This window comes from Schistocerca serialis, chromosome 3, assembly GCF_023864345.2.
Source record: "Schistocerca serialis cubense isolate TAMUIC-IGC-003099 chromosome 3, iqSchSeri2.2, whole genome shotgun sequence".
In the NCBI taxonomy this organism is placed as follows: Eukaryota; Metazoa; Arthropoda; class Insecta; order Orthoptera; family Acrididae; genus Schistocerca; species Schistocerca serialis.
In genome coordinates this window covers 492,050,718-492,339,075 of record NC_064640.1, presented here as the reverse complement: position 1 = coordinate 492,339,075, position 288,358 = coordinate 492,050,718, and the positions used below count along the sequence as shown (strand labels likewise).

Below are 288,358 nucleotides of genomic sequence, written 5' to 3'. Positions count from 1 at the left end.
TCCTAATAACACAACATTTTCCATGAGGTGTAACATTTTCTCTGATGATTGCTTCCAACATATATCTTCACTTTTATTGCATACAATAATTTTGAATTACTGAACAACCTACCTTGTGACCTCAGCAGTTGCCGATCCAACATAGTGATCTTGTAGCTTACACAGCTGTGTATGGTTAGGGTTGGGTTCTGAGTTTTCATCTTCGGTTGTAAGAAAAGGTGTGAGGTAAAAGAGAAAATACAGTTGGATAGTGTTGTGGGAGCTCGGCTCGGTAACGAAAGACAGTACGATAGAGCAGGGTCCAAAGATTCCGATTTTGAGGACGTTAATAAGGAAGTATCCGTAGACAGGAAAGTAACGAGAGAATTAGGAGCAGGTGAAACCTCAACCACGTAGATACAAAAACGGGAAGAGCCACAGAGCACCGCACACTCCACTTAGTAGTAAAACGGACCATAAGCCGTCTCCAGAAATCGTTCAGTTGAATATAGTGGCGCTACTCAATTCGATGAAAGAATTTACGGAAAGTAAAGTGAAACTTGTGAAGAACTTAACGAAATATCGCGAAAAAACGGCGTTAAAATTTATATTTTTTAATGAAAGTCAAGAGAAAAAAAACCGTCGGTGAAGAAACAATATCGTGTAATTGTCAAACTGACGATTTTGCAATTTTCATCAGCTGATGTCCTTGACTGTCAGCGCATGAGCTCTTACTGCCAGAATGCCGAATTTTTAATATTTGTAAAGAAAATGAACAAAAACAATTACCGCGTATGTGATACAGCGAAAAAATGGATGAAAATACTGTGGAATTGCAAAAAAATAAAATACCGCGTGACTAGAGTGCTTTGAATGGGGTAAACATTACTGCGTAATTGCAAAACCGCGTGCAGCCACAGCACTTACTGTTTACTACGTATTTCCCAGTGTTCGACAGTTCCCAGCTAGTACCTTTAGTTCATGAAAATCTACAGCGTTTTACAAGACGACCTTTTTACTGAGGAAGAAATTGTTGCTCGAATGAAATTAGCATATAAAATAGTGTTGCAAATAACCGAATGAAAACTACCGATTTATTACGTTGTTGGAAAACAATCGACTTATTCAGTTGTAGCTTTACGTGTAGATTAAATTATTCATTCGCCTCTTTCGCGTGAAATCAGTCTTTGGGAGTAATAGAATGAAAACAATCAACACTATCCGGCGATGTTTTGCGTACTGGCTGAGTTATTCTTTCCTTCTTTTCAAGTGAAACCAGTCTTTGGTTTTTCTGTCGGCTGAAGCATATATTCATTCGTTCATTTAACTGAAAACACTCTTTAGTGGTTTAGCTGACTGAGTTGTCCAGTTATTCTTCTGAGTCAAACTAGTCTATATTACTTTCATTAGGTGAAGTAAAGCAGTGGTATACAATAGAAACTAGGACGCACATAGCCCGGGAGGGTAGCTTCACCTACAGGTGTACGCAAAGACATTTCAGTGGGTACACCAAATTAAGATAAGCAATATACAAACACATTAAATTATGTACTGAAGGACTGCTCATTCTTTTCGATGTTTAAAACTGATAAACAGATCACTGTGCATTTAACTGTTCCAGCTGCGATTTAACGCGAGTACAAAGCAGAGCGAGCATAAAAGTTCTCTAAGAGGTACGTGAAGAAAAAAGGGCGCATGCCAAATTTTTGCGACAATTCGCATTCCTTTTTACTGAAAAGGTCTGATGATGTCCATATATACAAACCACTTTAACCGTTAATTCAAAATTATTTTAATCTACCTCCACGTCAGCGTGATGCTGCTGCCAGGCACAGGGTAGCAGACTGCGGGAGGAGGTAGCCAGTTACCGCTAGTAGCAGTGAGCTCGCCACGGCCGCCGCGTCACCCCCTCGCGCCAGCTGTGACCGTGGCACTGGGAGCAGCAGGTTGGGGTTACCGCGGCGATGCTACGCGCCCGCCCTAACGACCCTCCCCCTTCCCCCACGGAAAAGGGTGGAAAGCTAAGTGAAACCGCTCAAACCTGGAGAGCGACGTGGCCGTAGACTAGTTTTATTCGGTCGTTTCATTCGACTGAAGAAACCAACTGAATGAAAACACAATCGACTGGCCAATCAATCAATTGGTTGTTGAAACCAGTCGGTTGTCCCATCACTAGTGTGAAAGCAGAGATTACTTCCTAAGAATGACTGACAGTGGTAAGGAAATAGTTTTATTATTTTCCTCGCATTAATAGCAATCCACTAAAACTATGAAACTTACTATAGTTCAATTCTTTTATCCTGGCGGTTCGCGCATGCCCGCCAAGACACGGGAGATTGCCGCGTTGCCAGTTGTATGCGCCAAGAGAAGCAGCGCCATAGTATAGTTCGCAAACTTACGTCTAGGGGGGAGCGCGCAGTTTATGAAGTAAAGCCACCACGGGCGCATTAACCATTTCACTGCTACAGAGACGTGCTCCCCGCATTCCGCGATGTGTGCGATTTTGTCATCACTGCACTGCTCGCCTTTGCAGACACATGGTGTTTCGACTGCTTTGACGCACTTTATCATTCGATTTCACAAAAACTATTTGGCCCAAAAATTTGATTTTTACACATCTTCTTGACTGATACTTTCCCCCCATAAATGACTTAATTTTGTTTCGATGTTCAACGCAGTTATTGTGCAGCATTAGATGTAGTAAACCACTGCACGAAATTTTGAAAAGTTTGCAGAGATAAAAGTCCACAGCGTATACTTTCCATATGGTCAATTTTGGTTGCCACTAGAAATTTCAAATAATTACATTGAAACGAATAAAATTCATGAAATAAGACACTTCGACTATGTTTTTAAATAAAAAATAATAATAAGCACCAATCAAGGTTTGAAGTCAGAACCTTTCGCTTAGCAGCCATACACTTTAACCAATACGCTAACGCAGCTCGTTATTCAATATGTCTTCTGGAGGACTTTAAAATAGCTCACAAAATACCGAAAAACACTTGGTATGATTATGAATTACTCACGTTTCGTCGAAGTACAATAGGAAATAAACAATTACCGCTGTTCTTTATTGCAAAAAAGCGGTTAGTGAGAATGCCAACACCTTTCCTTGCTATCACCTGAATTAGGAAGCTTATTGCTTGTTTGGTTTAATTAATTAATAAAATATCAAGCAATTGGTATAAAGAATGCTTTTTCCAAACTTTCTATAAAAGAAAGTCTGTTATCAAGACATTGCTTTTGTTCAATTACTTTATTTATGACTGAACGTTTCTAAAACTGAAGACACTCGTCCGTGCTCTGCACTGCAGTCGAGCTCTGGCAACGTCGTTCTCTGTTCATTGACTGACTGTGTTTTGTGACGTCACATGCGCAGAACGAACCTAAACTCGGCCGTCGTCATAAATGACGCGCGCTTTAGTATCACACTTGCCTTATTGTGATAGAAATCAGAACCACAGCACTTCGCATATTCCGTACTTTAGCAATTTCTGCCAACGGTTCTTAGAAAACCACTAAATTGTAGGTTCTCCTTAAATGCAACACTACTAACAGGCGAGAAAAGTAGTAACACTGAAGTTACATGCACAGCAGGAGAATTAATTTCGTATATGGTGTTCTCAGTTTCCTGCACCTTCTAATGACACAGCTAAATTTTCTTGTGATTATTATTATTAATGTCATTGCAACGTCGTTATCGTAAATACATGAAATTGGGCTTCAACTTTAACCCTCTTAAGTTGATTTACAATTTTTTTTATCTAGGAACATCGCTAGCTGTGTCCAAAAATGCTTAGAATGATAGAGCACTCACAGTTGCTACTGGAGACGACAATATTTCTTCACACTAATTGCTATACAACGGTGCTCATTGTTTATATGAAAACTCAGATAACGTATCGGAAGATGACGGAAGCAAGGATGTTGAAAATATGGGCCAAGTATTTTTTGATCATTCAAGCAGTTACTGGAAAAGGAAGACTAAATCCTGGCCCAGTGATTGGGAGAAAAGCGATAGCAAAATTCTCAGAAGGCATGGACAAGCGTGTACTGGATACAACAAAGTCGAAGTGCCAAATTACTCATGATACCCCAAGAGAGGAATGAAAATTAGATTCGTCGTCTGCTTCCAAGATATATCAGAAATCTGTTTAAAGAAAGTGTCATTAATTTTTTGCTGGTGGTAGTCAAAGAGTGTTTAACACAATCTGTGAAACGAAGTCATGGTATCAGAGGAAGATTTGGGTAATCAGTCTTATGGACATAATTACAACCAAACGTCTATGTAACATCACAGGAATTTCCAAGAAGAAAAGCAGGCTGATTTGTTATTTGAGAAATGAGATGGAAAACTTGGAGTTTGCAAAAAGATGTGTCTCAATGCTCCTGAGATTTAAAAAAAATTGACTGTCCGGTGTTGGCCGGATAATTCCACACATGGAATGAGCCCAGATTAAGAATCATCACGTTTTCAAATAAATCAAACGAAGGAAGAAATGATCCAACCCACAAAAAGAATTCCTGGACTACCTTCTGAAACTGCCATCGCATTATTGTAAGAAATCCTCTTCCAAGCTGTACCTCGAGACTGTTCTACAATGCAAACAACATCCGTATGGAATCTACAAAGAAAAATCTAATATACTGAAGGTTCCACACTTAAGTCGAGCCACCTTTAACTTTATTTTCGAAAAGTGTAACCTTGCTTATTTTCCCGCAAGAAAGACCAGTGCACCTTGTGTTGTAGTTATGGGTTCGGAAACTTTCGACAAGACATGTTGGAGCAGCACAGAAATGTAAAGAGCAGGCAACGCTGCAGGAGGTTGCCTAGCAGAAGCTTTGTTCAATGTACATCAAGGACTTCGGGGTGATGAAAGTAGCTTTTTTTTATATGTACGTGTAGTTTATTACAAAACATAATTAGATGCCCATAACTTAAAAATCTATAGTTTAGAAAGTCGTAATACAGTATGTTACTGGTTCAATGAAATACAAGGTGAATTGGCTGTACCTCTTGTATCGTGGACACCCTGTCCAAAACGATTAAGGAAAATCCAGTCCAAGTCATTTTGTATTCTGACAGCTGCACATATCAAAACAGAAGCGTGATATTATCAAACGCTCATTTACAGCTAGCAATTGATACTGCACTATTTGTAACATTTCCAATATCCTCTCGTCGTCAGATTAATTTATACTCTGAATCTAACAATTGTGTTGCTGACGAACACAACCTAAATGCAACAGCAAACTCCGAGAGCAATTAAAATGTTGAACCCTAATTTACAACGTACTGTTGGACATATCGCCAAACTATCACACTCACCCGACCTTAGCTTTAGGGCAGTTTCCACTGCGCTGCGATCGGACACGTTAATTCTCCCCAATTAAGTGGAATTTTAATACAACCACCAACAAAAATTCTGGTAGAAGTTATCTATAAAAATGGTTCAAATGGCTCTGAGCACTATGGGACTTAACATCTATGGTCATCAGTCCCCTAGAACTTAGAACTACTTAAACCTAACTAACCTAAGGACATCACACAACACCCTGTCATCACGAGGGAGAGAAAATCCCTGACCCCGCCGGGAATCGAACCCGGGAACCCGGGCGTGCGAAGCGAGAACGCTACCGCACGACCACGAAATGAAGGCAGTTATCTATATTGTGGAGGTCCTGTGTCCTCAAAATAAGTGGTTGTACATCCGTAATTACATCGAAACTAAAGCAAAGATTGTGCTTATCAGAATTTACAGCGCTCTCTCATCAGAATTCACAGAGCTTGCTGAAATGCGAGTGTTCTGGTATTAGTGGTAAAAAGGCCACACACGAAACTTCACTCACGTAAGACTTTACTTTTTATAAATGCCACAACGCACCCTTTTCCATGTGGTACTTATCACAACTAGTCAGGATAAATGGTTCAAAAGGCTCTGAGCACTATGGGACTTAACTTCTGAGGTCATCAGCCCCCTAGAACTTAGAACTACTTAAACCTAACTAACCTAAGGACATCACACACATCCATGCCCGAGGCAGGATTCGAACCTGCGACCGTAGCGGCCGCGCGGTTCCAGACTGTAGCGCCTAGTCAGGATAGTTTTGAGGTCCGAAATAATTAATTATATATGCTCCAAGCCAATAAATACCACAAATTTAGAGTCGCTGCCAGAACGTCATTAGCGACACCTGAACAGTTCAAGCTTGCCAGTATACCGCATCCAATCGACATTCACACACAAAGGTGATGTGTACCACACACCATATGTTTTGCTCATTAGCTGCTTGCATCTAAACCTCAGCAGTCTGTCACCAGCAGAAATACAATTGAAATCCTGTCTTGAAGTTCACTGACTATGTAACTTTACTCAGACAATGTTCCTAGCTCAGGATGTGCACAAGCAAAGCTTATTGTGCAATCCTGGCAGCGCCACACTCAGCAGACGTTCATCTGGTTCAACTGCCGAAACACGTCTCTGCCGGCTGCTGTGGCCGAGCGGTTCTAGGCGCTACAGTCCGGAACCGCGCTGCTTCTACGGTCGCAGATTCGAATCCTGCCTCGGGCATGGATGTGTGTGATGTCCTTAGGTTAGTGAGGTTTAAATAGTTCTAAGTCTAGGGGACTGACGACCTCAGCTGTTAAGTCCAATAGTGCTTAGAGCCATTTGAACCATTTGAACCACGTCTCTCTCACAACGGCGCGGCGCCGCAATCTTCCGATTCTTACTGACCGTGATGTCAGACACTCCTGTCTGCCAAATAATTTTGCGTGTAATTATATAATTCTCTACGACTTACTGACATGCGGAAAATCTCTAAACCTTACTTTGCTCAGTACTGTGAAATCTCTACTGTCCACTACAATAAAGTGTAAGATAGGCTATTTTCCCTTTGGACTGCGTCCACTGATGGAATTGTCCACTGGAACCAAAGTGAAGGGGAATATGCACCCATAAATTACGTCTGAACTTTTACTTCAGGTTCTTTTTCAGTGTCCCAGCACCTGCTTCTCCACTTTCTAGATCCTGCTGGATCCGAGCGCCGTACTGCCACAATATTTGAGGGCCGCTGGCTGACCTGTCCCTGAACGCACTATCAGGCCTACCCGCATGCCAGCCACCTCTGACTAAATTCTGATAGGCTCGCTGAATTAAAACTCAAATATCTCCATTATACATGCTCCGATCGTTATGCTGGTACCACCACTCGAAGTGTAATAAGATACTGTATCAATGAACATTTTCTCCGGCTAATTACTTTTCTTAAGTAATTTACAGTCGACTCGAGTATAAGCAGTGCTATGCCAGCACACTGCCACAACTCATACTGATTACACAAAAGTTTTTGGAGAAAAGTCATTCTCAGATGGAATGTGACTCAATTGACAGTTCCACTGAGTAAGTTTAAAGGACGTGTAGTTACACTTCCTAGCCATTCCACCTTGACATCTCCAAAACGTGTTGTTACTAGCTTTTTCAGCACCAAAAACAACACAAAGGTGCTAAATCGAGACTCTGGCAAACAAATACGACATAAGTAACATATCTTGCGATAAATACCGGGACAGTTCCATGTACCTGCCATTATTAATGTTTCTAAACAACATTTGCTTTGTTTCACTTTTTGATATGATAAAAATTACACTTCAGGGCTACAATGCAAATTTAGCGTCCCTATGAAATGTATCAGGTATTCTATACATGTTTCTCGTCTCTGTGGTAAAATTTGAGGTTTGCTCATTACGCAGCCATAATGGAAAAGATCACTGAGATCGAAGGGACCCATAATATGTAAAACCACACCAAAAGACTAGCTGAGATGGACAAACAGTTTTTATTAAAGGCAATAAGAAGTAGTTCTGGAAGTAGAAGATGTGACACAAAAAGTAGATCCACTAAACGTAACGGTAACGCAGGTACAACAGAATATTGAGCAGCCTGCAAGAAGCCAGTCGTGAAGCCTTGGCTTAAGCTAGAGAGTATGGTTTCTGGTCATGTCTGGACTTCACCAGAAATCATTATGTGTCCAATGGATTCAGATGCTTAAAAAATAAAAAGTTTGATAATGAATAATGCAAAAGCACTCGCAAATGAAACATCTATGCTTGTCTTGCACACTCACTTATTAAGAAGAGGGGGAGGGATTGTCTAAGCTACAAAAAGACGCAAGTTTATTTGTTCTCATCAGAACACAAGTGAGGAAGGAACATAAAAAGTATTTGCATGTGGAGCAAAACAGAGGGAAAGAAAAGCACCATTAGTAAACACAAGGAGAAAATACTTGTTTACACTCCAAACATTGTTAAGTGGGCCACATGGACCTGAGACAATAGATAAGAAAGATCGTCGTCTTTAAGGGAACTCAGTTATACAGTAGAATGTAGCGAACCAACCAAAGTCCAGTATATTGGTGGTCACGAGCTGCTCAGTACTGCTACACTGACATACTGATATTTTCATAGTGATGCCCAAAAGCTGGCAGCACTTGCGTATGGTAAAAGAATGAACACTCGCAAATGTGTACCTCACGTTTTCATAGAGAAAAAAATACTTGTGTTGCAGCTAATACATAGTAAAATTTAATGTTCACAATTGTAGCCATAGGGTCTGAAAGTGTTAGTTAGCACTGTGTCCCCCCCCCCCCCCCTCCCAAATTGTCCTTGAGGTATATATTTTCGTTTCTGTGCAGTCAGATATGGCATTAGACACGAAATTTTTCTTCTCTTCGTATATATATATATATATATATATATATATATATATATATATATATATATATATATGAGGGTAATAAATTACAATTTGTTCCAAAAAGAACCATACGACTTTACTTAAAATGTAGTACTCCTGTTGAGAAATGAAATCGAAATTGAGTAACTACTAGCGTATCAGCAAGATAATGGAGAAAACAAGGCACAAGAAACACTTACTATTGAACTCAGTATTTTTACACGAGTCCCGTATGGCGTGACACGCCTTTTATTTCGTGCACGGTTCCAGATATCGATACGAAATTTTCCTCTGTTGATAATATGCTAACAGGCACGTAATGTTATGTAAAATCAGTAGATCTTGGAAAGACAAGCAATTCGGCGAGAGTGGGCTATTGTGAATTAAACAGCGCCATGAAGAGTTCTCAGGTGAGGCTCCGTCGTTATATGCAGTAACACAGGCCTGCGCTACCAACGAGGAGAAGTGCCGTAAACCGATTTTCCAGAAACTTCGCTCAGTGGAAGCGGAGTCAATATAAGCGAACACGTGTCTCGCCTTTGACGTAGATACTTGACACTTTCTGAGAAAAGGACCGTCAAAGTTAGCGACGTAATTTAGATGGCCATTAGCGAGCGGTAACGTCAGCCGAACTTTTGGCATTGTGGCGTCGCGGCTTCTTGTTTTTGTGCGTCGTGTTCGAAATCCCTATATTATTTTTTTATTGAATTGAATATAATTTTTTTGGCATTTATGCAATCGTGTCTGTAGGTGGTTACACCACACTATTGTTTCTTATCAAGTTAGGCGATAGAAGGGCATTATGTTAATTGTGAACTCATAACTGGCTTCCACAATAAGTGTCACACATTTATTACATAATATATGTGTGCATGATAGTGTATGATATTTTCCGGGGTTGCAATCTTTTTCAATTCTTATATTTCCTCTTGCATCAATTCTATATTAATTCTTATATTAATTTTTACATTTTATTCTTATGTTTATTCTTCAGGAATATTTGATGTATTCCTTTGGGAAATCCGATGGTAGAAAGATTCGAAACAGACATTCCGAACACCACGAGCAAAGCGCGAGGCAAGTTTGCCACAATGACATTTCTTCGCATGAATCTCATGCGAGAAAGCAACGTCCGTAGCACTGTTGAATATTTTACGCACTGGCAATAATTTCCTGGCAAACCATGCATAACGGATCATTTTACGAAAACTGGTAACTGAAATTGATAACATATTGAGATACTTTACAGGAGCTTCACTGAGAACAATTTCAAGTAATTTTATCACTCATTTAATATTTTATGATTAATTCACCAGACATATAATTAGTAGACGAACAAGGACAACGTTATTTTAACATATTTTGGAAAGCAGTCATGTTGTAATCTTCTATGGACATGGGCAAAAAAATGAAAAACAAAAATAAAAGTTTTAATCTAGTTTCAAACACTGGAGGCAAGAAGTGAGAAGCCTCGACACTCATCTAGCAGCCTCAGTTGAAGTAGTTGTTCGCTGAATACCACACAAATGGCCACGAAAACTTTGACCGTCGTTTTCACAGAAACGGTCGAGTATCTACGTATAAACCGAGATACGTGTTCGCTCATTTTGACCCCTCTTCCACTGAGTGGAGTTCCAGGAAAATCGGAGTACAGTATTTGCCGTTTTCTCCCGGTAAGATAAAAGCTTCTTTCGTATGCGACGTACATACAGGGCAAGCTATGATTTATGTCTACGTAACTACTGCACACTCTAGCTTCTGGTACATCTGATGGGGCTTCGGAAACTACTTCATATATACATTTCCGGTTTTTTGTGGAAACAGCTAGATTTTCGTCAGGTGGTTTTCGATTTAAACACTCCCCACTGCTGCTAACTTATCAAAGTAGAAACAGAAACGTTGGATCATTTATATTTTATAATGATAAACAGCTCTATTCACGAAAAAACAAACTATTGTATTGGCTTTCTTAGATGTGACAAAAACATACGTGACACGTCTTTGTCTGGCGACGCCTGACTGCTTCTTAAAGGTAAAACACTCGCTGTTGGACAAATGTGTCTGTAGATACCACTAGACATTGTAATTATACGGAATACACTTTAAATAAACTAAGTGTGTATCCAGAACGACTGACTACATGTCACCCACAAAATAAATACCCTTCTTAATGAAACGTAGTTTTACATTTTACTTAGAGATGTGCTAAAATTCTTTGCTATCGACTGCAAGGCACAACTACAATAGACCTTCGAGCGATAGATGAACAGATGAAAGTACGCTAGGTAATATGCCGTTGCATGCTATGCCAATTCGACGGCGCATATCATCTGGAGTAGTTGGGGCTTCACGATAGACTGCATCTTTTCGAGCCCCCATACAAATAAATCAATTGGAATCCAATGAAGAGCCCTGGCCGGCTATTCTACTGTAGCATTCCATCATATCGAACAGCAGGAAAATTTTTCATTCAGTAAAAGAATGAGCTGGGCAGCCATCGTGTTGAAACCGCATACAGTGACACTTACACAGTGGTACATCTTCTAGAAGAACATTTAGAATGTTCGTAAGAAATAGTGCATTCGTTTTTCCATCTAACATCCCTGGACTGAAGGAAGTGTTCAGAATGGAATTACCTATGATTCGTTTACCCTCCACGGTTGCTGCTGTTGTATCCGATGAAGCCAGCGCGGACTTTCAGCTGCTCAGTAGCCCAAGTTACTTAAATGTACATTATCATGGTTCTTAAATGTTGTTCCGTAGTTAAAGTGCACACGTTGGAAAACGTAATGTCGTCTCCCACAAGCTGTAGAACAAACCGACGAAATTATGTACGACGTTCCAAATCACATTCTGTGAGTGCATGATGTATGACAAGATAAGATTGGAATTTATGTCGATGCCAGATGCGAAGGACACACGTCTGGCTCATCCCCATTCCTTGCTAATTCGTCTCGTGGCACCATGCGTGGCACAACTGATAAGCGTCGCATCCAGAACAACTTCATTTACGCGTTCAACTTTTGTAATCCTGTCTTCCTCAGTTGCGTGTAATATTACGGTATATTGATAATTTGTATTTTTGGACCGTCTGACTACAACTTACTGGTTTATTTCAGTGTCCATCTCCTCCACTCCACTCTCTCTGTCCATCTCTTCCTCTTCCCTTTCGCTGACCATTTCCTCCTCCTGTCTGTTCATCTCCTCCCCATCCCTCTCTCTGCCGGCCTCCTCCTGCCCGTCTCCGTCCCCACCTCTTCTCTGTCTGCCAATTTGATCTTCCCCTATGTTTGTCCATCTCCTCTTCCTTTCACCTGTGTCTCTCCGCTCCTTCCCTCTCTCTGTCTGTCCATCTCCTCCTCCACATCCTCCACACATCTGTCTCCACATTATCACGCTTACCCCAAAGGGGGAGGGGGGGGGGTAATAACCTATTACCCCTTCAGTGTTTCTTCCCAGATTGTAACTAATATTTGTATCAAATTTGATCGAAATCGTTCGAGGGGTTTAGAATGAACGTTTTACCCATGGTGTTGCACGCACACGTGCATGTCAGATATATTTCACATATATTTAACGTATTTCACACGTATTTGTACTTGCGTTTGACCAGTCTGTCTAGCTGATTCACCTTGCACTTTCAATTTCATGCAGCTCAATGTTTATAACGCCGTGCCTCCTGAACTATGTGATGTACAATCCTATAACAGTGCAGATACATCCAGTGTTATACTGGGTGATCAATAAGTCAGTATAAATTTGAAAACTGAATAAATCACGGAATAATGTAGATAGAGAGGTACAAATTGACACACATGCTTGGAATGACATGGGGTTTTATTAGAACCAAAAAAATACAAACGTTCAAAAAATGACCGACAGATGGCGCTTCATCTGATCAGAATAGCAACAATTAGCATAACAAAGTAAGACAAAGCAGAGATGATGCTCTTTACAGGAAATGCTCAATATATCCATCATCATTTCTCAACAATAGCTGTAGTCGAGGAATAATGTTGTGAACAGCACTGTAAAGCATGTCCGGAGTTCTGGTGAGGCATTGGCGTCGGTTGTTGTCTTTCAGCATCCTTAGAGATCTTTCGCGCGTCTAGCAATACTTTGTTTTTTATTTTTATTTTTTGTTCTAATAAAACCCCATGTCATTCCAAGCATGTGTGTCATTTTTTCCCTCTCTACTACATTAAACCGTGGTTCATTAAGTTTTCAAATTTATACTGACTTTTTGAGCACCCGGTATTTGACTACTGCCTGTGAAATTTGTTGTGCATAGTTTAGTAGCAAAGAAGTGATAAATTAAGACTTTACGCATGATGTGGTGGGGATGGACAGAGACAGAGGGAGGAGGGATGAGGAGGAGATGAACAGACAGGAGGAGGAAATTGTCAGCGAAGGAGAAGAGAAAGGGATGGACAGAGAAAGTGGAGAGGAGGAGATCGACACTGACATAAAAGAATGGTGAGTAGGTAGGACGATACAGACACACAGAGGGGAAGGAGGAGATTGACAAAGAGAGGTGTTGAGGAGATGGAATTAGCGGGGATAGAAGCAGAGTGACAGAGAGATATTGGAGGAACAGATTGAGAGGGAAGGGGTAAGAGGAGATGGACAGAGATGGGGGTGTAGGAGGTAGACAGTGAGAGGGGTTGGAGGAGTTGGAGAGAGGGAGGAGGTATAGGAGATATGCAGAGAGGAGGTGAAAGAGGAAATGGACAGATAATTGTGGAAGGAGGACATGGGCTAGAAGGAAAACGGAATAAATACATATCTGGGCAATGACGACTACTTGGCCAGAAAAATAAGAAAAAGACCACGACAAGTGCGAAGAAATTACTCTTTCAGGAGGCATCAAATCAGTGACTCCCCCCGCCCCCTTAAACGCTCCAAAGGTTAGCAGAAGCCAGGAAACCTCTAATTCATCTAAGAATAGAATTCCGATGTAGAAAACAGTTTCAAACGTCTTATGACTTTACTGTTAAATATTTGACCTTAAACGTGTAAGTGAGAAAAAGTTTAGAAAAGGTATGAAATTATGCTAAACATTTGTTGGAAGTAGCTAAGTGCTCTCATTATGAAATACTGTATGAATATTATATGGGTATTTTGCGCTCCAGTTGAAGCAAAAGAAACATTTACGTTCACGTCAATGTTTATGAAGTCATATCTCATGAAGTGATATGATTTTGCAGGTACATTCAGTGATACTTCTAGATACTGTCTGCAAAGTGTTTTCGACTAGAGTCAGTAGTATAGAAGTAATAAATTAAAACGTCATGCCCGTACTTGAAGCTTTACTGCACTCCACTTGAAGCATAAGCTACGACGTCATGTCACCTGAACTGTGTGTCGTACAATGACATAATTTTGCGGGTACATTCACTGGTAAAAGATAAACCTTTTTCCTTTCATCGTTTTATGGGGAGTGTCAGCAAGAAAGAGTTTTACAAAGGTTTGAAATATTGTGTAAAGTTTGTTGGAAGTCGTTTGTTGGAAGTGCTCTCATCTCCAAATACTGGATGAAAAGGCACGGGTGTATGCGCGCCGCCAGTTACACTGCCTCAAGAGAGTTTCTGACTGTATTACTTGTCTCATTGCTTTAAACTTTTAACATAAAATTATACCTCTTAATGAGTAGATTACAACAGCAATATAAATTTTTAAAAATTGGTGAGTAATTAGCGGAAATGTTGAAAATCATATATTTTACTCCTGGACGCCGTCAGATATTCGATCAGTTCCGTGTTCTGCGATAGTCGTTTAGTAATATGGATAACTGTTAATCATCACTCTCACACATTGTCCAATTCATACACCCCTACACGTAAAAGTACTTCGATGTACAACATAGTTGACTCTTCTGTCTTTATACGTGTTTCGTAGACATGATACACAAGGAAATAAATCTGCGTATATCTTGGGCCTAACAAATAACTCATTACTCTCCTCCGTTACTACACAAACATTGGTCAAGTCATGCAAGATAAAAAAGTATCTTCACTCTCATGAAAATTACAGATACAATTTCCTCTTACCAAAATTACTAGTTTTTACGCAACTCAACATGTTTTCACCTCCTTATCAAGTTAAATTTAACGTAGTGTACTGTAGCAATTAGGGATATATACAGGGTGGTCAAGAACAGTGTGAAAAGATTTTAAGTATGTTGGAGGAAAAGTTGTGCTGAGAAATAACTGTTAAGAAAAAAATTCGATACGTTGAGCTGTTTCCGAGTAAAGCAACACTGAAGGTATCTAGTCAGGCTGTTGCGTGAGCAAATTCCAGCGGTCCGCCAGATACAATTAGTATCAGTTGTTCTTATAGCGTAGTTGATAGCGGACGAGAATGTTCAGCCCTTGGTTCGGGTTCCACCCTTACTATCGTTCCATGTCCAAGTTTTGTATCACTCTCTTGTTCGCTTTTAGGAAGCGAAACGAGGAACATATCTGTTGACGTCGTCTCTGGCGGATCGTTTGAATTTGCGCGGGCAACGACCTTATTGGCTAATTTCGATGCTAGTTAACTCGGAAATTGCACAGCGTATCGAATTCTTTTCTTAACAGTTATTTCCCAGCACAACCTACCTGCAAATCCCTCACAAACTTTTCAGATTGTTTCTGACCACCCCGGTATATAGGGTGAGTCACGTAATATGTAATACCCCTTTTATTTTGTGAGCGGTTCCTGATATCGAAACGAGGCTTTCCCCAAATGGAAGTACGCTAAGCGATACATAGTTTTGTTACACTCTAAAGAGTCTTAACTATTATATCGGATAAGTTATTAAAACAAGTGTGATTTCCTGAAATGGAATGATTTACTTTAAAAAACGCATACCTTGCGAATAGAGTTAGCAGCAAAAAAGTGATCAATTTAGTCGTCTTACATGATGCGGTACTTTTGCACGCATCTCAGTCCTTATGACGTCATACCTTCTGAAGTAAATGTCGTATAATCATGAAATTTTGCTGGTACATACAGTGATGTATGTGAATACTGTGTGCAAAATGTATCACGAATACAGTTAGTAGTTAAGGAGTAATAAATGAAAGCGTCACGCTTCACGAGATAATTTCACTCCATCAACAGCGAATATGTAGTGAGTTACAAACATTTTTCCTTTCATCACTTTGTGGGGATCGTGAGAGAGAAAAACTTACATAAAGTTTTGAAATTATATGTAAATACTGGATGACTAAAGTACAGGCATTTGCGCGTCGTGAGCCTCGTTACTTTTTCACCCCCGCACCCAGCCCTTTGAAAAGTGAGTGATTCTTACGCCCACAGTGATTCTTTCCAGACAATAAGCGATATATGTACCAAATCTGGTTGAAATCGGTCCAGTGGTTTACCAGGATATGTGGAACACACACACACCCATATATATATATATATATATATATATATATATATATATATATATATTGAAAAATATGTAGTTTGGTAGAATATTTCAAATGTTTAAGAAGATAATTCAATTTATCGTGGAACCATGGTTTGCTGCGTACATCAGGCGGTCTTGAAATCTATAACACATTGATGTCTTACGTGCTATCACACTATTTTATAAGTTTGCTCCTTCGATACTGTTGGAGCTATAGTAGAAGTTAAATTTTTGTTGGATTAGTTATTTATGTAATTGTCGAATTATGAAAGTTTATTTCATAATGATGTTTCATGGCAGCTGTTTTGACAGTTGTTTCAGCGATGTTACATGGTTGCAAGCAGTTTCCTTCTTTGGTGTTCTCTGGGGTATATCTCTGTTCTTATCAGCTACATTATATTGCTTGTTCGACTTGTGTTTATATGGTTCTGTCTTCATATGTAATTTAATCCTTTTTTTATGGAACTGGTTATGTCATGTAGTGTTGTGATGCGCGAGGTTTGTAACAGCTTCCCGAGATGAGTAGGAAAACAAAATCTACAAACATATCAGAGATCGTTTCACTGAAATAAGCCTGTTGTAATAAACAAAATAATCAAACACAGTATCGTCTTTGATCTCAAAACACAATATAATAGTGTCCCTATATGACATATACGATGCAGCGGACCCAGATGAATGGAAAATGTTATAAACAAGCTAATGTTATAATTACATTCCTTTTTTATGTTCCCATTTCTTACATTTTCCCGCCATTTACGTTATTTTCGGCTGCTACCGTCGTAAGTCCTATTCTGGGCAGCTACTTGTTTTACTACCATTAAACGTTTCCTATAGATGACATTTTCCACGTTTTTCGCTTTTGAACAACTACTACAACCTTCAACATCGACTTTAAAATCAATTATTTGGAAACTGCATCGTATTCCCACTCACACCTAACCTGTAGGATAATGCATAACTTAAGACTGTACAGTTTATTTCAGAATCTAAACCATTTTGGGTTCGAAGAGAAATACAGGTGATAGTTTTAAATGCACTCTCAAAATGTTTCTGCTGTGTTTTAGCACCTGACTCTAAACAGCAATAAACCATCATTAACAGCACTTCAGTTGATTCGTCCTTTTAAAGGCAAATCAAATAATGCACAAAATAATACGCAAGAAACAACTGAGTTCAGCTTTGCAGGATTGGTTTGTACCAATTTCTTAAGCTTCTCATTGACGAGTTCTTCTACACTCTTAGTTTGGTTTGGTATAATATTAATAAAATCACTTGATTTTTCAGCTACATCTTTATGTCACTTGGAATTAATATCCATTTTTTTAAACTGATGGATGGAAATCTTATGAATGATGATTGCCATCGGCGCCCGCCGCGATGGCCGAGCGGTTCTGGGCGCTTCAGTCCGGAACCGCGCGACTGCTACGGTCGCAGGTTCGAATCCTGCCTCGGGCATGGATGTGTGTGATGTCCTTAGGTTAGTTAGGTTTAAGCAGTTCTACGTTCTAGGGGACTGATGACCTCAGATGTTAAGTCCCATAGTGCTCAGAGCCATTTGAGCCATTTGACTGCCATCGGGGCAGGTTTGAGGCACAAGCGATACAAGGTGCCGCTTTCGGTGCCAAGTTAAGAGGGGCGCTAGAGGCGCCACAACGCAAGGGTGTTACACACTGGCGACCTCGTCGCTACAGTTCAGCCGCACGGTTCAATCGCTGCAATGTGCGACTGTCGCGCGTCTGAGCCACGTGGTTCAATTGCGCTGCAGAATCTCTGTAACTACAGTTGCCTGTATGCTTCTGCAAGCCAATTAGGAAATGTATTCTAACGAGTAAATGTATTCTAAGGAGTAAATGTTGATTTTTTTGTTATTGAAAATACAAATGCCATCCACGTCGACGAAAGTGATGGATTCATCCTATGTTAACTACTCGAGAGAAACACGTCCTTTTATTTTAACTACTTCAGAATATCTTGACGTATTTTTTGAGTTACATGCCGTGCTGAGGGCTAATCTAACGAAGGGAAGAACCCAAATGACGAATAGTGTATCACCAGAAGAAAGACTAATGATCGCATTAAGGTAAGTAAAATGCTTTCGAAAGTCTGTTTGGGTTCGATGCCGGATCCTAACTCGATTCAGTATTTCAATGATCAAACTGTTCGCCATCTTCAGTAGAACGTTGCTTCTGCTGCTGAGTCCCGCTGAGAACTGATGCCAAGGCTGCAAAACGACGTCCCATATAGGCCTCCGTACCGTAGGCGCCTTCAAGACAGGGCAGGTGGCGCCGCCCTTATTACAACACTGGCGGCAACGATGCATCGGACCCAGAAACTGTTTTCCAACACTCGCACAGGCCGCACCAAAAAACGTTTTGTTTTGATGCGAAATAGCACAGGGTTTCACGTCCTACTAAGAGGAAGCCCGTTGTTTCTATTAACCAAATTATGCACCAACCTAGTTTCAATTGCCTTCGCTGCAGCCAGTGTAAGTGTTCGATAATAGTATCTGAGTGCGATATATCGTTGTCGCCGGTGATCTTCCCAGGGCTGTGCCACCTGCCCTCTCTTTGAGGGCAGTAACTGTGGTGGGCGGTTAATGCGCCTTGTACAAAATACAGAGGTGTATATAGGACGTCGATTTGCAGCCTTGGTCCTACCAAACTTTTCCACCGTCACTGTCCTACACTTCCTCCACAGGCTGTCCTTTTCCGCAGATCCCACTGACTCTACTGCTCCTCGCTCCGCACTTGTGACTGGGATACACTCCTCCGCTACTGGCAATTTCAACGACCCAAACATCCGCAACCTCTTAACAGCAAAGAAACCCCTGGAATGGCGCCAGACATGTACACGACTCAACTCTGCCCTCCTTGTCAACTCGTACAAATACTGGTCTGCTTTCCACCACCTTGTTGGTAGCGAATCCCGGCCTACATTACCCCCTTCTCCATGACAACCCCCCCCCCCTTCCCAGACAACCACAGTAAGACTAACCATTTTGCTTCCCACCTCTCCGAGGTCTTTTCCATTCCCAACGATCCTCACTTTAATTACTCTCTCTTCCCCACAGTTTGAACGCTCTGATACCTTCATCCCACCACTATCTCCCCATTTCCAGTACTTGGATCAGTTACCCCCCTCAGATTTAAACACTCCCATTACGGCACATTACATCAAACTCCAGGGGCAATACTGCCCCTGGTCACGACAGTGATACCTACTGCCACCTCAAGGAATCCCCCCCCCCTCCTTCCTGGCTGTCCATGTGTAACATCATCCTCTCCACCAGCTTTTACCCAGACCTGTGGAAGACTTCTTTTGTCCTGCCGTTCCCTAAACGTAACAAATCCCCCTCCAACACCTCTTCCTATTGTCCCATCTGTCTCACCTGCATGTTCAGTAAGGTCTTTGAGTCTACCCTCTCCCAACATATTCATCACAACCTTAACCAGCACCACCTCCTTACCCTTACCTAGTGTGACTTCGAGCCCTCCTTTTCCACTGACAACCAGCTGCCTAACCTTACCAGTCTTCTTTCCCTTCAACTTAGCTCTAATCGTTCCACTATCTTTGTATCCCCCAACCTCCAGAACACCTATGACCGTGTCTGTCATCCTGAACTCCTCTGGCCGGCCGTTGTGGCCGAGCGGTTCTAGGCGCTTCAGTCTGGAACCACGCGACGGCTACAGTCGCAAGTTCGAATCCTGCCTTGGTAATGGATGTGTGTGATGTCCTTATTTTAGTTAGGTTTAAGTAGTTCTAATTTCTAGGGGACTGATGACTTCGGATGTTAAGTCCCATAGTGCTCAGAGCCATTTGAACCACTAGAGCTCCTCTGTAAACTCCAGACCTATGCCTTTCCTATCAATTTCGTCCAACTCGTTGTTTGCTCCTCTCACGTTGTCCCTCCTATGTCATTATCCACAATACTAATTCCCATACATTCTATCCCACTGCGTGCATGCCCCAAGGCTCCATCCTTTCCTCTCTCCTCTATGCCCTGTATGCTGCAGATATGCCCCAACCTCCTCTGCCTGTTTACCTTCTCCAATTTACTGATGACACTGCTTTCCTGGAACTCTGTCCTACCCTTCAACAGTCTTAATGTACTCTTCAAATTCACCCTGACCAGTTCACCGCCCTGTGCAACCAGTGGCTCCCTCCCATCACCCCTTTCAAGACCCAGGAAATTCTCATAGGTCATATGACCCTCTCCCTCCAGCTCTACGATTTTACCTTACCATTTATGGTCGTCCTATCCACCTCACACCTACCCTGAAATACCTTGGCCTCACCCTCGACCGTCACCTCACCTAGACTCCCCATCTCCTTATGATCCAACACAAAGCCCACAATAGACTCCACCTCTTAAAAGTTCTGTCTGACCAGAAATGGGGACTCCATCCTTCCACCATCCTTCACACCTACAAATCCTTAATCCATCCCATCCTTTGTTATGCCAGTGTCACCTGGATTTCCACCTCACCCAGATCGTATGAAGCGCTCCAAACCCTTGAACGCAATGCACTCTGCCTCGGTTTCCGTATCCACCTCCTGTCCACCACATGGATCCTCTATGACCTCATTCCCTTCCTTTCTCCTTTTCCTCAAACACATCTGCACCCTGTACATCACCTGCAGACTCTGTACTGTGCATCCCCTTGTGTCTTCTATCCTCTCTACACCCAGCCCATTGCCACGTCTTTACTGTTGTGTCCCACCCTCTCTCCATCTCCACATCCTCCACCTCCTTTACCAACAAACCTTCCAGCACCTACCACATCTGGATGATTAGCTTAGCCTTGATACCTACCCCTCCTACAAACTCTAACCCTACTTTCCCCCCTTCCTATGCCTCTCTCTGTGCACCTTTTCTCTTCCCCTGAGCGGCTTTTTCCTCCCTCCTACGCCCCTTCCCTTTCCAGTGCACCCCTTCCGCGTTTCTGTGCTCCCTCCTGAATTATCTTCCCTCTCCCTCTCCCACCCTCCCGACTCATGCGCCTTGTTGTGCCCCCGACCACGTTTCTTTTCATTCCACTCTTTCCAGTCCCCCCCTCCCCCGCTGCCCCCGCCTCACCCCTCTTTCCCCTCCTCTCCAGCCTCCCCTCCCTCAGTAGGTCCCTCCCGGCAGTTTTTACTCTTCATCATGAGTGCCCTGCCTCGTGCACTGGCTTTAAAGTGTTGTCGTTCTTATGTGTTTTAATGCTTTGGCCAACTTTTAACATGTGCGTGTGACTTCAGTGTATTTTATGTGCCACACACATCGCCAAGTGTGTTTTTTATCTTTATTTGGACTTTTTAACTGTCCCACAATGAATGTCTCTGTGAAGAGTATATTTTAACCCCTATTGTCTCCACTTATTATGTTCTTATGTCCCCCTTTTTATCGCCTTTTATCTTTTTATTTTAACCATTCCAGTCACTAATTACTTTTTTCCTGCAAAAAAAAAAAAAAAAAAAAAAAAAAGAGATCGTGCCTTTGCTATCCAATTCTTCAAATTAAATTATGATTTTTCAGATGTATAAAATATTCCGAGGTGTCCCCCAAGGGGAGATACAATGCGTCCCCAAATGAGGACATTGGGTTGAAGTGGGTGCCATATAAGTCGAAAAGTCAAAATATTTTATTTGATTTTATTTCACTGAAATACATAAATTAAACAAATGAAGCATTTTCAAAACGATTGGAATTCACGTTGTCCAGTGTTTTATGCCGCTATACGATAGCTTCGTTTATTTCGATAAAAGCTTATGGAGCCTGAAGATGGCAACATTAATTGCCGAAACTGGTTGGTTTTAGAATAAAATAAAATATCTTAAAGTGTGCCTCTGTTGGTGAAGTTTATTGATCCTGAAAAATTCATTTTATGCCGATTTTGAGGAGGGTACACGGCCGTATAAATTTTTCAACGCCTACATGATGTAACATGTTTCAGGTTGCAAAACCGCCTACAAACCGTCGAAAATGGCTGTCGAAAATCCTGTTCGGTTTCAAAAGCAGCTAACTGCATGTTGTCTTCCGGTGCAAAGCCTGCTAAATGCCCAATAGGCGTGGCTGTCTCCCTGCCATGTCCGAATGGAAAGTACGTGAACAGACATCAGACTTACCAATCTGGACATTCAAAGCTATCCTTCAGTCTGTTACTATTAGAGTAGATATTTTTCTTATTGAGCCTTAAGTTGGCTGCACTGTAACAAATTCGTGCGCAACAATAGCATTCTCGCAGCCAATGTGTGTGATGTCCTTAGGTTAGTTAGGTTTAAGTACTTCTAAGCTCTAGGGGACTGATGGCCTCAGAAGTTAAGTCCCATAGTGCTCAGAGCCATTTGAACCATTTTTGAAGGAGCTCTATAACTTCTTCTTCTGTAACTGGCCTTCGTCTATCTTAGACTCGGGGTGATGTAAATTCAGCGTAGGATGACTAAAATGACAGTGAAATAATGTCCTAAATTTCTATGCTTCTGCAACTTTTTAATCACAATGTACTCATTTGGAGACATGTGTAAAGTTATGTCACTTATCTTTCGTTCTGAAAGAGACCTTTAGTTTGCACCTTCAAGAATGCACCTTTCTACGGACAAATAATTTTTTTTTACATAAGCTTAGAAGATATTAACCGTCTCATGGGAGGTACAAATTTATTTGGAAGCGTCAATGTGACTGTGCACATTCAGTTTTGTTTTGTGCTACCACACGCTTTCTTTATGACATGTGGTGTGTTTTTTTACAGATTCAAATGGCTCTGAGCACTATGGGACTTAACTGCTGTGGTCATCAGTCCCCTAGAACTTAGAACTGCTTAAACCAAACTAACCTAAGGACATCACACACATCCATGCCCGAGGCAGGATTCGAACCTGCGACCGTAGCGGTCGTGCGGTTCCAGACTGTAGCGCCTAGAACCGATCGGCCACTTCGGCCGGCTTTTACAGATTAATTGTCCTAAAATATAAATAATACATAATTATAAACATGCCACACACAGATGGTTGCTCCGTCGGAGTGGCCGTGCGATTCTAGGCGCTACAGTCTGGAGCCGAGCGACCGCTACGGTCGCAGGTTCGAGTCCTGCCTCGGGCATGGATGTGTGTGATGTCCTTAGGTTAGTTAGGTTTAATTAGTTCTAAGTTCTTGGCGACTGATGACCTCAGAATTTAAGTCGCATAGTGCTCAGAGCCATTTTGAACAGATGGTTGCGTTACAGATTTTCGTTGCATGTGACTTACGTGAAATGTCGGTTTGGAGTGTTTGTTTTCATAAAACACTCCAAACCGACATTTCGCGTAAGTCACATGCAACTAAAATGTGTAACGCAACCATCTGTGTGTGGCATGTTTATAATTATGTATTATTTATATTTTAGGTCAATTAATCTGTAAAAAACACACTACATGTCATAAAGAAAGCGTGTAAACCGTCTGAGGATGAATCACAACGATTCGAAACCGGTAACGGTACCCTTTGTGTAAAGGAACTGGAAGTAAATTTGTGGCTGGTTGCTGTCCCAACACCATCAACATTTGTCAGCTCTGTTGCTCTCTGCACAACTACGTCCGCAACAAAGATAGATCCAGACTAGATGAAACTTTAGAAACAATTGGTTTAGTTTGGAAGCCAGGAAAAAATTTTTTACACGTCTCCATCCAGGAATTACGTTTTTGTATGTAATCTTTATTTCCTAAATCCAAATTACAGACGAACGTTCTATTTCAATGCTCGAAAGTTCAACGTCGAAAGTCACTTTTTCAGCAGAAAAGGGCAATGAATTCTTTAAAACGATGCAAGAAGTTCACGTTATTCAAACGACAAATGCAGCAAAACTAACCGAGGCAGCAGCTGTTTACCCCCGCGGTTTGTAACCGCGAGTTTAAGGCCCTACGGGAACCGCAGGTTACATGAAGAACGCGACTCTGCCTAACGCGCAAGTCACGCGACCAAATCGCCAGTGTGAAGCGGTCTTAAGATTCCTATCCACATCTACATCTACATTTATACTCCGCAAGCCACCCAACGGTGTGTGGCGGAGGGCACTTTACGTGCCACTGTCATTACCTCCCTTTCCTGTTCCAGTCGCGTATGGTTCGCGGGAAGAACGACTGTCTGAAAGCCTCCGTGCGCGCTCTAATCTCTCTAATTTTACATTCGTGATCTCCTCGGGAGGTATAAGTAGGGGGAAGCAATATATTCGATACCTCATCCAGAAACGCACCCTCTCGAAACCTGGACAGCAAGCTACACCGCGATGCAGAGCGCCTCTCTTGCAGAGTCTGCCACTTGAGTTTATTAAACATCTCCGTAACGCTATCACGGTTACCAAATAACCCTGTGACGAAACGCGCCGCTCTTCTTTGGATCTTCTCTATCTCCTCCGTCAGACCGATCTGGTACGGATCCCACACTGATAAGCAATACTCAAGTACAGGTCGAACGATTGTTTTGTAAGCCACCTCCTTTGTTGATGGACTACATTTTCTAAGCACTCTCCCAATGAATCTCAACCTGGTACCCGCCTTACCAACAATTAATTTTATATGATCATTCCACTTCAAATCGTTCCGCATGCATACTCCCAGATATTTTACAGAAGTAACTGCTACCAGTGTTTGTTCCGCTATCATATAATCATACAATAAAGGATCCTTCTTTCTTTGTATTCGCAATACATTACATTTGTCTATGTTAAAGGTCAGTTGCCACTCCCTGCACCAAGTGCCTATCCGCTGCAGATCTTCCTGCATTTCGCTACAATTTTCTAATGCTGCAACTTCTCTGTATACTACAGCATCATCCGCGAAAAGCCGCATGGAACTTCCGACACTATCTACTAGGTCATTTATATATATTGTGAAAAGCAATGGTCCCATAACACTCCCCTGTGGCACGCCAGAGGTTACTTTAACGTCTGTAGACGTCTCTCCATTGATAACAACCTGCTGTGTTCTGTTTGCTAAAAACTCTTCAATCCAGCCACACAGCTGGTCTGATATTCGGTAGGCTCTTACTTTGTTTATCAGGCGACAGTGCGGAACTGTATCGAACGCCTTCCGGAAGTCAAGAAAAATAGCATCTACCTGGGAGCCTGTATCTAATATCACAATTAGTAGCGGCCACTTGGACCACCAAGCTTCGAGGGTCGCCAGGAGTGGCCAATCGCAAGATTTCTATGCAGTGCGTTTCACATTTATAAGCTAAAACTGAAGCGGGTGGAAGTGCACGACGGAAAAGGAGGGAGAGGAAGGACGCCAAACGATAAATTATTTCTTGAGTCATTTGTGAGGAAAAATGTTCTCTGACCGGGCCTCATTGCCATGCGTTACACGTGGCAGGGAATCATGCACAACTGAAGAAGCAAACCTTTAACTGCAGTAGAATGAACCAACCATCGATATGGTGACAGACAGTCCAATCGAAATGTTCTCCTTATGTCATCTAGGCCGTTCTTGAAATTATAATTCTTTTCAGGTTGCCATAAATTCAATAAAATGTTAACATTAGGGAATAATCAATACTTTTAACCCTATTTCCAACATCAGAAATACTGACCAGGACGCTACTACCCCTTTCATCGAAGCACATCAAGCCAGCAGAGATACTCACTAGATCTATATTTTCTCTACCAGTACAAGCACTGGCATTTTTTATAGAGAAATTTGAATTTAGCAAATCCTTTTCTTATAATATTTCATCACAGGTAGTATATTTTTCCAATCTCTCACTTGCATTTTCGGTTTTCATTCAATTGTGAAACACAAAAGGCTTTATTTTTTCACTCATTTCAGTATGCTTTTAGATCTCCATGAACACAAAATTCTAAGTAAATCACATTCATGCACCATCGATACCTTACAACTCATTGTCGACTATGAAAGACTTGAAAGACAACGTCATTAAATGCCGACAACCCTCCCGCACCGTACTGATCAGCTGAGTTTCGTGAGAGCGCTTTATAGAGACATTCATACTCAAATGTGGAGCCTCTTTGCAGTAGTAATTATGAAACTAGCTAAATCAAGCCTGTTGTAGAACAATAGCTAAATCAGTGTCACCAACTGTCAGGTCGCATAGGTTGACAGTGATTTCAATGACGAGGCCTTCCTTCTTCTACCGACAGTTACCGATCTGTGGCCACACAGTACAGATGAATGTCAATTCAGCAAATGAAAAGGGATATAAAACAATTTGCTAGTTTCAATTATTGCCTGACAGTTATTAACCATTATTTGGACTTTGAAGGAGTAAGCGTACGTCGAGTGTGTTTTGTCGTGAAACGGTTTTGTTACGCCAGTAGCCATTTGAAGTTTATGAAGATGTGTACGCCTAATGACGCGGAAACTGGAATGGTGGCTCTTTCGTTTCATACGAGGGCGACAGTTCCGAGGCGGAGCTCTCACCATACTTAACTATAATGGTATAACTATGTGTCCGTAAGTGCATTAAGGACGAAAAGATCTACGGCGGTTTATTACCAAATTCGAAAAATGCTGAGAAAACAAAAACTGTTGCATTCGCGGTTAAAAAAAGAACACGCAAATGTCTACAGGAAAAGTTAGTAGTAATTCTGCGTATAAAAAAAATAAGTACGCGACGAATACAGCTACTTCCACTACTATTCATACCATGCTAACGAAAGATCTTGTGAGAACCAGAGAAAACTCCAGTCCAACGTAAAACCATTAAGTTGGCCGAAGGCTTCTATCCCCTCACTCGTCGACCAATCTCTTGAGGCAAAAGAAGACTGAAAAAGGAAAACTGAAGTTCTAAATTTCGTATTTGAAAAGTCATTCATGCAGGTCGATCGTACGAACATACCGATCGTTGAGCATCGGACTGGGTCCCATGTGGACGAAATAAAAATAGGCATCCCTTGTGAAAAGCAGCTGAAAGACCTCGAGACGAATTAGTCTCCAGGCCCTGATGATATCTCAATTCGGTTTTACAGGGCGTACTCTTCGGTACTGGCCCCTTACGTAGCTTGCATTTATCGTGAATCTCTCGCCCAGTGCCAAGTCACAAGAGAATCGACTAAAGAGCAGGAATTCTGTATATCAGAATGGTTAAAGAACAAACACGCAAAGTTACGCACCGAAATTCTTACCACGTATTTGCTTAAGAGTCTTGAGCGTATTCGGTTCCAGTATAATAAATTTCCTTGAGACAGAAAAGCTTCTGTCCACAAATCAGGACGGACTTAGAAAGCAGCACTCATGCCTTTCTCACACGATATCCTGCAACCCATTGATGAAGGGCAACAGGCTGATTCTATATTCTCACATTTCCGGAACCCGTTGATACAGTGCCCACTGCAGAATGTTACCTTACGTCCGAGCATATAGAATACCATTCCTCACATGTGAATGGCGCTAAGATTTCTTAAGCAATACAAACCAGCACGTTCACCTGGAGGGAGAGTGTTCATCAGAGATAAGCGTATTGTGAGAGTGTCCCTGAAAGTGCGATATAACCTATCTTGTTCTCTATATATACGGACGGAATAAAAATCGCAACACCAAAAAGGAGTTGTGCGGAAGTTAGTAGGTGTGTTTCTACATCTGAGAGATGATGTCTATTCCTATTTTCCTTAAGAACACGTAGTAACGGTCGTGAGAGTTAGTTACCTTTGAGATTGGACGTAGTGAGATGACGTTAGTGAAGAATGCCTTTAAGGCCGCAAAGACACCATTATCAACACCTCACTGAGTTTGAACAGGATTGTGTAATATGGCTACTAGAAGCTGGATGTCCCTTCAGCGACATTACAGAAAGACTTGGCAGGAATTACATGACTGCTGGCAGCGGTGGTCACGTGAAGACGCGGTCGCAAGAAGACCGAGCTCCGGACGGCCACGTGGTAAGTCACTACAAAGAGAGAAAATCATCATGCTTGGCGTATGGCTCTGTCGCATCGTACTGCATCTGCAGCAGCAGTCTGAGCACCAGCTGACACTACAGTGACACAACGAACTGTTAAGCGAGAGCTCATTGTAGGTCAGGGTCGAGGTCTGTTGTGTTTTCTAACTAAAGATGGCACTGCCTCGGTGCCACTGATGGTCGTGTTTTGGTTAGGGGGAGGCCAGTTGAGTATCTGCACCTAACCTGTGCGTGCTAAACACATTGGACCTACGCCTGCGATTATGGCCTCGAGTGCGGTGTCATATGACGGGAGGAGCACTCTCGTGGTTAAACAATGCACCCTGACTGCAAATTCGCACGTCAAGTCTCGTGATTCGACCAGTTGTGCTGCCATTTATGAACAGCATTCCAGGAGGTATTTTCTAACGGGATAACGCTCGTCCACACACCGCTGTTGTAAGCCAACATGCTGTACACAATGTAGACATGTTTCCTTGGCCTGTTCGATCACGAGATCTGTCTCCAGTTGAGCACATATGGGACATCATCGGACGACAACTCCAGCGTCATCCAGCACCAACCGTCCCTGTAGTGTAGTTCTAGGCGCTTCAGTCCGGAACCACTCTGCTGCTATGGTCGCAGGTTCGAATCCTGCCTCGGGCATGGATGTGTGTGATGTCCTTAGGTTAGTTAGGTTTACGTAGTTCTAAGACTAGGGGACTGATGACCTCAGATGTTAAATCCCATAGTGCTCAGAGCCATTTGAACCTGTAGTGTCCGACCAAGTGCAACAGGCCCCTGTAGAAAAATAATGCATGCACGTTTGCATGCTTGAGCCTCTTACACCGGTTATTAATGTACCGCCATTTCACATTTGCAATGGCTTAACTCGCGCTTATATTAACCTGTGGCCTTGCAATGTTAATCACTTTAATATGTTAACTAGACAAATGTTTTCCCGAAATTTCAGTACCATGCATTAATTATTTTTTGGTGTTGCGATCTTTTTCCTTCATTGTACACAAATTATCTGATGTATGCGGTGAGCAGCAGTCAGCGAAAATTTGCTGATGACGCTTTACTGTGAGGGAAAGTGTCATCGTCGAGTGACTGAATACTGGGTGACTTCGACAGATATTCTATTTGATATGATGAATGGTTACTTGCTCTAAATGTAAAAAATGTACGTTGATGCAGATGAGTAGAAAAAACAATCCTGTAATGTTCGAATACAGTATTAGTGCATGCTGCTTGACAGAGTCAACACGATCAAATATCAAGGCGTATCGATGCAAAGCGATATAAAGTGGAACGAGCACGTAAGGTTGCGGCTTCCGATACACAACATTTGACAGATCCTTCATCACTCCAGAGCGGGTGGCAGCTAGTGGTGGGTTCGCGTGTCACTGGGCGGAAGGCGAAAGAGGGAGCAGGCCGTGCAGCTGGCTCCCTACGCCTTAGCAATAAGTACGAGGTGCTTCCCAGTGTTGATGATAACTCTGAGCCAGCACGGGATACCTCTCCTGTTGGGTCAGCGTGAGTATGCTAGTCACTGGGAGCTCCAACGTTAGGCGGGTGATGGAGCCCCTCAGGGAGATAGCAGGCAAGGCGGGAAAGAATTACAGTGTGCATTCGGTATGTTTGCCGGGAGGTCTTATCCGTGATGTGAAGGAGGCCTCGTCGGCGGCTATCGAGGGCACTGGGTGCAACCGGCTGCATGTAGTGGCACATGTCGGTACGAATGACGACTGCCGCTTAGGTTCTGAGGCCGTCCTCGGCTCCCTTTCGGCGGCTGGCTTATTTGGTGAAGGCAACTAGCAATGCACGCGGGGTGCAAGCTAATCTGTTTATTTGTAGCATCGTACCCAAGGATGGCCGCGGTCCTCTGGTTTGGAGCAGAGTGGAAGGTCTAAACCAGAGGCTCAGACGGCTCAGCCACGGCATCGGATGCGAACTTCTCGACCTCCGCTATAGGGTGCAGAATTTTAGGGTTCCCCTTAATAGGTCAAGCGCGCACTACACGCAGGAAGGGGCTACTAGGGTAGCGGAGTACGTGTGGCGTGTACATGGGGCTTTTTTAGGTTAGAGGACCCCTCCCTTGGGAGTAAACACGATTTGCCTGTTAAATCAGCTACAGCGACCTCAGAGAATCTTGGTCCTCGCAGATCAGAGATAGAAAAGATTAATATGATTTCAGTAAATTACAGGAGCACCCAAGGAAAGGCCCCAGAATTAGAATCGATTACTGAAGGTTATAATGCACAGATAGTATTAGCAACAGAAAGCTGGTTGAAGCCAGACGTCAATGACAACGGAATCCCATATTCAGACTGGAATGTTTACAGTGAGGATAGGTTAGTCGCCAATGGTGGCGTCGTGTTTATTGCAGTAAAAAATTCTATAAAATCTGTCGAGGTTATCACAGATTCCGAATGTGAATTAATCTGGGTGAATATGAGCATCAAAGAATGGTCAGAAATGGTGATCGGATGCTTTTATCTGGATCAGGATCTGTAGTTGTAGAGCGCTTCAGGCAGAACTTGCAGAATATCATTAGTAATTTTACCGATCATGCCGTTGTAATAGGGGGTGAGTTCAACTTGCCAGGTATAGATTGGGAGTGTTATACCATCAAAACTGGTGCCAGAGACAGGGAATCGTGTGGCAATGTTCTGTATGTCTTGTCCGAAAATTACCTTGAGTAGCCGGCCGACGTGGCCGTGCGGTTAAAGGCGCTGCAGTCTGGAACCGCAAGACCGCTATGGTCGCAGGTTCGAATCCTGCCTCGGGCATGGATGTTTGTGATGTCCTTAGGTTAGTTAGGTTTAACTAGCTCTAAGTTCTAGGGGACTAATGACCTCAGCAGTTGAGTCCCATAGTGCTCAGAGCCATTTGAACCATTTTTTACCTTGAGTAAATAGAGAACCAACTCCTGAGGGTAACGTCTTAGACGTCCTGGCAACAAACAGACTTGAACTTATCGAATCAGTTAATGTAGAGGAAGGTATCGGTGATCATAAGGCTGTGACAGTATCTATGACGACGGGTCCTACAAGGAATGTTAAAAAAGACAGGAAGATATATTTGCTCAGCAAGGTTGCCAGGATACAAATCTCAGAATATCTCAGCAGTCAGCATCAAATACTCGGTGATGAGGACGAAGATGTGGAGAACAAATGGAAACAATTCAAAGGTATTGTTCAATACGCCCTAGACAAGTAAGTTCCGAGTAAGGTTTTAAGGGATGGGAAAGATCCATCATGGTTTAATAGCCGTGTTAGAAAAGCACTACGTAAACAAAGAGCACTTTATCTCAGATTCAAAAGAACTAAAACCTAACTGTAAAACAAAAGGTGAACGAAGCGAAATGAGCGTAAGGAGAGCAGTGAGAGAAGCGTTCAATGATTTTGAAAGTAAGACGTTGTCAACCGACCTGGGTAAAAACCCTAAGAGATTTTGGTCCTATGTAAAATCAGTAAGTTGGTCGAAATCATATATTCATTCTCTCAGTGACAACACCGGCACTGAAACGGAAGATAACAGAGAGAAAGCCGAAGTACGGAATTCGGTCGTCCGAAGTTGTTTCACCGCGGAAGATCGTAACACTGTCCTTCCTTTCAATCGTTCTGCGAACGTCGAAATGGCAGATAATGAGATAACCGATCACGGAATTGAAAAGCAGTAAAATCACTTAGTAGTGGAAAGGCTTCAGCTCCAAATGAAATACTTATAAGATTCTATAAAGATTATGCGAAAGAACTTACTCCCCTTCGAACAGTTATTTATCGTAGTTCACTTGATCTACGAAAGGTGCCTAACGACTGGAAAAAAGCGCAGGTCATTCTCGTTTTTTAAGAAAGGCAATAAGACAGATCCACAAAATTATAGACCTATATCGTTGACGTCAGTCTGTTGTAGAATTATGGGACGCGCTTTATGCTCAAGAATTATGACGTTCTTGGAAAATGAATATCTCCTCTATAAAAATCAACATGCATTCCGCAAACAGAGATCCTGCTAATTTCAGCTCGCTCTGTTCCTCCATAGCATCCACAGCGCAGTGTACAACGGCGCTCACGTTGATGCCGTGATCCTTAATTTCGGTAAGGCATTTGACACCGTCCCGCATTGCCGTTTAATGAAAAAAAAAAATACCAGCTTACGGAGCATCGGAGCAGACTTGCGATTGGATTCAAGACTTTCTTGCAGATAGAACTCAAAACGTCGCTCTTAACGGAACTAAATCAACAGACGTAAAGGTAATATCCGGAGTACCACGAGGAAGTCTGATAGAACCATTGCTGTTTACAATATACACACAGCAAAAAAAGTTTTGTGTCATCTCTGTTCTGAGAGTTCCGGAACCTGTACAGAATATTGGAATAGAGATCAACATAAACATCATTTCCACCCTTTTCATTGCTCATGAGAACCACCATACAGCGAGACCTTCAGAGGTGGTGGTCCAGATTGCTGTACACACAGGTACCTCTAATACCCAGCAGCACGTCCTCTTCCATTGACGCATGCCTGTATTCGTCGTGGCATACTATCCACAAATTCATCAAGGCACTGTTGGTCCCAATTGTCCCACTCCTCAACGGTGATTCGGTGTAGATCGCCCAGAGTGGTTGGTAGGTTACGTCGTCCTTAAACAGACCTCTTCAATCTATTCCAGGCATGTTCGATAGGGATCATGTCTGGAGAACATTCTGCCCACTCTAGTCGAGCGATGGCATTATCCTGAAGGAAGTTATTCACAAGATGTGCACGATGGGGGCGCGAATTGTCGTCCATGAAGACGAATGTCTCGCCAATATGCTGCCGATATGGTTGCACTAGCGGTCGGAGGATGGCATTCACGTACCGTACAGCCGTTACGGTGCCTTCCATGACCACCAGCGGCACACGTCGGCCCCACGTAATGCCACCCCAAAACAGCAGGGAATCTCCATCTTGCTGTACTAGCTGGACAGTGTGTCTAAGGGGTTCAGCCTGACCGGGTTGCCTCCAAACACGTCTCCGACAATTGTCTGGTTGAAGGCACATGCGACACTCATAGGTGATGAGAACGTGATGCCAATCCTGAGCAGTCCATTCGGCATGTTGTTGGGCGCATCTGTACTGCGCTGCATGGTGTCGTGGTTGCAAAGATGAATCTCGGCATGGACGTCGGGAGTGAAGTTGCGCATCATGCAGCCTATTGCGCACAGTTTGAGTCGCAACATGACGTCTTGTGGCTGCACGAAAAACATTGTTTAACATAGTGACATTGCTGTCAGGGTTCCTCCGAGCCATAATCCGTAGGTAGCAGTCATCCACTGTAGTAGCAGCCATGGGCGGCCTGAGCGAGGCATGCCATCGGCAGTTCCTGTCCCTCTGTATCTCCTCCATGTCAGAACAACAGCGCTTTCGTTCCCTCCGAGACGCCTGGACACTTCACTTGTTGAGATTCCTTTCTGGCACAAAGTAACAATGCAGACGAGATCAAACCGCGGTATTCACCGCCTAGGCATGGCTGAACTACAGACAACACGGGCCGCGTACTTCCTTCCTGGTGGAATGACTGGAACTGATCGGCTGTCGGACCCCTCCGTCTAATGCATGGTTGTTCACGTCTTTGGGCGGGTTTAGTGACATCTATGAACAGTCAAAGGGACTGCGTCTGTGATACAATATTCACAGTCAACGTCTATTTTCAGGAGTTCTGGGAACCGGGGTGATGCAAAACTTTTTTTGATGTGTGTATAGAAGTGATCTAGTAGAAAGCTTCGGATGCTCTTTAAGGCTATTCGCAAATGATGCCGTTGTTTATACCAAAGTAGCAATACCAATTATAGTAAAAATTTGCAGAACGACCTGCAGAGAATTGGTGAGTGGTGCAGACTTTGGCAGTCGACCCTGAACGTAAATAAATGTAACGTATTGCTCGTACATAGGAAAAGAAATCCACCACTATACAGCTACACTATTTATCACAAACAGTTGGAGACAGCGTCTGCCGTAAAATTCTAGGCGTAACTATCCAGAGCGATCTTAAGTGGAATACCATATAAAACACATAGTGGGAAAAGCAGATAGCAGACTCAGATTAATCGGAAGATTCTTAAGGAAAAGTAACTCATCCACGAAAGAAGTGGCTTATAAGGCGCTTGTTGGCCCGATCCTTGAGTATTGTTCGTGTATCTGGATCCCTATCAAGTAGGACTGATAGAGGAGATAGAGAAAATCCACCGAAGAGCAGCGCGTTTCGTCACGGGATCGTTTAGGTGGCGAGAGAGCGTTACGGAGACGCTAAACAAACTCCACTGGCACGCGTTAGAAGACAGGCGTTGTGTATCACGGAGAGATTTACTATTGAAATTTCGGGACAGCAGTTTTCAGGAGGAGTCAGACAACATATTACTCCCCCCCCCCCCCCCCCCTCCCTCCGAGCCCGAGAAATTAGAGCCAATACAGAGGCTTACCGATAATCATTCTTCCCATGCACTATTCGCGAGTGGAAAAGCGTTAGAGGGATCGGATATTGGTACCGAAGGTACCCTCCGCCACACACCATTACGCGGCTTGCGGGGTATGATGTAGATGAAGATGTAACAGGGAAGGTGAAAGGTCGGCTTCTGTTTTTTGGAACGATTTTAGAAAAATGTAGCTCACTTACGGATGAGATCGATTATAGAACACTAGGTCGACCATTCTTAAACATTGCTTGAGTGTTTCGGATCCCCACAAGGTCGGATTAAACGAAGACATCGAAGAAATTCCGACTCCTTTTCCTAGATTTGCTACCTATAGATTCGGTCAACATGCAAATATTACTGAGATGCTTCCTGTGAGCTATCTCACAATTACCACAAGATAGTACACTCATTTCAGTACCAAACGCACATCCAGAGAAATAAACGCGTACAAGTTTTATACTATTGTACTTTATCAAATAACTATAATAAAAACTGCCATCTTAAAAGTTTGAAAAATGACAATAAACGCCGCCAGAGAAAACTGTGGTGTCACCGCCAGACACCACACTTGCTAGGTGGTAGCCTTTAAATCGGCCGCGGTCCATTAATATACGCCGGACCCGCGTGTCGCCACTGTCAGTAATTGCAGACCGAGCGCCACTACACGGCAGGTCTAGAGAGACTTACTAGCACTCGCCCCAGTTGTACAGCCGACGTTCATAGCAATGGTTCACTGACAAATACGCTCTCATTTGCCGAGACGATAGTTAGCATAGCCTTCAGCTACATTTGCTACGACCTAGCTAGGCGCCGTATTCAATTGATAATTACTATTATGAAGCATGTACCGTAACGAGAGATGTTCTACAATTGTGGATTAAAGTTAAGTATTATATCAACTACGTACTTTATTCGCAATTCTCAAGATATGGTCCTGTTCCAGACCTCACGCCAGTCAGCGTGTAATTAAACGCGTGCATTTCGGCCTCCTCTAGAAACACAGTGTTGGCTCTTCTGCCAACACTACAAAAACAACAATATTTCCTTTAGACATGCACAGTTTAAATATTATATCTGATACAATCCCTTTGTGGAGTACAATATCTCACAACACCTTCAAAAATAACCGCCGGGTACGGACTTCCAAAAGGTTCCCTTCTCAAAGAGATTAATTATGATACAGAGGGGATCACATTATTCAGTGATCTAAAACACACATAAGAAGCTATTATAACACGTCTTAAAATGAAATAAGCGACAATATCCTTTATAGTCTAAAAGGAGGAGGAACACTTCCTTGGGTAATGTGATCTGAAAACCAAGTAACGGAGTTAAAACAGATCTTAAATCAGGTCCCCATTGAATGCAATTCTACTCTGAAATGACTTAAAAACAAGGTTTTACCAATACATAGACAAAATATCAGGCATTTCTCACAATATGATTTCAAAAGAATGGTGCGTGACATGAATGACATGTTAGCCAATATCTCTCTCTCTCTCTCTCTCTCTCTCTCTCTCTCTCTCTAAGGAAAACGGATCACTAATCTTAACCAAGAGCAAAGCTAAAAAAGTACTGTATATTTGCTTTGAAAGCAATTTTAAAAAAACATTTACTAAGAATAAAGGTGCCTGCTCGTAATAATTTATAAAAACACTGCACCACTAATCACGAACATGAGTACACAAAATTTAACGGTACTCAATCAAAACAAAATACTTAACAAAATACAATAGAGACATGACGACAACGCTCTTACACACCGCCAGGCTGTCAAACAAGCTTAATCAGTGGCGTACATTAATACCAAAACTGAGAAGCGTTTGCGTATCAAACAGTAAGGCTTGCCGTTTATTCGTGTGCCTTCTCCCTTTCTTCCTACGATGAAATGACACGATCAGTACTTTTTGCACTTGTCGATCTTTAGACAAAACATATAACAAATTAAATAGCTCGTACATAATATGTGATCTCGACGAAGAACTAGCTGGGGCAGCAAGCATAACACTTTCATACCAAAAACGCACAGGGTATCCTTGTGAGTATTGCGGTGGGATTGACTTTTTGAAACCATCTATACGGTGCTGTAGGTTAATTTACCAGGTGTAACACTCTGCAGCCATTCACCCTGGCAGGCCTACATTTGCGAGTAACTGACGAAAAAAAAAAATCGCAATTTTGCGTGGCGCTCAGTAGTATTAAAAAAAGAAGTATTTTATACACTCATTCCGTGGTATAAGGGTTAGGGTAAGGCCTTCACGTGCGGAAGCTCGTTAGTATGGATCTCGTCACGCAATTAATTTCTTTTTAGTTTTTAAATTTTTATCGAAAGGACATTGATTATTATTTTTATTCAATTAATTGGTTTAAAAGCAGTTTTTTTCACTTCAGTTCCTTTGTCTCATCATTTTAATCATTGTATGAATTTTTGTTTTCATTTTTTCTGTCTATCATTCTTTTTCCGTTCGCAATTTTTGTTTATGTGAATTTAATTACATTTATCTATTTTAATATGTAAATATTTGAAAATGCCGATCACTCGGTTAAAAAAAAAAGACAAATAATCAATTTATATTGACTGCGCAATCGTGTCAAAAACGTATTTTTCGTTACAAGATATGCGTTTTTTGGATGGTAATCGCAATAGAAACATTTAAAACATAGCCTAAATTCCTATGGCACTATGGACAAAATAATGTAAATGAAGATTTAAACAAAAGAAGGGATTATAAATAAAACGTAATCCAGGAAAAATGAGGAACAGAACTAATGATTACAATAATATGGACGAAAAAATAGGATGACAAAGCGAAAGAAATTAATATATATAATTAATTAAAAAAACACGAACAAAGATTTCAAGCTGAAAAAGAATGTTATGAGAAAATGAGGACAAATGATAATATTCGTTCAGTGATTAAAATGATGTGACAAAGGAATAGAAATAAAAAATTACATTTAAATCAACTAATTGCATAAAAATAGTTATCAAAGTCATTTCGACAAAAACTAAAGTACCTAACGAGAATCGAATCCAACCCTTTCTGTATGTGAATGCATTAACATATCCATTACAGCACACAACCCGTCTACATTTTAATGCTAGTAATTGTTACGCAAAATTCCGATTTTTTTTTTAATTACTCGCAAACGAGGGCCCACCAGGGCGAATTGCGGTAGGGTGTGATATCTGAGATCTTAATCTACATCACGATAAATATGACTTCTAAAGTCGATCTCACCGCTGGGGACCTCTTCTTCTCAGTTTAAACTACAAACGTAACTCGAACTCCCCTTGCAGTTGGCATCTACTATAAATGCTCGCTCCGAACGCTGTGCCAAACCGCTGCATCAGCTCCACATGCGAACAGTTCTTCCGCTGTTCCACAAGTCTCATTAGCTATTGCATTCGCTGGAAGTGACCAGGCCACGAGGCAATCACCGTACATCGCTTTAAAGCCTCATCGCACGACCCCGCAGCCGTGAAGCAGGACGCCGGGGAAGGCGTCGCCAGGCGACGCGGTCTCAGTAGCTTGGAATATCGATAGCGGACCGCCTCACTTGAACTCAAGTGGGAATCCCCAGAGAGAAGACGGCATTCTTTTCGCGAAAAGCTTCTAAGAAAATTTAGAGAAACGGCATTTGCGGCTGACTGCAAAACGTGCGTCTAACTAACACTTCACACAAGTATCGCAAAATGAGATAAGTGAAATTGGCGCTCGTAGAGAGTCTTTTCCCATCGTCCCATGCGAGAAATATACGGAAATGCGTGTGGAGGTAAATTCAGATGTAAATGTAGACCGCGTGCATATATACTAGTTTCGTCAGTCATAGACTGGCAGCTTCATTTAATTTTATTGTAACTTGTTAGTAATGCCCGGGTCCGCCTCCACAGCTGACTGGTCAAAGGGGAAGAATGCCATGCGAGAGACGCGGATTCAGTTCCCAGCTGGGTTGAACATTCTCTCCACCCAGGGACTGATTGTTTTCATCACCATTCCATCCTCATCGACAAGCAAGTCACCGAACTGGCGCCAACTAAAAAGACTCGACCTGTACCAGGCGACCGTTCTACCCAACTGGAGGCGATAGCTACATGCACATTTCATTTCAGCAATGTTTCTTGACATCTTTCTTTTCTTACTGGGCATTCTTCACAAGTACTAAAATCCCGAATATCCTTGACGATAGAAATGGATTTTTTTTTGTCACATGGTTACGGTACTTCATTTAATTTTTCAAGAATTAAACCATTTTTATGATTTTACTTATTTTTTTTTAATTTTTGTGCTTAACGTTCATTTATGACAAAACACTTCATTATCTTAATGAAGGCAAGAACGAACAATGCATGTTCCTGTACAGAAAATGGCAACAGTATTGCTGAAGAACGTATTCGCACATACTGAAAATAAACTGATGTTTCACCTGCTTAATGTCATTTTCGCGTCATTTAATGTTGACTTATACCAAAATACAAAAAATACTTATACAAAAATAACGATATTGTGTATCGATATTCTATCAAATCTTATGTCCATTTGTGAAATATCGATATTTGTGTGTCGGTATTTTAGATTTGCTTTTGAAACTAAAGGAAAATATCAAAGGTACTCTCCATTTCTCTCAGCAAATGCTGAAAGATTTTCTAACCACAAGCACAACAGACATTCCCTTGCTTTCGAAAAATATTGCATGCTGATTGTCATACCTACAATAGCTCTAGCATGACTTTATAACAATTTTCGGACATCTTCAAAGAGTTAGACTTCTTAAAGAAAAATATAGCGATTTCAAATTAATTATTCTTTCTTAACTTCAATTCCAACAGCCTATAAAGTTTTTCATTACTCCAGTTCATTTTATAACTCACGTTAAATTTGTTTTATATCATTTTTACGTATTTTTTCGACGTTTGAAGTCATGTTAGTGATAATTTTCCAAGTGTTTTAGGTCATAAAAATACCGTCCCTGGGATTACAGGTTTTTTTCATATTCGTAAGCCGCGCGGGATTAGCCGAGCGGTCTTAGGCGCTACAGTCATGGACTGTGCGGCTGGTCCCGGCGGAGGTTCGAGTCCTCCTTCGGGCATGAGTGTGTGTGTGTTTGCCCTTAGGATAATTTAGGTTAAGTAGTGTGTAAGCTTAGGGACTGATGACCTTAGGAGTTAAGTCCGATGAGATTTCACACACATTTGAACATTTGAACATATACGTAAACTAAACAAAGTCTGGTCCCCCCCCCCCTCTCCCCACCCCTTCCTGCAGGCATCCTGATCTAAGGTACACTATCTGATCAAAACTAATGACGCGTGTTACCACGATTCGCTCTTATAACGGCCGAATGCTGCAGGGAATATTTTCAATTATGTGTCTGAATGTCTGTGGAGGAACGACAGCCCATTCTTTCTCAAGAGCCGAAACTGGGGAAGGAAGCACTGTCGGACATTGGGGTCTGGAGTGAAGTCGACTTTCTAGCTCACCCCAAACGTGCTCCATTGAGCTCAGGTCGGGTCTCTGGGCAGGCCTGTTCATTTCGGGAATGTTACCGTCCACAAAACATGGCCTTTCAGATGCTGCTTTAAGATAGGTTGTATTGTTATGCAAATAGAATCGTCGGGTCCGACCTGTTCCACTACAGTACGCAGAGCACAATACTGTTAACCGTTTTCATATCCTTTTGAGTTCAGGATTTTCTTACGTGCAATAAGGGGACCACACCGTCAGCACGAAGAACACCCCATACCGTAACGCAACCTCCTGAATACTTCACTGATGGCACTATGCAAAGCAGGTAACGTTCTCCTGGTGTTCGCCAAGCCCAAATCCTTCCATTGCATTGCAAAAGGATATAGCATCAGTCATCCACTGCCCAGTGGCATCGTTCTATTCGCTACCTCAAGCGTCACTTAGCACTGACGAGAGACAGGCGTGTCTTATGAGGAGATGTTCGATTATTGTACCCCATTCTTATTAACTCCCTACGCACAGTCATTTGCTAACCGGACTGCTGGCAGCAGTTGCGAGCTTACGAGTGATTCCTTCCGATGATTTCATGCGATTTTTTATAACCATCCTCCACAATGCTCGAATATCCCTGCCCGATAGTACGTGAGGTCTATCTTATCCTGGTTTAGCTGTGGTTGGTCCTTCGTGTTTCCACTTCACAATCACAACAAATGAGTCGATTTGGACATATTTTATTTGTTTAAATTTCCCCAATGGATTTGTTGTTCAGGTGAGATACAATGAGGTCACTGAGCGCTCCTGACCAGCGCATTCTGGTGCTACCGCTTCCTTACTGACAATACAATACTACCAGCCTTCTTTTATACCGACGGGGTCGCCTCTCTTGACATCTAGTGGTCAATTTCACATTACATGAGGATGTCCGGATACTTTTGATCAGATGGTGTACATATATATGAATGGTCACAGTCTTCGCTTTCCGGTAGGAAAATTAAAGACTTTGATAATTAAATCAAGAACCTACGCTGTCGACAGGCATTGATATACATCAACGGGGACAGTTGAAAATTTGTCACCGACTGGGACTCGAACCTGGGACCTTCTGCTTACGTGGCAGAAGCTCTAACTATCTGAGCCACCAAGGACACAGAGGACAGTGGAGCTGCAGGGATTTATCCCTTACACGGTCCCCGTGAGACCCACATTCCCAACTTAATGTTCACACACTACATTCGTATTGCCCCTGCTCATTATACTCATTACTCACAGCAGACAATCTGGCCGAGTCCCGTAAGAGTTCAGGCAATGCGTGCGCATCCGCACAGAAGAAGAAGGTCATGGCCAGTTAGCCTGAACTATATATGGAGATGGTATCTGTTCTTTCGGACACGTCTGACATGTCCATCTCTATATATTAAACACTTTGGTTGGTGAACTTTTTTAATTAATATAAGGCGCGCACACTTTTGACGATAATGCATGTATCAGTTTTGTTCTGAACTGTAAACATTAACAACTCAAAAACATTTTAAGACACCTCTATTAACAGTATAACTTCACAGAATTCTTTTGACCACAGTAAATCGTTGCATGGAACAACCTTTGTAATGGAAGTAAACATTCTCTGTGCAGTTCAGTACATCACGCTGTGTTTACAACAGTGAATTGTACAATACGGCTTTTGTAGACTGTTCAGTTCCTCAGGATGCCTCGGAGGGTCATATCAAAACCAACCATGTGCCAAGAGGGAAAATCAGCATGGGAACTAGCCCGACGAACTGGTACACAATACAGCGGCCTCACTCCACGTTCTTCCGCTATCGTGAGAAACAAAATACTGAGTATATACCTTGTAATGGTCACTGGCGTCGGCCGGGGTGGCCGACCGGTTCTAGGCGCTACAGTCTGGAACCGCACGACCGTTACGGTCGCAGGTTCGAATCATGCCTCGCGGGCATGGATGTGTGTGATCTCCTTAGGTTAGTTAGATATAAGTAGTTCTAAGTTCTAGGGGACTGATGACCATAGAAGTTAAGTCCCATAGTGCTCAGAGCCATTTGAACCACTTTTTGGTCATTGGCGGTCAACAACATCAACTGATGGCCGCTAACTTCAAATTATGGCTCGTATATTCCCAGAGAAGAATGCAACAAAACTGGGTCCCGCGTTTTGGATGCATCTGGGAGGACTGTAACGACCCAGACATAAGGGAAGTTGTCTCCAAATAATCAATTTGGCGGCCTCTAGGCGTACATTAAGGACAGCAGTACACATCTCCTATAACGTGGTGCGCGAAGAAGGTGCACAAGAAAACAGCTGCAGTGGGACTTCGATCAGTGGACTCGGGTTCCTTAGCACTGCTGCGGTAGTGTCAGTCCTAGTCGAGGGAAAGGGAAATTTTATCAAAATTCAGTGATAGCGCGGATGGGCGATGAAATCTTTGGCCGCTAGCAGAGTGTGGTAAAAGTCGACAGCCAGCAGGCCAGGCAAGGTAAACATGGCACCCGCGGGCGCGGAGCTGTGATGGCGGTATTGTACGCACGATTTTTTTTGAGTGGAGCAACAATGAGGCAGGAAACTGCAGCGTTGCTTTAAGTTATTGCGATGTATGAAGCGGGGCACTAGTCCAGAGCCAAGCGTGGCAATTTGTAAGTGGCTCACGTGTGGTAATTCATCCCTGCCTTAGTTTCTGTCTCTCTCTGACACTACGTCCGAAGCGAGGGAGAAACCAATATAGATAGACGGGCAATTTTAGCTTTGGACAGAGTGTGCCAGGTCAGTCAAGATTCGGGACGGACGTGTACTGGTCTTCGATTATAGGGGCCAGTCTGGCATAAGCTTGTACTTTGTTTCTATGTACTTGTTCAGGCTATATTCCGCCTCCGGGGACACAACACCGGGGCAGGACGGAACGGCAGCCTGGAACTTGGAGATCGCACGGTCTGCCTGAAGGAGGGCAGTGACAGCGGTCTGCAGCGGGTCCAAGGGGGGCTTGGTTCCACTCGAGTCTACGGGCCACGTTCGCTTCCCACCTGGTGTACCGGGGTCTGGGCGAGGCGTACGCTGCGGGAGGAGCAGCAGCACTGCGACAGCGCCAGTGACGGCGGCGGGTGTTGCCATCCGGCAAGCACCACTTGCGGCAAGTTGCGGCACAGAGTCCAGGAAGGCGCGGGTTCGAAACCGGTCCTGTTCTGGGAGCAGCGGCGGCCCGAGTGCCACGGGCGACCAGTACACCGACCTTCGTCCCATGGTCGGACAGAGCAGGCCAAAAGGGGTGGCGGGCGGCGAGGTCCAGGAACTGTAGCAGTCTCCGGAATCGCGGGCAGCGCCAGTCGCAACGCCCGGCTGGTGGCGACCGGGAGAGCGTGGCCGACTTCCATCGGCGGCCGACCTTGATGATCGCAGCAGCGGCGTCGGCATACGAGGAGTTTGCTGAGCCTCCTGGACTCACGGGACAGCGCGCGGACGGCGCATCGACATTACGCTTCACCATCGAGAACCGTAAATTCGCTGAAGAAACAAATGTTACCGAATACCGCTGTATCACTCTGCACTGCCCCTCGACACTCTTGAACTTGCTCAGCCTCTTGACAAAATACGGTGCGTTGGGTCCCGGCTTCAGCTCGGCCAACTGGAGTCTCGTGGTCGACACACCGACCCCGCAACAGTGCGTCTCAGGTATGCGGTCCCACGGGTTCGACAGGGAAGCCACTGAACTTTTCGGATCAAAGCGTGTTGCAACAAACGTGGTAGGGTAACCGGGTATTGAATGTTAAACAACAGCATGTTTGGATTTCAGTGACATACGAAGGTGAGCACTTTCGAACAAATTACCATTATTTTAGTTATTGTTTTCTTTCTATTTCATAGCAAGATTTTTTTAAAGTTTCATAGCGCTTAGACTTTTATTTCCTGCTCTCATGGAATCTAATCCCACACCCGTTATCAGATATGCATGTGATGAAAAACTTTTTTTGAGCAGTCTGTGTTAAGGAGCATGAAGGCAACAACTGGGGAGTGACTAGTCAGAATTAGTTTTCCCTGCAGTTGGATGACAGACGAGAGTGAAAGAAATCCACAACTACTCGAAATATCCTAGGGCAGTAGACATGTGAACAGCGTCTCCGGGTAAACTGACGAAAAGGAAACGACGGAATTGACTAGTTGCAGTGAAACGATAAGTGCAAGTTACCAGACATGTGTCATTACATGGGGATCTGCTTGTATGTTCGGAAGGTAAGTGGCTATACGCTGCAGAGTATAGCAACGCACAGCACTGGAGTAAAGATATTGAATCCAACCTAAGTACCAGAAGGAGCATATGGATAAAAGGAATGATTCTCGTAACGAGTAATCTGGAGATCTGGAAACAGAAAGCTCAATTCATCTACCTTTATCACTTTTCATCTCTGCGTCAACATTGCTGATAGCACCCAGCTCCAAGCCGACCATCCTCCTACGAGAGCTGGCAAACAAAGAACTGAGGGACTCCGCCATCAAACACATCCTGACGCATATCATGCACCACTGTCGACCCCAGAACGATCAGGTTTAATCAGCGAGTTTACGTTGAAGACACCTATCGATAGCGACACCATGATTTTCATGGAGTGCTGTATGCTACTGGAGATCAGATGCATCGCACTGCATTATAGAACACCCGGGTAAAACAATGTGGATTCGAAATATGCTAGTATAGTGGGAAGTGAAAACTTACCTCCCATTTAAAACGTTGTTGTTGTTGTTGTGGTCTTCAGTCCTGAGACTGGTTTGATGCAGCTCTCCATGCTACTCTATCCTGTGCAAGCTTCTTCATCTCCCAGTACCTACTGCAACCTACATCCTGCTGAATCTGTTTAGTGTATTCATCTCTTGGTCTCCCTCTACGATTTTTACCCTCCACGCTGCCCTCCAATACTAAATTGGCAATCCCTCGATGCCTCAGAACATGTCCTACCAACCGATCCCTTCTTCTAGCCAAGTTATGACACAAACTTCTCTTTTCCCCAATTCTATTCAGTACCTCCTCATTAGTTATGTGATCTACCCATCTAATCTTCAGCATTCTTCTGTAGCACCATATTTCGAAGGCTTCTATTCTCTTCTTGTACAAACTATTTATCGTCCATGTTTCACTTCCATACATGGCTACACTCCAAACAAATACTTTCAGAAACGACTTCCTGACACTTAAATCTATGCTCGATGTTAACAAATTTCTCTTCTTCAGAAACGCTTTACTTGCCATTGCCAGTCTACATTTTATATCCTCTCTACTTCGACCATAATCAGTTATTTTGCTCCCCAAATAGCAAAACTCCTTTACTACTTTAAGTGTCTCATTTCCTAATCTAATTCCCTCAGCATCACCCGACTTAAATCGACTACATTCCATTATCCTCGTTTTGCTTTTGTTGATGTTCATCTTATATCCTCCTTTCAAGACACTGTCCATTCCGTTCAACTGCTCTTCCAAGTCCCTTGCTGTCTCTGACAGAATTACAATGTCATCGGCGAACCTCAAAGTTTTTATTTCTTCTCCATGGATTTTAATACGTACTCCGAATTTTTCTTTTGTTTCCTTTATTGTTTGCTCACTATACAGATTGAATAACATCGGGGATAGGCTACAACCCTGTCTCACTCCCTTCCCAATCACTGCTTCCCTTTCATGTCTCTCTACTCTTATAACTGCCATCTGGTTTCTGTACAAATTGTAAATAGCCTTTCGCTCCCTGTATTTTACCCCTGCCACCTTCAGAATTTAAAGAAGAGTATTCCAGTCAACATTGTCAAAAGCTTCCTCTAAGTCCATAAATGCTAGAAACGTAGGTTTGCCTTTCCTTAATCTAACTTCTAAGGTAAGTCGTAGGGTCAGTATTGCCTCACATGTTCCAATATTTCTACGGAATCCAAACTGATCTTCCCCAAGGTCTGCTTCTACCAGTTTTTCCATTCGTCTGTAAAGAATTCGCCTTAGTATTTTGCATCCGTTACTTATTAAACTGATTGTTCGGTAATTTTCACATCTGTCGGCACCTGGTTTCTTTGGGATTGGAATTGTTATATTCTTCTTCAAGTTTGAGGTTATTTTGCCTGTCTCATACATCTTGCTCACCAGATGGTAGAGTTTTGTCAGGACTGGCTCTCCCAAAGCCGTCAGTAGTTCTCATGGAATGTTGTCTACTCCTGGGGCCTTGTTTCGACTCAGGTCTTTCAGTGCTCTGTCACACTCTTCACGCAGTATCATATCTCCCATTTCATCTTCATCTACATCCTCTTTCATTTCCATAATATTGTCCTCAAGTACATCACCCTTATATAGGCCCTCTATATACTCCTTCCACCTTTCTGCTTTCCCTTCTTTGCTTAGAACTGGGTTTCCATCTGAGCTCTTGATATTCCTACAAGTGGTTCTCTTTTCTCCAAAGGTCTCTTCAATTTTCCTGTAGGCACTATCTATCTTACCCCAAGTGAGATAAGCCTCTACATCCTTACATTTGTCCTCTAGCCATCCCTGCTTAGCCATTTTGCGCTTCCTGTCGATCTCATTTTTGAGACGTTTGTATTCCTTTTTGCCTGCTTCATTTACTGCATTTTTATATTTTGTCCTTTCATTAATTAAATTCAATATTTCTTCTGTTACCCAAGGATTTCTACTAGCCCTCGTCATTTTACCTACTAGATCCTCTGCTGCTTTCACTACTTCATTTCTCAAAGCTACCCATTCTTCTTCTACTGTATTTCTCTCCCCCATTCCTGTCAATTGTTCCCTTATGCTCTCCCTGAAACTCTGTACAACCTCTGGTTTAGTCAGTTTATCCAGGTCCCATCTCCTTAAATTCTGACCTTTTTGCAGTTTCTTCAGTTTTAATCTACAGTTCATAACCAATAGATTGTGGTCAGAGTCCACATCTGCCCCTGGAAATGTCTTACAATTTAAAACCTGGTTGCTAAATCTCTGTCTTACCATTATATAATCTATCTGAAACCTGTCAGTATCTCCAGGCTTCTTCCATGTATACAACCTTCTTTTATGATTCTTGAACCAAGTGTTAGCTATGATTAAGTTGTGCTCTCTGCAAAATTCTATCAGGCAGCTTCCTCTTTCATCTCTTAGCCCCAATCCATATTCACCTCCTACGTTTCCTTTTCTCCCTTTTCCTACTACCGAATCCCGGTCGCCCATGATTGGTTTAATAATTAAAAAATAGGAGTGCGGGTAAGCTACTACAAACAGCATAGTGAACGCATTATTGTGGCCAAGATAGACACGAAGCCCACGCTTACTACAGTAGTACAAGTTTATATGCCAACTAGCTCCGCAGATGACAAAGAAATTGAAGAAATGTATGATGAAATAAAAGAAATTATTCAGATAGTGAAGGGAGACGAAAATTTATTTAAAACGTAGTAGGCCTAAATGCCCCTCAGTCATGCTCTACACGCCTTCTTATTGATTTATTGAGTCATAAGTGTAATTCCTCTCTTAAGTTTATCTGTTTTATCATATTTCCAGGAAACGTCGTCCGTGTGCAGTTTCACATGTTTCTGGCGATTGGGTAATCGATCTTATACATTTCACCCAATGAGGCTATGGGAATCAAGAAAAATTTCCTGAGAGAACAATGCCTAGATACGTTCTTGCATCTGCTTGGACTGGTGCTGAACAATGGAAACAACAGAATCCGTCCTAGGCGTCACAAGGAGTGAACATATCATCACTGAAAGTACCTAACAGCGATGAAATCCATATTATGAACATCATTTCGCAGAAACTGTTCTCAAAAGATTTAACAGTGGAAGCTTTATTTGTCTTACGTGAGTTCATTGCATCTGCATCTGCATTTAAATGATGGACCACATACGAATGCGACCACCTTAAACGTATAAGTAGTGGCAGTAGCATACCAAAAATGAAGCGCCTTAGTGTGCTGCCTATACTGTTCCAAAATTTTTTTCTTCTTCATTTTTAAACTGTTCTTAGGGCTGACCTTTACTGACTACTGTGGCATGCGAGCACCTTGATCAGCTGTCAGTATACTCACGGTTTCAGAATATTTGCTTATAAGGATAATTTGCGTGTTCTGCAGTCTTATGCTAAGTACAAATTCCTTTCCGTTCTTCCAGAAGTCTTTTGCAACTGCTGTGTCATCATCAGCGAACGTTTAACATTTACAAAGTATTTGTGATAACTATGAACGAATTATTCATATTAGATTTGATAACGAGAACCGTGCTGAGTACTTGCAGTGATATTTTCCTGAAGATGATTAATAGCTTTATAGGAAATACGAGGGGCGTTCAGAAAGTAAGCTCCGATCGGTCGCGAAATGGAAACGACTATGAAAATCCGATAAAGCTTTGCACAGATGTGTTGGGTAGTGTCTCTAGTATAACCCCAGTTAGCATCATGTCGCTCTTCTCATTTCTGAGCTCGCAGTGAGTGCGTAAAGATGTCTAGAAAATAGTGTCTGCCGCCAAGTACGAGGGCCTGGTGAGAAATTTCGCCTGAAGCTATGCAGCTAACATTACATAACTGTCGTGCTGTTTCTTCTTCAAGACAATTCTCAGCCGCATTCTGCAGGGGCAATTAAGATGCTCCTGCATCGTTTTCAAATGGAAATGTGAGATTACCCACAATACAGTCCGCAATTGTCTCCCCCTGAGTTTCATCTCTGGTCACATGAACCGCTGTCTTTGAAGACAACATTTTGACACAGGCAACGAGGTGTAGGCCAGCGTGGAGAATTGGCGGAAAGCACTGGCGGCTGCCTTCTATGATGAGGCTATTGAAAAGTTGGTACAACGCTATGACAAAAGTCTAAGTCAGAACGGCGACGACGTAGAGAAGTAGCTGAAAGGTGTAGCTAATTGTTACAAGTAAAACATTTCTGATGTTCACTGTGGTTTCAATTTGGCAATCAATCGGAGCTTACTTTCTGAACAGGCCTCGTATATGTATCTCGGTATGAAATGTCTGTCATTGATTTGATCATCTAGATCAGTTGTAAATAGTCCCGCTGTTCTTCCGTATTTCCATATAACTATATGCTCTGAGAACGATTATTCAAAACACATCATTAAGGAGTTAATCTACATTCTGACGCGTTCTGTCATTGCTTTGGTAGCGCCAGTGAGTGTTTTCACTTTTCACATTAACTAATAAAATTAGTTACAACTTCACATATGGAAATAGAAAGTGTGACACTAAGAAGCACCTGCTAGTTAGTTAGTTTCATGTTCCATGGATTATTTGCACGATGAATCGCAATGGTGTGGAACGAGTCATTTTATATTCAAATAACAAATTAATCTGTAAGTATGACTACATGCTGGCTCTTCAAAAAGCTTATATAAAAGCTTTTAAGATTTAGTAATTCCTACTCACCACCTTTTCTCAAAGTCTGCGTAAACCAGTTGTAGATGCTGGCGATTGATGTATCGTCTATACGGATGGTGTTTACCACTTCAGCATCAGCTAAGGCCTGGATATGGTGTACTAAAGCACCGAAATTGGTAGCCGTACAATAAATGACATCATAAGGATGACTGTAGGTGTTTCATTTACTTACATAAGCGAATGGCCAAAGTCCCCCTGACCTCCTAGTACAAGGATGGACATATACTACTGGCCATTAAAATTGCTACACCAAGAAGAAATGCAGATGATAAACGGGTATTCATTGGACAAATATATTATACTAGAACTGACATGTGATTAAATTTTCACGCAATTTGGGTGCATAGATCCTGAGAAATCAGCACCCAGAACAACCATCTCTGGCCGTAATAACGACCTTGATACACCTGAGCATTGAGTCAAACAGAGCTTGGATGGCGTGTACAGATACAGCTGCCCATGCAGCTTCGACACGATAAGACAGTTCATCAAGAGTAGTGACTGCCGTATTGTGACGAGCCAGTTGCTCGGCCACCATACACCAGACGTTTTCAATTGGTGACAGACCTGGAGAATGTGCTGGCCAGGGCAGCAGTCGAACGTTTTCTGTATCCAGAAAGGCCCGTACAGGACCTGCAACATGCGGTCGTGCATTATCCTGCTGAAATGTAGGGTTTCGCAGGGATAGAATGAAGGGTAGAGCCACGGGTCGTAACACATCTGAAATGTAACGTCCACTGTTCAAAGTGCCGTCAATGCGAACAAGAGGTGACCGAGACGTGTAACCAATGGCACCCGATACCATCACGCCGGGTGATACGCCAGCATGGCGATGACGAATACACGCATCCAATGTGCGTTCACCGCGATGTCTTCAAACACGGATGCGACCATCATGATGCTGTAAACAGAACCTGGATTCATCCGAAAAAAATCACGTTTTGCCATTCGTGCACCCAGGTTCGCCATTGAGTACACCATCGCAGGCGCTCGTGTCTGTGATGCAGCGTCAAGGGTAACCGCAGCCATGGTCTCCGAGCTGATAGTCCATGCTGCTGCAAACGTCATCGAACTGTTCGTGCAGATGGTTGTTGTCTTGCAAACGTCTCCATATGTTGACTCAGGGATCGAGACGTGGCTGCACGATCCGTTACAGCCATGCGGATAAGATGCCTGTCATCTCGACTGCTAGTGACACGAGACCGTTGGGATCCAGCATGCGTTCCGTATTACCCTTCTGAACCCATTGATTCCATATTCTGGTAACAGTCATTCGATCTCAACCAACGCGAGCAGCAATGTCGCGATACGATAAACCGCAGTCGCGATAGGCTACAATCCGACATTTATCAAAGTCGGATACGTGATGGTACGCATTTCTCCTCCTTACACGAGGTATCACAACAACGTTTCAACAGGCAACGCCGGTGACTGCTGTTTGTGTATGAGAAATCGGTTGGAAACTTTCCTGGTGTCAGCACGTTGTATGTGTCGCCACCGGCGCCAACCTTGTGTGAATGCTCTGAAAAGCTAATGATTTGCATATCACAGCATCTTCTTCGTGTCGGTTAAATTTCGCGTCTGTAGCACGTCATCTTCGTGGTGTAGCAATTTTAATGGCCAGTAGTGTACAAGAGCTTATTGATTTGCCGCTGATTTCGGTATTTGTAAGTGCAAATGTGACTTAACTAAATTGTTTTACGGGTGCCAAAATGTGGTTTTTTTCATTTCAAGTTTTCTTCACCACGGCCACATAAATTTTTTGAAGTTTACCTGAGTCGAAACAAGGCCCCCAGAGTAGACAACATTCCATTAGAACTACTGACAGCCTTGGGAGAGCCAGTCCTGACAAAACTCTACCGTCTGGTTAGCAAGATGTATGAGACAGGCGAAATACCCTCAGACTTCGAGAAGAATATAATAATTCTAATCCCAAAGAAAGCAGGTGTTGACATATGTAAAAATTACCGAACTATCAGTTTAACAAGTCACGGATGCAAAATACTAACGCGAATTCTTTTCAGACAAATGGAAAAACTGGTAGAAGCCGACCTCGGGGAAGATCAGTTTGCATTCCATAGAAATGTTGGAACATGTGAGGCAATACTGACCCTACGACTTATCTTAGAAGAAAGATTAAGGAAAGGCAAACCTACGTTTCTAGCATTTGTAGACTTAGAGAAAGCTTTTGACAATGTTGATTGGAATACTCTGTTTCAAATTCTGAAGGTGGCAGGTGTAAAATACAGGGAGCGAAAGGCTATTTACAATTTGTACAGAAACCAGATGGCAGCTATAAGAGTCGAGGGGTATGAAAGGTAAGCAGTGGGTGGGAAGGGAATGAGACAGGGTTGTAGCCTATTGCCGATGTTATTCAATCTGTATAGTGAGCAAGCAATAAAGGAAACAAAAGAAAAGTTCGGAGTACGTATTAAAACCCATGGAGAAGAAATAAAAACTTTCATGTTCGCCGATGACATTGTAATTCTGTCAGAGACAGCAAGGGACTTGGAAGAGCAGTTGAACGGAATGGACAGTGTCTTGAAAGGAGGGTATAAGATGAACATCAACAAAAGCAAAACGAGGATAATGGAATGTAGTCGATATAAGTCGGGTGATGCTGAGGGAATTAGATTAGGAAATGAGACACTTAAAGTAGTAAAGGAGTTTTGCTATTTGGGGAGCAAAATAACTGATTATGGTCGAAGTAGAGAGGATATAAAATGTAGACTGGCAATGACAGGGAAAGCGATTCTGAAGAAGAAAAATTTGTTAACATCGAGTATAGATTTAAATGTCAGGAAGTCGTTTCTTAAAGTATTTGTATGGAGTGTAGCCATGTATGGAAGTGAAACGTCGACGATAAATAGTTTAGACAAGAAGAGAATAGAAGCTTTCGAAATGTGGTGCTACAGAAGAATGCTGAAGATTAGATAAGTAGATCACATAACTAATGAGGAGGTATTGAATAGAATTGGGGAGAAGAGGTGTTTGTGGCACAACTTGACTAGAAGAAGGGATCGGTTGGTAGGACATGTTCTGAGACATCGAGGGATCACCAATTTAGTATTGGAGGGCAGTGTGGAGGGTAAAAATCGTGGAGGGAGACCAAGAGATGAATACACTAAGCAGATTCAGAAGGCTGTAGGCTGCAGTAGGTACTGGGAGATGAAGAAGCTTGCACAGGATAGAGTAGCATGGAGAGCTGCATCAAACCAGTCTCAGGACTGAAGACCACAACAACAACAACGTCGTAATTATTATTTTCTCGGCTTATATTACTGATATAATTGGTGTAGTACCTCCGGATAGTCATAACAGAATGTGTTGCCTCTCTTTCAAATTGAGAGAGAGACAGTTTTTCAGAAAATCAGTCATTTATACTCTTAAGGACGTTGTTTACCATTGCCGCCGTTACCTTATGTATGCTTGGATTGATTACAATACTTTTATCATCCGCAGAAAGAACTAATCATGCTTTTTGTATATTAGACAGAAGATTGATAACATACTGAGAGGTAATAATTAAAATGCAGCTACTCACGGAGGTCCAATCTGGGCAGGATTTTTCGTATCGCAGCGAAACTTCGTGGATATGCCAATGCGTTAATGCGGGACCGAATTATGCTGGAAAAAAATAGTTCCAGTTGTGGGCACCAGGTGTAAGTCTGGCGCTTTACACTGTTCGTATGACGGTATGTCGCCGACGCTGTTATCTGAGAAGCCATAACGTAAGTGGACAGTATGGCTATCGAGAAGAGAGACCGTGCGCAGTTAGTTAAACTGTTTTATGTGAACGGCAGCAATTATAGTGCTACATTGAAGGAGTATCGCCGACTGAGAAGTCTGAGGAGAGGCCCAGTATTCTAAATGGTTTAAAGAAGACGGTAATTAAATTAGAAAACTCTAGCGAGCTTGGTGTGGGCACCTGGAACAGGAAGGCGTCCTATCATGGTGGAAGTTAATGACGAGTTTGCTGTAACTGACCATGCAGCGTGTGCCCCATGTAGTGCTCGTGCTCGTGCAGTGTGATGAGAATTAATTGTTCTTCCCATGGTCAACAGTATGGAAAGCTTCGCGGTCTATTTCACACTGGTGTCCGTGCAAGATCCAGACGGTGCGGCACCTGAAACCTCATTACACACAGAAACATTCTGAATTTGCTCTTCGGTTTCTGGCACCGATCAAAGTTGATGACATGTAGCCGGGCAATGCTCAGTGGAGTGACGAGACACATTTACACCACAGGGTGCAATAAATAAAAAAAAAATAAAAAGAATCTGCCTGATTTGGTGCACCGCTAAAAAGCTTGTTGTGCACGAAAAGCTACTGCACTCGCCCTGTGTGATTGTGTGATGGGGATTCACAAGCATCTTTATTCAATGTCCGTTCTTCTTTGAAGCGAGTACAGTCAGAGAGCCTGTCATGTGTATTGCGACGTCTGCTCGGTATCGAGACCTCGATGTGCTGCATGTGATTCCTCCTTTGGAAGAGCGCAACTGTGTGGAAACCACTGTTTTCATGCAAAATTAAAAACATCTCAAGTCGCTCGCCTAATAAAAGATCTGCTTAATTCAACCTTCTACGAACGTGTCCTTGCCAGAGGTTTTCCAGATGAAAGGCCTGCAAGATCGCCTGATCTGAATCCATGTGACTTTTGGCTCTGGGGTCATCTAAAAGGATGTGTTTACCAGGTACACGTTCGGTCTCTACCTAATCTGAAAGCCAGTTTACGAGAACACGTTGTTCATATTTCAGTGGAACTGCTGCGAGCGACGGAGCAACTGTTGACAACGCCGCTTTACGGATGCAGCATCTCATCGACGATTCCGGAGCTCATATTGAACAAATTGTGTACGCAGCGGTTAATAATAAAATTCAACATTATGCCTTTCTCACTTGTTTGACCTCTCAGACCCACGTCCCGTTCCTAACACATTACATACGGAAACATTTCGAAAGGTCTTTCTTGCACTGACAGCTCCAGATTTGCACCTGGTGGCCAAAACTGCAAGTAATTTTTCTTTTCCTAGCGAAAATCGTGTAAAGGATGAGCCAGACAATAAGGGATTTTACTTTATTATATGAGCACCCAAACGGTAACTTCATTTTTTCTTTGCGGCCAAGCCACGGCCGGCAGTGTTAGCTGCCTGTAAATTCTTTCGTCCCACGGTCTAGTAACAGGAAGTCAGCACCGACGAAGGGCACCTTGATCACGCGCCTCTCTCATGTGCTTACGAGGTAACGCCGCCCCAGGCGTCGCTTAGCAGGCAACGCTCTGGAAAGTTCCATGTCGCCCGCACGGTTTGCTCGGTCCTTACCAATCAGGGTGGAGGAAGCCGCGTGGTGCGTCGAATATACCCGGCCACCCGTCGCCGGGCTCGCTCTCTTGTATTCTCGCTCACCCGCGAGTCGGATGCGCGCCCTGTAGCATCGAACATCTCCCGCTTCTCCCGGTGCTGCGGCACTGTGGACTTAGTTTTGGCAGACAACCACTTTCGGTAGCTTCGCGAACAATGTTCGCCAAATTGTAAGCTCTGGCTCACCCTCACCTCCCTAGGCCTATGTAGCCCCTTTTCATCATGCTTTAGCCAATAAATGGCCTTTCTCTAAAATTTACACTATTATTCCGTAACGCCCACCGCCTGCCCATACCCGCCATCCTGTACAATTGGTGTCAGAAGTTTGGATGCGTTCCCGTAGTGACTTTGTCGCTACACTAAATTTTTCCCGGCAAGACGCCGTACACTTCGCGCATGGAATGCGCCAACCGGCCGCCACGTTTGCTGCACGTGGGCCGTGGCTGCGCCAGTGAACAAGCACAGGGCGCGCGCTGCAGCGGGGCGGCCCACGCTAGTCAGCCACGTGAGCCGCACGCCGCCGCGCTGCCCTCTGCCCGCTGCCTGAGTTCGAGGGGCCTGCGCTGCGCTGCGCGACCGGCCGGGCCGCCGTCATCCGCCGCCGTCATCCGCCACGCCGCCGCCGCCCGCCGCTGTCACCGACGCGCCAGGGGCTGCCGCCATCGCCGACCGGCCGAGCCAGCGCCGTCCGCCGCCAACACATTCGCCGCCGCCCGAGGGTCCGGACTCCGCCGCCGCCGCCGCCGCCGCCGCCGCCGCTGCACCACGCCGTCGCCGCCACCACTGCGTCGCACCGCCTCCATCGCCATGTAAGTGGTCGCGATGCTTACAACTATAGCTTCGACGATCTTCCGCCGCTGGATTGAGAATCTTTGTGGCCGTTCTTTTTTTGTAACAATCATTACTTTTTTCTGGTCACTAGCGTCCCATAAAATTGTAAACATGCCGATGGGAACACGAGCGACGGAACAGGATACCCCCGTAGAGGCACCTTCCTCGCAAGACTCGCTCGAGGCCATAAATGCACAAATGCGCCAGTTATTCGCACAAAATCAGGAGCTACTTGAGCAAAACCGCGTCTTGAAAGAGACGCTGGAAGCTAGCGCGCGAACTTCCATACCTGTGGCTAGCTCCACCCCTGTAACAAATGCTCAAACAGAGGCAACTAACACTAATTCTGTCTCTAATACAAACGCCACAATTTCTGCTAACATGGCGACTGTAAGCAATTTTCCTGCTGCTGATTTCATTCCCACCTTTTCTGGGAAGTCCCACGAAAATGTAGCTATGTTCTTACAAAATATTCGTGATGTGGGTCGCACGTGTGCCTGGCCGGATGATCTATTGGTCAATGTAGCCAGACTCAAGTTGACAGGGGAAGCCCGAATGTTCATAGAAACGGTGGACGAATTGCGTGACACGCACGAATTTGAAGTATTGGCCCGCGGATTGACTATGCGTTATACCGATACCAGAGGTACCACATATTACAGAGATCAATTATCAACCCTTAGGCAGAAGCCTAATGAGGATTTTGATGCCTTTGCAGATCGCATACGAGCAGTCTCTTGTCGTACCTATAAGCTAGGCGAAAATGCCAGTGAAAACAGAATTTTGCGCTCAGAAGCCGAAGCGCGTGCAATTGATGCATTTGTCCGCGGTATTGACCCCCGCATCGGAGGAGAAGTCAAAGCAGCCTCCCCCACTTCTCTGTTTGAAGCTGTTCGTTTGGCAATGCTTCGCGAAGAGTGTTGCGTTTTTGCGCTGCCGCCCCGCGCCCATCGGACCCAGTACCGGTCCCAGCAAAAGAAGTATTTTGTCAGCGTTGTGGGAAGCCCAACCATACGGCAATGCGCTGTCGCGCGCCGTATTGCACTATTTGCCAGGCAGTAGGTCATGCTAATAATGTTTGCTCCACAAAGTCACCATTTTCAAATCAGATGCGCGGCCACCGCCGCAACGCGGGGTCGAATCAGGGAAACGCTTGGGGGGCAGGTTCCGCCACCCACCCGCGCCCCCGACAAAAATAATACACCCGGTTAGGACCGAAAAATGTAAAGAGGTGGAACACGTTAGTCTATTTGGCGTACTCGGAAACAAATCAGTTAGAATTTTAGTTGATACTGTTGCTCAAGTTAGTGTATTGTTTGTGGAGAAAAATGATCGAAGGGTGTTACAGCCACCCCGGTACAATATCAGTGGCCTTGGAGAGGAAGTAATTGTCCCTGCAGGTTCGTGTGTAGTGAATCTGCAAATAGACGGTGGTAAATACAGTCAGAGGATGGAGGTAGTGAGGCTAAAGAAGGGTGAATTTGACATCATACTAGGGAATGACTTCCTGCACCGTTATGAGGGGATAGTGGATTATCGAACGCGAACTGTGCAGTTCGGCGAAGCAATTCACCGATTTGGCAGTGCGCACCCCCGTCAGACGCGAGGGAGCTGCGAAAGGCGCCGTTCACAGTCTCCCATAAAACCGCAGATGTGGGCGATAAAAACCACTGACCCTGTGAGGATAAAAGGCGGAAGTGGAAAGATTCTCTGGATAGATGTCAAAAATCAAGGACGCCCCAAGACAGACATTCTGGTTGACCCGCTCACCCAGAATGATGTTTTAGATCGTCAGTCAGTACATATAAAGAGAAGTATCTGCCGACCGGAGAGGAGACAGAAGGGTTTTGCGATACCAGTAAGTATAGATAATTTTGGTGTAGAAGATGTTGTGATACCGAAGGGTACTATTGTTGCCAGTGGTCAGGAAATTTTTGAGGAAATAAGAGGAGCTGAGAAGCAGCGAAATAAAGATAAGAAAGGAAGGAAAAGAAAGAAATGTTCAGTTAGAGAAGTGCGATATGTCGCGTCGACGATAAGGAGTCAGTTAGCAGAGAAGTTAGGTCATTTAAACAGTGAGGAGAAAAGGATGTTGCAGCCGGTATTAGAGGAATTTTCATGGTTGTTTGAAGAGAGGCAGTTTCTACCGGCTACGGATTTGGTTCAGCACGAAATTCCGACCGGAGAAGCTCGGCCAATTGCACAAAAACCTTACCGTATACCATATCATTTGCAGTCTGTAGTTGAAGATACGATTCAGCAGCAATTAGCTGCAGGAATCATACAACCCTCCTCGAGTGCGTGGGCGTCCCCCGTGGTCGTTGTGCCAAAGAAATCAGTAAATGGGGAGAAAGCCTATCGCCTATGTGTCGATATGCGGGCAGTAAATCGGGTAACGACACCAGACACATATCCGTTACCGCGCATTGATGAAACATAGGACCGATTGGGCAACTGTAAGTATTTTACCACCCTTGATTTGCGTTCTGGGTACCATCAGATCCCTGTTTCACCCCAGGACCGCCATAAAACTGCTTTTGTTGTACCTACAGGATTGTATGAATTTGTAAGGATGCCATTTGGATTGAGAAACGCCCCTGCCACTTTTCAAAGATTTGCAGACTTGTTGCTGCTTGGATTGAAACCTACAATCTGCTTGGTGTATTTAGATGACATTATTATTTTTTCTAAAACGATAAAAGAACATGCAGAAAGACTGAGGGATGTTTTGCAAAGGTTAAAAGGAGCTCATTTGAGTGTAAAATTAGAAAAGTGTGCTTTCGCCCAGTCACAAGTACAATATTTAGGTCATATAATAAGTGGAGAAGGTGTCAAACCGGGCCCCCGTTTGACCACCGCAGTAAAGGAATTCCCAACACCGACAAATGTCAAAGAACTACAGTCATTTTTAGGCCTTGCAAATTACTACAGACGTTTCGTGAATAATTATGCCACCCTTGCTAAGCCCCTGACTAATTTATTGAAAAAAGGAGTTAGTTTTATTTGGACCAAAGAATGTGATAAAGCTAAGCAACAAATTCAACATGTTTTAACTAGAGCCCCTGTACTAGCGTACCCGGATTTTGAAAAACCATTCATACTGTCAGTGGACGCCTCAGATTATGCTGTAGGAACCATCCTGTCACAAGAGATAGATGGCGAATAACGACCAATTGGTTATGCGTCTCGACAGCTTAATAAAGCAGAGTCAAATTAAAGCACAACTGAGAAGGAACTACTAGCACTCACGTTTGGTGTAACTTATTTCCGATGTTATTTGTATGGGAGAAAATTCACTGTCATCACTGATCACGCCGCGTTACAGTGGATGTTGAGCTTAAAAGACCCTAGTAGTAGGCTAACTCGTTGGGCTTTGAAATTGAGCGAATTTGAGTATGAGGTGAAACACAAACCGGGCAAGTTACATCAGAACGCCGACGCATTAAGCCGAAAGGTCAGAGTGATCGTAGCTAATGACATTTCTATTGAAGAATTAAGGGAGGCACAGCAAAGAGACGTCGAATGTCAGAAATATGTGGCTTTGCCTGAATTTTCCGTTGAAGATGGAATTTTATATCGAAAGACCCACTTGGGTAAACAGGCAGTAATCCCGAAAGAATTACGTTCCAAGATTATCGCACAGTGTCACGATAGCCTGCAGGCATGTCATAACGGCCTTCGCGCCACAAACTGCCGAATAGCCGCCCGTTATTTCTGGGCAGGAAGACGGAAGGACGTGCAAAAGTATATACAAAATTGTCTACCTTGTGTTAAGAGGTCATTACCACCTCGAACGAAAGTGCCTTTACAGCAGGTACCAGAAGCCACTTATCCCTGGGCAGTAGTAGCAGCAGATATTGTCGGTCCTTTCCCTGTGAGCCCCCAAAATAATCGGTATATTCTGTCCCTTATAGATCATTTCTCTAGGTTCTTGATTTTCATTCCTATACCAGATATGTCCGCTGAAACAGTAGCGCGTGCTTTTGTCACCCATTTGGTGTTACCATACGGAAGCCCTGAAGCTGTACTCACAGACCAGGGTACGAATTTCATGTCTGCGGTATTTACCGAAGTTTGTCGGTTATTGCGAATTAAAAAGTGGCGAACGACACCGTTCCACCCAAAAGCAAACGGTCGCCTGGAACGAGTCCACCGCACCGTTATGCGCATGCTGTCTTACTATGTTAATAAACATCACTCTGACTGGGATAAGTATGTTCAATACGTTACGTCAGCATATAACAGCCGTGTCCATGAAGCTACAGGGTACTCGCCTTATGAAGCAGTATACGGCCGCCCTATGAATTCGCCTTTTGAAATTGACAAACTGCCCCCTGGAATTAAATCCAAAGGTGTGAAAGGTCTAGCTCGACGTCTAAAATCCATTTGGAAAAAAGTAAGAGGGAACAATGCCCGAGCCACCGCCCAACAGTTAAAGAGAAGTAATCAAAAAGCAAAAATGCCTGAGTACAAGGTAGGAGACCTAGTTATGTTGAGCAATCCAGTAGTAAAAAAGGGAAGAACCAAAAAGTTTACACCTACTTATGAAGGACCGTACCGTATCATCCGGCTTACTTCACCAGTAAATGCGGAAATTCAGTTAGCGGAACGCACAGTGATCGTTCATTTTGACAGATTGAAACTGTATAAAGGACCCGAGCCACCCCCACCTAACAGTGAAACCGGGCCTATTACGCCAGTAGTTCCACCCAAAAAAGCAAGAAAGAAGGTAATACAACCGCCTAGACAGCAACGTAGATATGCTCTAAGGTCAAACCCCTATGATTTGCGTTCCTGAAAGTAGGTCTGGAATGGTATGTAAACAGTTGGAAAAGTCCTGCATGCAGCAAGAGAATTAATTGACGGAAAACACCGTAGTTACTATACATTTAATTAAATTGTGCATGTTAGTTATAAGTAGACATAAGAATTGGCAACTGTTGGTAACTGGTAATAGAATTTATGACGTCACATGTTAATGGAAGTGACTGAAGTTATATAATCATTTTGTCTTGTCATTTAACGTCTCCAGTAATGTTATCGTAGCAGTCGAGAATTAAAAACACAAACATTCTTTAATCATGGAATTAAGGGGAAAGTTGTCCTTGTCAACAGAACACTTAGAGAAAGAATCAGTTAATCTAGAATATATCAAAGGGATTCACATTTCACCTATTAATTTAGTGAATAGTGCACGAACACAGGTATTAAAGCTTTACCATAAAAACATCATAGTAATACGCCTTCGTAACTGCCAGTAGATCAATGACTACATGCTGCCGTCTACCTGTCCTTTGAAATACGCCCTATTACATGTATGTTTTGCTAAATGATCACACAACGATAATAACGTGAATAAATATATCCAAGTTAAACAACAAATAGGTTACCCTAAAGTAAAAGGAGTCTTCCTCAAGTGCTGTTTTATTGTTTTCATGATGCGATGTTGAACAGACAACAAGGTAAGTTTTCTTGGTACCACGTATTTCTGTATATTAAATGCCACGGAAGGAGTCGCGTAAATACCGCCGCTGTTGTCTACAGCTGTTCACATGCGGCGAGTCCCGCCCCTCCCTGTCAGCTGGCGACGCGGCCCCCTTCCCTCCCCACCCAGCGGCCTGCCGAGAGAGCGGCCATTGCAGTTCCCCCTTTCCCACCCACCGCCACTGTCCTTGGTGCGTGCAGCATCTGCACCTCTCCCCTCGCCCCTCCTCACCGCCCAACCATCGCCCTGCAGGCCACGTGCCTCAGCCACGCTACACATTCCTACATTCGTACGTTGCAGTTTAAACAGCAAACCTAAAGGGATGGTTATAAAAATAAAATCACCAGCTTAATATTGCCCTACAGATTTTATTAGTCTTATCTAAAGACGGGAATCTATGTGTATTGTCTATTTGAATTTTCAGTATGGAACAAAAATCGTGGGAGAGAACTTTTCCTGGTACGCATTGTCTAAACCATCAGGATTAGTAAATGTTGGAATTTCAGATCGATCTCCGGCTATGTTGTATCACCACCACGGTTAATAAACGGATCTATATGGCGTCAAGAAAGCCGGCACTTGCCGCTATATCTGTCCTGTAAACGACCGCTGTGTGGGGAACGTGTTAGCCAAGGAGTTGGGTTTGGAATGCCATTGCAAAATATAGTTTATATAGAAGCCTAACACCTGCCATTTACCTAAATTTTGAAGAACAGAGTGTTTAAGTAAAATAGTTGTAACCCGATAGTTTTGTGACCTCTAGCGATTGAAGTTATTAGAGTCCCTTAGAAAAGAACATTCTCCATGCATAACTGTCGTGAACAACATAAGATAACTCTGGAAGGAAATTTTGTGACTGTACCGAGAGATAAACTCCATGCGTAGCAAGAGGACGGACCCAGCATGAACGCCAGTTATGCTGCCGAGCCAGTGAAACCGGACGCAGCCGTAGTGTCAGCTGTGCTGTCAGCAACTTACAATCTCACGAGCGCGACGCGTGTCGCACCTTAGCACCTCAAGCTGCACTGAATCTCAACACAGAAATTCTTAACCATGATATAACGAACCCTATGAATAACTTTATGCACATTTTCAATAGTCAGGAACTTACTTTGCTCCCTACACACTTTTTATATGACAAATGAACTCTAATTTTATTAAAAACCAAAGCACCTACAGGTAAGTCATATCGACGTCTTCGAGATGCAACCAGCTTCGTCGAGCCGCCAATATTGATTATATGGAAGCAGGTAAGTGAGAGAATTAACAAAAGGAACAACAATCATATCCTTGAACGATTGACTGGGTGACTGATAATCACAAATATTTGCAAAAACAAATCAACACAGCAAACAGCATATCACATGTTTAATAATTATTGGTCTGTTCATTGAAGGCGACACAAAACCACTTTTCATCAGAGTCTTGTTAAAGGAAGTATTAACGTGACATCACACTATTCCACAGCATTACGCACAACATTGCCATTACTTAATGACAGTTTTCTTGTGGGTAGAAGTACCAAAGATCGGTTGGAATCAAAATACAAACGAGAGCTTAAAGGAATACCAGGGGATGCTTACACTCATTTTGCTACGAAATGTAACTGGAGGATAAGGAAGTTTTGTTTGAAGGAAATATTATTTTGAACTTTTGCTTTTGTTGCGGTTTTGCCATGTCTTATATCACTATGACGAGTTGCCAATTACTTATGTCAAATTGCTTGTGTCTAATTGATTACGTCAAATTACTTATGTCTAATTACTTGTGTCCAATTACTTAAGTCCATGGATTATCTTATTGTTGTTCATTTTGACTGTTTTATTACTACCTATTTAGAGAATTTTGCTAAAGTTTTGCCAGCACCAGTAATTTAATATTTGTATCAACCTAGTGTTTCCATGTGTCGCTGTGTTACTATATTGATGAGGATAATCATTTTGTAGGATTTCAAGTATGCTAGAGTAAGTTCCCGAGTACTGCCAATTATTTGTTTAATAATAATGATGTCTTAGGTGATAAATTGTTTTGGAAGAGTAATTTAGGATGTAACCATGCTTTATTTTGATTTGTATTTGAATGTTTATCTGGAGGGACATACCACATGCCTACCCCCGTGATAGATAACGTAAACAGAGTGAATAACACCCACAGAACGAGCAAGTTTTGGCTATATAACTAGTCTGTTGGATGAACAAGAGAACCACACCCGCAAGGGCACGTACCTTACGTGACGCAGTTAGCACCCGCGCGGACCCTTAGCTGTCTGTGTCGTTTCTTCACTTTTCCATTTCGCGACATAGTCCGTCCTATCCACTTTCGTCTGACAACTTTCAGCCGAACAACGCCTTTTGCAGTCTATTACCCGGGCGTATCCTAACACAAAACTATTCAGCCCACGCTTTGATCTTCCACCTCGAAGAAGAGTTCACGAGAACAGTGTTCCGTGCTCTCTGACGACAGCTGATCAGGCAATGTCAGACGCTAACCGCGTCTAGCCCGCAGCTAAACGCCAGTAAGCGGAAATCTCTGTTCAAAACCTTGAGCCTTCTTTGTTTCCCCATTGTATTTTCCGAAGGAATACCGACTATTGAAGTAGTAGCATTTAACTGTATGACGTGTCCCAGGACACTGCGATACAAACAAGGATAGACGGAGTTTTAAGCAACCAACTGGGCCCGAGGAGGCCAGTACTACGGAGTTACAGAGACGGCGAGTTTAGTCACAAAATGTTGAGAGGATGAAGACGGCGAATTTGGTCGCAAAGTAAAGTTAGTCGCAAGATGTTGAGAGGATGAAGACGGTGAATTTTGTCGCGCAGTAAAGTTTTGTTTTAGGTGAGAGAAGTCGAGTTTGAAGAAGAAGTATGAAGTAGCTATCTTGGAGTCGCAGAATTGTCATTTACACAGTTAAGAAGGCGATAACGTCGTGTCAACGATGCGCCGCGCACTATACCTTCATGAAGGAAAAGTCCTTCAGAAAGTACGCTCAACTTAGTTGATTCTAATTCAAATCCTTACACTTTCTGTTCCCACTATGGAAATCTCTAGATTCTTCTCGAGTTTTGTTTTTCTCCTCTTGTTAGCAACAGCGTTGACATCCTACGACACAATCTATGTCCCACCTGCACCAAACTGGTGTCACTTTTCTTCGTCACTCTCACTTAACGGCGTGCAGCAAATATATTGAGTGACGAGAAAATTCTTCTCAAAATGTGAATGTTATTACACGTAGAGGGTCAGCCCAAAGAGGCACTTAACTTTCTTTGTTTACCGATATGGAATATGCAGTAAATTTAATATGATATTTGTGTACTTCACTTTTATATTTTCATGTTTTTATAACAATTATGTTTGGGCTAAAATGGATTTCATAGGAACTTGGTTACGAACCAACTTACTAATGCATAATGTAATTTTAAACAGGACCCACTGTAACAGCTCATCTAGCTTTATGTCACGCGTAATCCCACTTCTATTTTGTTGCATTTGACAGTCGTAGACCCCTCAGCTGCCGCGTGCAGCCCCGACGCCGCGCTGGCCTTGGAAATTATCTGCCGCGCGCCTTTCTGACTTAGCGCGAGATTCGGCCTTGCAGTCAGCTGCCACTCTGACGTAGCCTCCGCGCAGATCTTTAGCAAACGGTTCCTGTTGGAACACCACTTATAACCTTTCATGCCACTACGCATTACTTAGTATTCGCACTCCTTTAATTATGTTTTTTATACCTGAAAGCTCATTCATGATTCCCTTGTCAGCTAACGTTCAAGTTTTATCTAATAAATCAAATAATCACATCCTAACGTCACTTGATGATTTGCTAAAAAATGAAAAAAGGACAAATTTCTTACGTTCGCCTGTTGGCACACTTAAATTAATGGCAAACAGCCACGAACTAAACAAAAAGTAGAAAACAAAATCCTATCAGGCATGTGCCCTCCCTTAGTTATAAGAGTGAAACTGAGATGTCAACTAATGTGGAAAAACTAGTGTAGTATAGTGGAGTGTTCCCTTAGTAATAACTCCCTTTTCAACTATGTTTTGAAACGTGTGAATCTCCCCTCATACTCCCCCTGCGCTGAGTTCCAGTGCACGGACCTGGCCACGGCCACGCCCCCTTCCTGCCGGCAGCCTGCGCGCTGCCCGCTGAGGACAACACCCCACGCCGCCTCGCGTCTGTCGCCCTCGCCGTGACTCATCAGTGGTGATGTGTTTAAATTTTCAACTTATTCAAACAAAAGCAAAAAAAAAGACATTTTTACCTCATCTTAGCAACAAGAACACTTAGCATGTTTACCTAATTCACACTGTTATGTTTTGTTCTAATTTTGTTTTGATATTCTATGATATTTTATGATGTTCTGATGTTTTACGATGTTTTGATGTTTTATGATGATTCTTGTCTACACACAATATTGTTGACATGTGTAAGTCCCCTTGCGACCCTTAGGAGGTCTTTAGAGTCTCTATACCCTCCCATAGATTAAGACCCCTGCCGTCTTCCGTGAGAGCCAATGTTCACTTTCTTTTGCAAGATAAATTTGTTTACATTCAAATAATAATTACATTGAGCGAATTCACGTACGTTCTCCGCTCCCACGGAAGGGGGAGGAATGTAAAGGATGAGCCAGACAATAAGGGATTTTACTTTATTATATGAGCACCCAAACGGTAACTTCATTTTTTCTTTGCGGCCAAGCCACGGCCGGCAGTGTTAGCTGCCTGTAAATTCTTTCGTCCCACGGTCTAGTAACAGGAAGTCAGCACCGACGAAGGGCACCTTGATCACGCGCCTCTCTCATGTGCTTACGAGGTAACGCCGCCCCAGGCGTCGCTTAGCAGGCAACGCTCTGGAAAGTTCCATGTCGCCCGCACGGTTTGCTCGGTCCTTACCAATCAGGGTGGAGGAAGCCGCGTGGTGCGTCGAATATACCCGGCCACCCGTCGCCGGGCTCGCTCTCTTGTATTCTCGCTCACCCGCGAGTCGGATGCGCGCCCTGTAGCATCGAACATCTCCCGCTTCTCCCGGTGCTGCGGCACTGTGGACTTAGTTTTGGCAGACAACCACTTTCGGTAGCTTCGCGAACAATGTTCGCCAAATTGTAAGCTCTGGCTCACCCTCACCTCCCTAGGCCTATGTAGCCCCTTTTCATCATGCTTTAGCCAATAAATGGCCTTTCTCTAAAATTTACACTATTATTCCATAACGCCCACCGCCTGCCCATACCCGCCATCCTGTACAATCTGTTCCGCTTTAATTCATCAGAATATCTACCAAGGTCCGTTGCCATACGATAACTACAGCTGAGACTGGCCCTGTGAAAGTAGCTGTGCTTTAATTATAACCACGTGGTATATATGGAACAATAGCCGACCTAAGACTAACCCTCGGGAACTGCCATACCTTATTTCTCCCCAGTCAGGAACATCTCTCCGGGTTAAATTATTTATTAAGATTTGTGCTTCTTCATGCACTATATACACTGAACTAGGACACAGAATGTCCCTATACTGGGGAACATCTACTCAACGACAATAGTGAAACAGGCTCAACTATCTTATTCAAAAATTTTGACGATGTACTTAAAGTATTCTCATAATTTACAGTTTTAATGCACAGAAATTAATGTAATTCAACCCTCAATAAGTTCAACCTACAATAAATTAGACACTTGTGACCCTTTGATTAAATTTTCTGGCTGATGGCAAGTTTGAGAAATACAAATTTAACATAACATATAATAACAGTAATAATAATATCGGGAACTAAATTAACACCCCTATATGATGTAGGCCACACAGGTGCGATTTGGTTAGAATAATGTTTATTCAGAAGGCAAACTAATAGCGAAAGTGGTCGTATTTTGCGTTACTCCTACACTCGAGCGCATATCCATTTGACACAGTTCGATCATTCACAATCTCATCGCGAAATACAAGTTATCTGCGCGAAAAGATAGAGTTCATACCAAGCGCGCGGCTAAGTCCCGCGATACCACACAATGCGAAATTTTCTAAGTCGTTTCACTTCCTAGCTGCTTAAAGACCGACCGTCCGCTGTCGTGTCTGTACCCTTTGGTGTCTCCAGCCGAAATGTCCGCTTTCGTGTCTCCACAAGCACTCCCTCCGTCCGTCCCCGGCCACGTTTTCGCGCGCCGAACATCCTAGCTCAGCTGGCTAGGGCGGTTCCCTTTCCCGAAGCCGTCCATCTGATTGGCTACAGCTTATTCTACATTATTTTACATATTAACATATTTAAATAATCAAATCTTGACCACTTTCACGTTCTAGATAAAGCAACAATAATATCCGTTACATAATAAACGTTAAATTCTTTTACATGAAACCAGTACAATTTCCTTCTTAACTTTGAGTGTCAGGGCAGTAACCTTGCACCAATGTGCTTTCTGATAAATAAATAAAGAACAAAGTAAATATTATGCACTAAACTTTAGAAGAAATGTTCTATAACCTAACGATTCAATAAGGTGTCATGTTGTCATCGTTCAGTTTTTTTGTGTACAGGAAGTGATGATCTGATGCTTAACTGAAAATACTCATGATTTAAATTTACTATATCTTTTAAGCAAATGAAGTTACAGAGTTGATATTTAGAACATTTGTCATTTTAATGATGCGCTTCTATATGAAATGTCCATCGTTAAGATCGACTAAAGCGTTCAGATTTTAACATTCAGGTCATTGTTACAACTCTTGTGAATTTCACTTTAACAGTAAATCCTAAACTATTTTAGATAGAATCAATATTCAAGTTTTATTGGGATCGCCATTAAAATTTATGGAGTATGGCAGATTAAAATTACTGTGGCTTGATTCCCTGCATTACTACAGGATTAAATAGTTTTCATAAACGTTTCCCGTTAGGGCCGATCTTAGGTCCGCCATATTTAACACTGCTACATCACCTTGGGCACAAACAGCTTCTACTGGGTTTGCCTATGGCGTAGGTTCTCGTCTGTCTCGCTCACACACTATAGCGCTTAGGCCTCTATAGCGAGTTTCCCCACCTCGTGGCGAATCTGCACCCTTTGTGGCATGCGGTCCTGGACGACAGGGTTCGTTTCACAATTCCTGAAGACTGACTCTTTCGGCCATATACTTAAATGAGATCGAAATGCTTGTTTACTCGCAAACCGGAGCTACCACTGCGGCAAGGTCGTTGGCTAATCTTTATACGAGGGTTGTCCAGAAAAAAAGTTCAGATCAGTCGGAAAATGGATACCGCAGTGAAAACCAAAAACGTTTTATTTGCAACAGTTAGGTACACCTTCCACCTACTTCTCTACATAGTCACCGCTCCAACTTCGAGTTTTGTCGTAGTGTTGTATTAACTTTCAATCATCCTCGTCATAGAAAGCAGCCGATTGTTCTTTCGGCCAGTTATCTGCACTGGTCTGCAGCTAGTTGTCTGTGGAAAAATTGTGTCTTCATAGCCAGCGGTTCTTGCGAGCAGAGATGAGACTCAAGAGGGAGCCAATTACGGACTGTATTGTTGGTGATCAAACACTTCTCAGCAGAAACGCTGCAGGACTGTCTTCATTGCCCCTGCAGTGTGCGGCCGAGAATTAGCATGAAGAAGGAATTTCTCGACAGTTGTGTTATGTGGGCTGCATAAAAACAGGCTAAATCTCTAACCAGGCCCTCATACTTGGCGGGAGACGCTATTCCCTAGGCATCTCTACGTGCTCACTATTCACTCAAAACTGCAAAGAGCGACGCGACACGATCAACGGGCATACTAGAGACACTGCCCAACACATCTGTACAAAACTTTATCGGACTTACCCGGTGGTTTCCCTTTCGCTACCGATCGGGAGTTACTTTCTGGACAACCCTCATATAAGGCATTAGTATAATAATTGAACTGATACACATCTGTATTCAAGTACAGCCCATTGACATTTTTTAAAACAAATGGAAAACATATTTATGTACATAATCATTTAATTATTAGTTTTGTATCCAATGCTGTAGCACATTCATGTTTACAAAAAGAATTGTAAGATGTGTATGTAACTACCTAATATAATAACTGAGTTGTGCACATGGCAGACTTCTGATGCAGTCCATTCACAAATTTAAAAAAGAAAAACATACTTTATTATAAACCATTTAATCTTTTATCTCTGTATCCAATGCAAACAAACATATCCGTAAAATGTTCAACATCTTTGAAGTGACAGTGTAAATGTAATGTACAATAGAGAGGACATATATCTGGCAGCAGCATGCAGACCTTTTCTCTGTCATAAATTTGTGTTATTTAATCTATAAAGTGCATTTTCTAAATGAACAATTTGTATCATTATCAAAAGACGCAAAATAACCTACTTTGCCCTTGGTCTGCGACTATGAAAAGGCGTCTGTATTCTTCACCAAACATCAGTCATGTAAATAAGCAATTCTCCACTTGAAGTTGATGGTGTGAACCATCGAAACGCACCATGGCGAAATAGGCAAGTGACTGGCGAAGAAACTGTTTTATCTGTATGAGATTTGACCCCTTAGGGATCTAATACAATCTTGTATTCTTTGTGACATGAACGCAAACAGCCTCCGCATTTCATGCCTTAATGAAGATAACTGTGTTGCGGTCTCAAATACTCACACCGTTCTTAATTTGTATAAATGGCTTTTTCTGTACATAAAATAAACTCGCATAAGGGTGAAATTTTAATCAGCATATCCCACAGGAATGAAAACACTGGAGCATCAGTTCGGAAGCGTTCGGTCAACGTGTTAATTATGTAACACTTTCCATTTCCGTCTTACTTTATTTCATTTTCAGAACTGACAAAGGTAAACAATTTTCGAGTAAATGCATTAGTGGAAAATGGAGCCCCTAAAGACGTGGTGCAGAAACTACATATTAGCGTGCTCCACAGAGAGAGGGTAGTAAAAGAAATAATTCCGAGTGCACAGTGGTCTGGAACCGCGTGCTGAACGTGGAAAATCTGAGCACATAACATCTGTGTTGTGGTCCTGGAAGAGAGTGGAATGAAACTTCCAAAGTACTTCCGAACACTCGCACTGCACGTGAGCTATGAGCAGGTGTGAGCAGCATGCCGGTAATGCATGGAAGAGACAAATGCTCGTAGTACTAATCACGAATGACCGATTCATATAGGTTCACACTTGGACCACCTGAATGATGATGTCAAGGCGACTTCATCACAAATTAGAACCAATACTGCACACACTCTATGCACCTCCCGTTGGAAGCTGGGATCGAGCGGTCATAACACTCACCAGGTTTCGTCTCACGCCTCATAACGTTGCAACCTCCCTCTTGTTGTGTTGCGAAAGACACAACTGAAAGAGATGCAAAGTTCTCTAAGTACACTACTGGCCATTAAAATTGCTACACCACGAAGATGACGTGCTACAGACGCGAAATTTAACCGACAGAAAGAAGATGCTGTGATATGCAAATGATTAGCTTTTCAGAGCATTCACACAAGGTGGCGACACCTACAACGTGCTGACACGAGGGAAGTTTCCAACCGATTTCTCATACACAAACAGCAGTTGACCGGCGTTGCCTGGTGAAACGTTGTTGTGATGCCTCGTGTAAGGAGGAGAAATGCGTACCATCACGTTTCCGACTTTGATAAAGGTCGGATTGTAGCCTATCGCGATTGCGGTTTATCGTATCGCGACATTGCTGCTCGCGTTGGTCGAGATCCAATGACTGATAGCAGAATATGGGATCGGTGGGTTCAGGAGGGTTATACGGAACGCCTTACTGGATCTCAACGGCCTCGTATCACTAGCAGTCGACATGACAGGCATCTTATCCACATGGCTGTAACGGATCGTGCAGCCACGTCTCGATCCCTGAGTCAACAGATGGGGCGGTTTGGAAGACAACAACCATCTGCACGAACAGTTCGACGACGTTTGCAGCAGCATGGGCTATCAGCTCGAAGACCATGGCTGCAGTTACCCGTGACGCTGCGTCACAGACAGGAGCGCCTGCGATGGTGTACTCAACGACGAACCCTGGTGCACGAATGGCAAAACGTCATTTTTTCGGATGAATCCAGGTTCTGTTTACAGTATCAAGATGGTCGCATCCGTGTTTGGCGACACGCGGTGAACCCACATTGGAAGCGTGTATTCGTCATCGCCATACTGGATACAGAAAATATTCGACCGCTGCCCTGGGTAGCACATTCTCCAGATCTCTGACCAATTGAAAACGTCTGGTCAATGGTGGTCGAGTAACTGGCTCGTCGCAATACGCCAGTCACTACTCTTGATGAACTGTGGTATCGTGTTGAAGCTGCGTGGGCAGCTGTACCTGTACACACCATCCAAGAGGTGGTTGTTCTGGGTACTGATTTCTCAGGATCTATGCACCCAAATTGTGTGAAAATGTAATCACATGTTAGTTCTAGCGTAATATATTTGTCCAATGAATACCCGTTTATAATCTGCATTTCTTCTTGGTGTAGCAATTTTAATGGCCAGTAGTGTAATGAGAGCAGATTCTGCCGTGGCATTTGTGAGTTCCACATTGGCTACGAGAGCGAGAATTGATGGTATCAAGAAATGTTATGCGCGATCAACTCTGGGCAACGTAATGTGAGGAGCCGTAACTTACAAGAACCGTAAACCGCTGGAGTCTGCTGATGGTACGGTGCAGAATAATCCCAGTACATAGCCGTAATCCATGCCACCCTGCTACCGTTACTAAAACATCACGGAGAAGTGCTTTTCCAGAAGAACAATCCCCAAGCTTACTCATACCATATTATGCTACGCGAGAAGCTACACACCAGTTTTGCTTCACAGTGCGATCACCTGTACCTCCTTGGAGAGGTGTGGGTGGTAAGGCGGCTTTATCACGTCTGGTTTGTATTATCTGCAACTACTCTTGAACAATTACGACAGTATGTAGAGTAAGCATTATACTCTACATTCTGGCTTTGTCCACAATCACTAAAACTTGACAACCACAGAACTGCCCACGTATTCGAGTTCACAGTCATTAAACTCCAATATATAAGCTGTAAAACGTAACGGTTACGATCAGAGTTAGTATCTGCTCGGAGAAGAGGCGGGCGACTTCACATGAGAAGTTGTGGGCCACACAACAATGTCCGACAGCAGCTGAGTACGATTCGTCCAAAGAGAAATCAATACAAAATCCATCTACACAGTGAGGCTGCCAGCGCTCGGCTAGTACAGCTCTTTGCAAACAGCTTCGCACGGTGGAGTGATCCGTCTCGCTTACAACGCGCGGACTTTATCGACTTTGCCAGAGCAGTTGGCATCTGCGGCGGCCTCTAGCGCTGCGCGCGGTTCCTGCCAGGCTCCGCCTCCCAGCAATATGCTCTATACTGGCCTTGTCGACATCCTTTACCGGCGTTATATCAAACATATCTGCGTCTTTGTCGATGCTGGTTGAGGATATATTACTTAGGTTGGTATCTGACACTCCAGTGATCCTGCTATTTTGCCAGATAATGACGTTATTATAGAACTGCGATGCAGAATATTATAGCGTGCAATTGCAGTCAGCTACAATTTGGTTTTAGTTTAGTTTATTGTAGTAGCTCTGTTACAGGTTTCGAATTTATACATTCTTAGTCAGACGGCTTGCACGCTTTTACCAAAACGCTTCATACGTCACTTTGCAGGTGAAATGCTATAAGACCGCCTGGAACAATTTTTCACCACATTTCTCCAGTTGGTAACATTCAGGTTGTACTTCGTGTTTTCACATATTTTCACAGTGGTCTTCATTATTACTTACGTTCGTAGGACAAGAACGCAAAACATCTAGATATATCGCGTAAATTTTACTCGTTTATGACTGTTATTCACTGGAGAAAGACGATGGAAACAAATGTTATTTCTCGGCAGCTTATCCGTAAACCACCGTACCGTGCGTTTTACAAACACAGGCAAGAAATCTGACGATGAATGCTTAAGTTTGGAACTAGTTACCATGCTTTTTCAATAAAGTAATGCAGAAGCAGTTTGCTGCTGTACGCTGTAAGTAGTCTGTTCTCCACCGATCACCTGTATGATCTGTTACAGAAATGCACTGAAGCTACGGCAGGCAATACGATCACTGAAATATTTATCATATGTCCACAATTATATGACCCACAGATTATTGAAATGTTTTATTAAGACCCTCATCATTAAATCAGAGTGCAGCTTGTGCCTCAGCTTTTTGACAGCTTCAACTTTACAGCCATTTTTTAATTTTTTCACCTCGGTGCAACTTCATCTCTATATTCTCTGGTAAAGAAAAGTACGCATGAGTTTATTTATTTGTTGTCCTTTTACGTTGCTCGTTTTCCTTCTCATTTTTTTCCATTCTCTCTCTCTCTCTCTCTCTCTCTCTCTCTGTGTGTGTGTGTGTGTGTGTGTGTGTGTGTGAGAGAGAGAGAGAGAGAGAGAGAGAGAGAGAGAGAGAGAGAGAGAGAGAGAGTTTGTGTAACTGGGAGTGTGCGAGTGGCTTGAAGCAAGCTCCCCTGTAGTCAGGGATACCGCACAACTGTAGGCTTGTATTGCCAACTTAACATTTCAACCGCTTGGAGTAGGACCAGAGACATAGCTCAGTAACAGGAAGCGGACGCTCCTCTCCGGAACACAGATATAGGGACTGGCGACACGTCCTCTTTTTTCTTCTACACTCGCATGGGTTAGTCACCCGCCCTGGGAACAAAGCTTCAGGCACACGATGTTGGGGTCTAGTAAATGTCGCATGCGGTTGGCTCACTCTCCTCAGAGGCCATGAACAAACCATTCTGTTAAATTATGTCGCTTTGGTTTCGAAATTAACTTACAGATTTCATTACAATTAGACATAGCCTTAGTGACCTTTTATTATGCTATATTTTCGGGCTTGCGCTCCGTCTCTAATGACCTCGTTGTCGACGGGACGTTAAACACTAACCACCACCACCTTCTTAAACTAAATTATCCTAGGGACAAACACACACACCCATGCCCGAGGGAGGACTCGAACCTCCGCCGGGACCAGCCGCACAGTCCATGACTGCTCTGATAAAACAGTTTTACCAGCAGTGCACGGTCTTTTTCCTCAATAGCCGTTGCGTTTCGTACGAGGACTTTAACCATCGTAACCCTACACAAACAGTCACTTCACAAAAGAAATGAACACTCGTCACCAAGCGACAAACAGCACACTGATGTCAAAACAGAAAATAGTTTCGCGTTCTGACTGCTTACAGTGCCATATTTTCTCCTGGTGCCAGCACGTGGAACTATCATTTTCTCAGCGTACTCCGCGATCGCACCCATTGATGAACATACCTAGAATGTTTCAGCATCCTGCGATGTATACAGTCAGGACTGCAGCACTCGGAATACCGTAAGTTTAATTATAACCACCTGTTATGTTTACTGGAGTCCTAATGTCTTCATTGAGAAACAGAATTATATCTACTTTTTTAAAAAATCATTTGAGCTATTTATGCCATTTTCATTACTTAAATTTTATCGACTGGTGTACAGAAGTTGTGCTAGCTACACACATGAACGAGATCAAGTTACTAAAACAGAGCACAGCAGGTCTGAATAAGTATCAAGATTCAGTTAGAGTAGTTTACACCGGAAAATCGCACTCACACCACTCCAGGAGGCTTTCATGTCGCTGACCATGATCAGGATTGTCTGTTCCTTGCGATCTTCCATAAAATAATGATTTTGTAAGTCGCTGTTAATTAATTTGTGTTTTTAATTTTCAGAAGTCACACATTTCCACATGTGCCAGCCATCAGCGTTGCTTATCGGCGTTATGTTGTTGTCTAAGTGTTTGGTATGTTATTTTGTTCCTGATTTATTTTAAGGGACTTCCGTTATTTTTCTGTCAATGTAAAATACGTGTGTATGGAGTGAGTTACTATTTTTTGGGTTTTTCATACACATAGTAACGAAGGGAGTAGTTGTGCAATATTAGTAAGATCTTATTATTTATCCACAAGGGAGACAAAATTCTGACAGCCCAGGTCAAACATACGACGAACTGTGAGTGATATCAGGTATGAGGCACGTGATCTTGAAATGCAGGACAGCCAGATCACTACATCGATACACGTGAGAATAGTTTACCGCAAGACGCGGTGAATGAGCAGGCAGAATATTAATCAATGCAGAGGCGTGTGCAACGACCTCGACACTAATTATTGGGAACGAGGAAGTAACAACAGAATCGGAATAGCATGTCGTGCAAGAAACAGTCACGGGAATGGCAACTGACGTTACACCGAAACTAGTCTCATTAACACCAGACTTGCGCATTCTTGTGGAATTGTCCAAAAATGAATCTAGAACACCAGGAACGGGATAAAAATCGGAGTCAGGAACAGGACCGAAAGCAGGCTGAGGATTTACAAAAATTAAAACAGATTCAAGGAAGTTTTCTGTGAGCAGAATAGGAAAACTGATGAACGTTTCGAAAAATAGAGTAGACAGACGGATGGTATTACTGCTGCAGGTTGGTCCATGGCATAGTTGTTACATCGTGAGATTGATGAAGTTATGAATGATGTGGAGGAGTGATTTCTGCGTTTCTTTTGCTGTTTTACTTGTTTTCTTAATGCCATCTGACACGTATTCCTGCTGCTTTGGTAATCTAAAGTGTGTTTGATGTACTCAAAAACCACAGGTTCATGAGTGTACCAGGTTCGTCATGATTGTTTATCATATTTTATTATTGTATCCATGTTTTTATCATTGTTGGTATATTGACACAGTGACTAGTCCAGGGGCCCTTTTCTTCAACTTTTCGTGTAAGTCGTTCTTCATTCACTTCATAAAGTTTCTCACACAGTTTCATGCAGCTGATATTGTTCACCATAGGAATATAGAGCTATGTGTTGCAATGTTTCTTGAAGCCGTTGATATTTTGCGAGTGATTCTGTTGTTGTTAGAATATTAACACAGTGACTGTCACGACAGAGCACTTCATTTTTTCGATCTTTACATACAAGTTGTTCACCATACTCTGAGTATATACATGTAGTTTCTTAGGCATATTATCCTCTCTTATTTGCATAAGATAAAATTATTTGTATTACTGCTATGTATGTAACCGTTATACCGATTTGCGTGCATGTCCATTTCTGAATTTTATTACGAGATATTTACTATTCAGTAAACATATATGTACACTCCTACCATGGGTATACTTTATATATAATGTTCAGTCAGTGTGATGCGTTGTTTTATTATTATTGTTTTGTAATTTACTTGCCAAATTTATGAAACACCGACCGTCTTTGAGTCCGGCACCCAAGGTACTCACCATTCACTGAGTATACTTATGTATTATTTCATGTTCACTTTCTTTGATCATACTTGTCCGGTGTGTACCTTTTACTATTGTTATGTGTGTAAATGATCTATTAAATTAAATGACACATCCATAACTGAGGGCTTATGCAACATTCAAAGCATATATGTAGACGTTCTTAAACATTTATGTCTGATGTTGTACATCCATACCATTTATTGTTCTTGTTTTTGATGTGTAGGGAAATTTAGTGTCACGTATGATTTATTCAGTAGAAAGAGCTTCATAAACTGTCTGATTGTATGGCGGGCGACAGTCAGGTTGGTATCCCACTTGTCTAAGGCATCCCCAGACAGGTCTTTACTGCTCATCGGGGCCCAGTTCAAAGTAGGACTCATCACTGAAAACAGTTCTACTCCAGTCAATGAGATTCCAGGCCGAAGACGTGTTTGGAGACGACCCAGACAGCTGTGGGTTACCAACCTGACTATAGCCCGCCGTACGGGCTGACGGCCACGGGTGATTGTATGGTGCACCGTTTCCTTGTATTACAGGACCCCTTCGGTTGTCATCTGCGGCACCCTTACAGCACAGCGGTACGTCGACGTACCGCTACGCCCCGTTTTGTTGCCTTTCATGTCAAGACACCCTGACCTTACATTTCGGCAAGATAATGCCAGCCCCCCACGGTGAGAGTTTCTGCTGCTTGCCTTCGTGTATGTCAAACGCTACCTTGGCCAACATGGTCGCCGCATCTCTCCCCAATTGCAAACGTTTGGAGTATTATGGACAGGTCCTTCCAACCAGCTCGGAATTTTGATCATCTAACGCAGCAACTGAACATAATTTGGAACGATATCTCTCTGGTAGACATGCAACAACTCTATCAACCAACGCGTTAGTGACTTGGTCAATTTTTGATGCACTTTCTCTTGAATAAATCATTCAACTTTTCAAAATTGTTTATTTCGCGGTTATTGACTCTTACTTAACTGATTGATTTTGTGGCCATCAGCCCTGTGTGGAATTGTGAGTACGTGTGCTTTTGGAATTCTGATTAAATGGCATATCGAGCTCGTTCAGATGAGTAAGATGGACACATACATTTGTGGAAAGTTTCTGCCAGTCAATAATTTTTACATTTTCGTGCTTCTGTGTGTGGTGGAAATTAATTCTCGGGCCCTACTTAATCTCACCTCCCTTGTACTCCCCACTGTCCTCTAGGCCCTACAGAGCGCCTAGCCAGTTCGATCGCTGTAGATGAATAGACACATGTTTCCTACGTGAAGTTTCGTATGTGTGAATGACGCTGATGCTCGTTTTGATCCACACATCCGCATAAAACGCGCTGCACTTAATTAAGTCCCATTCCTCCCAATTTCTTTGTTTTGTCTGGGATTATATGAATTAATGGATGGGTTTCCCAGTGTGAAATGTTAGATTTATACTTAACCTTGTGCCATACGATGGTGAGTTACCAGAAAGGTTTCTTTTTGTAACGTTATGTGACAGATGTACCTTGTAATCAATTATCTTAGGAATTAGTAACCTCACCCAGCATATCGATAGCGTCTCTCTCTCTCAGTACTTTTTTGTTAGTCTCCGAAAGGAGAACAATATGAACATGAGCTCCGGAAACATTAAGGAAACGTGAGTCTTTCCACATTCTTATCCGCAATTTGCAATGCTCATGACGTCATTTTCCTTTTATGCTGTATGACTGTCATATGTTTGATTGAATCCTAATGTCGTTATCTGTTGCGATACAGAACTAAATTCATTTTATTGATTAATCTTTTTTTGCCATTAATACCATTTGCATTTCTTAAATTCCATCAACTGGCATAAAAAACAGTAGTGTAGACTACACACATGAGCGAGACCTAGGGAATATCACGGGCGTAAGCGAGACTTAATTGCTGAAACAGAGCGCAGCAGGTCTGAATAAGTATAAAGAACCAATAAGAATCTTTTAAGCCGGACAATCGATCTCACAAAACACGATCCTTTCATTATGAACATACAGAAAGTACAACCAATACAATATGTAATTAAAATTCATTTAGCGTGTTATTTTTTCATGCTCCATTCTCGCAGTAGAACCCCCTTACGGTGTCACAGCTGTAGTGAAACGTTTTTGGATGAATATTCTTTATATCAGACGGCGCTCAAACAGAACATATTATGAGATATGGGTTTAACATATAGTAGCTGGTTTTAACAGGAAGGAGGTAAAGGAAGAGAAGAAGAATGTTAACGTTTTATAAGCGCTTTATTGAAGATGAGGGCTGGCAACGCGGTTGGCCTTCTTGCCGCTGACGCCGAGCCCAGTTACACGGATGACGCAGCCGGCTAGAGGCGTCTGCTGCAGCTGCTCCTGGGTCAGCCCCATGCGCGAAGTCGTCACGTACAGATCCGACAGATCGGGGCCGCCCCACGCCACAGACGTCACCAGCAATGCCGGCATGTTTAGCTCCTGCAGAATTGCTCCACTGCGCGGGTCCACGTTGATCACCTGGGTGAACAAAGCGTGACCGATCAATCTTCCCACAAAAATACCTCGCTCTCACACGGGACGTGTCTCATCGTGAAGCACGCAGAACGTGCTTGGTGTACACTCAGAAACGAGCTGTTGCACCACACGGAACGTGTTGTTCAACGTAATTCGCGCAGTTGAAAGCGTTTGGCTGTATCTGGCGTGCAAACTACATAGTTTATTTACGAAAATGGACGCGCGTAAAATAGCTAGATTAGCTCTGTTAGCGTTCTTCGAAGATGAGCACGAAAATCGCGCAGAAGATTGAGGATGCGTCGACGGGTCGAACAACTAATTTAAAAACTTGCCTTGTTGTTCCTTTGGAGTCATTAACCCTGCTCACTACACTACATTTGACAGATGTCAACTGATTCTGTACCTTTAGTCTTACGAAGTCCAGAACGCTTTAACCCCCGTTATGTCGTTAACTGATATACAGGGTGATTCAAAAGTAGCTGCACACACTTAGTAGGTGTAATGCATGCATCAAAATAAGAGTAAAATGTTAAATAAAGTTTTGTCTGAAACTGCTTTATTTCAAAGTTATGCAGTAGAGTAGGGATCACAAGTGCAACACAAACAACACAAAATTAATTCCACTCAGAAAGCAACGACACGAAGGTACCCGAAATTCAGCACAACTACGAACTCTACCTTTACCCCAGAACATGTTTTAAGCGATGTGCATGTATACGAAGATAGTGACACCCTCGACTTTTTACCGCTCTCGGAATGTTGCAGGCTTCGTCCATCTCATTCTGCACAGTTGTACGGCTATTTTCAGTTCACTGCTGTAGTTGTGCTACATTCTTAATTGCAACGCCATACACGAGCTCCTTGAGACAGCCCTAAAGGTAGAAGTCAAGGGGTTAAGATCCGGAGATGTGGCGGGCCAAGTAACAGGTTCTGCACGACCTGTCCACTTATCGGGATAAGCAACTTCGAGATTCTCTCTTGCCTCCCGACTGAAATGTGCAGGGGTAACGCCTACAAAGCTTCAGTCGATATGCAGGCGAACACGACACGCCAAAAGCCTGTACTGGCCCATGATATAATGCCTACCACAAATTACATTACGCATAATAACTCGCAAATGAAGGAGTTCAGACAAAACTTTATTGAATATTTTACTCTTATTTTGATGCATACATTACACCCGCGAAGTGTGTACAGTTACTTTTGAATCACCCTGTATAATTATAACAAATCATACCAAGTTGTTGATGAATCTTCAGTGTACCAGCTCATTGAAATAGCATACTTCCATAGCACGCAATTTATAATACGAGAAACGACAAATACGAGAAGCCTTTAACCACCAATCAGTCGTTTCACAAAACTTTATCGTTACTAATCGTGATAGAATCGAGGCTCTTCGACACATCCTCAGTGTGTTGGCGCTTTGGAATAATGTGTACAGATATCACGTAAGTTATAACATAGGGCCAACAAATAAGGTCCCAAGCTGCAAGCGATGTAATTCAGTATGGCATCTACGTGTGTCGGACAAAAGCGGTTTGGATCTGTTTCGCCACGTTCCTACACGATGCAAGAATGTAATGTCTTATTTTGCCTTTCATGTTTGAAAATTTTTCTCATCATAGAATTCCGGTTGTGACGTCACAAAACTCCACAATTTCCACGTCCACGTCCGCCTTCAAGTCCCATATGCGGATAGCTTATGAGTACCACCTTTTGAGGGATATTGATATTGTTGTGAAGTTTAACAGTTTCCAAAGCCACACCTCTGGGGTCGAGGACGCTAGAGAGAGGTTGAAACTCAACAAGGCTGGCTACGATTTAAACAAATCAATATCGCAATTGACAACACTGGCGTTTATTTAATGCTATTAGTAGATTTATATTTTGCAGAAACGAACAGAGTCATAGGTAACTTACGTACGTTTATATTATCTCAGTTATTCATATACAAGGGGTATGATAAATTTTTAATGAACACCTTAAAAAATAAATTTACTTAATTTATTTTTATGTTAACTGATTCCTCCATCGCCCCTCGGTACAACAACTACACAATTATAAATGAAAGGCACTACACTGTGTATGTTCTACAATATTAATTTGTATCGTTAACCGGTTTCCGGCTTAAAAGGCCATCATCGGACTTTAACTGACCACCTCCTGTCAAAGAGAGCGCAATATTCGTGAACGGCATTGAAAAATAAGTTATGAACCGAGAATAAGGCACTATTAAAGAGTGAATGTCATCTATGACAGTGCAGTGTTATGTAGTTAAAAATGTCAAACAGAAAATAAGCATAAAAGGGAAAAAGCATAAAAAATTAAATTAAAATTAAAACTCGAGAAAACAGTGCCATATAAGATTGTAAATTAAATTAACAGTCACAATAACTAAAATTAATACAAGAAGAGAGTACCGAAGATTAGCGTGAAGAAGAATTACACTTAGGTGACAAAAGTCATAGGATAGCTCCTAATATCGTTTCGGGCCTCCTCCTGGCCGGTGTTGTGCAGGCAATCGACGTGGCATGCCCTGTGCAAGTAGTTGGAAGTTCCCTGCAGAAATATTGAGCCATGCTGCCTCTATAACCATCCATTAATTGCGAAAGTGCTACCGGAGCAGGAGTTCGTGCACAAACTGATCTAACGATTATGTCCCATAAATGTTCGATCTGGGTGGCTAAATCATTCGTTCGAAGAACCCAGCCTATATTCCATACAAACACAGCCCACAAAATTATGGAGCCACCATCAGCTTGCACAGTGACAACTTGGGTCTATGGAATCGTGGGGTCTGCGCCACACTCAAAATCTACCATCAGCTCTAATCAACTGAACTCGCGAACAGGCCACGTTTTTCTAGTCGCCTAAGGTCCAATCGATATGCCCCCGAGCCCAGAAGTGGCGCTGCAGGACATATGCTGATAGCAAAGGCCCTCAAGTCGGTCGTCTGCTGCCATAGCCCATTAACGCTAAATTTCGCCGCTCTGACCTTACGAATAAATTCGACGAACGCCCCACGTTGATTTCTGCGGTTATTTCACGCAGCGTTGCTTGTATGTTAGCACTGACAACTCCACGCAAACGCCATTGCTCTCGGTCGTTAAGTGAAGGCCATCGGCCATTGCGTGGTCCGTGGTGAGAGGTAGTATCGGAAATTTCGTATTCTCGGCACACTCTTGAGATTGTGGATCTCGGAATACTGAATTCCTTTACGATTTCCCAAGTAGAATCTCTCATGCGTCTAGCTATAACTATCAGTACGCGATCAGAGTCTGTTAATTTCCGTCGTGTGGCCATAAAGACGTCGGAAAGCTTTTCACGTGAATCACCTGAGTACCAATGACAGCTCCGCCAAGATACTGACCTCTCATACCTTGTGTATGCGACCCTACCATCATCTTAATATGTGCATATCGCTATCCCATGACTTGCGCCATGTCCGTGTATATATGGAAGGTGATACACAAACAGTGTGAAAGTCAGAATTGACAATTATAACAGAAAATACATAAGATAATTTTTTACCAGTTGTGTGAAGAATTCTCTCACTGTAGGGAAGATGTACATGTTAGAAAACAACAGAATACGTGCTGTACATAAACAATCACAATAAAATAAATAAATGCAGGAAAGCTGGAGGAATAGAATAGAGCACACAGTTTGAGAAGCATTGTAAGACAGTGAGGATTAAGTGACGTTAAGACGAGTGGGAGTAGTTAAATCAGGATTAAAAATGATTTCAGAGCTTATGACATATGAAGTGTTTGGCTTTTCTTTACTTAGTGAAGGAGACAGGACTGTGGCCCTAATTCTGCACATGCCCCGAAAATGTGAAGTCATAACTCTGCTATCTCCAGCTGCGTTCATCTTGAGCCAACCTAGTTAATATATCTCTGCCTCACGGATCAATATAAAACTTATCACAATCATGACATGTAATTTGGTATAGCTCCCTCTGGATAATGACTGTGTCTTTACTAATGAAAATAGACTGAACTCTGCTGCTTATCACATAATAGGAAACTCACATAACACAAAATCCTACAGTTGCAGGAAAATCACAAACATTTTAAGACTTTTATGTTGAGCGAATGCTGAACGATTATGTTCCTCTACAAGGAAGCCTTATGCTTACAACACAACAAACACGCATTACGAAAGATTTAAGGCAGTATATCTGAACAAACAAAAATTTTAAAAGCCTACGTAGAAAATAGAATATGGCTTCTAGGGGTATCCCATCTATGAAAATATCATTTACAGTCCTGTTATTCGTGAAGCTGTTACGATTAATTACAGAAAATGTGTGTATAAGAACTTCATTATACATAGTGGCCTACGGCAGGCACCGTTAGAAGTCCATCTGTACTAGCTTCCCTACAGTTATGGGCAAAATTTAACAGAGGTAGGCTTAACTAGACTGAGCGGGATCCCGGTCACTACCGTCCCACGCTCCCGGCAAGTGCTGCATTATGGGGTAGCTGGCAGCTGGAACGTCAGAGGACAACGAAGAGAACTGCAAGCAACATAAAAAATGAGCCACCTGGCTACGACAGTTATCCGTCCTCATAGTGTCATGTCACGTATCGTCAAGAATTGTAGGATCATCTAGAAGACTGTCATTTGTCTCTTGCATCGACTTACTGAACACAAATGTGCCGACGTATCGCCGCAGGCTACTCCTCTATATCATCCACCGACACCAACTCACCTTCACCACATCTGATTTTTTATACCCCTGACTGTGTAAAACATTTTCTTTTGTAGGTTGTGTGTCTGATTATTGTCCCTATTTTGTTGTTCGTGTGGAACCCGATTCGTACATTAAATTTACGAAAATCATCTACTATTCTGTCTTATATAGCACCATAACAAGATGCAATGTATTTCGTTTTTTCTGTTCTGCTCCTCTTGTTAATGTTAATATCAAAAAACTACAAAACTGGTTTTTCCTACTGTTGATCCCACTGTAAACTGTTCTAACTACGATGTTATAATGTTTTGTAGATTTTTGAAAATGGCTTAATACCGAGATTGCAGTCATAATATAAAATTCTAACAGCTGCAGGCAAGATGAAATCCTTTAAAAATTGATAGAAGCTGTGAACTCATATTACAAGAAAATAATCGATAAGAAATAGTTTGAGCACATGTTGAGGTGAAGCATAAAACGACTTTCCGTTAAGAAAATCATTCGTTTTGTAAGACACCAGCTCATTAAGAGTAAAATGTTTTATCCATCGACTTGTGTATACCACTTACTTATAATTTCGAGTAGTATCTGCAGACATAGTTATCCGACAAGAGATACTCTGAGAAACCGTTCCACACTCTTTAAGAAACATTATGACATGTGATCAGATGATTTTTCAGCAACGCAGGATCGAAAACAGACATTCCTTTTCTCAGTAGACAGAGAGTTTATTTTCACGGAGGACGGACGATATTTTTATTTCAGTCCTGACAACTAAGCAGCGGAAAGCCACGGCGCAGGTTTAAATAGAGAACTTCGTGCGGAAATTGCAGATGTTTCCACAACTGTTAGCTTAAACGTGAGGAGTTACACTTATTTCACACAGTTTCTGCAACGCTAAATGTTTTCAAAAAATTTTGTTGGTCTTCATGCTGCATGAAACGTAGCTTTGTGGTGTTTGCCCTGCAATAGTGTATTCCGGCAGATTTTCCTCTGAATTGTAGCACATTTCTCAAAGACTTTTGCGAAACATTTCAACGCCAAAATTGACATGTATTTGTCTTTTTAAGAGTTTTTGAATTCCGTTAACAAATGTATACCGTTCCATTAAAAATATAATCTAGTACCTTGGTTTATACAAGAATTATGAGTATTAACTATTTAACAAATTTATGTGTTCCTATCAATATTACCATTTTCTGCAAACCTAGTTTTCACTGAGGTGACAAAACTCATGGGACACCTCCTCATATCGTGTCGCCCCCTCCCACCTTTTGCCCAGCGTAGTGCACCAGCTCGACGTGGCATGGACTCAGCAAGTCGTTGGAAGTCCCCTGCAGAAATATTGAGCCGTGCTGCCTCTAAAGCCGTTCATAATTGCCAAAGTGTTGCCATCGTACGATTTTATGCATGAACTGACCTCTCGATCACGTCCCACAAATATTCGATAAGACTCATGTCGGGCGATATGTGTGGCCAGATCATTCACTTGAATTGTCCAGAATGTTCTCCAAACCAATCGCGAACAATTGTGGCCCGGTGACATGGCGCATTGTCATCCATAAAAATTCCATCATTGTTTGGGACATGAAGTCCATGAGTGGCTGCGATTGGTCACCAAGTAGCCGAACATAACAATTTCTAGTCATAAAATGGTTCAAATGGCTCTAAGCACTATGGGACTTAACATCTGAGGTCATCAAACCTCTATACTTAGAACTACTTAAACCTAACTAACCTAAGGACATCACACACATCCATGCCCGAGGCAGGATTCGAACCTTCGACCGTAGCAGCAGCGTGGTTCCAGACTGAAGCGCCTAGAACCGCTCGGCCACAGTGGCCTGCAATTTCCAGTCGATCATCGCTTCAGTTGGACCAGAGGACCCAATCCATTCCATGTAAACACAGTCCACACCGTTATGGGGCAACCATCAGCTTGCACAACGCCTAGTTGACGACTTGGGTCCATGGCTTCGTGAGATCTGCGCCACACTCGAATCATGCCATCAGCTATTACGAAGTGAAATCTGGACTCATCAGACCAAGCCACGGTTTTCCAGTCCTCTAGCGCCCAATCGATAAGGTCACGAGCCCCGGAGATGCGCTGCAGGCGATTTTTTGCTGTTAACAAAAACACTCGCTGCCAAAGCCCATAACCGCTAGGTTTCGCCCCACTGTCCTAACGGATACGTCCGTCGTACGTCCCACATTGATTTCTGTGATAATATCACACAGCGTTAGTTGTCAATCCACCTCCAAAGTATGTTAATTCCTGCTGTATGGCCATAATCACATTGGAAACCTTTCCACATGAATTAGCTCTGTACAAATGACAGCTCCGCCAACGCAATGCCCTTTTATAACTTGTGTACGCGATACTGCCGCCATTTGTATATGAGCATATCGCTATCGCCAGTGTAATCAGTTAGACGAAAATCAGCTAGAGGCCAGATGTAGTACAGTGATTAAAGTGCTCGCAAATTGTTCATCAAGCCCATTTTCTACCGAAAATACGCATAGGACGGAATTCTATTGCAGATATTTTTGTAATGCTAGTACACAAGAGATTACCAGGTGAAGACTGAGCGAACTAGTTTCTTCTGTAAATACTTTTACATCTGCACATTACATTTACACTAAATGACAGTATGCAAATAGGTTGCAATTCGTCGCATTTGCAACACTTGTATTTTTATTATCTACGGATATATTGAAGCAATTACGCTCTTTTTAATGGATCTTTTGTGATTGTCGTACACACGTTTATTACTGGAGCGCAGTACGACCAGAGGAAGAGAGCATACACACTCACGCAATGGAAAGCCCAGATCAGTACAGAACCCTGAGGGTAACAGGGAATCAGGTGTAGGAACGCATAAGCAAGAACGGGGTACCAGGTGTAGGAACGTGCAAGCAAGATCACTGTGCTGCATAAATTCAGATACCAAAGTTACAATTAAACAAGCACAGAGCAAAAGTCTAAAAGGGCATTACTTGTTTAACGGAATTCTAAACCTTTTGAAAATAAGATTCCAGTCCTATAAATAAAAGAAAGAAAAAAATCTCTGGCCGAACAGGCCTCGGAAGGCCCAATGGTACCGACAGGCCGCTGTGTTATCCTCCAACGGTAGGCGTCACTGAATGCGGATATGGAGGGGCACACCGCTCTCCTGGCCGTTGACAGTTTTCGTGGCCGGAGCCGCTAGTCCTCAATCAAGTAGCTCCTCAATTGGCCTCAAGGGCTGAGTGCACCCCATATTCCAGCAGCGCTTGGCAGACGCGAACGGTGACCCATCGAAGTGTTATCCAAGCCCGACAGCGCTTAACTTCGCTGATCTGACGAGAACAGGTGTTAGCACTGCGGCAGGGCCGTTGGCATTTCACTGCTATAACATTTGTAAAAGTTTGCGGTGAAATTTGGCAAACATACGCAGTTACTTGCTAAATTCAAGTGCCGGGGCAGGGATTGAGGCAGCATCTACCCGCTGGAGATATAAACAACGAAAGCAGTTTAATATTTGGCATCGGACCAGTGCAACTAAATGCAAATACGCAAGCTTCAGGCGCAGTCGCATTCAAGTTTACGTGCCAATATGATCATACGCGTACTTCAGGATACGACCTTTTCTGAAACAGGTTACCTCATATACGTGATCAGTGTCTTGCTAATGTGAAAGGGATAGTAAACTGTCCACAGTCCGAAGGACGGTTTGAGCATCGTAGTGATGTACGTCGCACGTTCGTGTTGGATGTGGTAAGGTCTTGCCTTCTCCTGACTTTTGAGCTGATTTAGCCAGCCACTTACAATGCGCTACAGTTTAGCCTGGACACCAGACCACAGCGCCACATCTTGTTTTGCATATTAAAAAAACATGCCAGAGGTTAAATAAGTGACAAGTGATCCAAGAAACGACTGCAAAGAAACGAAGGAAGATTAAGTTTTAAATACCCGTCGACGGCGAAATCATTGGAGACGGAGCAGAAGCTCCGATTGGGAAAGGATGGGGAAGGAAATCGTATGTACTCTTTTCAAAGGACTCTCTTGGAAATTCTCTTATGCGAGTTAGAACAACGGATAATCTTAAGCTGGATAACTCAACGGGAACTTGACAGCTGTCCCGAATTCGACTTCATTGCCTTAACTACTGCGCCACCTCGCTTGGTAGGTGCATCGAAGCTTGAACCTTGGGATTTTTGATCTTACTGAAAAAGATACAACCCCATAAAGAACGCTACAGCTTGATGTTTAATTAGAAACAAGTTGAATTCCTGTTGCGCGTATCGTCTAAAATAAAAAGGTTTACGATACATGAAGACCAAGTATAAAGTACATATCAACAGACTACTTGCGTGCCGTCTAACTCTATACAATGTGACTGCGCCGGTAAAACAACAAAATGATTAAATTTAAACAGTATTTATTTATCGTAATTCTAATGCAACGCATAGTTTCTTACAGTGTTCCGGGAATTCATAATTGTAACGTTACTAACATTACTTGCACTTTAGGCATAAAAATGAGCCATGGAAAATTGTATTTGTTTGCTATGTGTATCACCTCAGCCTTTCAAATAAATAAAACGGTCGTCATTTTTTTTACGTTAGGGAGCTTATGATCACATGAACATACTGATCCTCTTGAACAAGCTGACAGATTTCGGAATTCATTCGAGGTTGATCTATGGTATCAGTAACCTGGTCGCTCAAAGAACAATCTCCGTCCGAATCAAAGGAAACATCCTTAGTCCGTTTCTTGTCTCCTTGGGTTTGCCCCAGGGTGCAAATTAAACCCTCTCTTGTATATTCTTCACACTCATGATTTAGAACGAACCATCACTCGGCCCACAAGAATTTTACAATATGCGGAGGAAGTATGTGTTTATTCAACTGCATACTCATATCTTTAGGCCAAAATGGAATTATTCATTACTGTAGAACATATTGAAGAATGGGTGTCTAACAATGGGCTGGAACTTTCGGCTGTATTTTGCATTCATCATCAGCGTTGAAAGCAAACTTGTCATTGAGTATTGGTAACGCTAAAACTGAATGCTTATGACTTTGGACTTCCAGCTAAGCGAATGTACATTTTACTGCCCAGTTGCACAACATACAATGAAATGGAGAAAGCAGGGTTCTTCTATTACCTACAAAACTAATACTCAAGTAATATAATAACTCTGCAACCTGTAACAAAGTAACACTGAATAAACTTTGATTAAAAATCATAGTAGAAGAGAAAATAAAAATAAAAATCACACCAATAAAATATAGATCTTCAATCAGAACTTAAATAACAAAAATATTTATTTATGATTTGTCACGTAAGCAGCTTTAGAAAGTTCACGCTTAGAAGAGGATGCAAAGAACCCTGAAGACAAGTGATCAGACGAAAATTTCTGTAGGAAGTCTATGGAACAAGCGTTGTGTTTCATAAACTGAAGAAGAAGACGTGCAGTACTCTGACTGAATTTCAGACAACTATGTTTTGTTAAATAGCGAGGTATAAGATTCTTTTATCAGCTAGTAACCATACACACTCTGTGTGTATGATATATCATTTGTGTATAATATATCATTTCGTACAATCTCGATACACAAAAACTTCCACCGGAGAATTGTAATATGTATTATGTTTAGATGAAATGAAATGTGTCTTCCGTTTGTGACACCATTGCTCTGCCCACACGGCGGGTATTTACGAATTGTTACCAAAAGTATATGAAAACTATGTATGGTAGAGTTAACATGTTTGTGAACGATTCGTCCGACTTCGGAAACACTAAGTCAGACTTACCAGTTTTTTCACACTAAAACATATTCCTTGTATTTACCATAGCAGCAAATTCATACCAATCTACGTGATTAACTTTTCCAACCATTTTTAGGAAATTTTGCACGTAGGGATATTATTACATACAAAAGTATCCGGACACGCATTCGTGGACATTAATATGGCGTGAGCCCCATTGTTCACCAAAAAGACGGCTTGATCTCTGCTGGGGACGCTTTCGCTGAAGTGACTAAATGTGTGTGGAATAATGGTAGCCCGTCGTCCCTCGAGAACCGAAACCAGAGAAAGATGCATCGTTGGATGCTGGGGTCAGGAGCGTAGTCAACGTTCTATGTCATCCCAAAAAGGGTTCTATTGCGTTCAGATCGGGACTCTGGGCCGGCAAGTCCTTTTCGGGAATGATATTGTCCACAAACCATTGCCTCATATATTGTCCACAAACCATTGCGTCATAGACAGGGTGCACTGTCAGGCAGATACAATCATCGTCCCTAACTGTTCTTCTACTGTACGCATTACACAATGCTGTAAAATGTGTTCATATCCTTCCGCATTTTGCGTTTTAAGCACAATAAGGACAACACATCCTACCCACGAAAAACACCCGCTTACAGTAACACCACCTCCTCCATACTTCACTGTTGGCTCTGCACCCTTCCATCAGATTTTCACTGGCTATAGCGTGAGTAATAACTTAAAATCACTTGTTTCCAGTCACCCATCGTCCAGTGGCATCACTCTAAACACCATCTCGGGCGATCTTAGTACTGACTACAGTTACTGTACCAGCTGGACTTTTGGTAGCACACTGGAACTCTAGAGTGATTTCTTTCTCTGATTTCATACGATAAAACACCCTCCGCATTTCTCGACGGGCCCTATCCCCCACTACATGAGCTCTGCCGGGTCTCGGTTTAGCTATGAATGCTCCTTCATGTTTCAACTTCACAGTCACATCACGAACAGTGGACGCGGGCAGCTTTGCAAGTGTTGAAATGCCCCTGATCGATTTGTTACTCGGTTGAGATCCCATGACTACTTCACGTTCGAAGTCGTCCAGCTCTCCTGACCGGTCATTACTGCTGTTGCTGCTTCTCTGCTGGCAACGCAAAGCTCCCCGCCTCCTTTTACACTTATGGGTTCACCTCTGGTGACATTTAGTGGTCATTTCTGCACTACAAAGGGGTGTCCGGATACTTTTGATCAAATAATGTATATACGCTCTGACGGGAGAACTCACCCTTCCTCCTTTGAAGACAGCTATCCAGAGATTTCCTTTGTTGTCTATTGTCATTCCGTCAGGAAGCTCACCTGTTCCAGTGGAATTCAACTGGAAAACAGTTTTGTTTGCCCCTGTGGAAAGAGAACAGAAAGTCAATGCATTATTATCACGTAACGCACCAAAACTACTGATTGTGCAATCGACACACTACTGTACTCATACGTAAATAACAGATATCGAGCGATTTGTCCAAGGTTTGACACACTGGACTCGTAATGAGGGGGGGGGGGGGGGGTTGGTGGTTAAAATCCCCTTCCGGATATCCATATTTATGTTAACAGTGATTTCCCTAAAGGGCTCCTAGCAATTGTCGTGACGGATCCTTTGAAAAGGGGATGGTGGATTACCTTTCCCGCCCCGTCTCTAATGACCACGTTGTCAACGGACTTTAAACACATATCTACATTCATTCGAAAATAACACGTTAAATACTACGAGAGTCGGTTATGTAGCTGAAGCGATACTGATTATAGGTAAATATTCCTAACTTGATTAATGATGATCAGGCACACAAATTGAGTTACTGAAGCTATAAATGGAATACAGACTTAAGAATTTTTTACAATACATATTCAATTAGAAAATATCTCTATGAAGAATCTGACGATAGCGAGGAAAGTAGTTCAGTGTCTCTGTTAAAAGATGAATTCATTCTATATCGGTAATTAACAACTGAACGTTTCGTTAGATCAACAAACCTGATGTCGAAGCCAATGACTTGAATGTTAATATCATATACGAGACATACGTGTAAAATAAGCATCATAGTATACATTAACAAATCCGTTTACTCTACAATGTTACTGGAAGACATAAATAAGAAAGAGATAATAAGTCAGCAATAAGAAAAATGACATAAATTTCTATACATCAAGTTTTTACTTGTAGCTTGTTTTGTAGTGCATTGCTTTACTAAAATACTTTAATATCAACGAGTTTTTTGTTTTTAATTGGGGAGTTTCTCATCTTAAGGGTTAGCAGAAATCTTCTATCACAAATGAAATTACGACGATCCGCCTAGGCGCTTTGAATGCCTCCTGATACAGCATACATCAGCGTATAAATATCAATGTAAAATGTTCTTTCTGTGAATTTTTCTCGCCAGACTATTGTACAATGGCGCATGAAAATGAAGCAGAAATTAACGTTTCGTGAATTAAAAGTCGACATCATATATGAAATATGTTGCTATCAAGTGGAAATATAAAGAGTAATATCTGAGACAAAATCATTGTACTAGAGTTAAAAACGGCTGTCTGACTGTGTCGCTATACACACATCATCATCACTATCAGTGTTCCGCCAAAAGGCAGGTTTTCACATGGTAGTTCTCCAGGCTATCCGGTCTTCTGCCATCCTCTTCAGGTCTGCATAATTTCCTCTTCCCTTTATGTCGTCTATCATTTTGTATCTCTTTCTTCCTCTCAATCTTCTCCCACAAACCAATCCTTCCAAAGCATATGCTAACAAGCACTCCCTTCTCAATGAATGTCCCTACCAGTTCTTTTTCCTTTCTCTTACAACTTTCAGCAGACATCTTCTCTCACCAAGCCTTTCCAATACTCTTTCATTGCTCACTCTTTCCATCCAGCTTATTCTCTCCATTCTCTTCCACATCCACATCTCAAATGCTTCTAACCTTTCTTCATCCTCTCGTCTCAGCGTCCATGTTTCTGCTCCATATAGTGCCACACTCCAGACAAAACATTTGCCAAGCCTTTTCTTTACACCTTTATCTAATTTACCACATAAGAGTCTCCTCTTTCTGTTGAATGCCTCCTTCGCTATGGCATTCGAGTTTTCACCTCCTGGTGACATCTCAAGTCTTCAGTTATTGTGCTTCCAAGATATTTAAATGCACTTACTTGGCTAATGGTAGATTGTCCTATTTTATACACACATACGAACGCATAACTTTTTGTTTTTAATTTGACGTTTTGTCTTGCGAGTCGTGTCCATTCAGCCATCTCAATAATGGACAGACGATACGACATTGAACTGGAGAATGTTTCCTTGTCAGTTACGACGATACGAACGTAAGGGCAACGCAACACACAGCTCCCGAGCGGCGAGAAAAATCTCCGACCAGGCCGGGACTTAGAATAGTTTAGTTCTTTGCTTACATCCTGTTATCAGTTGTTCAACTGCCTTCTAAATGAGGAAAGCTGTGATTCGTGTCACCGAACAAGTTATGTAGTGAGGGCATACTACCACTGATGCCAGAGAGAAATTGTATAATGTTTGCGGCAAATAACAACATGTTCAGAATCTGAAAAACATGTCAGAGCATGTATAGCAACTCGGCCTATCCTGTGCAACCTCGCATCAGGATGGGTGAGAGAAATGGTGTGGGAGGAGGCAGACTTACGCCAAATCATACAGTGAAACAGTGGTAGTAATAACAAGTGTCTATTTACACCAGCAATGTACAGCACGACGGCTGTTCTGTAGGCCGCCCAGCGCGCTTTCAAGTGCAGCCTGTTGCTGAATACGCTGGTGCCCCGACGGCGCCTGTGACGTCCGTTACCCTGGCTCGTGGGCAGCTGCTACCGCGACTCGCTCAGAGCCTCTTGAATCTGGCCAGCTATACACCCACGCACTACTCGTGCTCCCATGCCGTGCAGTTGGGATCGATATGCGACAAAAGATATTCGATGCCGAGCAACAACGGAGCCGGTCACACAAAAGCGGTCGACCAGAACGGTGGTTGATGATGTCTAGATAGCTAGGAGGCCACAAGGGCGCACCTCCGCCAGCCAGATTGAAGACTGCTTGCACTCCTCGGCCAAAGTCCGTCAGAGGCCAGAGGTTGACCGCACGCCAGCTCCTCACATCGGTGAAGTTTCCAAGCCCAGTATGTGTTGCGCCACGGTTGTTACGTGCCGGAACTTGGTAAGCTGACCAGTGGCCAGGCAGCTTACTGATCTTCACCTAAAGTGTTAGTCCTGGTTTCTCTGAAACTCAACAGACCGTAATTCTCTCCGGTTCAAGACGGAATGGCGGCACAACTTCATACCTTGAGCCTCTGGGCTCGGTTATTTGCACACTTCCGACGTCATCTTATTGGAGGAGGGAGGGGGGGGGGCGAGTGGATTTGTTCCATATTACTCGTCTCGTCAGCTCTTCCTGGCTCGCTCGCGGGCTCCACACCAAGCGCGGAGTGGCTAGGCGCGGTCATATTTGCCGCTTGTGACTATTCGGTAGCAAGCATGTGCTCCGAGTTATATGACGTTACTTCACTCTTAGTCACACTGTGTTGTGGCGTTAGCTGTTCTATGCGATTCGTCCGTGGGCGGTGTCGCAAGCCCGTAGTTCAAAAATGGCTCTGAGCACTATGAGACTTAACATCTGAGGTCATCAGTCCCCTAGACTGAGAACTACTTAAACCTAACTAACCTAAGGACATCACACACATCCATGCCCGAGGCAGGATTCGAACCTGCGACAGTAGCAGCAGCCCGGTTCCGCACTGAAGCGCCTAGAACCGTTCGGTCACAACGTCCGACGCCCGTAGTTGATTTTATTAGTCCTGTTCAGAGTTTATCTGGATATTGTTAGTTTACTTGCGGACAGAGGTAATGTTACCGGTGTTCTGGACAAACAGAATTTTACTTTCCAAAGTTGCAGTGTTTACTGTCAGGTCCAGCATATTGCGTATTGTGCTGACCCCACAGAAAGTGTTGAGAGAGGGATCAACAACGTCTTGAAGAAAAATTCCTTATCGAAGGAGACTATCAAGAGTCTCAATTCTTATTGTGCTATTCTGCCTAGGTTGTATTGCCTCCCAAGGGCCACAAGGAAGGCGTTCCTCTTCGTCCGATTGTGAATAACATTGATACTCCGACATTTCGTGTAGCAAAACATTTTGTTACTCTGCTGAGCCTATTAGTAGATCGGTGTGAGCACCATATCAAACTCGGCGGATTTCTTACGTAGATTAGAGGGGATGCTTTGAATGACTCTGTTATAAATTTTGATGTGATCTCTGTCTTCACTTGCGTTCCTCTGTCTGATTCGTTACGACTGACTGCGGTTAGGTCTGGTGCTGAATTTACGAACCGATTTCGGCATTTGTTGATTCCACTTGCTTTTTATTCAAGAATCAGTACTACGAGCAGACGGATGGAGTTGCGACCTGTTACTGACAGTTTGTTTATGGAATATTTCGAGGAACGTGCCTTGACGTCTGCGGCTTTGAAACCTGCGTGTTTTTTTCTGATATGTAGACGATAATTTTGTTGTTTGGCTTCATGGCAGTGAGAATTTTAGCGCCCTTTTAGAACACCGGAATTCAATCCATCCGAATATTCGTTTCACGATGGAGCTGGAAAAGGATGGCTGTCTTTCCTTCCTTGATGTGCTGGTCATGAGGATGGTGGATGGTACGTTGGGACATGCCGTTTACAGGAAGCATACTCACACTGCCTTGTATTTGCAGGTCGTTAGTTGTCACCATCCGGCTCAACGTGAAGGGGTACTTCGTGCCTTGGTTTATAGGCCCATGTCATCTCGGACCCTGGGAGTTCGTCCTCTGAGTTATCCCATCTCGAAGTCACCTTTTGTCAGAATGGCTATGGTGATAGACGATACGCTGTCGACGAACTTTGCATCGGGTGTGTGATGATAATACTGAGGTGGCACTGAAGTCTACCGTCTTTTTGCCTTAAGCAGGGCGAATTTCGAACAGGAGTCGTCGCATTTTGCGGAAATAATATGTGAGGTGTTTTTTTTTCAACCACCATCTAATATCAGGGTCCTCCTATGTTCCGTAAAGCATGATCCTGGTTTGCGTAAGGCTGGTGTCTACCGTATTCCTTGCACTTGTGACATGTCATATATTCTGCATCTACGACTACATAGATACTCCGCAGGCCACTGTAAGGTGCGTGGCGGATGGTACCCTGTACAACCAGTTGTAAATACCCCTCCTGCTCCACTCGCAAATAGAGAGAGGGAAAAACGACTCTCTGTACACCTCCGTATGAGCCCTAATTCTCGTATTTTATCTTCTGGCTCTTACGCGCAATGTATGTTGGCGGCAGTAGAATCGTTCGGCAGTCACCTTTAGATGCCGGTTCTCTAAATTTTCTTGATAGCGTCAACTGAAAGGAATGCCGCCTTCCCTCCAGGGATTCCTATTTGAGTTCCCGAAGCATCTCCGTAACACCTACGTTTTGTTCGAACATACCGGTAACAAATGTAGCAGCCCTCCTCTGAACTGCTAAGATGTCTTCCTTTAATCATACCTGGTACGGATGCAAAACACTCAAGCAGCACTCAAGAATAGGTCACAAAAGCGTCTTGTATGCGGTCTCCTTTACAGGTGAACCACTGTTTCCTAAAATTCATCCAATAAACAGAAGTCGAGCATTTGCCTTCCTTACACCAGTTTTCACATGCTCGCTCCACCTCATATCGCTTTGCAACGTTACGACCAGGTATTTGGACGACTCGACTGTGTCAAACTGGACACTACTAATACTGTATGCGAACATTACAGGTTTGTTATTCCTACTCATCCGCATTAACTTACATTTTTTCACATTAAGGGCTAGCTGCCATTCATCACACCATCCAGAAATTTTATCTAAGTCGCCTTGTATCCTCCTACAGACACACAACTTCCACAACTTACCGTACGCCACGGCATCATCAGCAAACAACCGCAGACTGCTGCCTACCCTGTCCGCCAAATCATTTATGTATGTAGAGAACAACAGCGGTCCTATCACACTTTCCTGGGGCACTCCTGGCGATACCCTTGTCTCTGATGAACTCTCGCCGTCGAGGACGACATACAGGGTTCTATTATTTAAGAAGTCTTCGAGCCACTCATATATCTACGAACTTATTCCATACGCTCGTACCTTCGTTAACAGCTTGCAACGGGGCACCGTTTCAAATGCTTTCCGGAAATCTAGAAATATGGAATCTGCGTGTTGCCCTTCATCCATAGTTCTCAGTATATCATATACTGTATTGAAGGGTCTCTGCATGAGCCTCTTCATGATTTGGCCATGCCACGCACCTTCATTCGTTTGTCTCTGGCACATCAATAGTTGTTGAAAATGGTCTAGTACCCTAGATGTAAAGAAGGAAAGGAAAAGACTGAGCAGCTGAGTGTGTTTGTGGTGGCCACAGTATACTATCCATATTTCGTTTTAACACTTCATTAGGTTATTGGTACTTGTCGGAGCCCCACACGCATGTTTGATACATTTAAGTGTCATATTTAAATGCATCTTTTCTTTCCTCTTCTTGTCCGATCAGTTGAATATATGAATGAGAGTGTGCAAGGATATCAGTGTGTAGATCCGTGGGAGTGAAGTAGTCTGCCACTGTGTCAGAACAGCCAACTGTAGAAAACACGTACCAGGTAGCAAAGAGGTCCGTGTTTGCCTTGGACCAGCCTTTTGTATATGTTGGCACCACAATAGGGGTTCCTCTGGCTACTTCCGTAGGTACGGGGAGCGGTTCTGGTTGGAGAGCGAATGCTCGCGGCGTGTTCCGTGGGTGAGACCTACTGACGGTAAGTGTGCCTTTTCGATGAGAAGTTAATGTTGTGTTTTATGTAAGTTTTTCAAAGCTAGTCAAAGTAAATGATTCCTTTCATCATTCATATTTTATTATCGCGTGTGACAAATTTTACTTGCTAATTCGCGAGTGTTAAATGCGTTAAAATCCAGGGACGGTGTAGGTTATTGTTTAGTTCAACTGTTAACCAAACACGTCGAGCCGTGTTGAGTTTATTGTGATTCAGTTCATTTTGTTTAGAATTAGCATGTACACTCCTGGAAATTGAAATAAGAACACCGTGAATTCATTGTCCCAGGAAGGGGAAACTTTATTGACACATTCCTGGGGTCAGATACATCACATGATCACACTGACAGAACCACAGGCACATAGACACAGGCAACAGAGCATGCACAATGTCGGCACTAGTACAGTGTATATCCACCTTTCGCAGCAATGCAGGCTGCTATTCTCCCATGGAGACGATCGTAGAGATGCTGGATGTAGTCCTGTGGAACGGCTTGCCATGCCATTTCCACCTGGCGCCTCAGTTGGACCAGCGTTCGTGCTGGACGTGCAGACCATGTGAGACGACGCTTCATCCAGTCCCAAACATGCTCAATGGGGGACAGATCCTGGCCAGGGTAGTTGACTTACACCTTCTAGAGCACGTTGGGTGGCACGGGATACATGCGGATGTGCATTGTCCTGTTGGAACAGCAAGTTCCCTTGCCGGTCTAGGAATGGTAGAACGATGGGTTCGATGACGGTTTGGATGTACCGTGCACTATTCAGTGTCCCCTCGACGATCACCAGTGGTGTACGGCCAGTGTAGGAGATCGCTCCCCACACCATAATGCCGGGTGTTGGCCCTGTGTGCCTCGGTCGTATGCAGTCCTGATTGTAGCGCTCACCTGCACAGCGCCAAACACGCATACGACCATCATTGGCACCAAGGCAGAAGCGACTCTCATCGCTGAAGACGACACGTCTCCATTCGTCCCTCCATTCACGCCTGTCGCGACACCACTGGAGGCGGGCTGCACGATGTTGGGGCGTGAGCGGAAGACGGCCTAACGGTGTGCGGGACCGTAGCCCAGCTTCATGGAGACGGTTGCGAATGGTCCTCGCCGATACCCCAGGAGCAACAGTGTCCCTAATTTGCTGGGAAGTGGCGGTGCGGTCCCCTACGGCACTGCGTAGGATCCAACGGTCTTGGCGTGCATCCGTGCGTCGCTGCGGTCCGGTGCCAGGTCGAAGGGCACGTGCACCTTCCGCCGACCACTGGCGACAACATCGATGTACTGTGGAGACCTCACGCCCCACGTGTTGAGCAATTCGGCGGTACGTCCACCCAGCCTCCCGCATGCCCACTATACGCCCTCGCTCAAAGTCCGTCAACTGCACATACGGTTCACGTCCACGCTGTCGCGGCATGCTACCAGTGTTAAAGACTGCGATGGAGCTCCGTATGCCACGGCAAACTGGCTGACACTGACGGAGGCGGTGCACAAATGCTGCGCAGCTAGCGCCATTCGACGGCCAACACCGCGGTTCTTGGTGTGTCCGCTGTGCCGTGCGTGTGATCATTGCTTGTACAGCCCTCTCGCAGTGTCCGGAGCAAGTATGGTGGGTCTGAGACACCGGTATCAATGTGTTCTTTTTTCCATTTCCAGGAGTGTATATTACGTATGATTTCCGTAATTTTATGACAATTTTGTGCAATTCATCTCACTTGGTAACTTTCTTCGTTAACACTTTCGCTTGTGATGACCACGTGATCGTGATCTAATGAGAAAGTTTACAGTGCCAAGGCCATAGTGATCTTCCGTTGTAGAATATCTGGATTAATTACGATTCTCAATTATGCTTCATTTTTATAGCAGTTCACTTCAAATAGAAATTTTGTTCATTTATCCCGCATGTTGAAATAAGTGCAATACCCCCTTACTACCCACGTGTGCTGTGGTGAAGGTTTTTAGTTCTTTTCTTTCCTGTCAGTCTCTGAAGTGCGTGTGAATGTAAGTATTCGCAATCAAACCATCCTTTGATCATTCCTCTTCCATAGATCATAGACCTTGCAGGGGACTCCGAAGTAAAGTTCTGGGGTTAATTTTACTCACTATAAACGTTCATGTGTGCAATTAAACTCACAGATCTAATAAATGTTCTTTTGCCAGAATTTTTGTGTACACTCTCACTGCTCAAATTCCACTCCATGCTTCATCCAGCTCTGATGTACATCACATCCTACTGCATTCCGTTTGCGCGACAGTTGTATTGAGACCATACTTTACCCCCCCCCCCCCCATATTCAGATTAATTGTAAAGATACCTCTTAACTGTAAAGATATCTTTCAGTATATATTGGTCAGACTATTAGGACTGTGGAGGAGCGGTGCACTGAGTATAAGTGGTGCACACGCTTACAACAGCCGAGCAAATCTGCCATTGAAGAACATTGTCTTGGCACCGGTCATCCTATTGAATATAACAACACGGAGATTCTGGAATGCACTTACAGCTAACTATTGGGTTACTGTTATTAAGAAAGCCGTTGAAATTAAATTAGCAAGTAGCCTTATGAATAATATGAATAGAGATGGAGGTTTTTTAAAATTCTGCATGGAATTCTGCTCTCTCACTTGTCAAAAAACAGAAGTACAGAGTTTATGCTACCTCACTCGTTGATTATTAATTTCACTATCGATAACTTCTGACGTCTGTCATCTTTGGCTTGTGATTGCGCTAGTGTTCACAGGGTGTGTGTGTGTGTGTGTGTGTGTGTGTGTGTGTGTGTGTGTGTTATCTTTACGGAGTTTCTCTGAAAACCGAGGAAATATTTCCTGTCGAAATATCGGCTGCATTCCCGTAAGTTATTTAAATATATCTGTTTGAGTTTAATGCCTACTTCTCCTGACAATGCTTCCCATTTTTCCTATTCCGACAATCCAACGATCGGTGGCCCACTTTCTCACACGAGTAACCCTTTGTTTGCCGACACTGTTTCTGTATATTGCCCTATCGTCTGCACTTTTAACATTTGACCTCTGAAGTGAATATATGGTGATCTATTTGTTGCCTCGTTCCAAAGTCTATCTCCTCCCCCACTCCCCCCCAAACTGCGCTGGAGTTCTAAAAGCTGCTGTTAGAACACTAGGATACTCAATACGTAATCTCTGTGACATTTCTGAGGGTATTCTGCATAAGAAAACTTCTACTGCTCTGTTTTCTGCTTCCTTCAGAAATATGCTGGGACGACTGTGCTTTACAGAGAGTCTCACGACGTAACACATACGTTTTAGCTCCCTTTGAAAAACGCACGTTAGCCATACGAAGGATTACTTCGTCTGATCAACCAGCAATTGCAGCAATAGCTGCAATACCAGTAACGTACCTATAATGACACGTCTTCCGTTGTTTTACCCGAAAAGGGATTGATAAGTGCGGCTACAGCCGGATTAAAAGAAGATGAAGATACTCTCATATCTGCAGTGTTTTCCTCTGACATAGACTGTGACAAATTGAACAGCTTCCAATGCCTCAAATTTGCGAAGGAGTTCCTCATACTCCTGCTTTTGGTGAGAATTTTCATCTGTTAACACCCGCACTTGCTCTGTTAGAGCAGCAACAGACTTCGTAGTAGTAGCATTACGTGTTTCTACCATTCTGCGTACTTTACTCCTACTGTGATTAATACCCAGAGACACACATAACCAACTAATGAATCCAAATACTGAAAAAATAGTACAAATTAATTTTTTTCGTCAAATTATCGCCCTTTTACACTCCGAAGTTGCGAGCCAAATGACCAAGACGACTACACATAAAACATGTGGCTGCTACAACCTTACAGCACGGAAACTTGTACCCCGTAAGATTGCAATACTGTCACCGTACTGGTATTAGATTATCGGGTCTACCATTATCCTTAAATAGTGATAAGTCCACGGGTTCATGTGGCTTCACAAACGTAGCCTTAAGCGTAATCTATCTAGCACTAACATAAATTAAATCTAACAAATGAGAACAGATACAGAATTAAACATAAAGAAAGTGAAATGCACTGCGCCACACTGTGCTGATCCGATACTTTTGAACATAAGCTATGCTCAGTACCATTGTCCATATGTAATTGCCAGAGTACCCAGTGATTATTACTCTACACTAAACTATTCATTAGGGTGCCAGGTGTTACCCAACAATCACTTCTCCCACCAAACCGTAGCTTTTGGATGTTAGAGTAACACTTCTCAACACAACTCTGTGCCGGGAAGTGTAATGACGACTCACTTACACCAACGGAAGCGACCCAGCCTATTCATGGCGACTACGCATCAGGAGGCGTGAAAGAGATAGTGTGTGTGGGGGGGGGGGGGGGGGGACTGATTTACGCCGGGGCCCATAATGAAGGAGTGGCAGCATTAACGAGTGTTTATTTCGAGCTGCAATGAAAGCGCGAGGGCTATCTTCAGGCCGCCCAGTATGTGTGCAAGCTCAGCCAGTTTCGGAATGCACAGACGTCCCAATGTCGCCCATAACGTCCATTGCCCCGGGTCGTGGGCGGCTGCTACTGCTATGGCGTGTGGCCCGTAAGCAAACGAAGAAATGGGCATGGCCCGCTCAGAGCCTTGGGAGTTTGGCCAGCTACGTACCCAAGCACTTACTCATGGGCCCCATGTCATGTACTTGGGTTCGATAGCCGACACGAGATGGGTGATGCCGAGCACCAGTGGAGCGGGTCACCCACCAGAGATCGACCAGAATGGTGGCCAATCACGCCTAGGTAGCTACGACTGTCGCGAGGTCGCGCCTTCCCAGATGGACTGTAGAAAGTTTGCAGAACATCAGCTGAAGTTCCTCATGGGGCGAAGGCTAGGGCTGCACAGCAGCTTCTCGCATCGATATAGTTTCCAAGTCCAGCAGCTACTACGCAAGGAGTATGGCGTGCCTCGGGCCAAAACTTGACATGCTGATCAACAGGCAGAAAATGTTAGTCGTGGATTCTCTGAAATTCAACAGACCATCATTCGCTTTGGTTCAAGACGCCGACAGAATTGTTGCGCGAATGAATACCTCGAGCCTCAGACAGTAGTACTGCCCAGTGGCCTAGTTGATTAGCACATCGGGCTGTGCTTAACCTACTGCCCGGCAGCGGCCGGAATAAAAATTTGAAAAATTTCACATATCGCGCTGAACTTTTTCGCGGGGCAGCACATGCAACATTAATGATGCACTTATAATCATAGTCATAAATAAAAGATTTGGCATAACTGAGACTGTCTGCGTAAAAGATTACGAAGGTAATATGCCACAGTTAAAGATGGAATGAAGGTAGGTCCTGCGGCAAACATCTTACATTTTAGTTACTTGGTGTGTCGACAGACTATGGCAGAATTGTTCCTGATTATATGGTATTGCATGCAATCAGCTACTAAAGTGGAGAGATAGTGAGATTTTGATCAAACAAGGCAGTGTTGTTATTAGACCACTTAACACGTTATCGTGAGGAGAATTGTTCATCCTTTCCCTAAACTACGTCTTGCGAATTTCAGGATGACCCCAACACAGTCACCGTCCATTTCTTTACTCATACGTTGATCAACGAACCACTAGTCCCACTCAGATTATCTCGATAATGACAAGACATTAAACTCTAACCTTCTCTTCACCTTCATCATAAAAACTTATATTAAATTATGAAACGGACATGATCTGAACTTCATAAAGATGCCACACATATTTTTAGCTCAGTCGTTTAGTATTAATATCGCTCTTATTATCTTTCAAGTAAGTGTTGCACGTCGCGTAGGTATGGCTTACTGTGCGTCGACAAAATCCTACTGTAGATTTCATCAGCTGCAGAGAGAACATCGTCATTGTGTTCAGAGATAGAAATAACTTATTTTCATTCCCTTTCTCGACTGTCATTTGCAATTAAAACACGTAAAACGGCAACTTATTCAACTACAGTGAGGAGTAGAACATTTACTAGTTGTTCTCAAAAACAAAACGCAATATCTATGAGTTCCTTAGAAAATAAGTTTTGTTGGAATTCTGAAGAACGTAACATACCCATAAAGGTTCCGTCAGTCAAATTGTAGTTGAAAGAGACGACATTGGAGGCTCCTGAATCAATATAGTACATAGTCCTCTCGTCATCTGTCCAGGCGATACCATTGGAGATGCTCACTGGCGAAACAACGCAAACTGCGTTACTAGATCCAGCGTCTAGTTTGTACAGAGTTCCCTGGTATGGATCCACATGACCGACGCCGAGCTCTTTGCCCATGGTCCCTGAAAAAATGACAACGAAATCCTAAGCTTCACAAATAAGTATTACCACAGTTCACATCAAATATTTACTTGTTTAACAGTCCTTCTTATAACTGAAAACTACATGAATTTAGAAATCAGGACATCTTTAGTGGAGACATGCAGGGAACATGAAAGAATCTGTTTGCGTTCCACAGACGCTTAGCTATATTAGTAATGAAGCACATATTATAATTTTACATAGTGCACATATAACGATCAAATAAATTATTTATGACGAGACTTTCTCAGTTGTTGCCTATTTAAAGAGGCAGCAAAGCTTGTGCCACGACACAGGCAATGATCAGGTTCAATGACCCCACAGGTAAACATGTGATGTTCGAATTAAATGATAATTTATACTTACTTGAATACATGCACGTGATTGAAGAATTTTCAATTTAACGTGCTAAAAGAAAGGCGTAACTGCAGCAGGGATAGGATGCAGATACGTTTCAGTTATTTTTATTCCCCAGGAGATTCTCATCATTTTTCTGTTCACTCCCCATACAAAAATGCAAACCGCATACAGAGCAAGAGTCGTGACGTGCACACCGGATGTGTACCGATAGTGAAACCAAGGCAGTCGAAAAGCAAACGAAGGTTGTTGTAGACATAGCGATATGACGATTAACTATGTATGTACTTGCTACAGCACGGAACAATTGTCAGGCTGTCCGCTGGACGACTTATATCCAGGTTAGCAGCGCAGCAACATGACACACCGATCCCAACTTTTGTGGCTAGCCACCGCGGCTTTTCGACTAAAGACTTGCAGCATCTCTGAGTTGCCGCTGCTATCGATACCCGCTGTGGCTGGGGATACTATAATAATAAATTAATTTGAAATGAAAGTATAGCCCGTTCTTTTTATGATTTTATAGTTTCTTCCTCTAATATTAAGTGTTTACAGCTTTGATACTAAATAGGAATATTGAGATGCAGACTCCCAGTCAAGTGTGCTGGTTCGTTTCATTAGGAGGCAACGCCACAGTAATTTCTCTGACGTGCGACATGCACCTTCAGTAACATGGACATTGCACGTTCACGTTAACATCGGTCGGTGGCTGCTACTTTCTAATTCGACAGACTTAGACTGCACTAGGAAACGTCTCGTACGCCTGTCATCTGTATCTAGGTGATAGCATTATCATCAGTGTTCACAACCACGGTTTATAGCTAAGTCTTGAGTAGAAGTGCTCAACCGGACGTCTCTAAAAGAAATATCATTATAGAAATCTGGCCAGAAGCCTTTAACAAGAGGTTCAACACTGAAGTGTCTCGCTGTGTTTTCTCGTAGCTCTAAAAATTTTTGCACAAAACGTTTCTTGTGTTCGATTGTACAGCCTGTGCTTTCTGGCCCAACAATCAAATTACTTTTTAGAAAGAGTCATCAGGTTGGATGACGTATTTTTAATCTCAATTCATAAAAAATCGCTTTGTAGCACTTTTGGACACTGGTGTTTTTTTCCCATTATCGACACATTTTGACATAGTGTAGGATTTACCATAAAAAAGTTTAAATTCCTATCTAACGGCAGACCAACAGACCCCGAATCGTTATTTCAAGGCTATTATCCTTTTCCTCAAGTGAACTGGGTTAATTAAATACGCGGACCGTATTGTTTTATTGCGTACCTAGGCACACTGTGCCTACGCCGTCCGTTAAAAAAATTACCCAGACTGATTTTATTCCTGGCATATAAGCGACGTCAGAGAAGTAACTACGGTGGCAGCTTGAACTAAGAAACATGTAAACAACAGATATGCATTCGCCTATTGAGTTGTGAGCATGCAGGGTTAATTAGTGGACGTGAGGCTGCTGTGTATCAACGTTGCTGTGACACAAATGGCACTGGAGTCAAGTGTTCATAACATTCTCCAGAATACGTTTAAGAAAAGGACATAGTGTGCAGGGTTTGTTCCGCCCATTTTGACTCCCGATCAAAAACAACGACGTGTTGACGTCTGCCGCGACTTGATTTAAATGCAAAACGCGGACAGTTCTTTTCTGGAAAAAATCGTTACAGGTGAAGAGATTTGGTATTATCAGTACAAACCCACCACAAAACGACAAAGTGCACAAAATTCACATGTAGGGTCAACGCTTTGACGACATAACCGACACTCAAGACAATGTGAGGCGCGAGCTGAACTACATCCGAAAGAATAACTTTACTACTAACTGTTTCAGATGGTTGTATGAACGTTCTGTGCGCTGTACTCTGTTAATGGAGAGACTATGTAGAACACCTGAAGCACTGATGCCACTCCTTAAACTTTCTTAATCTTTCTCTAATCCAGTCTTTAAACCTTTTTCATTGACAGGGGGAGGGGGGGGGGTTATTCTGAATACGGCCAAGATACAGTGTACAGTGATATTAAAATATGCAGCCTGAAAGAAAAGGAACACGCCTGTCATAAATGTAGCTAATGAATCGTTCACAACAATATTCATACTATTGTTCGCATCGTGACAGGGTTTCTATAAGAATAACAAATGTACTTGCACCGATTTTCATAAAATGTGACAAATATGCCATGTTACGACACTACACTAGATTTAGGAAATCACGATCAAAATATAAACAATTTTCCATCTAGAAACAATGTGTGTAAGTGATAAGATCACCAAACAAAAAGGCAGTCACTTTTATCCTAATAGAATCTTACATCGACTTGAGTCTACAGTAAGTTGTGATACGATTAGGATAGGTATCTCGACGTCGAAGACATAAATCTACAGCCACCCTTATCAGAACTCACGCAGATTTGCCAAAATGTGTTTGAACTGTTGATGACTTTTCATGTGTGGTTAGAGACTACCTAAGGGATTGCCAATTAAATTTAATTCCACTGGCTTTGAATGTCATTCCAAGTGTGTCATTGTTCCTCAATGTTGCTAATGTTAATCCATTCGGTTTAATCACAGTGGACGTGAGAATTGTCATCCTGAAAGGCTGTACTAGTAATATAATGATCTGGATTCAGGGGGGTTAGAACGGAATTTTTTTTTACATTTTTGGATTCTTACCTCATTATAATATTTGCAATTTTCCGAACAAAATTATATATATATTACATATAAACTGTCATGGGAAGTATCTTATTTTATTTCTTTAAGTATAATCTACATCGGTTGAAAATGTTAAAATTTTTACGTGCATCACTTCAAGATTTAACAAAATCGGTAATTTTTATATAGTAGGCTATAGATTTCTGTGTTATAAAGGTCATTTCCAGAAGAGGATGGGCACCAAGTTGAGGAAGTTGAAACAAAGTTTGAGAGACAATAATCCTTATGACAGTAAAACCATAAGAGGCAGGCTGACAGACAAAATGATTGATGAACTAAAGCAGTATTATGGGATGGCCATTAGAAATAATACTGAGGATTTGTTGAAAATGAATCAGGCAGTATGGGCTACCTTCGTCCACAGCCTGTCAACTGATGTAAAACCGGTACATCACCTTTGCTCTCCTGGACCTGATTCGTGGTGCAATTACCGCAATGCCCAGTACTCAAACACTTCACACAGTCATAAACATTCCATCCCAGCAGCAGTCATGGATATTATAAAACCTATTTACAGAGACCTGACAAATCCTGAATTACTGAAGAAGAGTCTGCGTGGTCAGACTCAAAATCCCAATGTGTCGTTCAATAATCTTATATGGACTTGTTTTTGTTGGAATGAAGACACTAAAGTAGGGGGACAGTGATGCTGTTATTGCTTTTAATGATGGCTACATTGGTGGGCTGAAAGCGCTATAGCATATTGGAATTAATCTTGGAGCAAACTGCAACAGAGAACTTGAATGGATGGACAAGGTTCGCATTGATAAATCAGAGGATGCAGCACAGTTGGCCACTAAGCAGTCCAGAAAGAAGAAAAGAAGAAAAAACTTGGATGAAGATCAAGAGGATGATATACAGTATAGTGCAGGGTGCTTCTGAGTGACGAAAAATAAAAAATTAAGCATATATTAAGTGAGTTACAGTCTTTTGAAACTTTAGAAGCCGTTCCTGGAAATTTTCATTTTCTGTCCCATTTTTCCCTAAACCTTAGAAACCACTTCGAGTAGAGTATTCAAATTTTCAGGGAGTAATAACATACATACCCTGAGTCTACTAAACTAAAACATGTACATAATGCTATGTATAATTAAAATTATTGAGGATAAAGTACAAAAAAGTACACAACATTTTAACCGTGTAATTAAAAAATTGTATTTCCGAAAGCAGTGGCTGAAATGCAATTATTGTACTTCAGTAGACTCAGAACATACAGTTTAATATCCTGTAAAAGTTTCATGTCAATGGCTACAGTGGTTCCTGAAATACAGGGAAGCCAAGTCACTAAATTTAACATTGTCGAGATAGAGCGTTCCAACTCCCCTTAAACTAATGGACAAATGCAAAACATGGTTATACAGCAATTAATATACTAATCCTGATCCAAGATAAAAGCTGTCTTCGCCAAAAAAACCATTCTGTTGTGATTAAAACATATTTAAACAATAAAAGGGCCTCCTAGCATGCAGGACTCTGGAGGGATTCCTAAAAACTATAAATATCATTCACACACAGACAGAAACGTGTTTCATGTGACAGTGTAAAATGTTTCCAGGCACAGTGCATTGTTCGTTTCTCTTCACTCACTTTGGTGTGATCAAAGATCTAGTTCATGTTTCATTGCTCAAAACGCATTCCTGTCCGGAGTTTTCCACCGAAAACGAATGGAGAAGACGAACGTTGACGTCATGTACTAATCTCTCCTGAGTGATGGAGTGATGTTTAATCATTAGCTAGGACGCCCATCAGAGGTACCATTCCGTCTTGATCGTCGTCCTCCTTCAGTTCCAGTATCAGTTCCTTGTAAATCAGGATTTATGGCACTGCTGCGATACCCAGTAATACATCATGCGACAATGTCTGCAAATAGACAATACCCTTTGCAGGATGATCTTTGCTACATTTGACAATCCCTCATATAAGCGTCGTTTCCTCAGTCACTCTCGCTGAAATCATAGGCATTAAGTTTTGTAATCTCCACAGACACTCTTAAATGCTTGTATGCACCCATAACACATATCCCATCTTTTACGTTCTCTTTCACGCCTAAGTATGCCTCTGAAATTCCTATTAGCTTCAACACGACAGGTGATTATTTCTTTTTCAAATGAGCGTATCTTAAGAAGGTTAGCTATCTGTTGCGAGTTTTATGACAATATAGCCCCCTGGACAGGAAGGGGGAGGGGGGAGAGGGGGGGGGGGACAACAACAACGCATGCGATACCGGAAAATCGGAAAAGTGAGCACAAAAGGCGCATGAACGAGGAGGTGATTGTAGCTTGCAAACTTGAAGACAAGATAAGTAACGTGTGGTATCCAAAGTGATTACCAGGCCGACGGAACTACTAAGGTAGCAGGTGAGGAGAAGACTAGCTTTACCAGCAGTGACTTTAGCAGCTGTCGTCAGCACGGAGCATGTATTCCAATCTGTCTTAGTCCCCCGAGCTACAAGAGAGTCCAGTCACTATTCCTACAAACTTATGGAAAGATTTTTGCGAAAGAAAAAGAATGACAATGTGTAATGGATAATAAGATAATATGTTCGGAAGCTGTTGTAGAATCCGAATTTATTCTTAGAATTACACTACTGGCCATTAAAATTGCTACACCAAGAAGAAATGCAGATGATAAACGGGTATTCACTGGATAAATATATTATACTAGAACTGACATGTGATTACATTTTCACGCAATTTGGGTGCATAGATTCTGAGAAATCAGCACCCAGAACAACCACCTCCGGCCGTAATAACGGCCTTGATACGCCTGGGCATTGAGTCAAACAGAGCTTGGATGGCGTATAGAGGTACAGCTGCCCATGCAGTTTCAACATGATACCACAGTTCATCAAAAGTAGTGACTGGCGTATTGTGACGAGCCAGTTGCTCGGCCACCATTCACCAGACGTTTTCTGTTGGTGAGGGATCTGGAGAAAGTGCTGGCCAGGGCAGCAGTCGAACATTTTCTGAATCCAGAAAGGCCCGTACAGGACCTGCAACATGCGGTCGTGCATTATCCTGCTAAAATGTAGGGTTTCGCAGGGATCGAATCAAGGGTAGAGCCACGGGTCGTAACACATCTGAAATGTAGCGTCCACTGTTCAAAATGCCGTCAATGTGAACAAGAGGTGACCGAGACGTGTAACCAATGGCACCCCATACCATCACGCCGGGTGATACGCCAGTATGGTGATGACGAATACACGCTTCCAATGTGCGTTCACCGCGATGTCGCCAAACACGGATACTGCCATCATGATGCTGCAAACAGAACCTGGATTCACCCGAAAAAATGACCTTTTGCCATTCGTGCGCCCAGGTTCGTCGTTGAGTACACCATCGCAGGTGCTCCTGTCTGTGATGCAGCGTCAAGGGTAACCGCAGCCATGGTCTCCGAGATGATAGTCCATGCTGCTGCAAACGACGTCGAACTGTTCATGCAAGTGGTTGTTGTCTTGCAAACGTCTCCATCTGTTGACTCATGGATCGAGACGTGGCTGCACGATCCGTTACAGCCATGCGGATAAGATGCTTGTCATCTCAACTGCTAGTGATACGAGGCCGTTGGGATCCAGCACGGCGTTTCGTATTACCCTCCTGGACCCACCGATTCCATATTCGGCTAACAGTCATTGGATCTAGACCAACGCGAGCAGCATGTCGCGATACGATAAACCGCAATCGCGATAGGCTACAATCCGACCTTTATCAAAGTCGGAAACGTGATGGTACGCATTTCTCCTCCTTACACGAGGCATCACAACAACGTTCCACCAGGCAACGCCGGTCAACTGCTATTTGTGAATGAGAAATCGGTTGGAAACTTTCCTCACATCAGCACGTTGTAGGTGTCGCCAACGGCGCCAACCTTGTGTGAATGCTCTGAAAAGCTAATGATTTGCATATCACAGCATCTTCTTCCTGTCGGTTAAATTTCGCCTCTGTAGCACGTCATCTTCGTGGTGTAGCAATTTAAATGGTCAGTAGTGTATATAATAGCGCCCGATTTTAGACAGCGGCATGACTTTCCCGTACTTTTATAGTTGTGTAATAAATACTAGTTCACAGAAAAGTAATTTAGAAATTCCCAACGAAGTTTGAGAAAGTACTGAAACCAGCAAAGTGATTAACGTGTCATTTCACCTAGCGGACATCAATTTTGCTTAAAAAATCAGCACTTTATCATCATAAGAAAGGTCGATCACAACTGGATCACTAAAAATAACATCGAAAATCAGAACGTCGTCCCGTCATTTAGCACCACATAAAAGCTGGTGATATGCCTTTTGAAATGATGTACACTGATAAGCCAAAACATTATGACCACTGCCCACCGCGACGTTGGATTCTGCGGGCACGTGACGCTGTAACAAAAGAATGTAAGAGGAGCAGATACGGACGGGGAAACACCTAGCGAAGATACGGGCTAAAAATGGAGAAATTCATTGAGATAAGCGACTTTGACAAAGGGCACATTATTATTACGCAGAGCCTATGAACGAGTATCTCGAAAACGGCAAAGCTGGTCGAATGTTTACGTGACACTGTCGTGAGCATCTATGGAAAGAAGTAGAAGGACAACGAAACTACCACTAGGCGCTAAATGGTTGGACGTCCACAACTCTTCACAGAACGCGGGGTTTGGAAGCTTGTCTGCTCTGTAAAGTAGAACACATGGTGATTTGTGGCATCTCTGCGGAAGAGCACGATGCTGGTGCATGCACAAGTGTTCCGTTGCTCACCTTCATCGTACATTGTTGAACATGGAGCTCCGCAGCAGACCACTCCTACGTTTTCACATGTTGACCCAACGACAACGTTAATTACGACTGTACTGTGCGCGGGACCATCGGGCTTCGACAGTCGATAAATGGAAACGTGTCGGCTCTTCGGGTGAACCACATTTTTGCTACACTAGGTAACTGGTCGTCTCCACAAACGCCGTCATCGAGATGAACGGCGACTCTAAACGTGCAGCGCGTCACGGACACAGGTTCGTGGGAGCAGTATTATGCTATAGGATATATTCTCATGCACTTGTATGGGACCTGTGGTAGTAATCGAAAACACACTGACAGCTGGGACCTACTTGTATCCCTTCAAGTTTGATGTGTACCCCGACTGCGATGTTATTTTTCAGCAATATAATTGTCGGTGTTTCGGAGCCAAAACCGCGCTACAGTGGTTTGAGGAGCATTATAGTGAATTCAAGTGGCTGTCTCGGCGACCAAATTCGCCTCATGTAAATCCTATGGGACCCATCTGGGTCTCTATCAGGCGCCATCACCGCGTACGCAACTGCTAGTGATACTCGTAATTACGCGAATTACATGAGCGGTGGGTAGACATACCTCCACAAACCTACCAACGAACTGTCGGATCCTCGATACGTAGAATCTGGAATGTATTTCATCCGAAAGGCGGACAAACAAACTATTTACCAGGTGGTCATAATGTTTTGGATCATTAGTGTACCAACGCTTTCATTTTCAGCACTTTAGTAGTGAACAAATTGTTTTCATTCATGAACTGTTTATTTAAAAACTATTTCATACATGAAAATTGTACATACTCTAAGATGTCCAGATTTTACAGACCTTACATGAGATTGATCCATAATGACAGTATGATACAGTATGAGATCCTCAGAAAATAATAATTATATTACATCAACAAAAGGCAATTGCAGTAATCTCATGTACCACAAACTAACAAAGCAATATCTACCAATATGGACAGGGGCATGAATAAATAACTTAAAGTTAAACGCATTTTGGAGACGAACCGTGCAGTTTGCTAATGGCACCCTGAAACACCACTTAACAAGAGAACGGCGAGCTTCAGCGCAGAAAGGGAGAAAGCCAGAACAATACATTATTCCTTTTAACGTAAATATGGCCAGGACCAAGGGTAAGTGACTGGACGGCTTTGACGGAGCAAGGCTGCGACCTGGCAAGAAAAATAAAATTCAACTCTAATGAGACAGCGATTGGCTGAAGCCATACTGGGCGACACAGACGCGACACAGTGGGGAGATCCCCAATATATAAAAGCATTTTGAGAACTAAAATTTATAGATATCTCTCTCGTCTCGCGACGGACCACACAAGTGTGTGGAAAACAGCGAGGGCGTTGAGAACTTTGCTTTCTGTGAAGTGTGGACGATACGCTTCACGTATAATGGCGACAGATAGCAAAGAGGTAGTTAATTATTCCAGTGAGAATTTTTGCGGGCAAGGAAATTATGCACATCGCTCCAACCCTTAGCGAGTGTTCAATAGCCATTATTTCGACTACAGAAAAATAAACGTTCTTCGGAACACAGGAAAGTTCAGACTGAGTGAATTCAGTCAAGGCCAGAGCAGGAAATTAGCATTTCAGATCCAGCATGGAGACAACGCCGTTGCAAGTGCCGCTTGGTAAAGTACCATCACGCATTAGGCCACAGTAAATATTGATTCGAGATTTTGCTCACTCCAACTTGCGTACACTTTGACCATTGAATATAAAAAGCTAGGATACTAACCTACTATCATACTGAGCACATGAGAGTTTTTTCATTGGTTCAAAAAGTAAATTTATTCTCCCCAAGCTCAGTGCATTGACCAGCTACGACATCGTAGATGTAAATGAGCTAATGAAGATTTTTATCACTCTTTCCTGTGATAAAAATTTGTCATATGTGGAGATAACAATTTTAATAATCGTCAATTCAATATGTCCAAGAGTTAAATATTTTTATTGAGTGTCAGAATTAATTTAATATGATTGTTGTGTATCACCTGACCCCTCAAAGCCCAGTTGATAAATTATATGTAGAAGAAAAGGGAATAGCTGTATTGTATTTCTAGAGTAGATCTCAAATTTTTAATTTTATTAATTCATGCATTCTAGTTACGTGACAGCAGCATTTCTAATGAATTTTGTTACAATCCGCACCTGACATTAGCTGTCTTACAGGGCCATATTTATATAGAATGTCTGTTTAACACCCTGGGCTTGGGAAGACGGTTCAGATGTTTTGTCCATTTGCGTGCTAAGTGGTAAGCTAAGTTTGCACACATTAGTCCACTCACTGTGCAGATACAAAGTGCGGACAATCTCACAACACATCTACAGATACAATGTTAAAAATGCTTTGATTGATATATTACATCACCAAGCAAAGTGCGCTGAGTTTAAATAAACTATGGAAATTGATTTTGATTTATAATCACAACAGAATTTTTTCAAACCTCAAATACGTATAGGCAGCTCAGGGCGAGCGGCGGATAATTATTAGCATGAGTTTTTCGACGTAGGATGTACATACTTGCAGGTCAGGTCGATAGTCGCACAGTATGGGTTAAAATGATTATTTTCGCTGTGTTTCGGAACACAGTTTTCCAAGAGAGTTCCGCACTACGGTCATCAAAATCACATAAACAATTAAACTGATGTACTGATTGTTACTATGAAATGACAAATGAATGAAAATTATTCGCTTTTAATGAATGATGCCTAGCTGTTTTCTATACTAATGCCTTTTGGTACATGAGAATATTTTGGAACGTCGAAATTAGTAAGGGCGTAGCTCCTCTACTATGGGTCCGTCCGATGTGTAATGAAGTAAGAATTACAAAAACCAAGTCCCAAGTAGGTGTGAGGAAGCTCGTAATTGGTGCTTCGTCGGGGATGGGCTCTATTGGGTAGCCCACCTGGACGAAACATAAATTTTAGGCAGTGAAATAGGGACGACTTGTGAGAACGAAATTAAGTACAGTAAATGCAAAGGCAGCAGATAGACAGCTCGATGCAGCAACAGCGCGCCCGCCTATGGCCTAAGGTTAGGCTTCACCTGCTATGCCTTATCGTGGCCCAGTGCGAAACAGCGACAGTGCGTCGCCACAGCTAGCCAGCTCAGTGGCAACGGCTTCACGTCCATTATGTGATGAGGCAGCAGTGGACAGCTGCGACTGATGATCCTGTAGGTTTAACTTGCCATCTTTCTCGTCCTGTTGATAATACGTTCATTGAAAGCGGAGTGATATAATTCTTTCAATAAAGAGGCTGTAGCCATGTTGTTGCTAAACCAGTCGACAGTTTTTCTGTAGCCGTTTAAGGGCAGTGCAGGAAGCATAAACCAGGAACTGACTCAGGTGATGAAAGGTTAAAACAATGGACCCTCATTCGGGAAGAACCGGTTTTAGATCCCTGTCCGGCTTTTCATACCATGGTCTTTTGCATTTTCTATAAATCCTTAAAGGTTAAATACGCCCTGGTTCCTATTAAATGGATCCGACTAATATCCTTTACTATCCTTGCCTGATTCCAGCTTGTGCTCCGTCACGAACGACCTGGTCGTCGACGGGATATTAAACATACTCTCCCATCCTTCCTTCTTAAAACTGGATGGTTGGTCTCAAATTTGATCCTTCAGATTACAAAGATATTGCTTAACAACGCATCATAAAACTGGCCTGTTCTTTATGCGTAAAATTCGAAGTATACTCAGGTTTGGAAAAAGTGAAACACCAAGACTGGAAGATGTGATCACAATGAAATTTATTCCAAAGATTAGGGACATAACACTACACAAATGGTTAGCATTACAGACCTGTGCATGCACTGTGACTGTGGAAATTCCGTACGGAATAGCACCACCACGTGCTGCAACAAGAGCCGGCCGGTGTGACCGAGCGGTTCTAGGCGCTTCGGTCTGGAACCGCGCGACCGCTACAGTCGCAGGTTCGAATCCTGCCTCGGGCATGGATGTGTGTTATGTCCACAGGTTAGTTAGGTTTAAGTAGTTATAAGTTATAGGGGACTGATGACCTCAGATGTCAAGTCCCATAGTGCTCAGAGCCATTTGAACCATTTGCTGCAACAAGAGCCGCTAGACGTCGTGGCATGGAATCAAAGAGTGACTGGATATTCTTCTGGGGAATACTCTGCCACGCAGTTTGTAGACACGTCCACAAAGCATCCCCTGTGGCTGCAGGAGGAATTGTCGAGTGATCATATCCCGCATATGTTCCACGGGCGACATGTCAGGCTGACGGGCAGGCCAGAGAAGCAGTGCTAACCGAAGTTCTTCAAAGAAGGCTTACTCATTCCCTACCACATGCAGCTGGGCGTTGTCCTGCTGAAATATGGCACGTGGAACGACCTGCAGAAGGGACAGTGCCTCCAGCTGTAAAGTCTCCTTGACATAGTAATGGTAGCTGCTCAGATTGCTCTCAAGACATAGTGGCCTAAATTGTGTGTTGTAGGCAATGGCGTCCCAAACCATCACACTTCGCTTTTGTCGCCTATGCTGCTCAACAATACAGTCTGCCCAGTTGCATTCACCACGGTCACGTAGAACGTGTATGCGGCAATCACTGTAGGAGAAGTTGAAGAGGGACTCTTCCGAAACGACTACATTTTGCCACTCACCACGTCAGTGTCGGCGTTCACGTGCCCATTGCAGTCTACAGCGTTGGTGGCTTCAGGTCTATGGAAGCTGGCCCAATAGCATGTGTGCCATCGACGCAGACTTGTCCGCAACCGTCGCAGTGCTCCGACGACGCACCAACACTGTGTACAGAGTTGTTCTGTCTGTTACGGCCAAGCGGACAAGATGACGTCATCTCGCGCTGTCGTCACATTGTGCTTCCAGTACCCTGCCGGCGCTGTGTACGGCCTTCTTCTCTACACTGTTTCCATATAAGCCTCACTGTTGGAGCACCTGGCCCTGTACGAGCCGCAACGTCACGGAAGGACAGAGCCGCCTCGCGGAGACCAATCATTCTGCACCTCTGATCGCGCTCATAGGCCGATATTTCATCCTGTGGTATCGGCGAGGCATAGTGGTACGCAGTTACATGTTTCTACTTCGTATAACGGCTCTGCACCGACTGAGCGTTGCATAACACTGACCTGTCCAGTCAACAAAAGAGGGCACTGCTGGGCCTATGTGCACGCCACCGCTCCGTCATTTAAATCACTTATTATGATTCCGCTCTTCTACACGTCCTCTTATCTGGGCGCGTTGTAGACCATTTCTTCTGATTGTTTTACTTTTTACAAACGGTAAAGTAGATACAGTGTGGCTGTAACTAAACTTGAAAGGGCGTCCATGAAAAGCAAGTGAGCATAGGCCAATGAAACTTTGTGGAAACATTTCTAAGCAGATGCGGAAAATAAAAAAAGTACGAATAAACCATTAAAAAAACGCATTTCAGTTTTCATACGAGAGGGTAACATTTGTTAATTGCATACCATATTTACGTTCCAGGTTACAAACTTTACTCAGTGCGACGACCATCTGCATCCATTACAGCCTAGACCCACACTAGAGATTGCTCTATTGCAGCCCGAAACATCTCAGGTGGGATGCTGACCAGTTCAAATGGCTCTGAGCACTACGGGACTTAACTTCTGAGGTCATCAGTCCTATAGAACTTAGAACTACTTAAACCTAACTAACCTAAGGACATCACACACATCCATGCCCGAGGCAGGATTCGAACCTGCGACCGCAGCGGTGGCGCGGTTCCAGATTGTAGCGCCTAGAACCGCATAGGCCACTCTGGCCGGCGTGACTAGTTCACTCGGTATGCTCATCTTCAACTCCCAACGACTGTTGGTGGCCCGTTGATATACCCTGTCATTCAGATAACCCCACAGCCACAAATCACAAGGGTTCAGATCTGATGATCATGGTAGCCACACAGTTTGGAACTACTGACCAGTTCGAACATCCTAATCATGTTGTTCAACCACAGTGTGAAAAGAGGACTTCCCAATTTTCCTTTAATGCGTGGATACCCGCGAAGACCAACAGCACTATTGCCGTTGGATTGATGAAACAGATTTACAAGTAAATGCCTGATTATCTTGTCCAGACCAATACTGACTGTCTGCAGCAATAATGCATGCTGATTCTTATGTTTCAACCCTACGTCACCGTCCCAGTAACGACGCCAAACGGCAAGTCATGACACTAAAACTATTTACAACACAAATCCTGCAATGCAGTCTCAACGTCGTTACTATAAGATGTGGTTAGCCATAAGGTAAGTAGTTTTCCGTCTACACTGGCTTAATTAGCGAAAGTTTAATTATAGCCACCTTGTACGTCACGGCCGTTCTAGGTACAGCTCAACGGCGCAGCATGAGTCCGCTTTTTGCTCCGACTCCGTTGGAGCTCTGCGAACGGGAGCGTGGAGCACTTAACTGTTTGTTTGACACAGACAGACAAGCGGCGCCGCCACACAAAGCTGGTTTATTCTCCTTTTGTGGAAGACTGTGGTATCGTAAATACACACATCAAAAAAGTTTTGCATCACCCCGGTTCCCAGAACTCCTGAAGATAGTCGTTGACTGTGAATATTGTATCACAGACGCAGTCCCTTTGACTGTTCAGAGATGTCACTAAACCAGCCCAAAGATGTAAACAACCATGCAGGAGCAGCGCCTATTAGACGGAGGGGGTCCAACAGCCGATCAGTTCCAGTCATTCCACCAGGAAGGAGGTACACGGCTCGTGTTGTCTGTAGTTCAACCATGCCTAGACGGTCAATACCGCGGTCCGACCGCGTCCGCATTGTAACTTTGAGCCAAGAAGGGCTCTCAACAAGGGTAGTGTCCAGGCGTCTCGGAGAGAACCAAAGCGATGTTGTTCGGACATGGAGTAGATACATAGAGACAGGAACGGTCGATGACATGCCTCGCTCAGGCCGCTCAAGGGCTACTACTGCAGTGGATGACCGCCACCTACGGATTATGGCTCGGTGGAACCCTGACAGCAACGCCACCATGTTGAATAATGCTTTTCGCGCAGCCACAGGACGTCGTGTTACGACTCAGACTGCGCAATAGGATGCATGATGCGCAACTTCACTCCCGACGCCCATGGCGAGGTCCATCTTTGCAAACACGACACCATGCAGCGCGGTACAGATGGGCCCAACAACGTGCCGAATGGACCGCTCAGGATTGGCATCACGTTCTCTTCTCCGATGAGTGTCGCATATGCCTTCAACCACACAATCGTCGGAGACGTGTTTGAAAGCAGCCCGGTTAGTCTGAACGCCTTAGACACACTGTCCAACGAGTGCAGCAAGGTGGACGTTCCCTGCTGTTTTGGGATGACATCATGTGGGGCCGACGTATGCCGCTGGTGATAATGGAAGGCGCCGTAATGGCTGGACGATAGGTGAATGCCACCCTCCAACCGATAGTGGAACCAGATCGGCAGCATATTGGCGAGGCCTTCGTCTTCATGGACGACAATTCGCGCCCCCATCGTGCACATCTTGTGAATGATATCCTTCAGGATAATGACATCGCTCGATTAGAGTGGCCAGCATGATTTCCAGACGTGAACCCTATCTAACAATTCTGGGATAGATTTAAAAGTGCTTTTTATGCACGACGTGATCCACCAACCACTCTGGGGGATCTACGCCGAATCGCCGTTGAGGAGTGGGACAATCTGGACCAATAGTGCCTTGATGCACTTGTGAATACTATGCCACGACGAATGCAGGCATGCATCAGTGCAAGAGGACGTGCTACTGGGTATTAGAGGTACCAGTGTGTACAGCATTCTGGAGCACCACCTCTGAAGGACTCGCTGTATGGTGGTACAACACGAAATGTGTGGTTTTCATGAGCAATAAAAGGGAGGAAATGATGTTTATGTTGGTCTCTATTGCAATTTTGTGTACACGTTCCAGAACTCTCAAAACCGAGGTGATGCAAAACGTTTCTTGATGTGTGTAGAAGAAAGCATTTGAAAGTGTTTAGTCACAAGTAAATCTACATTCTGGGGAGCAATTAGAGATATGTATACCAAAGGAACGGTGAAATCCCACTATTCCAATTAAACATACTCAACATTTAATGAAGACCCTTATTACATTAAACTTAATGCCAAACAGATTTCCGAATCCAAAAACACATTGCCACTACATAAACAAGCACAAAATGAATGTAAATACGGACTAAATTCGGAAGTTAATGAATGATGGCAAACTGGAATGCGAGACTAGGAACAAACAAAGAAAATATACCGACTTGATCCACCTCAGATTTCTGTTGCTGCTTTCTACATTTATTTACTTTACTTTGCGTAAGAGGTTCAATGCTGGGAATGGCTAACAGCACAGCTCAGTCTCAAAACAGATGATAATCTCATATGGAGAATCTAAGTCTTGTTTTACACAACTTCAATAGCGAAAAATAGCTCTCACAATTGTTCACTGATCTGAACACACTAAGCATCCGTGCTGCATAACTACGAAGTTTCGGATAACGCTTCTATGACAAATGTTTGAAAAAGTCACTTAAAGTCTTTCTGCTCCGATGTCTGTCTTTCAATTCTGAATCGCACTGAAGATCTATGATGTCTTACAGAATCGACACCTACAGAGTACGGAGTATCAAAATTCCTCAATCTGTTTCCGAGTGCGAAATATCAGTGAATCTTGTTTCAAATTCAGTGAGGCCATTTACTTGAAAGATCTGTTCACTGATCAGGCAGAAAATCGTGATCACCTTCCTGGCAGATTAAAACTGTGTGCCGGATCGAGACTCGAACTCGGGACCCTTGCCTTTCGCGGGCAAGTGCTCTACCAACTGAGCTACCCAAGCACGACTCACGTCCCCTCCTCACAGTTTTACTTCTGCCAGTATCTCGTCTCTCAAGTCTCGGTCCGGCACACAGTTTTAATCTGCCAAGAAGTTTCATATCAGCGCACACTCCAATGCAGAGTGAAAATCTCATCGTGATCGCCTGCCTAATGGTCGGTATGTCCAGCATTGTCAAGGATAACAGCGGCGAGGTGTCGTGGCATGGAAGCAATGAGGGCTTGGTAGGTCGCTGGAAGGAGTTGGCACCACATCTGCACACACAAATGACCTAATTCCCGTAAATTCCGGGAGGGGGCAGAAGAGTTCGGACGCCATCTTTAATCACATCACATATGTGTTTTATGAGGTTCAGATATGGCGAGTTTGGGGCCCAGCACATCAAATAAAACTCGCAGCTGTGTTCCTCGAACCACACCGTCACACTCCTGCTCTTGCGACAGTTCGCATTATCTTTTTGAAAAATGCCACTGCTGTCGGTAAACATGATCGTCGTACGTGGTCTGCAAGCAGTGTACGATACTCCTTGCGCGTCATGGTGTCTTATACGAGCCTTATACGAGCTCCACTGGACCGATAGACGCCCACGTGAACGTTCCCCAGAGCATAATGGAGCCGCTGCCAGCTTGGTTCAGATGGCTCTGAGCACTATGGGACTTAACATCTGAGGTCATCAGTACCCTAGAACTTAGAACTACTTAAACCTAACTAACCTAAGGACATCACACACATCCATGCACGAGGCAGGATTTGAACCTGCGACCGTAGCGGTCGCGCGGCCGGCCGCGGGTGCCGGGTGGTTCTAGGCACTTCAGTCCGGAACCACGCGACTCCTACGGTCGCAGGTTCGATTCCTGCCTCGGGCATGGATGTGTGTGATGTCTTTAGGTTAGTTAGGTTTAAGTAGTTCTAAGTTCTAGGGGACTGATGACCTCAGATGTTAAGTTCCATAGTGCTCGGAGCCATTTTTTGGTCGCGCGGATCCAGACTGAAGCGCCTAGAACCGCTCGGCCACAGAGGCCGGTAGCTGCCAGCTTGTCTCCGTCCCGCAGTACAGGTGTCAAGGAGACGCGAGACAACGGATTCGCGCCCTCCAATCGGCATCACGAAGAAGGTATGGGGAATCATCAGACGATGCAGTGCTTTGCCATTCCGTCAACGTCCAGTGCCGATGGTCATGTGCCGATTTCAGTCGTAGTTGCCGATGTCGTGGTGTTAACATTAGCACATGCATCGGTCGTCGGCTGGGGAAGCCCATTGGTGGGTGTGTTCGGTGCACTGTGTGTTCAGACACACATGTACTCTGCCCAGCATTAAAGTCTGATGTTAGTTACGACATAGTTCGCCGCCTGTCCTGTTTTACAAGTCTGTCCAGGCTACGACATCCGACATCTATAATGATGGATGGCCGCCAAACCCCAAGAGGTATGGACGTGCTTTCACCTTGGTTTCGCCACGTGTTGAAGACACTCAGCACAACACTGTTCGAACACGCAACAAATTGTGCAGTTTCCGAAACGCTGGTGCCTAGCCTCCGGACCATCACAATTTGCCCTGGGTCAGACTCAGATAGATCGCGCGCCTTCCTCATTCTACACACAGACAGCTAGCTCATTGATACTACATGCACAATGCCTGTGTCTGACTAGTAGTCACTCCACGCCAGGTGACGCTACTATCTCCAGGACGGTCCTATATCGATAGTAACTCGGTGGTCATAATATTATGGCTGATCAGCGTTTACTCTCCAAAATCTGCAGCACTGGCAACGTTTGTTAATTCTGACAGTTTCGGAAGGTAAGAGACGTTTCTAGACTCCAGCTTCCTTTCCCAGAGCGACAGTTCATCTTGAATTACTTTATTATGTCACAGAAATGGATGATGAGAATATCCTTCCCCTGAAGTAACACACGCAAGTCGCGGAGATCCACTCTCACATCAGTTAAAAAGGCTAAATCACAAATCCATCTATCATCCAACAGTTCAGGAACACTTTCTCCCTTTATTTCCACCAACAACTATGTTTCTTGGCCGCAGTTACATGAAGCGCTCCAGAACTTTAGAACGACTGAGCCCTCGATCCTCACAGTAAAAAGGTATATCTCCATATTCAAAACCGACATCTTCAAGAAACTCTTTGAACAAGCGATGATTGAAGACGTTTTGTCGAATAGAATTAGCGATTTTCACAACCAAGTTCATTTTTCATTCAGTTTTACGCTTTTGGAACACAAATGTTGTTGAAGAATCAGGCAGTGTATAGAGATAATCAGGAGATCATGATTATTCATTTTTCTCTGGACGCGCCCTATTAAGCCACTAGTTTCGCCACTCATGGCGGGAACTGCGAAAGTTAGTAATTCCCACGGCAGACCAAACTTCTCTATAACCACTTCTAGTGCATCTAACATGTATTGACCTGCTGTTGTGTCCTTCAATGGGGTGAGATCCAACATCTCCTTGCGAACTTCCCGTATTTCGTTATTCTGTCCTAACAAAAATTACCAGCTGTGCTATGTCTGACAAGTCAAGAGAGTCATCCAAAAACAAAGAAAATGCAACACTGTCTTTAATATTCATTGTCAGCTGAGCCTTCAGATGTTCTGCTAATTCTTCAATTCGGTTCGAGAAAGTGACTGTAGCTGCGGAACCAGTTGTGGGCACAGCTCATCAACCGCCGTTACAAGGCGTAATACATCTTCAGTAAGTGGCTTCAAGTGCACAGCTATTTAATGAGAAATTTTGTAGATAATTCTCATAGAAGAGACTCTTATAAGATGATCAACGTCCTGCAAATATTATGAAGTGTTTTGTATCAAATGATATCAGTAATATTAGCACTCAAAACTGAAATGGTAATTGTTGAAACGCAGTAATTTTGTCTTATTCTTTCCACTACCACCATATTACAAACAAAACTTACTGTTAAGTAGTAAGTTACATCGTTTGAAAAATTGGCTTTCAATTCAAGGATTATTGACTTTTGTTCGTCGTCGACATATTTGTCGTACTCTGCCGCGTGATTTACTGCATAATGACGTCTTACATTGAATTTCTTTAGACTGTTTAACACTCTGTGACGCACTAAACATCTTACACGACCATAGTGTCCAGTAAAAAGTATAGACCCTCATATGCAGCATTAAAACAAGGCTGCCGGCTATAGCCTCACAAGACAATGGTGGAAAAAAGTTATCCTGCTGGAACCGTGTTACCTCAACAGCCAGTAATGGTTGGCACAATATGATTACACTTACGATACCCACATTACGACTGGGTTTCAGAAAAAAAGTTCATGTGATATTTTGCTGGAGTTGGTGAAGTGTTTTAACTGTGAGTCACGTGATCTTCGAAGGCTATTCAGATACATTTAAATTGCTGTCGTAGGAAGCCATAGAAGGAATTTAAACAGGTAAGAGTAATAAACATAAAAGTTTAAAATAGCTCAACTACGTCATCATTGAAAAACGATTAGATATGTCTGGATTGCCATAATTTGAGGCTGTATACGAGAAAAGATCAATAACCAAAAAGTTTCACATCGGGTATTAGCCTGCTGGAAATGGTATTAAAAAAGAGAAAAATATGGTTATTTTCAAACAATTAAAATCCGTTTTTTAAGTTTTTTACGACACTAACATTACGCGGAAGAAAGATCAGATGGTAGCACACAATGACATCACACCAGATTGTGGACAAGATGGGAGAGAAGATGACGGACTGTGGTGGACTGTGGCTGACAAGATGGCGGACTGTCACATCAGACAGTTGGTGGCACTGCAGTTGCTTACCACCACCATTCGACAAAGTGCTGCAGTCACCTGCCAACTGAGTCACTCGTGTTCAATTGATGTAGTGGAAGGATCATGAAGTGTGAGCAGAGGTCAGCTGAGTGGAATAGAAACAAGAATAATAGGAATGAATGTTAATACTGTATTATTATAATTATTATTAACCATCTCCTCTCACTATTCATTGGTTTTTTCTTCTTTTCAACACCACAGCAGCAGCAGCCTTCTGGTGTGACACTGGGTGCCATGTTGGAGAAGGACACACATTTGTCAGATAAACAGCCACTTGTAGAGCCACAGCAGTTCACAGACAGCCTACCAAATTTATCTGCTCAACCTCACGCCAGCTTTGAGCTCTGGCATCTAACGCCCGCAGACAAAATAAGAAGAAAAAATCTGCATGTAAGTACTAACCCACACATCATAATAATTGTTACAGTCATACAATTATACACCTTTACATGTGCCCTCTCATATTCTATGTGCTGCTTTAAATATTTATGATCTTTTGTTCTTATTTCAAGGGTGTTGCTCCCCACTGAGGTATCGGAGCAGGACATGCTACTGATCTGGCTTCTATCATAAGCACCATCACTTGTCAAGCCACAGCAGTGCACATACAGGCTACCAGATGTGTCTGAGCAGGACACACAATGGTATATCAAATGACAGTTAAGTAGTTTACTTCTGTTTGTCACAACATATAATGTGGCTGCCAACAGATGGAAACGTGTATAAAAGCAGACAGTGAATTAAACCAATAATAGAAATCCAGAATCTTGAACATGATTTAAAGTGCAGTTTACATAGGGTGAGTGGGATGAGGTATGTAGTGCAATGCTAGACATCAATGCTCAGATGACAACAGTGTATGACCAATCTCATGCCCCTCCCCAGACAGAGTCCTACTTAGCATTAAAATCAACACCATAGATATGTATGGGAATGCAATACTCAAGGTAGGATCTGGAGACTCTTCCATCTATCTGTGCCATTTAAGTGTTCCGAACTTATGTGACCTAGGTGGTGCGTATCAGTTGTGTTAGACTGATAAGCTGACAGCTGTAAGTTAAAGCTGCTTCAACAATGTTGTGTGTTATCTACATGAGTACAATGTACATGTGAACGATTTAGAGCACTGTATAAGATCATACATCTGTACATGATTCACATATAAATATTAACTGCTTACATGCTGAATTCACGGATGGAATACCAAAGTTTTTTTTTTTTTTTGTTTCTCCTATATGTGTGCATGGCATACAGTTTCATTTTACAGTGTATAAGAAACAATTACTTGTAAAATATTGTATCAGTGAAAGAGGATGTACTCTGCCAGATGTATGATGTATAACAAAATAATACTTCACCACAAAATTATTTTTGTTTCAAATATGAGTTTTAAATTTAGCTGGCATTTTGTTGCAGTTTGGCGAGGGGGGGGGGGGGTATTTTGTTAGAGATTATGGAACAGCTAGGGAACATTTTGATACAATGATTATTTCTGTAACATGTATGTAGTTTCTAGTGATCAATTTCCTGATTAGTCGGAAACATTTCTGAGCCAAATATATTTCAATATCCTATCACGTTTAATTTTACACATTATTTAAAACATACTATGATCTGCAGCAGTTACCCCATAATTACAGTATTTGACATGCAAACTAAGCTGTGAAACAGCGTCAGTAGACTTAGCTTATCAGCATCTGGAACCTGATAGCATGTGAAGAGAAACTGCTTATTTCTAATGCCTCAAAATAAATGGACTGATAGACGATTATACTGTTGCTCTGACTCATGTGTATATGTTACATTCTTTTTTAATTTCTCCATGCCTAACTCATATTACTTTTTCCGATGCTAATTCCCTTTTCTAAATTGAAGAAATGTGTGACAAGTGTAATGTCTATCCGTCTACAACATTGCAGGCAGCTGAAAGCTGAACTGTAAAAAGTTTGATACGGAATATGCCTCATGTCGCAGAGGAGTTCAACACTTGTTCAACTCTGTCAGTAGAGGGGTACTATTATGCAATCTACACGGGTCAAACGTATTAACTATGGCAGAGGGTTGACGCTGAGGCTGAAAAGACGAGCCTATCCTCGGCACAGGATGGTGCAGTTTGGACAAAAATTTGTCATTCCTGCGACTCCTATTGAGGAGAGAATAGATCTTACCATTCTTGTTGATTTGTTTGCTGGTGGAGCCTGAAAAAGAGAAAGACACATTCTGATGGGATTAGGGTTAGCCGGCCGTCGTGGCCGAGCGGTTCTGGGCGCTTCAGTCTGGAACCACGCGACCGCTACGGTCGAAGGTTCGAATCCTGCCTCGGGCATGGATGTGTGTGATGTCCTTAGGTTAGTTAGGTTTAAGTAGTTCTAAGTTCTAGGGGACTGATGACCATAGTGCTCAGAGCCATTTGAACCATTTGATTAGGGTTAGGGTTAATTTGGGGGGGGGGGAGGGTGAGAGGGGAGGAGACCAAACTGCGAGGTCTTCGGTCTCATCGGATTAGGGAAGGATGGGGAAGGAAGTCAAAAACTATGGCAGGGAAATGCTACATGGTGAAATAACAAATTACACCGAACAGTGACAAGTTCGATGCCGGACAACTGTAATCAGCACTACAGCCTCCATAGACCGTGATATAATGTTGGACATGGCTCCTATATGTCTTTGGAAATGGCAGCGGTCACGTGCTACACGTTCCCAGAATCCTACATGTGCTGACTATCATGTGAAATCTCAAGTGATCTTAACATCACAGCATACAACACATGCAGCTGAAATAAGTCGGGACCTCTCAGATCCACTACTGATTTGATAAAAGGTCGATGAATTCTTCTTTGACCTGACTGGTCAACACACATCCCACCGACCCCCACAGACGTGCTTCCTTTCACCTGGTTGGTCTGCGCACGCCACACAGGGGTACTTCCTCTCAAATGGCTGGAAATGTGTGACGAAAATGATGTTTTCAACACCCCATGCGTTGACATAATTGTGGTATTGGCTGTCAGTTCTACGTTTCAACACTTTAAAAAAATCACGATTCTTTAATGCTTTCAGGAGATGTTAAGATCACAGAGTAATGATAGTTATAATATTAAGAGTTGACCTAAGAGTGGTAGACGCGGGAAAAACAAAAAAGAATATATTTTAATAATGTGATTTATTTTCCTCAAAGCATACCAAGAATGTACAAAAGAATAAACAGGGTGCTACAAAAAGGTACGGCCAAACTTTCAGGAAACATTCCTCACACACAAATAAAGAAAAGGTGTTATGTGGACATGTGTCCGGAAACGCTTAATTTCCATGTTAGAGCCCATTTTAGTTTCGTCAGTATGTACTGTACTTCCTCGATTCACCACCAGTTGGCCCAATTGAAGGAACGTAATGTTGACTTCGGTGCTTGTGTTGACATGCGACTCATTGCTCTACAGTACTAGCATCAAGCACATCAAAAAATGGTTCAAATGGGTCTGAGCACTATGGGACTCAACTGCTGAGGTCACCAGTCCCCTAGAACTTAGAACTAGTTAAACCTAACTAACCTAAGGACATCACAAACATCCATGCCCGAGGCAGGATTCGAACCTGCGACCGTAGCGGTCTTGCGGTTCCAAACTGCAGCGCCTTTAACCGCACGGCCACTTCGGCCGGCTCAAGCACATCACTACGTAGCATCAACAGGTTAGTGTTCATCACGAACGTGGTCATGCAGTCAGTGCAATGTTTACAAATGCGGAGCTGGCAGATGTCCATTTGATGTATGGATTAGCACGGGGCAATAGCCGTGGAGCGGTACGTTTGTATCAAGGCAGATTTCCAGAACGAAGGTGTCCCGACAGGAAGACGTTCGAAGCAATTGATCGGCGTCTTAGGGAGCACGGAACATTCCAGCCTATGACTCGCGACTGGGGAAGACCTAGAACGACGAGGACACCTGCAATGGAAGAGGCAATTTGTTGCAGTTGACGATAACCCTAATGTCAGCGTCAGAGAAGTTGCTGCTGTACAAGGTAACGTTGACCACGTCACTGTATAGAGAGTGCTACGGGAGAACCAGTTGTTTCCGTACCATGTACAGCGTGTGCAGGCACTATCATCAGCTGATTGGCCTCCACGGGTACACTTCTGCGAATGGTTCATCCAACAATGTGTCAATCCTCATTTCAGTGCAAATGTTCTCTTTACGGATGAGGCTTCATTCCAACGTGATCAAATTGTAAATTTTCACAATCAACATGTGTGGGCTGACGAGAATCCGCACGCAATTGTGCAATCACGTCATCAACACAGATTTTCTGTGAACGTTTGAGCAGGCATTGTTGGTGATGTCTCGATTGGGCCCCATGTTCTTCCACCTACGCTCAATGGAGCACGTTATCATGATTTCATACGGGATACTCTACTTGTGCTGCTAGAATATGTGCCTTTACAAGTACGACACAACATGTGGTTCATGCACGATGGAGCTCCTGCACATTTCAGTCGAAGTGTTCGTACACTTCTCAACAACAGATTCGGTGACCGATGGATTGGTAGAGGCGGACCAATTCCATGGCCTCCACGCTCTCCTGACCTCAACCATCTTGACTTTCATTTATTGGGGGCATTTGAAAGCTCTTGTCTACGCAACCCCGGTACCAAATGTAGAGACTCTTCGTGCTCGTATTGTGGACAGCTGTGATACAATACGCCATTCTCCAGGGCTGCATCAGCGAACCAGGGATTCCATGCGACGGAGGGTGGATGCATGTATCCTCGCTAACGGAGGACATTTTGAACATTTCCTGTAACAAAGTGTTTGAAGTCACTCTGGTACGTTCTGTTGCTGTGTGTTTCCATTCCATGATTAATGTGATTTGAAGAGAAGTAATAAAATGAGCTCTAACATGGAAAGTAAGCGTTTCCGGACACATGTCCACATAACATATTTTCTTTCTTTGTGTGAGGAATGTTTCCTGAAAGTTTGGCCGTACCTTTTTGTAACACCCTGTATAATAAAACAGTATTATTTCCTGTAAAATCGCTATTTTCGTCAAAAATGCTCTTACTAAGGCCAAAACAGGTGTCTGCCACACAGCACATGAGGAAAGGGAAGGTCCACGTGTAATGCAAGCTGCAGTATGTTTGCATGTACGGAATAGTAGCCTCACTTCTTGCGGCAAGCAGATTTTACACAGGTAAGCATTGTCAGAAGCTCTCAGTCACATGGGCTCTATTGCTGATTTCAGTATGTTTAATGACGGTTTAATATTTGCTGAATCCCTTCCAGTAATTTTTGCATCTCTGATATGGAAAATGTTATCCACAAAACTATTATCCGATTTAGATTTTCCGAGATTTCTGTAAATCTCTCCAGGCAAATGCCGGCGTGGTTCCATTAAAAGAGCATTTCAGATTTCCTTCCTTATCCTTTAAGCATTCCAAGCTTGTATTCCGTCTCAAATGACACATATGCCGTTGGGAAGTTTAACCCTAATCTTCCATACTTGCTTCCTTCAAATTAGACTCTTCGTGCGACCGCTAAAGCGCGGTATATGATGACATTACGACTCGCAGAACGATACCAATAGAAACGTGTGTAATTTTCCGGGGAAATCCGGAATAAATGTAATTAGAAATTTTGTGTGACCAATAAAGTGCAGTATAATTCTGTATCCGCCGCGGCGCTAAGCTTTGCAGGAAGAAGTCTGCCGTCACAATACAATCGGCAGTGTCTTTTTCTACCGTAGACGTTGCAGTGTGTTCTCGAAACAAATCTGAGTCTCTCGTTCGCTTCTGATACATATCCATACGGTTAGGGGGGCTGGAGTCTGGTTCCATGCAGTACGTCTACACGTCTCCGAGTTCCACCCATTGAGCTACAGGTCTCTGTCGGCCTGGGGCTCTAAGGTTGGTCAAAACCGACTTCTCAGAAAAATCGTTAAAGAGGAGATTTTTACCTTCGGGGCGGTAAATTATGGTTATATAAGTGGAGAATTCTCTGTATCTGTAACTGAGTGATCGGTTATGCTGTCAGTATTGCATTCCAACGATGGATATTTCAAGTCTTTCAGAGAGTGGGCTGCTGGTTTCGGCAGGAAAAGCTTAGCGTAGAGCTCACAGCCACGAGAGGTTTGCCGGAGGCTGTAGGCAGCAACGTGGCGGTATTGGGGTAGGGTGTGAGGGAGAGGTTTGCTTGCACTTCGCGAACGGCGCGCAGTCGCACCGCATTCTGCGTCTCACAGCAAACGCATGCGCGGAGCGCTCCAGGCGCTCAAGGGCGGCAACTGTCCACTCAGGCCAGCAGCAGTTGCGCTCGTCGGTCGCTGTATTTGTTATTAATCAAGGCATCGTCACTGATCCTACCCTTCATTCCTTCATCGGATATCTGACGATACACAGCGACTTCATAAGAAACACCAGTAACATGTAACCAGCGGCTATCAGCGATGTGTCGTTTTGTATTCTGCTATTTGTGTGTTCCTTGGCGAAAATGTGTCCTGTACTGAATGCCTCTGATTAGGACACAGTGTCGGCTTTCACGGACGACTGCTGTCGGATTCCTTCAATCTAGTATATCTAACAGCTACGTCCTTAGTGGGATGTGGGTACCAAGGTAAAAAAAAAAAAAAATCCGTACATTCTGCAATCTGTGTGAGTTATATTTACGGGAAGGGGATGTGCGGGGGGGGGAGGGGGGTTGGGAGGGTGGAGGAGCGGCAAGTGAGCTCGCACCTGGCGAAGGGGTCAGTGCGAGGGGACTGATGACCTTAGAAGTTAAGTCCCATAGTGCTCAGAGCCATTATTTTGGAATGCGTGTTTTTAAAAAAATGGCTCTGAGCGCTATGCGACTTAACTTCTGAGGTCATCAGTTGCCTAGAACTTAAAACTAATTAAACCTAACTAACGTAAGGACATCACACACATCCATGCCCGAGGCAGGATTCGAACCTGCGACCGTAGCGGTCGCTCGGCTCCAGACTGTAGCGCCTAGAACCGAACGGCCACTCCGGCCGGCCGCGTCTTTTTACATCTGAAAGTTGATGTCTATTCAAATTTCATGCCAGTCGCATAAGAGTTGCGCGAGTAGCAGCACTACGAGGATGCAAATCAGGTTTGCTTTAAATACACGCTGTAATGCTTGTGGGCAGCCTTCACTTAACGACCGAGAGCAGCAGCGTTTGCGTATAGTTGGTTGGTTGGTTTGTTTGGGGAAGGAGACCAGACAGCGAGGTCATCGGTCTCATCGGATTAGGGATGGACGGGGAAGGAAGTCGGCCGTGCCCTTTGAAAGGAACCATCCCGGCATTTGCCTGGAGCGATTTAGGGAAATCACGGAAAACCTAAATCGGGATGGCCGGACGCGGGATTGAACCGTCGTCCTCCCGAATGCGAGTCCAGTGTCTAACCACTGCGCCACCTCGCTCGGTGCGTATAGTTGTAATTGCTAACAGAGAAGCAATATGCGTGAAATAACCGCAGAAATCAATGTGGGACGTACTACGAACTTATCTCTCAAGACAGTGCGGCAAAATCTGGCGTTAATGGGACGACCAAAACAAGTGTCTTTGCTAACAGTATGACATCGCCTACAGCGCCTCTCCTGGGCTCGTAACCATATCGTTTGGACCCTAGATGACTGGAAAACCGTGGCCTGGTGGGATGAGTCCCGACTTCAGTGAGTAAGAGCTAAAGTGTAGGTTCGAGTGTGGTGCAGGCCCCACGAAGGCACGGATCCAAGTTGTCAACAATGTACTGTGCAATCTGGTGGTGGCTCTATAATGGTGTAGGCTGCGTTTACATGGAATGGACTGGGCTCTCTGGTTCAACTGAACTTATCATTGATTTCAAATTGTTATGTCCTACTACTTGGAGACTATTTGCTGCCATTCATGGACTTCATGCTCTCAAACAACGATGCAATTTTTATGGATGACAATGCACCATATCACCAGTGCACAGTTATTCGAGATCGGTTTGAAGAACGCTCTAGGAAATTTTAACGAATGATTTGGCCACACAGATCTACCGACATGAATCCCGAGGAACATTAATGGGACATAATCGAGAGGTCAGTTCGTGCACAAAATCCTGCACCGGCAACAGTTTTGCGCTTGTGAGCAGCTATAGACACAGCATGGCTCAATATTTCTGCAAAAGGAGGTCCGACACGATATTTGGAGGTACCCCACGACTTATCTCACCTCAGTGTACAGCGTTGTTCGTGTGTGGCTTTTGCCTACTGGGCATACAGAACCTGACTTCATTGACAGAGGATATTTTCGGAAGAATATTTGTCTACCTCTACAGGCTTTGCAGTGATGTATCGACAATAAGTTGCTGACAGAAGAGTCCTCTAAGTGGCCTTTTCCAAATAAACATGCAACAGCTAGTCGGCTTATGCGAGAAAATTTGCTGAAGGTTGGTGGAAGGTGACAAGCCAAAGACACTATTGAAGGGAAAATACTGGACTGTTACGGGACATTGCTGCAAATACCCAATTACAGCGTTGAAGAATGTCTACAAAATGTAAGGTCCTTGTTGACTGTCGTAGAAGGGCAGTTGACTGTCTTGACGCGAGCCAGTGTCACCACCATTGAGGATTCGGTGGCAGAAGCATAATGTTTGATCTCATGATTGAAGGAATCTGCTGCCAAACAGGAAGAGCTGCACATGCCGCTCGTGAACATTTCTGAAGGTATGCAAGAGGCAGAGAAGAGCGATTCATAGCTCCAATGTCGAAAACAATTCGGGTCGCTACTCTTTCAGCTTTCTTCACGCCTTGAGAGCGGCATATTTTGCAGAACCATTTTAAGACCACTGCACGATGTCGAAATATACATTAGGAAGCCCACGTTGTGCATTTCACTGATTGATACCCTCCCCCTCCGTTAGGTCTCAGTGCAATAATGTATTGATCTTCGTGAATGTGAGCAACGGAATAGTAACGGGAGTGAACTCGATGGTTTAGTACATGATTATTGATACCAGTTGAGAGTAGTGACCATTCCTGCACCGTTGATGAAAGCTGCCTGGTGCAGATCGAACGAGGTATATATTACCACGCCCACAATAAATTATAACATGACAGGCACAGGAGGCTTATTGTTATGATTGAAGGACACACTGAATATCTTCACTGCAGCGAACGGTTTGGTGCAGTAAACCTACACTTCAGTATATTGGAAAACAGTTCGAGTAGATACAGAATCACCAAATTCCTTGAGAACATGTAGAGCAAAGCCGTTGGGCTGATGTAGTGGCCTGCTTATTTGCTAAGACTGATCTCAACAAACACCAAAGTGCAACTGTTGGCATACGTGCGTTGCAAATGATGTCATTACGTTGAACAGTCTCGGAGTAGTATATCGAGTGATAGAGATAACGTGGTCTGATCGCTAACTTGCTTATAACTATTTGCAAATTAGAGGGTGCCATATTTCACTCCAGAACTGACATGCTGATATCGCTGTACTTCTCTCTGGAAGCGCTGTGTAACGAGGGCAAAACTTGTAGATCATTGAATTCACGGAAGAGCGCTTAGGGCGACCAATCGCGCGGCCAGATAGCGAGGCCGGCTGCTGTGACCTTGGCGTGGGTAGCAAGAGGTCCGCAGTAAGTATATTACAGTATGTCACATAAGCCAGTTCTAACATACAAAACATAAACACTTAAAAAGAAAAGTAAATTACTCACGTTTATTAAGCAAGGAGATGCTGAAACTGCCTCCCTCCGTTGTTCAATCATTTCTACCACTTCCATAGAAAATTGCTCATTACTCTCTGTAGTTTTTTTCGGACGAATGGCATTAATTTTTTGACGAATGTTAGTTTTAAGTTCATCTTAAGTGTAAGGATCTGATTTGTACACTTTCCCTTTTAATGCCGTAAAAATCGCAGAGGATTAAATTAGGGGAACGAGGAAGCCACGTGTTGTTGTGATAGCTGTATCTTGAAACACGTTCAAAAAAATGGTTCAAACGGCCCTGAGCACTATGGGACTTAACATCTGAGGTCATCAGTCCCCTAGAACTTAGAACTACTTACACCTAACTAATCTAAGGACATCACACACATCCATGCCCGAGGCAGCATTCGAACCTGCGACCGTAGCGGTCGCGTGGTTCCAGACTGAAGCGTCTAGAACCACTCCGCTGTTAACTGTTTCCTGGAAAAAAAATAGGGAATATTTCGCTATTTCGCTTGAAACACTTTTACTTAATACACTGCATTCCGTAGCCCAACAAACACGTGCTACCGGCGCAAGAATTCTACACAAAGCCCTTGCAGCTAAAAAGAAGAGGGAAAAAATGTCCACCAGGCGTTTGCATTAAGGATTGATCACCCTGTCTATTCTTTCGGTGTCTTATTCGGGAAGCTGGACTAACTGTTTTTCTCTCAGGGACTCACAGGTCCCTCCTGTTCAGTAAGTCAACGTGTCTGCGAGCCTTCGGGACGGGTTAAGGTAAGTTTTCCTACGTACGGAAATTTATCAAAAAAAATTGTTAAAATGGCTCTGAGCACTATGGGATTTAAGTTCTGAGGTCATCAGTCCCCTAGAACTCAGAACTACTTAAAACCTAACTCACCTAAGGACATCACACACATCCATGCCCGAGGCAGGATTCGAGCCTGCGACCGTAGCGGTCGCGCGGTTCAAGACTGTAGCGCCTAGAACCGCTCTGCCATCTCGGCCGGCACGGACATTTATCGCAGCATGCTGGGGAAACCGCTTGCGTTTTCCGCAATCCGATGCGAGACGCAGCACGCTGCGTGAAACGTTTTCACATGCGCTGGTCCGTGCTCGTCAGAACGCAAAAAATTAAACTGTACATAATAGAGTGACACGAGAATTACCTTCTGACACCTTTTTTCATTTCAAGAAAATTATGTGCTAGTGGAATAGAGAAATATTTAAGCTTTTAAGAAAAATTGATTTTTCACGCTACTCAATATTTATCACACGCTATATTTCCTAAATTATGTGTTGTACCACAACATAATTTTATAGTTACCTTCATTAGTATATGTCATAACATCTTAAAACGTTCTGGTCAATTGAATCAGTAATAATGAAGTAATAAATTAAGGTATCATATCTGACGCGGAACTTTCACCAAACCAACATCCGAAGTATAGCAAGCGACAAATTTTTTTCCCTTTACATTTTTTGTCGGAAGTGAAAACGAGAAAAATCTTAGAAAGGTTTGAATTTATTTTTACAGTTTGTTAGAAGTAGGTGGGTGCTGCAGTTTCTCCTCGACGAGAGCAGTATTGTGTGGTCCGTTGCGCGACGCAAGTTGCAAGGCGCTGCCGGCTACCGGCTGCCGCGCGGCAAAACTACGCGCCAGCGCCTTGTTTGCCATTGAAATGCCGTCAGCGGCGCGGCTCTGTGCCGCGGTTTGCCCCTGTCGAACCGCGACCGCTGCCACGTGCCGCGCTGGAATGTCCGCGCCGCTGGGCGTGACGTCAGCCTCACAATCCTCGGCTAGACGAACTTTCGCCGTAGCGCTGGCGCAGGCACGGCAGCTATGAAATACTTCTCACCCTATTTCAAAGAAACTATTTGGTGAAAAAATTTGTTTCTTCTGCATCTTATACCCTGATATCTTCACTCGATAAATGACTGAATTTCTTTTCGTTTTCATCGTGGTTACTTGCCGTATCACTTTTTTGTAAAACACTATGCGAAATTTTATTGAGTGTGCACAGGTAAAAACGCATTGCGTAGACTTTGCGTATAGTTCATTTTAAGTAACACATTATTGCGTATGAAATTTAGTCAACATATTGAAATTAATTTTAAAGTCGAGAGCAGAACGATAGCTATCACCGTTCACGAGATACTGAATGACATGTCTGCGGATGGGCCGAGCGGTGGCCACGCGTGTCGCTCGTGATGCGAACGATACTTCGCCCTGCTCGTCGTAAATCATTAGGTTGTATCAGCTCCAAGTTTCGTAAACGGTTGAAGAAATCGAAACGCTGTTTTCTTGCAAATGATAGAACGTAAGGAGTCACGTATTTTGTTGCGTGATAAGTATGCAAAATCTATTTATCTATCGAGATGTGAAAGTAACGACAGTTTTTCACAATGTATCGATGAACTTTTTTAAACGGCATTTAATAGCATGCGAAATGAGAATTACAGTGACATGGAACATATTAATATTTACAGTATTCTATATAGACCTACGGAAGTTAAACCAAAACTAATTTACTGGTATGTTATAAGATGTAATTTGCTAAGTATCTACGGCTATTGATTATTTCGTTTTGTAAGTAACATCCCGTTTTTCTTGCTGCAATGTATTTTATTTATTCATGACGCGTTTCACTTTTTACTTTAAGACATCTTCAGTGGAATCTAGAATGATTCAATTTTGTGTTGATATGTGATATTTGCGGAGTATGAAACAGTTCACATCTTATTTTCTTACGTAAATAAGTGACTACTTACAGATAAGCGAGTTTTTGGCTGACATCTACGTTTTCTCTCATCTAGTCACATACTGGAGATCGCACTGAAACTTAACTTACGGAACATAAGCACATTTTCATATTCGCACTTCCAGGCATTCAAAAAAATGGTGGCCCTCAACTACGTACCCTCAGACTCAGAGTTGAATTATTAAAAGTTTGGGGGTGGGATATGTGTTGTTGTTGTTGTTGTGGTCTTCAGTCCTGAGACTGGTTTGATACAGATCTCCATGCTACCCTATCCTGTGCAAGTTTCTTCATCTCCCAGTACCTACATCCTTCTGAATCTGCTTAGTGTATTCATCTCTTGGTCTCCCTCTACGATTTTTACCCTCCACGCTGCCCTCCAATGCTAAATTTGTGATCCCTTGATGCCTCAGAACATGTCCTACCAACCGGTCCCTTCTTCTCGTCAAGTTGTGCCACAAACTCCTCTTCTCCCCAATTCCATTCAATACTTCCTCATTAGTTATGTGATCTACCCATCTAATTTTCAGCATTCTTCTGTAGCACCACATTTCGAAAGCTTCTATTCTCTTCCTGTCCAAACTATTTATTGTCCATGTTTCACTTCCATACATGGCTACACTCCATACAAATACTTTCAGAAACGACTTCCTCACACTTAAATCTATACTCGATGTTAACAAATTTCTCTTCTTCAGAAACGATTTCCTTGCCATTGCCAGTCTACATTTTATATCTTCTTTACTTCGACCATCATCAGTTATTTTGCTCCCCAGATAGCAAAACTCCTTTACTACTTTAAGTGTCTCATTTCCTAATCTAATTCCCTCAGCATCACCCGACTTAATTCGACTACATTCCATTATCCTCGTTTTGCTTTTGTTAATGTTCATCTTATCTCCTCCTTTCAAGACACTGCCCATCCCATTCAACTGCTTTTCCAAGTCCTTTGCTGTCTTTGACAGAATTACAATGTCATCGGCGAACCTCAAAGTTTTTATTTCTTCTCCATGGATTTTAATACCTACTCCGAATTTGTAGTTGCCGCATTACATGCCAAATACTGCTGAGTCTACAGTATACAATATGAATACACACATGAATCGAATGGTCGAAGGTTCCTATCACTCGGCAATTGCGAATTTTGAATGTAACATAGAAATTTGTAAATGAAAGATTGCAATTAAATAAAATCTGCAGGTCCTCTTTTAACGACTTTAAATGATGAGTACGATAGCAGAAGTACTTTTAAGAATGCCGTTTATTTCTGCAAAACATTTATTGGTGTCCATGGTCCAACAATTAAATAAAATATAAGTTGAGTAACATGTAAACAATAAGACTCCTACTTCATGTAATTAGTTACGAACAACATCGCGAGGTATTCACTTCTAAACGCATATTACGTCTTCACAGCAGAAGCCACAGAAATCTCACAAGTGCACAAGTCGGCACTACGAAATATCTCCCGTGACCACGCGCAAACTTCCCAACACTCTCCAACTATTTCATGCGACCACCCGTTGCGCCTCCCCGTCCAGCACTCCCACATGTCCTGTGCCACTCGATGTTCCTCCCCCACTTCCATACAGTCTCTCCATTGACTTCAGTAGTCGCCTACCGTAGTAACGAGCGCTGTGATTGGCTATAGCGCTCCCGCCATGACTCCAAGCAAACGCACACTCACAAACATATTGAAACACATACGAAATACTGTATTTACATTTAAATAACTTAAAATTAAATAAATATTCCTGCGGATGGACCACAAACACGCTCAAATTAAATAAACATATATCAAAGGAATAGAAAAAAAAGTAGGCCAGTAGCCTAATGCCTCTGTGCTTCCTAAACACAGTAAATATTTGACCAATTTCTTCATGAATAGTATATATCGGATATAAACAAAGACATAGACGAAAACATATAAGCATGGTGCTACCGTTTTTTCTTGTAACTGTGGAGTACTTATGACCTGATGCGATCAATAGTAACCGGCCACTTTGACCTCCAATAACTCATTTACTATTCAAGTTACATGCCTGTAATTCATTAATTCATACCAATTTAGGTTTACACTAATAGCTTTCTAAAGACATGTCGATCGACAAAATCGGATGAACCGTTTATATTTTGGAAATTCGTTGATGGGTGTTACTTGTATAATTAAGTCAGATACTAAACTTTAGACTAATAAAGATATTGAAAATCTGATTACACCATCAGAATCATCGTGCAAATAATGGTAAGGTACATGTTTCTTTTTAAGGTATCATGATTCCTCTGGCTATTATTAATTTCTACATGAACTGCAAAGTGTTTGCCATTGTGGTTTCACGAAGTCCGCCATCTTTGGCACTCTCGGCATACAAATCTCCTTCATCGACAAAAAGCACAATCCTCGACACAGCGTCAACATAGAATTCCCAGCCACGTGGTTGGCCTGGACCACGCGCTGGGACTACCCCTCTTGCTCCGGCTAATGTTCGGCACCACGCGGTTGCTGACGAGCCCCAGCTTGCCGAGCGTCCCGTGTGGCCACGCCAGCTCCAAACTTAGAATACTTTCAGGGCGCCACAACTCGCCCGTTACCTCACACACTTTTCGCTTCACAATTTTCGTGTTCTTTACACTAATTGGTGTGGAGCACTATTATTCTTCTGTCACTAGCTGTAGACATTTTACTGAAAACTGTGATTTAAAGCAGCAACTACAGTGTATTCACTTTATTTCTCTTCCTATTTGATTCATTTATGTACATATTGCCAACCTAAAGAATTATATGCTGAAAACTAACGTCTGTTCATTTATGTTCTCCTTATATCTGTATGTGTGTGTGTGTGGCTGGTCAGTGCGAGTTATAGAAAGTTCAATGTGAATGCAATAGCTGTCATAGACTGGTTGAAAGTTCTGGTGTTCAGCTGATTTGAGTTTTGCTTTAAACATTTTGTGGAGGGCTTCATGCAATAGTAAACTCACTGCTTACCTTAATAGATAAAATAGTATAATAACGCTTCATTATATGATTATTATCAGAATATTAGCACCCAACCCTTTGTTCTCACTCTCACATGAACTCCTCCATAAAACATTTAAACCAAAACTCGAATCAACTGAACGCGAAAACTTTCAACTACTCTCTGACAGCTATTAGATTCACTTTCAACTTTCTACAGCTCACGCTGACTAATTACACACACACACATGAACAGATATAAAGAGAACAGAAATGAACAGTCTTTAGTTTTCAGCATATACTTCCTTCGGTTGCGAACATGTACATAAACAAACCAAATACGGAAAGACATAAATTAAACACACATTAGTTACGACTTTAAATGAGTTTTTGATAAAATATCTGTAGCTAGTGACAGAAGAATAATTGTGCTCCACATCAATTAGCGTAAAGAACATGAAAATTGTGAAGAAAAAAGTTTGTACCACGAAAATGTCAGCCAAAAACTTGATTAACAGTAAGTAATCAGTTGTTCACGGAGATAAATAAGACGTTAACTGTTTCATAATATACAAATATCATAAAGATGCCACTTTAAATGCAAAACGCGTCTGGTTCAAAATGGCTCTGAGCACTATGGGACTCAACTTCTGAGGTCATTAGTCCCCTAGAACTTAGAACTAGTTAAACCTAACTAACCTAAGGACATCACACACATCCATTCTCGAGGCAGGATTCGAACCTGCGACCGTAGCGGTCTCGCGGTTCCGGACTGCAGCGCCTAGAACCGCACGGCTACTTCGGCGTTCAACGCGTCTGGAACTAATAATATACTTAACAGCAAGAAAAAGTCGTTTGTTCTTTATAGAACTAATATTTGTTTGTTTGCTGATCGTGTGATGGTCACGGAAACAAACTTGTTATTAAGTATTTCGTTTTGCCTACAGACATTTGTTTATTTGCTACGTTTAGAATACTTTATAATTATATGTAATAACACCAGACTTCCAATTGCTCTTTCCAGCATCACTAAAATAGTCTTTGCAGTCAGTGCAGTCAGTCTCTGATAAGTCGGTTTCTTTTACCTAAAGATTTCACATCCCTGATCGAATCTTTGTGTCAAACACGTTGGCATAAAGTACCAAATGTAATATTCTGCGTATCGTCTTCAATATCCATAAAGTCTCACTGATCCCAGTCTTGCGAGTAGTTATGAAGAACCGGCCATTCTAATTGGTTTCACAGTTACCACATCAGCCGTTATGATCCATTTGCCGATTCCATATTTGGTCGCCAAAATGCCGTATTTATATTTTGATTAACTTTCTTTCCGCACACAAACCGTTTCATACAACGTTAGTGCATTCTTGAAAATGCCTGACAATGGTCACATGATATTTGAAGTCGGCGGAAAAGCCTCCAATGCACAAAAAACGTATGAAGAACTGCATTACGATACATTTGGCGTCGATGACTTCTATACAGTTTCAGAACTGCCAGTGCATTCGAATATCATGAATAATACGTAACCAGTCATTGGTTATGGTTCATGAAGGAGTACATGTCTTATGGAAAATGCCACAAATGGCATAGTGGCAAAAACAGTAATTCAACCTTTATCATTTACTGGTAGTCGCCATAGGAAAACTGCATTGAGGTTGTAAGTTTTCCCTAACATAAGGCTGTTTGCAGAATGTATCCACAAATACATCACATGTTTATGTGGTAGAGGCTATATTAAACAAATATTCTGGCAATAAATACGTAACTCACTTACCTAATCAATGGTGATGTTATTTTGCTGGGTTGCATTAACAATAAATACAATTCGTCTCACTATTTGTTTGCTGTGGTCTTGTCAATACAGTGCTTCAGAGTAGTCTATCCTGTGTAGGCCTCTTCATTTCTGCGTAACTACTGTGTCCCACATCCATTCGAATCTGTTTACCGTTGGCAAGCCTTGGCCTCTCTCTATAATTTAGGCTCCATTACCAAATTGACGATTCCTTGATGTCTCATAACATGTCTTGCCAACTAATCACCTCTTTTAGACAAATTGTGCCATAATTTCCTTTTCCTCCACAGTTTAATTCATCTCCTCTTCTTTAGTTATACCATCTAAATACTTATATTCATCATTCTTCTTTATCACCACTTTTTGAAAGAGTCCATTGTCTTTTTGACAGATCTGTTTATCGTGCACGTTTGACTTAAATAGAAGGCTACATTCCACACAAATACCTTAATAAAATGCTACCCAACCATTTAAATTTATATTCGACGTCAACAAATTTTCTTTTTCAGAAACGCTTTTCTTCCTGTTGGCAGTCTGCATTTATATCCTCTCTACTTCAGCCTTCTCAATTACTGCTTCGCTTTCGAATCGTTGAACTGTTACAACTGCAGTTTGGTTTCTGTACAAGTTGTAGACAATCTTGTGTTCCTGTGTTTTATCGCTGATAACTCCAGAACTTCAAAGAATATCTTCCAGTTAAGAAGGTCAAAACCTTTCGCTAAATATGCAAATGCTATAAACAAAGGTTTGCCTTTCTTCAGTCTGTCTACTATGTTATGTGGATCAATACTACCTCGCGTGTTCAGACATCTCACAGGAATCTAACATAGTGCTCAAGTTAGTTTGTACAGCCCCTCCCCCTGTCCTCTCTACGTATTCCTTTCACCTTCTTTTCTTGGTTCTGGCTTGCCAAATGAACTCTTGACAGTCGCTTCTCTTTAGAGCACTGTTTTGTTTCCCCATTGTCTTATTTAATTTAGGAATCTATGTTTTCCTAGTGCAAAATCGCAGTTGCAATTTTGGACTCTCTGTCAACGTCATTTTTTAGGCATCTCTCTTCCCTATGGCCTACTTTACTTGCTGCATTTTTATATTTTCCCCTATTGTCAATTAAATTCAATATACCATATTTTATTCAAGGATTTCTGCTGTACCTTTTTCTCATTTGCATTCTCTGCTGCCTCCACCACTTCTTCTCTCAAAGATATCCATTCGTATTGTAGTGGATTGCTTCCTCTGTTTCAGCCAGTCTTTGCCTCATAGTCCTTTTAAGATTATCAAAAAACTCTGGCTCTTAACTTATTCAGGTTCCATCTTCTTAATTTGCTACCGTTTATTATCTCTTTAGTTGTAAACTGAAGTTCATAACCAATAAATTATCGTCGATCTGCATCTGCACCAGGAAATGTCTTAGAATTCAAAATCTTGGTTCTAAAACTCTGTTCCAAAAATGCATCCTTCATTCATGATTCTTAAGCAGGGTATTGCTCTGTGCTGTTTTGGTCTGTTTTTCATACCATGAGCCGGCTTACTCATTCAAGTTACCGTGAACATGAACCAGTGACCATGAGTTGCCCTTTCTTCTACATCTCCAAGACGCGTATTCTGTGGAAACTCCCGTCTCCCAAAATGACAACAGCCTTGTTCACAGGACTGCAAGCAAACATTCCTGGTTTGACGAGCATTTAGACGCCTTGTCACGCTTCGACTGGCCTGTGAAATCATCCTATTTTTATCCACTAGAAAATCATCGATCAGTAGCTTCAGCTGGAAAAAAATTGTGAGCTCTCTTCCACGCCTAAATGAGACCATATGAAGGCAAGAAACGGTGTTACACGGTATTAACATAATATCTCCTGGTGACCAATTTTTTGTATGGTGTGTTTATAAGATACAGTACATCTAAAATGGATATATTTCTCATTAGCCATAACTCAAGAACTTCATTCCAAAGTAAGGTCTACTTTAGTTTTTATTAAACCAACGATTGTAAAATCAAGGATATCCCTCATTAGACACCAAGCTCGACCGTGTCACCAACGTCTACTACATCATTCTCTGTCTCGAGATCATTACGAGCAACAGAAAGCTAAGGAAAGTAGAAATTGATGCTACCGTCTACCTCAGGTAGATAACAAAATGTAGAGTTCCACTAGAGAACTTTGCTTTGCATAACAATCAGTCCAGGCGTAAATTATTACTACAGTAATGAAAATATTAGATAACACGTTATTAGAGACGACACAGCATTTCACGCTTGTAAGCTATTGTCCCTGTTAAAAAATCAACTAAAATCGTCAATATGGTCACACTTTTATAAAGGTAATACCCCGCATTAAAGTTTTGAGTTGGACGAGGGTTTGAAATCAACATCTAATCGATTTTTAACTAAGCACAGTCAAATGTCAGGCATCAAAATTTTGTGCTAGTTGCGCGATGGCTGAAACTGAAATGACAAGACGATAAAGTTTGCCGTACTGGGATAGAATCCAGCACCTATTGCCACTGTTATCTAGCCACAAACAAACGTTAAACATCGTTGTGTTTCACCAGCAGCAAGATTTGTGTATTACTGAGGTGGAAATAATGTCACGAATAGTCCTGTCTTGGAGTCAAACTCACAAATATCATCGTTATTGACTACTGACGAAGATACATTAACTTACGAAGTATTTTCTACCAGTCGATGGAATGTTTGAACTCGAAACGATATGATGAAATGTTCTAATGACTGGGAGTCGAAACTGGCACCAATCGTTGTTGTTGAGAATACACGGAGTCACGTCAAATAACTATTTTTTCACTTACAGTTTGGTGTGTGCGTGCTACAGCTTGAAATAACATACTGAAAATTTTTGGGTCGGGTCAGGATTCTAACCCAGATAGGTGGGTTGGGTTGGGTTCTTTGGGGAAGGAAACCAGACAGCGAGGTCATCGGTCTCATCGGATTAGGGAAGGACGGGGAAGGAAGTCGGCCGTGCCCTTTCAAAGGAACCATCCCGGCATTTGCCTGGAGCGATTTAGGGAAATCACGGAAGACCTAAATCAGGATGGCCGGACGCGCGATTGAACCGTCGTCCTCCCGAATGCGAATCCAGTGTCTAACCACTGCGCCACCCCGCTCGGTCTCAGATAGGTGACTTTTGTGGAGACCATGAGGAGCTTGGCACACAACTAAACTCAGGAAATGTATCGTATCTAACGAGTCACATCCCACGAATGGAGAAATCTGAGTTCACATCCGGGATTAGCACCAATATGTTCAACATCACAAGTTTAAATACAATAAGATATACACTCCTGGAAATGGAAAAAAGAACACATTGACACCGGTGTGTCAGACCCACCATACTTGCTCCGGACACTGCGAGAGGGCTGTACAAGCAATGATCACACGCACGGCACAGCGGACACACCAGGAACCGCGGTGTTGGCCGTCGAATGGCGCTAGCTGCGCAGCATTTGTGCACCGCCACCGTCAGTGTCAGCCAGTTTGCCGTGGCATACGGAGCTCCATCGCAGTCTTTAACACAGGTAGCATGCCGCGACAGCGTGGACGTGAACCGTATGTGCAGTTGACGGACTTTGAGCGAGGGCGTATAGTGGGCATGCGGGAGGCCGGGTGGACGTACCGCCGAATTGCTCAACACGTGGGGCGTGAGGTCTCCACAGTACATCGATGTTGTCGCCAGTGGTCGGCGGAAGGTGCACGTGCCCGTCGACCTGGGACCGGACCGCAGCGACGCACGGATGCACGCCAAGACCGTAGGATCCTACGCAGTGCCGTAGGGGACCGCACCGCCACTTCCCAGCAAATTAGGGACACTGTTGCTCCTGGGGTATCGGCGAGGACCATTCGCAACCGTCTCCATGAAGCTGGGCTACGGTCCCGCACACCGTTAGGCCGTCTTCCGCTCACGCCCCAACATCGTGCAGCCCGCCTCCAGTGGTGTCGCGACAGGCGTGAATGGAGGGACGAATGGAGACGTGTCGTCTTCAGCGATGAGAGTCGCTTCTGCCTTGGTGCCAATGATGGTCGTATGCGTGTTTGGCGCCGTGCAGGTGAGCGCCACAATCAGGACTACATACGACCGAGGCACACAGGGCCAACACCCGGCATCATGGTGTGGGGAGCGATCTCCTACACTGGCCGTACACCACTGGTGATCGTCGAGGGGACACTGAATAGTGCACGGTACATCCAAACCGTCATCGAACCCATCGTTCTACCATTCCTAGACCGGCAAGGGAACTTGCTGTTCCAACAGGACAATGCACGTCCGCATGTATCCCGTGCCACCCAACGTGCTCTAGAAGGTGTAAGTCAACTACCCTGGCTAGCAAGATCTCCGGATCTGTCCCCCATTGAGCATGTTTGGGACTGGATGAAGCGTCGTCTCACGCGGTCTGCACGTCCAGCACGAACGCTGGTCCAACTGAGGCGCCAGGTGGAAATGGCATGGCAAGCCGTTCCACAGGACTACATCCAGCATCTCTACGATCGTCTCCATGGGAGAATAGCAGCCTGCATTGCTGCGAAAGGTGGATATACACTGTACTAGTGCCGACATTGTGCATGCTCTGTTGCCTGTGTCTATGTGCCTGTGGTTCTGTCAGTGTGATCATGTGATGTATCTGACCCCAGGAATGTGTCAATAAAGTTTCCCCTTCCTGGGACAATGAATTCACGGTGTTCTTATTTCAATTTCCAGGAGTGTAAGTGCTCTGTGACTTTACGTTACGTCTGGTTCGTTATCAAATAAAATTTCTGGTATAAGGAAACTTACTGGTGACAGAGAATCTATTAGCCGCGACTCCCGCCTCTCCCATGACTCAATCCACAACAAGGGACTTCATGTTTAATGTGGGTTTCGAACAACGATACAAACCTACGTTGTTCAATTGGTGAAGAGGCTCTCTTGATGCTTGTTACAAATGATTGTTGAAAGTGCGCATCGAATACAGACCTCGAACGTACGAATCTAGAATCATTCGAAAAAATCACCGAACTACACACATGGTTAGCGTATGGTTATGTCATAATGAACTTTGATCCAGACTGGATGACAATTCTGACGCCTCAGAGGTGAATTACAGCCTGTTCAAAACGTACATCTCCTTGTTCGTCTCTATCGCAATGCACCCGCAGCCTTGGCTACCTTATGCGTACATTGATAATCACATAATGGCCGTTTGTACGAACTGGGAAAATGGTAGGATGCGGAAATTTCAACATAAACTGTCGTTTACCGTTTTAACTGCTGTGGTGCTGTATGTATGAGAGGGTGGGGGTGCTTAAAAAAATGGTCATGTGGGTTTGATGAACGCCGTTTTCATGGTTCACCACTATGGTCCACTGATTATTGTTGGCAAATTTGATGAACTGAGGCCATTTAAATTTTGTGTGAAACTTGCATTCAGAGAAGAATGATGAGGAAGAAAGAAAGAAAGAATGCTAGGTTTAAACATCCCACCGACGACGAGGACATTAGGTAGAACCAGAAGCTCGGGTTGTGAAGAATGGGGAAGGAATTCGATTGTGCCATTTCAAAGGAAATATCGCGGCCTTTGTCTTAATAGATTTAATGAGATAACGGAAAACATCAGTCAGGATGGCCTGGCGGGCACTTGAACCACTGACTTTTATCTGCGCAAAAGCAAAGCTGAACGCCTTAGGCACACTGTCCAGCGAATGCGGCAAGGAGGTTCCCTGCAGTTTTGGGTTGGCATTATGTGGGGCCGACGTACGCCGCTGGTGGTCATGGAAGGCGCCGTAACGGCTGTCCGATACATGAATGCCATCCTCCGACCAATAGCGCAACCATATCAGCAGCATATTGGCCAGGCATTCGTCTTCATGGACGACAATTCGCACCCCCATCGTTCACATCTTGTGAATGACATCCTTCAGGATAATGACATTGCTCGACTAGAGTGGCCAGCATGTTCTCCAGACATGAACCCTATCGAACAAGCCTGGGATAAGAAACTTCCTGGCATATTAAAACTGTGTGCCCGACCGAGACTCGAAATCCGGACCTTTGCCTTTCGTGGGCAAGTGCTCTACCATCTGAGCTACCGAAGCACGACTCACGCCCAGTACTCACAGCTTTACTTCTGCTAGTATCTCGTCTCCTACCTTCCAAACTTTACAAAAGCTCTCCTGCGAACCTTGCAGAACTAGCACTCCTGAAAGAAAGGATACTGTGGAGACATGGCTTAGCCACAGCCTGGGGGATGTTTCCAGAATGAAATTTTCACTCTGCAGCGGAGTGTGCGCTGATATGAAACTTCCTGGCAGATTAAAACTGTGTGCCCGACCGAGACTCGAACTCGGGACCTTTGCCTTTCGCAGGCAAGTGCTCTACCATCTTTTTTTTTTTTTTTTCGATGTCGATCGTTGGGTTTGGTCGTTGCGGACGTCACATGACATCCATTAAAGTTCGTCTATTGACCCTTCCACTCAGTTTTCTTATTACAGAGGCCAACCAGCTCTCTGACCGAACACGCTGAGCTACCGTGCCGGCACCATCTGAGCTACCGAAGCACGACTCACGCCCGGTACTCACAGCTTTACTTCTGCCAGTATCTCGTCTCCTACCTTCCAGATTTTACAGAAGCGCTCCTGCGAACCTTGCAGAACTTGCATGGCTAAGCCATGTCTCCGCAGTATCCTTTCTTTCAGGAGTGCTAGTTCTGCAAGGTTCGCAGGAGAGCTTCTGTAAAGTTTGGAAGGTAGGAGACGAGATACTGGCAGAAGTAAAGCTGTGAGTACCGGGCGTGAGTCGTGCTTCGGTAGCTCAGATGGTAGAGCACTTGCCCGTTTCCATCAGTTACTTACATTTCTGCTTATCAGTGCCAACCACTCCAAAGACGCCACCTGGGTCTACATTGCGCACACGAAATTTACTTGGTGCCTCCAAAAACATCACATTCATTAACTTCCGTATGTTTTTCCTCTGTCCGGCATATGGAGGTTAGAGATCATGACCAGTATGGAGGCAAATCATCTCACGTTTTGAAAGGAACCATCGTAAACTTATTTTATCTTGTCATTTACGAAAGTTCGTGAACGTTGTTCCACCTATTAGTAAGGTTCCCCTTTAGTCTAATATGATGATCATAGTTTCCCTCTTCCTAAATTCACATTGATAGCTTGCGACTCCTTGCGGAATTACTAAGTTAAATGGACATTGCATCACTATCACTAGCCCTGTGACCGTTGGATCTGCCGCAAAAGTCTAACAGTTCGGACAATAACTATTATTTTTATTTCGTCTCTTCTTGAGGTCATGGGTTGATCTTGGCTAACCGTGCTGCGAAAGGATATATCACCTCACGAAAGAATTTAGTGCACTTTACAAGGCTATCACTATACACTGCACGTGACAGCCAGTTAACCACTTCTTGTGCCTACCGAACGAATCGGCACAGGGCTTAAGACACTGAACCCTCAATCTGGCGGAATTAAGTTTGAAAACCCGATTGGCCCAATTTAGATTTTTCAAAGTTTTCTTTGATCATTTCAGGCGATTTCCGATATTGTGCCTTCGGAAAAAAGTCATCCGCTTCCCTCTCTTACAGTTGCCCAAGCCGAACTTGTCTTTCCCCGACGTTGATGTGACGCAGAAGTCAAGACGTCCTTTCATCAACTTCTTGAATCTACATTGCTGGACTTTAACACTGCAATGCCAGGGAAGATGGAAATTAGTAACTTTTAGTTACTGCACCTATTCGTTATAATAAGAAGAACACATCATTTAATTTTTAGGTGATTTGTGAGTATACAGAGTGCGGAATTTAGTACGTAGATCTGCCACCTCTGGCAGTAGCAATGGCTCCAACCCGGCCGGTCATAGATTAGAAGTGAGCTTTGATGCCAGAGACGGGTATGTCATTCCATTCCAGTATTCGTCAGTCGTAGTAGCTGGCTCGTGTGGTGTGCCAGTCGGTCGGCAACCACTGACTACGTGTTTTCAGTGGGTGAAATCTAGATAACGCCCTGGTTAGAGCAATATTTGAACACCCTTTGCATGAAGGTATGTCAGGACACCTTACACAACATGTGGTCTCGCGTTATCTTGTTGAAAAATAACGTCACATGGGCCTCGAAGATGGGTACTTCCGTTGCTCCTAATACGTCAGAAATATAACAGCACATGTCGAAATTACCAACTTTAGGAAACAGAGACGATACTGTTGTGTTCCCAATGAAAACCCACGCATCATGCAAGGTGCTGGGCCAGTATGACGACGACGGATGCTGTCTGGCAACATTCGTCGTCCTCGGAGCCTCCGCACACGGATGCCTCCACAGAGATGCTGTACGCAGGAGCCAGAATTCTTCATGAAAAGCCACTGTGGTGTCACTCGTGTGTGAAATTTTGTCGTTCGGTGGAACGTTTTTGGTACTCGTGTCTCCGCTGCGGCGTCGAAAGAAGCCGAAACAATGGTCGCGGTACTGACAGCCCATAGTGCCTCAGACGTCGTCGTACTGTCCGTCAGGATAGTTATCTTGATGGAAACCAGTTTATTTCCTGACTCAAGGTAAATAATGTCTGGTTTATCTCGCGCGTCCCCTGCGAACATTATATCTGTCCTCTCGGGGGCTAGTTGTGTGGGGCCATTGAGATCCTGCACGGTGTTATGTATGGCCCTCTTCAACCCATAGATTCATATTCCAGTGCCAGTCGTGGGACCTCGGCCAACACGAGCAGCAATATTGAGGAACAATAAAGCGCACTCTCGATAGCCGCGATCTTGTTGCTGTCAAATTCCGAGACGTACTGGTAGACATTTCTCATCTGACACGAGACCTAACCCAAGCGAATGACTTGTTTCAAACGCGATTTCTGAATGAGAAAGTCGCCATATAATCTTTCCTTATACAACGATGTGACAACAGTCATGGGATAGCGATATGCGCATATACAGATGGCGGTAATATCGCGTACAGAAATGTTAAAAGAACAGTGCATTGGTGAAGTTCTCATTTTTACCCTGGTGATTTATGTGAAAAGGTTTCCGACATGATTGTGGTCGCACGATAGGAATTAACAGACTTTGAACGCGGAATGATAGTTGGAGCAAGACGCATAGGACATTCCATTTCGGAAATCGTTAGGAAATTCGATATTCCGAGATCCATAGTGTCAAGAGTTTCAGGCATTAACTCTCACCACGGACAGTGCAGTGGCTGACGGCGTTACGTAACGATCGAGAGCAGCACCGTTTGCGTAGAGTTCTCAGGGCTGACAGACAAGCAAAAATGCTTGAAGTAACAGCAGAAAACAATGTGGGACGTACGACGAAAGTATCCCTTAGGGCAGTGCGTCGAAATTTGGCGTCACTGGGCTACGGCAGCAGACGACAGACGCGAGTGCCTTTGCTAACAGCACGACATCACCTGCAACGTCTGTTTTGGGCTCGTGACCATATCAGTTGGACCTTCGAAAACTGAAAAACCGTGGTCTGGTCAGATGAGTCCGATTACACTTGGCAGGAACTGAAGGTAGGTTTCGAGTGTGGAGCAGACCCCACGAATCCATGGACCCAAGTTGTCAACAAGGCACTGTGCAAGCTGGTGGGGGCACCCTAATGGTGTGGGTTGTGTTTACATGGAATGGACTGGGTATTCTGGTCCAAACGAACCGATAATTGATTGTAAATGGTTATATTCGACTACTTGGAGACCATTTGCAGCCATTCATGGACTTCATGTTAACAAACAACGATGGAGTTTTTATGGATGACAATGGGGCATGTCAACGGGCCACAATTGTTCGCGATTGGTTTGAAGAACATTCTGGACAGTTCGAGCGAATGATTTGGCGACCCAGATCGCCCGACATGTATTCCATCGATCGTTTGTGGGACATAATCAAGAGGTCAGTTCGTGCACAAAATACCGCACCGGTAATACTTCCGCAATGATGGACGGCTACAGGGGCAGCATGGCTCAATATTTCTGCAGGAGACTTCCAACGACTTGTTGAGTGCATGCCACGTCGAGTTGCTGCACTACTCCGGGCAAAGGAGGTGCGACACGATATTAGGTGGTATCCCATGACTGCTCACACCTCAGTGTATACAGTATGTAAATAACGTCACTCCTAATTACTTCATATAGGTACGCTGAAATGCTAATCATTTGCCTATCGAAGCAAATCATGCCAATTTATTGTTCATGGCATGGCACCTTCATAGTGTTTTTATGAGCAACAGTTTGTATAAAAAGGTGCAGGAGTATAGGGCCCCTCTGTATCCATTTTTTTTTCTGACGCGTAGTGTGCCATACCTTCTGACACGTTTATGTTTGCGTGAAGCGTGCGAGGTAGCACCCTAGTTCAGATGCTACGCTAAACTGTAGGTCTCCATAAGCGGAACGTCTAGCAGCGTTGCTTGTTATTGGGTGATGGCGACTGACTGGCATGATCACCAGTGGAGAAGATGTAACTAGCTGCCGTGTAGAAAGGTCTTGTCTCCTATGAATGCGATACTCTGTTGCCTCGGTGGATAACGGTTTCGTACTCGGGTTTCCATCCGCGTTTATTTTTCCCCTGGAAACCTCTAAAATTCCACTATTTTCGGTATACAGGAGAAAAAGTAACTGCCAATGGGAACCCGTGTCCGAAACAGTCATCCATCAAGGCAACAGAGCGTCGCATTCATAGGGGACAAAGCGTATATACGCAGCATCTAGCACCGTCTTCTCCACTGGCGATCGTGGCAATCAGTCGCGATCACTGAATAACGAATAACATTACGAGATGTTCCGCCTACAATACTTCAGCGTACAAAGTCACGTTTGCCGCCTAAGGGGTGGCCCAGTGGTAGGCATAGGTGCCTATAACTTAAGACGCTCTGTAGCATCGTTTGACTTTGTTTCCGGAGACGGGTTTCTATCCTCGATTTCTTCCTGAGGATACCCTCTACAAAATCTCGAAGTCTGTCGCAACATTTCAGGGACACCGGCAGACAATTTTCTCTTAATAATCAAGAGATATATTGAGAGAACAATAATCTCGAGAAAACTGCGGGCCATTTAAGAATGCAATTAATTTTTATACGACGTGGTTTCTATTGATGAAAAACTACACTGCAAAAATAACATGTTTTGCACGTGGGTAAATAAGACACCAGATCTGTTTGACATTGACTTCTAAACAAGAGGTGACTTTCAATGTAATTGAAACTTTCATTGTTACTGTATGTAGTCCTATAAAGCATATTTGTGTGAGACCTGTGACACAAAATAACAGGAATGGTTTCATTGAGTGTGATGTACTTCCTGTTGGTAAGTCGATTTACTAGTAAGTAGGGAGATGCGGCTTCCCTTCCAAGTTTAAAAATAATTTCGAAGTGTCAGCTATATTGCATATGCAGCAAATTTAAAGCATCAAGCAAGAATGTTTTACGTTTCAAAATCTTACAGTTATGTATGATTGGTCAATTAATCTGGATACATCATTATAACTATTATTAATAATGATACGGTAATCGTTTCACCCTGAAGCTACGATGTGTGCCATAAAGCATCCATTTTGACAGAATAGTTTTTGAAACATCAACTGAGAAACGTTTCATAGCAAAAGAAAAAAACCAAAATGAACAACTGCTTATATTTTTGTTCTACAGGAACAGATATTCTGAAAGACTTATTTCAAAAGTGGATGTAGCTTTCCTTAATTTATATAGAATATTTGTTGAGTCGTAGAAGACAGCTGCGCTGAAGTAATAGTTGTCATGAATGAACGACACAATGGTTCACAATGGTACTTCTGCGTCTTTGTTACAGGATACATTGCAGGTGATAGATCTTCCTCGTCAACAATTGTTAAGCTAGCCATACACAGGTTGTTACGAAACCATACTGACAAACTTCGAGATGTTTTACGGGGAATCTTGAGGAACAAACTGAGGATAGGAACCTGTGTCCAGAAACGTCATCGAACGAAGCTACAGAGCGTCGAAGTTCTTGGCGCTGGCGCCTGCCGCTAGGCCACACATACGGCAGCAAATGTGACTTGGTATGCTGAGGAACAGTAGGCGGGAGGTCTCGCAATAGGACTGAAATCATTCTGGGCGTTAGATGGCGCTAAACGCGTTTATGCCTGTCACAACAACACTGTAGAGACATCTAACAGCAGTGGCGGCAAAGGGGAAAACAAACATACACGGCACAAACTCGGTGCTCATTCGTAGTTCGTCGCATGCTGTTATGCCGAATCTTGGAGAACTTCATCTGGTCTGAGCAGAACGATATGCATTTCGTTTATCGTGACGCAAGAGGAAACGGGCACTCAGCTTCACGCGTCTACGGGCAAACCGGCCGAAGTGGCCGAGCGGTTCTAGGTGCTTCAGACTGGAACTGCGCGACCGCTACGCTCGCAGGTTCGAATCCTGCCTCGGGAATGGATGTGTGTGATGTCCTTAGGTTAGTTAAGTTTAAGTAGTTCTAAGTTCTAGGGGACTGGTGACCTCAGATGTTACGTCCCATAGTGCTCAGAGCCATTTGAACCATTTCTAAGGGCAAAGATAACCAAATACGCGTCAGCCATGCCATTCTAAGTTTGCAGCTATTCATTAGAGTTTGGGTGAAACAGGTGGTTTCAGAGGCCGTCAAGACAGGGGAGGTCGCGTGCGAAGCGTACGCACACTACGATTTAAAGAGGATGTATCAGAGAGACTCGACGCAGACCCATTCACAAGCATTCACGCTGTGACACACGCATTGCAAGCGAACCACATAGTATAGGAGGGTGATGCATGTGGAGGGAAAGCATCCATTCTATTTTCAAAAGCCACAGGCGCTAACGGCCCATGATTTTGCTTCGCATATGGAGTTCGGGCGGTGGGTTTCGCAGCGTTGCGCCACGCAGCCGTTTACGCTGCGTATTTTATGTTCACCGGCGAGGCGTCCTTCAACAGTCAGGATCTCTTATAGGCAGGATAACACACATGCAAAATGACAAAGGGATAGTATGGGTCTAAAGTGGTTCATTACTAAAATATTGGACATCCGATTAACTATGGATGACGAAACACGCTTATCAGTAAGACCCCTCCCTTTGAGCATGATGCTTCACAACTGTGATCTACGCTCCCCCTTCCCCTCTGCACCGTTCATCTGTCCAACAACTTGCATTTGTCATTCAACATTTGCAGTTTCACCGTCACAGTGTGTCCTTTTACAGTGTTCCTCCATGTCATGGGTTAACTTAATACACAAGTATTGGGCCTCTTATACACTGATAATATTTCCTTGAAGCGTTTTTGCTTTGACACTCATGCTTGTTACAGCAGCGTACTCACGCAAAATGGCTTTTCGTGCTTTTTTGTGATACTATAAAGAGTTTGCTATGTTTACCCCAGCCTGAGGGCTCTTTATAAGCCATGGGACATTAATACCACATTTTTTACCCCCTCCCCTCTTCTATTTCAACTTTCTAGTTAATACGTTAATTCTAGTAATTAATATGTGTGAAATCTCGCACGCTACTCATTGCAGCTACATGCATACAGGGTGCACAGGAGTGCCACCTACCAGTGGCGTCGTAAGACAAGTCAGGCAGTCAGCGCATATCAGTAGCTGTGTACATTCCATACCTACGCTCTGTAGGATCCGATGCCACGTTTTATATTTGAATGTCATATACATACAAGTCTTTAAAGTGGCACACTACGCGTTGTTGAATCCATTGTCAAATGTGAAGTATTTTAAAAAGTTTTAAGATAAATCTCTGCAGTAGAGAGCTATTACTTTTAAATCGCGTATTTTAAAAGATGATTAAGGGATGACACCAACATGCACTAGACAGAGTCAACTACTCCCATATCGGATACAGATAATATTTGATCTACGAAAATATGCTTCACTAAAATTAATTGTAAAAATTTCCTGCAATTTCGTTTATCATAATGATACCGTATCTGTTCCACACACAAATGTTGTAATGTTTGTTAATAGGTACAGCAGAGTTGCTGAAGAACAGCGATGTTCGAAATCTTAAGACTGTCTTATTATAGCGCTTAGCTGAATACTACGTACTTCTGTGGCATTGACACCGCCCTTCGTCCTATCTGTGTGAAACGATGTGAGTTAAAATGCCGATAAAATTAAGAACAGAGCATGGTCTCGCATTTACTGGGAATATAAAGTAACTGACATGGCCTCTTACTACACCGCAACCAGCGTATGGCGTGATTCCAGGGACACCTGTAAAACTCCAGTAAGGTGACATCCTCTTAAATAAGTGTCCTGTGTTTGTGCAGCAACTCTGTACTACAACAGGCAAGCAGGTGAGGAGCTGAACTTACCGGCAAGCAGGCGACCAGTGCTGTCCGCTTTGCCGTCATTGAAGCGATTGTCTGGCTTGTCGCTCTCAACACTGACGATGGTTTCCAGACTGGAGTACGTGCCATCCTGACCGTCCCACGTCAGTAGCGACAGATTGCGCCCGATGCCCACCACAAATTGATTGTTGGTGTTCTTCACTGGGACCACCAGTGTCACGTTCGTCGCTGCAAGAAAATGATGCATCTTTGTTACGACAACTTGCATACAGAATCAGCATGACTTTTATCTAAGCTATCTGTACACAAGTAATTCACCCTATCTGGAGTCTGTACATAGTTTTCAACAACGTTCACTTACGTTTCCATTTTTATACAGGTAGTAAACATATTCATTTTTTTAAAGGGAAAAAAATTCGCAAGCAGTAAGCTATAAAGTTGGTAGGTCATGATCTGAGGTGATGATGAAACTACATCAGGGTATACAACGCATTTCCTTAGAACTTTTTTTTTAGGTCTCTTACTGCGGAATATGTACAGACTTTACCCTTAGGTAACTATGATGTATAAAGCTGCCTTAGGTGGACTTCATACAGAGGAATGTGGAAGGTACAGCACAAGTAGTTGCGTACAATTAAACAATATTCAGTGGTTGACATACCCAGACTGTAACAAACTTCATATCATGATTCGTAACTCAATTAGACATCGAATAGCATAAAAAATCCAACAGAACTGTTCATTTGTTGTGTTACGAGATTCCTCAATGCACACGAATCTCTAAAGCACTTACTGTATCTACATTTACATTCTGCAGACCCCTTTACAGTTATGAGAAGATTCAAACACTATTACATTTTGTCTGTTCTGTACCTTCTTTATTATATTTACTCCACCCTTAGTTTATGGAGACAACCATTTTCAAGCAGTACTGCATACAATACGGTGTTCGGTGAAGACTATATCGAAAATCAATGTCGTTTTGGTGGAGGAGGAGATTAGTGTTTAACGTCCCATCGACAACGAGGTCATTAGAGACGGAGCATAAGCTCGGATTAGGGAAGGATGGGGAGGAAAATCGGCCGTGCCCTTTCAAACGAACCTTCTCGGCATTTGCCTGAAGCCATTTACGGAAATCATGTAAAAGCTAAATCAGGATGGCCGGACGCGGGTTTGAACCGTCGTCCTCCCGAATGCGACCCAGAGTGCTAACCACTGCGCCACCTCCCTCGGTTTGTTTTCTTCCCTAGTGTTTCAGCTGCAGGTGACGCGCGGGAAGAACGACAGTTGGTAGATCCTTGTAGAAGAATTTCACTGATATTACCATCAATGTCGTTTCAAGAGATATAAGGGTGATGATTTTTTCCACCGTGTGCAAACTCTAGGGATTGGCCGATGTAGGTATAGTGAACATATGTCCGGAAATGTATGGTTTCCATGCTAGAGACTGTTTATTCAATCACACATTGTTACAGAGACTGCGCTCTAATACGCGCTGAACCATGCAGCCACAGTTACAGCATGTGTTGAAAATGGTTTGCATGTGCCTCAACGCATGTATGTAATCGACGTAGCATGTTTTGTCTCACACGTTCACATCGGCCAGGCTGCATCCGAGCAGTGTCAAAGGCAGCATGAACATGCTGCTCCAGTGTGAGATGGCCCCATAACTATAAATCGCACGTGTTGATATCCGGTGAACGAGCAGGCCATGCAACTGGACACCCTCGTCCAAGCCATCGACCAGAAAAGACACGATTAAGAAGCGTCCGAATGTTAACGGCGAAGTGGTCTGGAGCACCATCATGGAGCAGCCACGTAACCCTTCGAATTATCAATGGCACTTCTTCCAGCAAAGTCACCCGCAAGAAACGCCTATAGTTCCGGCCTGTTACGCGACGTGGAAGGAAGTCTGGTGCTAAAATATGTTCACCAATTATCCTGGCCCCCGCATTCCGGCTGTTCCGATGCTGATGATTCGCTGTCATCATACCATGGGGTTTCTGCATATTGTCCCACAGATGACTGTTATGACAGTTGCAGATACTACTCCACGTAAAGATAGCCTCATCTATGAATAGAATGGATGACACAAATCCCGGATCGTGGTTGTCTAGTGAAGGAACCAGTGACAAAACTGCTCCCGATGTGGAAAGTCCGTCGCTAGTAAGCCCTGCACACACTGCAAGTGATAAGGGTAGTAACAATTTTGATGAAGAATGTTCCACACGGTCGTCTGGGTTACCCTGTATTGGCGGGCCAACTGCCTGGTATTGACACGGCGGTCGCCTTCCACAGTGGAAAAAATCATCGTGTAATTTAGAAGAAGTAATTTGTTCCTTCATTTTTTGTGGAACATACACATTCGGTCTTTTAACAATAAGACATACATGACGAACAACGACTCTATCCCAACATCTGCTGCTCGATCTGAATGAAGATTTCTGTATTATTCGCGTCACCTAAACGATCCAGCAACTGTCCTCGCAGATCTACTAATGCTACCTTGTCAGGCGTCCAGACTTAACGGCTAATACTCAAGTACGTAGGAACTGGGTCTGGCACCTGCCTGTCTTACAACTACACTGGCTGACAAACAAGAATTGAAGCACCCAGAAAGGAAGGAGGAAGCGAAATATAACTTTACAGATTGAAAGATTAGGTGGTGTTTTTCCATTAAATTTCGGGCATGCAGCCACGCTGCAATTGAGCTGGCAATTAAGCCTACCTACCAGTATGACGTTCCACTCCCCTTTGCCCTGGATGTATGCACTGATTCGGTTGGGAAGGCTGTCATAAAGCCGTTACCTCCTCTCCTAGGGCACGCTGGAACACAACTCTCGTAAATTGTCCTCGATAGCCTGGATGCTGGCACTAGGACGGAATTGACATCCAAGCATCTCCCACGCATGTTTCAACGGCGACAGATTTGGGGAACTTACTGGCCATGATAGTACCTCAGCATCACACAGGCAGTTCATGGAGACACGTGCCGTGTGTAGACGAGCATCGTCCTGTTGAAAAATCGCACAGATGAGAATTTAGGATATCTGTGACATACCACTGTGTGATCACAGTTCCCGCAGTCAGTACCAGCAGTGACATGACGTCATACCCGATGATTTCTAACATTATGACGCCAGGAGTAACATCACTGGCCCGCCCGGTTAGCCGAGCGGTCTAACGCACGGCTTTCTGGAGCGGGAAGGAGCGCTTGGTCCCCAGGCACGAATCCGCACGGCGGACTTGGGTCGAGGTCCGGTGAGCCGGCCAGTCTGTGTATAATTTTTAGGCGGTTTTCCATCTGCCTCGGCGAATGCGGGCTGGTTCCCCTTATTCCCCCTCAGCTACACTATGTTGGCGATTGCTCCGCAAACAAGTTCCCCACGTACGCGAACACCACCATTACTCTACCACGCAAAACATATGGGTTACACTCGTCTGCTGTGAGACGTTCCCTGGGGGAGGGGGGGGTGTCCACCAGGGGCCGAACCGCACAATAACCCTGGGTTCGTTATGGGGCGGCGGAGGGGTGAAGTGGACTGCGGCAGTCGTCGTGGAGTTGCGGCTACGGCGGGACGGAGCCTCTCCGTCGTTTCTAGGTCCCGGTTAACATAACACACCACTGTGGTTCTCCGAAATAATAGGACCTCTCCCTAGGTCGCCATCGTTCTCACCGATAATGGTCATTCGTGGCAGTGCCGAACCGCGATTCATGAGTGAAGGAAGTGCGACGCATTTCATCAGCAGTCCATGCCTACTGATCACGGCATCACTCCAAACGCAGTCGTTACTGTTGTGGTGCTAGTAACAGCCTACGGATCTGCATCTACACTCCGCAGTCACCTTCCGGTGCGTCGCAAGGGTATTTTGTATACCTGTGACACTTCCCCCTTTTGTTCTGCAATCATGTTGCCACACAGTAAAGGGTGTTTTTGTCTATGTATTCGTAATACGTTGCATTTGTTTATGTTGAGGGTCAATTTCCACTCCGTGCATCGAGCGTCGATACTCTGCAGGTCCTCCTGCATTTCGCTATAGTTTTCCAGCCTTCGACTTCTCTGCATAGAACAGCATCATCAGCAAAAAGCCTCATGGAACTTCCGAAATATCGGGCAGTGATACTCTAGTCTGACTGCTGCTATTCTCCGACCAATCATGCGGGATGACACAGAATGTTGCAGGGAGACAACTATTTGTTCTTCTGCGGCAGGCGTAAATGTGAAGGGGTTGCGATGTGCTTGGTGCACAATACAGCGATACTGCCTTGTGGTGATCAGGCGTTATCGACCGGAAATTTGACAACAAGTATAAGTGCACCCACGTTTCTCTGCAGCCCAACGTCGAGACTTTCCACGTCCAAATGCCTCACAAATCTGGATATCGCACGATTCGACCAGCCGGCCAAATGGAGACCAAGAATGAGGCTCCTTTCCAACTGTGTCAGGTACTGATAACGCTGTCTCAGACGATTACGCGACATCTTTGCGTCCTTCAAAGTAATTACTGAACACCTGATGCTCTTCACGATCTTTACATACCCTGCCAGGCCTGGTAACAACATTAACACGAACAAAACTATGCACACAGTTTTCCATTTTACTTGCCACAGAGAATTGCTACTCTAATCACGTACATACCCGAAGATGATGTGTACGCGTACGAGGTTACACTGACATCAGATCAAGTCCTTTGGCTGCTTAACTTTTTTTGTCAGGTTGTGTAGTTTTGTTTTTATTTCTATCTTACATCACCCCCGACGCATTCTCCTATATATTTTAGTGTTTCGTCTACTTCCAGTGACATACTGACAATGGAGCAGAAGCGAGATTACAGGTCCTATGCTCTATTTTTGCGCATTTGTTTGTGTTGCTAGTCCCTGAATCAAGTGTCGATACTCAGCATGTATTCCCGTATTTTGATACAATTTCTTGTATTTGCGACGTCTATATAAGACGCTATTATCCACGAACAGCCAAGGGCAGCATTTTGCTTGTTCGTACCCAGTCTCCTTTTCAGCTCGTATCGTTGCTAGATGCGTGCTTGTGAAGGGGCAGTGCAATCAACTAAAAACGAAAAGAAACACCAAGCAGGTGACTTTTGCATGACGCAGGGCCGACACAGACTACAAAAGTGTAATGCAGCTGGCGTCCGCCCTGTAGCTGAGTGGTCAACGAAGCTGGCCGTCGTACGAAGATCTCGGTTCAATTCCCGGTACTGCTAGCAATTTTTCTTTATTGGGAGAACTGGAACTGGCTCATTCAGCCTCGTGATGCCAACTGATGCAAACTGAGCCACTTGAGTAAGGAGAGGCGATTCCGGTGTCACAATGTCTGGAAAGCCGACGACGGCCGGGAGAACAGTGTGCTGACCCTACGCCTCTCCATACCGCATTCAGATGACGCCATTGTCTGAGGCTGATACGACGGGCGGTCGGTATCGATTGGCCTGTCTGAGGACAGAAAGACGGAGATTTGTTTGTTGTTTGATGAGTTTGGAGCAAACTGAGATGGAAAATGGAAAGATAACAGGATATAACTAACAAAAACGTATTAATCGGTTGGATAAGTACAGAAAATATGCAATTTACGTAGGACGAGAACGTATCTGGGGGCACCAGCTTTCTCCAAGGATGAACTCAAATCAACCATGACGCATGTGGCGACAAATAGTATTATCGATTATAGACAGAGGTCGGTCGTGTGTGTCACCACATATACCGCGCTACTCTGCTTGCGGCAGGTGGCTGGCGTATTCACTGGCAGGTATAAGCCGTAGGACTGTGGATTACACCTACCAACAGAGCATGAGACACTTACGCAGCTGTACTTTCGTTGTGACGTTGGTGGTGGTGTCGAATCTGTTGACGTAGTTGCCCATGATGTCGACGTAGTAGAGGGCGGCGCTCTCGTCGTCGTAGTGCGGTCCTTCGCCGTGGATGACGGGTGGTGTCACGGCGGTCAGCCGGATAGCCGGCGCTCCCTCCTTGCGTCCACCCTTGACGCGCCGCCCGTGGGTCCTGCGTACACAAAGCGGTTCTCATCGTCACTTTCCCGTAATTCAGCCACCCAACAAAGTATTTCACAACTAACTAAGGTCATTAATATACAACATGAATAACAAAGGTCCCAAACACCTGTGCAACTGAAAATGATATTACGCCGAATGTGTTTCGGTCTCAATACACATGGGCATCAACCATTACATTACATTAGCTTGTGCTCACAAAATCCTTCTATATTTATTTTAGAAATTTCATTGCCATTTTCTTCAACTTCTTAGGCTGCAGCCAGTGGTTGAAAGCTTGATCGCGAAGGGCGTTATAGTCTTCAGTATTTCATATAAGATTCCATTGGCTTTCCAGCACTTTCGGTCAATTTGTTTATGAATCCATACATATTATAAAAATGGATGTGAGTATATATGTAAGTATGTCCATATGTTCCACGTTACCTCTGAAACCAATGGACCTCCTTCAACCAAGGTTGGTACACATATTATTTACAGTCTGGAAAGAAATGCTGTGGTGGTAAAAACCACCAGCCTCCTATTGGAGCCTCCTATTGGGGTGAGAGTGATTACGTGGAGAAAAAAGGGGGAGGAGTAAATGGACAGACAGCGAGGGAGAAGGGCGAGATGTGCACAAAATGTAGGGAGGAAAGGATAGTCAGAGTGAGGGCAGAAGGAAATGGACAGAAGGACAGAGAGGATGCAGATGAGAAGATAGACAGAGAAAGGAAAGAAGAGGAGATGGACAGCCTCAACGGGAGGAAGATACATGCAAAGAGAGGAGGAGAAGGAGATGAACAGACAGAAGGGCAGCAGGACATGGACAGGGAAAGGGAAGAGATGGAGATAGGCAGAAAAGGGGAGGAGATTGACAGAGAAAGGAAAGCAGAAGAGATGAATAGAGAGAGGGGAGAGGAGGAGAGGGGGAGAGAGTGGAAGACGTGGAGGAATTGGACAGAGAGACGGGATGGAGAAGATGGGCAGAGAGGGGGTGAACGTGTAGATGGTCAGAGAGGGGGGAGGGGAAGGGGAAGATGGGCTAATAGAAGACTGGCATAAATACATACCCGGGCAACGTCGGACACTCAGCTAGTCTTATTAATATAAGTACAATCATGTATAATATCAAACGAAATTTATGACTCAACTGAAAATTACTTGATAAGCTTCACGAATGGTCCTCGTTTGCTCGACACACTAGAGAGCGTCATCAAATTGGGAAAAACCTTAAGTGATAGGGTTTTGAAGACAAAAGTCAACTTTCCCGGGAAAGTCTACTAAAAAGTTCAAGGTCGAGAATTAAGAAAGGAATCCAGGAATATACTAAGAACTCCTACGAATCGCTCCCGTAGAGACCACGGAGACAATATCAGACTAGTTACAGCTTCCACAAATGTATTTAAATAATCATTCTTCCTGCAGTTAATACGCAAATGGAACTGGAAGGAGCCAGTAGGTTGTAGAATGGGTAGTGCCTCTGTCCGGTAGTTCAGTGTGTTGCACAGAATTCATGAAGGTGTACACATAGAATATAATGTTGCATATACAAAGTCCAGTCACATTAATGTGACCACCTGTCTAAAGCACGAATAACCACCTTTGCAGCGCAGACCGCTGCAGCACGTGCGGAAAGAGAGTTAAGGAGGTTCTGGGAGGTACCGCCAGGGATGTGTCGCCATGCCGGCTCTAACGCCGCGGGCAGCTGCGCTAGGTTTCTCGATTGAGGATCCATGACGCATACAGCCCGGTCGAGGAAGTTCCACAGATTATCGATTGGGTTTAATTCCAGGGAGTATGATAAACTCGTCCTGGTGCTTTTCGAACAACGCATGTGCCCTGCGACTTCTGTGACACATTCCAGTTCCCTCCCGGTAGGCGCTATCGTCCCGGGAGAAAACAAGTTGCGTATAGCAGTGTACATGGTCCCCAGAGATACATGCGTACTTGTGTTGATCGATTGCACCTTCCAGAATAACGATATCACCCAGAGAACGCCACAAAACATGCCGTAGACCATAACGCTCCCTCCTCCAGCCTAGAGCCTTCCGACGCTTATTACAGGGTGTTTGCTTAGAGACAGTTCACGAGCATAAAACATCGTTCGTCTGAAAAAGCCACCTGTCGCCACTCAGTGGACGTCCAGTTGCGGTACTGGCGTGCCAATTCCAACATTCGTCGCCGATGAACTGCAGACAATATGGATGCAGGAACAACACGCTAGATGCGGTGGGACATATGCAGCAATGTTCGCTGAACGGTCGTTGAGGAGCAATGTTGGTAGACCCGTGGTTCATCTGGGCGGTCAGTTACTCAACAGTTGCACGTCTATTCGCCCGTACGCAACTACGCAGCCGCTCTTCGTCCCAGTCACCTAAGGCCCGCGGTGCACTATAGTTGCCTCGGCGCTGGTTTTGTATAACGCTGTTTTGCCGTATACAGTATCCTTAATCACAGCGGCACACAAACATTTTATAAATCTAGCTGTTTTGGAAATGCTTCCACTCTTGGCCCGAAAGCCAATGATCAAATGGTTCAAATGGCTCTGAGCACTATGGGACTTAACATCTATGGTCATCAGTCCCGTAGAACTTAGAACTACTTAAACCTAACTAACCTAAGGACACCACACACATCCATGCCCGAGGCAGGATTCGAACCTGCGACCGTAGCAGTCACGCGGTTCCGGACAGAGGGCCTAGAACGGCGAGACCACCGCGGCCGGCGCCAATGATCGTGCCCTTCTGAACATCAGATAAGTCACTCCATTTCCGTATTATGACAACGATTGCACTGTGTTTCGTGTCCCCTACATCACATTTTATCCACCCTCGACTGCTAGTGCTGCCGCCTGCCGTCTGTGAGTGGTTGTTGCACGTTGACGTCCAGCAACGTACTTTTCCCGGTTCATATGAGCGAAATTTTGAGTAATTTAATGTGTCATCAAAGATTACTAGAAGCGAACGAATAAAATATCATCGTACTTCTCCTGTCCCATAATTCCCAGGATTTTAACCTATCTGCGTATCTGCCGTGCAGTGGTGATGTAGCCACAAGCAAACTTGAGGTATAAGACAAGCCACATCGCTCCAGGTCCCTGTAACAGAATAAATACTTCCCACTACGATTGACAGTTCGCTCTAACAAAACAAAAAAACTTCACACAGGACGAAACTCAATCCTGAAACTATTCCTTTCGCGTTATAAGTCAATATCTGTGTTCGTGTGACGGATCGGTACACAGTTTTTAATCTGTTGAAAATATTAATGACAGCGTAGTGTCTGTACAGAATGAAATACTCGTTATGAAAACAACTATGCCGGCCAGTGTGGCCGAGCGGTTCTAGGAGCTCCAGTCTGCAAGCGCGCAACCGCTACGGTCGCAGGTTCGAATCCTGCGTCGGGCATGGATGTTTGTGATGTCCATAGGTTAGTTAGGTTTAAGTAGTTGTAAGGTCTAGGGAACTGATGACCTCAGATGCTAAGTCGCATAGTGCTCACAAGGGAACCTCCCCATCGCACCCCCCTCAGATTTATTTATAAGTTGGCACAGTGGATACGCCTTGAAAAACTAAACACAGATCAATCGAGAAAACAGAAAGAAGTTGTGTGGAACTATGAAAGAATAAGCAAAATATACAAACTGAGTAGTCCATGTGCAAGATAGGCAACATGAAGGACAGTGTGAGGTCAGGAGCACCGTGTTCTCGTGGTTAGCGAGTGCAGCTACGGAATGAGAGGTCCATGGTTCAAGTGTTCCCTCGGGTGAAAAGTTTACTTTCTTTATTTTCGCAAAGTTATGATCTGTCCGTTCGTTCATTGACGTCTCTGTTCACTGTAATAAGTTTAGTGTCTGTGTTTTGCGACCGCACCGCAAAACCTTGCGATTAGTAGACGAAAGGACGTGCCTCTCCAATGGGAACCGAAAACATTTGATCGCAAGGTCATAGGTCAACCGATTCGTCCACAGGAAAACACTCTGATATTTCTATACGACACTGGTGACGGCATGTGCGTCACATGACAGGAATATGTTGTCGACCCACCTAACTTGTACACTTGGCGAATGGGTAAAAAGATTCTTCTACCTTGCCCGATTTAGGTTTTCTTGTGGATGTGATAATCACTTCTAAAAAAGTGATGAAAACATAAGCGTTTGTCACATAAACTGAAAATAAAAAATTAAACTTTTCACCCGAGGGAAGGCTTGAACCAAGGACCTCTTGTTCCGCAGCTACTCACGCCAACCACGGGACCACGGCACACCTAAGCTTAATCATTCATTGTTGTTGCATATCTTGCGCATGGACTACTCAGTTTGTATATTTTGCTAATTTTTTCATAGTTCCACACAACTTCTTCTTGTTTTCTCGATTGATCTGTGTTCAGTTTTTCAAGGCCTATCCACTGTACCAACTTATAACTAAATCTTATGGGGGTGCGATGGGGAGGTTCCCTTGTCAGAGCCATTTGAACCATTTGAGAGAACAAATAAGCTACGGCTGATCCATTCTCCTCCATATGCAATAAGCTTTTGAGGATTTTCCGGGTACGGGAAAGGAAAATACTTGGCGTTCATGAATGACTACAGCATATTCGATGTAGGGACCAAAAAGCTGAAGAGCGTTAGGAAGCGATAACAGGCTGGTATAGCTGACAGTTCAACTAACAACTGTCGAATGTCTAATGTTCCTAAGCAAGAATCAGTGAAATACTTACTATTATTATAATTATAGTTTATGTGCCGAGTTGATTTATATTGCTCGTCGATTACCGTGCAGTCTGTTAAATGCGGAGAAACACTAGAATATAGCTCTTTACTTCCTTTTCCGCGTATAAGTTTGCTCTGAAAAAGAAGAATTCTAGGTGATTACTTCAGATAAATAATCAACAAACGAAAAGTTTAATTTTCCTTTTTGCTGTTATTATTTGCGTTCTTGAATTACTGCAAGGTCACACACGCACTCGTACATTAATGATACGAATAATGATGCCGATAGTGATGTTGGGTAATGACTAGATATCGGAGTTTCTCGTAAATGCGTCCAATACAATTAGCAGATGAACGACAACTATCATCTCTGGTACTGTCCATAAAGCATATATATCTGTGGACTGGGCATAGCCCACTGCGTATGTTCTCACCATTAAACCGGGAAAAGTTATGCTATTTTGGGACGACGCTGCTTGCCTACAATTTGCGGTAATAGCGGAACTTGAAAATTGCACATATTCCCCTTGTTTTATATTCATTTCTGCTCGTTTGAACTTTAGTAACAGCTATGAAGCGTATTGTCGCTGCTATGGACGTAAAAAGAGGACCAGTTACTTTTCATAGATGTGTACAACAAGCATATAATTGTAAATGTCACATTAATATGAAGTGCTTTATATGTTGAAAAATATCAATACACTGTATTATAAAGTTTTGTATTGCAGAAATAATTTCTGCGAATCTATGGCCATGTGTTTTCGAGACAAGTGCTAGATAAATTTGCAAGTGTATTTGGGTAAACTGCCAGTCAGTGTATACATATTGGTGCTACCTTGATATGCAGATAAAATTTATACGTGAAAGTCTGATTAATTTCCTCCAATTTATCCACTTTCTCAAACCCTTGTTTGTATGTAAGTATTTCTGCATGAGACAGTTTCCTACACAGTCTCCTTGTAACTTCATTAATTAGAACAGATTCCATAATATGTGTAGGTACAGCAGAAAACGTAAAAAAAAATAAAGTTAGCTCTCACTCCCTTTATTACTCCAGAATTCGACTATCACTCTTCCATTTTTTTTATTTTTTTATTTTTTTGTGTACAGCATATGGTTTTACTTTTCTGATAAGATGGCGGAAAAATGTTATAGATATTTTACTTGTCTATAAAAAGCAGAAGGGTAAATAAAGACTAATTGAAGACAATAATGAACATGCAGGTGATGCAAATCCCTTACGGTATTTACTGTAACAATATTATAGTTACAAATGCGTTGTTTTTTCGTGACACTTCGGTGCCGTCTACTGTGTCATTGTAACGTAAGTAATTAGGGCAGAGATTCGATATTGTGAATAAGTGCAATAGAAAACGTAAAAAATATTGTTGGCTGTCACTTCTCATTCCGTTTCCAAAAAATCGTAAATAAAGTAGAATCTGAGCTATGATATAGTGGCGAGAAAGCACAATAGCACTGCAATTCACATCTTTCAGCCAACTTCAGTTCCTGGTATCTAATTGTTAAAACGTCCTTAAAACGCGTATACATAGTTTCACGATACTTCTGACAGAGATCTGTTTGCAGCAGTGAAGTAATAACACTCAAAATACTCTACGCGCTGAAAGGCCAAAAATGCGCCTTCCCAAAATCACGTGACTTGAGTTTCAGGAGATGTTGCGGACAGAATTCTCGTTCTGCGCTTCCTAATGCTCACTCCATAGATATTTATACCCTATGGCAAAGTGCTAATCCTTTTTATACTTGAGATCTATCACGTGAAATAAGTCCATTTAGAGATTTACTGACTTAATCCTAGCAATATCAACAAAGCGTCCTGAACTTGCAAATGTTAAAAATTAAGTTCACTGTCAAAAGTCACATCTACCTTTAAGGCTTAAATTTTGGGTTGTTGTTGTTGTGGTCTTCAGTCCAGAGACTGGTTTGATGCAGCTCTCCATGCTACGCTATCCTGTGCAAGCTTCTTCATCTCCCAGTACCTACTGCAACCTACATCCTTCTGAATCTGTTTAGCGTATTCATCTCTCGGTCTCCCTCTACTCTACAATTTTTACCCTCCACGCTGCCCTCCAATACTAAATTGGTGATCCCTTGATGCCTCAGAATACGTCCTACCAACCGATCCCTTCTTCTAGTCAAGTTGTGCCACAAAATCCTCTTCTCCCAAATTCTATTCAATCCCTCCTCATTAGTTATGTGATCTACCCATCTAATCTTCAGCATTCTTCTGTAGCACCACATCTCGAAAGCTTCTATTCTCTTCTTGTCCAAGCTATTTATCGTCCACGTTTCACTTCCATACCTGGCTACACTCCATACAAATACTTTCAGAAACGACTTCCTCACACTTAAATCTATACTCGATGTTAACAAATTTCTCTTCTTCAGAAACGCTTTCCTTTCCATTGCCAGTCTACATTTTATATCCTCTCTACTTCGACCATCGTGAGTTATTTTGCTCCCCAAATAGCAAATCTCATTTACTACTTTAAGCGTCTCATTTCCTAATCTAATTCCCGCAGCATCACCCGATTTAATTCGACTACATTCCATTATCCTCATTTTGCTTTTGATGATGTTCATCTTATATCCTCCTTTCAGGACACTGTCCATTCCGTTCAGCTGCTCTACCAAGTTCTTTGCTGTCTCTGACAGAATTACAATGTCATCGGCGAACCTCAAAGTTTTTATTTCTTCTCCATGAATTTTAATACCTACTCCGAATTTTTCTTTTGTTGACTTTACTGCTTGCTCAATATACAGATTGAACAACATCGGGGAGAGGCTACAACCCTGTCTTACTCCCTTCCCAACCACTGCTTCCCTTTCATGTCTCTCGACTCTTATAACGGCCATCTGGTTTCTGTACAAATCGTAAATAGCCGTTCGCTCCCTGTATTTTACCCCTGCCACCTTCATTATATGAAAGAGAGTATTCCAATCAACATTGTCAAAAGCTTTCTCTAAGTCTGCAAATGCTAGAAACGTAGGCCTGCTTTTCCCTAATCTACTCTCTAAAATAAGGCATAGGGTCAGTATTGCCACACGTGTTCCAACGTTTCTACGGAATCCAAACTGATCTTCCCCGAGGTCGGCTTCTACCAGTTTTTCCATTCGTCTGTAAAGAATTAGTGTTAGCATTTTGCAGCCGTGGCTTATTAAACTAATAGTTCGGTAGTTTTCACATCTGTCAATACCCGCTTTCTTTGGGATTGGAATTATTATATTCTGCTTGAAGTCTGAGGGTATTTCGCTTGTCTCATACATCTTGCTCAACAGATGGTAGAGTTTTGTTAGGGCTGGCTCTCCCAAGGCTATCAGTAGTTCTAATGGAATGTTGTCTACCCCCGGAGCCTTGTTTCGACTTAGGTCTTTCAGTACTCTGTCAAATTCTTCACGCAGTATCATAGCTCCCATTTCATCTTCTTCTACCTCCTCTTCCATTTCCATAATATTGTCCTCACGCACATCGCCCTTGTATAGACCCTCTATATACTCCTTCCACCTTTCTACTTTCCCTTCTTTGCTTAGAAGTGGGTTTCCATCTGAGCTCTTGTATTCATGCAAGTGGTTCTTTTTTCTCCAATGGTTCAAATGGCTCTGAACACTATGGGACTTAACAGCTGTGGTCATCAGTCCCCTAGAACTTAGAACTACTTAAACCTAACTAACCTAAGCACATCACACACATCCATGCCCGAGGCAGGATTCGAACCTGCGACCGTAGCAGTCGCGCGGTTCCGGACTGCGCGCCTAGTCTGCAATGGTCTCTTCAATTTTCCTGTAGGCAGTATCTATCTTACTCCTAGTGATACATACTTCTGCATCCTTACATTTGTCCTCTAGCCAACCCTGCTTAGCCATTTTGCCCTTCCTGTCGATCTCATTTTTGAGACGTTTGTATTCCTTTTTGCCTGCTTCATTTACTGCATTTTTGTATTCCCTCCTTTCATCAATTAAATTCAGTATCTCTTCTGTAGCCCAAGGATTTCTATTAGCCCTCGTCTTTTTACCTACTTGATCCTCTGCTGCTTTCACTATTTCATCTCTCAAAGCTACCCATTCTTCTTCTACTGTATTTCTTTCCCCCATTCTTGTCAATCGTTCCCCAATGCTCTCCCTGAAACTCTCTACAACCTCTGGTTCTTTCAATTTATCCAGGTCCCATCTCCTTAAATTCCCACCTTTTTGCAGTTTCTTCAGTTTTAGTCTACAGTTCATAACCAATAGAGTGTGGTCAGAGTCCACATCTGCCCCTGGAAATGTCTTACAGTTTAAAACCTGGTTCCTAAATCTCTGTCTTACCATTATATAATCTATCTGAGACCTTCCAGTGTCTCCAGGCTTCTTCCATGTATACAGCCTTCTTTTATGATTCTTGAACCAAGTGTTAGCTATGATTAAGTTATCTCTGTGCAAAATTCTACCAGGCGGCTTCCTCTTTCATTCCTTAACCCCATTCCATATTCACCTACTACGTTTCCTTCTCTTCCTTTTCCTACTATCGAATTCCAGTCACCCATGACTATTAAATTTTCATTCTCCTTCATTATCTGAATAATTTTGGGTTAGCTGAAAAATTTAAAACATTTATATATTCTGGTAGAAGACTTCATTAATAACAATATTTTTTTTCAAAATTTTAAAATATTAAGTACTAGACTTGATTACAGTATTTGTAAAACGTGGGCAAAGAAGTACCACCCCGTTTCTGCTTGGTAGTGCGAGGGTTAGAAATTCGTAAAAGTTTTAGTACGTAATAACAGCATAGTCAAAACTAAAAACTTACCATCTTAGTTACACGAAATAAATAAAAGATAATTTTATCACTATAAAAAGTTGCAGGCCTTCTACTTAATTTTCAAGATATTACACTTGTGAAAATAATTAAACACCATCACAAATCTTGAAAAAGGTTTCGCGAGATACTTTGCTTTGCATATCATTGGCAAGTATATTATAATCTTACACATCTGAAAAATGAGACTCAGTTTATTTCTATCCTCATATTTCACTATGTTCAACGCTGAAAACGCTGCCTCACATAGATAAGTTGGTCCAAAAAATAATAAAACATACGATGGCACTTTTACAATGTTAGGGTAGGTTTTTACACTCACTATCTTCCAAAGTTACCTTCATTGTATTATGACTTTCAGGAAATGTCATTTTGAAATCGAATTATTTCCTCTTCAAGTTCAGTTTCACTACAGGAGAAAAAGAGTACTAATTTTACTTGAAATATCTTCCACATCCACTTTGAGGAAAGTGTCTCATATTTAATTTCTGTAACTGCGGTAACCAGAGGTCAAGTTTTTGCATGCAACACTTTATAGAAGACATAGGAGTCATGTCAGTTTGGTTTTTTTCTTGTAGTTCTTTGTTTAACTCATTCAGTTTAACTGTCATATCGGCTACAAATTCCAGATCCAACAACCAATTCAAATCATGCAGTTTCGAGTAATCTTCCACTCTTTTCAGACACAAAATATTATCTCGCTGGCAGAAGGTCTCTAAATCTATTGAGGACCATACCTTTACTCAGCCACCGAAATTCAGTATGCAATAGCAGGTCTCCATACTGGCTGTCCAGTTCTTCTGATAGCACTCTAAACATTCTTCTCTGTAGTGATTGTGAGCAAATTGAATTCACAATTTTTTGTGATAATACTAATAACATGTGCAATTTTCAAAATACGTTCAGAGAGCAATTGCTAATTCACGATGCAATAATACTTAAAGAAAGGTGGAAAGATTCATCGTTCGCATAGAAGGTAAGAAATCCTTGTATTTTCCTACGATGCGTGGCGCTCAATCAGTAGTAATAGACGTGTTTCTGAATTGGCATACCATACTCAGAAATGAAGGATTTGAATGCATTGCAAAATTCTTCACCTAGTGCAGTGTCTTTCAAAGCCAGAATTGTAAGCAAGTCTTCTTTTACACAGAAATCCGAAAATATCATTCTTAGAAAAAACGTAACTTTGACTCGTGTAACGGCAGTGAGGAACACAAAGAGAATTGCAAATCTGTTATCATTTGACCTTTTATATTTTCATACATTAAACGTATTCGCAATTGCGAATATGGATAACCATCAGTTGTAAAATGGAGTGAAGACAGTGAAAATTTGTGCCGGATCGGGACTAACACCCAGATTTCTCGCTATCCGTGCACGAATCACGGCCCCACCCAAACTACCATACGTCGTCAGCCATGTGCCTATCGCCTGTAGTCGTACAGCATGGACGCATGTATGCATGCATGTCCGAAGGAACATTGCACAGTAATTCCGAATAACATAGGTACTGAAATATCGTATTTTTTTATTTTCTGCCATGAATTCCAATTTTCTTGCTGTAGTAGATCTTGACAGACGCATGTCTCCGATGGCTGATATAATCTCTGACTTGTTTTTGAATGTGTAAAACAAGGACTCACTAGCTGCCAGAAAGCGCTCCTTAACAACTGTGCCATCGTCAAATGGTTTTGCATGTTTCATCAGTACTTCAGATACACGAAATGACATTATCTTCGATGACATACTTTTTTGTGCAAGCTTTACAAAAAATGGCTGCTGTGACCGTAATTTACTTTTAAGATTTGAATGTTTCTTCCTCCCCAACTCTATACCAACAGCTGCTTCCAATTCGAAGTCTTTATGAACTGTTCTAAAACGGTGTTCTGTATCTCCCTTTTTAGGCATGGCTAAAGTAGCGTTACATCAAACATCATTATACAATTATCCTTACATGTTACAGTAGAGTCCCGTTAATCCGAACTAATTGGGACCGGACCTTGTTCGTATTACCGATTTGTTCGTATTAGCAGGAATTACGGTGACGAGTTTCTAGGATGAAGTATACCAAGCAGATAAGTAGGTACACGATGGTAACAAATGGGAACAAGTGTGGGAACAATGGCTCGCTCTCACTCCCTGCCTGCATTGTTGAGACCTTTATAGTGAGTGAGGTACACTGCCAGTTGGCTCGCAAAGCGCTTAGTTATGTTAGTTATCGATCGCTGGCACACGTAACAGTTGTATTGTATTCGTTCAGGTGTACTGGTGTACGTATTTTCGTCATGAGTAAACGGAAACATACAACGTTAACTCTCAAAGAAAAACTGAATGCTTTGAAGCTGTCAGACAATGGTGAGAATATATCTAAACTGGCAACGGAACTGAGTGTTGTGATTGGAAGAAGAACCGAGTGAAGCTTGAGCAATCCTGTGCAACGTCTTCGAGAAAAACACTCGAAATTCGGCAGACTTTGAAACAGTCCCAGTACGATGACGTGGATGAAGCTCTTTTCCTTTGGTTTACGCGGGCAAGAAAAAGGGGAACTGGAACACTGGTTCAGGAGAAGGCTGTTTACCTGAACAAGTTAATGAAGTTGATGAGTCTTTTAGTGCGAGTACGGGCTGGATGGACAGATTCAAGAAAGTCATGGAATCCGTCAGCTAACCATTACTGGAGAGAAGATTTCTTTTGACCGTGATGCAGCGAAGGAATACTAGGGTGAGTTTGAAAAAGTGATAAGAGAGGGAAAGTTTTCTCCCCAACAAATTTATAACGCTGACACGAGTCTGGCCTTAATTTTGGGGCATTGCCAACAATAAGCCTGGCATCAAAAGCAAAGACCATGCTCCTAGTTTTAATATGTGCAAATATCATTTGACTTTATTAGCGTGCTGCTGGTAATCACAAGCTGCCTTTAATGCTGATCGGCAAATCTGTCGGGCCCAGAGCTTTTAAAAACTGCAACATGAAGTCCCTGCCCGTATATTATCGCAACCAGAAAAAAACATGGATGGATGGTAAGCTGTTCAAAGAATGGTTTCACGGTCAGTTTGTTCCCTCTGTTCGACGGTTTTCTAAGGAAAATCATTTGTCTCCCCCTGCAATGCTTTTAATTGATAACACGCCATCTCACCCCAGCACTGAGGACTTATATGACGGAGAAATTGTGGCGAAGTTTTGCCGAATGTTGCACCACTTCCACAGCCAATGGACCAGGGCGTATTGCAATCATTAAAACTAATTTACAGAAAACAGTTTTTAAGAATGCTTATCCAAGATGATAGCATTCCTTTAGTGGACAAAATAAAAAAGACCAGTGTGAAGGATGTTTATTGGGCCGCTGAGGCATGGCAGAACATTTCAGAAAATACTCTGAGAAAATCGCGGAGTAAGCTGTGGACATCTCTTAAATTTCAGGACAAATGGTTCTGAGCATTATGGGACTTAACAGCTATGGTCATCAGTCCCCTAGAACTTAGAACTACTTAAACCTAAAATCACGAGGCAGAGAAAATCCCTGACCCCGCCGGGAATTGAACCCGGGAAGCCGGCCGCGATGGTCTCGCGGTTCTAGGCGCTCAGTCCGGAGCCGCGCAACTGCTACGGTCGCAGGTTCGAATCCTGCCTCGGGCATGGATGTGTGTGATGTCCTTAGGTTAGTTAGGTTTAAGTAGTTCTAAGTTCTAGGGGACTGATGACCACAGATGTTAAGTCCCATAGTGCTGAGAGCCATTTGAACCATTTTTTGAACCCGGGAACCCGGAAATTTCAGGACAGCCTAGTTGAAAATGAAGAGGAAAATCTACTACAAACAATACAGACAATCCCTGGATGTGAAGAAGCTAGTGAAGGAGACGCAGATGAATGATGGCAGCATGGAGCATGTGTGGAGAACCTTACTGACGCTGATTTAGTTGCTGCTGTGACTCAAGACCAGGAAGAAGTGGACTGCTGTGACGGAAATGACAATGAGCCTGAAAGCGACAAAGGACAGCTGGTGCCACACAGTGACGCAGCAGATGCCCTTGGTCTCGCGCTACGTTATTTGGAGCAACAGCCCACTGCTACACCAGCTCCTTTGTTGTTTATGAGACGATGGCGCAACTATTCGTTATATAACAGACTGTCTTCGCCGCGCGGGTTTAGCCGATAGCCGGCACGGTAGCTCAGCGTGTTCGGTCAGAGGGCTACGTGTTCTCTGTAATAAAAAAACTGAGTCAAGGAATCAACGATCAATTTGAAGGATGTCTTGTGACGTCCGCCCCGACCAAACGCAACGAACTATATCAAAAAAACAAAAAAAAGCGGTCTAGGGCGCTGCAGTCGTGGACTGTGCGACTGGTCCCGGCGGAGGTTGAGTCCTCCCTCGGGCATGGGTATGTGTGTGTTTGTCCTTAGGATAATTTAGGTTAAGTAGTGTGTAAGCTTAGGGACTGATGACCTTAGCAGTTAAGTCCCATAAGATTTCACACACATTTGAACATTTTCAGACTGTCTTCATTACGCCAAAAAATAATGACTGAGTTTTTGTCATCTAAAAAGTAGGGATAAAATGTCCCCTGTACTTTAGTAAGTTTGACAGCTTTTCTTTCATTGCTATGCATTGTTTAAACCTTATGTTTTCTTGCCAATTTTTCTAATACATGTTTACTGTACTGTGTAAATTAAAATAGTGTGCATGTACAGCAGTTTACTGCACAGTTTTCCATACTTAGACTAACATTTTTCATGTTCGGATTAACTGAACATTCGGATGACCGGGGTTCGGATTAGCGGGACTCTGCTGTGTAACAAAATACCGTTCTTCCCACTCACCATGGAAGTGGTGTTTTCCTGTGTTTAGTTGCACTCATTTTTCACAAACACGTTACTAAGTGTGAACTATAAAAGACGTGATCAGACAGAACGCGGTTTGCCGTCGCTGCATATGGCACAGCGAATGGCTGCGGCGTTCAGTGGCAAGCGACGCTACACAGGGAAGAGTCGCTGGCAGCTGACGGCTGACACAGTGCGGAAGCGGCCGAAATCTGATTAGGAACTAGTAAGTTTAGCGGGGTGCGACAGAACTGCCTCGTGTCGCTTCTGTCAAGTGCGCCAGAAAATGCACACAGCCGCTCCTGCCTGCGATGAATCTGTATTATGAAGGAAAAAAGATTGTTGCTCAAAAATGGTTCAAATGGCTCTGAGCACTCTGGGACTTAATATCTGAGTTCATCAGTCCCCTAGAACTTAGGACTACTTAAACCTAACTAACCTAAGGACATCACACACATCCACGTCCGAGGCAGGATTCGAATCTGCGACCGTAGCAGTAGCAGTCGCGTGGTTCCGGACTGAAGCGCCTAGAACCGCTCGGCCACCGAGGCCGGCGATTGTTGCTCGGTGTGAAAGTTAAAGCGGTGAAATGCAGATGGAGACGAAACAGACGAAGAAGGTTTACCGCCTACAAGTATCATTCGAAACACTCATTATCTACAAGCTGCTATTTTACAAAGCAGCTTATCTCGGACGAACGTTTTGAAAGATCGACTCATAAAGCGATGGCGATCGACCAGTCGATCGCGAGCGACAGGTTGAGCACACCTGTTCTATGGGATTGTCTCCGTCTCCGTAGAGAGTAAGATAACTGAGTGACCAGAGTGTCAAAAAAAATGGTTCAAATGGCTCTGAGCACTATGGGACTTAACATCTATGGTCATCAGTCCCCCAGAACTTAGAACTACTTAAACCTAACTAACCTAAGGACATCACACAACATCCAGTCATCACGAGGCAGAGAAAATCCCTGACCCCGCCGGGAATCGAACCCGGGAACCCGGGCGCGGAAAGCGAGAACGCTACCGCAAGAGTGTCAAAAACTACGTCGCTGCATTGTTACCGATCGCAAAGGACAACTATTGCACCTTAATAAAATGAACTTGCTAAGCAGGAGGCGAAAAAATGAAACTGAGGTACTATAATTGGGATGTCATTAGTCACACATACCAAGAAAGATAGGGAATCAAACAGAGATACTCACACAATAAGCCTTTCACTTTAGAGACAGGTATATTTATAGAAACAGGTTTTAGTATTTTCAAGTAAATTAAGAATTAAACAACCGTCATTCATTGACTCTTGAACTGAGTACAATAATTTTTTTAAAAATTAAGAGAAAAAAGTACTTGCATACATTACGTCAAAGCTGAAGAGGAACTGAGGATCATTATGATGAGTTACAAAAATCGTTGAATTTAAACGGCGTTACGAGATTATGAGTGGTTAATCTACCCAAATGTACATTAGCAGTTGAAAACTGGCTCTTATGTAGCAAATTTCGGATTTAACTCCATGCAGGTATCTGAGAAGACAGTGAAGTATGAAGAAAGATGCTGGCTGGCTAATTGAAGGTATGTTTAACACAGTGATGTGATCCTTGATAGCTCGGTTGGTAGTAGCAATGTCTCTTTTTTTTTAAAAAAAAAATCTGAAATGCGGACATAACTGCAGTCTGTCAGGCACTTTCGGTGAAGAGCCGATTAATTTCCATGTGAAATGGGATCAGTAAAGTTATCGAGATCGGAGTTTGGCCACCTCACAGGCAAAGCTGCTTTGGTGCAGACGCTCGCTGCGGAGTAGGAGATGGCGGCATGTGGCGTGCTAAGATTGTTCACTACTGATTGAAACAACTGAGTGAAAACAATCGATTCAGTCGGTTGTCGGAAAACAATGGTCTCATTCGGACAACCGGTTGGATTATTATTCATTCACTTCTTTCGCGTAAAACCAGTCTCTGGGACCAACCGAATGAAAACAGTCGACACAATCCGATGGTATTTTGCGTACTGAATGAATTATTCATTCTTGTTTTTTCAAGTGAAATGAGTATTTAGTTTTTCCGTCAGATTAAGCATGCATTCAATCGTTCATTCAATTGAAACCACTGTTTACTAATTTAGCTGATTGTGATATCCAGTTATTCTTCTGACTGAAACAAGTCTGTAGTACCTTCATCAGGTGCAGCAAAGCAATAAATACAAACTACGGTGCACGTACCCCGAGAAGGGTAGCCCCAACCGCACAGGTATATGCGAAGACATTTCAGTGGATACGCCATAGTTAAAATAAGCAATATACATATTCAATTTATTATGTGCTGAAAGACTAATTCTTCCTTTCACCATTTAAAACTTATAAACAGACTGTTGTGCATTAACAAGTTCCAGTTGCAATCGACAACGTGTAACTAAAGCTTCGTTGGGATTACAAAGCTGAGCAAGCATAAAAATTCTCTTTGCATTCCGTTTAAGTGAAAAGGAGTGATGATGTCCATTAATTAAAAACCATTTTAAAGCTAATTAAATATCATTTTAATCTACCTGGACGTCAGTGTGCTGCTGCTGCCAGGGCCAGGGAAGCAGACGTCGCGTGGAGGTAGGCAGTTACCACTAACATTACTGCACGCACACACACACACGCACACACACACACACACACACACACACACACACCGGCCACCGAGCCACCTCCTCGCGCAGGCTGCAACCCTTGCCCTGACAGCAGTAGGTGGAGGCTACGGCGGAGAAAAATCGGTTGTGTAAAAAACAGCCATCAAAGTTATTCACGCTACCATTGTTTTATAGTTAATAACGTATTTCCATGGCAACAGGACTCTGAGCATGCTGAAAGTGGATTCGTACGTGACTGCGTATGCGTGATTTCTCCTGCCGTTCAATATGCTAACTGCTGTTCGCACTTACTTGTCCGGTTTTTATATTTAGTCATATTTAAGCACACGGCTGGCCCTCATAAATCACGGAAAACTCTGCGATTTCATGAAGGAAAGTGCGTAGGACGGAAGAGGTAGCTTATGGATGACGGGAGGCTAAATAATATCACACCAGATTTCCGGGAAGTTAATTAACGTCAGCGGTAGCCTTCGGCAATAATCCCTTGAGCTCTTTAGAAGTTTTTGCCGGACGTTTTCCGCTTGAAAACAAGGAACAGTAATTCCTGGAGAAAGTATCGAGACTGCTCGCTTCAGCTCCTCCTTGACCTGCCAATTCGGGGAAACAAAACGAAAGCGTTCAAATCACCGCCACGGAATTTTTACTTGCAAAGCTAACGCTTCCTGGTATAAGACCTCTTGTACTTCACGTCATTAAATAAATGAAGCGTTTCACGCAAGTGAGTATTACCTACCAACATTATTTTTACGAACGAAGTTAATTTACAGCTGAGCACCCTTCTAAACAGAGGTTTCAGGCACGAAGGCTGCTTAGACGCAAATACGAAGTTGATTGGTACTTTGCCGTAGGACACTGATTAGCCAGTATGAACACAACGCATATACTCGTACGATCAGTCAAGTAAGTGCCTCACAAACGGGTATTCGAAGGACGAAATACCAGTCACAATTTGAAAACAAAAGTAGCGTTCATAAATATAGTCCTTTGTAATCGTCCTTACAGCCTTGCAGGACGTGTTAACCACGTTATAGAAGAGCAGCTTTATGAGGACCGTCAATGGACGAATAAACGTCGAATGCATGCAATGCTTCGCAAAATGCGTTTCTTTTGTACTCTAGCAAAGGTAATTGTTACTACGTTATTTAGGTGGTTACATATACAGGGTGAGTCACCTAACATTACCGCTGGATATATTTCGTAAACCACATCAAATACTGACGAATCGATTCCACAGATCGAACGTGAGGAGAGGGGCTAGTGTAATTGGTTAATACAAACCATAAAAAAATGCACGGAAGTATGTTTTTTAACACAAACCTACGTTTTTTTAAATGGAACCCCGTTAGTTTTGTTAGCACATCTGAACATATAAACAAATACGTAATCAGTGCCGTTTGTTGCATTATAAAATGTTAATTACATCCAGAGATATTGTAACCTAAAGTTGACGCTTGAGTACCACTCCTCCGCTGTTCGATCGTGTGTATCGGAGAGCACCGAATTACGTAGGGATCCAAAGGGAACGGTGATGGACCTTAGGTACAGAAGATACTGGAACAGCACATTACATCCACATGCTAACAACTTTTTATTGGTCTTTTTCACTGACGCACATGTACATTACCATGAGGGGTGAGGTACACGTACACACATGGTTTCCGTTTTCAATTACGGAATGGAATAGAGTGTGTCCCGACATGTCAGGCCAATAGATGTTCAATGTGGTGGCCATCATTTGCTGCACACAATTGCAATCTCTGGCGTAATGAATGTCGTACACGCCGCAGTACATCTGGTGCAATGTCGCCGCGGGCTGCCACAATACGTTGTTTCTTATCCTCTGGGGTTGTAGGCACATCACGGTACACATTCTCCTTTAACGTACCCCACAGAAAGAAGTCCAGAGGTGTAAGATCAGGAGAACGGGCTGGCCAATTTATGCGTCCTCCACGTCCTAGGAAACGCCCGTCGAACATCCTGTCAAGGGTCAGCCTAGTGTTAATTGCGGAATGTGCAGGTGTACCATCATGCTAATACCACATACGTTGACGCGTTTCCAGTGGGACATTTTCGAGCAACGTTGGCAGATCATTCTGTAGAAACGCGATGTATGTTGCAGCTGTTTGCGCCCCTGCAATGGTTGGTTGAAATGGCTCTGAGCACTATGGGACTCAACTGCTGTGGTCATAAGTCCCCTAGAACTTAGAACTACTTAAACCTAACTCACCTAAGGACATCACACACATCCATGCCCGAGGCAGGATTCGAACCTGCGGCCGCAGCGGTCGTGCGGTTCCAGACTGTAGCGCCTTTAACCGCTCGGCCACTTCGGCCGGCGGCCCCTGCAATGAAGTGAGGACCAATGAGGTGGTCGCCAATGATTCCGCACCATACATTTACAGTCCACGGCCGCTGTCGCTCTACCTGTCTGAGCCAGCGAGGATTGTCGACGGACCAGTAATGCATGTTCCATAGATTCACTGCCCCGTGGTTTGTGAAACCCGCTTCATCGGTAAACAGGTAGAACTGCAACGCATTCTCTGTTAATGCCCATTGACAGAATTGCACTCGATGGTTAAAGTCATCACCATGTAATTGCTGACGTAGCGACACATGAAACGGGTGAAAGCGGTGACGATGCAGTATGCGCATGACACTACTTTGACTCAGTCCACCGGCTCTCGCAATGTCCCGTGTACTCATGTGTGGGTTCATGGCAACAGCAGCTAACACGCCAACTGCACCCGCTTCTCCTGTGACGGGCCTGTTACGGACCCGTTTGCGTGCTAAGACCATACCTGTTGCATACAGTTGGCGGTAGATGTTTTGCAATGTGCGGCACGTTGGATGCTCTCTGTCCGAGTACCGTTCTGCATACACCCTGCATGCTTCAGCTGCATTTCGTCGACACTCGCCATAGATGAGTATCATCTCCGCCTTTTCAGAGTTCGAATACACCATGGTCACAGTTCCTACAACACTACACTATCACAGACGTCTGGTAACACGATGTACTACAGTTGGTCTGCGTGCGGAGACGAATGCAGAATAACAATAGCAGCAAGCGCTACATGTGGACACTGCGACAGCTAGACCAAACCACAACAGTGCACTACAGCCACACTCGTAAACACGGTCGTCATCGTAAACATGTCCCTGCAGATGCTGCTCGCCGACCGTGGCCCGTGTTTTTTACAACACGCAACTGAAAGTCGGAGGTTTCAAGTGTCAACTTTAGGTTACAATATCTCCGGATGTAATTAACATTTTACAATGCAACAAACGGCACTGATTACGTATTTGTTTATATGTTCAGATGTGCTAACAAAACTAATGTGGTTCCATTTAAAAAAACGTAGGTTTGTGTTAAAAAACATACTTCCGTGCATTTTTGTATGGTTTGTATTAAACAATTACACTAGCCCCTCTCCTCACGTTCGGTCTGTGGAATCGGTTCGTCAGTATTTGATGTGGTTTACGAAATATATCCAGCGGTAACGTTAGGTGACTAACCCTGTATAGTAATTATCAGGGTCTCGGTAAATTACAGACGCTCTTCCTTCCAACAGACGCTCGAGAGCTGAACATATTATTTCACTTGTTTGATTCAAAAATGGCTCTGAGCACTATGGGACTTAACATCTATGGTCATCAGTCCCCTAGAACTTAGAACTACACCGCACGACCGCTACGGTCGCAGGTTCGAATCCTGCCTCGGGCATGGATGTGTGTGATGTCCTTAGGTTAGTTAGGTTTAAGTAGTTCTAAGTTCTATGGGACTTACGACCACAGCAGTTGAGTCCCATAGTGCTCAGAGCCATTTGAACCATTTTTGAACTTAGAACTACTTAAACCTAACTAACCTAAGGACATCACACAACACCCAGTCATCACTTGTTTGATTCTATAGCTCGGTTCATTTCCGGGTATATACCAATATTTTTCCGGTAGTCTCCACATCTGATAGAAATTTGTGAGATGAACTTCGTAAAATCCTCTGAAAACATAAAAATTGGGTCCATTATTCGCGGCTTCATCTGACTGTCACATTAGAAGACACAAACTAGGCAAATATACAAGCGATGGAAAATCCGCCAAGTGAGCTGAAGGTGGCCATAAGTAATAAAAGTATTTGTAAGAAGAAACTGAAAACATTTTTGCTTTACAACTTGTTCTACATACAACTAAAAAGAACTTCATAGCTCAGATTAGGTATATAACTACACTTTTTATGGGGAACACCAATTTATGGGGAACACCTACCTGCTATAAAGAATCAGTATGTGATCTCTTGGAATCTAAGAAAGCCTCTATAGAGTTCTGACACATCTCAATCCACATGGTTTGCACGCGACTCCACAATACATGAACTGTGGTTTTTGGATGATGGTGGCTCGAACGTTGTCGATCAAACACATCCGAGAAATGTTCGATATGCGACACGTCAGGCGATCGAGCAGAGCAAGAAGCAGTAACTGAGAACGGCATCATACCGTGGTGCTTTCATACTGTGTGGTCCAGTACCCTTTGGTAATTGTGTATAGTCAATTTAATCAGCTTGTTAAAACATACTTTAACAGAGTATCCTGCATGAGCCGAAATCCAATACAATTACAAACTGTTTTAGTGGAGACCGATAGCCCGCATCTCGTGGTCGTGCGGTAGCGTTCTCGCTTCCCACGCCCGGGTTCCCGGGTTCGATTCCCGGCGGGGTCAGGGATTTTCTCTGCCTCGTGATGGCTGAGTGTTGTGTGATGTCCTTAGGTTAGTTAGGTTTAAGTAGTTCTAAGTTCTAGGGGACTGATTACCATAGCTGTTAAGTCCCATAGTGCTCAGAGCCATTTGGAGACCGATAGTATCTTGCACGAGCCGAAATTCAATGAAATTACTAACTGTTTTAGTGGAGACCGATACATTGACGCTTTGTGATTCACATGCTGATACTGCGCCGTTCCATATCAGCGAAGCACACCAGCGTTTGCTCACTCCCTTTGCCTTTTAAGCACTAGACTGGTAGGATACAACCTGCATATATTTGCTGGTTTTCCTAGGTTGGAGGAGCCACTCCAGAGGCTCGTCGAGGAATTACACGCCGCAATCGGAGAAAAGAGTAAACAGGCCACATTAAACTCGAAGGAGAACATTCGTACTGGAAGATCAGAAATCGTATGGTTCTATATTTAGTCTCATTTATCAACGGTAGCAAAGTGCTACAGGAAGAAAAATGGCTGTAACAAGAGGTCGATTGCAGCAACCCCTTACTCCGATTGAAATATGCTGTACCTGATGAAAAATTGAAGCACCCGAAGAGGGAGAAGGAAACGAAATAAATGTTCACGGGTTGAGACGGCGATCCTCCCTTGTTGTGGTCAGACATGGTCAGCCAGAACCTTGACGACGTGTATGCATGTCCTTACATTCCCATGCAGTCCAACATCGAGCCACCGCCACATCCGAATGCCCCTCAAATTTGGATATTGCACGATTCGACCACACGATGAAATGGAAACCTACACTAAAGCCCCTTTGAAATTCTCTCCGGTGATCATAAGGCTGTCTATCCCAAGTACGCGACATTTCTATGTCCTTCACAGTGGTCACTCAATATCTGACGAATTCATGCCCCTTACATACTGTATCAGGCCTGGTAACAACATTAAAAACGAACAGCACTAACGCATTCTGGTGGTTGATTTATCTATTTATGTCTACAGATACACTGAAGAGCCAAAGAAAGTGGTACACCTGCCTAATATCGTGTAGGGCCCCCGTGAGTACGCAGAAGTGCCGCAACACGACGTGGCATGGACTCGACTAATGTCTAAAGTAATGCTGGTGGGAATTGACACCATGAATCCTGCAGGGCTGTCCTTAAATCCGTAAGCGTACGAGGGAGTGGAGATCTCTTCTGAACAGCACGTTGCAAAGTATCCCAGATATGCTCACTTGTGTTCACGTCCGGAGAGTTTTCTGGCCAGCGGAAGTGTTTAAACTCAGAAGAGTGTTCCTGGAGGCACTCTGTAGCAATTCTGGGCGTGTGGGATGTCGCATTGTCCTGCTGGAATTGCCCAAGTCCGCCGGAATGCACAATGGGCATGAATGGATCCAGGTAATCAGACATGATGCTTACGTACGTGTCACCTGTGAGAGTCGTATCTAGACTGTCAGGGGTCCCATATCACTCCAACTGCACACCCCCGCACACCATTATAGAGCTTCTACCAGTTTGAACAGTCCCCTGCATGTCAGGATTCAAGAGGTGGTCTCCATACCCGTACACATCCATCCTCTCGATACAATTTGAAACGAGAGTCGTCCGACCAGGCAACATGATTCCAGTCATCAACTGCCCAATGTCAGTGTTTAATCGGCAAACAACTGTATGGCGCATATAGGAAGTACTTTGTACCATTTATAGTCATTTGCTTTCCTGTTCAACTCGCAAGTGGCGCTAGAGAAAAGTGATTGTCGGCATGCCTCCGTACGAGCTCCGATATTTCTTATCTTGTGTTCGTGTTCCTTACTCGAGGTATACGTTGGCGGCAGGAGAAGCGTTCTGCAGTCAGCTTCAAATGCCGATTGTCTGAACTTTGCCGATAGCGTTTCACGAAAAGAACGTCGTTTCCCTCCAGAGAGTCCCATTTGAGTTCACGAAGCATCTCCGTAATACTCGCGTGATGATCGAAACCACCGGTAACAAATCTAGCAGTACGCATCGGAATTGCTTTGACGTATTCCTGAATCCGATTTGGTGGGGATCTCAAACACTCGAGCAGTAGTCAAGAACTGGTTGCACACTTCGTCTCTTCTATAGGTGAGCTACAGTTTCCTAAAATTCTTCCAATAAACTGAAGTCGACCATTTGCCTTCGCTACTACCGTCCTCACGTGATCGTTCCATTTCATTTCACTTTGCAGCGTTATGACTAGATATTTAATCGACGTGACTGTGTCAAGCAGCACAATAGTAACGCTGTATTCAAACATTTCAGGATTGTGTTTCCTATTCATCTGCATTAACTTACGTTTCCCTACATTTAGAGCATGCTGCTATTCATTAAGCAACTAGAAAATTTTGTCTAAGTCGTATTATATCCTCTTAAACTCACGCAATGACGACACCTTAGTGAACACCACAACGTCATCAGCAAACTGCCGCAGAGTGATGCTCACCCTTTCCGTCAGATCATTTATGTATACAGAGTACAAGAGCGTCCTATCACACTTTCCAGGAACACTCCTGGTCTCTGTGAGACCTTAACTTTTCCCGGCGAATTGAATGTTCAAATAACTTACGGATTTGCTTCCTCCTTGCAGTTGTGCCTTGAGAATGGCAGGGTGTGCTCCCCTCGAAATATGGGCGGTGGTCGACGACGTCACCCGGTAGCAAACCCGTAAGTTATTTTGAACACTCCTAGTCTCTGATGAACACTCTAAGTCGAAGCAAACGTACTGCTATTACTTAGGAGGTCCTTCATTAACAGCCTGCGGTAGGGCACCACGTCAAACGCTTTTCGGAAATGTAGGAATATGGTACATGCCTGATGCCTTTCATCCATAGTTTGCACGATTTCATGAAAATAAAGGGTAAGCTGAGGCTCGCACGAGTGTTGCTTCGTAAATCAATGCTGATTTGTTGCAGAAGCTCTTCTGCCACAAGAAAATTTTTTATAGTCCAACTCAGCATATGTTCAAGAATTCTGCAGCAAACCGATGTTGAGGATGTTGGTGCGTAATTTTGCGTGGCCGCTCTTTTACCGTCTTATGTACGGAAGTCACCCACGCTTTTATCCAGTGGCTTGCGACTTCGGACTGGACGAAAGACTCTCGATAAATGCAGCCTCAGTAAGAGGCCTCTGTAAAACCGAACTGGGATCCATCCGGATCTGGTGACATGCTTGCTATGAACACTCTCAGTTGCTTCTATGCGCCAGATTGCCTATTAATACGTCCTCCATACGGGAGCCTATGCAACAGTCAAACGATGATATGTTTGTACAATCCTTCTGCGTGAATGATTTCTTAAACGTGAAATTTAAAACGTGAGCTTTCATTTTGCACTATTCTGTTGCCTCACCTGATAAGTCAGTGAGTGACCGGACAGAAGCCTTCGAACCGATTAGCTATTCTATGTAGGATTAGAATTTTCACGACTTCTTGGCAAGATGGTGTGACGGTGGAAGTTCGCGCATCGATCTTTTTACGGACGCTCGAATTTCTATTAACTTTTGCCTGTCGTCATTTTCGCGTTCTTTTTTCAACCGAGAGTTCAGAAGTCTCTGCTTTTCGGCATTTTTCGAATTTTGTTATTAAAACACGACGGGTCTTTCCCATTCTTAATCCACATAACTGGCACATGCATCTCCAAAGTATGATTTACAATCAGTTCAAACTTTGTCCACAATTCCTCTGCGTCCATCATACTGGAACTGAACTATGTCAGTTTATTGTCTAAGAGAGATGCCAACAACTGCTTATCTGCTCTTTCCAGCGAAAATACTCCCCTTACCAACTTGATGACTTTATTATCGTCATCAACGGCCGTCGCTATGATTTCATCATGATCACCAATCCCTGTCTCTATACTGACACGATTGATAACATCAGTCGTATTTGTAGCTAGAAGATCTAAAATATTTCAAGTGTGTGTAGGCTGTCGAACTATCTACTCAAAACAGTTTTCGGAAGACGTGTTCAAAACTACTTCACAAGACTGTTCCAGTCTATACTCGGTACGTTTACGTCGCCTCCAACTAATATTGCATGTTAAGGGTGTTTCCGCGCTACTGAGCGTAGGCTTTCTTTGAACGATTCTAAAACTGTCACCGCGAAATCGGTTGGCCTGTGAAAAGATCCGATAACTAAATTGAGTTCACCTAAGCCTGTTACTCGCGTCCAGATGACCTCACAGTTAGACTCAATTTCGATCTCGATGGCATAATATTTTTCTCGACTGCAATTAACACTCTCCGTCTTACGCCGTCTGTTCTGTCTTTTCGATAAAATTATCAATCCTCGCTAAATATTTCAGAGATTTTTACTTCAGGTTTCAGTCAGCTATCGGTTCCGAGAATAATTTGAGCGTGACAATTTTTGTGGAGTGCAGTAAATTCAGGCTCATTGTTACCATTACTTCGACAGTTTGCTGTTAAACTTTCGACTGTAGAAGTGTCTTTACTTTGCACGCGGACTGATTATCGACTTGCAGACGTACGCTAGAGGACCCCTAACTACCGATTAGTCTAAAAACCCCATATCGACTCCTCAAGTACTCTGCTATCCGAGAAGCTGCATCCTTTCTGTAGCACATCCCCGACCTATCAAGTTGAGTCCTGAAACTCTTCAACGCTTAGGACCCCCATAGTGATGAAAGGAAAAAGTATATCGCTTACTACATTTTCGCTGTTCTGCGGTAAATCTATCGCAAGAGTGACGCTCTAATTTATTACTTATTTATTACTCACTATATTCTCGGCACATTTTGCAGACAGTATTCCTACATACTGCTGAATGTATAAGAAAAATTATATCATTGTAAGGCCCATAGATCAGGAGATATTACTTCAAATACAGACAAACGGCCGCATCATGCATGGCGTTTCAATTTATTTCTTCTTTGCTACTAAGTCTATTCACAGCACATTTCACAGTAGCCACACATACCACTAGATGTACCTGCAAAATTATATCACTTTACAGCACATAGTTGAGGAGACACGACGTCATAAACATTGAGCTGCGTGAAAATGAAACGATTTCAACCAAATTTGGTAAACAGACTAGTTTCAATTTGGAAAGAAATACTGTGGGAGTAAGAAACACCAGCCTCCTATTGCGGAGGTCGTGATAATGTGGAGAGAGAAGGGAGAGGATGAGAGGGACAGATAGCGAGGCGTAAGGAGGAGGGGGGCACAGATAGAGGGGAGAAGAAGATGCACAGAGAGAGGGGGAGGAGTAAACTGAGAGAAAGAGGGGAGAGGAGGAGATGGACACAGAGAGCGGACAAAGAAAGGGAAGAGGAGCAGATGAACAGTGAGAGACCTGAGGAGCAGATGGACAGGGCGAGGGGAGGGTGGTAGATAGACAGAGAGAGGAGAGATGAGGGGATCCACAAAGAGAGGAGAGGAAGAAGAGATAGTACTGGGGGGAGAAGGAGATATGGACAAAGGGACGAGGAGCAGATGGACAGAGTGGGAGGAGCATATGAACAGATAGAAGGGGAGGAGGAGGTGGACAGAGAGAGGGTGAGGAGGGGATGGACAGAGACAGGGGGAAGGACTAGGTGGACTAACAGAAGATTGGAATAAATACATACCCAGGGGCGCAAGGAGCTCAGCTAGTACTTTATAAGGGACTAAAGGCGAAACAGGAGTAGTGGCAATGAAACAGGTGTTCAGTATGCCTTCGATTATCACCAGGACAGGAGTTTCGGCATTTTTCCTGATCCTTTGAGCATCCTATCCTGTAACAGACGCGAATGTTTCTGTGAGGTACAGTAGAGCACAAACTTAATGGAAATCGTTACTTCAGCTGCCCCTGATCAGGATTTATTTGCATTTTTAATGAGTTTATTTTCGTTTCTCTTTGCAATACGCGCTTTCTCTTGAAGAGCTGTATGGCCCACACGAATACCGTTCTCATCAACACTTGCACGTTTTATGTCTCACGTTTGTTGCTGTTTATCGCATCCGCAGTTACATACAACTGCTATTATACGCCTATTAAAGTAGAATATGTCGTTGCTGCATTAACTAAACGTCTAGTAATGTCTCGTTGCTGGTTTTACCGAGTCCCGGAAAACCTCTGGACATTAATTCACTAGTGAAATGTGAAAACATGTAGGCTAACCCCGTTTGGAATTTATTTCTATCTACTGCAACGTTTCATTCCGGCAAACAGCAAATGCGACGTGAGATATTCGTAGTAAATCTCCAGTTTCCTTTACATGTACGCCGCAAAAAGTAAGAACGAAAACTTGAGAGGAATTATCGATTATCTCTTTCGAATAACAGAATATACACTGACGGGAAAAAATCGCAACACCAAGAAGGAGTGGTGTGACATAAACGAAAGTTGGTAGGAGTATTTCTACAGCTGAACGACGATGTCTATTCAATTTTCGCCCCAGTCGCATAAGAATGGCGCTAGTCGCGCCACTATGATGATGCAAAACATGTTTGCTTTAAATACACGCTGTAACGTTCGTGAGCGATAGTTATCTTTGAGATTGGACGCGGTGAGTAGACGTTAGTCAAGAATGTTTTTTAAGGAGACAGAGACACCATTATCAACATCTCACTGAGTTTAAACGAGGTTGTGTAATAAGGCTACTAGAAGCTGGATGTACCTTCCGTGATATTGCAGACAGATTTGACAGGATTTACATGACTGCTCGCAGCGGTGGTCACGGGAATGCACACAGTCGCAAGAAGACCGAGCTACGGACGGCCACGTGGGAAGCCATTACAGAGGGAGAAAACCATAATATTCGGTGTATGGCTCTGGTGCATCGTACTGCATCTGCAGTAGCAATTTTAGCAGTAGTTGACACTACAGTGACACAACGAACTGTTACTAATCGGTGAGAGCGAGGTGGCGCAGTGGTTAGACACTGGACTCGCATTCGGAAGGACGACGATTCAATCCCGCGTCCAGCCATCCTGATTTAGGTTTTCCGTGATTTCCCTAAATCGCTCCAGGCAAATGCCGGGATGGTTCCTTTCAAAGGGCACGGCCGACTTCCTTCCCCGTCCTTCCCTAATCCGATGAGACCGATGACCTCGCTGTCTGGTCTTCTTCCCCAAAACAACCCAACCCCAACTAATCGGTGACACCAAGGACAGCTCCGAGCCAGACGCCGTGACTCCAAACCACTGCCGTTTGCGACTTCAGTGGTGATAAGCGAGAGCTCACTGGAGGGCAGTGTGGAGAAGTGTAGGGTTTTCTGATGATAGCTGGTTCTGCCTCGATGCCAGCGAAGGCCGTGTGGTGATTACAAGGGGGCCAGTTAAGAGCCTGCAACTAACCTGTCTGCATGCCAGACACACGGGACCTACACCTGGAGTTTATGGACTGCAGTGCGATTTCTTATGACAGCAGGAGCACTCTCGTGGTTACCCCACGCATCCTGACTGCAAATCTGTACGTCAATCTGGTGATTCGACCTATTCGAACGACTACTCCAGCGTCATCCACAACCAGTATTAAACGTCCACATATTGACCGACCAAGTGCTACAGGTATGGAATTCTATCCCACATACTAACATGCAGAACCTGTACATCACAATGTATGCATGTATGCATGACTGCATTCAACATTTTGACGGTAACACCAGTTATTAATGTACCAGCATTTCACATTTGCAGTGACTCATGTCGCGCTTATCTGTGATCACTTACCTGGACAAATGTATTCCCGAAATTTTATTAATCTACAGTAATTATTTTTTGGAGTGGCAATTCTTTTCCCGTCAGTTTATACTGATGCGCCAAATCATTCTGAGCGCTTTCCATCGCGAGACTAAATGCCGTTGGTGGCATTGCGGGCACGTGACGCGGTAAGGAAAGTATATAAGCTGAGCAGCGATGAATGGGGAATCCTTCTAGCGACGATAAGGGCCACAAATGGGAAAGTCCACTGATTTAAGCGACTTGACAAAGAGCTGATCGTGACTGGCCGACACTTGGGAACGAGCATCTAGGTAACGGCGGACCTAATTGTCTATTCGGGTGCTGCTGTCGTGAGCATCTGTGGAAAGTGGTTAAACGATGGTGACCGCTAGTAGGTGATAAGGTGATGCACGTTGACGTCTCATCACACGACATGGGGGTCGGACGCTTGCCCGTCCTATAAAACAAGACTGGCAGCAGTCTGTGGCAGCTGTGACTGCAAAGTACATTGCTGGTTGAGATAGAAGTGTTTCGGAGCACACAGTTCAGCACACGTTGTTTAGCATGTGGCTCCACGGTAGGTGCCCCCTACATGATCCAAAGGTATCTTCAATTACGATCGCTGTAGGCAGAGGATCACCGAAATTTGACCGTGGATCAAAGGAAAAGTATCGCCTTGTTTCTTGTTACACCACTAGATTCGTGTTTGGTGCACATAAGCCGTCACCCAGGCGAATGGTTCTTCGAAACATGCACTGTGCCTCGGACGCCAGTCGATGGGGTGACTTTCATCTGGGCTTCCATGTGACCTGCGGTAGTAGTCGAAGGCACCGTGACAGCTGTAGCCTATGTGAACATTATTGCGGGCCACCTGTATCCCTTAATGCTTTATGTCTACTCTGATGGCGATTGCATCTTCCAACAGGATAACACCGTCCACGTCATAAGGCGACACTCACGCCACAGTGGTTTGAGGATCATGATAGTGAACTCACTTTGATGTCTTGACCACAAAATTCGTCTGATACGGACGTGATGGAATACATTTGTGGCACTATCGAGAGCCTACTGTTCGCCCACAAACTACCAGTATGTAATTTACGAGAATTTCGTGACCTGTGCATAGATATCTGGTACCCATAACTTCAGACACATATGAATTTATTTATTTTATTTATTTACACTTCAAGTTCCGTAGGACCAAATTGAGGAGCAAATCTCCAAGGTCATGGAACATGTCTGTACTTGAAATTACTACATAAAAGTAATAACATACAAAAATAATATATTTCTGAACCGGAAAAAAGTCAGTCCACAAGTTTAAGTAAACGCAATCAACAATACAACAAGAATGAGCATAATTTTTCAAGGAGCTGCTCGACAGAACAGAAGGAGTGACCCATGAGGAAATTCTTCAGTTTCGATTTGAAAGCGCGTGGATTACTGCTAAGATTTTTAAATTCGAGCGGCAGCTTATTGAAAATCGATGCAGCAGTAAACTGCACACCTTTCTGCACAGGAGATAAGGACGTCCGATCCAAAAGCTGGTATGATTTCTGCCGAGTATTAACTGAGTGAAAGCTGCTTATTCTTTCGAATAAGCTAATATTGCTAACAAGAAATGATAGTAAGGAATATATATACTGAAAGGCCAATGTCAAAATACCCAGACTCGTGAACCGGGGTCGACAAGAGGCTCGCGAACTTACACCACTTATTGCCCGAACCGCCCGTTTCTGAGCCAAAAATATCCTTCTAGAATGGGAATAATTACCCCAAAATATAATACCATACGACATAAGCGAATGAAAATAAGCAAAGTAGACTAATTTTCGTGTCGAACGATCACTCACTTCAGATACCGTTCGAATAGCAAAAATGGCAGCTTTAAGTCTTTGAACAAGGTCCTGAACGTGGGCTTACCACGACAATTTACTATATATCTGAACACCTAGAAATGTGAACTGTTCAGTTTCATCAATCATTTGCCCATTCTGCGAAATTTAGCGTTAGTTTATTTTCTACAAGCCGTGAACTTAGGTCACGAACTGCACTATTTGAAACTGGGCCAATGTTGCAAACAACATTCTTTACTACCAAGCTAGAGTCATCAGTAAACAGAAATATTTTAGAGTACCCATAACACTAGAGGGTATATCATTTACATAAATAAGGAACAGGAGTGGCCCCAACACTGATCCCTGGGGCATCCCCCCACTTGACTGTACCCCACTCAGACCCCACATCACAGCCATTCTCAACATTGTGAATAATGACCATTTGCTGTCAGTTGCTAAAGTAAGAGGTGAACCAATTGTGAGGTACTCCCCAGATTCCGTAATGGTCCAACTTCTGGAGCAAAATTTTCTGATCCACACAATCAAACGCCTTAGGTAATTAAAAAAATATGCCTAGCGTTCAAAACTTTTGTTAACCCATCCAGTGCCTCACAGAGAAAAGAGAATACAGCATTTTCAGTTGTTAAACGACTTCTAAAGCCGAACTGTACATTTGATAGCAAATCGTGTGATATAAAATGATCAATTATCGTTACATACACAGCCTTTTCAATAACTGTAGCAAACACTGATGGCATAGAAATAGGTCTAAAATTGTCTACATTATCTTTTCCCCCCTTTTTATAAAGCGGCTTTACTACTGAGTACTTTAATCGTTCAAGAAACTGACCATTCCTAAAGCAAAAATTACAAATATGGCTAAATACAGGGCTATCATGTGCAGCACAGTACTTTAATATTCTGCTAGGCACACCATCATATCTATGAGAGTCCTTAGTCTTCAATGATTTAATTATTGACTCATTCTCCCCCTTGTCTGTATCACAGAGGAGTATTTCAGATATCGATCTCGAAAAGGCATTTGCGAAGAAAGTTATATGATTCCCTGTAGAAACTAAATTTTTATTTAATTCACAAGCAATGTCCAGAAAATGATAGCTAAATACTGTACATGTATCTGATTTATCAGTAACAGAAATACTTTTACTACGAACTGACTTTGTATCGTCGGCCTTGTGCTGTTGACCAGACACTTCCTTCACAACTGACCATATGATTTTAATTTTATCCTGTGAATTAGCTATTCCATTTGCATACCACATTATCTTTGCCTTCCTAATAACATTTTAAGCACCTAGCAATACTGTTTGTAATGGGGTACTGTAGCTTGATTGTGACTACTTCTAACATTTTGAGATAATTCCCGCTCTGTTCTACATGACCCAACTAGTCAGCCACCTGGGCTGCCTAATACTACTAGTAATCCGTTTAGAACGTTCTAATGGAAAGCAAGTCTCAAAGAGCATGAGAAATGTGTTAAGGAAAGCATTATATTTATTATCTTTCTTATCAGCACTATAAACATCCTGCCACTCTTGGTCCTTGACAAGGTTTAAAAAACTCTCTATTGCTGTTGGATTAACTTTCCTACATAGTTTGTAATCATATGTAACATTTGTTTGAGTAGAAAAGCCTTTTAGTGTTAAAATTTGTGCATCATGGTCTGAAAGGCCATTCAGCCTTTTACTAACAGAATGCTCATCAAGGACTTGTCGAATCCATACTACGCGCAATCGTTGCTGTTTCGCTTTCCAGAATTTGATTTAACATGCTGTTAAAGAGGTGGTCATGTTTTCGCTTATCACTGTACGTATTTGTTATTACCATACTAGATGACAAAACCTGCATTGCCGGGCTATTCATTTTACTAATTTCCTGCTAGAAACGAAAACAAAAAAAGAACTGTTTTTCAGTGTAACACGGAAAAAGTTTCATTTCCGTGTATTTGTGAAAACGCCTTTGACACTATGCAAGTATTGCACAAAGAAATATGCGTTATGTACAAATGTATAATTACAGTATCCATATTAAGAAACACAAGTTCTCTGTAGTATTAAGGTGTTGTGTACTGTCCTTAGGTTAGTTAGGTTTAGGTAGTTCTAAGTTCTAGGGGACTGATGACCATAGATGTTAAGTCCCATAGTGCTCAGAGCCATTTGAACCATTTGTAATATTAATTCAACTCAGAACGTGATTCTAAACAATATATATAGTCATATGTCCAGGAGCTACAACACGATTTTGTAAACGTCTCTATGACAACGCCTATTCATAGCTCAATAGACAGCTACTGTTTTCGCTTACAACCATTTACGCTTCGCAGTTGAAAGCTGTCAAAAGAGCTGCCAGGCGTCACGGATTTCCTTAAGTTGACTAGGTTTTAGGAGTGTCTTATTAGTAAAGAATAAATGTATTAAAACATCACGCATGATGCGGTGGTTTTTTACGCATCTCAGTATTTATGCCGTCGCATCTCCTGAGCTATGAGTGGTACTATGATGTAATTTTGTACGTGCATGTAGCCGCACATGTGGATACTGTCTGCGAAATTTAGAGTTGTTAGCACAGAAGTAATACATTTAAACGTCATGCGTGGCGTGGCAGTTTCTTATGCATCTCATTTTTTGACATCATATCTCCTGAACTTCGATATGTAGGCGGTTCTTATCCCCACAGTGATTGTTACCTGACAGTAAGGACTATGTGTACCGAGTTTGGCTGAAATCTTCCATTGGTTTAGGAGGAGATGTGGAACACACACACACACACACAGACACACACACATCCATTTTTTATAATATGTATGGATGTACTGTTATTAAAAACTTGCTAGTTTTGGTTATTTAAAAATTATGTTTGGTTGCAAAATACAGATTTATGATCGACCTTCATGAGTAATTGCATTGGAAAACACTGATATTACTGCAACTCCTTCTCTCACTTACACAGTAAGTAACTTGGCTTACACAAAAATTGGAAATTTTAGAGACAAAGCCAAGAAACAAATGCCTACAACTGTTATGTGCAGGAACGACGACGTCTCGAGTTTCGTGTTTGTTTCCTGTGCCACCTCAAGATTATAAGAAAACTAATTCTAAGTACTGGAGCCATAATAATATGGATAGGTTTCCCCCCTTATTTTAATGTGAACCATATGCTACAGGTGCTCTGTTTTCCACTAGGTGTGGCGCATGCGCCCTCCGTAATGCCTCGTGACTGCAGCCTCCCGTTCGCTGCGAGAGCCATCTGGTACAGAAGGTAGAAACCATATGCTACAGGTGCTCTCTTTTCCACTAGGTGTGGCGCATGCGCCCTCGGTAATGCCTCGTGACTGCAGCCTCCCGTTTGCTGCGAGAGCCATCTGGCACAGAAGGTGGAAATCACTCATGCGCAATATCTCGTGACGGCAGACTCACGTTCGCTGCCAGAGCCATCTAGTACACAAGGTAGAAATCATCCATGCGGAATTTCTCGTGACCGCAGCATCTCATTAGCCGCAACAGCCATCTATATTGAAGGCAGAAATCGGTGAGGCGCAGGTATCGCTCCGTTCTGCGTACCTGTCTGTAACTCGATTCTACGTCTACATCGGACTCTGCAACCCACAGGGAAGTAGGTGGTGAAGAGTACTTCGCATCGTACCACATATTAGCGTTTTTTCCCCATTGTATTTGCGTCTGAAGCGCGGGAATCATGATTGCTTAAATAACTCTGTAGTCAGCCTAATCTTATAATTGCGAACTCAACGAAAGTGAAAGTAGGGGGCATAGCGTGTTCCTAGATTCCTTTTTAATACTACTTCTTGGAAATAAGTAAGTAGACTTTTGCAGAAATCTTGACGTCTTTGCCAGTTTGCTTCTTTTAGCATCTCCATGGAGCTTTCCTGTAAATCAGAGAAAGCTATGACTTGGAGAGCTTGAAAAAAGTCAGACAACCAGTTTCAAAGAAAATTTTATTGTAACCCTTGACCTAGGTTTCGACAATTTTAAAACTGTCTCCTTCAGAAGCCGTTTGGCTTTATTCAGTGTACTTAACCAACATGTGATATTGCAAGGGCCATTACACCTCCTGAAGAAGACAATTGAAAAATTGTAGAAACGTAGGTCAAGGTTGAAATAAACCTTTATTTGCAACTCATTGGTTGATTTGTTTAAGTTCTGCAAGTTACTCTTTCTTAGATGTACGGGAGAGCGTCATGCAGATGCTAAAAGAACAGAATGAGCATACATATGAAGAAAGACGTCAAGTTTCCCGAAAAGAATTTTGGAATCTGCAACCATACGCGCTGCGCTTCATTGTATCCGTTCAGTGTGATAGACCTGCGTACTGTACATACATTTGTCCCTACTGGGAACTGAACCATCGAATATACATAGTAAATTGCAGCTAAATGTTAGATCGAGTCACCCAATCTTCTATAGCTTAAGGTAAACATTCATCGATGAGTGTAAAAGTACAGTGCGCGACATACAGTCAACATTTTTACATTTCATCATCGATGACAAAATCTGCTATAGTTATAAAACTTCTTAATTTCTAAGAAGGAAAGCACCCGGTTTCACCAGATGTATCCCATCTTCAGGTGGATCTCGAAAATTATAAATCAATAATAATACCTGACCACACGGTTAAGATAATCAAAGCGAAACAGAACCAACAGAAATTCTTAGAAAAAGAACTGTACATACATCAAAATGTGAGTCCACAAAGGATGCATAAACTCAGTTGAAACCGGGTTGTGCTTTCCTTTTTAGAAATAAATAATTATTTACATTTTTCTGTAGTATTTTAGTAATTAACATGTAGCTGCGCCATGATAATCTCCCATTTAAAGCCCATGATGACACGGTATTATAACTTGTTGCCCTGTGCGATTACCTTTTATTACCACGGCACGGTAAATTTCTGTACCCAGAAGTAGCGTAAGTTCCCATTATGCCCTTTGTTAAAAATAACGTGTACCTGTACAGGACATGCACTTCAAATTAAAAGAATGTACAAGACTATCCACGATCACTCCAACTGCCACTAACCACCGTGGTGTAGAAATGTAGATATCCTAACGTTATAGTTTCAAGAGATAACGTCCATACAATTTTTGTAGCATTAATTTTGCCAACTCTCTTTAGATTCTTATAGTAATTATATGCTTTAAGGGTTTATTTGTGCTCGGTTCTGCGCTATCAGTAGTACACAGTAATTCGGTATCCTAATCCATGTCCGGTGTTCTTGGGACAGATGTGCATACATTCCATTATAGACAATTTTGTCGCTCTGAATTTCTAGATATATGAATAACTAATTTTTTTCCGGGAACAACAAAGGAAGTTCATTGGAAAGACTCCTTCATCACAGTATTTTGTGCAAGCACAGTAATAAATCAAATTAAGTTGTTGCTGCCGTGCTGCATCTTTTCCTTACCTTCTGTTTCACGATGTGTACATAAGGCACTACAGGTTTTTAAAAAAAAAAAAAAAAAAAAAAAAAAAAAAAAAAAAAAAACACGGAATTTCGCACGTTCCCAAAACCCGGCATTTCCTCCGTTCACTTTTTCCTTTCTTCTTTCGTAAACTAGTAAATACATAAACGCACGAGTGCAATTTTTCCTCTGAAGTGCAAAAATCCATGTTACGTTATAGGGAATGCATAGTACGACGGGCCGTGCTTGCCAGTTCGCGCTCAGGGCAGAGAGCTTCCTGCCATCTAGCGGTCAATGCTACAACAACCACAAGGTGTGGCGCCCCGCTATTGCGAGATGTCGATAAAGTTATCTACTGTCTTATTGGCAGCATCGGGACTTCCCCTGCGTCAAAATATTTGCATTAGTATAAACGAGGGTCAGTTTTTGAACTCCAACGTCATTTTTTTCTGTTGTGTGCACTTAATAATTGGAGATACAATGTGCATGAAAAGGCTATGAGACGAAGCGATCACAGGATCCTGATGCCTTGACCACAATTTTTATTATTTCCAAAATCGACCACTCGTTTCAATATTCTGTCATTTTCAAAGACTATAAGATACAATACAAACTGGTATCGAAAGATACGAAATATGTTACATTTTCACCATTAATTAGAGACATAGTATAGTAAGTAGAGGATGGGTTTTAGCTTATCAAATACTATGTCCTAATGTGAATCACAGGTAACTGTCAAAAGAATACGGTGCATCTGGTCAACATTCATAAACAAGAGGCAAGTGCAAACTGCTATCAAGGAACAAGATTGAAACCAAATGGACTAAGCCGCTAGGCGGCGCTAGATACGTGGTGCACGATGTATTTCTTTGTTCACAAATAAGTACTCTATCTACTATACTATTTATATAGCCAATGGTGAAAATGTAACATTTTTCGTATCTTTTGACGTCAGTTTTGAATTGTATTTTACAGCCTTTGAAAATGACGGAAGGTCGAAACAAGTAAGGTGATTTTGGAAAAAATAAAAAGTGAGGTGAAGACACCCGAAAGTAATATCACGTAAATTTTATATCTAAATTTTAGTCTCTTCCTTTCTCCCCGGATTCGGACATCCGTACTTCACAGTCCAGAATCGTCCTTTCCTCGTAACTGAAACAGTAAAATGTCTTGAACTAACACTCGATAAAAAGCAAACTTGGAACTTCCACCTAAAAAGGATCAGCTACTAACCGGCCGAAGATGGGAAGTAAGACCACGACTGCCAATCGTATCTGGAAGATCCATATCCATCACACCTTCGCATATGCAAATTGTACATGGATCTCTGCCTCTCCTAATATTTACACTCCAAATTCGTGAACTGCACGCACTCCACATCAACTTTCCCTTCTCCGAATCCATATCCTCTTTCAGCAGAAGGTAAAATTCTCACATTTCTTCAGACACTCGGAATTCTTTCACCAGTCCAACTGTCGCACAATCTAATCCCATTTGACATTGTATACCAAGCTCTTGATAACCTCGGTCTGCCACTGCACCTGTATCACCACATCCTACCCTCTATGTATCTCTGCACACTACATGTTCTTCCCCAGATAATTTCAACAGCCTTCCTCTCTCCGACTATGAAATCATTTCTGACGTACTCCCATCCTTACCCGAGCGAGATGGCGCAGTAGTAGGGCACTGGACTCGCAGACGGGAGAACGGAAGTTAAACTCCCCATTCGGTCAGCCAGGTTTCCCTTAGAAATAGCTAGAGGCATATACAGGGATTTTTTTTTTAAAAAAAGCACAAGGTTACACGGTTGATTTCCTTTCCATCCTTCTCCGACAAGAGCTTCTGCTCCCTCTCTAATAACCTCGTCGTCGAAGGAACGTTAATACGTCTTCTTCTTGTCTTTTATCCATCCTGTGAACTACACTCCTGGAAATTGAAATAAGAACACCGTGAATTCATTGTCCCAGGAAGGGGAAACTTTATTGACACATTCCTGGGGTCAGATACATCACATGATCACACTGACAGAACCACAGGCACATAGACACAGGCAACAGAGCATGCACAATGTCGGCACTAGTACAGTGTATATCCACCTTTCGCAGCAATGCAGGCTGCTATTCTCCCATGGAGACGATCGTAGAGATGCTGGATGTAGTCCTGTGGAACGGCTTGCCATGCCATTTCCACCTGGCGCCTCAGTTGGACCAGCGTTCGTGCTGGACGTGCAGACCGCGTGAGACGACGCTTCATCCAGTCCCAAACATGCTCAATGGGGGACAGATCCGGAGATCTTGCTGGCCAGGGTAGTTGACTTACACCTTCTAGAGCACGTTGGGTGGCACGGGATACATGCGGACGTGCATTGTCCTGTTGGAACAGCAAGTTCCCTTGCCGGTCTAGGAATGGTAGAACGATGGGTTCGATGACGGTTTGGATGTACCGTGCACTATTCAGTGTCCCTCGACGATCACCAGTGGTGTACGGCCAGTGTAGGAGATCGCTCCCCACACCATGATGCCGGGTGTTGGCCCTGTGTGCCTCGGTCGTATGCAGTCCTGATTGTGGCGCTCACCTGCACGGAGCCAAACACGCATACGACCATCATTGGCACCAAGGCAGAAGCGACTCTCATCGCTGAAGACGACACGTCTCCATTCGTCCCTCCATTCTCGCCTGTCGCGACACCACTGGAGGCGGGCTGCACGATGTTGGGGCGTGAGCGGATGACGGCCTAACGGTGTGCGGGACCGTAGCCCAGCTTCATGGAGACGGTTGCGAATGGTCCTCGCCGATACCCCAGGAGCAACAGTGTCCCTAATTTGCTGGGAAGTGGCGGTGCGGTCCCCTACGGCACTGCGTAGGATCCTACGGTCTTGGCGTGCATCCGTGCGTCGCTGCGGTCCGGTCCCAGGTCGACGGGCACGTGCACCTTCCGCCGACCACTGGCGACAACATCGATGTAATGTGGAAACCTCACGCCCCACGTGTTGAGCAATTCGGCGGTACGTCCACCCGGTCTCCCGCATGCCCACTATACGCCCTCGCTCAAAGTCCGTCAACTGCACATACGGTTCACGTCCACGCTGTCGCGGCATGCTACCAGTGTTAAAGACTGCGATGGAGCTCCCTATGCCACGGCAAACTGGCTGACACTGACGGCGGCGGTGCACAAATGCTGCGCAGCTAGCGCCATTCGACGGCTAACACCGCGGTTCCTGGTGTGTCCGCTGTGCCGTGCGTGTGATCATTGCTTGTACAGCCCTCTCGCAGTGTCCGGAGCAAGTATGGTGGGTCTGACACACTGGTGTCAATGTGTTCTTTTTTCCATTTCCAGGAGTGTATAACCTACCAAACGAATACTCCCTTCTCGGCGTAGAGTAATTAGAGTAATGAAATTTTGGGGATACATTGGTCTGTGTAACATATTTATGTGATAAACATTGCAAGATCGCATATTAATGGAAGAGCGAGATAAGCCACTGCAAATGTGAAATGCTGGTACAATAATAACCCGTGTAACCGCCAGAATGTTGAGCGCAAGTATGCAAACGTGCATGCATTGTGTTGTATAGCTACCGGCTGTCAGTTTGTGGGATGGAGTTCCGTGCCTGTAGCACTTGGTCAGTCAACACACGGACGGTTAATGTTGTTTGTGGATGACGCTGGAGCTGTCGTCCGATGATGTCCCCTATGTACTCGACTAGAGGTACAGTGGATCTGTTAATCGAGCAGGCCAAGATAACATGTCCTTACTCCGTAGAGCATGTTTGGTTACAACAGCGGGATGTGGGCGAGAATTATCCTGCCGTATAACACCCCCTGGAATGTTGTTTATGAATGGCAGCACAATAGATCGACACATCAGACTGACGTAAAAATGTGCATTCATGGTGCGTGTTGTGATCATCACGAGAGTGCTCTTTCTTTCATACGAAATCGTACCCCAGACCATAACCCCCGGTGTATGTCCAGTGCATATAGCACGCAGACAGGTTGATTGCAAGTCCTCAACTGTCCTCCTTCTAAGAAACCCACAGCCGTTACTGGCACCAAGATACAGGCAGCTTTCATCAGAAAGAACAATAGACCTCCACTCTGCCCTCCACTGGGCTCTCGCTTGACACCACTGAAGTCGCAAATGGCTGTCGTTTGGTGTCAGCAGAATGCACGCTACAGGGCACCTGGCTCGGAGCTGTCCTTGAAGTAACCGGTTTGTAACAGTTCACTGGGTTACTGTTGTTACAACTGTTGCTGAAATTGGTGCCGCAGATGCAGTACGATGCGCCAGAGCCATATGCCGAACACAGTGGTCTTCCCTCTCGTGGTCGTTCAGATCTCGGTCTTCTTGCGGCCGTACATTCTCGTAACCACGGCTGCCAGCAGTCATGTACAGTGGCTACATTTCTGTCATATCTATCTGCAGTACCGCAATAGGAACATCCAGCTTCTCGTAGCCCTATTACACGATCTCGTTCAAACTCAATGAAGTGTTGATAATGGAGTCTTTGTCCCCTTAAAGGCATTCTTGACTAACATCAACTCACCATCTCCAGTGTCAAAGGAAACTAACGCCCACGACCGTTACAACGTGTACGAAGGTTGGAACTTAAATAGTGGCAACTATTTATTCACAACCGATACAAAAGAGTTACATGTTTGCAACTGTTACTGTCCTTCAAAGTAGTCATCAGCGTTGTGTAGATTCCGCTGCCAGCGATGTGGAAGGCGTAGAATACCGTTAGGAGAGCCTGTTCTGTTGATGGTGCGAATGGAGCGGTCTACTGCCTGTCGAATCCCTGGAACAGTTCTGAAGCGAATGCCATGAAGTGGCTCCTTCATCTTCGGAATCAAATCAAAGTCACAACAACTGAGGTCCGGGGAGTACGGTGGATGGCACAGTACTTCCCAGTCCCATCGACCGAACACAGCAGCCACAGCTTGCGCTGAATACGCCCGCGCATTGTCGTGCAAAATGATGGGTTGAGTTGCGCAGAAAGTGTCACCGCCTCTTCCGCAAAGCTGGTCGCAGGTGAAGGTCCAAAAACGAACATTAATATTGTGCATTGACGGTCTGCCGTGGAGGAACGTAATGCTTTAGGATAACACCATCACAGTCGTACACGAGAATCAGCATAACTTTCACCCTACAGGGACTCTGACGCACTTCCGACTTTCGCGGCGACCCATAATGACGCCATTCGTTGGACTGGCGTTTCAGTTTTGGCTTCGTGGCATTCGCTTCAGAACTGTTCCAGAGATTCGACAGACAGTAAACCGCTCCATTTGCACCATCAACAGAACAGGCGCTGCTAACGGTATACTAGGCCTTCCACATCGCTGACAACGGACTCTACACAACGCTGGTGACTACTTTGAAGGACAGTAATAGGTGCAAACACGTAACTCTTTTGTGTCGGTTGTGAATGAATAGTTGCCAATATTTAAGTTCCAACCCTCGTATTTGTACTCTATTTATACTTTCATTCCTGACGTCTCACTGGCCTTGTAATATTTATATATAAGCTTTTTCAAGTTTTCTTTTATGTAAATTTTCCAACAGCTATCTGACGATGACTAGACGTCATCTTTCAGTTATAGAAACGCGCCTACCAACTTTCGTTTATGTCGCACAACTCCTTCCAGTTGTTGCGACATTTTCCGTCATTGTATTCATATTGTATGTATGTTAACAAAATATGTAGCCTACATCCGTCCAAACGTTCGTTAGAGTATAAGCATCGTGTAAAAATTTGAAGTAAATTCGTCAAAAACTTCTCGAGGTTTTTGGTAACAACGTACTAAATGGCTGGACCATGATGAATTATAGTCCCCCGCCGCTTTTTATATATATATATATGAAAACCGCTCTCAGGAACTCATGCATTTGGCGCTTCAGTATGCCGGCAATCGATACGTGCTGCTTAAATCGTTTCATTTACATGAAAGTGATGATATTCGGTTACCTAACGTTGTTCTCTGATTTCTAACCATAGCTCTACGCAGTACTCCGTAAACAAAACTGCCGCTACGCCAGACAAATCGTCCGGCCGTAGATACTTATTGTTTTTATACGTGTGAAACTGGGGTGGGTCGCTAGTCGCGCAATATAGGCGAGCGGAAAAGCCGCGAGGATACTATCGCTTAGCGACGTAACTGCTATTGATCTGAGTTCACAGAAGGCTGCTTCAAAAGTGATGGAATCCAGTTCATGTCAAATAAATATCGTGGCAATTTCCGCATTAAGATCTGTAACGAAGTGATGCCTTCTAAGGTCTACAAGGAATGGCTCCGGAGACCATCTCTCCGTGATTTTCTAGACTCAGACGCATCACAGTATTGTGCCTACTCCGAGAGACTGTAGTTCCTATAGCCACCCTTATCAAGGGTGGTGGTGAAGATGATTCTTCCGGCTTTGGGCCCGCGGAGCGGTCATATCTACTGGTGTTAAGTTTGGGAATCTGTCCTGGGGCCAGGACAATGACCGCGGGAGAAAAGCGTCTACATTCGCGACGGCGTGTCTGCAACCGAAATTTGAATGCAACGGCTCCGAACCTTATTGAATGACGCCAACTTGTGGCTTTCTTGTTTTAGCTGACTAAAGATGATCAAAACTGATCCGCCCTCACCATCCGATAGTCCTTCGGTAATATTTCTGGCATTACAGCCATCATATTCACCTACAACAAGCTCTTCTTAGAGCTGTTGAGAAAGCTGCAATTGGAAGGTGACGGTGTGAGGTAACGATGACAGATGGGTTATTCGGTACGGGTTCCGTGAGAAAGACCGCCTGAATTGTGGTCCTTCTCCGAGATTGGCTGCTGCGTTCGGAAGTAGTGCGCCAAAATGATAAACTTCTCTCATTAACATCAGAAAAACTTAACAGTGGATTTGCATATATTTAATATAATCTCTCAATAGCAGGCTATCATTCAATTATTTCAAAAGTTTTAATAACAAGAGAATAATAAAAAACTAGTAAACAAAAAGGCGGATGAACCACTTCGGAGATCTCCGGATCGTGCCTTATTTGGATGGTGGGTGAAGTGGTTCGGCTGTAAGAGCAGAGCTGATTCGGTAGTCTAGGAAGATAGACATGTTGCCTGCCTTAGTCGGTATCGGTTAACGATTTAACTAGCAAACTCTGGTTATTTTGATGTGTAATTAAGAACAATTTGATGGTAACTACGCAAATACAAAGATCATCGTTTTATTTTCTACAAAAGTGTGAAGAAAGAAAGTTATTTGTGATACATAAAGTGGATTATAATTTTGCAGTTTCTCGTGTTCTGCTAATAAAAAAACAAGTGGCATCCCATAAAAAATTATGGAAGATTTAATTATTTATACAATATCGGTTCCTCGCTAAGAGTTTATTACAGCCTCAAAATAACGGATTCACGACCCACGTGCTGTTTTCTGCACAGAGGACAACAACTATAGAAGAATATTAATTAGAATTTATGCACTCCACTCAGGGCGGTGGAAGCAAATAGGCACCTCGCGTGCATTGCAGTCTTGTTACAAATGAGATCGGTGACACGTCATCTGTTGTAACAGAGAGGATGTATGAAGGAGAGAAATTTTGCGATTAACTTCGCGACTTGTCAATTAACTATACAACAGGCCCATGATTACCATCATTGAAATCGTACTTCAGTGTCCTGTATTAATCTGTGATTAGTAGTATGATTATTAGGTAATTAAACACTATTTCTTCCTATGACGCTGGACTGGACAGCTGTTGACGCTTCTGCACATGCGTTATACATCGCAGAAAAGTCTCAGGTTTACAAACAGAACAATGAATACACGTTAATGAAAAATTCCTGAACAGCTTAGTTTTGCGGAATTTAAACACTGCGTTGGCAAAAAGATCAGAAATAAAATATTTATTTTCTTGATAACATTGCACAGTTGATGTCTTGTGAGGATAAAATTCAGTTACTAATAGAAGATCCTATTAAAACACCTTTAGAAGTAGGTCTTCAAAATCAGTTACAATAATACTAAAACAATCTATAACCAACGTAATGGAAAGAAGGTAATAAAATTTCACAACGAAGTCGATAGGTTTTTGTAAGAAACTTAAGAACGAAAGTAACTTCCGAATTATTTGTCACTGACAAGTAACAGCCAGATGGAACTTGGACCATACCAATCAAGAACTGCTACAATATAATACAGAGGGTAAATGAAAGAAATACGCTATAAGACGAACAGAAATGACACTTGGATTCAAAGACAACAATTACAGTGAAGTCAGCGCGATTTATGATCATCACCACGGACAACAATGCATGTTCTGCAACGCGTTCCCATACTGACCACTAGATTGGTAAGTCCAGTCCATTCGCCGAATATTCTCTTGTTCCAAGAGTTCCACCACGTGTGGTGTTCGACGCGGTCGCCGTCGCTCATTGTCATCCACAAAAAAGAAGTCAAAGCTGGATGCATCCCTACAAAGACGGGCATGGGGAAGCAGTACTGTGACAGAATAACGATGACCGGTGAGTGTACCATGGTCAAAGACACGGAGGTCAGTACTGCTACACAACATTATGCCTCTCCACACCATAACATCTGGAACACCAAAACGTTCATGTTCGAGAATATTCCTTAATGCATTACGTGCTTCCACTTCTCACTTCATGAGGATACGTCCAGAATCAATACTCAGAGTAAAATTGCTATCATCCTCGTTGGTCTAGTCTCAGTGCCCTTGACGCCATGGTAAATGGCACTGCCGATGTGCGGTTGTCAACGGAAAACAACGTTCTGGTTGTCGGGCAAAGAGACCACGCCCATGCAGTAGCCGTATCATTGAGAAGAGTGAGGCTGTGTGTCTTGTGGTCCTGTTAAATGTGGTTGCAATTGCACCCGATGTTTGACATGGGTCGCTCCTTGTCCATTGCACAATGTTGCCGTCATTTACTGCAGTTGACCACATCCAATCGTTGGGCAACAGTGTCTGTATTTCGGAACACTCACAACGTACATCAAACAATGCTGTGAGTAATACCAAATTCCTGAGCGTCTTCCTTCTTCCAGTTTCCCGATGATTCTTCTCCATGCGAAATTATTCAGATGTTTTCTTTGGGAGATATTTTAATGAAGAACACCACCACAGTGTACCGTAACTGCTCGCTGATGACGCACACTTTCTTTTCCCGTTCCTTCAACTGCCTCGTGTTGTGGGGACAGCCTCATTTAGCGCTATAGGCACGCTGACCTCAAGCCATGTGACGCCCAGTTCTCTATGCATGAATGGGAGACCCGTGGCAAAATTCCCCACAATTTCATTCATTTCTACTGAGTAGTTACTATGTTACTGTATCTATCTGGTCTTTATGTTCTACAGAGCATGTGTTTAGGGACGATGAATACGACGACTGTATGGCCTACAGAATTAATAAACAGAAGAGTGAAAATGGCTGGAAGTACATTTATTAAATCAAAGCTACCGATGTGTTTGAAAAGGTAAGCTGTGTGTTTTACCTCTATCGGCTTAAGGCAAGGTGACATGCACTTTACATGTGAAAATTGTTCAAAAACTAAGAGTTTCTCAGGGATAAATGGAGAAGTGCTTGTTGTGACATTCAGAGTTGGACGCCATAAAACAAAGAAATAAAGTATGGACCGTAGCGGAGTGTAAAACGTATTTATGACCGTAATGAAAATCAAATGGCGGTATGAGGGAAGTGTAGCTGGGCGAATGCATGATAGATGGACCACAGATGTCTTCTGTTGGATTCCAAGACGTAAGAAAAGACCGAGATGACTGCTGAATAGGAGGAGGGTAGGTGGCATCAGATAATGTGCAGGAGTAACACAGTACGTATAGCTGGAGGCTACAATGCGTGGAAAAGGAGGCCTTTATTCAGTAGTGCATGTCAAATGGTGATGATACTAATTATATAGCGTAATTAAACATAAAACACAGGTCCGTGTTTGTGTTGTTGTTTATGATGATGGATGATGATAATGATGATGATGATGATGATGACGAATACGATGATAGGGAAGCATCGGGTAAAACTCGATGCCGAGTAATGGCCTGTTCCCCCGAATAGCGTTATGAAGAACAAGAGGCCATCCACAGTGCTAAAAAGGAATCCGTTAACCTTCGCTTACACGATAAATCAGTCAAATCTAAAGATCGAAGATACCTAATAATTAAAATTACGAACTACTTAAACTGGAAAGAACACATAGAAAATGTTGTTGGGAAGGCGTACCAAAGACTGCGTTTTACTGACAGAACACTTAGAAAATGTAACAGATCTGTCTACACTACGCTTGTCGGTCCTCTTTGGGAGTACTGCTGCGTGGTCTGGGGTCCTTACCAGATACATCGAGAAAGTTCAAAGAAAAGCAGCACGTTATGTAGTATCGCGAAATAGGGGAGAGAGTGTCTCTGACATGATACAAGATTTTAGGAGGACATAATTTTCGTTGCGGTAGAATCTTCTCTCGAAATTTCAACCACCAAATTACTCCTCCGAATGCGAAAATATTTTGCTGACGCCGATCTGCATAGGGAGAAACGATCATCAAAATAAAATAAGAGACATCCGAGCTAGCACGGAAAGTTGTAGGTGTTCGTTTCCACTTCGCGCTGTTCGAGATTGGAATAATAGAGAATTATTGCGAAGTTGCTTCGATGAACCCTCTGCCAGGCACTTAAGTGTGATTTGTAGAGTATACACGTTGATGTAGATGTAGATGAACGAGCTTAACAACCTCACTAGACGCAGGAACCACCTTCAGATGTTTTACACGCCATGATTTCACGAAAAACTTATGAGAGGTTTGGAATTTACCCTGTGACACTGGTCCGCAGACAGTACCTCATCCGCTCTCCTAGCGCTCCCGGCCAATAGCAGGATAGACAGTCTCTGAAACGGAAAATCTCTGAGGTGAACACCTCAACACTAACATGTAATCAAAAGATAATTACTGTCTTTCGGCTGTGCTTGCTACTGAAACTTCGTACCAAAAAAAATCCATTTTGTAACTCACAGTAAGATATGGGTATTGATAGTTATGCTCTAGGAGCCAAAACATTATGACCACAGCCGATGGCGAGACTGAATTCCCTTTCGGGCTCTCGTGAAACGGTTAAAGAAAGAAAGAAAATAAGCGGAGCACAGACGAAGGGGGAATCATTCTAGCGACGATCAAAGAGCAGATACCAGATACTTATGACCCGACATCTGGGAAGGTGCATCTCCGAGACTGTGAAGCTGTTCGGACGTTTGCGTGCTACTATCAAGATTATCTATGGAAAGTGGTTGAACGACGGTGACTAGGAATGGGCGAGAAGGTATTGGACGTCCACACCTCATCACAGTACGTGGACATGGGAGGCTTGCCCGCTCTGAAAAGCAGGATAGACGGCAATCTGTCGCAAATCTGATGGCAGAGTACAGTGCAGATTCGGGCACATGGGTTTCGCAGCACACTGGTGCACATTGTTGAACATGCGACTCTACAGCAGACGACGCTGCGTGCTCCAAGGTAGACCCAACGACATCGTTAGTTACGACTACAGTGGAATAGGATCATCGAGACTGAAACTGAACCGCTGTTCGATGGAAACGTACCACCTGGTGGGATGAATCACGTTACCTGTTACACCAAGTCGATGGTCGTGACGTGATATCTCATCATTAAGGCGGATGGCAGGTCGAAACATGCACAGCGCCACGGTCGCAGGCCTGGACTTCCGTGTGGACTGTGATTGTAATCGAGGGCACCGCGACAGATGAATTCTATGTGAAAATCTGAGAACCTAGCATCCTTTTAGAACATTTCATTGCCTATATCAATAGTTTTATTCCACAGATAACCAGTTTAAGCCAATTCAATGGAAATCTTCATACACTATGTGATCAAAGTATCCGGACTCCTGCCTGCAAATGATTCATAAGTTCGTGGCGCCCTCCATCGGTAGTGCTGGAATTCAATATGGTGTCGGCCCACCCTTAGCACTGATGACAGCTTCCACTTTCGCAGGCATACGTTCAATCAGGTGCTGGAAGGTTTTTTGGGGAATGGCAGACCATTCTCCACGGTGTGCTGCACTGAGGAGAGGTATCGATGTCGGTCAGTGAGGCCTGGCACGAAGTCGCCGTTCCAAAACATCCCAAAGGTGTTCTATAGGATTCATGTCAGAACTCTATGCAGGCTAGTCCATTACAGGGATGTTATCGTCGTGTAACCACTCCGCCACAGGCCGTGCATTATGAATAGGTGCTCGATCATGTTGAAAAATGCAGTCGCCATCCCCGAATTGCTCTTCAACAATGGGAGGCGAGAAGGAGCTTAAATCATCAATGTAGGCCTGTGCTGTGATAGTGCTACGCAAAACAAATGATTCAAATGGCTCTGAGGACTATGGGACTTAACTTCTGAGGTCATCAGGGGCTTGCACCCCTTGTTGTTTTGCGTGGACGGCCGGGGTGGCCGAGCGGTTCTAGGCGCTACAGTCTGGAACCGCGCGACCGCTACGGTCGCAGGTTAGAATCCCGCCTCCGGCATGGATGTGTGTGATGTCCTTAGGTTAGTTAGGTTTAAGTAGTTCTAAGTTCTAGGGGACTGATGACCTCAGAAGTTAAGTGCCATAGTGCTCAGAGCCATTTTTGAACCCCTACATGAAAAACACGACTACACTATAACACCACCGCCTCTGAATTTTTACTGTTGGCACTACATACGCTGCCAGATGACGTTCACCGGGCATTCGCCATACCCACACCCCACCATCGGATGGCCACATTGTGTACTGTGATTCGTCACTCCACACAACGTTTTTCCACTGTTCAATCGTCCAATGTTTACGCTCCTTTCACCAAGCGAGGCGTCGTTTTGGGTTCACTGGCGTGATTTGTGGCTTATGAGCAGCCGCTCGACCATGAAATCCAAGTCGTCTCACCTCCCGCCTAACTGTAATAGTACTTGCAGTGGGTCCTGACTCAATTTGGAATTCCTGCGTGATGTTCTGGATAGATTTCTGCCTATTACACAATACGACCCTCTTCAACTGTCGGCGGTATGTGTCAGTCAACAGACAAGGTCGGCCTGTACGCTTTCGCGCTGTACGTGTCTGTTCACGTTTCCACTTCATTATCACATCGGAAACAGTGGACCTAGAGGTGTTTAGGACAGTGGAAATCCCGCGTACAGACGTATGAGACAAGTGACACCCAATCACTTGACCACGTTCGAAGTCCGTGAGTTCCGCGGAGTGCCCCATTCTGCTCTCTCACGATGTCCAATGGCTACCGAGGTAGCTAATATGGAGTACCTGGCAGTAGGTGGCAGCACAATGCACCTAATATCATAAACGTAAATTTTTGCTGGTGTCCGGATACTTTTGATCACATAGTGTATCTGTAATGGTTTACAACGAAATATACGTTAATGCATCATTATACAAAACAAAAACCTTGTAATACAATTAAGTAGAGTATATAATCTATACGGTAACATCAATGCTTTTAAATAACTAATCGCATGATTATGTACATCACTTACAGAATATAATAATTTACGAAACTACTCAGAAGTCATCATTAACATTACACCATTGTGTAATATGTACATTGCCTAACCATAACCCCAGAACTTGCAACGTATTAAACATTGCACTCCCACATACTGAAAAAGAACAAAAATATGGCAGAATCCCATGTTTATGATTATCTTATACTTTCTGAAATAATAATCATAAGCAATATAACAAGAATGACATGGAACCAATTGGAGATGGCCTGCTGACGGAAACAGGCAAACTAACTGCCGCAGATAATTCAGAACGCAAGTCGCAGTTATTGTCGCCAGGTGGCAGTACAGTACGAAACTTCTAACATCTGAAGCTACTCTACTGCATATTCCGTTATAAATTAAACAAAATACCCTAGTTATCTAAAATCTATTAGTAGCCATTCGATCACATGTCATACATAAGAATATAAATAGAACGTAATGGAACTTTTACCTACGTTTAAACACATAAAACTTAAGTTGCACAGATACTGAAGGTACGAGATTCAAGCTAGTTTATCAAAATTTTTTAAAGTGTCATGGGATAGAATAGTACGAGTGTATAACATGCACATAAACAACCTGACTTCCAAAATTATGTTATAATACTTAAAACATACAAGCTGCACAGATCTTTAAGGTACGAGATTCAAGCTCGTTTTATCAAATTTGTTACATGAAAACGCCATGAGGCAGAGCAGTAACAGTGCAATAAGTTCATCTAAACAACCTGACATCCATTAATTAAATGTATAGGAACCTTTGACAACTAATACAGTACGATTCATAAACAGAACAGGTACGTGAGACGTATTAAGATCCTAGAATTTTATATCTAAAACACCTTTCGCTACTGACCACACGCCGGAACATACCACGTCAATAGAGCAATAGATATTATTCCTACGTTCAATATTATAGTACGTAACCAGAAATACGACTTCTCTTAAAACTATGCCTTCCAATTCAGTTTAAAGCAAAGCGTATAGGGTCCTTGATGGACAATAAGCAATCATGAGAATAATAATACACAATGCGATACTTTCATTGTTTAAATGTTATACTATACTTATTTTATGGTAGCATTGTAAAAGCACTACATTTAAACACCCTGGCATGCAGTAACTAATTGGATAATATTTTTAAACGTAGATACCAAGTTCCATTATATTCTATTATATACTGTTATGTATAACATATTATTTAATGGCTACTAATAGATATTAGGTAACTGGTGGAATATGGAGTGTAACTTCACATAATGGATTTATCATACTGTTCTGCCACCTGGTGATAATAACTACGACTTAAGATCCAAATGATCAGCGGCAGTGATTCTTGATATTTGTGGATACTTCAAGAATGTCCTCGAACCGAATATAGAAACTGAAATTTTATAATTCAGGTGAGTTTTGAGCTCACGTCACTCCATGCAACAGTCTAGTATCATAACCGCTATACCACAGTGACGATGCTACTCAGCTTCTTCTGCGACAAAATTGCTTAAGGTTATTAATTCAGAAAGTGTAAGACAATCATACACATGGGATTCTGCCCAATTTTTTTACTATGTGAAAGGACTCAGTATTCTATACAGTGCCTAATTTGTTGCAAGTTCTGAGATTATGGATAGATTATGTACATATAGCACAATGGTATGATTCTAATGATGACTTCGGTTAAGTCCCGTAAGTTATATTTTGTATGTGATGTACACAAACATGAGATTAGTTACTTAACAGCACTGATATTACCATAAAGTTCATATACTCTGCTTAATTATATTACAACATTTTTGGTTTGGATAAGGATGTATTGTACTGTATTTCGATGTAAACCTTTACAGATGTGAAGATGGCCATTGAACTGGCTGAAACTGGTTATCTGTGAAACAGAACTTGCGATCTCGGCAATAAAGTGTTCTGAAAGGCTACTAGACTCTCAGACAGAGAAGACCACTTTCAACTTCCACTGACCATATCATATAATCACACACGTGAAAATTATTGTGGACCACCTGAATCCGATTATGTTTGATGTTTCCCCCGATGGTGACGGGACCTTTCAGCAGGATAATTGCCCAATTTACAAGGTCAGGACTGTGCTAAGTGGCTTGAGGTGTATGATAGTGACCTAACGTTGATATCATGGACACTAAAAACGTGTGACCTGAAAACATCTGTGAGCTTTCAGGCACCAGGAACCACTGGAACAAAATTTACAGGATTTGCGTGACCTGTGCGTAGATGTCTGGCGCCACACGTACGGAAATCTACCAACGACTTTTCGAATCAATGCCGCGCGTAATTGCTGCTGTTTTGCACTTCGGTGGCGCACGAACACGGTATAAACCAAGTGGTCATAATGTTTCGTCTCATCAAGGTGTACATAAACTTAGCCGGCCGAAGTGGCCGTGCGGTTAAAGGCGCTGCAGTCTGGAACCGCAAGACCGCTACGGTCGCAGGTTCGAATCCTGCCTCGGGCATGGATGTTTGTGATGTCCTTAGGTTAGTTAGGTTTAACTAGTTCTAAGTTCTAGGGGACTAATGACCTCAGCAGTTGAGTCCCTTAGTGCTCAGAGCCATTTGAACCATTTTACATAAACTTAAAATAAATACGTCACTTTATTTACACTGATGAGCCAAAACATTGTGAGCCCCTACTAAAAAGCGTGTTGGTCCACCTCTGGAACGCAGTTCAGCAGTGATTCTGTGTGCCTTGGATTCGACAAATACTTGATAGGTTTCCAGAGGTTCCAGAGGTACCCGATGCCCACGCACTCGTCACACTCTTCCCATAATTTACGGGCGGTTGTTTTGTGGGTGCGGAACTCGCGCCCGAAGGCGTCCCTGATGGGTTTCGTCGGATTCAGATAAGCAGACTTTGATGGCCAAGACATCAACGTGAGTTCACTATCATGCTCTTCAAACCGTTGCACCACGATTCTGGTCTTGTGACACGGACAGTTATCTAGCTGGAAGATGCCATCACTGTTGGGGACGGCATCAAGCATAAGGGGTTATAGGTGGTCCCTAATAATGTCCACGTAGTTCACTGCTGTCATGCAGCCTTCAAATACTTTGCAGGTCCCATGGAAGCCCAGGTGAATGTCCCCCATAACATAATACTGCTCCACCGGCGAGCATATGTGACACGCTGCCTGTTTCGAGTAACCGTTCGCCTGGATAACAGTATATCTGGACATGACCATCGACCTCATTTAACAATAAATGGGATTCATCCGATCAGGCGACACAATTCCATTGATCCCCGGTCCAATCTCGATGATCTCGTGCCCGCTGTAACCATAACTGACGATGTTGTTGAGTCAGCATGGGAACACGTAAATAGTACAGTAATGGGGGCACGAGTGCAATTTCGATATCAAATTTATATGCAAATTAATTAAATTGATCAATTAATTTCCTCTCACCCACGCCCACCACCAGCCACAGATGGTATCATGTGTTTTTCTCAGACTGTCGATTACAAATGAGGCCTATACCTGTCCACCCTGCGTAAAACTGGAAAAAAAACTTCCACTATTTTGCTGTGAAAACTATCTATCGCCACAGAATTTATTTGTTATTTCGAAACCATCATCGAAGCAAAGAAAGAGAGAAAATTTTTGCGTAAAACTGGAAAAAAAACTTCCACTATTTTGCTGTGAAAACTATCTATCGCCACAGGATTTATTTGTTATTTCGAAACCATCATCGAAGCAAAGAAAGAGAGAAAATTTAAACTCCAAAGAAAAAACATCTGTGTTAAGCAATTTCTTTCAGATTGATAGATAAATTACTCGACCTGAGAGCGTGTCTTACGTTCAAATCACTGTCTGTAAATAAACTGTCATGCGAGTGTGTATTACATACATTTCAGACACGTAAAATAACGTTAGAGAATACAATCTTTCACGCCATTGTCTCACATGTCAGAAAAACAACCATTTTACGTTCGACATAAAGAAGCTATAACTCAAGAGGCAACTGCTGTTCTGTAAGCTATAGGAAGTCCCAATTTAATAATGTGAAGCTATATCAGACCTGCATTTACGAAACAAATCGGGAGAGCCTTTCTTATAAGAGAACCTCCTATAATAATTTACCGCATCTCTCTCTTCCGGCCGGCCGCGGTGGTCTCGCGGTTCTAGGCGCGCAGTCCGGAACCGCGCGACTGCTACGGTCGCAGGTTCGAATCCTGCCTCGGGCATGGATGTGTGTGATGTCTTTAGGTTAGTTAGGTTTAAGTAGTTCTAAGTTCTAGGGGACTGATGACCACAGCTGCTAAGTCCCATAGTGCTCAGAGCCATTTGAACCATCTCTCTTCCGATATATCGAGAAAAACAAATACCGTCTCCATGTTGAATCGAACATATTACATATACACATATTGTTCCATTCGAGTACGTGGCCAGTGCCCGAAGTTACTTGCACAGATCTACGTAAAGTTTTGTCGACTGTACTGGAGGAAGACCATATCCAACAGATTATCGATCACAAGAGAGGGTTGTATCATTTCTAGTTTCCACAATTCAAGTGGCGTCTACTTTACAATTAGAGGTTATGAAGTATAAAATAACACAGGACTTGCTGCAACACCTGTTTTTTAAACACGCAACCGTGACGATCATAAAGAAGCAGTCATGATTCCATGAGAATAGATACTCCGATTTCATTAATTTTATGAGAAAAATCGGTATAGTTTTGAGAGAACTATCTGCATCCAAACTTTAACCAGTTATATCACTCCTTGTAATAGAATCTGCTGTAAGAGTTTACCACGTCTCTCTCTTTCGATACATCGAACAAAAAGCAAATACTGCGTTTTAACATCGAGCATTGGACGACAACTCCTCTCTGTCCAACACCAGCATCTTGTCAGTTGAATATATTTCCACCCAAATAAATAAATAATTAAATATAGTACTTTACACCCCAGCCTTTTTCCTGCCAGCTCGTAGGTGAAGGATAGAGTTTGAGTGCATCTGCCACTATTTTCGAGTGGTATTGTGAAATTTTTCCCAGCAGGACAACATCTATTGTATGGCGTCGTCAATTTTTCAGCTGTATTACGATTTTAGGCATTCCTTGTGTAGCGCTGTGCATATTGTTGTGTAATTAGAACCGATCTGTATGACTCATTATGTAATTAGGACCGATCTTTACTTCAGTTTCCCAACCAAAATAAATAAAGTATACTAACCTAACTTACTCCTCTGCATCTGGTCTGTTTTCATATGTTGATGGATGCACTTGTCTGGGTTCAAGTCTGGGAAAGGGCACCGCCAATTTTAACATTCCGCTAATTCCCGGGTGGTGGGTGGGGTGGGAAGTCAGCACAGCTCTGGGACGATGAAATTCCCGCCAAAATTCGAAATTCGCATCGTTTTTTAAACTTCCACCAAAATTCGAAATTCCTGCCAATAGGATAGGAGGGGGGGGGGGGGTGAGGGAGGGGACAGTGACGTGGAGGGGGGAGGGTGCGAAGACACACGTGCAGGCTGAGAAAAACACATGACGTCACACAGGGGTGGGGTGGGGGTGGTGATGGTGGAGGGGGAGGGAAATTAATTGATCAATTTAATTAATTTGCATATTAATTTTATATCAAAATTGCACTCATGTCCCCCTCACCTTACTACTCACGTAGCGGTCCTCTGCTGTGGAATACCATGTTTAATACTGTGCACTGAACGGTGTGCTCCAAAACACTTGTACCTGCGCCAGCACTGTACTCTGTCGTCAGATCTGCCACAGATCACCACCTATCCTGCTTTAGAGAGCGAGCAGGCCTTCAATCCCTATGTTTTGTGATGAGGTATGGACGTCCAATTTCCTGTCGCCTACTCGTGGTTTCATCATTCTTCAATCACTTTCCATGGACGTTGAAGACAGTAGCACGCGAACAGCCGAGCAACTTCCCCGTTTTCGAGATGCTCGCTCACCGTTACTGAGCCACAACAATCTGGCTTTTGTCAGATTCACTTAAGTTGGCGGATTTTCGCATTTGCGCCACTTATCGTCGCTCGAATGATTCCCCATTCCTCTCTGCTCCGCTCATATACTTGTCTTACCGCGTCACGTGCCCTCAGTGTCATCAGGCAGCATACAACCTCGCGGTGCGCAGTGTTAATAATGTTTTGGCATAACAGTGTACCTGTATTTATTCGTATATATTCTTATTTGGGTGCTAGAAAAGAATAGGTACTTGACGGCAGGACAGGTTACTTACCATTCAATTTTGTATTCACAACCCGTGTATATCACGCACATAACACGTACTTAGCTAACCGGGTGTGACAAATTAGGGCCTCCGATGAGATCATCATCAGCTAATACAAACAAAACGTATACCTAAGTATTACAGCTGTAGAAGTCTTACACGGTAACGTCATTATTAAAAGCTAAAGCCTTGCAGCCAGTCTTGGACCTGCTACTCCGCGACGCTATGTTGAAGCCAGTGAGTGTGATTGAGACATTGTGAATCGCCGCAACAGGAAACAACTGCCTCACTGCAGCATTGTGGTCAGCCGCGCGGGATTAGCCTAGCGGTCTAGGGCGCTGCAGTCATTAACAGTGCGGCTGATCCCGGCGGAGGTTCGAGTCCTCCCTCGGGCATGGGTGTGTGTGTTTGTTCTTACGATAATTTAGGTTAAGTAGTGTGTAAGCTTAGGGACTGATGACCTTAGCAGTTAAGTCCCATAAGATTTCACATACACATTGTGGTCAACACAACGACTTGCAAGTTCATAATTATTCTTCTTCGTCTTATCTTATTTTGTGCAGGGGAATCTCTCTCTCCTTTCTCTCTCTCTTTCTCTCTCTCTTTCTCTCTCTCTGTCTCTTTTCATTTCAACGACGACTGTGGGCTCCAACGGCAGTGGCGTCGATATTGCAAATGGCAACCACCAGAAACAAACCAAGAAATATCACTTACGGTAGACGTACGATTCAAAATTTATACCTGTGGCTACTACAGAGCTTTCCTTCCTTCATTCCCTAGACAGAGCGAAAACGCAGCCCTTGGGTTCATGACAGATCGCCTCAGCTAGAATAACTAACCGATTCGTATTGGAAAACACATTTTTACCTTCCGGAATGTTTCTAGTAGCTCAATTGTCATAAATTACTTTTGCAGCTCAATAGTAAAGACACTGGCTCACGAAGAGAACGACAGGTTCGAAAGTTGTCGAAATCTAATGTTGTTGAAACTGACGTTGCGCCAGAGGCTACCATGTCTAAACAGTAGATACTACGGAACCTTACTGGAAATTTGTGAGCTCCGAGATGTCGGGGTCATATCACTCTCTCGTAATGCGGTGGTCGCGAGTTCGACTGTTGTCTCCAGTTTGGCATCTTTTGTGTCGTTATTCTGTGTGTACTCGAATACTTAAATGCATCAAAATTTAATTCGTAGAGCATATTGGAATTGAACATAATGGACTGTGTCCAACAAACACAGTAGAATGTTATTCGGAGAAATCATTGAACTTCAGCTGTTGAAGGCTGGCTGAATGGAAGATGATTTTTTTTATGTTTACTCTGTTATTATTTCATTCCCTTGCCCACAGGTATCACAGCTACGGTTTAATGGCAGTTCTTCATCCTACGGATTTTATCAAATTTAAAATCATAGTTTTAAATATCAAAATGATAGAAAATTATGTCTTTCTAAATTATTCAAATGCAGTTTATACACTGAAGATATTACAAAATTGTTTTTCAAACCACAAATATTGATGACAGATTTTATAATATAAACGAACCACTTCACTGCACTGCACTAAGTTGTATGACTTACATGGAAGAACGAATAGGGAATAGGTGGTTTAAATGCTTTTGTATGGAGTTGAGTGGAATGGAATTATTCCTCTGGTATATGAGGATGTGTGATGTGTGTGAGAGTTGTTGGCGGGAGACATGTGATTGGAAGAATAAGAAGATTACAGTTTTCTGTCGATGACGAGGGAATTAAATATGGAGCACAAGCTCAAACTGGTGAAGCGTGAGAAAGAAGTTAACCATGTCAATTATCTTAAGCGATTTACACAACACACGGTAAATCTAAATATGGATGACTGAAGGGGGATTTGCGCCATTCTTCCAAATATTTGCAATTGGGATGACTAGAATGGTTGACAAGTCACGGATATGGAGAGGAAAGAAGAAGATGGGATGGGTGATGAGGGGACACTGATGAAGAAAAGCATAGTGCAGAATGAGTAAGATCCGATGGCTACAATAAATGTCAGGGCTGATTACGCTGTCTGGGGGAAGGAGGAGGAGCTATTGACTAAATTGCCTTGGCAGAGGATATAAAGTGTGGGTTGGTACATAGTAAATGACATAAATGATATTAGCTTGACGCGCCAGAAATGGTAACTCTTGGGGGGGGGGGGGGGGGGGAGTGGGAAGGAGGAGGATGCGGTCGTTGTTGGAGTCAAATTTGCTGGACGTATGGGCTATACAGCGATGTTAATTGTGAATGAGGAAAGGGATGAATTACATGAGTCGGAGGGACTGTTGTATACTGGGTAAGGGGATATCCGTGCTTTGTAGGTGTGAAAGGTGGAGAATGGAGATGATCTTAATGTTCGGTTAGATACGCCGATTTATTCTGTGTGTTAGTTAACTGGATACGACGATCATAAATGTTTAGTTAGAAGTCATGGTGGTGGATACTGGTACTGGTTCGTCCTAAAGTTATTGCTTGGATACTGGAAGCATTTTCCATGAGGAGCCATCGGCTTCTTCAGGAGGCAAGTGGTTAAGACAGAAATGAAGTAGTCTTAGGGTCTTCTGTAGCGTGCTGTAGAGAATTAATCTTCGTAGTACAGTACGAGGTTAACAGAAAGAGATGGTTTAGGCATATCAATGGTGGAGACTGTAGAAAATGTAAAGGAGAGGGAACAAAACCTTGGGGTGCACCTGCAGTGGAACAAAAGACAGGAAACTGGTAATGGTAAAGTTTTAAAAGATAGGTGATAAATTGGCAAGGATGCAGTAAGACAGACATAGTTTGAAGCACTCATGTTTGGAGTATAAGGGGAAGACCGGAGTGCCACACACAGTTATAAGCTTTCTCCAGGAGAACAGACACAAAAAATGCTAATTTCCTGTTATAAGCTAATGAAATATGATCGCAGGTCACATTAAAATAAACGCAAAGCAATGGTAGTGAAACTTTCGATCTTATTCTGGACCTGTCAGGAACCTGAGGTTGTCAAAAGTCACAGGGTACTGGGAGATGAGAAACTTCTACGAAAGTTGAAAATAAATAATTCGAAAAGTGTAGGTACTAGTGCCCCGTAGAGAAACCTGGAAGAAAACATGCATTTTTTTTAAAAAATATGGTAGGACTACAGTGCCAAAATAGCCACGTTTTTCACCAACAGCTTCCACAATAGAGGCCCTGGAATGGTTGCCTTCGTTAAACTTGTTTCCCATCTGATACAAACGGAAAACAGTGAGTACTCGCTGTAAAATGTTATTTCGGCAATCAAGCGAAACGTAACTCTTATTTATTGTGTAAGTGCACGCAACTACAAACTATAGTACAATGCTGTATAAGTAAAAGACTAAACCGAAGCCTAACCAGTGGATAAAGAAGTAACAATTGTGTAAAAATTAGCTCCATTGTGTGTTTCTACGCATTTATATGAAAACTATTTCGTACTATTTTCAATACTGCAGAGATTATTGATTTTTTTCTTTTTCCGTGATTTTTAGATCCCCCAGGCACTTTAATGACGACTGAAACGGTAAGCACCTGATCTAATAATGTTTAAATTTTTTTACTGTCCCCTTCATTAGTCATGTAATTTAAGCTCGAAGGCAATAATAACAATAATGTTACACAATGGGCCTAGAGGAATATATAGCGTTTGTTAATAACAAAATATTTTGTTAAAATACATTCCAAATCGCTTTATATCTTACATAAATGCCACTCATTACTCTTGTAACTTGAACGACACATTGCGTTTTAATCAGACAATACGTCTGATAATAGCTAAGTCAAGACGTAACCGGTAACGTCTGCCAAGAAATAAAGCGATCTGGGCTATATTTTAATACAATATTTACTGTGTCAGTTTTGAATAACAAATCGCTGACACAAGTAATTTAATTTACAACTTCTATATTATGAGACGCTTTAGTCCTGCATTAGAACATTTGGAGGAGGGAGAGTACCTACAGTACCTACACCTAACAGCATATTCGTGTTCGAAACAGGAAAAAAAGGTTCAAAAAAATTGCTCCAAGTACTATGGGACTTAACATCTGAGGTCATCAATCCCCTAGACTTCGAACTACTTTAACCTAACTAACCTAAGTACATCACACACATCCATGCCCGAGGCAGGATTCGAACCTGCGACCGCAGCAGCAGCGTGGTTGCAGACTGAAGCGCCTGGAACCGCTCGGCTACAACGGCCGGCGAAAAAAAGGTTCATCCTGGTCTACCTCACATATCTGTTCTTGATCTTTCGTAATCGATGCGGTCGATTGTCTACCTCTGTAAGGTAAGTACATGGTAAACAGATGGCTTAACCATTTCGTCGTACTGTGGTTAAGTGTGACTTGTTTATAAATTGAAATTTACAACTACTAGAAGTTTAAAATGTCTACAATGTTTTGGTTTCTTGTTCATCGGTTTCATATGTCCACAAATAATAAAAACAAGCACAGTAAAAGGTTGTACTTTTACTTAATTTAGTCTGAGTTCTCCATTACTTTCATTTTTGCTTCTCAGCGCCGTGCTGCCCTAACGGCCGGGTACGCACACTTACCATGGTCTGTGTATAAGTGACATCCTGTTAGATGCTGATCATGTAATACAGAGAATCAACGCAGAATTAGTGACATGAGGGGTTTAGAAGGTATCCTCTATTTAGAGAAACCACGAAAAATCTATTGAGAATAGCAGAATGTAGTTTTAACGCCGCTACCGAACACGGTGGCACAGTGGTTAAAACACTGGGCTCGAATTACGAAGGACAGGGGTTCAAATCCTGTCCAGCCATCCAGACTGAGATACTAAATGGTTTTTTAAAATCGCTTAAGGCTATAGGCAGGATAGTTCCTTTGCAAATGCAGTGGTCGATTTCGTTGCCAATACGAGTATTACTCAATGCCTCGCATCTTAACCATGGCAATGCCTAGTTCCATTTTATTACTGACCTCTAGTTGCATCTTGTAACAAACTATCAAAACACTATCACTGGATAAGCGTAGAGAGTATGTGTGATCTCAGCGATGTTCCCAGTGTTCCAGGTAGCCCAGGGGATGGTCCGCACAGTTACTAGGAATTTCTCTGCGATATGATCATCATGGCGATCACGTAAAGAATGAATTCTGAAGACACAGATTTTGTAATGCACCGCGAACAATAAGGTCTGTGGTTCCACGTATTTGTTTGCATAGTTTTCAGTTCTCCTGGAACTCACTGCAGTGACGACAGTTATTGCAGTAGACGGAAAGGGGCTTCTACGTAATGCACACGACATAGATACTTCATCTAAAACCACACGAACATGTAACAGGATATCGAACACGTCCGCTTACTGTGGTCGCGTATGGGAGAAAGATTAGAGTTAACTTCCAGTCAACAAACAGCTTATTAAACTCGTTCCATTATCTCAATTAGGCAAAGACATCCGACAGAGTCTCTCACTGTCTTACTTTGCACAAAATCCAAGTCAGTAAACAGTAGGGTTCAAGTTCATGCTATAATTCTTGAATTCCTGAAATCATTCGAACAGTTCAGTCTGCCACCTTGTAAACATGTGGGCCGGCCGGGATGGCCGAGCGGTTCTAGGCGCTACAATCTGGAACCGCGCGACCGCTACGGTCGCAGGTTCGAATCCTGCGTCGGGCATGGATGTGTGTGATGTCCTTAGGTTAGTTAGGTTTAAGTAGTTCTAAGTTCTAGGGGACTGGTGACCTCAGAAGTTAAGTCCCATAGTGCTCAGAGCCATTTGAACCATTTTGTAAACATGTGCTTACTGAGCATCACATTAGGTTTGTGTTTCAAAAATGGTTCAAATGGCTCTGAGCACTATGGGACTTAACATCTGAGGTCATCAGTCCCCTAGAACTTAGAACTACTTAAACATAACTAACCTAAGGACATCACACACATCCATGCCCGAGGCAGGATTCGAGCCTGCGACCGTAACGGTCGCGCGGTTCCAAACTAAAGCGCCTAGAACCGCTCGGCCACTGCGGTCGGCTTTGTGTTTCAATTATCTAGCAGATCTTGGTATATAGCTATCAACGAACAGACATAAAAGCGAAGGTAGTGGTGTATGAACCACAAGGGAAGAGTGATACCACAGTATAGAATAATTGCTGTGAAACGTAGGAAGACTTGCTGATGATGAACTCCTGGCGTATGAGCTGGCAGCAGAGTCTCCACGTAACAATCGTGCATAAATAGGGAACTGTAATGAGGTTGTTTTATTACATCACCATCTCTCGATAATCAGAATCAGTTAAAACTATAAAATATTCCAACTAGTGAAACATCTTGTTAAATCAGGCTGTGGGAAGGCAGATGCCAAACCGTTTCAGTGAAAGAATTTTAAGTAAACGTAACTCATCCGGTAAGGTGGTCCCTTAAAATAATCTCTTACGACTGGGTTTTGAGTAATGTTCGTCACTCGGAGGCTGTTACAAAGCTGGATGAACAGAAAAGACATTCAAAGAAGAGCTGCACGATTCGCGGTAGGATTATGCGGCTGGAGCAAGACTGTTGCAGACATGCTTGACAATAACTACCGGAGGTAGCTAAAGGACAAACGCTCACACGTGTTTACTATTAAAACTCTCACAGCGAAATATTCAGCTTGTTGATCATTACGTTAAATTCATAAAATTTTGTCTTACGGTAGTACGCTTCGTTAGTCGTCCTTCCCGAATTCGATTGGAAAACTGGACTGGAAGTCTCAGAATGATACCCGATACCCGGTGTGCCCTCTGCCGCATTCTGTACGATGGTTTGTTGCGTACAGATGCAAAAATAAAAATAGACAGAAGGAACCATCCTCGCATTCACGTTAAGGTACTGACGGAAACTACATAGTTAGTACAACTGGGATTTGATCCAAGCTTCTCAAGAGTAGGATCCCACGATCTTAACAACAGCAGCACGTGGCTCGGTCCCATGAACAGTCATATCAACTGCTATGAAAACCGAAATGAATTTTTTAGTAAAATTGTGTTGTACTTATTATGCATCTTCTAAAACAAATTTACACATGTTCTCAATTATTCTTCGTTTTGTGATGCACGCAATAAATTGCTCAGTAACTGTGAATTTAATTTCCTGTCGTAGCTTTATGTTTTAGGTTATCTTCGTTTCCCAATGACAAATTTTCTTCCCTGAAATATTCCAACTGAACTAGTGGTACGCTTCTGATGAACTTGTTGTCAATAATATCTTAAATACCACTCTTGCTTTTCTTTTTTGTCTCACTCTTTCTCTACCTTCGGCAAAGTAAACCCACAAATGATGATGACGAACGAGCTGATTAATTTAATACCTCTTGTTTTCTTTAGCACTATAATCGAGACGATAGTAAAGTCGGTGAGCGTGGAGCTCGGTTCCGTTTCGAAACGTATGTGAATGGTGAGAGCCATTATCTCTTTAGGGGAGCTATTTCATCTTTCACGAGTAATCTTAAGTTATGGCCAGTTTGAAATTTTTTACCGAACTGTAGGTTTACTATTTCATCGTTTGACTACGATAGAATGTCGTTTGCAGGTCTCATTCGTTTACTGAAATTTTCTGATGGAATGAGCAAGGCTATGCTGTGGTGGCCCCGCACGCGAGTCGAGCAGATATCACAGCCCAATCAACTGACTCACTCACTGGTAACATTGGTTATGACGGGAAATGGGACTCTGAAACTGCTGTCTCTTTCAACAGCCCCTCAACACTTAAGACCTTTTTACGAACTTATGGTTTTGTATCTCAGCAACCGTGCGCGCCACGGTAAACAAACTTTCTTTATGATTCTGAAACAGTTCTACAACCGAACTGATTTAACCCAGTGACATCGTATTTACATACCCTACTGGTTGTTGTGAAATCAGATTCAATACGTATCAGCTAATATATTTGTTTTACATAGCAGTTAGTATAATTGTTGGGTATGACAGACTACAAACCAGTCTTCTAACTGTGGAGAAAAACCTCACGTTTTGCACTGTTGTGTACTTTTACTTCTTTTTCCTCTTTATCAACACAGAGCACAACATTCGTGATCTTTTTCCCTTCCCAGACCGGGGTATGTGCATCGTGAAATAAGCATATGTTTTTGCCTGATGTCTAATACGGACGGTACTCTCTGAAAAAAGAGGGAAGATTAGAATTTAACGTCTTGTCGATAACGACGTCATTAGAGACGGAGCACAAGCTCAAATTACAGAAGGATGTGAAAGGAAATCGGTCGTGAACTACACCGTCATTGGCATTAAGGAGGTTAGGACGTCAAACAGTCTGACTTTGAGCAGGAGAGACGCAACAGAACATTTTAATTTCCACTGTATATACTTTTAAAAATAAATTCATAAAACTTTGTCAGCATGACTAGAAAGGATTCAGGATTCACACTCATAGCAGTGGAAGTTCAAAAACATAACAAAATAATTTTTTTACGTGTGAAATTTCATCCTTTTTTCATGTACTATTGGCTGCATTTGTTGCTGTAGGTACACTTTTCTTCATAAGTAAGAGAGATTCATCGATGAATTTTGCACAGCATACAAACCATACTTACCGACGTATTGAAATGGAAATGCTGTGTGGCTAGGGCCTCCCGTCGGGTAAACCGTTCTCCTAGTGCAAGTCTTTCGAGTTTACCCCACTTCGACGACTTGCGTGTCTATGGGGATGAAATGATGATGATAAGGACAACACAACACCCAGTCCCTGAGCGGAGAAAATCTCCGACCCTGCCGGGAATCGAACCCGGGCCGTTAGGTATGACATTCCGTCGCGCTGACCACTCAGCTACCAGGGGCGGACTACAAGGGTATGAAACTCTAGAATTTTCAAATTTTCAAATTTGTGTGAATTTCTAAGGGACTAACCTGCTGAGGTCATCGGTCCCTAAACTTACACACTACTTAAACTAACTTATGCTAAGAACAACACACACACCAAAGCCCGAGGGACGACTGGAGCCTCCGGCGGGAGGGGCCGCGCAATCAGTTACACGGCGCCTCTAACCGAGCGGCCACTTCGCGCGGCTAGAATTTTCCAAATCTATTAAAAACTCTGGTAAAAATTGAGACGATTAACTATAAAATTAGAGTTTTTTCTAAACATGAAGTTTAAAATGTAACAGCTCATTCATTTTTGTATAAATTAAATAAATTTCAGAGTTTCATACACCTGCAAGTATGGTTTGTGTGCTGTGCAAAATTCATCGAAGAATCTCTCTACTTATGAAGAAAAGTGTACCTATAGCAACCAATACAGGCAATAGTGAGTGAAAAAATGATGAAATTTCACATGTAAAGATTATTTTGTTATGTTTTTGAACTTCCACTGCTATGACTGTGAATCCTGAATCCTTCCTGGTCATGCTGACAAAGTTTTATGAATTTATTTTTAAAAGTATAGACAGTGTAAATTAAAATGTCCTGTTGTGTCTCTCCTGCTCCAAGTCGGCCCGTTTGACGTCCTAACCGCCTCAAGCGATATAGGAAAGTCACGGAAAACTTAAATCTGGATGGCCGGACGAGGGTTTTAAAGTGTCCTCTTCCCATATTTAGCGTTGGTCCTGACGTCGGTGTACCAGATCTTTTTCATTCGACCGATCTTGTGATACACGAGTTAGAATAACTGAAGAGTCGTATATTAGCTAAAAATTGAACTACATGTATTCACATAATGAAATGCGTATTTGCGAGCTGAGCTTGTCATACAGTTTAAATGTCTTAGCAACTGCATGCGATTACAACTCGTCATTTGATGCGACTGGCTTAACACACTGAGGAAAACCTAGGGCTCTGCATTTAGTAATGTAGTTTGACAATGACTGTAGATCGCAGATAAAACTTCCAATTTCGCTGTAGCGAAGCAGGACACGCAGATTTGTTCAAATGGTTCAAAAGGCTCTGAGCACTATGGGACTTAACATCTGAAGTCATCAGTCCCCTAGAAGTTAGAACTACTGAAACCTAACTAACCTAAGACATCACACACATCCATGCCCGAGGCAGGATTCGAACCTGCGATCGTGGCGGTCGCGCGATTCCAGACTGAAGCGCCTAAAACCGCTCGGCCACATCGGCCGGCGCAGATTTGTTATTCCGTTCGCAGAACATAGCAATATAGCCCCTCAGCACTTTCATTTAATTTTTACGGTGAACAATTTAATCATCATCGTGGTCCACAGAGTAAGTGCAATTCCTCATGAGGCTGACGACTACATCATGAAAAACTGAATGCAGAGGACAACACACAACTATTATTGAAGCTGTAGACCACACACAGATAATGTTTTCATATATAATTTGAATCTGGTTGATAACTGCTGAAGTCCGACTCTACTTGTACGCTGCACGGTTTCAAATACTGAGTAACATCTTTCGTTCCTCGAATCCTTAATTTTATTAGTTAGACAAAATAGTTTATTTTGGAGCGAAGCGATGTACTACGTTCGGATTGTACCTAGTAGAATCTCGTTTTATTCCCAGATTAGATAGTCCTAACTTATGGTTCAGTTTGCACTTTTTGCATATGCATATGCATATATATATTCACCAACATGATTTGAACGATTTCTTTCCCTTCCTTTGTGAAAACTACCCTATTCTGTAACTGTCTCGCTGTCGATACGACCCACAGGAAAATTTTGCTCAACAGCTAAAACTTTCAGCTGCACTCCTATAGCGTCGTCCTCGAAGGGATACGAAGGTAACAAAGAAATTTTGGCTTTACCTGAAATTAAAGGGCTGTAAAACAGTTTCGAAAGAGACTTTGTCGACATGAAGAAAAACGGCGTATGTTTATAACCAGCAATAAATCGCGGCATATAAATAATATTTTAAAGGCTTTTTAGAATTCTTTATATTATTGTGTTCACCACTTAAATGAATTTAATGGAAAGCCATATATATGTTTAAAAATGAAGGTAGTTTCTGAGAAATGAATAACCGAAAGTGTTGCTTTTTAAAAGTCGTTTTATTTACGGATCTGACTGCAAAGCGGAAAACGTAAAAGCTCGGCGAGCGTTTTCAGGAATTATATTTTATACTCAAGCTCCTCAACGGACATCTGGAGACGTCTATAGCAGACCGGAGATGTGCTGCTGTAAATTATGAAATGATTAAATTGTAATTTATATTTTTTTTTGCGTAAAAACAGTCCGTATGTTTTGCGGAGTCGGCTATATGTCCGACTGCAGCCAGGAAGATCCACGCTCGATTCCGGGTACTGGATAATGACAGCAGCATCCACTAACTCTCCTGATGTCAACTGCAGAGCTATGTCAAGTAGGAGCAGCGGATTACATTATATAAAATCTCCATACGTAAGTGGCTCATCGATTAGCAGACATTTTGTACTCCACTACTGCGGTCCACTAACGCTAGTCACAAAGAATTTGAAGGGTGTCCTTAGCTAAGTAGTCGTTACTGAATTCGAAAATGAAATCCGTTTCTGCATATCGATCTCAGTTTTCGTGATACTGTACCCTATATATAATAACTTGAAAATGTTACGTGCTGGTTATTTGATATTCCTTAATTAATTTACTTTTATATATTTTGTGGATGTAATTGTTGTTAAACAGTCTAAATATATACAAGAAAATCCATACATGATTCTCAGTTCCGACATTAACCGCTAGGATACGAAGGACGCTGATGAGTCTTGTTCACGTTAAATCGCATCGCATTGTGTTTGTTTGCATCGATCTCAGTAGTGAGAGAGCTCTGACCTTGTGAAGTGAGTTGCTGTATGATGATGAAAGCCTGTGTTTTGTCTGAACCCAGAAGGAGAAATGCATCATACCTGTATAAATAACTAAGTTAATCCCGAAATCGTAAAAACTAAAACTTAATCCTCTTGTAAAAATATCTTTATTTTGGATGCAAAGTTTGCAACCAAGGGAAAAAATGGGGTCCCACATGCGCTGTCTGCCATGTGTCACGCTCCTGACAGGCTGGTTAAAAGGATCACATCACATGTCCGTTGGTGTCACCATGATTTGGCGGGAACCAACGGGTCACTCAAGCGACTGCTACTACCGTGTACCAAAATTGCCTAGAATCATCTCTAAAACAAAGAAAATTGTGCAATATACTGATTTACTGCAATGTTGTTCAACGACTACTGGGCTTTACGAAGAGACGTTCCTGAGGCAAGGTATCACAGGAAATCAGAAAGAATATATTATTACATACGTTTATTCACTTTACTATACTCTCATGTTGCTCATTTCTTTGATTAATTTGTGTATTGACATAGATCTTTTTGTTATCCTTTTGCCAGACACATAAAATGCTATAATACATAGACCGACGTAAGAATTTACAAAAAACTTAGTATCACGTGGAACTTGAGGCCTATACAGAAATTCCGAAGTTAGATCTGGTTTCAAGAACGAATTATCTTCGAGAAACAGCGTGTGCTGATCTTGAGACTGAATATTTTTAATTTTTTTAATTACTTTTTTTTAAACCAGTATCGTTCCTAACAAGGAAGCAATAGGCTGGAGGGCTATGCCTATGTAATCTGTACCGCCAAAAATGTAAATGATATTGCCGGCCGGTGTGGCCGAGCGGTTCTAGGCACTTCAGTCTGGAATCGCGCGACCGCTACGGTCGCAGGTGTGAATCTTGCCTCGATCATGGATGTTTGTGATGTCCTTAGGTTAGTTAGGTTTAAGTAGTTCTAAGCTCTAGGGGACTGATGACCTCAGATGTTAAGTCCCATAGTGCTTAGAGCCTTTTTTTTTGTAAATGATTTAGCATAATATCCAGTCATTACCATTTGTTTCGCAATCCTAAGCAATCAGATGATGGCATCAGTGATAAGAGCTTAGCTCAAAATTAATTACTAACAAAAATGAGTAATTAGGTCACTCATTCACTCAAAACATGTTTGGAGAACTACATTTTCTGTCTGAAGCGATGTAGGAGTTGTCCTGTTAAAACGTTTCCGAGGCTACGTTTCTCTGATGACAGACCCCGTGCTAAGGAACCTCAGGTACAGTAATTCTATACTCATTTGCACGCCAACATATTTAGTCATTATTTGATAGTATCCCGCACAGTGGTGGCGGTACGTGGGACATATTTAGAAAAAAATATTTTTTGTGATCATTATAGTCAATAACTACGGTATATTCTAGTCGTCAGTTACGGTATTCTGCAAATGTATTACGTTGCGATGTGGTGGATGTCGAAAACAATCAACTCGTAATGAGAAGCCCACAACTCCAATACGAGCCGACAATCGCAAGCGCCACATTAGGGTCTTCGCTTTATAAGACAACTTCATTCGATCAAAACATTTTAGTTACATTAAATGTCCGCTCCACTGAACTAACATTTAATCCCAATAATATAAAGAAATAAAAGGGACTCCAATAAATAAGAAACCAGGATGATCGACATCACACCTCCCAGCTTGATAGCGATACTTGCGCTGAAATGATAATCGACAAAACCTAACGTATGATTGTACGATACACATTAAAATACTGACATTGCTGTTTCTCTTTGTTCACTGAGATTCAGGAGCCTCTCCCTTAAAATATCGTACCAGAGAAGGGTTTCACTATGTTTTTCTCTTCATATCTTTCTGTGAGAACAAGTGTATTACGTAATTATTTATAAATGTTTGAGAACAGGAAGAATAGCATCCTACTTACGCGCTAAGTGTGAATCCATAAGTTCCCGGTTCGATTTTGGAATGGTCCGAGGATTTCTTTAAACATCTAACATGATTTTCGTCCCTGGAAAATCTTTAAGTTAACGTAAAAATCATATTGCAGTATGGTTCAGGTTCGAAGATAAATTGTAAAATCCACCAAAACTAAATAGGTGTTCCGATTATCAGATTGCAGGAATGTGAAGGCACACAACATTCCACATAATACGTGCCAAGTAAAGCACTGTTGTATAAAATTAACCTTCTGGCTGATGACAGGTTTACCTATTTACGAACAGCAGCTCACTTTTCACGCATATTGTTTCTACCCGAACATTCTCTATTTTTTGACCTCCGATGTGCCAGTAACTGAATGTTAGAATCAACCTTCAATGCTGAGATCACGTAGCGTTTCAAATGTTTGTCTGCATAAACGACGTAGTTCACATTTTACATCGCGAAAATTTAAAAGTTATCCGATCTCAAACTGTGTGTCAAAAATTCTACTCATATCAATACTATATTCACTACTTTTCTTTATTTCAGAACGTGAACAAGATACACATATTTACTCTCCAGCGACGCACTGAGAAACATGATAAGAAGGGGTTAATTTTCCGAACATAGTGACGTGAATCACTGAACAAATCATAATTCAAAAAAATTATACGAGCAGCGAACAGTGACAGTTTATTACATCAGCAACTCAACAGATACATATTTATATCAGCGTTTTAGCACAGACTCGATTAATATACATCCGGAAGCGTTATCTCTTTACGAGACATTCGTTGCTCAAAGCGATAACACACAGAAAAATACCTCGTCTTGGAAAATCTTACTACTGCCTGACGACTATCCATAACACAATGCCACAGATAATCTCTAAAATATTTAACGACTAAATAACGTCAGTGATGATACGCTTGAGTGTGGAAAAAAGAATTTACCACTCCAGCTGAATTTGCAAAAGCCTGTTAACAAATCTTTTGAAACCCTTTCTTTGAAGATATACGTTACTACCATGGCGCCATTGGCTTCAGCGTCGATCATACGCTACATGAAGACAAATAAATTGCTGTTAATATCGTCTGACGCTTTAGGTTCAGCTAAGATTTTTCCATTTTAAACAAACAACAGCGCATTGTTTCGGTTTGAATAAAAAGATTTTCGTTAGTTTACTGCACTCAGCTATAAAATTAACTTTTTATTTTCATGCATTTAAAGTCAACAGCAAATTCAGAATTGATTTTTTAAACTTCGTGTTGATTTTAAGGTGATCTGGAGCGTAACATTTCATATGAATTATACATAACAAAATCTAAATAGCCCGATTGTCGCCCTCCGCCAATAAGCCAGTCTACTCGGTAAATACATACGAGTGGACGTGTTATTTACCAGGCAATCACATATTTCATTTGGTAAGTATCGGGGTATAATAAGTGAAACATTTGTGTAAGCAATCTTCCAGCTTTTGCCTGTAAAGGTTTATCGTAGGAATGTACATTTGGATAAAAATCAAATTCGATTCAGCATTATATTTCTCTAAAGTTTTTATTAGTTTAGACTTACGGTTCTCAATTATCTGCCGTTGTTGTCAGAAGCTGGGCCAGAGGAACTTTGTTTCGCTGTCAGAGATTTTACCTGATAAAACACACGTCAATATGAAACTTGACTAGACGGAGTACTTGAGTGATAATCTGTTGTCTGGTGATATAATGCATTCTTCTCGATAGCTACTTTACAATTCCACGTGCTTCAGTATTTATCTATGACTTACTTTTAAGACTATCGTTATCGATAAATTTTACGTGTGATAATAAGTTAACTTGCGTATTCAATAATTAAATTTATAATGACACTGGTATAAGTTACAGGTTCATAGGTCGCCTAATTTACAAATGATACCTCACATCAGCGTATGCAAATTATTCTTAACTCACAAGTTTATGAAGCTGGGGATCACTTACGAATAGCACATGGGCAACAGCTGATAAAAATTATGAAACTTACTTTCGGTAGAATTTTGATAATAAGAGATTATGTCAGTGCAGCCGAGACGACTAATTTTACAAGGTAAAGAAAGTGGGAAGTAATTTCGTAAGTAGTTAGCTTTCTTTAGCCCATTAGATTGCGATGAAATCACAAAAAGCAGTAGTAAGCCCTCGTAAAATGTATTTCATTGTTTCGTATGATTATTGCACCCCTAAATTAAACTGGTTGTCCAGGAGCGACTCTTTCAATCCGTCGTGATTTAGGTTTCTCACGGTTTCCGAAAATCGTTCCATCGATTTCCGGGATGGGTTTTTCAGGAAATCCGCGAATGGTTCCTTCGTCCGTCCTTGTTCAAAGGTAGCTTGTGCTCCGTCTCCCATGACTTCCACCTCGACTGAACGTTAAACTCTCAGCTTTCTGTCTCATTTTCCTAGAGACGTTGCTGTTCACGGCACGTTTCTACAGTGCAGTAGGGAATTAGAATGCCACTGTATTGAATAGTGGCGTTCAATAATCACATTTAACAGCCAGTTGAGCATTCCCCTGTTTCTGATAAGATAACCTGGGAATTCCGACATCTCGGAGATAATTTAATAAATGAAACTTTACGAAATGAAAAATATTTTAACTCAGATGCTCTAAAGACATTCAGGGATATCTGGGGGTAGTGAATATGCACTATGGCGACCCCTGAATGTCTCTTTACGTATAACGATAAGAGAACAGACTAACTTGCCACAGAGACGATACAAAAGATAAAAAGTCAGTTTACTATCCAAATGTCTGCATATTCATTTCATGTTATTAGTATCTTGTTATATTCAACTTAGGTGAGTCCAGTATAAGGTTTTTACGTAAGGAACACCTCCCCTGGTTTACGGAACCACCTCTAATTACTTTATTGCTGATGAAATAAACTCTGGCAAAAGTGACTACTCTCTTTTATATAATAGTTTCTACGTATGGGGAGTGTAAAGTTAAAGTCAGATAGAGGTTTGACAGTCTCAAACGTGGGCACTACGAACTGTCAGAAAATCTGTGACGAGATGCTTTGCCTGCGTAGGTCCATCGTTGTGCGATGGTTGAGGTAACGGCAAGTGGAAAGGAAAGGGATCGGAGAAGAGTAGTGGGTTGCAGAGACTGTACGGAGAACTCACCCGGCTACTGCGACGAGCGCGAGGATAAGAAGAGCCAGCTGCGCTTTGTCCATATCGCGGTTGCGGACCGATAGTGGCGGGCGCCGGCGGATCGCAGCTTATATACGCTCTCGACGCCACCGTCACGCCGCGCCAGCACAGCGCAGCTCACAGCCGCAGCAGCTGCGGATCATGCTGACAGTCTGAAGGGCTCTGATATACAAAACATTGCAGCAGCTTGCACTGATTCCGCGCGTACTCAGTAAGTGTGTGAAGTCCATTACCGATCATGTTATTCCGAGTACGAGTATATCACAAATATATTGGCGGAAATGGGAAATGTTACACGTGAAGCACCAATCTGATAATTGTCAACCACTGCGGAGACGTCCATCACGTCACGGGTATTAAATGATTAAACTTTCATTCCATTCGTAACTTATGTCGACCAATAAAGTCAGTGTTAGGGTAAATCCTATGGACACCAATACAACTCTTGAATTTGTTGACGTGAAAGCAGACACACCGAATGTCATCTTCACAAATATTCGGCCATAACTGAATCTCGTGCTGAGTCAGTTCATGAAGATTGCTTGCTGGAAACAGGTATCAAAGTACACTACTGGCCATTAAAATTGCTACACCAAGACGAAATGTAGATGATAAACGGGTATTCATTGGACAAATATATTATACTAGAACTGACATGTGATTAAATTTTCACGCAATTTGGGTGCATAGCTCCTGAGAAATCAGTATCCAGAACAACTACCTCTGGCCGTAATAACGGCCTTGATACGCCTGGGCATTGAGTCAAACAGAGCTTGGATGGCGTGTACAGGTACAGCTGCCCATGCAGCTTCAACATGATACCACAGTTCATCAAGAGTAGTGACTGGCGTATTGTGACGAGCCAGTTGCTCGGCCACCATTGACCAGACGTTTTCAATTAGTGAGAGATCTGGAGAATGAGCTGGTCAGGGCAGCAGTCGAACATTTTCTGTATCCAGAAAGGTTCGTATAGGACCTGCAACATGCGGTCGTGCATTATCTTGCTGAAATGTAGGGTTTCGCATGGATCGAATGAAGGGTAGAGCCACGGACGTAACACATCTGAGATGTAACGTCCACTGTTCAAAGTGCCATCAACGCGAACAAGAGGTGACCGAGACGTGTAACCAATGGCACCCCATACCATCACGCCGGGTGATACGCCAGTATGGCGATGACGAATACACGCTTCCAATGTGCGTTCACCACGATGTCGCCAAACACGGATGGACGTTTTGCCATTCGTGCACCCAGGTTCGTCGTTGAGTACACCATCGCAGGCGCTCCTGTCTGTGATGCAGCGTCAAGTGTAGTCGCAGCCATGTTCTCCGAGCTGATAGTCCATGCTGCTGTAAACGTCGTCGAACTGTTCGTGCAGATGGTTGTTGTCTTGCAAACGTCCCCATCTGTTGACTCAGGGATCGAGACGTAGCTGCACAATCCGTTACAGCCATGAGGATAAGATGTCTGTCATGTCCACTGCTAGTGATACGAGGCCGTTGGGATCCAGCACGGCGTTCCGTATTACCCTCTTGAACCCACCGATTCCATATTCTGCTAACAGTCATTGGATCTCGAGCAACGCGAGCAACAATGTCGCGATACGATAAACCGCAGTCGCCATAGGCTACAATCCGACCATTATCAAAGTCGGAAACGTGATGGTACGCATTTCTCCTCCTTACACGAGGCATTACAACAACGTTTCACCTGGCAACGCCGGTCAACTGCTGTTTGTGTATGAGAAATCGGTTGGAAACTTTCCTCATGTCAGCACGTTGTAGGTGTCGCCACCGGCGCCAACCTTGTGTGAATGCTCTGAAAGGCTAATCATTTGCATATCACAGCATCTTCTTCGTGTCGGTTAAATTTCGCGTCTGTAGCACGTAATCTTCGTGGTGTAGCAATTTTAATGGCCAGTAGTGTATACATCTGCTTATCGGATCTCAGAAATACTCTACAAGTGATAGATCAAGGGGCTGGGTAGGCCAGTAAAGGATCTGTGCTTTCCTTAAGGCACTGTACAGTCTCGCATTATCCTGTTGAACTATGTCATTTGGTACCCTGGTCATGAAGAGTATGAGAACAGGATTTATCGTCATTGCCACTTACTGGCGAGCAATCAACCTCAATTCAGCAATTACTAAATTAGTCCTGTTGGCTCATCCAGGAGCTCCCCACATCATGATTCCAGGCGTTGAAGAGGTATGAGTCTCGAGAATCACTGTTTCCTATTACCTTTCTCAACGTCAGCTAAGGACACGATTGCATCTATCTGACCGCCGCAAACAGAAGTGAGCCTCATCAGTGGACACCACAGAACGCAGGTCTATGTCCCAGTTGAGCTGCACGCAATTGTGTACTTTTTCAATGGAGGTGCAATTAAAGACATCCACAATGTCTCTGAATAAGACCTCCAGTGGCTGATATCTTCAGCGTGCTGTTTGACTGTAGTGTGTATAGTTTATATCTTACCTCATTATCTGACCTATACTGATTCGTATGGTTTCTTTCTTTTTCTTTTACTATGTGATAAGTGCAGATATTGTAAGCATTGGTACCTTAATATGTACCCACTTCAGTGTGTTAGCTGTTTTTTCTCTGTATCTAACAGCCTTCCCACAGAGGCGTCACATAATTTATAATCTGATTTTTCTGTACGGCAGTATCGTGCCCCATTAAGCGGACTACAGCTGTCAGTTGCCGCAGGGGTAGCCATGCGGTCTTGGTGGCCTTGCCACGGTTCGCGCGACTCCCCCCGTTGAAGGTTCGAGTCCCTCGGGCATGAGTGTGGGCGTTGTCCTTAGCGTAAGTTAGTTTAAGTTAGAGTAAGTAGTGTTTAAGCAGTTTGGTCCCATAGGAACTTACTACTTTGCTGTCACTATAGACCTACCGTTTTGCGTCCATACTTCAACGCCCGACCTGCTGCCCAGAGGAAAATAAGCTTTACTGGCTTGTTCTTGGCACATGTATCTGGAGGTACTAACCAGTCTAAAAGCATACTACTCCCAACAGCTATAATTATTACTCTGACAGTGATGTAAATACTGATGAAATGTTGTTCAGTACACTGTCCTTACTCACTAATAAGAATATCTGCACTTATACGCCAGACATATACACTAAGGTAGCAAAGATCATGGGATACCTCCTAATACCGTGTCGGACCTCTTTTTCCCATTAGTGCAGCAGCTCGACGTGGCATGGGCTCAACCAGAGTTGGAAGTGCCGTGCAGGAATACTGAGCTATTCTGCCTCTACAGCCGGCCATGATTCAGCAAGTGTTGCCAGTGCAAGATTATGTGCATGAAATGACCTCTCAATTATGTCCCATAAATGTTCGATGGGTGGCCAAATCATTTGCTCGAATTGTACAGAATGGTCTTCCAACTGATCGCGAACAATTGTGGCCCGGTAACATGGCGCATTGCCATACATTAAAATTCCATCCTTGTTTTGGAACATGAAGACCATGAATGGCTGCAAATCATGTCCAAGTAGCCGAACATAACCATTTCCAGTCAATGATGGAATCAGTTGGATCAGACGACCCAATCCATTCCATGTAAACACAGCCCATACCGTTATGGAGCCACCACCAGCTTGCACACGGCTTTGTTAACAACTTGGGTCCATGACTTCGTGTGGTCTGCGCTGCACTCGAACCCTACCATCAGCTTTTAGCGACTAAAATCGGGACTCATCTGATCTGGTCACGATTTCCCAGTCGTCTAGGGTCCAACCGATATGGTCACGGTAACAGGAGAGGTGCTGCAGAAGACGTCGTGCTGTTGGCAAAGGCAGTAGCGTCGGTCGTTTACTGCCATAGCCCGTTAACGTCAAATTTTGCCGCACTGTCCTAACGGAAACGTACGTCGTACGTACCATATTGACTTCTGCTGTTATTTCACGCTACGTTGCTTGTCTTTTAGCATTTACATCTCTACCCAAACGCCGCTGCTCTTGGTCGTTAAGTGAAGGCTGTCGCCCAGTGCGTTGTCCATGCTGAGAGGTAATGCCTGAAATTTGGTAATGTCGGTACATTTTTTGCACTGTGAATCTTGGAATATTGAATTCCCTAACGATTTCCTAAATGGACAACCATTCCGTGTTCAAAGTCTGTTAATCCCCGTCGTGCGGCCACAATCACATCGGAAACTTTTTCACATAGTCTAGATCACCTGAGTACAAACGACAGCTCAGCCAAAGCAGCGTCCTCATATATACAGGGTGGTCCATTGATAGTGACCGGGCCAAATATCTCACCAAATAAGCATCAAACGAAAAAACTACAAAGAACGAAACTCGTCTAGCTTGAAGGGGGAAACCAGATGGCGCTATAGTTGGGCTGCTAGATGGCGCTGCCATACGTCAAACGGATATCAACTGCGTTTTTTCAAAAAGGAACCCCATTTTTATTACATATTCGCGTAGTACGTAAAGAAATATGAATGTTTTAGTTGGACCACTTTTTTCGCTTTGTGATAGATGGCGCTGTAATAGTCACAAACGTATAAGTAAGTGGTATCACGTAACATTCCGCCAGTGCGGACGGTATTTGCTTCGTGATACATTACCCGTGTTAAAATGGACCGTTTTTCAATTGCGGTAAAGGTCGATATCGTGTTGATGTATGGCTATTGTGATCAAAATGCCCAACGGGGGTGTGCTGTGTATGCTGCTCGGTATCCTGGATGACAGCCGGCCAGAGTGGCCGAGCGGTTCTAGGCGCTACAAAAAAATGGTTCAAATGGCTCTGAACACTATGGGACTCAACTGCTGAGGTCATTAGTCCCCTAGAACTTAGAACTAGTTAAACCTAACTAACCTAAGGACATCACAAACATCCATGCGCGAGGCAGGATTCGAACCTGCGACCGTAGCGGTCTTGCGATTCCAGACTGCAGCGCCTTTAACCGCACGGCCACTTCGGCCGGCTAGGCGCTACAGTCTGGAACCGTGCGACCGCTACGGTCGCAGGTTCGAATCCTGCCTCGGGCATGGATGTGTGTGATGTCCTTAGGTTAGTTAGGTTTAAGTAGTTCTAAGTTCTAGGGGACTGATGACCTGAGAAGTTAAGTCCCATAGTGCTCAGAGCCATTTGAACCATTTAAGGAAACAGGAAGTGTTCAGCCACATGTGAAACGTCAACCACGACCTGCAACAAATGATGATGCCCAAGTAGGTGTTTTAGTTGCTGTCGCGGCTAATCCGCACATCAGCAGCAGACAAATTGCGCTAGAATCGGGAATCTCAAAAAATTCGGTGTTGAGATGCTACATCAACATCGATTGCACCCGTACCATATTTCTATGCACCAGGAATTGCATGGCGACGACTTTGAACGTGTTGTACAGTTCTGCTACTGGGCACAAGAGAAATTACGGGACGATGACAGATTTTTTGCATGCGTTCTATTTAGCGACGAAGCGTCATTTACCAACAAAGGTAACGTAAACCGGTATAATATGCACTATTCAGCAACGTAAAATCCACGATGGCTGCGACAAGTGGAACATCAGCGACCTTGGCGGGTTAATGTATGGTGCGGCATTATCGGAGGAAGAATAATTGGCCCCCATTTTATCGATGGCAGGCTAAATGGTGCAATGTATGCTGATTTCCTACGTAATGTTCTACCGATGTTACTACGAGATGTTTCACTGCATGACAGAATGGTGAAGTACTTCCAACATGATGGATGTCCGGCACATAGCTCGCGTGCGGTTGAAGCGGTATTGAATAGCATATGTCATGACAGGTGGTTCAAATGGCTCTGAGCACTATGGGACTTAACTACTGAGGTCATCAGTCCCCTAGAACTTAGAACTACTTAAACCTAAGGACATCACACACATCCATGCCCAAGGCAGGATTCGAACCTGCGACCGTAGCGGTCACGCGGTTCCAAACTGACGCGCTTAGAACCGCACGGCCACACCGGCCGGCCATGACAGGTGGATTGGTCGTCGAAGCACCATACCATGGCTCGCACGTTCACCGGATCTGATGTCCCCGGATTTCTTTCTGTGGTGAAAGTTGAAGGATATTTGATATCGTGATCCACCGACAACATGCTTCAGCGCATTGTTAATGCATGTGGAACAGTACGGAAGGCGAACTACTCGCTGTTGAGAGGAGTGTCGTTACATGTATTGCCAAATGCATTGAGGTTGACGGACATCATTTTGAGCATTTATTGCATTAATGTGGTATTTACAGGTAATCACACTGTAACAGCATGCGTTGTCAGAAATGATAAGTTCACAAAGGTACATGTATCACATTGGAACAACCGAAATAAAATATTCGAACGTACCTACGTTCTGTATTTTAATTTAAAAAACCTACCTGTTACCAACTGTTCGTCTAAAATTGTGAGCCATATGTTTATTACAGCGCAATCTATCGCAAAGTGAAAAAAAGTGGTCCATATTTCTTTACGTACTACACGAATATGTAATAAAAATGGGGGTTCCTATTTAAAAAAAAACGCAGTTGATATCCGTTTGACCTATGGCAGCGCCATCTAGCGGGCCAACCATAGAGCCATCTGGTTTCCCCCTTCAAGCTTGACAAGTTTCGTTCTTTGTAGTTTTTGCGTTTGACGCTTATTTCGTGAGATATTTGGCCCGGTCACGATCAATGGACCACCCTATATATATATCGGTATGATGTTCCCATGTGCCTCCTGACAATGAACCGAACTTTCTCCAAGTCTGAACGGCGTCGACAAGCTGCACGTGAACATCTTCGGCCGACCGGCCGACCGTTGTGGCCGAGAGGTTCTAGGCGCTTCAGCCCGGAACCGCGCTGCTGTTACGGTCGCAGGTTCGAATCCTGCCTCGGGGATGGATGTGTGTGATGTCCTTAGGTTAGTTAGGTTTAGGTAGTTCTAAGTCTAGGGGTCTGATGACCTCAGCTGTTAAGTCCCATAGTGCTTAGAGCCATTTGAACCATTTTTTAACATCTTCTGGGTATGCTATATTGTGATCTACTTGTGCTCCATTAACGTTGGGCGCATCCTATAGCCGCCATGTACTCACATTATTGTTTAACTGCAGGAGAAGCTTTTTCCTTTAATGAAAATAAGCATACATAAGGATGAAACTGAACCAAATGATCTCACTAGAATAGAAATACTGTAGTATAAATCGGGAGGGATCGCTCATCGGTCCATTTCCGTCCCTATACCTGAACAAACGTCCGGGGTTTTTGATCACGCCAAAGCAAGGAAAGGTCTCAGGTAACATACCGGTATGTTGCAAAATGAACCGTGTCTCAGTTACTCTAACACCCCGAAAGAACAGCCAGAGTGAATCGAAAGTCTGTGAACATGCAGAACAGTCACTGAAATGATCATGTATGTGTCGATGATCGACGCCGTCTGTTGCAGTCTCGAATGCTGGCTTTCGTGCCGCTATATCACCTTATATGTTCCAGAAACCACAGACGAATCAAGCTGTAATAGGCGTGTGAAGCTCCTTGCTTTCACACTGTAGGCGGCGAATGGCAAAAGGAAATTTTTCGGAAGAGGTTCGCTTCAACCGGTGATACAGTGATCAACACATTCCCATTAAACTAGTTTTACACAATCGATTTTTCGTCACAGTTGACGATTCGAGACAAGTGAGTCTACTGCATCACCCCCGGCGTTTCATTCCTGTACAGAATCGCGTCTGTCTCGAGCGGTAATTTACGATTACAAGTCAGCGCCTAAGTTGAGTATGTTGTGAGAGATGTCTGCCGTGCAGATTGGCAGCACAGCGGCGGAAGTGAGGTTATGAGGGACTATCGTTTTGCTTAGAAATCGAATTATAGTGACACAGTGTAGGAAGAAGCAGGGATAACAGAGTTTATTAATGTCGAACGTAAAATTCATAGTGAATGTTTTTGTCAGATGACGCATTTTAAATTCTCTACACTCCTGAGAACTGAAATAATAGGGAAGTGTCGTCCAAACATTTCAAAACATAGATATTTATTTGTTCGAGAAAATATATAAGTGCAAACACGTCAAACAATATTTAGAGCGCAGTGAATATCCCATTTTTACTTTATCCTCTGTATCTAGTTTGCTTGATAAGTAGGAGATGCCAATGAAAATTATTTTTCGTGAAAGAGTTCTGACCTCATCGCTATTGCACTAATTTTCATTAAACACGTTTATCCATTTACGTTTTTATTTGTGCATAGTTTAAATGTAGACTTCTGTGTAAAATATTATTAGTCTTGTGGGAAAAATACTAGGACCTCGTGAAAACTTATCAATGTGTCACGAAAACAAAGCAAACAACACAATAAAGATTCTATAATAGGAGTGATCTCGGTGAAAATAGGTTAACTTCCGATATTAGCAGATGTCGTTAAGTCCCCTGTTTCTGAACATGCGCAGTGCGAAGCATACTCAGAAATTTAGAACTCCACACTCGGCGCAATCTATAGATTATTGACGCCATAGATACACTCGTGACGTGGGTTGCTCCTGATTTACACGCAAGCACGAAAGACGCAGTCATTTCGAGTAATCGATTTTGATCAGAAAGTTTCTCGTGTAAAACGGAGAATATTTTGAACATTTTACATAACATAATGAACAATTCCTGCAACCTACAAATTCCTAATAGAGAATATGTCACTGCTTAATACTCTGTCAAAATAAAAAATAAAAAATAAAACGAATAAAATGAAAATGAAATTAATAATTATTTAAAAGTGAAATATATCCAGAAATTAAATTACTTGAAATTTTATTCCTGGTTTTTGATGGAAAGAATTCTTCCTCACAGTTGGTCATTTTCCTCTACCCACTATATCATTAAGTTAGCCGATAGTCTTCGATGCATTTTCATACTTTTCGCAAATAAAGAGGTTATCTATAAGAACTTTTTATCGCCTAAAATTTGCAGTAATATCTTATCAGATGTCAAGAGAACATGATCTCGCCTCAAATACGAGTCTACTGCAAGTAAATTAAATAGCAAGCATCGATTCGTTGATAGTTAAGAGAGGAAACAGTACCTTTCTATGAAAGAGAGTGCTTGTAAAACAGGTTTACAACGTGTGCTAAATAATATTTACATATCTAGGATGCATATAAGATTGGATTTACTGAGGACATACATACAAAGAAGAGCAATTCTTAGGAGTGTCAGAAAAATTCGAAACCTGGCGTCACAGATGCTGTACGGAAGATGTCTAATATCACGCGAAAATGCACTCGAGTATCCATGGATACGGTTTTCGGCACGGAAAGTAAGATAGTTCTTCAGCACCGCTTCGCTAGAAAAATAAAATTAAACTATTAACAGGTGGCAATGCAATTATCAATTGGTCTACACAGCAATCCCATGTCTGACTAACTAACAACCTCCAGATGAACTTCTAGATCTCTGCATAGCAACTGATATAATGTATCAAGAAAAAAAAAAAACATCTCAAGCAGTTATGGAACTAATAATTTGAAATTTAGCTGACATATAACTTAAGGAAGTCTTGAAAAATAAAATGAAGTATCATCTCATCTCTGGATACTGATATAAACTGAAGGTGTATTTGCAGAGAAATTCGTAGAAGAAATGTAAATTTAAATTTGCAGAAGTGAGAAATACCCATTGTTTGCGGTGACTAGTATCGGACACGAAATCCACAATCAAACCATCGCCTTCATCGTAAGTATTGAACCATAATACAACAAGTACATTTCCAAACAACCATAACTGTAAATTATGAGAAACATGTATAAAATCATCAACATATCATCAGTGCATCTTGGCAAACAGTACCAGGATAATCCGGTGGGTAATGAAAGTTAATGCAGATGCGTTAATTGCACCAGGGAGACCTTTACTGGTAACTGCTGCTGTTGCTGATACAGGGTTTGAAGAGACTAAAGATTTGCAGTCATCACTTTCTTATTCACCCCTCAAGATGTAACCCGTGTACCCAATCTGTCTGCGTCTAAAGTTCATCCTATGTGCAAGTGTGAGACCGTTTTGTAAATGTTTGCGTACCGTGTATGTGAGACGGGACATCGGTATCAGCCCGGCATTTACCCAATGAGATGTGAAAAACGTCTAAAAACCACCTGCAGACTGGGCGGCTCACCAGCCGTCGATTCTACCCAGATCAGGCTCGCCTCCCAGAATCCTAGAAGAGGTGTGCTCAGCGCACTAGGCTACCGGAGCTGAACTTTTAGTTTCGATGCGTAAGCTGTAACTTACTCAAGTTTCTATCTTCATTTATGTGGAAGATATAGCATTGTAAAATCCGATGTTTCCTTTTTTAATGCACTGCACTATCTACTAACACGTAGTATTCTGTTGCTCTCGGCACTTTCTACCTGGTTAGCATGTTTCATTTTTTACCTAAAAGAAAAAAAACTGCGTTTGAGCTTACAGTCGGTTTGCAATCAACAAAATGGGTGGCATTCTTGTGTAGTACAAACACATTCATTTCGAGAGCACTGACCCGAACAGCAATAGAGCACATAACAAGTACGGACGACATTGCCTATAAACTCCGTAGGAAGTGAATGACATCCTTCTACCAAAATAAAGAGGTTCTGGGCAGGACGACTCAAAGCACGCCTTCCTAGAGCGCATGCGCTGTAGTGTTCAGGTTGGAAGAGCCAACTGCCCACTCAAGGAAATACACTGTTTATTTTTCAAGATATTCGTCCACAAGACATGCTCTGTGCTGTCGACCATTATTGTCTTATATAACGCATTTGGTACATATTCCATCAATAAGGGAGAACATAATCATTAAGGTTCCGTCCCTACAGACATGAGCACCCACGTTTCCACCTGAAATGACAAGGAACTGTATTCAAATATATATGACTGGCAATAATTTTCTCCAACTTCTCTGCAATGTAGAAACGACTGTTATTACCTCGTAAACCAGAGCATGACTTAAAAAGCAATAGAATAGTATTCCATTGGTTCTCAGTCTTGCGTACACGTTGGCTTGGTTATTGCAAACGCTCCTTCAGAGCGGTACACACGCGACTGGGAATCTTGCATCCACACCATGTTCGTGACGCCTTCTGCGCCCAGTAATTGATGATATAACTCTTCCGGTGTCAGCAGTAGGCTGAGACCCTAGCCAGGAGAAGGTTGCAGTTCTGTCCCTACACGTGCTCAAGAGAAAATATCCGCCATTGGTGCACTTGGCCGTTCTTTTCTGAATTTCTTAAATGCTAAACCTGTTCGTCCGGTAAATGATGCATCGGCCTCATTCAACCAAACAGTCTGCTCCAACCTTCTCTCTCTCTCACTCTCTCTCTCTCTATCACGGCACAAACTCACAAACTGCCAATCCGGCACTCAAACTTGCCGTTGTCTGCCACATACTGATTGAAACATTATAAAAATTCATCTTTCATGTTAATTGCTTTTTCCTAGTTTAATTAGAAGTGTGAAGAACTGAAATGAATGTAGGACGAATTTTCAATTTCAGTCTCCATTAACGCGAAAAAAGTATGACTGCCAAGAGCTTATACACGCGGAGGTAATTTTTTGGCCTACGTCTCCGCGCAGCTAAGGAGTTTGCACTACTGCGTCACGATTCCTGTTCTGTCGACTAAGAAAATTACTGTCTGAATGTTGATCCACAGGCAGAGAAGTCTTCTTGATATTAATTTTTTAATACGGACCCTAAAGGCTAACAAAAAACCCTCGAATTTCCTTTAATTTTTTAGTGTTCTGAACATTTATTAGAATAATGCATTTTTTATTTCGTATTTGCATAACCTTTGCATTAGAATCACTTTGTTTTACCTGGAAAAGTACCAACCGCTAAACCGAACAAGGTGGAGCAGTGTTTAGCACAGTGGACTCGCATTTGGGAAGACGACGGTTCAAACCCGCGTCATGGCATCCTGATTTAGGTTTTCCGTGTTTTAGCTAAATTGCCTCTGGCAAATGCCGGGGTGGTTCCTTTGAAAGGGCACCGCCGACTTCCTTCCCATTCTTCCCTAATCTGATGAGACCGATGATCTCGCTGCTTGGTCCCCTCCCCCAAATCCACCAACCACCCGCTAATGGACCAAACCTAAATAAAAATTAACACATGAGGACTGAAACAGCTACACGTCACAAAGGACTCATATTACAATAGCACAGAGCCAGAGCTTGAGGAATGATGTTTACTATATGCACCATAAACCACCTAGTAAAGATTATACAATAAAATTATTTAAAAATATGTGATTCGGATGGACATGATTTGCTACTAAACTGAATCAAAGTTAATTCGGAAACAACATCAAAGTATTTCAGAGAGAAAAAATTCTTATGGCTAAAACCATTAAACATATACAAAAGAAATCTCATTTTAGTAGGGAGCGGAACCATCCCAAACACTAATACTAGCTACAAATAACGATAATGTCGTTAATAAGTGTGCAATCACCTTTATTTGTATTTGCCTACTACATTTTAGTTGGGCACTTGGCAGTTCTTGCAAAATATATGAAGGCTAGCCAGCGGTGGGTGTCAGACATATCACAACAGATCGGTGGAACTAAGATCTGGGACCTTAGTCACCACTTCAACATTCACATATTATGCCCATTAAGTGTGTGGTCATTACGGTCATGGAGAATGACGTCTCCTCGTAACCCTTTCGCGAATGTCCTAAGATAACGTTCCATCGATAGATATCCAGTGGTCACAGTTTTACCCAACGGACTGGTATTCATCTCTTCTGGTAGGTAAATGCTAGGCTTTCCGTAGTTTCCCGAAATTGATTAAGGTGCGTTCCAACTTTTTTTTAATACATAGGCGATTTCGTATCATCTTTTGTCTTATCAAAGCTTGTGTTCCTCATTTCCCTTTCTTTCCTTAGCACGAAAATCCAAGATGTTATCCATATAAGCGCTGACCCCAAGTTCTGTACGTCCTTCGGACTGCGTCGCAACCCCCACTAAGATCACTTCCATCTGCATCCAGGGCATTTTCAAGATAGTAACGTCTGTGTAGACGTCTGAGAATACTCACTACATCTCTATGAAGAGGGCTCTTTACCGCTGCTCGTTGGTCCAGTTTATGAATACTGAAGCTCATTGTAAACACTTCCCTCCGTCATACTACTTACTGACTGAGATACTACTGGTTTCCAAGCACAGGAAACATGTTCATGAAAGTATCTGTGAACAGTATTTATAGACACAATTCGGCGAGGATAGATTTATGCATAGGTGGCCTGTTGCAGCGTATTTCTCCCTAAGGCAGTCCCTGGAGTACAGTAACTTCGAGTGGAGGTCTTGTAATGCTTAATGTTCTACTATGTTCACTGGCAAAGAACAGACAAGTGCTACACAAAATGCATGCAGAACACATTCGATATTCATTATTTTACGCTCATGAAGAAACGAAACAGAGACGTCTGCTTAGTTGCTTGTAACATTTCATTTCAAAATATGACAGCAACGAATGGCATGGCATTGACTCCACAATATTTCAGGAGCCTTGAGGATCCACGCTGATTCGTGGTTACTCAATAGACTCCTACATCTCACGAAAATTGATCATACCAAGTCCGGTGTTCGAAAATCTTTTTGTATATTATCCCTGGTGAGTTATACAGGACTGAAGACAGATGACCTCTGGGAATAGACAATCACTTTCACATCCTTGAGCTAACTGCCAACTCATTTCGAACGGACAGATCAGTAAGAGACTAATTGGTTCAGACGATCTGTCTTCTAACTTTGAGCGAACAATAACGGTTTCAAGAATGGATGCTAGACTCTGCGTACACGACCTGTTGTTACCACAAAATTTCATAGGAGATCTGTGCCTGACATATGTGCATCACATTGAGAATCTGGTTGTCATTGTTGAAATGGTGGGTGATTTGTTGCACTTTTTACCGTGAACCCACTGTGGAAAACAGATTTAAAAAATGACTAATTTTGCCATGCATCTTGGAATTATCCTTCATTTAATTCGGGATGCTCAGTAGACTATTGACAGAGTAATCCGTGAATTTCCAACACCTGTGCGATTGCCTATAGCCTTAACGACTATCCTTCTAAGACCAAGCTTAATGAAGACAGTTCCAAATCACACAGATGCTTATCACAGAAACTCAGTCTGTGATCATTGATAAAATACACCAAAGAAAATTAACGTGATGAGGTGTTTTCCCAAACGTACTTGCAGGAGATCGTCCCCAGTTACCATAACGAGTAATATGGTTAGTATATGGATTTCCTTCATAAATAGTTGTACATCGAGATCTGTGAATTATACCCGTTTAGCTGTTCACATAGCAGAGGTTACTTTCACATCTTATCTTCGTGTGAATGTACCAGAAGGCAGACCTACCGCCTCCCGACCTTGTGAAAGGTCGGCAACGCTACGGAGTACAGTAAGATACACGCGATACCTTCACATCAGTTGTACGATGGATCAAATATGAAAACTAAGATACAAAGAAAACGAGTAATGTGACCGGAAAACGTCACAACTGCACAGCATTGCAAGCATCTGCACTCGATGGTCTTGCCGAGATAAGATTAGCAGTTATGTCATATCCTGTCGACAGTTCGAAAGACAACATCATCACCTACCAAATCAAGTATCCGATTCGCCTGGGCCACAAAAACTCTCTCCTCTCTTCTCTTCTCTTCTCTTCTCTTCTCTTCTCTCTCTCTCTCTCTCTCTCTCTCTCTCTCTCTCTCTCTCACACACACACACACACACACACACACACACACACACACACACACACACACACACACACACACACGAGCGAGCGAACGCGCGCACACAAAGTTCAACACCGAAATTCATTTGGTCGTTAGCTCCTCAGCGTACATTATTCTATAGCTTGTATGTGTTCACATTTATTCCTAGATACTGTGCAGTTCTTCCTTTTCCAACCCTCGAATTCTGAAGTGCAATGTATGAGGAGACTTCAAAAAGCAAGTTACACGTTACTACGGCGGGCCAATTAACTTTTATTGAAGGCTGCACTACACTTGACAGTTACACAAATACATGCCACCGTTTTCCTACATAGCCACCAAGTCTCTGTAAACAACAGTCGGAACGTTCTGCCACTTGTTCAGTTCGTCGACGATAGAAATCCTTGGTCACAGAGCCATTCGAGAACCACCGTGTGAATGTCCTCACTTTTGGACAATCTCTTTCCCCAGATGTTCTTCTTCGATTGCCTGGTCTTGTAGTCTTCCTTCCCGGTCAGCATCCCCCACATCTGCGCGCCCTTTGTCAAACCGCTGCCATCGTTTCACTACGGGTGGATGCGACATTGCATTTAGTTTGGAGTACGTTTCCAGTTTCCAACCAGTTTCACTCGCACACTTCGATGAACCCTTCATCGGTGCAGCTGCAGACCTGTATGTACAGTAAACCCGGAACATGTTCTTTCTTCCGACAACGTGCTGGAATGCCTACGTAATAATTATCTTATACCGTGCCATCCTGAGAGACCAGTTCCATTGTGTTATTCTATACGATGCTATAATCTGTTAACAAATGTCTAAATATTAGCGAAACGCAAATTACGTTGTATACATTTGTTTGCAATGAATAGTGGGCACTTACAGAATAAAGTATGAATTCAATCGGATATCCGAGAAAAAAAAAGTGGAGAACTAGGTTCAGGCCGAATTAATAGTTACACTCGATGACTGATGTCGAGTCTTCATATATTGCTTCGATTCAGGAACACTGCTTACCAATCATCGTTCTTCATTCATCATTTCATCAATTTTGGACAGCGTTTGTAGAAATGCTTGTTATGTTACTTACTTTTACTAATTTTGTATCTTAAAACATATATTTAGATGTAAATCTCCCTCACAATGACATTTAAATATCAGGCCGATATGTTTATCTACAAATTTCTGAGCCTTTCCAGATAACAAATGTAGCGTCATGCAAATGCTGGGCATTTTACCGTCTAATGTGTTCCTTGCACTTGATTAAAGCTGTTTGCTTCTCCTCTAAGTAAGACAATTGTTATCCAAGTGTTAGTTTGTTCGTCAGAGTGAATTACTAGATATGATCTTTTTTCAGATACAAAGTCCTTGCCTTCCTTCGTCCTGTTAACTGTCTCAGCCACTCAGTTATGTAGGGCCCTACAGATTTAAGTGCAATTCATTCGACTGCTCAACTTGCCTTCTTCTACATGCCAGAAATATCGTCTGAGTGGAAATTCAGGTAAACTGTGCTTCTTGATTGCTGACTAGTATGTTTGCAAGCGCTAATTCCTTTAGTAGATACTTTTAAGATTCCTCGTTATATCTCACACGTTCCTTATTCCACAGACGAACTTTAATTCAAAACCCGTGACTTATGTCGGAAAAATAGTTATTAATTGCTTATGTTATTAAATTCAGTAGTATTACTACTATCAGACCGTATATCGCCAAAGAGCTAACTGGAAAAGCCAGCCGAGCGGTTCTAGGCGCTACAGTCTGGAACCGCGCGACCGCTACGGTCACAGGTTCGAATCCTGCCTCGGGCATGGATGTGTGTGATGTCCGTAGGTTAGTTAGGTTTAAGTAGTTCTAAGCTCTAGGGGATTGAGGACCTCAGAAGTTAAGTCCCATAGTGCTCAGAGCCATTTGAACCATTCACTTATAAACACGTATTTCATTGGGCAGCATACAGCCATGACTAAATATCAAATTTATTAAGTAGCATATGAAATGACTAGTCCCTTGTCATCACGATAATAAACGACCCATAGACTCGCCGGAAACAAAACAGAACACTACTTTTAGGTATCTTGTGTACATGACCACTTCCGAAGGTAACATCTGGCAATGGTAAACAGGCAACAGATTTGAAGCTCTTATTGAGTTCCTAGTTCGACACATCAAGAAATCGTTTGGCCGCTACACTGTTTCAACAATTTTTTCATTCATTATTTACTGGTGTATTAAGAGAGCCATACAAAGATTACGCAGTCCAATTCCGCCACAAGCTATGATTTATAAACGCTCTTATTTCTGTTAGTGTTGTGCTCGTCAAATCAAAGTCTTTTCTGATGCAGCTCTTCAGTCTAGTCTATACTGTAAAAGCCTCTTCATCTCTGCAAATCTACTGCGATCGACATCCATTTCTACCTATTTACTCTATTCAGTCATGTACAGTTTCCCTCCCCCGACTGCCCCCCCCCCCCCAACCTCCTTTCCCACAGTTCCCACTAAGGCCAAAGTGACTATTCCTTAATGCTTGTACATATGTTCTGTGTCAACCGATTCCTTCTTTTATTTATGTTTTGCCATAAATTTCTTTTCTCTTCAGTTTCCTTCAGTGCTTCGTCATTGCTAATCCGATCTACCTATCTGATCTTCAACATTCTTCTGTAGCACCACATTTCAATGGCTTCTATTCTCTTCTTGCCATTGTTGTTTGTCGCCCGCACTTCGTTTCCGTATAAGGCTACACACAAAACAAGAATCTTCAGAAAAGATTTCCTAAGACTTATATTGTTATTCGATTTAATATATTTTCTTTTTCAGAAACGATTTTTTTGCTATTGCCAATCTGCATTTGATACCTCTCTACTTCGGCCACCGTCAAATTTTTTGCTGCGCAGATAACTAAACTCATCCACTGCGTTTAGCGTCTCATTTATTAATCTAATTCCCTTAGTGTCGACTAATTTAATTCGACTACATTCCATTACCTTCGTTTTACTTTGGTTGATATTTATGTTATAACCTGTCAAATATCTGACCATCGTTTCTTTGTGTAATGTCCCGTACTGCTAACTTTGGTAGGCCGCAGCCAACACTTCTAAGCAGTGGTTTTCCACAAGATATGACGAAGAATACGGATGGGACTTCCTGAGCTAATACAGACATGACGTGCGTCAATTTTCGAGGGGAATTGGCTCTTGAAACGAATTATGAGAGGAGGTAATTCCTTAGAAACCAGACTGTCTTATCTTGAGTATAACAGTGCATGATCTTGCAGCTGAGAATCTCTTCGCGTCACAAATAAGTTAATAATTACTGTCGTGATGATGAGATAATACATTTAGCGTATCTGATGAGGAGATGACATTAGTTCTTGCCTATCAAATCAGCCTGACAGTAAACCGTTTTTTAAAATTAGATATTTTCGTATCTTGTAAGTAATCATCAACAGAACATCAAGGTTTACACGGACTCTCGAAACATAGTCTGATAGCGTAGTGGAGTAAAACTGTCTTTTTGGAATGCTGATTTAGAACTGTATAAAGTTCACATCTAATATATAATTTTTTTACAGACCATCCCCATGCTCAGTTAAGCGTTTCACTGTATTGACTCCACGTTTATCTATAAACTATTTCATGACACAGTGACAAACAGTAGGACCAGTGCTTCACTATATAACAGTTCACAGTCCGTAACAAAGCCGTGTAACTGGAAACGAACTCATTTAATGTTCTCATGTCTTCCCACATGGCTTTGTAATAATCAACGACGATTGCGAAACAATTACCGCGAAGTTGGTGTTACAGTCTTCTACATCTACATGGCTACTCTGTAAATCACACTTAAGTGTCTGGAAGAGGTTTCATCGAACCACGTTCACAGTAATTCTCTATTACTCCAGTCTCGAACAGCGCGCGGAAGAAACGAACACCTACATCTTTCCGCGCGACCTCTGATTTCCCTTATTTTATTATGATGATGTATCGAACACTTACATGTATTTCGTTTAAAGATCCACCAACGCATAAATCATTTTGCTATGGCAAATTTCGGACGTTTACGCTAATTTATTACGTGACGTGTAAAAATCCAAATTCAGTAGCGTCAAACAAAACGAAATCATAATAACCGCCCAATAGCTGGGCGCCAAACGCATTCAAATGTTTACAGAAACCACTTAGGCCCATTATATTTCTCGCTTGGAAGCTTGTCTACGAAATATTTTCTTTGGTAACCACACAATTTGCTTTTAAATATATGTATGTATAAGGAAATCGATATTTATGCATTCTTCGACCTTAATTTAGAAGGTAATGCATAAGACAATTGAAACAAAACGTACTAGACAGCGTGTATTCCTGCCTAAATCACTTTTATTTGTTGTGGTTTCAAGGAAAGAAATATTTCAGTGTATGTTCACAATCTGTCGTTGAAATACAAAAAATATTACAGAGCGTGTTTTATTTACGTGTTTAAGAGTACGAAGTTATTAAAATTCTGTAAATAGATGTGTACTATTTCTACTTGCGTTGCACAACAAACGGAAAGAGGTACGTTTCTCACAGAACACGGTGAGAACGTTAATTTCGGACATTTTCTTGCTGTATTGTGTTTACTGACACCATGGAACACCGCATAACAATTCCATCAAGCCGCAGACAATTTTTAAAAAGGGTTATTAATGCTTCTCAGATTTTTCTCCCATCAGGTTGTATATTATTTATGGGTCTCATTAAAAAAAACTTTGAGATATAATGTTGAGCAGAAGACCATGTGAACTCTTACACTTCTGTGAAAACTTGCATTACGCAATACACACATATATCTGTATCAGACATATTCTGTAATACTCTCCTATTTCAACAATGAGTAAAGGTATGAAGCACCTTTTGTACCTGGGAATGGTTGAATGTGCACTGAAGTGTTAGTTGGCATCTCACAATCAGTCCTGACTACCCCCGAATTCAGTTGCATAATTAAACCTGTATGCCATTTAAAGATGAATTTTGACACTCAAAACCGACAATAATACGAATAAATGCTACTTAAAGTCACTGTTTGCTGTTAGAACTAACCAAACATTTTAAAACTTACATAATGTCAAACAAATCAGTTAAAAAGAAGCAAATTAAATAAAATTTTGAAATTATAAATACTTTTCTTCTTTAGTGACTTGGTACTAGATCATGTACACTAACAGTAGTCGTTATTTTATATTTGAGTTTTTGTGTCTTCAACGGCGATATTCGTTAGATGTGTTTTCATGATCTTTTGATCTTAAATGTCATGCCACGTCTTTTGTGAAATACCAACGTAATTAATAAATTTAAATCTGTGTTTCGATCATAATATTGTAGATGATTCCCAGTATACCATGGATTTTTGTATGATAACATTTCGGTTTTCATGAGTGTGGGCTTGTATTGTTCTGGCGTTGGAAACCAAAATTGTTTTTGAAACATAGTTTTCTGCACTTGAGGTCTCGTTTTCTTGTTGTGTGTACGTGTAATTCTTTTATCCAATTTCATTTTAGTGAAGACAGATTTTAGATTCCTGGCACACTCACTCGTCGCCTGACCGTTACTGGACCATCTCCTCGCGTTAGCGTTGGAATTGAGTGTAGTATTTTCAACGACCTTTTTTTTTTTTTTTTTACGCACACAGCTCGATTCAGTGCTGTTAAATTATCTTCGGTGCATTGGCCTTTGAAGCGCTTTTAGTACCTCACACCAAGTGTGAAATGTCTGTTCCTAGCCACTGCAAATTTCACGTTCCTTCTTTCTACCAATTAATTATTACTCCGTTCTAAAAGTATATTTATTCATAAGAGTGCTTTACCACTTACTGCACTTCCCTGACTTCAACTTGATTTCTAAACTGAAGGAAACACTTGACGGCATTTGCTTCAGAACTGCTACAAATTCGTCGGGGAATAGATCGCGACGCTCGAACTGTCAACACAACTGGCACTGCTAAGAGTACCCTTCGACTTCCACATCACTGGCAACGGGTTATACACAATGCTGGTGACTACTTTGAAGGTCAGTAAAATTTTGAAACAGGTATCTATTTTGTATGAGCTGTAAAGAAATAGTTGCCACTATTAAAATTCCAACCCTCGTACCTGTGACGCCATATATAGCCGAATGAGGCCCGTGTACCGCTTGTAACACCCCAAGACATTTGTGTTTGTTATTGAGGACAATGATTGCTTTTTGGTAGACCCTGTTGTTAATGCGATGTTAACATTAGTTTGATTGTTCAGTACACGACCAATTTTTCCAACTATAAGATTCGATGCTTACCTGCAGGAGGAGAATGTATTGCCCATAAATAATATTGATAATACTTTAACGCAAAACGTTTGTGTTTAAGTTTCTTCCTAACAGTGCGAATACACATGGTTGACATTAGCCCAGTAATTTATTCACAGAGTCACAAAAATTTAAATAAAATTTGACTCCGAATAGTTTTTGTGAGTTGCCGATTGCTTTTAACTTACTAAAATTTGGCGATTATTACGATTTTTCTTCAGTAGGAACGTTTTGCGATTATGTATTATAGATAAGGAATAATCATCACAGCAAACCTTCGTTTTGGCTTTTGACAGTGACTGGATGTTCCTGTCAAAGTCATGGTAAACAGGGTTTTCACTCTCGGTATATGAGCGGTGGCGAAAATGAGCAAAACGCGGATTGCCGTCTTGAGCATGGTCTTGTAAAGCAATACTCGGTGGCTAACATTCGACCTTTGCGAGTTTCCCTTCACGTAACTCCGCAGTACAGATCTCTGTGACGAGATATATTACATATAATACTACTTACACATTCTACACATTCTTTTAGTTGGCTACTATAATGGAAATCATCTTTAACCTATAACACTAAAGAGGGGGGGGGGATGTTACGTTGCTACTAAACCATCGTAAAGGTTACTACTCCACAGTTTATTCAAAGGAACTCAGTAATTATAGTTATGGATTAATTAATGACCATTATTATATCTCCAATGGTACGTTACATACTAAATTAAGGACAAAATGCCCTGTTTTGTATCCTACTGCAACAGTATTCACTACAGAAGATACTCCACTGACGTTCAGGAAATAGCCAAAGACTCTCCATATACAATCTGTTGATTAGGAAGTACAGGGCTCTATCTAAGGAAATTTTCGCGTAGTACGAAGTGCTAAGGAAGAGGTGACCAGTGTGAGTGGCAGCAAGCGTAGATGTGACTAGAGTCTAGGTGAAAGTCCACAGTGACTAGCCAAAACGCAGTGTACGATCAGATTTGCACTATCAACAAGAGGATGTCGTCCAGGAAGCAGTGGTTAAAGCGCGGAAGGAAGAGCACGGCTGTAAGCGGAAACAGGTGGCATCACAGCCTACGCTATCTCACAATAGAGTACGGTCGGGAGGTGTTAAGCTTACCAAAACTGTAATACATAGAATGAATAGCTCCAATGAGTAACAGCTTGAAAAATGTATAGGACGTTTTAAAATTAATAAATGGTGAAGATCAAAGGGATACGACTTATATCTATCCCCAGCAGTGCTCATTCTTGTGTGGTAGGAAACGTCAATCTCAGGTAGTGAAGAGCTGTCAAGCAAAGTGGAAACTGGAGAGCAAGTGGCCGAGTAGTTCATGGACTTCTATGTACGTATCGGTTGAAACTCGCGTCCGGCCATATCGATTTAGATTTTCCGTGATTTTCCTAAATCTCTTCAGGCAAATTCCGGGATAGTTTCTTTAATAGGGCACGGCCTATTTCCATCCCCATCCTTCCCTAATCCTATGGCACCGATGACTTCGCTGTTTGGTCCCCTCCTCCAAATCAACCAACCAATAATCTATGTACATATCGCCATCTCAGTAATCAAACTATAAAAATGGAAGCTGTCATACTGTCACATTTCAGATTGAACAAAGCTTGTAAAGACGACAATGATGCATTTAACAAACCAGAGGGTACAAGACGATCGCACAACTAGTTGGTACTAGTTCCTGCGAAGAGACCTTATCACCAGCTCCTCGCCATCGTGTTTGCATCTTCATCCACAGCGCTGTTCCGTTGTTGGGTCACTAAAAGGGAACAAACGCTAACGGTGGTGATCTGAGATAGTATTCGATACAACATATGACCTCGCTTGTAATCTAATGAGGATCACGGTCTCCAGGATCCACACATTCCGGGGTACTATCCTCGTGAAGGCAACTGCACATACCATATTTCAGCAGTTTAATGCCAGTGGACATTTGTCGAGAAAATAGTAAACTTCTATCGAGGAACAAGAGGTACCACTGCTGTCTTGCCTGCACGTTTGCTTGAGATTGTGTTGTCAACCTCTCCAGGGACGGAAATTATTATTGCCAGATCATAATTAGATTAACTAGAGATTAACAAACAACTTGATTAGCAATGATATTAATTAAAACTAGAGAGGAATTCTGCCTTATGCAAGACAAGGTTTTACAGATTAGCTTTTACCGAGACATGTTTCAGCAGTCTAAGTGCTGTCTTCAGTGGGTTTGTTTGTTTATTTTATTCCTGAAAAACTGCTACTTTTTAACCTCTTGTATGAGTTGTATCAACGTTTGCTTCAGAACAATTAACATCTGCAAAAGGGGCAATTATTAGGAGTCAAATATTTTACATTATTTTGCATACAATACAATGTTGAGACGTTTGTCATTGAGTTGAGACATCATAAGTTGTTCATTTACAATTTGTTTAAAGATTTTAGTTTTATACCAAATTTGAAAATAATTTGGATATATAGATTTGCTTGCATACCTCACATGATGCTATCATTCGTGTATAGTGGAAGCTTTTTAACTCTGCCGTACATTCTACATCTGCAAACAACAAAACGTTTTCTATTTATTGCTCGTTTCCGACTAGGATTCGCTAAATATCGCGCTTTTAGAGTGTTACTTACGGTTTTCGATGTTATCGTGTTGATTCTCTTGCTTGTGTCGTGTTAAAACAAAACAATTACACTCCTGGAAATGGAAAAAAGAACACATTGACACCGGTGTGTCAGACCCACCATACTTGCTCCGGACACTGTGAGAGGGCTGTACAAGCAATGATCACACGCACGGCACAGCGGACACACCAGAAACCGCGGTGTTGGCCGTCGAATGGCGCTAGCTGCGCAGCATTTGTGCACCGCCGCCGTCAGTGTCAGCCAGTTTGCCGTGGCATACGGAGCTCCATCGCAGGCTTTAACACTGGTAGCATGCCGCGACAGGGTGGACGTGAACCGTATGTGCAGTTGACGGACTTTGAGCGAGGGCGTATAGTGGGCATGCGGGAGGCCGGGTGGACGTACCGCCGAATTGCTCAACACGTGGGGCGTGAGGTCTCCACAGTACATCCATGTTGTCTCCAGTGGTCGGCGGAAGGTGCACGTGCCCGTCGACCTGGGACCGGACCGCAGCAAAGCACAGATGCACGCCTAGACCGTAGGATCCTACGCAGTGCCGTAGGGGACCGCACCGCCACTTCCGAGCAAATTAGGGACACTGTTGCTCCTGGGGTATCGGCGAGGACCATTCGCAACCGTCTCCATGAAGCTGGGCTACGGTCCCGCACACCGTTAGGCCGTCTTCCGCTCACGCCCCAACATCGTGCAGCCCGCCTCCAGTGGTGTCGCGACAGGCGTGAATGGAGGGACGAATGGAGACGTGTCGTCTTCAGCGATGAGAGTCGCTTCTGCCTTGGTGCCAATGATGGTCGTATGCGTGTTTGGCGCCGTGCAGGTGAGCGCCACAATCAGGACTGCATACGACCGAGGCACACAGGGCCAACACCCGGCATCATGGTGTGGGGAGCGATCTCCTACACTGGCCGTACACCACTGGTGATCGTCGAGGGGACACTGAATAGTGCACGGTACATCCAAACCGTCATCGAACCCATCGTTCTACCATTCCTAGACCGGCAAGGGGTACTTGCTGTTCCAACAGGACAATGCACGTCCGCATGTATCACGTGCCACTCAACGTGCTCTAGAAGGTGTAAGTCAACTACCCTGGCCAGCAAGATCTCCGAATCTGTCCCCCATCGAGCATGTTTGGGACTGGATGAAGCGTCGTCTCACGCGGTCTGCACGTCCAGCACGAACGCTGGTCCAACTGAGGCGCCAGGTGGAAATGGCATGGCAAGCCGTTCCACAGGACTACATCCAGCATCTCTACGATCGTCTCCATGGGAGAATAGCAGCCTGCATTGCTGCGAAAGGTGGATATACACTGTACTAGTGCCGACATTGTGCATACTCTGTTGCCTGTGTCTATGTGCCTGTGGTTCTGTCAGTGTGATCATGTGATGTATGTGACCCCAGGAATGTGTCAATAAAGTTTCCCCTTCCTGGGACAATGAATTCACGGTGTTCTTATTTCAATTTCCAGGAGTGTATTTCTTGTGCTGTTGTTACGCACGCATTTTGTATAGTTATCATCATAGTACAGAGTTTCTGTCGTCGTTTCATGAGTTGTTATGGATATGTGATACTTATTTCTTTCGTTTCGTAGTTGACTGTGGTGTGGCGCGCGTTTGCTGTTGACGTTTGAGATAGTTAGCTTATGACTATCTGTGTGTCTGTCTGTCGGTACGTGCGTGCGCGCGCGCGTATGTGTGTGTGTGTGTGTGTGTGTGTGTGTGTGTGTGTGTGTGTGGACCCCTTATGCAGTTTGGAGAAAGGGGGGATTATTTATATAGGACTTTCATTGTGGCAAACAGAATTTTATTGCACAGTGAAGTGTATTCATTTAATGCTTTCTTTCCTTGCGCTACTGACGTTGGATGTTATAATTTTCTTCTAATGCTAATTTTTGGTACAGGCTGTTACTAGTGTTTATAACTTGTAAATCAGTTTCTATGTTCGTTGGGTGCTGATTCTGGGCTACTGGGTGAAAAGGAAATATTGAATTGGAACTATTAATTTTCGATGATCTGAGATGGTCTGTATATCTGGTTCTAAAACTTATACTTTTTGGGCCACTATACATACTAACAGCAGTTGCAAGTTAACTATTATATACCAGACTGGCTACACAGTGGCGTGACCAAAGTCATGGCATGCCTCTTAATATCACGTCGGACCTCCTTTTGCCTGGTGTAATGCAGAAACTCGACGTGGCATGGAGTCAACAAGTCGTTGGAAGTCCCCTGCAGAAATACTGAGCCAAGCTGCCTCTACAGCTATTCATAACTGCAAAAGTGTTACCGGAGCAGCATTTTGTGAACGAACTGACCTTTCGATTATGTCTCAACCATTCGCTCGAACTGTCCAGAATTTTCTTCAAACAAACCACGAACAGTTGTGTCAAAGTAACGTGACGCTTTGATGTTTGGGAAAATGAAATCCACGAATAACTGCAAACGGTCTCCAGGAAGTCGAACATAACCATTTCCAGTCAATGATTGATTCAGTTGGACCAGACGAACCAGTACATACCATGTAAATACAGCCCACACCATTATGGAGCCACCACCAGCTTGCACAGTGCCTTGTTGACAACGTGGATTCATGGCTTCGTGTGGTCTGCGCCACACTCGAATACTATCATCAGCTCTAACCAACCGAAATCGGGAATCGTCTGCTTCCCAGTCATCTAGGGTCTAACCGACATTGTCACGAGCCCAGCAGGAGATGCCGTACCGTTACCAAGGGCACTCGTGTCGGTCGTCAGATGCCATAGCCCATTAACGCCCAATCCCGCCGCACTGTTCCAACTGATATTTTCGCAATACGTCCCACATTGATTTCTGCGGTTATTTGACGTAGTGTTGCTTGTCTGTTAGCACTGACAACTCTACGCAGACGCCACTACTCTCGGTCGTTGAGTGAAGGCCGTTGGCCACTGCGTTGTCCGTGGTGAGAGGTGATGCCTAAAATGTAGTATTGTCGGCACTCTCTTGACACTGTGAGCTTCGGAATGTTCATGAACGATTTCCGAAATTGAATGTCCCATGCGTCCAACTCCAACTACCATTCCGTGTTCAAAGTCTGTTAATTCCCGTCATGCGGCCGTAACCATGTCGGAAACCTTTTTACATGAATGACTTGAGTACAGATTACTTCCGCCAATGCAATGCCCTTTTATACCTTGTGTACGCTGTACTGTCGCCATGTGTACATGTGCATATCGTTATCCCATGAATTTTATCACCTCAGTGTATTTATCATTGTTGGTGGTATGCCTTCCAAATCTGTTCTCTGTTGTGTTATTAGTTCAATGATCTATGTTGAATCCTTTTCTCTTCAGTGTTCCCCACCCTATGTGTAACTTTGTTATTGAGAGTCATTATTTGCCATTTTTTGCTTAATGTCTTCTGATTTGTTGTGTATTGTAAAGAATCTGTCTGTATGTGTGTGTGTGTGTGTGTGTGTGTTTGTGTGTGTGGGTTCCGTGATTATGTGTTAATCTGTTTTTGTATTTTTTTATTTTATCTACTATCTTTGCAGTTGTGCAGTTTGCTTTATTGTGTTTAGTTCTTCTGTGTAGTCGTGTTTGCCTGTGGGTGACCTGTTCAATCTGTGTAGTAATGATCTGAAATATGTTTGTTTATTTGTTATAACTGACTCCTAATAATCGCTCATTTTGCAAATGTTAAAATTTTTTAGCCAAAAGTCCATACAACGTATACAAGAAATTAACAAGTAGCAATAATTTTTCAGGAAGAAAATAAACAAATTATCCCAATGAAGTTAGCACTTGACGTGCTGAAACATGTCTGGGTAAAAACAAAACTATAAAACCGTGTCTAGCATAAGGCGGAATTCCTCTCCAGTTTTTCGTAGCAAGGACGAAAATACGAAAAGCTGCAATGTGCGAAAGGTGACATTAATTAATTTTTAGTACAGTTTCATTCATGATTATATATGTCTTGGGAGGGCGAACGAAAGACACCAAATAGGCCGTAATGGTGTCCCGGTGTAAGTGTATTACCCATAACTTCTGCAGGTCAAAATTAGTTATTTTCATTAAGACGGGGTTTTCCGTTTTAAGGGAGCGCATTGCGCTAGATTTCAACGGACCTTCGAGCATGAATACACCAGATAGGCGTTCGAGAAACGGTTCTGTCCTTTAGAAGAAGTCAGTGTCTGGCAATACAGCGTGACTTAGCAACTTACCCAATGAGCACATTTGGCTAAGAAAAACTAGTACCCTCTGCGCAGTCAGCTGTTTTCTTCGAAACCCGAGATGTTGCGTAAGCCCGACAGCAAGAGCTCTGCCTCACTGGGACTGAAGTTCTTCTGCCGTCAAGACGTGTTTTTGTGGCCGATTCAGTTTCCGGCCCACATGGTTATATCGTTACGGCGCGATATTGAGACAGTTTAGCTGAGTGTACAGGCTCCGGAAGGGTCGTTAAGAGATTGCCGAATAGTTGGAGAAACAGTAAATGGTCTTGTTGCCTGCTGGTTGCGGCAATCAGATAATCCGGATTTATGATGGCATCTCGCAGTTATGATCACACCTCGACCGCTGACACCTCAGTGCCGCTGCTGCCGATATCTACCACCTTCTACTGCCTCTTACCATCGTTAGACGGTACTTCTCTTTCTCGCCCACAACTAAGTGTTTTATTTCTTCATTTTGTGTCCTCTGATTACTTACTTAGAGGTTTCTCTTGATTGATCCAGCGTCGTCAACGGGTCTAGTAATAACTTACTTGTGTCCAGGCGCTTTTGCCACCTATTTCAGTAACTTTGTACCCCCTTCAAATTGTGAGCTTCGTTGTTGGAATTTTTGTCGATATTTATGAACTACATTCATTTAACTCAGTCTGCCGACGACACTTATTGAAATACGCCGAGATGACAAAAGTCATGAGATACCTCCTAATATCGTATAGGATCTCTTTTTCCCTGACGAAGTGCAGCAACTCTCTGTGGCACGGGCTCAACAAGTCTTTGGAAGTCCCCTGAAGAAATACTGCCTTGTGCTGCCTCTACAGCCGTCCATAGTGCTGCCGATGAAGGATGCAGTGTATGAACTGACCTCTCAATTACGTCGCGTAAATGTTCCATGGGATTCATGTCAAGCGATCTGGGCGGCCAAATCATTCACTCACATTCTCCAGAATGTTCTTCAAACAATCTAATCTGGGTGACACGGTGACATGGCGCATTGTCATCCTAGAAAATCCCATCCTTGTTTGGGTTCAAAAATAGTTCACTATGGGACTTAACATCTGTGGTCATCAGTCCCCTAGAACTTAGAACTACTTAAACCTAACTAACCTAAGGACATCACACACATCCATTCCCGAGGCAGGATTCGAAGCTGCAACCGTAGCGGTCGCGCGGTTCCAGACTGAAGCGCCTAGAACCGCTAGACCACCGCGGCCGGCCCTTGTTTAGGAACATGAAGTGCACGAATGGCTGAAAATGGCCTCCAAGTAGCCGAATATAACAATTTCCAGTCAATGATCGGTTCAGTTGGACCAGACGACCCAGTCCATTCCATGTAAACACAGCCCACACCATTGTGGAGCCACCACCAGCTTGCACAGTGCTTTGTTGACAAATTGGGTCCATGGCTTCGTGGGGTCTGCGCCGCGCTCTATCCCTACCATCAGCTTTTAGCGACTGAAATCGGGACTCTGGACCGCGGTTTTCCAATCGTGTAGGGTTCACCCAGTATTGTCACGAGCCCAAGAGAGGCGCTGCAGGCGATTTCGTGCCGTTGGCCAAGGCACTTGCGTCGATCGTCTGCTGCCACAGCCCATTAACGCCTGTACTAGCGGATACGTTCGTCGTATGTCCCACATTGACTCCTGCGGTTATTTCACGCAGTGTTGCTTGTGTATTAGCACTGACAGCTCTACACAAACGCCGCTGCTCTTGATCGTTAAGTTAAGTCTGTCGGCCCCTGCTTTCTCAGAGGTAATGCCTAACACTGTGAACTTCGGAATATTGAATATTCCAACTATTTGAGAAATGGAATGTCCCACGCGTCTAGCTCAAACTGTCTTTCCGCGATCGAAGTCTGTTAGTTCCCGTCATGCGGCCATAATGACGTCGGAACCGTTTTCACATGAATCACCTGAGAACAAAGGACAGCTCCGCCAATGCACTGCCCTTCTATACCTTGTGTACGTGATACTACTGCCATCTGTATAAGTGCATAATGCTATCCCATGAGTTTTGTCACCTCAGTGTGTTTATCATTGCTGGCGCTATGTTTTTTTTTTCTCACTTCAGTGTAGTTATGCTCCCCTCTTCCGTCCTTAATCAATCAACCGTGATCGTGAAAAAGGTAGTAGGAGCTCGATTCCAAGCCACTCAGCTGGGATTGCGGTTTCACTTTTTTCATTACGTTTCGCCCACATTTCGGATACGTGGTAGGTCAGGAACTTACCCGCCATTCTCCTGCAGCACTCACGGTTGAAGCTTTGAGAGCTCGCAGACAGACTGCTTGGAGGATGTTCCGCAAGAACGTATCCAGGCCAACACTGATTCCATGCTACTGAAATTTGATGCTCCGATTGCAGCACAGCAAACTTCATCTTCAAAGTCAGAGATCATAAACAGTTTCGTAATGGTTATAGCTTGCGTATTCTTGCGCATATGATTTCTGGTATAAATTTCGTTTGAGTCACGTATATCAGTCTGGATGTTACAATTTTCATGAATTTTGGGGAACTGTTTGTCTAAAGAGACAGAAAAGCTGGACTGCAACGTAGTTCTGTCACAAGTAAGAAACTAAAGAATGTACCATTTCGAGCAGGTAAGTGGAGCTTAGACAGAATAAACGAACTATTGCGCCATATGCTAGACTTGAGTGTTGAACTGCCTGGCGCCAATGCAACAAAATGGCGTCACAGGAGAGAGGAGCCGCTGCTGTGGAGATCACTCAGAATGAAGTAAGAAAAGGAATTTGGAGAGAAAGAGTGCTTACGTTTTTCTCTTGCTAATTTTGACAAAATTTCACTCTGGGAAGTGGAAATCAGTGTATCATGGACGGAGGGATGATTGTAAACTTGAAGTCCTCACATAGTCTAGTCTTCTTGTGTAGTCCAAGTACTTGAGGTTATGGGTTCGGTGACACTCAAGCGTTGGAGGCCATCTACATCTACCTTCATAAACTGCTTTAGCGCAGTTGGTACTAGACTGGTCCTGGATAATTTGGCTCTGCTGTAGTCTTCATGGTGATACACTCCTTGAAATTGTTAACAAACCCTGGATAGCACGTAAACAATGATTTAAGCTATTTACACAATTCTTAGACTCCACTGAAAAGAATATACGTATTACTCGATCAGGTATACTAAGACTCGGACAGTGAAATCGGACCCTATAAAAGTGTCAAGATCGAAGACTCTTGTCACTTCAGTTTGCGCTACCACTGAATAGAACTCTCGGGATCTACTTGTTAGTAGTTTGCTTCCACTTTAAATTCGCGTTTAATTGGAATACTTTTCTTGCTACAGGACTCACGGTAATCAAGGAGCACCGAATCTGCGATAGTTTCCATGGTAAATCAAGGTAACTGCAGCGCCGCAATCGATCTCAAAGGACACGGAATGCTGACTTATTCTGAGGTTTGTCGAAATTTTTCAGGGTTTAAGTGAACCTGTGTATCACTGTCTTTCTAATGCATTAACATCGCTTTTGGCACACTAATGTTCTGACACGGAACCTCTTGAGTGAGAGAACGCAAGTTCAATCTTTAGTAAGGCTGATTTGAAAATGTTGTGGTAACAATTATGACAGGAACAATATTAACTAATAATGACTCACAATGTGCATCAGGAGGGCGACAGAAAATTAAACTTCTATGGGATGTACGTATTACACTTCACCAAATCGACATCGTCGACATTCAAGAAATGTTCAAAACAAACCGTTAACTTGCACCATGAATACCGAATGAAAAATGGCGCGTCACAGTGATCACAAAGGTTCGCACCATCAAGATCGAAGACGAACTCCTTGGGAGTTATAAACGATGCAGGACATTCCGCTAGGTATCTACTCTTGAAGAATGCATGTCGAATCATATTGGTGTAATGGATTGATGATAACTGATGGAATCTGATGGCATGCAACCGAATGCAAAACATTCTGTCATGCCACTTATCATGAAACTGGCTATCCTTTAAGATATAACTGCAGATAGTGTGACAATGTTTCATAGGCACAGAATAAGCAAACAACCAGAGGCTGAATTTATCCATTGGTTCCAGGTAATACGATCTGCAGTATCACACAGTTTTAAGGAGAGATAGTTTGCTCTAAAAGAGTATGATTTTTATACTTAGATCATGAATCAACAGAAAGCAAGTTATTTTGACTAGCTATTGGTCAAAAACAGTGCTCATACCATAGTTGTAGTTCTCTTACGCTTATTTTCCCACTCTTGCCTGCTGTGACATAAATACTCCCTATCGCCCTTGCAAGATCATGCACAAGAGAAAGAATCGTAGGGGCAGAGCACCTCCAACTTCTCGCAGCACAATAAATAACTTTCCAGCCAATTTACCATCCAGATTATACGTCCGCACAGTTGTATTCGAATACGGTACGGCAGGCATGGCCAAGATTTCGGCTTGTGGGACAGGCCCGAGGAATGAATGCCAAAGAGTTCAGCCTAGTTTCACATTTCCTCCACCGCCACGCCCCACTGTCTGATCATGAAGAGGCGGAAGAGGTAAAAACTTCAAACGCGCCTCATTTGAATGGAAGTGCAGTCGCACTGCATAGGACTTGGTTTTGTATTTCACATTTCTCAACACCATAGATCACAAACAAAACAAATTTTTAGTATTATTTAATTATTTTTGGCCCGCTGAAGATATGATATAATTTGCATCTGGTAAGAACAGTCGGCATACAGACAGACACAGACAATTTCACAGATTTTCGCTCTTAAGGTGCCACGTAATCGTGACTTATTTAGTTTCATAATCAAAAACAGGTTTTTCACACAAATATGTCGATCGAAAGGTTGTAGCTCTTTAGCAACCTTATTATGGAGTTTTGGAGACTCTGCCTGTGGAACACAAAGTAGATGTCGTGGACAGTTTTAACGTAAAACGATTTGTCATGTAAACTGGAATTACCTTGGAGGCATCAGTTGCACCTGCACATGTACAGGGGTGCTTTTAACTAAAACGACAAACGCTCTCGAAAACAGCTCGAGAACGGATGCAAGAGTGACAATGTCCTCAAAATCTTTATAAAACTGTCCTTGTATTTCTTTCAAGGTCACCATGAATTCCTCAAACCTCGCGTTTTATTTAACGTCAGTGACATCAGGGAACTGGACTGTCTTTGTCAGAATGTTTTCTTTCTACAACGCGATTTTCTTTTTAAATGCATCCTCATCAAAGCAGAAAGAAGTTACCTTACAATGTCTTGCTGCCGGTAGTGTACAGTCAATTCCAATTAAATTCCGAAGTCTGCAATCCATTCTGGATGTTTTTATTTTCGTTCCTGCACTCTTTTTTCCTCCATAAACTCAACAATAGCGAGTTTTAAATCGAAAAATCGTTCTAGGTATGCTCCTTGACTTAACCGACGTACTTTGCAGTAAATATGAAGCCCTGATACTCTTCGTTCAGTTCCAGTGAAAACTGTGGCATCTGACAGTGGAATAATTCATGCGGTTTCAGAAGTTTTCCTATTCGTACCAACAACTTCTTCTCGTGCTACACGACTGCAAATTTAGCGCAAAGTACTTCTCGGTATACAGAGCAATGAATCCCGTCTGTCGATCGTTGTAATTTTTTGCTCTTTCATTGTCAACTAAATCTTTAAATTATTTTTGTATCGTATTCTAATGTCGTTTCATAGCAAATATGCAGTACCCGTCACTTATGCAAACTGAGGATTCTCGTCCCTCTATTCTGTAATTCGCATTCATTTTAAAGGATTGTGATGATAGAACGCTAGAATGCCATTGGACCTGAGAACGTCCTTCGTAGCACGAAAAACTAGCGAAGAGTAAACAGCGCTGACATCACGCTGCTGCTGAACTCAAAGAGTTGTGTCGACCGAAAAGTGCCGACCGCAGTGCTGGTACTTCCTAGGATGACCAAGCAAATCCGAGTGACAGGCCGAGACTTGACCCGCACATGCTGCACGCATCAAGTTTGGCACGCAGTGGCTGGCCTTGTGCTAAGGCACTGATGTTACTTGATCTTGATACAACTCTCTTGGAATCCCCAATTTCCAGGGTTCCTTTCATATGCATTTCCTCTTCAAATCCAGATTGATCAGAATTGGAAACAAATTCCTTACTGAACGATGGGATAAGTTTATCTATCTCATCTACAAATTTTTCGGGCCGATTCCGCAGTTTTCTGTGCATCGTTAAGTTGATGTTTTGTTTCAGATTTCGTTATCGTACGTCTTCCAGTTCTGTAGCACTGTTTGAAGTTACGCAACCATCCACTGCTTCCCTTAAAATCACTGTAATATATGTCGCACGCGGTTTGATGTGCATAACGTAGTAGGTCACTGTCATGCTCATCCTGTGACGTTCGCAGGTTCGAATCCTGCCTCGGGCATGGATGTGTGTGATGACCTAGGTTAGTTAGGTTTAAGTAGTTCTAAGTTATAGGGGAATGATGACCTCAGCTCTTAAGTCCCATAGTGCTCAGAACCATTTTTTGAAAAGCGCAAACACCTGTTTTTTTAACAAGTGCGCCTTGTCCTTCCTTGAATATCCGTTGTTTTTCTTATGTACTACACGGCCATATTGCTGCGGACTTATTCGAAATCTGTTCATAATTGATTTTTTCATTATTATGCTGCGGATGATCTTCCATGTACGTAACTGCGTTTAGTACCCACTCCTTGGGCAACGATTGTTTTCTATTACGTTTCACTGGAGAAAGGATTTGCAACTCCCTATCCGACACGAATGATGAACTAAATAGCTCTACACCTGTTTCACTATAACTTTCACTTCCGAAGCACATATCGCCATCATTCTACTCCTCAAGTACATTGTTTGCACAGTCGAGCGTATACGACACGATATATTCCAGTGACACATCTTGCTTAAACGCTAATATTTCATCTCCCACTTCTTTCTCACTCTATGAAGTTCCTTGACTTCCTTTCTGACGAAATGTTAACTTCGGTAACAGTTGTTATGCAATGTTGTAATGCAATGTTGTAATGCAATGTTTGCTTTGTTTATTGTTGCCATTGCTCTGCTTTGTATCAACACCACTAGCACTGTGGCTCTGTTGTGAGTTACTCGTCGACTGAGCAGTTCAAATACGCTCCGCAGCCTCATGCTGTGCTCACCACTGGATACCTCCAGTCCCGCCCCCTGTTGCCACTAGCAGCCAATATTGTGGTTTCATCGAATGCCGTAAACATCATTAGCCTTTTACGACCTCGCACTCAAGGGGTTCCTTGTGAGTGTGACTGCGCCGGCTTGCTGCTTCAGACAACTGCTAAACGGCCTTTACTGCTAAAACACTGGTAGATTACTTGCTGGTTACGGCGATTATGTATGTTGTGCGAAACGAAACGTTGCATGTAGGAAGAAACTGCATGTCCCGCATGGAGAGAAGGTATCGCTGGCTGCCTTCGGCGTGTCCTGTTTGGCAGCGGTGTTGCTGTTTGACGCTGTGGCGGCTGCGCTAATTTTGGTTTGTGCATACGAGGAGAACACAGCAAGTGCCATCACTCGATTTTCCAGAAACTTTGCCCAGTGGAAGAGGGGTCAAAATAACCGAACCCTTGTCTCAGATTATCCGTAGATACTCGACCGCTTCTGAGAAAACGATGTTTAAAGTTTCCGCCGTGATTTATATATCTTCTAGCACGCGATAAGTTCAGCCGAAACGGTTGCACAGTGGGTGGCTTCGGGGAGTCACAATTTTGCGACCTGTGTTCTAAACCTGATTATTGTTTTCACTTTTTATATTGTTTTTGTTTATCTAACCATGTCCATAGATTACAGCACGAACGTTGCTTATCGAATTAGGAGATACAATGGCTTTATATTAATTGTAAACTTACAACTGCGTTTCAAATCAAATGGTTCAAATTGCTCTGAGCACTATGGGACTTAAGATCTGAGGTCATCAGTCCCCTAGAACTTAGAGCTACTTAAACCTAACTAACCTAAGGACATCACACACATCCATGCCCGAGGCAGGATTCGAACCTGCGACAGTAGCAGTCGCGCGATTCCAGACTGTAGCGCCTAGAACCGCTCGGCCACACTGGCTGGCAACTGCGTTTCACAATAATTGTCACACGTTTATTATACAATATACTGTGTTTGCAGTATTTTGAGGGGTTAGTCTCTTTAAATTCTTATATTCATATATTTCATTCTTATATCGATTCTCATATTAATTCTTACATTTTATTCCTATGTTTACGCTTGAGAAAGATTTGGTGCATTTCCTTCGATGATATCGATCGTAGGAAATATTGCCACAGTGATATTGCCACTTCGTATGAATCTCACTTGGGAAAGAAACATCGTTAATATTACTGAATATTTCACGTGTTGGCAGTAATTTTTCAGAAAACCAAGCACAATGGATCACTTTTCTGAAAGCTGACGCTAGCAGTCGATTATGAATCAAGACATACAGCAGAAATTTCACCGAAAACAATTTCAAATAATTTTTTCATTCATTTATTGTTTTTTTTAATTGATTCACCACACAAACAATTAGTAGACAAATAATGGCAATGTTGTTTCAACATGCACTGGAAAACATTCGTGTAGCACTCTTCATCGTAAATGAGCGGATAAAACAAAAATAAAACCAATGACCGGGTTTCGAACACCGAACACAAAAGTGTGAATCCGCGACGCTGTACACTGTGTCACAGCTTTGGTTAAACTTCTCACGCTCTAGAAACTAGTCGGCCGCGTGGCCTAGCGGTTCTAGCGCTTCAGTCCGAAACCGCGTGACTGCTACGGTCGCAGGTTTGAATCCTGCCTCGGGCATGGATGTGTGTGATGTCTTATGTTAATTAGGTTTAAGTAGTTCTAACTTCTAGGGGGCTGATGACCTCAGATGTTAAGTCCCGTAGTGCTCAGAGCCATTTGAACCGCTAGAAACTATATAAATTACCTCGAAAACTTTGACTGTCGTTTTCTCAGAAATTAACAGTATCTACTGATAAGCCAAGACACGTGCTCGCATATTTTGACCCCTCTTTCAATGAGTGAAGTTCCTGCAAAATCGGGTAACGGCACTTGCCGTGCTCTCCTCGTTAGTCTCGGCAGCAGTAAGACTGTTGTTGTGATTAACTTTTGGTATATCATATTATGCTCTCCGTGATCTACCCACCTGTATTGTTTCTGGCTGCTGGTCTCTTTACGACTCATCGAGAGAGTTCAGATGCTTGTACAGTATGCAGACTCTTTTCTAATGAAAGATTAGGTAATTTTAAAGCTATGTGTCTGTCGTATTCTGCACATCCATGTCCCACTTGTCGCAGTTTAATGAATCCATAAAAGATGTTTAACACTGAGTATGGAACGGATTTTTATGTAAATAATTCTTTTGTTTATGGATAAAAAACTGTAACTAAGACCGAAATTCCCGAAACACTACACTTGAAGAGTATACGAAATTCTATTGCACATAAAAATACATATTTTTGTAGTATTTTATGTAAATAAATATTTTAAATAATTTAGCTAAAACACTTAATTTTTCACATTTCGTTGTTATAATTTTTAAATGTAACAAGAACTCTTGTGCATTGTCATATTACTTATTACAGCGTAAAGTCAAGCGCCGGCACGCCAGTCGGGAATGATAGAGAAGAAAAGGCTGTGAGCCAGTCGTAAGCTGACCGACCTCCCTTCTAGGACGACAACACGAGAGCAGCGGACCCTATGTGAACAGGACATAAGCGCCGCGACCGATTGGTGTAGGTCCAGTTCAGTTGAGCGCGCGATGCCGGACAACAGAGCGCGCGCGTCAGAGTCAGCCGACTCGGTTGCGCCGGGGCCGCTGGCCGGTCGATGGGGCCTGCCACGCCGGCCGTCCCGGCGGAAGTAACAAGGGGAGGCCGCCAATTGTGAAATTCAGATTCGATTCATACTGCGCATAATAAAAGCTCATGGCCAGAAGTGTAATGTGGCAAAGCACCAAGATGCACTTCTCAGCCGTTGTCGAGAAAATCGACAGTTAAAAGAAACCGTTGCGGTGAAATACTCTCGACGATTAGTAATTTTCTACAGCGTCGTGGCGCAGTGGTAAGCGCTCGGGTTCGTAATCCGAAGGTCGCCGTATCGAATCTCATGCTATGCAACCTTTTTTTTAATATTTGTTTTTTATAATTCAAATATATATATATATATATTGCAACAATTATGCATATAAGACGACGACGAAATGGTGGGAGTCTCCTCTGAAGAAGTTTGGACCATGCAGCCCACCGACGACGAGGGCGATTTTACACTAGTTCGCCAAAGAAAACGACTCAACGCTTCTCTTAAGCAGAACAACTCTCGGAAGCGACAACGTACAGAAGAACTGAAATCATCCAACCGTTATGCGGCTATTGCGACGGAAGGTACTACGGATGTTCCAGAATGTATGGACCAGATGAGTGACGTCAATCTAGAAGCAGATAAAGAGGAGCTCACTACGCAAAGTCCCGCCCGTTACTATTTACCATACCGACAACTACATGGAACTCAACAAGGCGCTGAGGGCGAATATTGACGGCAGTCTTAAAGCCATCTACCAACGAGACAGGATCAAATATCACTTTGACTCTTATGAAGATCAACGACAGGCCATCAATTTCTTTGTGTCGAATGACATCCACTTTTTTACACATCAGGCCGCAGAGGACAAAGACCTCAAAGTGGTTGTAAAACATCTACCTGCCGAAGTTACGGAAGAAGAACTGAAAGATGCACTGATAGAGAAGGGTCATCAATGTCCACCAGTTTAAAAATCGAGACGACAACACCAAGGAATTACGACCACAAGTTGCTTACCGTGTCACGTTGCCGGCCCAAAAGGAAAACTACAAGATTTACAACATCAGATACCTTCTATATACTAAAGTCGTTATTGAAACGTACAACAGACAAGAAGGACCTGTTCAATGTCGCCACTGCCAGCGATTCGAACATACAGCTAATTATTGCAGCTTGCCTGTTCGCTGCGTTCGATGTGGAGGGCAACACAGATCTTCGGCATGTACTCATCCCAGAGGGGCTCCACCGAAATGTGCGAACTGTGAAAAGCACCATCCTGCCGCATCTACATCTACATCCATATTCCGCAAGCCACCTGACGGTGTGTGGCTGCCAGAAGTACCAGGAACTTCTCAGGAAATATAGACAACGCTCTTCGCCGCAGCCCTCTCAACGGAGGACTCTTGTAATACGGAACTCCAACCTGACGACAGACCTGACTCCACACCGTCAGCAAACATCAGAAGAACAGCCGGCGGCGACGCGGCAGCCAGTAACACAGCCTCCTCCTGGAGCACGCCCACCTCGACAGCACCGCCAGCCAGCCCACGCAGCATCACCACGACGACCGGAACCGGAAACGTACGTCTCACCAGCACATTTAATCGAATCCATAGCTCCAGCGCTCTCTGATGTCGCCAAACTTCTCACCACCGTGCAGCAACAACTAGTGGGGATACTTTCTTCAATCGAAAGTGTACTAAAGGCCTTTGGAACACCTTAAGATGGATCGCCCTGGGACCACGAGAGACCTGAAAATCTGTATATGGAACGCCAACTGACTGAAACACAAGGAAACAGAATTCAATGAATTTTTACAGCGTCACAAAATCGACATCGCACTTGTATCGGAGACGCACCTTCGTCCAACAACTGAGCTCAGATTTCGTAACATGTACGTCTATAGAACGGATAGACAAGGTCAACGAGGTGGAGAGACAGCAGTTCTGCTTAAAAGGGAACTGAGCCACCATCATGAAACAGTACCACACCTCCAAAATCTGGAGGCCACAGCAATAACGGTTCGATCGGTGGCAGGCAACATCACTTTCATCGCAGCGTACAACAGCCCGGGTAAAAACCTGGTGCCAGACGACCTACGGAATATCTTCACCAATTTTGACAAACTCTTCGTAGGAGGTGACCCATTTGTATCAACATACGGATATGTCACTTGAACACTGAATCGATTGCTTCTGGACCCACACCAAGGATGACACAGACCTTCTCACAAGACGAAGTATATATGGATGTTCTGGTTGAGGCCATAAATTATGAACAACACGACATTGAAACATATGTCAGATCCCATCACGCTAACTACAAAGTAACTTATCAAGACAGAACAGCAGATGTCTTTGTTTGGCTGTAGAGATTGCTGGTATCACTACAGTAAATATTTACAAACCTCTGTAAGACAGCTAGCCAAATCCATCTATAAGGCCCTTCATTCACCTAGTTGTGTATGTTGGCTTTTTCAACAGCCATAGTCATGTCTGGGGGTATCAGGAAGAAGACAGCAATGGAGCTATTTTAAATGAAGTCTTCAGCTTGTGTATAACGCTAAGGATTCAGGAATGTTTCGATACGGTTGATGGCTAGAGGATTATTCTCTTGATTTGGGCATCATATATAACTCTGGAAATAACATGACACAACAAAAGGTCACCAAGACTTCCCCTCAAAGCCAGCATAGGCCAGTCATAATTCATTATGGAACTGAAATCCTATCAGTTACGTCCGTTCCTCAACCTCGATGGAATATTCAACTTGCAAACTGGAAACTGTTTCACAAGGGTCTTGATAATACCACTCACTGGATCCCCCAGTTCCATCCAATTAAGAATGATTTGTGGATGCAATTAAAATTAATGTCAGGAAACATATTCCACATGGATTCTAGATGGTGTCAAGAATGCGATAAGTTATAAAGTAAATATCAAGAATCTCACACGGACACAACAGCTAATGTCCGCTTGAGACCTCTCAATAAGAACAGTAGAGGAAAATGACATAAAACAACTGCAGCACTCAAATTTACACATTTCAGTCGGAAAGCTTGGAACCTTACTAGAAAATCTGGTACAGATACAAAGTTGTCAAGCACAGTCACACATATGAATGCCAATTCTGTTGCACCCGGACTAATGAATAATTCTAAATGTAAAATAGACAAGGCACACACACGAACTGTGAAATATGATTTGTACATAAAGAAGTCCCTTCTAAAGTCATATCCAGACTCCTTATTTGAGTTTTACATTGAGGAACCTGAAATAGCCTTGAATACACTACAGATAAATTTAGGTATTGTCTTTGATGACGTATATCCAGAGTTTCTTAAAGCTGTGCCTCATTGAATTTTTCAAGGAGATACTGAGTACTGGAAAATTACCAAAGTTTTTCAAACAGGTTAAGATAATTGCCATCCTCAAACCTGACAAAGGCGAAACCGATGTTTATCACTATCGACCTGTATCGCTACTCAGCATAGCCTATAGGCTAATAGAAAATCTTATTCTAGATCGTATTCAAGAGGCCAATGATGAAATCATCCTCTCGAACAAGGTCACTTTAGGAAACACAGGATCTACTGCGATCAGGTCTTAACACTGACTACTCAAGTAGGATATGGATTTCAACGAGATCTCATAACAGTGGCAATTTTTGTGGACTTTACGCAGCTTGTGACACTGTGTGGAGTCAGGAATTGATGTGAAAGTCCGTTGAAATCTCCACATGTAAAAAACTGTCATTTCTAGTTAAAAGATGCTCTCTGACAGGCGCTTTAAGGTTGTCGCCACCCGACGTAGGTCGCGAAATACTCACTCAGTAGCTCACGCTCAAATCAGAGGTTAAGCGGGATTTTTGGTCATCCGTTTCTTAATACGCGAGCGGTTGCGTACAGGACTGAAACGGTGACAGGGTCGAGCTGAAATCATTTAGGTCTCTGTGGTTGTAGACAGTACAGAAAGACTTGGATGTTAGGTTATGGATGTAGGGGAAATGAGATTCTGGGTTGGCTTACTAGTCTGCTTTTTATTGCTTCTTCGCGTATTTGTAATGAACACGCAGAAGAGCAAAGACAATAGTTTTTAGTGCCCATGTTTGCTGTGTTGAAGCACCGATTGGGAGGATTAGCCAGTGAACCACTGTCACCCAGGGGACGCCCGAATCTGATGATGATGATTATAGGCCGTAAATGACCATGTAACCCATACGAATATATAAATAAAATAAACTAATTTATAACTTCTGTAAGGGTAAAACATAGATGACACAGTCAATTACTACAACAAATGACCAGTCCGATCTATAACTTTATTAAGATTCGGGTATACACAGTAACACCTAGTACTGCAGACCACGAACCAAGGAAGTGCCAGATTCTATTGCTCTAATCGAACCCTTACATTCAAGTACTTGTCACATTGCAAGTGAGATACAGACACAGGTACATGTAGAGAAATGTACGACAGAAACTGATAATCCTAGTCCAGAGGTACGTATAGGCAAGCTTTTGTAAGTCCTTTTTAGTGGAAAATATTAAAAGAGTTTAATGCTCACTCACAAAGTATCTGCTGTAGGCTCGTTGATTTGACGCCGCAGTCGCTGGATCTTCTCTATTCGCTGGATATCAAACTCCGCCTTGCTTGGCGTTAAAGAAACACTATGTAAGGCCTTTCAAACTATTTGCTTACAGATTGAACGCGAATACGTCGTTTTTTACCTCCAATTCACAATCAGTGAGAGTGAAATCAGCGATTTCTTAACGCTTATTACCTCTTAAAGGACTGAAGAAAGCGGCTTTCACTGTGCACCTCTACCTTAGTTACAAGGTTTACAGCTAATACGAGGGGCGTTCAATAAATAATACAGACTTTTTTTCTCGGCCAATTTCGGCTGCAAAAATGCAGAATTTGTTGTGGGACATCGTGACATATTCCCGCTTCAGCCCCTACAGTTTCCTGAAGTTCCAGTAGGTACCCTTCAAAGTGGCGGCTATAACGGATGTGCGTTCGAAGAAGAGAGCTATCATTTAGTTTCTTTTGGCAACAAACCAAAGCACCGCAGGTATTCAAAAAAATGGTTCAAGTGGCTCTGAGCACTATGGGACTTAACATCTTTGGTCATCAGTCCCCTAGAACTTAGAACTACTTAAACCTAACTAACCTAAGGACAGCACACAACACCCAGCCATCACGAGGCAGAGAAAATCCCTGACCCCGCTGGGAATCGAACCCGGGAACCCGGGCGTGGGAAGCGAGAACGCTACCGCACGACCACGAGATGCGGGCGCAGATATCCATAAGCGCTTAAAGAATGTCAACGAAGGCATCGCAGGCTAGTCGTTGGGCGAGGCGTCTGTTATCATCGCAACTAGGTCGTTCAAAATCTGTCCGATTTCCCGCCTGCCGGCCGCCCACATAGAGCTGTGACTCCTGTAAGGTTGGAACGTCGGACACTCTCATTCGAAGTAATCGACGAATCACGATCAAACACATCGCCGCACAACTGGACGTTTCTGTTCATAGTACTGAACCACTGGCCCACCAGTTAGGGTACTCAAAGGTGTGTTGCCTGCTAGGTTCCTCGCCGCCTAGCAGAAGACCACAAAGAGCAGCGACGGACAATCTGTGCGGATCTACTTGAGCACTTAGGGGGTAGGCTGATCGTGACGTTCGTCACTTTGAACCGGGAAAAAACGACAATCCATGGAGTGGCACCATACCGCCTCCAATCTGATGAAAAAGTTCAAACCCGCACCGTCAGGTGGTAAGGTCATGGCGACGGCATTCTGGGACCCTGAAAGGCTTAGTCTGTTTGATGACCTCTCTTATGACGAATCGATCAACTCTGAAGTTTGTTGTGCTACCCCAGGGAAATTGAATAAACGACGTCAGAGTGTTGGTCGCCACGAAAATGCAAAAAGAAAAAAAGGTTCCAATGACTCTGAGCACTATGCGACTTAACTTCTGAAGTCATCAGTCGCCTAGAACTTAGAACTAATTAAACACATATCCATGCCCGAGGCATGATTCGAACCTGCGGGCGCTCGGTTCCAGACTGTAGCGCCTAGAACCGCACGGCCACTCCGGCCGGCACGAAAATGCAAATGAACTTCTCCTTCGCCATGATAATGCAAGGTCTCACACAAGTCTGCGCACCCGAGAGGAACTCACTTCGACCTACAATCTACATTTTGCACCTACCGTTTTCCGTCTGTTTGGCCCAATGAAGGATACACTCCGCGGGAAGCAGTACCTGGACGATGCGGAGGTTATTGATAAGCAAGACGTTGGCTCCGACGTCGTCCAGTACAGTGGTATAGGCCCTCCCAGGAAAGTGGTGTAAGGCCGTCGCACTGAACGGCGATAACGTTGAAAAATAGGGTTTTGTAGCTAAAAGAGTGGGGAATGATATGGTGTACTGGGATCCTGAATAAAGCCAATCTGCTTTCTGTTGCATTACTTATTGGACGTCTGTCGTGTTAATACCTAGATCATTTGTTTTTCTTTTCTGGGAACATTTCATGATTCAGTCATTACACCTTCCTTATCGGGGAAGATTTGCCCTTAAATCTTAAACACTAATTTTAAACTTTTTCCTTATACAGCTTGCATTTGCTCTCCATATACATACATAAATACATACGTTCCTCTTTTCTTTTAACGTACAAACAAATACACATAGATTTTTTACGATGATATTGTCGCAGAAGAAGCTGAGAAGCACAGTCACCGTGGTGTTGTGGTTATGATACTACTGTCGCATGGAGGGTCGTGAGTTCAAAACTCACCTGAACTGTAAGACTTTAATTTCTATATTTGGTTCGAGTACATTGTAGAAGTATCCACAAATTTCAAGAATCATTGTACTGGAATGTTCTCTAACTGTATATATACCGTATGGGTTCTGGCCGGGGGCAGTTCGCTCCGCGCTCTTGTATGTGCATGTGCTGAATAAAACTCTGTTAAATGAAGTTAATGTTCGTCATTCATCTAATTACACCTTCTTCAACGTGACATTATGCTAGTGGAGACGCTGGGTATTGAAAGTTGTGATAGCGCACAATATCGACGACACAGTGGCTCCCATGGGGCCACGACAGAGCCGCCGTTTACGTGGCGAGAAACCCGAGTTCGAGCCATATTCAACAGACCGCAATCTATCGGAGACAGAAGAAGAAGAGGACGTTATGATGACAGCCACCGCATGAGACATCCTTCCGGGTTCTCTGGTGACGATGTCCAAGATCCAAACAAGAGGCTGAAGGTATAAGAGCGTATAGCCAAATTTAGCAAATGTGATGGCACCGTGTGTTCGGCTAACGTATTTTTCTACTTGGAGGGCACTGCCAAGCAATGGTATGAGAACAAAAAGGCGAAATTCACAAGCTGGGAAGTATTCCAGGCGGAACTGCGCAAGTATTTTGGCGACACACAACGACAGAAGTGCAAGGCTGAAGATAAATTAAAGTGCAGGGCACACAGGGCACAGCGTCCAGAAGAAACTACAGCAGCCTACATTCAAGACGTATTGGAGTTGTGTAAAACAGTGGATCCTAGAATGGAGGAGGAAGATAAGGTTGCACATCTCAGGAAGGGTGCTGCTGAGGACATGTATCAAGCCTTACTCCTGAAGGAGGTTTCGACACCAGACGACTTCATAAAATGGTGCCAGTAAATCGAGACAATGCATCAGGAACTTTGCGCGGTTTCCTAACGTCGAATCGATGTCTGTGATGGCGGAAGGAACTGATTTCACAAGTGTTCTTCGTCAGATAGTGAGAGAGGAAATTCAGAAGGCACTTGGATTGCACGGCGAGAAAAAACCGAGACGCTTCAAGAGGTCATAAGGGAGGAAGTGGAACAGACATTGAACCCAATCTCTCGACCTTCATTTCCCTTTAAAACGGTGAAAAAGTCGAGACCCAGGCGAAGTTATGTTCCTACAATGCCGCATGAGGAACCTGTTTGGGCACGAAGGAAGACTAACGTCTGGAGGACCCAGGATAACCAACCGGTATGTTTCCACTGCGGACGGCCGAGACACGTGGTGCGCTATTGTCGAGAAAGGCGGCGGATATTTGATGACGCCCGCGCCAGAAGACAGCAGACCGATCTTAGCCGACGCCAACTCCGGGACGACACAGATGAACAAGAATATGTGGGTGCACGACGACGTAGGTCACCACCCTCCGCAAGCTACCCGCTGGAGAGGACGCTTCCTAACACGTAGATCAAGGTCTCCACAGCTGTTTAGAAGCTCCAGCCTATGATCTTAGCCGCCGCAACCTGGAAAACCAAAGGGTGCGACCTTCCTTGGAGGTGAGGCCGCCGAAGACAAAAATCCTCCGCAGTCAATCACTACAAAAATGATAGGACACTACGTCGATATCCTAATGGATGGACGACCTGCAGAAGCTCTTGTGGACTCTGGAACATCATATTCAGTCATTTCGGAGAAGTATCGTCGCCAGTTGCAGAAAACCACATTCGTCGCCAGCAAAGCATCTTTGCTGAAGTTGGCTAATGGGAAATATGTAAAACCTACAGGAAGATATCATTCGTGTGGGTATAAGTGGTCATACACAGCCCTTAGAATTCATCATCTTACAAGAGTGTAGTCATGACGTCATTCTCGGATGGGACTCCTTGAATGCTTCTCACGCAATTATAGACTGTGGTCGCTCGAAGATTATGCTAGACAAAATGAGATACTGTGGACAGGAAGATGCGCATCACAGTGTGTGGAGACCATGTGTGCTGGATGCAGTGATCATTGCTGCAGTCAGCGCTAGAAAGGTAACTGTCATGTGTCATGCGATGCATCAACCCATGGATCTTGTAGTGGAATGTAAGAGAAGCATACCACTGAAGAATAACTTTGTCATTGCAACCTCTGTTGTCTCGTTTAAGAACGGATTCGTAGAAGTGTGGATAGTTAACTGTCGCCGAGAACCGCAGATCCTTCCAAGATTCATGTACGTAGCAAACGCTGAGCCGTTAATTGCAGAAGAACTGAGCGTCATATGAACCTCCCATGCAGACTCTGTGGACGAAATTGGCGCTACCACTACGAGATAAGATCTTCTAGCTCGACTATCACTAGATCTCACTAAGAAACAACAGAAGAAGCTACTTACTATTCTTCAAGAGTTCTCTGAATGCTTCAATACACAGGTGAAAAGCATATTAGACAAATCGACAAATCGACGGGAGACGATCAACCAATAAGCCAGAGAGCATACCGTGTGTCAGCAACGGAACGTCGAATAATTCGCGACGACGTAGAGAAAATGATGAAGAATGACATCATTCAGCGTTCGCAGAGTCCATGGTCGTCACCAGTGGTTCTCGTCAGGAAGAAGGATGGCTGTTGGAGCATTTTTGTTGATTACAGTATCCTTAATAAGATAACTAAAAAGGACGTTTACCCTCTTCCACGAATTGACGATACAACAGATTGTTTGAAGGGGGCCAAGTATTTCTCAACCATAGACATGTACTCGGGATACTGGCAAATCGAAGTAGATGAAGCTGATCGTGAGAAAACTGCATTCGTCACCCCTGAGGGCTTGTATGAGTTTAAGGTAATACCGTTTGGTTTGTGTTACGCACCAGCAACTTTTGTACGGATGATGGATAATCTTCTAAGTCACCTGAAGTGAACGATGTGTCATTATAGTGTTCTCAGATACATTTGATGAACACATAAAAAGACTGGGGCCGTTCTTAAGTGTCTCCAACAAGGCGGACTTAATCTAAGAAAGTGTCTCTTTGGAGCAAAAGAAATCAAAATACTTGGACACCTTGTGTAAAACGAAGGTGTGCGGCCAGACCCAGAAAAAGTGAAATCTATAACGGAATTTCCTATTCCTAAAAGTATTAGAGATGTGAGAAGCTTTCTCGGGTCGTGTTCTTATTATCGTCGTTTTGTCAAAGACTTTTATATCAAAGCCAGGTCACTCCAAGAGTTGTTAAAATCTGATGCTAAATTTATCTGGGGTGGTGCTCAACAAGACTCTTTCGATGTGCTGCGAAAAGCTCTGACGACTTACCCTGTACTTGGCCTGTACGATGAGAGAGCACCTACAAAACTACACACAGATGCCAGTAGGTATGGGATCGGTGCTGTTCTGGTGCAAATTTCGGATGGAAAAGGGAAGGTTATACCCTATGCTTCTGGGACACTTACAAAATTCGAGAGGAACTACTCAACTACAGAACAAGAATGTCTTGCTGTGATATGGGCCATGTGCAAATTTCGACAGTATCTCTATAGAAAGCCATTCACAGTTGTTACAGACCATCACTCCATTTGTTGGTTGACAGGTCTTCAGGATCCAGCAGGACGACTCGCCAGGTGGGCACTACGTCTTCAAGAGTATGACATTACCATAGTGTACAAAAGTGGAAGAAAACTCCAAGATGCCGACTGTCTCTCAAGAAACCCTGTGCAATACCATCAAGACTTTGATGAAGATAATGACTGTATCCTGTATCGTTGCACTCCAGGATCTCTCTGCTGATCAGAAGAAAGACGCCAAAATATCTCAAATTATGCCTGCCTTAAATCGGTCAGAGGACTGAAAGGACAATTTAAGGTAGTTAATGGATTACTTTGTAAGAAAAACTTTGATCCGTTTGGAAAGAGGTGGCTACCAGTGATTCCTAAACACATGCGCTTAGATGTTCTAAAACAATTCCATGACACACCCGAGGCCGGACATTTAGGATTTATTAAGACATACGATAGGATCCGCAAGATATTTTTCTCGCCAAGTCGCACTGTCGAGAGTGCCAGAGAAGAAAGGCAGTTCCTCACAAACCACCTGTCCGACTCATACCAATTCCACCAGCCGCAACGGCTTTCCAGCGTATAGGGATTGACCTCCTCGGACGATTTCCAACGTCTGCTGGTGGCAATAGATCGATTATTGTTTCCACTGATTATCTGACACGCTAGACCATTACAAAAGCTGTGAAAACAGCCGAAGCATTCGAGGTAGCCAGATTTATCGTGGAAGACATTGCATTAAAACACGGTGCCCCACGGTCGTTAATTACGGAATCGAGGGAAAGTTTTTCAGTCGAATCTTGGACAAAGATAAGCCGTCGTTAAAAAATTACTCATCACATGACGACTGCCTACCATCCGCAAACTAACGGGCTTACTGATCGCCTTAATAAGACCTTGGCCGACATGCTATCAATGTTCGTCAATGTTGAGCAGAGCAACTGGGATGAGGTGCTACCTTTCATGACGTTTGCCTACAACACCGCCAAACACGACACCACAAGATTTACGCCATTTTTCCTGGTGCATGGGCGTGAAGCGACTACGACGATGGACACTGTGTTTCCATTACATCCTGATGACGTGGACGACGACTACATCGGCCAGGTGTCAACCAGAGCTGAGGAAGTTCGGCAGTTAGCCCGACTCCGCACGCCGCTGGCTCAAGAAAAAGATCGCCAAAGGTATGACGCGAGCCACCGGCCTGTTGTTGTCTACCATCCTGGAGACCTCATCTTGATCTTCACTCCAGTTCGGAAGGTAATTACACCTTCTTCTACGTGGCAATATAATTAATACATTCCTATAAAAGATTTATGTACTATGAGTAATCACATCTTTCCTATCCTTCATCTGCGGTCCTGTGTATTCGGTGACGAAGCATTGGGGTTAGAAATAATTTCACTTCTTGTGAGAGCCATGAGCTGGACCACATATCGCAGGCACTTGATCGAAACATTTTTCTTTCACTTCTGTACTGGATGCTGTGACTGAGACGTCTAAGCTTCCAGCTTTTGCTTTTCTCGCTGATATTTTCCTTCTCTGTCCTCTTCCTGTTTGCTACTGCTGTTAGGGTACGGCAAAAAGAGGTAAGGTGACCGGGAGTGGGCCTGTCTTCGAGGACCGATCAGTGTCTCCCTGACCTACACGTTTGCAATTCGTATCCGTAAATTTATCTTTAATCAGTTTTAAGATATACACTCCTGGAAATTGAAATAAGAACACCGTGAATTCATTGTCCCAGGAAGGGGAAACTTTATTGACACATTCCTGGGGTCAGATACATCACATGATCACACTGACAGAACCACAGGCACATAGACACAGGCAACAGAGCATGCACAATGTCGGCACTAGTACAGTGTATATCCACCTTTCGCAGCAATGCAGGCTGCTATTCTCCCATGGAGACGATCGTAGAGATGCTGGATGTAGTCCTGTGGAACGGCTTGCCATGCTATTTCCACCTGGCGCCTCAGTTGGACCAGCGTTCGTGCTGGACGTGCAGACCGCGTGAGACGACGCTTAATCCAGTCCCAAACATGCTCAATGGGGGACAGATCCGGAGATCTTGCTGGCCAGGGTAGTTGACTTACACCTTCTAGAGCACGTTGGGTGGCACGGGATACATGCGGACGTGCATTGTCCTGTTGGAACAGCAAGTTCCCTTGCCGGTCTAGGAATGGTAGAACGATGGGTTCGATGACGGTTTGGATGTACCGTGCACTATTCAGTGTCCCCTCGACGATCACCAGTGGTGTACGGCCAGTGTAGGAGATCGCTCCCCACACCATGATGCCGGGTGTTGGCCCTGTGTGCCTCGGTCGTATGCAGTCCTGATTGTGGCGCTCACCTGCACGGCGCCAAACACGCATACGACCATCATTGGCACCAAGGCAGAAGCGACTCTCATCGCTGAAGACGACACGTCTCCATTCGTCCCTCCATTCACGCCTGTCGCGACACCACTGGAGGCGGGCTGCACGATGTTGGGGCGTGAGCGGAAGACGGCCTAACGGTGTGCGGGACCGTAGCCCAGCTTCATGGAGACGGTTGCGAATGGTCCTCGCCGATACCCCAGGAGCAACAGTGTCCCTAATTTGCTGGGAAGTGGCGGTGCGGTCCCCTACGGCACTGCGTAGGATCCTACGGTCTTGGTGTGCATCCGTGCGTCGCTGCGGTCCGGTCCCAGGTCGACGGGCACGTGCACCTTCCGCCGACCACTGGCGACAACATCGATGTACTGTGGAGACCTCACGCCCCACGTGTTGAGCAATTCGGCGGTACGTCCACCCGGCCTCCCGCATGCCCATTATACGCCCTCCCTCGAAGTCCGTCAACTGCACATACGGTTCACGTCCACGCTGTCGCGGCATGCTACCAGTGTTAAAGACTGCGATGGAGCTCCGTATGCCACGGCAAACTGCCTGACACTGACGGCGGCGGTGCACAAATGCTGCGCAGCTAGCGCCATTCGACGGCCAACACCGCGGTTCCTGGTGTGTCCGCTGTGCCGTGCGTGTGATCATTGCTTGTACAGCCCTCTCGCAGTGTCCGGAGCAAGTATGGTGGGTCTGACACACCGGTGTCAATGTGTTCTTTTTTCCATTTCCAGGAGTGTAATTTAGCCTACTCTTTCTTCTTTACATTTCACAACAAATGAACTCGATTGTATTACAACCTCAATGTCTAAAGTAAAATGAAATGCTTTAATCTGTTCGTGTGTACTTTTATGATCTTCTTATTCGTTAATGTGAGTACTGTATTTGGTCCACGAACCCTTACAACGTGAAAAAGGCCTCTCCATCGGCTTGTTAACTTCTTTGATGGCCCTGTTCTCAGACTATCACCATAAAATTATACCTTGTTTTCTGCCATGAGTCCCTTGGGGTTTTAAGTGCAATCGAATTATTTCTTATTCGTCTCTTTACGTCCCTTATTAAAACTCCTTGCCATCTGATGCATCTGGCGCATGCCTCCTTTCATTTCCTTTACCTAATCATCGTCATTGTATTGTACTTTGTCCAGATCGCGTTGTAGGATCCCGTGTATGTTGCATATTCTCCCTAAAAATAACTCGAATGGAGTGACAAAATGCATCCGGACATCTTGTTCCTCCTCGTCGACCTCTTCAACATTCCTAGTGTTTGCAACTATGTCTTCTGGTATGCATGAAAAGCCATCTGCTACTTTATTTTGTGATCCCTTTTATCATAACATCTCAAATGCGTATCCTGACACTTTAATTTTTAGCTTCGTTAATCTTGACAACGGATCACTTATATGAGCCTACCATTTCAAGGGTTTTTCATCAGCACAGACAATGCATTTTCTTCAGTGCACGTAAGGTCTGTAGTGTTTCACTGTTCACACTATGGCTAAGAGCTGTTGCTCAATCATACAATGTCCTCTTTTGGTGCAGTTCAGCAATCTGGATGCAAAGGCGACAGGTAAATTCTGCCCTAATTCTCCTCGACTCACTAAGGCACAGATCGTCTGCTTGCTGGCGTTCCGTTCTTATTATGAACTCCTTTGTAAAATCAGAATACTGTAAGATTGTGGACTAACTGTTTTGTCTTTCAATTCGTAGAAAGTTGCTTCCTGATGGGCGGACCACTCTGCTTCTTTCTTCACTAATTCATGTAATAGTTTTTCTATCCGAATGAAGTCCTTAAGAAGAGGACGATTAAATGACACAATCCCTAGAAAGCTCTTTAGCTCATTCATGGTACTGGGTCTTGGATACTCTTTCACTGTGTTCACCTTCTGCGGATCAGTTTTTAACCCTTCTGTCGTAAATACGTGCCCTAAGTAAGTGACGAACTCACACTTGTCAGCCTGCAACTTTAAGTTGTGCAATGGGATCCTCTCAAACATTTCTTCTAGTCTGACATTATGCTCTTCTAACGTAGCTTTGAAAACGACCACATCATATACATATAGGAACATTTTTTGCCAATGAAGTCCGTTAATTACTGTGTTCGCCAGGCTCTGAAAAGTGGCTCCACAATCTATTACTCCTACCGGGAATCTTTCGTATTTATAGTGTCCTTCTGGAGCAGAAAAGGCTTGTTTTTTCTCTATCGTCCCCATTCAACAGTCTCTGATGATAATCCTTTACACAGTTTAAATTGGTGAAGTACTTGGCTTTTCCTACGCTATCTAACACATCAGTATTGGATAGCGGAAATAAAGTGCTAGTGCAGATGTCATTTAATCTCCAGTAATCCCCCATAGTTCTCCACCTCTGTTTCCCTGAAGCGTCTATATTCTTCGGAATCATCAATAACGGGAAATTCCATCCACTAGTGCTTGGCTTAATGATATCCTCTCTTAACATCACAGCTATCTCGTATCGGAGAGCTTCCCTTTGAGCCTCTGGTAGTCAATTCAGCCGGATATTTATCGCTTTACCTTGAGCCTCTCGTTGCAACTTAATTACGTGCTTCATCGTCTCAATGTACTTTAATCTATCTCCGCGCAGATGAAATACATCATAATATGCAGTCAATGTCATTTCTTCTTTGTTTAAGTGATCCATTCGAACCATTCCCTTTAATCTGATAATTCGTGACCTTCTTTCTCGGTCCACTGAAACTATAGTACGTGTGTGGCGTTCCGTACATCCTTCCATGTAGGGTACCGCTTCTGTCTTTACATTGGGGCATCCCATTACAACTTCCTCTTATGTGGTATTCAGAATACTCGTGATGCAAGTGCCTCTCTGCACAGTTACCAAGGCTGCAGGTTTAATAAACTCTTGTTTGCAACTGCTGCTTCTCCATTATTCCTTCGATCAGATCTGTGCTCTGAAGTTTAATCCTCAAAATCTTTTCTTCTCGTGGGCCTTATCGTATAACGCTACACAGATTCTGTTTCCTTTCCGTCTGCTGCTTATCTTTGTTCCTAGTTTGCCCTTAGATGCAGCGTCTTATCGCTTTTTATCTCTTCTGGCTCCTCGGTTTGGAGGTCTCTCTTCTCTCTTGGCTCTGTGCCCGATCCTACATGAATTCCTACTGATACCTCTGGCGTCGCTTTTATCCTCGCAACCCGTTTCTCTCGGCGCGATTCTCTCCCGGTACGCAACATTCGACGGTTCGGCTCCTGTTCCGTCTGTAGCCGTACCGGTCTGCCCTCGTCATTGCGTATTCTATGATTATTCTTAAACTCTCGCAGAAGTCTCTGCTTAAAATTTCCTTATGCGGGACATCTAACTCATTCTCCACCATATGAAACTTGCGTTCCACACACACACACACACACA

General features: G+C 43.1%; 1 protein-coding gene across 1 annotated transcript; it reads right to left on the bottom strand.

Moving 5' to 3' along the window:
• Positions 1-78,528: 78,528 nt before the first annotated feature.
• LOC126470380 (regucalcin-like) lies at positions 78,529-234,695 on the bottom strand. Its single transcript, XM_050098210.1, has 6 exons — positions 234,627-234,695; positions 161,191-161,390; positions 155,396-155,599; positions 103,160-103,381; positions 90,527-90,639; positions 78,529-78,790 (listed from the first exon to the last, which is right to left on the bottom strand). The coding sequence occupies exons 1-6, from the start codon at positions 234,677-234,679 to the stop codon at positions 78,548-78,550; spliced, it is 1,035 nt and encodes a 344-aa protein (XP_049954167.1). The 5' UTR covers positions 234,680-234,695; the 3' UTR covers positions 78,529-78,547.
• Positions 234,696-288,358: the final 53,663 nt, after the last annotated feature.

Bases quoted from the DNA above. Each gene is read 5' to 3' on its own strand.
- LOC126470380 (XM_050098210.1), bottom strand. From the start codon at position 234,679: ATGGACAAAGCGCAGCTGGCTCTTCTTATCCTCGCGCTCGTCGCAGTA. The intron at 161,391-234,626 runs GTGAGTTCTCCG...TTGTGTACGCAG, and splicing joins GCGCTCGTCGCAGTAGCCGG to GACCCACGGGCGGCGCGTCA. The intron at 155,600-161,190 runs GTAAGTGTCTCA...ATTTTCTTGCAG, and splicing joins CACAACGAAAGTACAGCTGC to CGACGAACGTGACACTGGTG.